Raw genomic sequence first — 266,387 nt, 5'->3', positions numbered from 1 at the left:
ATACTAGGCTTGTGTTTAGGTCCTGAAGCCCATTTTAACCACAGGCATTTACAAGCTCTCCTCTTAACAACATGCCAGGTGCTTTAAGCCTCCTGCTGAAGGCACGCAAAACATTATGAGTTTCCAATAAGATTAAGGCAGAATGGTCAGTGAATGGAAGAATGGAAGCTCTTATAATAGGAAAGAGTGGTAGCACAGCAAAGTATTGCTCTGAGCTCCCATGACCAATCTACAACTAATGAGCATTCAGTGAGTGTGCTCTATGTCACAAGTGTCCGAGGCTATGATGGGGATACTGAGGTCAGAGATTTCACATATTTGTCAGCATCACAGGCTAATCGCTTCAAGCTACTTTTACTTTTATTGTATGAATTGAGTATTCTGAGGACATTCTCACACAATCTCTCACGATGTTTTCATGAAAATTCATGAGTTTGGCCGTGGAGAAATGAGTACAGGCAAACAAAAAGTTAGTGAAGCCTTTGGAGTTACTTGGATTCTGCATGAATTGCTTAGCAGCGATGGTGTGACCATATAAGCCACAATAATAGACAAACATGAATGATGAATGATAAATGTACTTGTGTTTGTGTTAATGCTGAATGTATAATGACCATTTCACACTAGAGTCTGCATGTCCACCTCTGAACTGAGATGGGACATGGGACCAGAGTCAGGTCAGGTTTTGGTTTTCAGCTCTGTGTGCCCATGAGTGCGCAGTACCACTAAAAAACCTGTTGTTCTCTCTTGCATAAATCCCTGTTACCGACCCTTTTTAGCCTTTAGCCTGAGAGAGGCGTTACTTCTGAGTTTTTATAATTTGCATGTCTGGTAGGCTTTCCATCACAAACACACAGTATGATGACTACATGAAGACTAACAAGTGTGAACTCCACTCAGTTTCATTCAGTTATTTTGAATGGAAAGTTTTGTTCTGATCTCTTTTGCACTTTAGTGGAGCTAGTGTGCCGCTTCTAACCTCTGTACCTTGTGTCTCTCCCCCTGACACAAAGACACAGACAGACTATCTACAAGGTGAATACCTCAGTGTGTGTGTGTGTGTGTGTGTGTGTGTGTGTGTGTGTGTGTGTGTGTGTGTTGCTTTTCCTTGGAATTAATGGGCATAACATCATTTAATGGAAACACTGCCAATTCATTTAAACTTTGTCAACCCTTTAAAAATGTTCCTTTCTGAATCACAGGATTGGAAACACAACCTGTGCTTGTCTGTAAATGTGATCAGGCAAGACTAATCCATGCTGACATACAGGTTATTCCTCGTATTTCAAAACGTTTTCCATGCAACAATCATCAACACTTTGTCAGTTGAGGTCTCCCTTTATTAAGACTTTAAATAACACTTAACTAGTTAATACTTCAACCTGGGTGTTTGCTTGTTCACTTGAGTTCAGTGTGTGGGGTGGGAGGGTTCGTGTTAGTTAATGTTTCTACCGGCTTATAGCAATCAAATGAGTCTTAATGGTGTTTAATTCACCAACCAGCTGTCGTGTTGGTTAAGAAACAAGTCTGCTCTGTGTGGCTGACCAGGAGGACACATTAGTTATGCTGATGCCCATAAACCCAACCAGACCATCAGACCACCAGAGCACCATCTGCTCCACTTCACCACAATAGAGAGATTTTCTGGAGGAATAAAAATGCTTTCAACACATTTTCTCGCTCTCTCTCTTGCTCAACCTCCCTCTCTCTCTCCCTCTTCTCTCTCATTTCATCATAATGACATGATGAGTTCACAGGATGTTCAAAGTAAGATGTGATTGAAGTGCACAGTGGTTCGCTTCAAATGAAACACGATCTGTTACCCGGTTTGTTTGCAGTGTTGAGCTATAGGTTTTATGCCCTATAGGCTGGCAGTATGAAAGCACTAAAGAGTTAGAGCCCTGTGCCATATACTTGTCTTCGTGTTTGTAAGATGTTTGTGTGATGTTTTTGCTTGCAGGAATTAAACTCGTAGGATAAATTGTTGAACTGTTGAACATGTACACCTTTAACAGCATGACACAGTTTGCCTTTGCAGCTGAACAAATATTCATCTAATTTGAATTGTGTGACTCAGCTTGAAGTGGAGGCACAACGTGATATCATGAAAAATGACAAGTGGACCTCAAGCCAAGGATGGAAAACTCTATAATTCTGAAAGTATTAACTTGTGTATGTATATATTTCCATTCATATATTGTATTTATATACTTATATTGTATAATTTAGATGATCAATTATTATCTTGACATTATATCTGGCATAGAATTCATTCTGACCACTTTAGGACTTGTGATTTGAGTTCTTCACTAAACTCTTTCAGGATCTTAGACTGGCAAAGCAATGACTTGGTCGCACCCCTGCACACACACGAAACGAAAATTAGGTCTTGTATGAATTAATATTATTCCACATCTTTTAAAACTGGTTTATTGGATTTACGTTTAAAATTAAATTGAGAATGTTGAAAATATTTGGTGTTAATAAGGAAAATGTTTGGTTCCACAAACTGGTACCATTGTTTTACCAACGATTTAAACTTTTCTCTTGTTGTTGATATCAATACAAATGATTTGGATTATAATAGATCAAACATGTGTCCCCATAATAATAATAATAATAATAATAATACATCGTCTATACATGGTTCCAGATCCAGCAGGTCTCACATCTCAGTCAGATGATGAGCTGATCGCTGTGAGGGAATAGAGCCAAACAGCCTGTGTATCATTCCTGAATTTGTAATAGAACATTTGCTAAATCAATCAAAATTACATTTTTCTTTGACACATTTTCTGAACCTTCTAATAGATTCTTGACCACAAAAAAACTATTTTATACTTACTTTTACAATTAATTTTTCCTAATTAAAAAAAAACCCCGCAAAGCCCTTTTAAAAAGTCAACGAGGGATATGTGTTTTTTCAAATTTGATTTTGTATTTGTATGTGTTTTTATTCTGAATGCCAATTTCACATGTAGCTTTTTTTCCCTCTTCTCTTAAGTGTGAAGCTGATAGGGAATTACGTTCTCCTACAACTCCCATAGGCTCCATATAACTAAGATAGTATTTATAATTATAATATTATATTTATGTATACTGTATATAAAATGGTGCATACAAAACCGAGCGTCATACATCCTCTGTATGTGTCAAACGCCAGAGTGCCATAGGAAAATCAATATTTTGGGGAATGCAGATTTATCTCAAGATTCTGTAAATGTGAGTGAGGTTTGTGAGGTTTCTTCAATAACTTTTCATTTTAAAAAGATCTCCATATATATGGTCGATATGTCTCCGTCACTACATCATTTTCTGAAATGATTTTCTTTCAACTACACTGGAAAATTACTTTCACCAGTAAATTACTTCACTTCATTGGTTGTGTAAGTCTGTTAACCTGTGTTAAAATTGTAATTGTATCAAGTATGTCTACATTCATATTTATATATATCAGTTTGAGAAATTGCGTGATCTTAAAGTTTTCTTGTTTGTATCTATATTGTATATTGTTGTATACATCCTGTTATATGTGGTTTGCATTGGGATATTTATATTGTAATTTTTTGTGTGCAAAATAAATCGAATAATATGATATTTGAAGTGGACTGTCCGGCAAAACGTGAGCGTCCACTCAAACTCTCCTGGTTTGGGCGCGTGCAGTCACTCTCATCCGGAGCCCAAACCCTCCACGCTGTCACTGTCCAATCACAGAGGAGCCCACGTAACCAACAGCCAATCCTGGCAGCGAACATTCAAACAAGAGCCGCGCGTGCGAGTCCCTATAAAGCCAGGGCCATGCTGGTACCCGCAGCAGAACTCGGATCGAGTCTGTGTGACATCATGATGTTTCCGCCGCCTCTCTACTCCACTTTCCTGCGTCCGTCGGCGGCTCTCTCCGCGCCGCTGACCCAGTCACTGCCCTCGGCCTTCTTCGTCGAGGACCTTCTCGGAATAAACCGGTCTGTCAACTACATTCATCAGACTTTTCTGTCCCGAAACACCGGGGACATTCTCATCCCCCTCAGGCTGAGGACAGGCGCCTCTCCGCGGGCCTCACAGCCGAGCACCGAGCGCTGTGTCCTGCACAGCTCCGGCCAGCCGAGCCGCAGTAGCGCCGGCTCTCCTCACACAGGCTGCCCCGAGTCCACCTACCTCAAGTTCGGGGTTAGTTCCATACTGGCGCCTTCCACACATACAGGTTAGTATGGAAGTGATGATGATGATGATGAGAATGAGGATGATGGTGGTGTTGATGAGGATGAGGATGAGGATGATGGTGGTGATGGTGATGGTGATGGTGATGATTCCTGCACAATTATGTTGCAAGGAAGCATCAAACTGTTAGTTCTTTGCATTAGCCCAATATTTAGCTGCACCTTGTGAGATATGCATTTCAAGTTTATGAACGTTTTATGATTATTGTTTCCTCTCAATGTGCACTTAAGCTTATAGAATCCATTTTGATGATTGTTTTATTTTTCAGTCTGCTCGTCTCCTCCAGTCCAGAGTTTGCAGACCAAATCATTCTCACTGCCTTTCTTGGACGGATCCCTTCAGCCTTTCCTCAGAACATCCTCTTTCACAGGTTTGTGGACTTAACATTGACTTACTGACATACTGGGTCATTTAAAAACAGAATTAAATTCCCTTGAATTATCAACACAGTCTAATAATAATAATAATAATAATAATAATAATAAAAATGACTAATAGGACCTCTATTAGGGTTGAACTTGAAAAGAAAAATTCCACATTGATCCCACATTAGAATAACTACAAACATAAATTTGACAATCCTGTTCCATTTACCTCTGGTGCCAAATTTGTTTTATGTTGGAGGTAAATGACATATTCTAATCAAAGATGATCCCTAGATTTATTACGGTGGCACTGGAGGCCGAGGCAATGTCATCCACGATGGCTATCTCATTAGATAATGCACAATAACCTCTGTTTTGTTGGGAAAAAAATGCTGTCAATGTTATGGCACAAGGCAAAACTATGTCCAAAATCTTTTAGAAGGAACCCAACAAGACCCAACTGTCCTCTGATTTCAGTGTTTTGTTTGGTTATCTTGAAATTAGCGAAATCATTTCTCATGCAATTTTACTTTTCAGCTTGCTCTCCAGTGGTCCCGATCCCAGGGACATTTTCGTGGCCCCTTGCCCCGAGGGGGAAGCCGAGGAGGGGCATGCTGCGGCGGGCAGTGTTCTCTGACCTCCAGCGGAAAGCCCTAGAGAATACTTTCCAGAAACAGAAATACATCAGCAAGCCAGACAGGAAGAAGCTGGCCAGTAAGCTGGGGCTTAAAGACTCACAGGTAGATTCTGAGCACAAACACCTCACACAATCAGCAAATACCCAAAATGTCTTGGCAGTGTTGGTCCATTTGTCCATCCAACACTTTAATCAACCTCTGCTCAGACGGTGCCACCGCCAACACAGATTTCCATTAAATGTTCCACAAAATGCCAAAAGAAAGCTCCAGTGTTGGATTCATGTATGGAGAGGAGCTCAAAAACCAAGAACATTCTACTTAAACATAAAAAGCTTTTATAATTTCATGTCTACAAAAATATAAAACTTTAAAAGCAACTCTGGCGTGTTTTGGCTGTGTCTGTCTTCATCAGGGAGACTGTAACTAAATGGCTAAGTCTTACAATTGGTCATGCGACTTCAGTGAAACACAGTTAGGAGTTTAATACAAAGACCAAACATCCACAATGGAAAGAAAACAATGAGTAAACAAAGATATTATATACTATAAAGAAATAATAACACACAATAAGTCACTATCAAATTCCAATTCTAAGACAAATGTATCCCTTAACATGAAAATATATAACATAGGAGATGTTAGGAGGAGGCTACTCACTGTAGAGAGCGTAAAGCAGGCCCAAGAGCACTCAGGCAGTGAGGATGGACTGCAACATGGACTCCAGGGGTCTGCCTCTCTGAAGCGCATCACAGAGGGGTTCAAAATATTTCAATTTATCAATGACAGACAAGTGTTTCCCCTGATGCCTGATGCGCCGAACTACATACCCACAACCAAGAGGACATGAAAGCCCCATGGAAGTGCTCAGATGACCAGGTAAATATGAAAACAATCAGACATCACTTAAAACATCATAATTGTCTCTCACATGTGTGTCTATAGTTAATACAAGAATGCACTGATTTCTGAGCCAAATTCTTAATGGTGTTCATTCTGTGCAGACCACAGACGCAGCCACGCATGGAAGGACGGTGCGATACGAGGCCTGCAGGTTTATCTCCACTCTGATTGTCTTGCCGACTGCCATTGACTGAATGAATCAGTAGCTCTATCTTTGACCGGATTGATGTCCATCAACTGAGCCAATAGCAGGAACTGTGGGTGTTCACAGGATTTGAAACTGATCATTCATTCAGCATTTGTGTGGAATGGTTGTATCATCAACATACATCAATGAATTAAAACCGTAGAAAAATGTTCAGTTCTATATTTTTCATTCTTTCCTCATTTCATTGCTTTTTTTTTTTTACCTTTCTTCCAATACAGACAAAAAAAACCTGTATTCAGTCCACAGAGGTTTTAATTCAACTGAGCTCATTCTGCCAGTCAGCATTACAGTTTTGGCCCATCAAAAAAGGAAAGGATGTGCTTAAGTCTCTTATGTGTTTGAGGAAAGTTTAGATCTGATGTCAAATTGTGGTGGCACAGCGCCTGTTCCTCTTCATCCGCCTCCGTGCTTGTGTGTGTGTTTGCAGCAGCATCCTCTCTGGACATGCAGGGACTTTGGGTTTGTTTTGCTGATTTCACGTTTAGTCAAAGCTAAATTACCAGAGGAAGCAGTATTAGTGAATATGTAGCAGCTCAGTCCCATGCTCATCTCTATTTCACTGAGTTACCCCCATTGTGTTTTATGCTCCATTCTTCATACTCTGTACGTTTTATTATGTTATTATTCTTCCTTTGATTGTAATTTTGAAGAACCTGTTTTTCTTTTGTAAACGTGTGTTGACGTTGTCTCTTCTTCTAAGCTCTCCCTCCCTGTGGCAGCTGTTTGTTTATTCCCTTCTGTCTCTGCGTCCTGTGAAGGTGAAGATCTGGTTTCAGAACAGGAGGATGAAATGGAGGAACTCCAAAGAGAGGGAGCTCCTATTGACCGGTGGCTGTCGGCAGCAGACCCTTCCCACCAAAACAAACCCCCACCCTGACCTCACTGATGTAGGGAGCAGCAGCCATCAGTGGTTGAGTGAGATGACACCCAACACCCAAGTCCTGCCTGACAGTGAGGAGGCACACTTTCATCAGCACCATCATCATCATACTCAGTCTGAGTCCAACAAACTGTCAGCATTTTTAGAATCAGAGTGTGAAGAAATTACAGTTTCATAAAGCCAGAATAGAGGTCAAAGTTATATTCCTCATCTACATACATCAGATCATAGATAAAAAGATAACATGCTGTTTAATTCAAGGTACAAATGCTGATAGTGGCAGTCATTAAGCAGTGGTCTGGGATTTAATCTGCTTTATTTTGCATTCTTCATCTTTTTAATTTCTGCTCATTACAAAAACTCCTGTGATTTTGATCTCTCATAGAAACCTCTCAAGTGTTTCTTCTGTAAATTGCTGTATTTTTTCAGTGTTATATCTTTGTACATTGTTGTCAAATGACTTTTATATGTAGCTCAGTATACCAGATACATTTTATAAAATGTATACTGAGCTAAGAACATTTAGATTTAATACATATAATGCAGAAGTGAAATAAAATACTTTTCATGCATATTTGTATTGTTGATTATTGTTTCTCAAATAAATGGCTGTTTTTTTCCCCCATAAAAGCAGAGTTGCACTGTACAGGGTTTGTGTATTGTGTATCAGTATTTGCCAATTAAAGAGATCAACATTTATACGTATGACAGATATAATAATCTTTACAGAGATTCTTGACCCTTCACCCTTTTTAAATAAAAAAGTATCATATTATTCTCAATTTGGTCCCATTCAGATGGACTAAATTTAAAGAACTCCTCAAAACAATAACAGGAGATACGACAGGTTCGGAGAAATGAAAGAAGTGAAAAATACAAATGAAATATTGTTAAAAAAAACCCACTTTATTGCCATTTCCACTATGGATTATACAAGGAAGAGAGAGCAACAATGTAAGACTACTGACATTTGAATTAAATACAAAAACAACATTCGCTACAGAAACAGATGACTGACCATCAGCATCATTTTCATCAGAAACAATTTTTAATCAAGCAGCTTTTTTTAGTATTGCAAACTCTATTTACATCAGAAAATAAAAGCCATCACTTACTTCATGCTATGTTCTTTAAACCTACAAACAGAACAGAGTGGAATTCCTTCGCTGAATAAAGAAGCAGACATAAATAAGAGTTGGGTCAGTGCCTTGTTGGCTGACTAGGCTGACTGACTGACTGACTGCTGTTAAATAACTGATCGAGGGCATTAATGCGTATTTACAGCAAAGTCACGCGTGGTTCTATGAGTCAGACCACAACACACACAGTTCTTTACATAACGTGACAGAAACTTCATTTGGATCCGTTTAGTCTGAAAGTCCTGAAAGGAGAACAGCTCAGCCTACAACTAGGGGACAAGAGAAAATGAGCAGCTCCGTTTGACAGCCAGCAGGTGGCGCCAACGAGTGAGGAATCGTTTTTATACCACAGTTCCCAATTTCACCAATCATCGTCCCCCCTACCAGAAAGACAAACTAAGTTGAATTCTTCTACCCATGTTTGGACGATTTACTGAGGGTGTGATTGATCCACATGCAATGTTATGTGTAAAGCAAATCTGGTAAAAACATTCAAAACCATTCAGGGGGCCAGTAACCATGACAACCATGCATGTGCAGGTTGAAACCAAATATTACTTTCATTCAAACCCTTATCCTGTCTTAAACTAGAGCGCTTGATTTATGGGAAAGTGTCCCTGCGAAGAGACTTCTGTCTTCACTAAACTACGGTGGGTCATTTTAACTTGACAAATGAGGAAAATTACAGCTTTCCACTGGAATTACACACAACAACTCCCTCCAGTTACTCACAACATGTCCCCAAGTAACACAAGTGCACGTTACAACTGTAAGAGGAGAACTTCACACTTTCTGTCTCACCTCAAACACCCATATTCTTCCTTGGTCCTTACTTGGATCAACTTTTGGGTTTAAGACATATTGACACAACAGAACTGGTACCTGAGGCAGTATCAGGGGCCCAGCCTGAACAGAACTGAATAGAATCTGGGACCCTATCTGACTCACGTCCTACATCAGTTCAGAGGGACCAAGAGAACTGTGGTTACACAGGTACAGGAAGCATGACGTCACCCCCCCACCCCCCTCCTCTCATGGTAACCAAGAGCAACATTTCTCGTCTCACTGTGAGCTGCAAACAATTAAGTGGTTAACAACCTTTAAATATATACAGAACATTTTTGTGCCACAACAGCAAACCTGAAAGAAAAGCTCGGCCACTAATTTCGTCTTTAGAACGCTAGCAGTGAATGTTCCCGTTTCCTTTTGCTCAGGGCACTAAGCAGTGTGTAGAGATGTGTGTTTGGCTGTGACACTGTGGGACGTGAAGACAAATGAATCCAGTAAAACGCAAACGTTTCTTTTACCCTACTAAGTGAGAACCCCATCATTGTTTTTGACACTTAAAACAACATGACATAATATTTAAAGATTTCTTATCATATTCTCAAATCAAGTTATAAATTAGTGCATTAGTTTAGTTATTTTTAGTTTTGTAGAGAGCCTAAAATCTGAGTAACAGCCTTCGACATTACAGTTTAATGAGAATATACTGGATTACAATCGGAGTATGTTTGGATTTGAATCAAGCTGAACATGACATACAGGCACAGTGGGTGGAGTCGGAGTGAGATTTCATTTTTAGGGTGTGTGTCAATGTTGCACGGTGAGGTTAAGAGTCCCGGTGCAATGTTTTTATCAACTAGCAGAACGTGGATACACACGAGATGAAATGTACTGTTTAGATTTCCCAAACTGAGATGGTGAATCCCTCAGACTCAAGACACCTACATCTACTGCCTGTTGCTCTTTATCCTCTCCAGCCGCTTCTTCAGGTCATCCAGGTTGGCCGAGGGCGAGGCTGAGCGAGTGTGTGTCGGGGAATGGGAGTGCTGTGTGTTGTTGTGTTCTTGTTGGTACAGCTCCCTGGATTCTTTGAGCTGTGACAGCTTGCTGTGGAGCATGTCGGTGGAGGAGGCCACCGACGGCTTGGATGACAGCAAAGAAGAGATGGGAGGTCTCTGTTGTGGCTGTAGCTCCTCTTCGCCAACACCGACACCCTGCTGCCGATAGGAGGTAGGAGGACAGGATGAATTACTCATTGATTACCTATAACCTATCATTTCATATTTGAGTTTAGAGACAGTGGCATTATCATAAATCAGATATTGGCAATATTTACAGCTAAACATATTTCAATTCTGCTACAAGATGGAGCCAATTACAACTTCACCGTTGAGTTACTGCTCAGGGATTTTGGCAAGATTGAAAAAGAAAGATTAAAATGTCTAACGCATTTTGAGAAAGGCAATTACCACATAGAACCATTTTAGATACCCAAGACATGAAGTCAACAGGACTTTAATATAAAGATATTCACACCGACAGCAGTACTTAAAACCTAACTGACTACAGTAAGGTGTTTTATTCTCTGTATGTATGAGTTTACCAACCCTAGAGTTGTTTTCCAGGCCTTGTCTCTGTCGAAGGATCTTGAGTCTCTCATAGTAAACGGCTGGTTTCAGCTCTTCGTTGTTGCTGCTCACACTGGAGTCCAGGCCATGTTGAGGGATGACTAAAGTCAGACAAATATAAACATGTTAAACATTGTCTTTTTACACGTTTCAATTCTATATAATACAAGATTATTATACTATCTGCAGACATCTCCGAGCCGTTTGCTTTATACCTGTTGAGGTCTGGATGCGAGCTTTGCCCTCTCTCTCAGACTCGATCATGCGAAGACCACGTTCCACGTAGCTCTGGAAGAACTGGGAAGTGTTTTTGAGGAAGGGCTCTAGGTCTGCGTCCGAGTAATTCTGCTTATACTCGTATAACTCAGTCAACCCCTGGGGAAGAATGTGACAAGAACACACAAGCAAACCACTCGGAAGTTAAATAAAATAAAAACAAACTGTATTGTTGTAATTATGTAATGTGTTTAAATCAGATTTTTGCTTTAGGTGGAGGTTTATGTTTCCCCACATAAACTACCACAATGAGTAAAAAGTATTCAAGTATACACTATTGATAATAAGTAACATGCATGATGATAAGTAATTAGAATAAGAATAAGTAATTCATATCAACACGTGACTTCCCCAGTGTGTAAGAGGGATGTGATCATTTTAGGTAGTTGAAGACAAAATGAAAAATTAAACGATAGACAGATACACTGAAATCCAGAAAAGTGGGCATATTATACCGTATTTCTGCTTTCATTCACCTCACACTCAGAGAGCAATCAGCAACTCATACAACACACACACACACACACACACACACACACACACACACACACACACACACACACACACACACACACACACACACACACACACACACACACACACACACACACACACACACACACACACACACACACACACACACACACACACACACACACACACACACACACACACACACACACACACACACACACACACACACACACACACACACACACACACACACACACCTGTATAGACGGTATATACAGGTGCATCTCAATAAATAAGAATATCATGGATAATTAGATGATTGTGTAAAAGTTCAATATTGTAGCCTCGCAGTGTCTCACTCTAATCAGCTCATTAACTCAAATCACCTGTGAAGGTTTCCTGAGCCTTTATATTGTCTCTCTGTCTGGTTCAGTAGGAGACACAATCATGGGGAAGATACCAGATTCTAATTTAATGAGATGCACCTGTGTACACGCATATACATAAATACATACACACACACATACATATATATATATATATATATGTGTAGATAGATATGTAGTGTGTAATGAAATGACTTGGAGCAGTGCACCATGCTGACCTCTTTCGTGTTCTCCTTAGAGCCAATCTTCTTGAATATTTCTGACAGAATGTCACTTACTTTTGCCTTTGACATTCGATCCTCCTAGGATGAAAACGGAATACCACCATCAATATCAATGAATAATCAACTTTGCCACAGACTGATGATCGGTACACATTAGAGTGGTCATTGGCTGCAACTGGTTGTGTGTGTTGTCGCGTGTTGAATGTTTCTCACCATGCGTGCACCTGACTTCTCATTGCCTCGGTCAATCTTGAGTCCCGACAGATTTCCAGAGTGTTTCACCACCCGCCTGAGATGGGCCTCCAGCTCTGATTCGTTACGATTCTCTATCATTGATAGGTGGTCCAAGATCTACAAAATAAGAGCAGGGGTTTTATTTACTCAAAAAGTAGAACAGGATCAAGCACAATCCCACTAAGGTTAAAAGAGCATGTGTGTATCGTGATCTACACTGTGAATGTCAATGTATCTAAATATGGTTGGACAATGTGAGTAGTTACAGTCCAGAGCCATGGAGTGTGTGTGTGTTACCTTGGCCCCTGTGAGCTTGCAGAGTGTGTGTAAGAGGGTCTTTAGGGTCCTGTGTGGAACGTCACTCTTGAGCTGCTTCAGTTTCTCTTTAGGGAAAACTTTCATGAAGTTGTGGACATCCAGCAAGATCCGGTCCAGATTAATGTTGTTGATGGTCTCTGGAAGAAAGCGGATCATCCTCCACAGACACTGAAGAAACACACACGCACACACACAGACAGAGAGACAGAGACAGAGGGAGCGAGAGAGATTTTAGTGGCATCTCAGAAAGAAGAAATCACAGTGTTTAAGTATTACAGTAATACATGGATCATTCCTACAATGGCTTTTGAGGGAATTTAGCTGTAAGAAGAATCTAACTTAAATTTAAGTATTCATGAAGTTGAGAACAAAGACACTATTTGGAGTATTCTTTTAGTATCTTAACCTACACTGGACCTAGAAGTATGTAGAAGTAATAAATATTGTTCAACTTGGCCCCATTTACCGCACAAGTTACTGAACACATCAACATGAGTAACACTTATATTTATGTGTGTATTGTGAAGATCCTCACCTTCATGACCAGCTCAGAGAACATAGGAGACCCAGTTGTGGCGATGAGACTGTCCTGAAGCAAAACTAGCAGAGCACTGAAGAAAGGACAGAAGCCAGACAGAGACAGCGAGAGAGAGAGAATATTTTTAGAGAGATAAATAATACAAACAAAACCAAATGACACAATCAAATGAGGTTGAATGTATTACAATGTGTTTTACACTTTCAAACTACTACCTAGACTACAAACATGTTGTCTCTGTATGCAGACAGATAAAGATGGTGTCAACAAGACAGAGTAGTGTCCTTATGTCAATGCGTCCTTAATTACTGATTACTACCCAGTAGGTATATAGCTTTTGGAGCGTACTGAAAGCTATGAGTGTTATTTAATGTTGTTTAAAGTCTGCTTTTGCTTTCACCTGAGGATGTTGGTCTGATCAGATTTCTCCAGTACTCTCACAACCAGCAAGTTCACTGATCGGATTAACTGTTGTCCGTCTTCGATGTCCTCCACTCGTCCATCTAACATCAGTGTTATCAGACCGTGCATCAGATCCATCAGCACACCCACAGACGCCTCTCTGGCAAGAGACTCCATACAGAACAACTGGGAACAGAAAAGGAAAAGAGGGACAGGGGCCGTAAAGACATGAGTGTGTCGTCCTCTCAGTGTCCAGCGCTGCAGGATTACAAAAGCTGTCTAGAAATATGAAAGTGACTCACAGACAGCATGTTTCCTATGATGCAGCTGTACAGTTTGAAGATGTCCTTCTTGTCCAGTCGATCGTCAGCCATGTGTGTGTTGTAGATGAGTCGAAGCTGCATGAATGTAGCGATGAGGAACTGGTCTATGTGACCCGACATGACTTCTGCTTTGTCCTCTTGCCGCAGCACCTCATCTATCTGTGTGGACAAACCAAACAGCATACAGTACAATATATAAGTATTCATAATTGACTAAAAAGTTGCCTTTGAGGTCACCAAGAGTTTTGTGTGTGTTACGTATGCCTCCGGTCTCTCGCTGTGTGTGTCATACCTGTGCCAGAGCCTGTATGCTGGTGTTAATGTCGCCGCTGGCCACTTGAGAAATGACAAAGTTGATGGTGGAGGATGTGCTGTTGTGGAGGTCATCAAAATGGGGAGAGACAGACCGCATCCTTTTGTACACAGACACACAAAGACAGTTAAATCCAACATTTCTAGTTTATACTACATTCCTCACTGTGGTTGTCTATTTGTGCATGTTGTCATGGTTACTTGGGTTCGGGGATCATGATGGGCTCCAGCAGCTCATCCAGCTTGTGTTGGACCAAGTCTGGCAGCTCGCTGACTCTGCTGTGGTCGGTCTCGATCATGTCCAGGTCCAACTGGAACTCCTTTGGTATGGATGGGTGCGATGACTCACTGTGCTGGGCATTCTGACGGGCTTGGCTGAATAGAGAGAAGAGTATGTTAGTCCAGTATATGACAGATCAGTGCCTTTTAGCTCCAATCCTAATTAAATGCAGGGCTCTCTGGTGTGGATGGTTTGTTATTCCTGGCAACGTGCAGGGATCTGTAGCTCTCATTTTAATGTCAATGTGTGCCAATGAGCCAGAACGTAAATAAGTAGGAAGCCAGTCATTGACCATCCCTGCTCAGTCTATTGAAGAATGTCAGAAGTGGAGCTCAGCGGCACTGATCTGAAACAAACAATGAACATTTGCCTCCTTTCCACAGAAGCACTCAAAAATTAGATTGACATTTGGAATTATGCCTGTGTATTCAGTTTTGGCCCACAGAAGGGAAATTATAGGTAAAAAGACAAAAAATGCTTAGATCACTTTAGCAATTAGAGCCACAAAAATGGGTTTTATAATCTGTAACTTCAAGTAACAAGTAAAGCAAAGTACTGGTTCCACTTAGGAATGCCTGTGAGTTAGAGTAATCCTACCCCCTAATATAACTCATAACAAAGATCATAATGACACAATTTGATCTGTACAATAGGCTGTAAAGCACTTGAACACCTATTTTCTTTTACTACATTATACACCATATAAAATACTCTATACATAAACATATACTCATCCAGTAGACAATTAAAATCTGAACTTAAGTTTCTCAGCTCATTTGTTAGAAATGTCTGGGTCCAGAGAAACAAATTCAAAACAGAAAGAAGTTTGCTGTACCAAGATAATTCAATAACAAGGGACAAAGACAGGCTGTGATACTTTGTTGATGGCTTGTGATGACGACTGCTAGCAGAATGCTGAGTTTATTTTGAAGACAACGTGGAAAATCACATTGCTGGCTGAAACAGGACAATGGAACTCATCAGCGTCCATTTGATTTGCTATTGCGGATTAAATGCAGTAGTTTAACCATGCAAAGCTAAATGTGTTTAACTTTGTTTTATTGTAAAATAAACAACTGCAGTAAAGTGTAGATTTTAAAGAGAACAAAGCCATCCACAATAATGATGACAAAGATTTTAACTGTACTTGTTCCTGTCATTATTCAACACAGTCAAAAATGTGTGTGCATATCTTTTGTCTCCTAATATCTGTTCATGTGAACCTCGTCCTAATTTCAGACTAATTTCACAAACCTTTCTACAGACCTGGGTGCATCTTCATTTTCGACATACTAGCGCACTAAAGGAAGTTAAGCACATAATAAACAGCCAAAGCAACAAATGCTGCGATTGCTTGTTAGCAGCAACTTCTATGTTTATATGAAACCAACAGTGTGAAATCACTTTTGATACTGGACGGGTGAAGTCTGGTGTCTCAGATGGACTACAGGTATACTATGTGCATGTAAATGTAGCTACTATCTCAAATAAATCAATTAATAGAGAATAGAATGATTGCATATGAAAGAGATCACAGCCCTAGGATCAGGTAGCTGAAATAGTAACAGTAATAATAGATCACTGATTGCTGAAATAGTTGATAAATCATAGTAAAAGTAAAAATACAATACAAATAATATAGAAAAATAATAAAAAAAGTCCTCTTCCCAGTTCTCAAAACTCAGATGATGAAAGCAAGACAGTTTGAACATTAGTCTGTTGCTTTACCTCCCCTCATAACATGGCTAAAACTCAAATATCACTACATGATGAACGGTGAGCGAGTATAAGGCTGTATTCAGACCTGGGGGTTGGTTTGCTTGGTTCCGATTCGGGGGAATTATGTTTATAAACAATACTTGCAACCTTGCAAACGGCACGCGCTTGCAAACTGCGATAGGTCAGATTTGAGCAAGAAGTGACCCCCTTTGCCTGGCCTGGATACAATCACAAACGCAATCAAAATGGCGCACCAGCACCAAGTGTGTATACTTTCTGTGCTTGCTGTTGTCGTGTTGATTTAACAATGTTAGGTTCATTGACAATATATTCATTTTGAGCGAGTACCAGGGTTACAAAACGCAAGTCTATATACACATTATCACATTACAGTACAGCAAGTGTGTCGTATTGGTTTATTGAGTCGGTTGCTTTCTCACTGCAAACGAACCGCTTCGTGGAGCGATTGCAACCAGGCCGGACCCGAGTGCGATTGCGGCGTTCACACATGCCAACACGAATCGAGTGGGGGGGTAAACGCTCCCGGTTTGGGAATAAGCGCTCCAAACGGGCCGCGTCTGAATGCAGCCTTAGATTAGTCTGCGTTGTGGAGGGGCGGGAAGAGGTACTCACATCCTATATGTTCGATACATTATTCTGTTCCAGAAAGGAGTGCAGGCAGAGCAAAAAAAGAAGGAAATCACACAGGAAGAGAGGATTAAGAATAGACAGACGCACGTGGCCAAAGGGACAGACAGATGCAGGAAATTGTTTTCACAGACTGAGTTCATAGTTTCCAATTTTCCTTCTAAATACAATCTGCATTCTGAACAAGTCTGTGAAAGCAAACATGCAATGATTCACTAGAATAGAACTGGAAAGACACACACGTTAGAATGACACAAATCTCGCTACAGTCAAGTCACAACCATGTCATCTATGGATCTGACAGTGAGACTAAAGTGCTAACAGAACAGCAAGCGTGCTTATCGACACGAGTGGGGGAATGCTGGGATGTTACATTCGTTTCACTACACAAACTAACGGTAGAAAAACGGATGATGTTCTGGGAAATTGAATGAGTATGTTCCAAAGCATTTTTGGAACCGCAAATAGGAGTTGTTGTTTTTACTATTATTATTGTTGTTGTTGCAGAAAGAGAACATTCATTCCCTTTTCCCCACAAAGCAAACTGAAGCATTTCCGTGAGCATTGTATATCATCATTCCACGCAGCAGATACACAAGTTCAGAATGCTTCAGTTGCTTTTCTTGGTGTCTGTTTTCACCCAGGGAGAAATGCTGAAATGTTGGAAATGGAGTGCGATTTGGCTACAATCCGAGGAAGACGAAGATGTGTTTGCTAGCCTATCACAGCTCACCTTTACCAGGACAAAGAAACAAAAGAAGGAACCTTTTGCTCCTCCGGGATGAAAGCTCTTTAATACTACTCAGAAAAAGCTGCACACATTGAACTACAGTGTCAACAATCTATTTTTATTGAATAGCCTTTGATTATTGAATGTATGTATGAAATAAACTATTTTGACAGGTGAATATATGGACACTCTCTCAGAATAAATACTCAAATCTTTAAAACAAAAGCCAGGACGTCTGATTGTCTCCTACTATTCTTCTCCAGCCATTTATCAATCAATGAACTTTTTATTTGTTTAGCACCATCTCAAAGCTAAATAATATCTAAAAATATAAAATAATATTATAATATAAATATAAAAAATATAATATAAGATAATTTGTCTAAGAATATAAAAATATATCTGTTAATGTTGACGCCTAGGCAACTAAAAATCCATAACCAATTGTACCGTTTGTCAAACCAGACCTTTTTTTTTTCTCTCGCAAACCAGGCCGGACCAAAGTAGAAATCGACCATAATTTAGTTAGTAAGTTACTTCAATCTATTGTTTGTCCTCTGATGTCACAGTGAAGGGTCATGTGTTTTCCCTGAGGTTAACCTTGTCCCAACTGTAATCCTGAGGTGACCTACTTGAGTTTGTTGGGGTCCTCCTGGGCAGGCTTGCGTAGGAATGTAGCGTTAGGGTTGGTCGGGTTCTCTCTCTGCTCTCTCCTCTCTGACGCGCTCTGCTTAGGTGGAGCCGCTGCCGCCTTTTTAGCAGAACGCTTGATCCTCTCCTCCAACATGCTCATGTCTTTCTCTGATAACTGAGGTTGACACGGTTGGAAAGAAAAGAAGGAAAAGTATTATTATATATACAGTGTTTTATTCTATTGTATGTCTGTTCTGCTCTATGATAATGGTATCTTACATTTCCTATAAGTTTGTAGACTTGTTCTCCACAAGAATTGTAGACAGCCACCACAGTGTTCAGTGCGGCGTTGCGGACAGATGTGTCCCTGTCTCCGATGTGAATGGCGATCTCCTTCAGGGCCTTGGCTGGAGTCGGTTGGCATACATTCATTCCATAGCCCTCTATTAAACAACCTAACTCCTCCAGACATTCTGGGAACAGGGAGAAGAAGATACAGAGAGGATCAAATGAGAAGGAGAGCACTCACAGAAATTGTGACTAGAGAATCAGAAACAGATACATTTGTTACTGGAGTCCATACCAGTACTTTTGAGTTTAGACATGGAGCTTAAATTGGGCCTGAAGTTTTGAACCCGACCCAAAGAAGATTGATTTTATTCTCGAGTGTACTTCGGTATATTTGTCTGTGTCGAGTTGTTTCCTCACATCATTGTAGCCTTTTAAATGATTGTAACCTGAGTGGTCTTCGAATTTGTGGTAATTTTGGAATGAAAATTAGGTATTAATGTAATTCTGATCTAATTGGTTTTCCACACTTACCAGCTCTCTGCTTGGAATTCTTAGACTTTGTTCCATCCATGAGGAAAGGGAAGATCTTTGCTGCTGGGTAAACATTACACAGCATGGTCAGTATCGCCCGGACATCTTTACGGACCACATCCTTTGCTTCCCCAACCTGGAGAAGACAGGAGAGGAAACACTGAGTACACAATACATTTTGTTTATCTACCTTTAGAATGACTGAAGGCCAGCTGCTAACCTTGAGTATGAGGTAGGGGATGAAGGAGTTGGCCTCATACTCTGTGAAATGGTAGCTCTCTCTGTCCAGCATGGTGAACAGCAGTTTTAAATATTCCAGAACTTTCATTATTACGGTAGTGTTGGTGTCAAAGAATCTCAGGGTGAACCACTTCAGAATCAGGTCCAGGCAGCTGACGGTGGCGTCGCTCTCACCCTCCAACCTCTGGTGAAAAGATGAAAACACAAAGGCAAGGACTGCGTAAGACTGTCAACTGTGTTCCCCGTTGTCCTTTACAACTGCATGTCACTCTGTCTGACTCTCTCTCTGTCACCCACACACCCACCCACTCACACACTCACACACTCACACAGATAGGCAGCTAGACACGTTACCATATCTGCATTAACTGACAAACAGGAGTAGACCATACCTCAATCATGACTCCAATAGCCTTGACATGCCTCTGGAAGTCAAAGTGGAAGAGCTCATCTAGCAACCACTTAGCAAAACAGGCAGACATCTGGGCTTTCAGCTGCTCCACAAATTCATCACGAGGAGTATGAAAGTTCCACTTCAGGATCTACAGAAGGCACATTCGACACAGGGAAACAGAAATGTAGTATAATGTATTACCTACACGTTTAGGAAAAAGCTGAAAACACATTTTCGTTTTGCATTATGGAGTATAGTGTGTGTAGATTGATAAGGGAAAAGGCCATTGATGGAAAAACAGTGAGAACATCCACTTTCTTAGGCTAGTCTGGTACCTTCAATTGTTTCTCCTCTTTGATCCTTTGTTCCTTAGCATTAGGGATGAGGACTAAGATGGGCCCAGACCTATCCTCATCATCTTTGACACCTTTGGTAGCAGGCTTCTTTCCAGCTGCACCCTGAGTGGACAGACAAGATCACGATTTCAGAATTTACATGTAGGGTTTTGTTGTTGTTGTTGTTGTTGTGAGTATTGTGTTATAATCATCAAGGATGTGTATTAGTGGTATGCAGGTACACATGTAACCTTTAACAAAGAAAATCTGAGAGTCAGGTCTTCAAAACAGAGACAACAAGAGAGAGTGCGAGAGAGATGGAGAGAGATGGAGAGAGAGAGAGGGAGAGATTTTTTCCCTCTGTTCCTCCTGCGCTGCCGTGTGACACTTCGTGAGAGCCAAGCACGATAACCCGTTCTGTGCATATTAAGCTCAGAGATTGCTGTCCCCAACCTGCAGTAGTGCACAATAGCCCTCAATCAAAGTGTGTGTGAGTGAGTGAGTGAGTGAGTGAGTGAGTGAGTGTTGCAATGAGCAATGCAATGTGTAAATAGAAGAATATGTTGTCAAGTTCTTTCTTTATGGCATATTGAAATTATTTTGCAGCAACGAAGAGCATTTTCAGTTGATTCACATAAACCATTCATTACTGTATACAGTAAAAATCAAATGGTTCGGATTTTACTACTGGAAAAAACTATTTTCATCTGATTTGAGAACCGGTTAATCAAAAAATAAACACTAAACTGGTTTACGATCATTAATATCCATTTGTTTCCATTGAAGTAGTAGTTTGCATATTTTGTTGTGTTGGGGAAGAAACACTCAGGGAGACATAGAGCTGTTATGACAGTGTAGGTTAACACAACAGAGTGATGCAATATTATTCCAAAATGTGCGCCACACATTCACAAACACATGCAGTGCGGTGCTGGAAAAGTGGTAGGTGCTTGATTTGGATAGACATGCGTGTGTTGCGCTTAAAGGTTACATGTAAAAAGCTGTACTGTATATTGACTGTATCAATGTGGATTTTAAACACAGAACAATTACGTATCGTCAATGCCAAGATTAGAGATTAGAGAGGACAAGACCTAGAGGGTCAAAATCGGGAAGAAGTCACATGGGGGTTAAAACAACAGTCAGGCTACCAAGCGTCCCCTACAAACTCTGTGCAGGTCTGCTGCTCCTCTTCACATTCTCATTGTCAATATTGATCTTTGATTTGAATACTATTTAAGAAGTCAATCCTTACATGTTCAATCTTCTGTGCCAAGAAGAGGACATGTCCAAACTCAATTATTTTCTATCATATAAGTGCAGCACACAGAAAGGAATACAAAGTAGAGTGGCGTGGCGAGTGATTCTTATACAAACAGTCATCAATGACTCATAACAAAACATTGTAACAGTCCTGCCAATTAGAAGTGGCACAAGATGAAATTGCTTTTCCAAATGGATAGCAGTGATCAAATGGAAGTGGCATACTGAATAAACCTTACGCTATGTTATCTATCTATGCATTTATTTCGAATTCCTTTCGCCCATAGTTTTGAATTGTGTGCTGCACTGATGTGAGCATGTTTTGGTGTGGATATAGAGATATTTAGAAATTTAGAGCAAACGCAGAGTTTCATCATGAGGACACTTGTCACACATCTACCTGTTGACTGCCAGAAGCAGCCTTTCCTTTGCCAGGAGGCTTTTTACTAGCATTATTGTCTTTGTCCGTGGAGGGAGGGGGGTCTTCAGGAGGGGAGGGGAGCTGGTAGGCAAGTAGGAAAAACCACATCATGTTTTACCGAAATGAAATGAGCTATTAAACCCCAGAATAGTGTATACAGACAACAAAGAAATCTTGTCACGTGTACATGCCAGATATAAACAACAGCTAACAAAAACCTGGGACTGGGAACAACTCTCTTTGGATGACGGCATACGGCTCGCAGACAGTTCTGAGTTGACATTGTTTAACACGATTAACAAGTAACAAATAATTATACTGTAATAATCCCCCCCGTCAGACCGCCTGATCGCAGCGCAAATTGTGAAGCCTAAAATCACTGAAGTGTTCCATTCAGGCAGACTTACCTTCTTCACAGGAGCTCCTCCTCCTCGGATCTTCTTAGCTTCAGGTTTAGCATCAATAGAATCATCGCTGACTTGCTGAGATCTGGAGCCTGGAATACAAAGATATTGGGTCAAAATTCTGGGTGTTTGTGTGTGTGTGAGTGAGTCAATGACTGTATAAATGAATTACACTTTTTATCCCGAATCAAATGGCACAGTTTAAACTCAAAGTGTTTCTCTCAGTGATGAACACACAAAGAAAATAAATATGGAACAAAACAATAGCAATACTTGATTACAGGGTCTACATTTGTATAGCCATAACAAAAGCACAAAGACATGGTTTGACCACAAAGAGAAGCCATGACATACAACAGAGGTTCTAATTAGTCTCAGTCTGCATCCCTACCTGATGAAGGCCTGCTTGGCTCTGCAGAGTTCTTTCCTCCCCCAACTTTTGCAGGAGCTGCAGGTTTTGCAGGCATCACTGCCCGGGCCTTTTCCAACAGGCTAAGCACCGGATCTTTGGATGCAGGCTGCAGGGAGGCAATGACGTAGGAACACAGACAGAAGACGATTAAATAACAACATAGGGACACATGGAGAGATGGAGCAGTCTCATTCTGAGCTTATGAAAGCGCTTGATTGCAGTCAGGCCTCGAAAGTGTGTGCTACAAAATATGAGGTTATGCATCCAAATAATTCGATCCAAAATTGTAGGGATTTGTTATACTTGGAACGCTACCAAACTGTTTAGCTCGCTCGCTCTAGAGAGCTAAACAATTTCTCCTCTGGATCTTCCTCACTAAAGGGCTTCACAAATCAAGCTAGGAAACAGCTAGGATTTAGGGGAACAACAAAGGCATTCTTCTTCAGAAAGCGAATGTATAAGAATAAACTAAAAAGGGTGGGAAAAAGGTGCCCTGGGCTTCATTAAACACATTTTCATACACATTTTGCTTCATTTGCCTGAAATTGTGAATGAGTTTGTCTGTGTGTGAGTACCTTGAGTTTTCCTGTGGCCTTGTTCATCTTGTCAAAGCCCAGGTGCATCATGAAGGTGGGCAGAGCATCCTGGGCTTTCTTCCTTACATCTCCATTTCTGTCCTCTAGGCAGGCGTAGAGCTGGGGGATGCACAACATCAGATCCCCTGGTACGGTCCTAAGGGTGGGTAGCTTCTCTGCTAACCAACCTAGCACCTGGGAGGATAATAAAGATTTTAGTGACAGAATCTTTTATCTCATATCAACCGCATATTTAGCTATAAATATTATGTCCATTTCGTCCCCCCTGGTCTGTCCCTTGAGTGAAAGGATTAGAGATCACACATCACATTCCACGCTCTGATAATCATCCCCTATGTGGCGGACCAAACTTTGTTATGTCTTTTTCACTTGTTTCTTCTCTACGGCGGGTGTGATCACGGGTTGTTGTGACAGATGTTTTCATTGCCAAGGAAGTGAAAGTGACGATCGAACGCGTGAGTGAGCTTCAAGCTGTTGATGCAAATCTGAGTCAGCCCCCGCACACTCAGGATGTTCTACAACTGTACCACTGAGAGCATCCTGACAAGCTGCACCACTGCCTGGTAAGGGAACTGGCACCAGCTGAAAGAATATTAAAAGACCCTCACCATCCCAGTCACAGGTTGTCCCAACTGCAGCTGTCAGGCAGACGGTAGTACAGAGACATTTTCTGCTGCCAGACCATCAGGCTATTGAACAGATGCTGAAAACCCTGGTAGGACTCACACTCCATCCCTGAAGACTACACACCAGTTTGCTTTGTTGTTTCTTTTAAGTATGTACCTAGCTGCCATATTTATCGTCATAGTCACCATCCTTACACGTTATGTATATCATCATCAAACTTGAACTTGAATTAAACAACGTCCATCTTACACCACAGTGGCTGTTTGCAATTTCCATCCAAACTTAAATGAACAGAAACACAAACAGATTTGACAAAATGTGTGCTCGGTATATACCTCCTGTCGTAGGAAGGGGTTCTCTCTCTTCAGCTCTTCTGACATGTCTTCTCCCTCGAGCCACTCCTTCATCCCAGTCTGCTCCACCCAGGCCTCCAGAGTAGCCATAGCAGCTGCCCTCACATTGGCCTACAGACATTGATTAGTAGATGGGTGCTTTCATTTAATTGATTAGTAGATGGGTGCTACTTGAATGAAAACACTGGTCAAGTATTGTGCAAGCGAATGCTCATATTGTCAGTGTACCTTGCCGTCTCCCAGCACAGTGATGATAGGGAATCCCAGTGATTTAACATGCTGCTTGAGTCCAGGTCCCATGGCAGTAGCCAGCTGCTGCAGGATAGACAGGGTCTGCTGGACCTGGAATACACACAAGAAATGTTTGACGCTGGTTGCAGTATAGACTTTATAATGAATATTGGAAGAATTGCGCTCAACAGCCTGTCTGAGTAAGAATATACAGCCGGCTTTACTAACCAGGATCTTGTTGGAATCACTGAGCCGTCCTTTCAGGGCAAGAGGCAGCTCTCCGATGGTGGCTGTGATGAACTTGGCCTCTGAGATGACGGCTGTAGCCTCGTCCAAACCTTCCTTTCGGATCTTCCAGTTCTTATCCCCGATTTTAGACACCAGATCTGATGTGATCTTGTCACTGACGAGACGGCACAGAGGGAAGTGAGAGAAAACGGGACGATAAGATTGAAGCCTGAAGGCCTAAAATGAATCGTTTCTCTACCTAAAAGTATGAAGAAGATGCCTGAAGGAAATTTGCAGGCATTTGAATGAATCACAGCAATTAGTTTACATTTGGTTGTTTTCATTTGTTATTGTGACACAGTAATCGAGTACCTGATATCTGTTCTAGGCAGCAGATCCATGATGTCTGGTCCTCCTGCTCCTCCTCCCCCTCCTCTGTCTTCATCCTGATCCTCCCCGTCATCGCCATCTTCCTCATTAGCGGCTTTCTTCGTGAATCTGAAAGGGGCGGGTGTACTCTGCCCCTGCATCTGTGATGAAGACGCATAAACAAATACACTATTATTGCCACTGCAGCAACAATGAACATTATGGAAGCCCACATTTTTAAAAAACAGATGTGTTGTATTCTTGGAACAGGTCCAAGTTTCTTAATGATTTCCTTTTATTTAACAATCCACCTTCAAAAAGTAAAACATTTGGCAAAAAGAATGACCATACCTTTTCAAACTCTGCATCAATCTGTGTAAGGAGGGCAGGCTTCTCATCTTCAAAGAACATGCGTAGTGGAGCTCCCATGTAGAGGAACATGACACCCAGCAGGGCAATGGCTGCTGTCCGTACGGCCGGGTTAGTCGCTCCCAGGGCCGTCTTCACATTGTTGATGAAACCTTTGACACTGATACTTCAGAGAGGAGAAGCAACAGAAGAAAGTGAGGTGATAAGACAACTACAATGGTGCTACAAACCAGAATTACAAGTGAATATGACAATATGAAAAAAAATGGTGGGTCTGAATTCTTTCATACTTCGAAATAATAATAACATTGTTTGATATAAGTTGAGAGCTGTGACTTACCCAACGAAGCCAAACTCCTTCATGGCATTAGCCAACCAGTTAAGAGCCTCTGCCTGATTCTTGGGGTTTTTCTGGGCAAAAGCTATCGACACAACCTGACAAGCAAACACATGGTGTTAGAATAGCATGGAACAGGAAAATGTGTGGTTTACCTAAATCTGACAGTCACCCAAAGATGCATACGTTTATTTATCTTTTGCAACTGTGAATCATCTGGCTTTACACAGGAAACAGTATAAACACGACAATTTTAACAAGCAGTTGTTTTATAGTTGTTTACTTTGTTTTATTACATTTGCTTGTTTTCAAGAGAAGATGATTGCAGAAAATATTGAAACATTAATGAAACAAGTTTGATATTTATTTGGGTGAAATTAATTGTTATATTATTTAAGTAACAAAAAATTATCTGTAGATTAATCGACTAATCGAAAAAAATAATCTGTAGATTAACCATTAAAAAAATATAGTTGCAGCCCAAATGATGTGGGTGGTTGACTACCAGTTTAGCCTTAATTCCAAACTGGAATGTAGTGTTGGTTTAACAGGATTTACTTGTGTTCAGCTCTAATTATTGATATCTTTTGCAGTGATTGCATTGATTAACAGACCAGCAGAGGTTTCAACCCCTCTTACCACTGCAATGGACAAGCATCATGTGTCATGTGCCCTGCATGATGTGCAGAGAGCTACTCATCATACTACTGATCATGGAAAGTCTGCTCTATGTTTAATATTGCAGGACGAGTAAAGCAATCAATTGAACTGTTGACTTTTTAAAAATGAACCCCTGCTTTGTTCAAACTTGAATAGAAACTCTGTAAATTGGTTCAACTCATCACACTCAATTTGAGTTCAACAATTTCAGGGTTTTATACTTATAAGTTGAAATCACATAAATACCTGTTCTGCAGTCCATGGCAGCGAACAAGCCTCTCCAATAGCGGTCAGTCCCTCTTTTGCATTTCCTCCGCATTTGACGTCTCCAACCTTGTCTACCAGCCCATCCAAAACCACTGAGGCGGAAGTCTTTGAAAACTGTCCCCTCTGGGCTATTAGAGCCACAACATGCAGCTTCAATTGCATCACCTAAACACACAGAGACCAAAACATTAGAATGTGTGTTTGTGTGGTTGTGGTTGTTATGAAATCGAATCAAACATAATAAACTGATTGATCAACTATGTGGGCTTATGTACCAATGTTCTCAAACAAATTAAGATGAAATCACTGTAAACTGGGCTCTCACAAACATCAGTTACCTGGAAGTTGGTCTCCTTCCACCCTGGCTTCTTGGCCAGCATTCTAACTAAGGCTTGGCAAGGCATCTCTGCTTTATCCATCAGCTCAACCGCCTAAACAAAAAGAGAGAAATTTTGCACCACATAACAAATTATAATGCAAAAAGGGGGAACATGCGCCTGAGTCATGAGTTTGATCTTACAGTATGAATAATAATAAAAGTTTACCCTCTGGAACTCTTCCATACTAGCCAGTCTTTCCTTCCAATTGGCAGAGTCCAGCTGCTGTAAACAGGCAGCAGGTAACACAGCGGCCGCACGCTCCTCGCAAACCTCGACCTGAAGAGCAAACAAATAATATCAAATAACAATACTCTGAAAGGGCAAAACAATACTCATCAGCTGACAGCAGGTTCAATAGATTCACTACTATTCAGACCAGAATCATTAAAGGCTACTGCATAAGGCTCCAATGTTTTCTTCTTGTCCATTCTTGGTACTTATCAAGGTATGTTTGAGGTCCTGGCTCCTGGTCAATGACTCATACAAAATCACTCAATAGGTAAAACAACAAGATAGTCAATTCCAATTGAGTAATACTTCTACTTTGGAATTGATATGCACACCCACGTACGTACTATTACATTCTATGCACTCACAGTAACGGCAGACCCTCTTTAAACTAAATCTTCCTCCAAGAGGCCCATTTTTAACAAGCAACTTACCGCCAGTTCACTTTCCGTGAACTCTTTAGTGGAGGGTGTCTTCTTGGCTTTTCCACCGGCAGCAGAGGCTGGTTTGCCTCCTTTCTTAGCAGGACCTGCTGATGTCTACAGAACACACGGACAAGACCCACCTCAAGCTCACAACTTGATAGAGACTTTCATAGGGTAAGTCATATTACATTTCTCAACAGTAAAATACCATGGAGCAAACACTTCTTAAAAGTATGTGTTCTGAAATGCACAAAACTAGATAAAATGTATATTTGGTCAACTGTTTGCCATTAGCTTTTTTCACATTTATTATTGGCATTAACAAACATTGTAAGTCATTGTGCTGCATTCACCTTGCTTGCTGCAGCAGTTTGGGTCTTCTTAGGTGGGGCAGAGGATCTAGGTGGAGCCTCAGCAGGAGGAGGAGCTTTAGCTACTGCCTTCTTCTCACCCCCTCCCCCTCCTCCCTTCTTGCCTCCTGGAAGCTCCACTTTATCCGCACACTCCTTAATCTGTTATTCGTTGGAAAAACAGTGAATAGCGGTTAATGAAGAGAACTTTGTTTTTGAAATGATCATTTTTCCTTGGGTCCACTTACCTTATCAAGTTTGAGTTTATCCAGGTCAGTGAGGAAAGGGTTCACAGCTTTCTCCCCCAACACCTTCATGGCTGTCCCCAAAGCTTCAAATGCGGCATCACGTACCTCTAGCGCAGAGTCATTCACTTGCTGAAGGAAGGAAGGCAGCCCAGAATAAACAGATCAGTAGGTTAACAACAGGAAAAATGTATAAGTAACTGTAATTACATGTTACCCACAATTTGCCTTAATGTGTGTAAAGTGTGCATGAGAACGTAGTGAGACTACACTTGCAGTACTGAGATCGATGTCAAACTCATAATGAAACAAAAGCAGGACATTAGTCTTCTACTCACTGGGAGCACTGTATTGTTGCTTAGTACCTAATGTATGTAAGTATAATGGCATGATGTAATGTAAAACCATTTACCTTAAGGAGGGCAGCACAGAAAGGTTTGAGGACGCCTTTAGGCAGTGTGGCCTGGGTGCAGTGCCTGAAGGACCTGGCCAGAAACAGAGAGGCTTGCTGCTTAATGGACGGGTTCTTGTTGTCCATCACAGCCAGGATTTCCTCTGAGAGGTTCTGAAGAGTGGTCTAGAAAAAACAACATAAAATCATCAGTAGTGTCTTCTAATATGCATTGTAATATGTTGTGGACAGTGCAACAATTAGGTATTTATGTATTTGTATTTTATATACTCACGGTGAGGAAGATGGCATCGATAGCCTCCTGCAGAGCCTGCACCACCTGAGGCTTCTTCTCTTTAAACTTTTCCAGAATTGTTGGTACGACCTGGAAACCCATAACAAGATCACATTAAGTCCAACTCTGGCTAAATTATCTAAAAGTGCATGATTGTCCAACAATTTATGTTCAATTTTTTTGCACAGAAAAAGATAAACACATCTGCAAATTACTGTATAATCTACTGTCAAAATCATGCCCAGGAGCGGAGAAAGAATAGTTTAAGGTAGAGCGCTGATAATTACACCCACGCACACATGGACACGCACGCACAACTTACTTGGGTTGCATACGTCCCAAACTTCTTTCGGAGACCAGCGGCCAGGCCAGCCAAACATTTAGCTGCCATAGTCACTAGCATCACATTGGCATCTTTCCCCACAACCTGAAACACACAAGTCAAAAAAAAACAACTCAGACAAACAATCTTGGATCTTGAAACTGGATCGTCTATGATTACTGCTTGTGTTTAATTATTATTAATGATACGTGTTTCTGGTATTTTCATGATCAGTCTGTACCTTCTTCAGTGCTCTAACCAGGTCACCGTAGTCCCCATTCTCTAGTTTGGGCTTCTTGGTCAGAGTCTCAGCAGCCTCCAGAGCCTCCTTTCTCTCTTGCCACTTTTTAGCTTCCTGAAAAAAAAGAGCAAGGTCACATTTAGTCACATTTGTGATCACACAGTTTTTCAGAATAAATACTTACATACATGACAAAGAATACATATGTTACTAATACTTACTAATTTGTCATAGAAGTCTTTTGGTATTTTGGAGAGAATGTCTACAGCTTCCAACAGTTCATAAGGATCCAGCGCTGTTGCCGTTTCCTCTTCATCCTCTCCTGAACGAGTGAGAGAGGAGCAGAAAAGAGGGCATTAGACAGTGACATCACAATCACCCGCTTTTCACCATAACTAAAATTAGAGATTTGTGTTTCTTGGGAAATTCTATCCATCCCCATTTTTCTCTATTTCTTATCAGTAGGAAAAGAGTGAATAGTTATGACAGTGAAAGCAAAAGCAATAACGTTCCCTTTAAGCCCAGCAGCTTGCTTCACAGTTAAACTTACCATCAGACTGGTCTCCTCCTTGAGCCTGATGTTGCTCAAACTTTGCTTTCAGATCCTGCTGGGAGCGTAGGAACCTGATCTGTTTGGGAGGAGAGGAAGGCAGCTTGACCCACTCTTCCTCAAGGTCCTTCAGCTACAAAGAGAGAGAACATAAAACACATTGTTAAGCTCAACCTTACATCTAAAGCGTACAACTTAAAGTCTCTGTTTGTCTTCTACCTGTACGGAGTTAATATTCTGGAGTGAAGGTCTCAGTGCGTCCCGGATCCATTTGTAGATCTCTACAGCGAGCATCTTGGCTTCATCTCTCACTGCCTTTTCTCTGGACTCAAACTGTTTGGGTAAAATCTTTACCACTGGCTTCAGCGACACTATCTTAGATCCATACTCACTGGTGGACAAAAGACAAGGAGGAAAAGAACTGTCAACATAGAATACACAAACATATGCTTTCATTCATGGATTCAAGTCAGTACAAGTGATCAGCAGTGTACAGGATTTATGTCTTCATGACTACAAACTTTGGGTCATGGTCATCTTTGTCCTTTAAGAGTAATAACTAATGACAAAACAAACACAGCCAATTTATCATTACATTCTTAAATCTGGAATATTAGTGTGTGGCTTCAGTGTCAGTTAAATCCAAACTAAATGCTAAAATACAGAGGTTTGAACCTAAGAAAGTAGCACAGACCTGAGAGCCTTCCTGAGTGTCTCGATGCAGGTCACCACTATTTTAGGGTTCTTGTTGTCAAGGCCTTTGAGGAGTTCATCTTGGACCACCTCAGCTTTCTCGATCTCAATGTACATCAGACATATATCTGAACCCAGTTCCTTAGCTCGGGCCTTTGGTTGATTGAACACTTTGGTCACCACGCCCGAAACCACTTCACCTGTTGTCCTGCAACAGAACAAAGAGAGTTGAATTAACACAACTCCTTATAACGCAGTACATCCAAGGTAAGCAGACATATTTACATGAAAGTGGCACAATTCACTGAAATTGGTCTTTTTTTGGTCAGAGATGAATATGCAATGGCAATACGGAGGCATATAATAGCAAAAGAAGATGGTCTAGTTATAAGTTTCCACCATCTTGGGCAATTGAGGGCTGTGTTGAGTTCTCGGGATGTCTGGAACTTAATCCAAGTCACGAGGACCAAGCCACAGTCATTTGCTGAATATGCAAATATGTTCTGTTCCAAACTGGAATGCAGACCTGGATACTTGGAAGATTACTTACTTGCCAGCAAGATGTGCGTTCTCAACGAATACCAGGGCAGCCTCCAGGCCTTTAAGCTGAGCCACAGCATTAGAGTCCGTGACAAACTTCTTTATTAGCCCCAAGTACTTGCCCCACTCCGGACTCTTTTCATCCCCTATCCTTTGAAACAACTTCAGAGCTTCTTCATAGCCATTCAGTCGGGCTTTCCACACCTGAACAGAAAGGAAGGAAGGGAGGAACAGCAAATGGTGAAGTACAGAAGGAGAACGGAATATAAAGTAATATAAATGATGTGTGAATTGAATTGAAGTGTAATTGAATAAATCAGCCACCTTGTGTTCACATTTCTGGTCGACTGGAAGCTTCATCCACTCACTGTCGTCCCCCATGGTGGCCACTTGGGTGGGGGGTGGGCTTCCCCAAAGGTGCTCAACTGGAACGCAAGAACAGCAATATCTTTTAGGAAAACACCCAAAGTACTCGATCTACATTTAAATCCAAGATTGAACTATTACAGCTAACAAATATAGCAAAATGATGACGTCGGCCAAGCAATATTTCATTCGAAAAATATATCCGGACTGCAGAGTAGGAAATTAAAGTCAGACAACTTTGTGAGTGAGTGATTAGAAACAATAAGTTAAACTAAAACATAATAATATACAGACAGCAAGGTTAGTGACTGAGACATAATCATGGTTTCACAATTTTACACAATGGAGAAAAAAAAAAACTAAGCATATTTATAAAAAAGTGTTTTGTACATTTTACATTTTTCACCCTGCAAATGAAAAGTGAAAAACAACAGACAACACAAACACAAATAAGCCATAGAAGTGATCCCTCTACACATTCGACATAAATATCTCAAAGTTGGAGCAACAAACTCAAAACAATAAGACGTTGAATGTACTTTCTACATAAAAAAAAGCAAGACATCCAAATATCAAACAAAGTCTGTCACCAGAATCTGAAATGGACTTGGAGACAATGTGTGGAAAGTCACATGATCCTGATGATGTGAGGGCGTGCTGCCTCAGAAGGATTAAAAACAGAAGGGAGCTTAAACTGAGCAGATACATATACCGAGTATACAACAACATGCTAACTGTAGTGGAACTTTCTCCTTCTTCTTCTTCTTCAGTATAAGTGTGTCTCTTGTTGGGTAAGCCTAGCAAACAGCATTTGTCACCGCATAACAAGACTAGATAACTTTACCATCGATATTTAATTAGAAAACACAAAATCACAAAGTGAAATGTACGACCAAAAACTGTTGCATTCACAAGAGTCAGACTCTAAAGGGACACAAGTAAACAATAGTGATGTCATCAATCTAGCAAAGCCGTATCGTCTCTAAACTAACAAAGTTACAACAATGATGCCATAGTTCTGCGTTCCTAAACATAGTTCTGTTTTGGACTTCTAATTGGATAATGAATGAATGGATTTAACATTAAGAGCCACACTTCTGTTAATGTCCATGAACTATTGAACTTAAACTAGTTTCAAGGGATTCTTCCTTCTTCTCAAATCCTATTTCTTGCTTTGATTTTTTTCTTCTGAAATCTGTTCTTGGTTTTTATCGTCGCTCCTCACTGTTTCACTGGAGTACGGCACCATTTTGCTTACTCTCCCCATGAGCCTTTCATAAATCAATCAATTGTGGTTGGGCAGCAGTCTTGTTTATTACCATAGAAGGGGTCCAAATCGGTAAACCTCGTTCTTGTGCTTACTCAACTCTTCGACAATGTAGGCTACAACACTCCAACGTTCTCTCATTAGTTAGTTGGGTTGTCCATCTCTTCTGATGAAGCTATGTCTTTCACTGCATTACAACATCCAACCAAAAACATTGTTTAAGCACTTAAACCCTTTTCGTCAGCTGACTTAATTTGATGCAATTTGAGAGCTTTATCAAACACGCTGGTAATGCGTAGTTTATCCCCATAGTATTTATGAAACAGTCCTTTCACTTCAATGCACCGTCCGCCATTTGGCATACTGTATATTGGCTGTTGCTTTATGAGTGCTTCCTGTTGTTTTGACGGCCTCCTTTGACTCAAGCTGTTGCTTTAAGGCGTCTTCTTCTAGCTCAAGGTGGTTCAGCACGTTCAAGCAGTTCCGTCGATGGTTAAGCATGCGTTTACAAAGCTTTTGGTTGGAACCAACCTGCGGAAAACTGTCACTTGGTTCAAAAGCATTCTGTGACTACCTTTCTCATCGTACAGAGCCTCCATGATCCATGGCCTCAATCCACTGCCTAAATTCACTGCACGCAACATCCTGTGGTTTTGCTGACTGAAAACTTTTTCATCTAATAGATAAGGGCCTAATCTTTGCAAAATGTCTTGATTTTTTTTACGTGATTCAGCTGGAGACCCCCATTTTTAGGCAGTGTTAATTAGTAGAGGAGCTCTTTCCATCGACTAACCTTCCTGGAAGTTTGAGCTGCTGTCATTTTGAGTTTGATTGTTGTTGGGGTTTTAATACTTAATATCAAAAACACAGTATTCTTTTTTTAACTCAAAATCGGCTTGCACTCATTAGCTGCTGTGATAATACAGTAAATCTAAGCTTTGTTGAATGTATTTCTATTTGAAAGAGCACAATATTTAAGGAAGATATTCTAATTTGTTTGACAATCTAGTTTTACAACCTTGCTTTGCCTTTTTGTTGTATTTACATTCAGGAGTTTTATTTCTCTCAGCAATTCTTCCATACATATTTCACTATATTTTGCCCCTGAGCTTGAGGCACCAGGTTCACATCATTTTCACTGTCAAGTCCTTCAAAAGTATGTCACCACAACACAGGAGACTCAAACTCCATTAAATCAATTTAAAAAAGCACAACCATGTCTGAAGCACATTCAGGGAGGGGCTATGGCTTCATGCCTCAGTTTGATCCAACTCAGTCTGCAACCATGAATAATACAACCAGCTTTATATGAGAGGGGTTCTTCTACAGGAATACTTGTTATTTGTCAGAACAGAATACAAGCACCCGTATCATATTCCACATGTGGGATCGAGCTAAAAATACCACCATAGTGCAACAAACTCAAAAACAACAAAACAAATGATTACAACGTTGAACAGGAAGTGAAAAGGCTGAATGAGTGACTGCTGTGATGACGTAATGATATGCTACCCATACAGAACTGTTATTGGCTCATTCAGTCATTGAGAGCGGGCATTTGGGAAGGGCGGGCATCCTTATTTCATGACAATTAAGGCCTGATTCATGCTTGACACAGACACAGATGTGACAGTGAGTGTGTGGATAATTGTGGATAAGTTAAAATCCTAAAAGGGCGAGTGTGATGCTACAAATAAGATACTGAAACTTGTCTGTTCTGCAATTACAAAGTTAGAAATCTTAGATCAAGCATGTGTTATGGAAATCCTGTAAGTGTTAATCCAAGACAAAGGTTGAGAAAATGGTAGTAGTAGAATAAAATTCCGCACGCAAACCAATTCATCAAGCAGAACTTGATTTCAGATACAAGCAATTTGCAGAACAATTGCAATTATACATTCTATTGCTTGTCCATATTGCTCAGTCATAACCATCAGCAGAGGGAAGGGAGACTGGAAGACACTCAAGACAACTTCATGCTTGACATTTTGTCATGAGCGGTGTTTTTGTGTGTAATATGGTAGTATGGACACAAAAATCAAATATCAAAGTACATTAATGACATAATGATATTAAGCCATGTGATAATGAAACTGTCACTCAGCTCATCAGCAACTTACCAATAAACGACACTTGCTGACTGTATTACGATAATATGTGAAGCAGGTCCAACACCATGGCTCAAAAGAAGGTTGTGACTCAGGAGAAGGTTATTTGAATAAGAAACCAGTAACAACAGTGACAGCAGCTTAGGGAGGGAATCTATTCAACGTTAGCTTTAGCAAACCGTTCCGCTTTTTGCTACAAGCAGCTTCAGAGGGTGGACTTTTCCCGTTAAAATTGGTGAAAATGTATGCATAGTACAAAGATTGTGTCCCAGCAGACGTTAATCGAGAAAATCTATTGTTTTCCACCAGACGGTTGCCGCCTATCACAAGTGAAACGCGGCTAAGGAAGCTAACCTTCCATCCGCAGCAACACAACCAGGCCTGACAACGTAGCTCTCAGCAACAGCTGCACATACAGCACGCTAGTACGCAGGAAAGAATTCAGATATGAATGTGAAATAAGCTAAATAATAGTGTTACGTCCCCGGATTACCTGTTTGGGTTTGTAGCAGACAATATGATGATGATTATCCAGTCAAATAGACGTGGTGATGGGATCAATACAGAGAGATCAAGTCGATTTTGTCGGGGAAGTTATAGCAAATCCATGCAGAACTTCCGGTTTGGAATAAATATTCAAAATAAATCTACAGACTTTGTAGTCGTATTCCTACAAAAAACATTCAATAATGATAACATCATTTTAAAGGGTGTAAATTGGGTAAATTAAAACCAATAACAGAGAGTGTACTTAAAATTCATTACGTGTATATTTGAGACACAATTGTGCTTTTGTTTTGAATTCGAGAGAACGCCCTTTTCTATTCGTTTCCTTGTTGTTTATATCCAACTTGATGAAACTCTTTGAAATGCCTCCAAGGGCAGAGAGTCGGAGACAGGAACACCTTACACCTGTATTAGCACAATTATAGACAAACGTGAGATGATATTGAGGTCAATATTTTATCTGTGTCCCTATTTATTTCATCCAATGGAGGGGGGAAAAAGCTGTCCCTCATTCCAATGCGTCAATATGTTTGAAAGACACATATATGCGAAACAAATAGTACAAATCCAGGTTTAAAGGTTGGAACCGCAGCTAGATGACCCTGGTATTATATCATTAAATTAAATATTATATTATTAAAAAAACACGGATAAAAACATACAAGCTATATAATTAATAAAGTTAACGTAATCGCAGTTGTTTCTACAGCGTGTCACATATTTCATAAACAATATCAGAATGGCAAAAGGTTGGGGGTTGTTTTTTTTCTTAAATTAAACGGTTAAATGCGATAACGTCCTGTTGTTGACTCTTAAAACGATTTTTGTGAAATGACATCACAGCAACAGTAATTTGATACTTTGCTTAACATCAAGAAAAACTTGGTAGATATCTAATATTGAGTTTGCTTAACATCGGGTAAAAACTTGGTTAATATTAATATGAATTATGATGTATAAAAAATATCCTATTAATTATGTAGAAAACGATTTAACAAATGGGGAACGTCCCTCTTGTGTGGTGTGTTGTACGGGGGAATATATTACTTGTAACTCAAAACAACTCGCTGTTTCCATGGATGCCCACAGTGATTTCTAGGATTCTGTAGCTTCAATAAAGCAGTTAGTCATAATTGTGGCTACATATATTTCCTAGTTAACAACAAGATACGATTCAGTTATTTATTTGTAAATTCAACCGTAGGTGCTGCAATGACGACCAAAACTAGCCGTTTTAATTCCACCATCGTCGCTGACGAATACCTCGGTAAGTGACGATAGTTTTCTAGCGTTCATGTTGGCTCTGTCAGAGGGGATAAGTCAAATTTGGAAGACCATTAAGGAGGGGTTACATATTGTAATCAAAAGAGGAAGTATTTTTTTATATATTGGTTGCACGCCGAACTGGAAATGTCATGCAAGCCTGTTTTGATCTGATTGTGTGCATGTATTTGCTTCTCTTGCAGCAGAGAGTAATGTGTTGTTCTACCTAAGTGATGCAGTGACCCAGCTGCTGGAACATAAAGAAGAATACACCCAGTTTGGAGTGATTCGCTACTTTGCTGAATAGTATGTTACGCTTACTTGCACTGATTAATAATACACCGTATCACTTAGTTACCTCTGTGCACTCATGAAAGTTCCTCTGTAGGTTTGGACAAAAGCACAGGGGAATAGTTTAGTATTTAAATGTCCCATTAACTCACGTTCCCGGCGCCCGCGCGCGCAAAACTGGTGCCGGGTTTAGTATCGCAGGGGAGGTTACGGGGGAGCCTGACACACTGGTGGCCGGAAATAATCTAAAAGCAAAAACGTGTTGTCCGTGATTTTCACCGGTGGTGCCGGGAACGTCCCGAGACAATATAAAACAATAGTGGACTGCTAATAATAATGGTATCCTCAGAATAGTGTAAACCAACCCAAGCCTCTTCCAGTAATAAAAAATTGATACACACTTGTAAATGAGTAATTGAGTAAATAGGATGCGTGTGTGTAGTTTCAGCAGTGTGAAGAACAGTAACCACATCCTCTTCAGAGAATATAACTACATCCAAGCAACTCCTCACAACCGAGCCTCCTTCGTCAGAGTCGTCTGGAGGTGCTACAGGCAGATCGGCAAGAGTGGAGGTGGGTAAGAAAGAAGAGCTAGGACAGGAAAAGAGAACACAAATTACAAATTGATTTTATAGTCTACCTGCAAATCTAAGCTTTTCTGACCCTACAATAGAAATGGTAATCCATCCATCCATCCATCCATCCATGACACTTGCTTGGACAGGGCCCCCTTCCCTCCTCTAGTTTAATTAGAGTCATATTTTCTTATATTTCAGACTTAATGTCCATGCTGGAGTATAGGTCTCTGTTGCAGTTACTGTGTCCTGACTTCCCAGTGGAGATTGTACAGAGTGCAGCCAGGTCAGTACATGAACACACCACACTGCAGCTCATCATGCTTCAGCCACTGCCTTTTCTCTGGTGTTACTGCAGTTAGAAAGGCATCCCTGACGTCAATGATTATTTTACTGTAGCAACAGCATAGAGCACCATAGCTAACAATGTGAATGAGAATTCTGTATGGTATTGATAGGTGGTAGCATAAGCTGGATGTAATTATCTACCTGTTAACCACTGAAAAGAGCTGATTCTTTTTTCTTGTCTTGTAGAATTGTTCTGATAGACGATGCCAGTGACTGCCTGATATCTTTCGCTGACTTCCTCTATGCTTTCCAGTTGCAACTCTACTACCAAGGTACTGCTGCTATTCCCTGGTCCGTCCAAATGTGTCAGAACTTGGTATTTGTCATGCTTTCTACTGACAGCATGGGTTATATATAATATAAATAATACTTTCACATTATTTCATATGTGTGTGTCTGTGTGTGTGTGTAGAGTTCCTGGATAGTGTGCTGGTGATCTACAACGATCTGTTATCAGGGATGAGTCCTAACACAGTTATCGTCCCCACCTCCACCTCCATTGAGCAGCTCCCCTCTGTGGCAGCTGATGAGGGACAGATGCAGCACCAGGATGGGGTAGACCCATTCCCACTAGCTCAGTGTATAGACACACTGTGTGAAAGGTTTAAACATAGGTAAAACACACTCTAGTACGAGTAAAAACTTACCTGCCATGTTAAATGATCCAAAATATATTCATTTCCGCATGTTTACCTCTGTTTGTTTACAGTTATCCACCAAGATCCTGTATGAGGGAAATACTTCAACAGACTGACAAAGTGTCTTACTTCAGTTTCCTATTGAGTCTTGCCAAGCATGAAACTGTCAACCACAGCATTGGTAAGTTTCGGAGTACTTCCAGCTTTAAACGTCCACTGGATTCTGTTCAGCCCAGCATGCACAGCAAACTGATTAGACACAATGTAGATGTGTGATAACAATTAAACCCTGTCTTAGTTGCACAGTATTTATTCTTCAACATACTTCTAGGTTCATTGTAGGTCAAGCTCCTTTATCTGCAGAAATAGACTACTACAAATAGTACTGCGCCCTACTACACACAAACTATTTTCACCTTTGATAAACATCTCCACACACACAAACCTGCATTAACAGTCATAAATCCTCTTTCTTTTTCCATGGAGGAGTGTTACCCAGCAAGGCAGAGCTGCTTATTGACCCAGAGATGGACCAAGAGCTGGACAAACTGTGAGAACGCAAACGCATGCTAAAATAACAGGCTTATATGTAATATGTGTAAATTGCTCAAGGATCTTTACCGCTGCTCTCCACTGATTATTTTCCTTTCCCCCCATATATGTTGTGTCCTGCCCTGTCCTGTCCAGTATTGCCCAGATATCAGTCAGTCCGGGCAGTAACAGTAGCGGCAGTGCAGTGGTGGGGCTGAAGGAGGCACAGAGGAGGGCTTCCCCAAGAAGGAACATCCACCATAGGAGGAAGATTGAGGTGGAAAGCGACGGCTCCACAGAGGAAACTGACTCCTCTGAGAACTGACCTCACCTCTGTGATATCACTGCCACCCTAAATCAAGACACCCAATTATTTTCTGTGAACCTCAAGAGCAGATTAGAAAACGAAGGAGGAGTGGTTGATTGTTCATATAATTTATAATCAAAGCATTTATGTATAATTCATCATTGTGTAATTCTAATGGTATTTATGCTTTTTAACCCCTCTATTTATTGCTAGAAACACACACACACACACACACACACACACACACACACACACATTTACATTATGTAATAAAAGAGTGTGTGTGTGGTTGAGTAACCAACACCAAACCAAGCTACTCCACCTTGAAAGACGGTGCAATTCAAGTTTATGGAAAATGTTTAGAAAAACTACAGCTGGAAATATCTGTGAGTGATAGCTGTCAGTTTGTTCAATGAATAAAGGAAACAAATATTGGTCCTTTGGCTGGGTGAACACAAGAAATAAAAGTCACAGAGAACAGTTGTACACATCATTTATTGACAAGAATAATATTAATCATCATTCTCTGTGCCTTGTTTTCATTTTCCATCAAAATCATGCGGTGACACACCTAGGTTTTGGTCAGATCAACAGCATACAATAATAAATCCTTTACAAACATCTTACATACAGTGTCTGTACATGATATATCCATATTGATGAGCTTTATACAGGGCTGTATACTCCAATGAATGACAGATACGCAATAGACAGGCATGGGGCTTGGTGGTGGCTTATGATGGAAATCAAGTAAAAACTCAAAAGCTACTCAACCACTGAGAGAACCATTTAAATGACATATATTAGCCCATTTCTTATATTACAAAGTGTAAACCCCAGCTTTTTATTCTGACTATGTTTACTCCAGGGTGCTAATGATTTTTATTCAGCAAAATAATCATTCTGGAATCCATCACCGTCAAGTCAAGTCAGGTCAAGTCAAGTCGAGTGAACATTTAATTATATTTTAAAAGTAACATGTATCTTTATAGAGTAAATGGTCCACAATTGGTCAACATGGTTCAGTAGTGTTTGGACACAGATGGCAATATTTAGGCTGCATGCTTAGTATAGATCCTCAGTATCTATCACCACGTCATGGTTACTGCATTAAGTTGAAATATACATGTATGTATTTTATCCTGCATTTTCGCTGAAACGGCACTGAAATCATTGGACACAAAAATACATGGAAATCCTAACTAATGCTACAACTCATATCAACGATAATCCTGATCATGCTTGTGCATAATAATATGTTGCATTAGATTCCATTGATTCAGTCCAAATTCTACATTCATACTCTCCATCATGGGGATTGGTTTTTGCCTGGTTAGTTTGTTAAGATTACTCAAATTCCAGAGTTGATTTGAATTCAGCTGGGTGGGAAGTGTGAAGCACGGCCCAGGAAATAATCTATCATGCTGAGCCCATACAAGAATTTTCTTTTAAATGATCCACAATGATCCAAAAACAGACATAAGCACACAATGTTAATATCAACTAAAAAGGTCTTTTAGCAATAGATTGTCTCGCTTTAGGGGCCACACCATTGGCAGACAAGACAGAGCTTTATTTTTTATACTTCTGTCTTTATCTGTGCAAAGAAAGAAGCAGATCCATGTGTTCATTGTACCAGGAGGCTCCATAGTTTGTAGCTGTCTCTCTCTTCCTCATATTAGCAATATATGTTGAATGGGTTTGGATCTCACACATGTACACAATCAACAAAAAAATTACAATTAACATGAGTTCATCAATGATAACATAAAATAAAAACATCATGTGTTTGACAATCAAATAATGAAATGGAATTCCACTCAAACATTTCCCCTAATATCTATTTGAAATCTACAATATTCCTCCCAGTTAAGCTTGGATGGAAGCTTCTCTGTATATAATATATTTATAATGTCTCTCTCTATAATTTTCAGTTCTGCGTTCAGCGTTAAATACTTTGTAATAATGACACCAGAAGTGGTTCATATGACTCCAGTTTGTTTAAGTGCTTTTCTGACAAAACGGAAGTATTAACATGGATATGCAGATTATGATACCTTTGTTCTTTTATGTGAAGAAATACATACAATTGACACAGATGCTTAAAAAAAATGAAAAATTATCTTTGCTCACTAGGTAAATCTGAATTTGGTGCAGAGTAACGGCAATGAGATTATTTTAGAATTAATTTATCAGGTGAAATTAGTTTATTTGGTTAGTTGCCAGGTTAATCACCCACTGACCATACATTATTTCAATTCTTATTTATTTGTATTATCCTTGTCTCTCTTGTTTTTAACTCTGATTCTAATTGTTCCCACAGTTCCATAGCCAGAGATCAGATATTAATTAGATCTATGGCCCTAAACACAAGTGTCCAACATCGGATATTTAATCGGATATTTGTATCACATATCCTTGTTCTTATTAATGTCTTTTCTTCCCCCCTCCGTATAAAAACAATCCCCTAAATGTTTTATAACCACATGCTCATTGTCATGTCAAATGCTTTCTTCAATAAAAATATTCATCAAAAAAGAAAAATCAACTGGCTTGGTTAACACCAGCTCTCATAATGTGCTCTCATGTGTCCCCATGAAAGAAAGGGCCAGTGTCTGCAAAGACAAGCCTATAGGAACAAGATGGAACAGTGCCATGTAGGATATTTCACTTCCAAGGAGCTAATCAGATTAAATTCATTCGTTTATCACATACTACATCTCAAAGGGCTTTACAGGCCCATAACAGCAGGTGGTTCCCAACCCAGCCCACAGCTCTCTAAGATCACAAGGAACAACTCCCAAAAATCTTCATGTATGAGGTAAGGGAAGAAACCTTGGGAGGGGCAATTCAAAGAGAGATTTCCTCTCCACAAAGGGCCTTGAGGGGTTGGTCACCTAAGTTGACGCTCAAGTCTAATTTTTCGATCTCATGAAGCTGCCTCAGTTCTGATGAGACTCTGGAGCCACGGTAACTTTGGTCCGGACCAGCATATGTCGGAGCTCTGTCTAGCTTATATAAAGCACAACCACCTTCCCTTCTTCATTCTTGGACTCTTCCTTCTCAGTATGGTATCACAAAAGCATACATGTTTACTTGATTTGTATTCAGATGGTAGTTGCCATCACAACAACACAGATTGCCTGAAAACAAACCAATTATTTAAGTCTCTCTAAATCAGACACTTTTCCTCAAACAATTTTCAAATCTTCCCTTCCCCTCTTCCTCAACTAATGTGGGGACCACTAAGAGGGACCTTTTCTTTTTTATCACTGCATCCTGGACCTAGGGTGAGGATATTCAGATACACTTGGTGGAAGGCAGACAGTATATCTCTACGCCTCTTACTTACTTTGCTGTACATTTCACACTGCTGGGATTGCAACAAAAGCAATAATATTGAGAATAATGCTGGGTTTAAGGTATTGATCACAGGTGATTTTCCATCAACAAGGTATAGTAATGTAATGAAGACAACTACTAGACGACTGAAGTCTGAAGCTTTGTATCTGCAAGTATTTTCTAAGCAAGGAGCAATTCATCACAGAAATAGGACCTTCTTGATGTGTTGGGTTGTTTAGCGCAGAGATCTGTCGGCATAAAGGTTAGGGTGACACAACCTGTCATGCAGAGCACCAGCTACAGGATTCCATAGTGTAAGGGGAATTTGGTTGCCATATTTGGGAGATGAACCAAGATCAGAGCAAAGAGGTTCCCTTGTGTCCGGAAGCGTCGCTAAAAAAGAAGGGGAATAAACATTTCTCGGAATTAGCGTGACAATGCAAAATTACTTAGACTTAAAATGCTTGTTTGGAAGCTGTAAGTTCTATTGTACATCCTGGTTTCTTATACTCCAATAAACCATAGTGGAAGCAAGTGAAAGCCTGCTCATCTTTTTTCTCTTAAATTCTCTGAGTCAGTCTGAAATTAACACTCTTGCTCAAATATTCCCCACAACACCGGCTCTATTTAAAGGGCATTTGACATGAATGGCTCAGCACACCGGGACAATACATTCACACAAGCTTCTCTGAGCTGAATAACATATCTGCATGTGGTCATTCCATCTTGTTCCTATAGGCTCATGTTTGCAGACATAGCCCCTTTTATGGGAACGTGCACGACACCACATTAACAAAGTGTGTTGATGATTTTGTCAAGCCAACTTACAAAAGAAGGCTGAGGTATGCTGAGCTTCCTTCATTGTACAGGCCCCTGTTACATAGTTAGGGGTGGTGGTGGGAGAAAGGGGGGACAAATAATTATATTAGAGGCATGTGAAGAGAGGAATGTTGGCAGAAAATGTGCTTATCGTGTATTGGCATGTGTTAATAAGCCACATGTATGGCTGTCCCATAATTAAGACACAGGTGGATTTGATTGACCTCAGCCATATTGTTAAGTGTGAAATCCCATTTTAGAACCTACCTGCCAATGTGGCTTCACTAAGATCACTCTGGTACAGAACACAATTATTCATCACGGACAAAGCTATTATCCACCGCCTGTACAACCCGACTGTAGAAGTCATTAGCTCATGTCACCTTTTCTTCGTCTCCTTGTGCATTTTGTCCACATGTGTATCACACATGTGTGTGTCTATTGTCTATTTTTTTATGCTTGTATACAAAGTGTACTGAGCCATTCTATCAATTGTACTTTAAATAAAGCTTGATTTCATTTGATTTCATTCACTAAATACAAGTTGTCTTCAGTGTCATTATTGTATCTTGTTGATTCAATATTCCCTGTGATCAATACCTGGATATCAGGCATCATTCTTATCTTAAACAGCAGCGTGAAACACATAGTAAAGCAGGTAAGAACCAAACACAAAAATATAATTTGAAATGGTAACTTGCTGTGCCATCATCATTCTTTTTTTGTCCTATGCTTTTGACTTGTAGTGTTTGTGAACATGTTCAAGTTCTTGAGGCTGTGCTTTATATTTCAGCCCAACAGCTCGGAACATAAGCTGCTCAGTAGTAGGCTTGCTGTGAAGCATAAGTTACCATGGTGACACACAACGATCAGAAGTGAGGCAAGTAAACGATATAGACAAGTCAGATTTAAGATTAAAGTTAGCAGGCTATCCCATTAATCTGGCTTTGTAGTACAGCTCCACTCACTCTCATTAATATTACTGTTTGGAATGGGAGCCTGTAACTGGAAAAACACACTTGAGTACTTTTACTTATCAAATCATATTGTCAAGTCAAATTGTTAGATTGTGCAGTTTTTAGTACTGATAAAGTATTTTTACTTTACACCACTGCCAGATACTGAAATACAAAAATAGTAATAGTTGGTATTTGTGATTGAAATCTGGTGCAGTTGTCTTCCTAGTGTTTTTACTGCATGGAACATCGTAGTAACGGTGACACTGTCCATCCAAGCATATGTATGAAACTTTAAAGTGTATGGCTAGAGGGGGAAAAAAGCTTGTCTACCAAGGGAATGCCCCTCAGACAATAAAATCCATCATGCAAGGAGTTTGAAGAATCCATTTGATTGTCAGGCCAGGCTTTCAGTCCTGGGTCACAGCTCTAGATTGGAGCTTTCGGGGGACTGAATTTAAAATTTCCTATTTAAGTCCATTGTGTAAAAGATCTGAAGGAATGCTATTCTGAGTTGTGCTGTATGAGTGAACTCAGCTAGCATGGCTACAAGCACACTATACTGCGACACTGTGTGTATTGTGATTAAGGCAAACATGCAGAAGACACTGTATACATGGATGGAATAGATAGGATTCCCCTGCTCACTGAAGATACACATTCCATTCCTTGATCATCAAATGCAACTTTCTCTGTGCTATGATTAAGACAAACATGCAGAAGACGCTGTATACGTGGATGTGTTAGGTAGAATTCCCTTGTTCATTGGAGATACACATTCCATTCTTTAATCATCTTATGAGAGAATGTACACCAGGCTAGGAAATGCACATTTGGGATGCTTATGTCAATGGTCAGCTGATGACAGTGCTGACATTCACTCAGAGAGGAGTGATGAAGCATGGCCGCACAGCACATCATTCAAGGGATCCTATGATATGGTGAACAAACAAAGTTTTCATGATCAAATAAAATATAAAATAAAATAAAAAATGTAAAAATAACATATGACAACATGACTTTTATCCTATTGTGTGTTAGTTGTGATTTTTGAGTGTGTCAAGTGTACACTGCTTTTAAGTGTAAAATCTGGTGTATATAAAGTTTATCTTCGCCCACACACTCTGTTTAGATGTTTGCCATAATCGCAGTTCAAATCACAATTGCCTTGTAACCCATTATGTAATGAGAATGATATCCGTGAAGAACAAATATAATCATGTTAAAGAGAGAGAGAGATCAATGTGACACCAGTTATTTGATGCACTATCAGATATTCCTGTTATATTTAATTACAATTCCTGTAGCAGTCCTCTAGATTCCTTTACTGTCCATGTCCATCCGTTTCCAATGGATGGCATGTGATAAATCTTCCAGAAGTGTAATTTTGGTTACATTTGGTATCTGTACAGATGACTGCTTCATTTAAAGTATAACTACAATTAACACTTTCCTGCCATACATAATGGTGTTGTCGTGTGCGTGTATATTAAGCTTGAAGATGATTTTCAGGCAGAAAAAATTGTTTTCCAGCACGTTTTTGCAGGACTTACTACAGCTGAATGCTGGAATAGTGGAATTGTGGTTATCTGCAGACAATACATTGTTTAGGGGAAACCGCCCTGCATGCATAGTTTGCCAAAGAGGCCCTAATTTCTCAGGTACAGTTTTGGTGTGAACTCATATCTCAACCCTGAATACCCACACTGAGTATTCAGTACATACTGTGGTGAAGATGGAAGCGGTGTTATTCAATGAAGATGTCTTCAGTGGGACATGAGTAGCCAATGTGCTCTTTGTAATGCTGCTGGAATGCCCTCCTGTTGGAGAGGAGAAGAAAGACGGTAAAGACAGAGTCATGTCATGATCCTGTCACATCTAGTTTCCTGTTTTATTTTGTTGTTCTCCTCTCTGCTCTCATTTCTGTTAACTTCCTGCGCTTGTGGGTCTCCTGATTATGAGCGATTCAGGAGATGAGTTGAGGATATTTGTGATCCTAACAATCCCACTACTAGTAAGACTCAAAGGTTGTGTGGATTCATTTAAACTCTATTTTGTTACTCAGTCCCATGCAATTTTATTTTACTGCAATGTGTATCAAGTGGAATGAAATGTGTGTAGCTGGACTGTGAATGTTGTCTTACCCTACAGACTCCGCCAGACGACATAATGGGGTCTCTGACATTATCACATGACAGGCAAAGCGCTGTTGGTCAGGATGTTTGGTGATGAAACCAAAATACCTGCAGAACAATAATCAGTGTCAAACACCAATCTTTTCTTTTCTTTTCCTAAAACAGATGCAGTATTTCAGTGGTAAATCCTGCCGTCTTTTCTGTCTGTAAAGTCACACTACACACTAATGTAGGAGTGGTTTAACTCACCTTCTGTGTTTTGGATGACATCCACAGAATGAGATATTTTTCAGCTGGAAGAAATGGGAACATTGGTCCCCCTGAGTGGGACAGCAAGAAAAATACAATTCAATTGGATTTAAATTGCAGTCCAAAGTATAGCAGGTAATTCATTCTTTATTAATTTTTTGATTGAAAAAAGTAGATTCTGACATTCCAACAATTGTATACACTGATTCAATAAAGCTGAGGCTACTACTGCTCATGATTGAGAAGCTCTTCTTTCATCATCAGTATGAGCGTCACTTAAGGAAGGAAGGTTTCCTGCTCGTACCCTTGTAGCAGAGTGACACTGGTCTTGAACATTCATCTTCACTCCCTTCACACTGACTTCCAGCTTGCAGGCTGCAGGTGGCTCAGCTGCTAGCCGCCTGCTACAGGCTACCTGCTAACACATCAGTCAATCAGCAGACACATCTGAGGAAGCATCAGGGTAATATCTTCAAAACGTCATATTTATGTATACCTGACGTTTTAAAAGAAAAAATGTATCGCCTTGCAGTATAAGGAATATTTAAGTGCATGTAAACATACTGAGTGTTCTTCATGTAGTTATGTTCTTCACTGTATCTTTTACCTTTTGCATGGCAGCACACAGCACATCGTTGCCTTTGTGAGAGGGGACCTGAACTGAACCCAAGAAACGCACCACGAACAATTCTACCCAACCGTCTTTCTGCACTGTGATGAGAGAAGAAAAACACAGAAATAAATAAATATCACAATGTAAAATGTACACAGCTGATTTACAAATGTAAAAATAGCAAACAGTGCTCAAGTTAAGAATGTCTGATTTATGAACATTTGTACTTACAAACATCCAATATCCATAAAGCCTATTTTTCAGTTACGTTCAATATGTCATGGTTACAAAAGGCATCAAAATTCTACCTAAGTACTTTTTGGGAAAGGAAGGATGCAGGGTCTACCTTTAATACTATCTTTGGCCACCATGACAGCATAGTACGCAGGGAAAATGCCAGTGGCTCCTGTCCTCATGTTGTAACCCAGACACCACAGGTCCTCTGACTGCTTCATCATCAACACTGGGTCATCCTTCTCTAGACACAGCTCATCAGCATGACGAGGGACAAACCTGAAAACACACATGCACAATCCAATGCTCACACTCCCATTTGCATCTACGAATAATTTTGAGTTTCCAGTTCCTAATTCACCCAAGCTGGATGTCATTGGATGTGGGAGGAAACCCACACAAAGATAGGGATAGATCACGCAGCATGCAGACAGAAAAGACCCAGTTGGCCTGATTTGCATTCGGGCCTTATCTTCATATGAGGAGACCAAGCCTTAATTCATTAATTTTACACATACTTACACTTACCACAGGGACAGATATTTTCACCAACTTCACTTTGCCATTATTATTGTCAATCAAGGTGTGCAGACTCGCATGATGCTGTCTACATAGTCAGCTGCCTACATAGTCAGCATATTTGCTGTCTACGTAGGCAGCTTATTGGGACACCCTTCGTTGCTACAGATATTTCACTGTAAATCACCAAATCCATTACTCCATTACTGTAACAGTTTTAAGCTATGCCTAATTTCACTTACAAGTCATTTATTTCAGATATGTTATACGGATTTCCATCCTTGGGATGCATATATTTGATATCTTTGTCAACACTGGGCATTTCATTATAATCTACAATAAAACTTTATAAAGAAGAAACCATTGATATTCACCTAAGTTTAAGTAGCAAGTTTTATTCCAAAAATAATAACAATAACTGTATTTGTGTCGCACCTTCAAAAAAAAATTGTTTACAAAAGTGCTTTGACATACAAGCTTAACAGAAATGAGGTAATTAATAATATAACACATGACATTACAGAAATATGAATATATATTAATACAAATAAAGGGACACAGAGTTTTCCAATGTGTTGTTGGGGCTATTGATGGCTGCCATGTCCACAATTAGGTTCCAGGTGAGCCAGGTGCTTAAATCCTTAAATGCTTCCAGTGCAGGTTTGTCCCTAAAAGTGAAGAGAACACTCATGTTTACCAAAAAAAATGAGTGAACTGCCTGACAGATAAGTGCCAGTAATGGCTGTGATAGATTAGTTTAATAATCCTGTTTCCATGTTAGTGTTAACGCAGCGCTAGCACTAGCTAGCCCAACCCATTAGAAACAATGGGCCGAGGCAACACAACTAGCTAACATGCTAATCCACTAAAAATATCGATGTACAAAAATGTCAAAATTAGCATATATAGAGCTCATGTACAAATTTCACCATTTTGCACAACTCTACAGTAGTTGAAATAACTTACGCTTGAAAATTACTTTGCGGTCGCTCCCCTCTCGCCTGTGTCCGCCATTGTGGATCGAAATACAATAAGACAATAAGACAATTCAATCAAATCAATCTCATATCAGAACTGGTGAACTCTCTGTCACATTGACCCTTTGTATTCTGCTTTAAAGAAATGTACACAGACAAACCATTACAAGTAAATGAATGTTTATTACTAACTAAATGGACTCGCACCTGAATGAATGAAGTAATGACTGCAATCATGAAATGAAGGTGTAGCAGAGTCAACACATGAAATATAATGGGATTTAGGCCAGTTTAAAATTATGAATGAGCAATGGTGAATGATGGAAAGGAATTCATCTGAACAATTTGTACGCAGTTATGAAATTATCAAGCAGTCTGAATTTCCTATCAATCTGAGCTACGTGACACCAACTCTTGGTGGAATTTTCATGCAGAGATATCAAAACCTGTGTTCTTGGAAAGTTCTTGCCTGACCACCACGCTGGAAGAGTGGAGGGGTGTCAGCAGCTCTCTCTCTCAGTTGACCCGATGTTGACCAGTTGATGATGGCAAAACCAGAAGATAGGTTTCAGCGGATTCTTCACAACTAAACTGGTCTGACATCCAGAGTTGGTTGAGAGGGCTCAGTTGGAAATCCCAGTGGCAGGATTTCTATGCATCAGGCAGTTGAGATCAGAAGGTCTTTGAGCCGTTACTTCAAGCTCTGAGTTACAGGAAATTGAAATATCCAACACAATAACTATGAAAAATAGTTATTGTGTACGCCAACCACTGACGAAACTCAATTTACAACTGTTGCGAAACGCCCTATGTTCGAATCCTTCATATCCAAAATTCACCATTCACCCATTGAAATGTTTAAATCAAATGAAGGAAATGAATGAACATGAATACAGACATGAGACATAAAAGCAACATTCCCGTAAACAACGACTTTGGCTTTTATACATCTAAATTAATGATAGGATGTATGATAATGATATGATCTATATTACAATGCAGTTGAAATTGTAATCATCTAAACAATTCATTGTAACAAAAACTAGGATTATAAGAAATAACAAGGAATATACAAAGTGTTAATTCAGTGCAGAAAGAGCACATGACATGACGTGAAACATCTCTAACAGGGGCCAGTGTTGCTCTATTGTAGGCTTTTCATAAATTTGTTCAATCATATTTTGGCCAATTGCGGTCATAGAAACTTCAAAGTTAGATTAATTGTGCATGATTTCCTGAATAATAATGTGCTTTGTAAGATGCTTACATCCTTCTTAACTATTTTTACAAACATGGACTGAGCATATGAGGGACTAAGATTAGCCTCAAGAATTTGGGAAAATTGCCGATTTCGAGATTGTGTTCTTTGGAGACAGCATTAGGAAAGGGGAATTGTGTGTCAAACAATTTGATGACATCACTTTGTCCGGTATCACAGTCTCTTTTGTCTCTTGGTTATTTTTGATTGGTAAAATGTCTGCAAAAGTGTCATAAATTCAGTTTCCTGGCACGAAAAAGGTGAAAGTAGTTCAGTTGGAGATGAGTTGAAGGTTTTATTTTGGCAAGGACATAACTGTCCATTATCACATTCTGGAGAGCTAAGTCCTTTCCTCTGAGACTGCTGTTAAGCACACCCTGTGTTCAAGTAAGTCTCTGTGTAGAAAATAAAAATTTAATTTCTTTTTGATTTTTATATTCCACAATGTGACATTGGGTCTCCCACAGGGAGAATGGCCACAGTAAAAGCTTAAATTTAACAATAAAAGCTAAATAAACTGTACATAAAGTAGACAATGGCAAACAACATATCAGTCAACTAGTGAGATGGAGCTATGAAGACCTTGAGTGTAATGGAGATTTTAAATGATAGAAAAACAGTTGCATGAATCAGAGAGAATATCTAGGATAGCCAGACAGGAGGACACCAAATGAGATGTTGTTTTTGGGTTGAGTTTTGAATTGGATATTGAGTGAGGACCGAGTGTTATGTATAACAGACAGTGGGTGTAGCAGGTAGACGGGTGTTAGACCGGGAAGGGTTTTGTAAATGAGAGAAAACCAGTAAATGTTATGACGGGTGTGGAGGGAGGGCCATTTGACCAAAGTGTACAGATTGCAGTGGTGTGAATCAATAGGTGCATTTGTGGCAAACCGGATAGCAGAGTTGTAAAGGGTGTCAAGCTTGGATAGAGTGCCTCTCTAATAAGTTCGGTCAATAAGAGAGGTGAAGGTAAAATAGTTTCTATAAAGAAATCAAAGTTTGGTCTTTACCTTAGACTGTAACTTTAAGATGAGAAAATGACGCATGTTGTCGAGCCAGATCCCCGCATACTTATAGAAAGTGACCTGATCTGGGACATTGGACAATATTGCTTTATTTTATATATATTTTATATATTTATATGATATATATATCGTCACCATATAGGTGAATAAATTAGTTACCAGCAGCCTGAGAAATATCATTGATACATTTAGAGAAAAGCGTGGGACCAAGTATGGAGCCTTGGGGGACACCCTTCGTAACTGGGAGAGAGTGAGAGGAAACATTTTCAAACCTTACTCGTTGCACCCGGTGAGAGAGACAGTAAGAAATCCAAAGAAGGTGAGTAATTAGTGATCCCCATACTGCCCTGTCTGTTTATGAGGATGGGATGATCAACAGTGTCAAAAGCTTTAGCAAGTTCAACTAACATTGCAGCACACTGTTGTTTTGCATCTAATGGTCATGTAATATCATTGCAAGCATTTAAAGTAGCAGTAACACAGCCATACCGAGAACGAAAACCAGACTGCACCCGAGGTTGTATACCATGTGTTTCTAGATGTTGGTTAGCTGTTTGTTAACAAGCTTTTCAAATACCCTCGACACACAAGGCAAGCCAGAGATGGGCCTGTAATGGGTTGGGTCAGCCTGATCACCGCCTTTAAACAGAGGAAGCACAGTTGCTTCTTGATGATTGGTATCTGACTGCCTCACTCACTCAACCTCTTGCCAGAGCTCCAGATCAGCATGTTCTCACCCATAGAGAAACATGAGTAGTCCCCTTCTTCTTTTGCTACAGAGATCAAGCTCCACAAATATACTACTGTATATGTAGACAGATCAGTAAAGGATGAAATAAATGTGGAAGACTGTTGAATACTGTTGAACAGTGGATCACTAGTTCCCTCAGCCTGACATGCTTGCTCCTGCAATGACATCAGCGTGTATAATTAATTATCTATAAGCATTTGTTTGTATTTTGCTTTGTTTGTAGTAAAATGGACTGACTGAAATTTACTTGAAATGTGTTTATTTCTCCGGAATTTTATTGATTGTGATTGTGAATTGTGAATAATAGTTGAGTTTGAAGAGGTTATTTATTTGTGTTTGAATATGACTTCCTTGCCTATATTGATCTGAATACCATTATCTGTTTGTTCCAGCACATTCAAAGAAAACATTCCAAGAAGTCTAAAACAAACGCCGATCTTAACAGCAAACTGAATCCTGTCTCTGTCTTCAGTAGCCATCTGACCATGGCTTTAGTCCTACCCAGAACCTTATAATAAATTGGTGGATGTCAGTTTTACTCACTGTTTGTAACTTCTGACCACCTTAATCCGCACTTTCTCTCGTAGAGCTGAAGAAATCTTATTCAATTATCTGATGGGTGGTTTGTGTATGTATTTACGCTAACCTGTGACGAGCTCTGTGACTCTGTTGTCTCTCCACTCCATCCAGAACACAGGAGAACACACCGAATGACGCAGCACCTGAAACATAAAGGATATACAGTAAGCTATACTTGTATTCACTCTTCCTTTACTCAACCTCAAGATGCGCTTAACTCCTTTTCTTCATTTCTGTTTTCCTGTGCAGTTCCCTGGTTTCCTTGTTTTAGTTCCAGTTATTTATTTTCCTGCTTGTTCGTTTGTCCTCATCTGAAACCATATCCCTGATCACTAGTTGCTTGTCTTGCGAGATCTGACACTGAAAGGAAATATGCAATTCTGGGCACTTATTTTAGGTGTTCATACTAGTGGCATTGCATCATATCAAATGTATTTTGTGTTGCTACTGTGTGCAGAATATAAAGGATATCGAGAATATAAAACTGTGAAATTTGTACAGTAGAGTTTATATAAAAATAAACTCATCAGAGGTGATTAGACTTAACTTCAACATTGAAAACAGGAAACTAACCAGTAGTGCTGTAATGGCTACTGCCATTGACAAACACATTGATGAACTTCCTGGTCCTAGGTGCTCTAGCCCCTCCTTTGTTAGACTCGTCTTCTTCTTCTTCCATGGTCGTGGTTACATTTACTTTGGATTCCTTACTTATCTTCACCAATTCCCCCCGCCTCCTTTTCACTTCCCAAAGTTCTTTTCTTCTTTTTTCCTCTTCTTTCCTTCTTTCTAGGAGCAGAAAACAAGAAAGAATTAACACCAAACTATAATTTCTACATTGAGAATCAAAGAGCCCTCTTTAACCTGTGCACTAAGTTTACAATTAAAATCGAAGAACAATATTTTGTAATAACAAAGAAACATAGTACAATACAAAATGGCACAAAGATTAAGAAGGTACATTAAATAGGGCTTTTGACTGGAAAGACTTTGATACCTTGGTAGCAAAGTAACTGAACCAAGAAAGTCAAAGTTCATAAAGTAAAAGTAATTTTGAGTACTTAATGCTGTAAGTTTGATTTAGTCCAATAGAACTGAAGTAAAAAGGTGTTACCTGCACTACATAGCTTTGTAGACACAAACCTGTCCAAGCCTTTCCCGAATCTTCCTTATTACCTTGCTTCTTCCGATCCTCTCTTCTCTTCCTCTCCTGCTCATACTCTGGGTCTTCTTCCTCATTGGCTGACTGGTAGACTGTCTCTGCGTCACTGTCATCATTGCACTTATTGTAGCTGGGGAAGCATTCCTTCAGGCTGACTAGCTCCAATTGATCATTTTCATCCACTACCAGAGTGTATTTCACAGAATCATAATTGAACCCTGCCGTAACTTCAGTTACACATACTGTCTGCATGGGCAAAGGATTTCCCTGAGTGACAGAGCTGGAACCATCCTGCTCAGCTTTTATTTCCAGTCTTGCTGTTGGATCTACCTCTTGGACACTGGACTTGGAACTGTCCAGCTTACCTTTTTCATCTGAGCAAAGGCAGAAAGTTTGAACGCTGTTGCTGTTAGTGGACGGGGTTGGATCTCCCTTTCCTTCTTCCTCTGTGATGTCAGGGATGATTGGTTGAGGCAGGATTGGATGCAGGGCCACTGGTGGGGGACCCTCTGTGTCTGAGCCGAGAGACATTCTGTTTGACGACGTATCACTGCTAGATTGGGATCGGACGGGGGGAAGGTCCTGGTTTCTGTCATGGTTTTGACCTAGGAATAGAAAATATAGATGGGGAAGGGCAGCACTAAAGAGAGCAAATGGAAATGTTTGAGTGAATACAATGTTGATGTTTTTGAAATGTTGATGGTGGGATCAATTAAAATTACCTTAAGTTTTGGAACAATGTATTTTGTATTTATATTTTCCATTAAGGTTGGTGTTACTTTTGAAGAAATTGACAAAAACAAATGAAAACATATCTCCCAACGTTAAGATACAATTCAAATAGAATCTGACCCCTTTTCTAATTGTTTAATGTATTTCTAAATGAAAATTTTTCTTAGTATGTCAACCACTAAACTCAGTATGTTAACCCTCTCTCAAAATGTTGATAACTAGATAATCGAGGTGTGAGTAAAACTTTTAAGTGCTTATTACCTGGGTCTTTGGTCCTGTCCTGTTTTCGAGGTACCACAGGTGTGCGTGGGACCACCATGGCAGGAAGATAGACATCCTGGTGTGTATTGTTTGGCTTAACTCCCCCTCCTCTGTTACTGCCGCGAGAAACAACTTTTCCCTTTCCATCCGTTCCTCTACTTTTCGGTCCATTTGCCTCTCTGGACTTCTGATAACCGCTCCTCTCCTTCTCCTTCTCCTTCTCCTTCTCCTTCTCCTTCTCCTTCCCCCTGAACTCGTCGCAGAGCCTTCCCCCTCTTCTGTCCTCCTTCCCTCCACTTAGTCCATCTCTCCCTCTGAACTCCCCAAGAGTCTTCTCTCTCATTGCTACTGATGCTCCTCGTCCTCCCCCTCTTCCTCCTGCTCCTACTCCTCTCCGTTGATTCCTCTGTGTGCTGGTGGGGTGTGTGTTCACAGCTGCAGCAGACTGTCTGTCCCGTAGCCGAGTGCGCGTGTCTGCAGTTTTACTGTGTGTGTTGCCTCTGCTGTCTGGCCCATGGGCTGGGGGTTGTTTGGGGGCTTGGTGTCGGGTGCTGTGCCGGACTTTGTCCTCTGCTTTTAATTGGAAATCTGGTGATTTGTAGCAAATACGTTAATCAGATTATGTGTTAGGTAATCAGAAGTATACAAGAGGATTCTGAACAGAACTGAAATTAGATTTATGTAATCAAATACAAATTCCAGACAATACAAGATTAAAAATGATTCTCTTTGGCGGAATATCTTCACTTCAGCTTTGAGAAAATGTTGTTGTTCCTGTACTGTAATGCAGCTTTGTACTGACAATAGATACGATAGTGGAGGTAATGATCTTTCCAGTAACTAGTAAGTAACTATATTAATTAGGGATAGCCCCTGCTCTTTGGGAATTTGAGCCGTCGTTACATGGCGATCAAGTACCAAATTACTATCCAGAGTATTTCAATCAGTATCACCATCAACGTTCCAGTCCAGTGATTACATTTTAATTTAAGGCTGACTACCCGAATGACTGAGATGAACCTTCACAGGCTAGTATACCTGTTACATGTGGGGAGGAAGAGTGGGATTCATTCCAGCTGTCCTTCTTGCCTAAGGAGTTATTGTTTATGGAGTCCTGGATAGAGGTGACAAGGCAGAGCATCACTGTTAAGAGCAAAATTATGTGACTGCGTTAAACACAAACACACACACGCACACACAGAAAAGGAAGCGCAAGAGAGAGAGAGAGAGAGAGAGGGCTCCTTCATTGGATCACTTGATTATCCAAAGTTTCTCAATTCCAGGGGATTTTTCTGGAAACCATATGTCAGTGGCCACTGACAAATTGATTACATGAATGAAAACAAGGTGGCTAGTTCTCTTGCCTCACAGCAAGAAGGTCCTGTGTTCAATTCTCTGTTCTGTGTTTGCATGACATGCAAACCCCAAGGCTGCCCCAGACATGCAGCTTAGGTGAACTGGAAACTCTAAATTGCATTTGCCCACGATGCTGGCACACTATTCAGGGTGTACTCTGCCCCTCACCTCATGACAGCTGGGATAGCCTCCAGCAACCCTGCAACGTGAGGCAGGGAGTGCTCAGGATAAGCGGGGATAGAGTATTAAAAAAATAACAAGGAAGAATAGAAAGTATTACACAATAAAAACAAATTCAAGTGGTTAGTGAAGTACATATGCATGTACATTATGCCTAAGGCGGCCCTAGCCTGTGTCAGGGACTGTAACATGGGATGGTTTTGGTTTCAGGGACTCTTAACTGTTACAATGTTTTGTATTTATCTCATATTTGTTATGTTCATATGTGTTTATTTGATTTAGTTTCTACAAAAAAAGAGAGGTGACCTACCTAAGAAAATAACAAAAATAAGGCATGACCATGATTTACGATGCAAGGGGACAAGATAACACAGATCATCAGGGATATATAAAGCTATATTAAAGTCACCAACATTGAGGCATGATATGTTCAGCATTGGCTGTGACAGAGCACTGACTCAGGAATGTGTGGCATCAGGGTACCATGCCTCAGGAGTAACTTGGTACTTTATTAGCCTATGTTAACTTAAATAAACGAGCAAAGCCCAAGGGTTTGTTCGTTGTAGAGCTTAATGATGTCATTAAAAGGCAAGTATCTAAAAACCTGCAGCATGATCAAGTGCAGACAGCCCCCCTCTCCAGTTCAATCAATAGCTCAGCCTGTAGTTAGTTTGGGACCAGTGCAGGTCATCGTCAAGTCACAAGTGAACTGGAGTTCACTCGGGCCAGGACCACCTCCCAAAACTAGTTTCAGTCTGGTTATTTTGGTCCCACCCAAGTGCGACTGCAGTATTCAGATGTGATCAAGTGGATTGTTCCAAGAGGGGAAGTGGCTGTAAGTGTAAATATGCTCATTACATTTTCAAATGAAGACCTCCAGCATTGATTGAGTGAGAAATGTAACCTGTACCTGGAAAATGGATTCACTAAATTAAAGACTTCATAATCTACAGGGAGATACACATTATTATCACTTTCTCTGGCGTTGTTGCTATAATTAAACACAGGCAGATGAGTCTCCATTATATTTGTCTCTGTCTGATGATGTCATTGCTTGGAAGAGGATGGAGCATCATTCCGGAAGTGAGTCGAGGCTGAACAGAACCATGCTGACTCACAAGCTGACCTCCCATCATGCATCTGCACCCTCTGCCACACACTAACACACACCCTGCTCTGTTGCTATGGTTACGCAGCAAGAGAGAGAGAGAGAGTGAGAGAGAGAGAGAGAGAGAGAGAGAGAGAGAGAGAGAGCAACATGATCAGGGTAACGTGATCATGATGATCACTTCAGTATGCAGGTACAGTCTATTGATGAGCCTATAGACTCTACTAATAACATCACTGACTGACAACATATTGTTAATATTAACACTATAACTTTCAATCAGTCAGAGATATGAGACACTGTCACAAAGCGCAGAGTTTAATGAAACTACAAGTTAGGATTCCCAACATTTTCTAGCCTATAATATTCCCATTCCAAAATTCTGGCTGCAGTAGAGTTGTTGAGCTCTCATGTCGATTTATTTATGGCATGGAAAGGAAAGGAAAGAAAACACCCAGAGCTCTATACACCAGATATGTTACTCATGGTGAGAGAGAGCTGATGGCCATATGTTGTTCTTTGTATTTGTGTATGTGTGTAACTTACAAAGGATCAAAAAGCTCTGAACTGTTTTAAATTAAACTGTGTGGAAGTGTGTGACATAGGGAAGAGAGGGAAGAGAGATACATTTTAAAGGACCCAGTGACATTGGGATCTCAGTGAAAATAACAAATCAGGAATATGTAACTTTGTCCAGATCTGTTGCCTCCAAGATTCAAACCCCAAGCAAAACCTTTCTGTGTGTAGTTTCCATAGTAGTTAGGATGGAGAGGAAGACTCTCACTACATTACATTACGATCATTTGGCAGACGCTTTTATCCAAAGCGACTTACATTACATTACCACCCTTCGCAGAGGGGGGAGCAATTGAGGGTGCCTTGCTCAAGGGCACCTTGGCAGGGGCTCGAACCGGCGATCCTCCGGTTCCCAAGCGGAAGCACTACCCACTGAGCCACTGCCTCCCCTACTACAGTAGTGTTTGATCAGTGTGTTCAGCCTTGGCGCTCTTATGAGCAGCCATTTAATTTGTACTACTTTTTCATCCAATGTTTATGCACATCCACATAATAAATACAGATTGCTTACCTCTGCTATGCTATTAAAAGCCACTTGGGGCATCATTTATTTGAAATGTAATGAATGCAGACTGAATTGTTTGATGAAAAGGCACCTTTTTTTGCTACCCTTGAATATAACTAAATAGCTGATGAACAGGATGTGTCAGAGAGTGATTAGCTGGCCTGAGTTTAGTTAAGCTTTAGACAGGTTTAGCTTAGCCTTAGCTTGGCCCAGTGGCAGTCTGAGTCTAGTCAGAGGATGGAGCACAGCAGCTGATTCTTTCTTTCTCTTACTATTCTGTCCCAGCTGTCACTTGGTGTACCTGCTCTCTCCTGTGCTCCTTCTGACCAAACCTCTGGTCTGTGGGCCAACCACAGTCTGAGTGCCAGGCCATCGACTGTTCTCTTGGCTGCTGGGCTGTCTGTCTCTTTGTCTGAAGGCTCCCCACCCCGGTAGAGCGTTGAGTGGGTCGACCCACACGGCTCCCAGAATCCCTCCAGCATCCTGCCATGCTGCGGCCTTCAGGTCTATCTCAAGTCTAACCTGTAGAGATATTCACACCTACAGGCAACATAAGGTTTCCAATTCACCTAAATTCCATGTTCTTTGAACTGTGGGAGTAAACGGGAGCACCTAGAGGAAACCCACACAGCCACAGGGACACTGGCAAGCTCCACATAGAAAGGTCCCAGCTAGATTGAAACAGATGACCTTTTAAGGTGACAGTCAGCTTTATGTTTAAAGCGGGTCAGTCTACTAATCAATTAAAGAGAAGGCAGTGTTTCCTGAAAACAGCATCCCATTTATCATCATCAGCAAGTTGGCAAAAACACTATTAGGGGAATATTGATGTATGTGATCGACTTGGAAGCAAATTCGAGTGCAATTGTCAAGAAGAAAAGATCATTTCATTAACAATTATCCTGAATTAATCACAATCCAACTTCAAACCATGTCTCCACTAGAGTTCAGCTGTTGACAGTGCATGGCAGATCTGACTCGTTGTCTGTAAACTCTGGGACCATCATGCTCCTAGGACCTAGGTGATCCCTCGGAACAGATAAGGTTTGGATTTGTCTGCCAAGGACATTTCAACAGAGACACAGCAGATCTCCAACAGGTACTTTCAAACAGAAAGAGACAGGAAAGATGATCTATTGTTTTGTATAGTAATCAAATCTCAAATGAACCTGTGTTAAGTGGTTTAAGAGAATTATGCTGATGGAGAATCCAGATGAGGACTAACCCACTTTCCCTGATCCGAGCTAACACAGTGATCAGATGCAGGTAAAGGGATAAACCAGCATGCTAATACTACTATACCGAGCATCACATCTTCTTCTTTAAGATCCTGTCCCAACTGAACCAAGTATAAGAAGAAGAAACCTTGTATGTCATTGTCACAAGTACAACAAAATGTGTTCTCTGCATTTAACCCATATCACTATGACTAGCATAGGGCTGTCAAAGCAACCAAGGAACGATTCAGCACAGTGCTTTGATCAAGGGCAACGGCAGGAGGAATTGTATGTTTTTGTTGGGTTCAGGGGCGGCTTTGAGATTTGAATCAAGGACCTTCTGGTTGTAAAGCAAAGCGAGCGCTAGCCACCATGCTACCATCTATTTAATGAGATTATACAGCAGCCTGGGGAACAAGAGACACAAGCATCACAGTCAGTCTTCACAACAGCCCCACTGTCCTGTAAAAGTGTCCTCAAACAAGGCACTGAAACCCTATCTGCTCACTCACATGCGAACACATCAGATAAGATTCAATACATGTAATAGCTAAATGCTCATGATGTCAATTACCCAAAACAGAACAGAAGAGTGTGTGGGCCTGTAGAGCTCTGTGAGACATTGTCTGTGATACTAGACAATACAAATAAACTGGATTTGACATTGACAGAAGTGCTAGAAAATATTGCTAGAGCTGCGCTATTTTGAAAACTGACACATATAACAGATACACGGTGAACTAATGCTGTGTCACTGTGAGGAGAGCATCCATCCAGCAAACACACACACACACACACACGCTCGCACATAGATTAAACCTCTTAACAGATCATTATTAAATTCTAAATACAGGATCCATCCAGTATTTCGTAGATTAGAATCGTTTACACCATTCAAACAGTATATGTAGCATTTAAAAACAGTGGCCCCTCCCAATCCACCACAGCCTTACCTGGGTGCCAGCTTGGGGCATCTGCGGGAATAGAGCCAGGGTGGTGGGTCTGGTGGGTCTGGTGGGTCTGGCGGCTCTGGTGGGTCTGGTGGGTCGATATTTGTCCATGGCAAGGCAGGATAATCCCCCTCCGAGAGGTGACTTGCGTCCTGCCACCCTCCTCCTCCTCTCCTCCCTTATCTTAAGCCAGCGTCGGCCACACAGCTGAGGCTTCCTCCACCCTCACGTCACTCAGCTCCCTCTCTTCCGCCTCGGTCTCCCTCAGCATCCATCAACTACGAGCTGAGCCTCTGGACACACCCCTTCTTCCCTGTCCCTGCATCATCATTGGTTCAGAGCAAAGCAGAGCAGAAGGGGAAGACAGAGCAGCAGAGAGAGGAAGGAGGAGAACAGAGATGGCTGTTGTGAATTAGAGATACAGAGAGAAGGAAGCAGGGAAGAGGGATGCAGAGAGATGGTGATGGAGAGACAGAGGGAGGAGGAAGTCAGGTCTTATCCAATCACAGCCAAGCATGACATCATTGGATCATGTGGTTGGGACATTTTCTGTAAGGATAACAAACATGGTGCGTGCGTGCGTGCGTGCCTACGTGCCTGCGTGCGTGCGTGCGTGCGTGCGTGCGTGCGTGCGTGCGTGCGTGCGTGCGTGCGTGTCTGTGTTTGTGTGTCCTATGTGATTATGCAGTAACGATAAAATCAGTCAGGGAGAGAGACATGCCAGTCAGTAATCCGATCAGTTACTGTAAGTCTGTGATTAATTTAGACAACAAACAGTGAGTCAGTCTATGCCCAAGCCAGCCATTTAGTTATTAAATCAGCCAACAAGCCAGCCAACCATTCATTCAATGCAGTAACTAACAGTCAACCAGTCATTCAGACCACCAGTCAACCAGAAAAACTTCCATAAGATATTCCCAATAATCAAACCAAGCAGTCCACCATTTTGTTGACAAATCTCTTTACTTTCAATAAATCACTATATGCCTCAACCAGTAACCAGCTATTAATTAGCTTTCTATATGCTAACATTCTCTCCTCCCTTATATTTTACTACTATAGTGCGAGAAACAAATAATGCAAATGATGGCACAGTTGTTAATGACGTCATCATCATGATTGATGTCATTTTTGTTAATGACTCTGTCATGAATTATTGGATTACATAAATTAGAACACAGTTTGGATACATTTTGTCGCAGGTGTTTATGATGTCGTTGTGAATGATATCACAGTTGTCGATTACATCATAATTTATTATGGAAATGAAAGAGCAGTTAGCAGTCCATACTTTGTTTGTTACATGTGTCTGTTGTAAGGAGAACATTGAATAACATTTTGGAATATTGATAAGACAAGTTTGATCATCATTTGGGGGAAATCATTTTTTTTTTGTTTTATTAATTGAATAATTGAATTGAATAAAAAAATCTGTCGACTAATAGACTAATCGGAAAATATATCTGTAGATTAATCGATGAAAAAATAATCGTTAGGTGGAACCCTATCCATAACTATCACAGAGCCGGTATACTCCAACCTCAGCCACATTCTGCACTTCTTACAGATTGATTATCCCGAAGCAAAGTTCATCCTCTTAGACTCAATTTTACAACATCCATCCCCCATTCACGCAATCAGAAACTTGTCATCTCAGCAGGCATTAATAACAGAGAGCAGCACCCCACCAAGTCAGCCATAAAACAGCTGCAGGGTTTCTGGAGCACAGTCAAAATCAAATTCCCAAATGACTCCATATACACTGTAATTATGAACTATTCAGACTGCCTCCCCAAGGAAGAGCACGAGCATCTGAAAATGCTTAACCAATACATCCTTTCAAAAAGTAACCCTTTACAGGATCTCCACAGACTGTGTGTCAGTGTGGATGGCACTAACCACATCCACTGGACCACAGAACAGCGCCAGCAGTCTTTTAACAATACTGGCTGCAGCAGTTTAACTTGGAGTGATGGCACAATGCCAGGGCCAAGAGGACCCGCACACCAGCATTTTTAATCTGCCCAAACACTTTATGCTTTCTGGCCCAAAGGAGGAGCTGCTGCTGAATGGTCTGACTTATTCCTGCCTCAGTTCCGAGAAACAGGGTTTCTTATGCCGGATATCCACTCGTCTAACAAAAAATGTAAATAAATATTTGGATATTTGGAAATATTTGGATTACTTGGACAATGTGGATGACCACCAACATACACTCTGCCACCACTTCAGAGGAAAATCTCACAACCAATCAATAACCTTATCAGACTCAACAACAGAATTACCTGTGCTAATCCTCATAGTCAAATAATCCCCAAACCAAATTTAACACAACAACAGCAACAGGCAATCCAAACATTGTTAAATAATAAGGACATATTTATTAAACCAGCTGACAAGAGGTCCTGCATTGTGCCAATACATACACAAAACAAATTATACAACACACATCATTACACACCCAGCACACACTCACTACAGACCCAAACCAAGAACAGGATCACTGTTAGACTCAGACACACCCCAACCAAGACAGTTCAGATCTCCCTACCAAACATTCACAAGGATCAGAGAAGCGGATGGTACTGCATGAGATCCCCCCAGGGCATCACATTGTCTCGGGCTGTGGCAGTGAATCATACAACATCACGCAGTCAGTTCTTATTACTGAACCCCTTATCACAAACATACCATTGTTACATAAATGATTCTTATGATTTCATCCATTAAGTCTGACAACTCACAATCGCACAACGCATATATCTTTTCAACATGGACATAGACTGTTCTATCATAGACACACAGTTGGGTTTGGGGGCTGTGCGGGGAGCATCTGGAACCATGAACCATGGCTGTGCTGGATTGGCTGGACGTCATTTTAACTGGAAATAATTTTGAGTTCAACGACCAAAATTCCAGAGTCTCTTGGATGCCCTCTGGCGTATTGCTCCAGAACACTCAAGCTGTCTTTCTGAAGTCATCAGTCTCTTTCCACACCTCTCTCAGTGCTCTGATGGAAACTTCATAATGCACAGGATCATGGCAGCACGTTCCATCAGCATCAGAGCATCAGTCGGAGATTTAATGTGAGCAGAGGACATTGAAGATGTGCATGAGAAAGAGCTGGATTTGTGGTTTGATTTAGGTTTTGAGGTATTAAAAACATTGTCATCAGGTCCAATGTCATCTGAGGTTACAAGAGTTGTGTGCCACTTTGAGCAATGGAGTTTGCAATTGCTGCCCAGTTTCAGATAACAACACCTTTATTTCTTATGTGTAAAACCAATAACTCGTGGTTTTCTTTGGCCTCATCTCAGTTTCATTGATTGAACCAAGTTAGTTGCATTCTCCTTTGATCAGGAAAATTTTTTGTCTTCCTGACAATTGAATTCCAAATAATAAACCCATTTTCCCTTTTCCGAATACGTTACCTTTCCAACAGCGTCATCTTGTGACTGAACATCAGACTTGACAGACTTGTGTCCGACGTTCCGTTAGGATACGAAAATACTTGAAATAGTTGGTCGGGAAAAATGATCCTTATCCGTTTTAATGTTTCACAACATCCATTTTCAATCATTGAGCGAGTTCGCATTTAATCATACTGGCATTTTCTTCCGCTGTCCTTTTTTTCTTGTAGCTATTATTCATTCCACTATATGTCCTATTCCAATATATATTTTTTCAATTTGGGGTGTATTAACCAAAGGATAACATAGCAGGTTTTCACTCAGCTGGATGTGAGGTGCTGCTCGCCAACATGATTTTTTAATGTCTTGGATCACAAAATGTATTAATCTAAATGAAAATGTAAATCACGTTTTTCATCAACATCTGTACAATTTATAAACTGTGTAACCAACACTAGAACCCTCATCCACGATCTTTAAGATTTTGAGAATGAAGTCAGAATTCAGATTTTTATCTCGGGGGGCGGGGGGCGGGGGTCTTAAAAAAGTATACTTTTCTAAGACTCTTATAACATGAACCAGCGACAAATCAACTTAAAAATAGCTAGGTTGAAGTTTTCTCGCTCTGTTATTGCGCACATTCACCTCAGTTATGCGCATAAATTGGGCTGAGACTCAATAAATCGCAGTCTGGGCCCCATTCAGGCGAGAACATCTGGACTGAAAAAAATGGATGCATATGGCTAACGAGGCGTATTTGAACGCAGCATGGTTGCACGGGAGTGATGATGTCAGTGAGGCAGTGCTTGGGCCGCAGGGTTCGTGTGCGTGTGCGTGTGCGTGTAGTGTGTGTACTGGTTCGGAGCGGTAGTAAGGCCTTTTAGCTGGCAGAGAAGAAGAGGAAGAGGAGGGAGGAGGAGGAGGAGGAAAGTGTGTTTACACAGACGGCTAACTGCCTGGGGAATCATCGGGGAGAGGAAGTCAGCCGGCTCTGTCTGCCTGCTCCAACTTCCTGCTCTGAAAAAGAAAAAGCCTAGGATCTTATTTCACTCCAGCACAACTGTGTCGAGCCGAACTAAGCATGGAAAAACAAGGAATCCCAGCAGCTTCGCCATAAAGTTTCACGGAGGCGAAGACGGAACCGAGAGAGACACCGCAGGTAACGTCAAACCTTTACCCACGAAGAAGAGTTAAGCTTTGTTACTTAATGGCGCTTAAGAAGGTGAAACTAAGTCTATTTACTCGCTTACGTCGCCTCGGCTAAACTGTATGAATAATAACAGAACTGCGGAGAGGTTCTGGTTCCGCTTCAAGTCTCCGGTTCTTGTGTGTTTTCCAGTTTTTAACGCTCGTATAGTTTCGGAATCTTAAGGCTCTGACATGGAGACCCGCCGCCTTCCGGTGCGAGAAACATCTTGAAAATGAGTCAGAAAAGTGAGAAGAATGGAGTTCATAAGTCGACTTAAGACTTCAATACAAGAAGAGGAAAAAAAGGGGAGAGGGAGAAGAACAAAGACACAGAGCCGCTAAAGGCGCAGAACCCCGAGAGAGTTTAGAGTTTAGAGACGTATTTTTTTTATTTGCGCCGTGTGTGAACAGGAAGAGAGCAGATTTAGTCATGGCTAAGTAATGTCTGCACACACACACACACACACACACACACACATCTATAATCTCATTAAGGAGTTTCCGTTCAGTCGACACACTGGACGGCTTTGTGCGCACGAACACACGTCTGTCTCAGTCCGAACATCAGCAACGAACACGAACCCGAACCCGAACCGAACCACACCGGCATGTTAGAGCGACTCAGCCAGTATAAAAGGTTATTCTCGCTTTATTATATATTTAAAACCTCTATAAGAGCTTGTTAAACCTTCATGTGTTAGTTACTATGCTCTTACAAAGGTTATTATGGGATGACTCAAGTGTAGAAGCTGTCAATCACGGGGAGCTTCACCCTGCAGAGGAGAAGGGGGACAATGATTTGATCCTTTGACCTCCTCCCAGGGGGGTTTAGGTGGGAAGTGTGGCAGGATTTTGGGGGGGAAAGAGGGGAAGAGGCTCCCTCCTTCTGCAGGATCCCTCCTCTCCTCTCCTCTCCTCTCCTCTCCTCTCCTCATCGTTTGTCCTTGCAAAACAAGAATGGGAGGAAGTCCTGTCCTGGTTTTGGTGGGTTCACATGGCAGATTAGACAACTCCAGGGAGAGGTTGTGTCGGAAATGGGCTTCAGTTCTCTCTCCCTCTCTCTCTACGTAAATCATCAATCAGTGGCATCCACGGTTAGGAATCGAACCCGCCGTGTGTGTGTGCTGCTCTCCTGTCCTCTCCTGGAGTGTGTGAGCTGGTAGCAGGCAGGCAAGGGGAGCTGCTAGGTTGCACATTCCTGTATTAAAGGACTCTAACCCACCCTGGGCCCGTCATGCTTCCTGTGGAGAGAGGGCCAGGTTGAACCACAGCATATTTCAGGCTTGAGCTGTTGTTCCTCCTTCTCTTCTCACTGCTGCCGCTGCTACATAACACACACACACACGCACACTGTTCCATTCATCGGCGCCCTCCGCTCTTGGTTACACCACATGTTACAGCTCAAGTAGGCCAGTCGCCTTTCACTCGGTAACCTAATAACGCCGGCGTGCAGGAAAGAAATCAGGGAGGGAAAGTTTGAATGGAGATGAAACTGCAGCTTCTGTTGTGGTTCACACACTCCGCTCAGGTGTTGTTTACGTGTGTGTGTGTGTGTTCTGCTGCAGGTATGGACAGCGCCATCACCCTGTGGCAGTTCCTGCTGCAGCTGCTGTTGGATCAGAGTCACCAGCACCTGATCTGCTGGACGTCCACAGACGGAGAGTTCAAGCTGCTGAAGTCGGAGGAAGTGGCCAAGCTGTGGGGTCTGCGCAAGAACAAGACCAACATGAACTACGACAAGCTGAGCAGAGCCCTGCGCTACTACTACGACAAGGTGAGAGCTCCCATCAGCCACCTGCTCCCCTGCACGGAGGCGAGGAGGCCACGGGGAGGGAGGGACACGTTTCTATGAAAGCACACTGTCCGGACATGTTTATGCTGTTTGACTGTTTTAAGCCTCTGACAGACACTTCCACTTCCTCTTTCCTCCCCAGCCCACAGCAGAGCTCCGGTTGTGATGCGCCACGAACAAAAGCTGTTGTTTTCCGTGTGCAGTGGCTTTGGTGTGATGAATGTTTGGGGTTTGTCTTCGTGGTTCCGTCTCAAACTGTGTTGTCCTCTTTTTTTACAGAACATCATCAAGAAGGTGATCGGTCAGAAGTTTGTCTATAAGTTTGTCTCCTTCCCGGAAATCCTGAAAATGGACCCCCAGGCGGTGGAGATGGGTCTGGCTTCCGGCAGGTTGCCGCTCCAGGAAGGAGAATCCCCCGAGCTGGAGGTAGAGGAGGAGGAGGAGGAGGACGCCGAAGAGGAGGCCCAGAGGAGGACGCTAGCAGCTCTGGGAGCGCAGCCGTGCAGGAACGACTACCTCCGCTCGGGCCTGTACTCCTCCTTCAGCATCAGCTCCCTGCATAACCAGCCCGAGCTCCTCCGGGCCCTGAGGGAGCGCCAGGAGGAGCCGCGCTCCGTCATCCGCTTTGGCACCAACACCAACGAGAGGACCTCTCCTCTCTCAGCCAACTCCGAGTCTTACGCCTCCTCCAGGCTGCCCAAACACCCGCCTCTTCCCCGCTCCCCTTCCTCCCCTCACGCCCAGGTCCTCCAGGCCGGGCGAAGCTGGAGCCCCGCCGCCAAAGACCAGGATTTGGACCAGAGCTCCCAGCCCCTCAACCTGTCCTCCGGGCACAGGGAGCGAGCCCTGCAGCCGCCCGAGAAGAGGAGCGGCAGTAGCAGTAGTAACAGTAGTAACCACGGAGATGGACTCCCGCCCAAAAGCAAAAAGCCCAGAGCTCTGGAGATCTCCTCTCCCTCCATGCTGCTCTCAGGTAGCGACATCGGCTCCATCGCCCTCAACAGCCCGGCGCTGCCGTCCGGCTCGCTCACTCCGGCCTTCTTCACTGCACAGGTAAACAAAAGCTCTGTGAGCCAGAGTTCAGGCTCCAGAGGATCAGAAACTCATAACTCTCTGTTTAAGGTTGCTCTGTCATTGTTTTAGTGGAGGTTGTGTGTGAGCCGTGCCCACATTTATACAAACTAACTTCTGTCCACGTCACTGAGGGAGTAGGGATGATGTCACTCTGCTCCGAGCCCCACCGCCGAGTGGTAGTGAGAGATAAACAATCAGAGCTCAGAGGGAGAATAACTCCAGGCCGCCATGAGCCTCTGCTGCCTCTGTGCCGCTGTCCTGACTCGCTGTGGAGACACAAAGACAGCGTCCATGTCCTCCAGAGCAGACAGGCAGCACCTCGGGGCGTTCAGACGTCCGACAGCACTGGGCACGCCGCGCGGAAAGACGGAGCTTATATTTATTTAAGCCGTCACTGGAGCTGCCGTTTCCTCCCCGCTTAAATTAGAGATGTAAATGTGGAAATGTTGCCCGAACTCTTCATCGCAACAGAACTCCTCAAGAAGGAACATTTAACAGCTTATTATCTGTGTTCGCTCTGGGGATGAAACCTTCAAACCCGTCTCTGTAAGCTGGCAGCGGTCCTGTGAGGTCAAAGACAGAAGAAGTGTAGAATAATAATGTCAACAACGGTGGATTGATTGTAGTAATAGTTTGTTTTGATATCGGCCCTAATCTTAAACTCTGCACCAAACGCATTAAGAGTGAGTCCACAGTGAAGCAGGACGGAAACACACACACACACACACTCACACACACACACACACACACTCACACACACACACACACACACACACACACACACACACCGTCTTGTTTATAAAGGGTGCAAAAAAAAAAGTGAGATCAGGGGAAAACAAAGAGATTGAGTGAGATCTTCTGCTGCTCCGGCCTGTGAGAGGGGAAGAGGCCCTAAGTGATGCCATATGCTCCAATAATTCCATTAATAATGGGGAGAGCCGGGGCCGCGTCCCTGCACAACACTGGCTCACTTCTCTGAGGTGACACAGGGGAAAGAGAGGGGAGGAGGGAGAGGGAGGGAGAAATTGATTTCATATGTTTTCTCTCCGGTTGGCCTGTGGTGCTTGAGGATCCCCCCCTCCAATCAACAACCCCCATCACCCCCCCTCCCTCTCCCCTGTATTCTAGGGAGAAACCACAGACTTCCTCCTCGCTCTGTCAGTTTGTTTTTCCAAACGCCCCAGTACATGTTCATTTAGCGTCTGGGCCGGGATTCACGTGACCAAAGCAAGTCAGAGAGAGAGACGCTTCCCTGACCTGATGTCTCCTCCTGTCTCTCTCTCTCCCTCTCTCCCTCTCTCTCTCTCTCCTCTTCGTCCTCTCTCCTAGACTCCCTCCGGGTTGCTGCTGGCCCACAGTCCGCTCCTGTCGGGGATCCACTTCTGGAGCAGCCTGAGCCCCGTGGCCCCGCTCAGCCCCGCCCGGCTGCAGGGACACAGCTCCCTTTTCCAGGTGAGAGAGAGAGAGAGAGAGAACCCAGCAGAGATGTGAAGCTAGAAAGGGAAGAAAGAGATGAAAGTAAAGAGGGAGACTAGAATGGAAGGGGTGTTCAGAGGAGTATTCATTGCTTTACTGGTAGTGTTTTTAAAAAGCCGACCAGGAAGTTGAAACGCTGTCCTGGTGACATGAATCCACATTTACCCAAACCTACTCACTGATTGGTTCAAGACTCTTCTTTATCCTTTTACTGCACTCTCTTTTTCTCAAGCGGGTGCTTAGTTAAAGGCTACACAGGTATACTTAAATATGGAGAAAGCAAACATTATGGATTTGCAGTCTAGCAGACACCCAACAGTTGTTAAAGTAGTGTGTGTGGAGTGAGTAACTGGTCTGACAGAGGTGTCCTGTTTCAGCACTGGTGAGAGGGAGAGGAAATCCTGTGAATACTTCCTGTTTGAACCCAGGGGAGCCAGTCTGAACAGGGTGGACTGGTTTGAGAGCTGCTCCTCATTTGTGAAACACACACAAGAGCTACACACACACACACACACACATCGCAACAACCCCCCCGCCCCCTGTCCACATGGGTGCAAATCATAGCAGGTTCTTTGTGCACACTTATTGTTGACGTATTGTGTTGTGCGGAGGTACAGAGGGACAGAGAGACGAAAGGAAGAGGCACAATGTATGAAACAACAGGAAGCGGAGCGCAGTGACAATGCTGCAGTTCCTCACCGGAAAGCAGCAGCTTTCACAGAGCCTCCCTCCCTCCCTCCCTCCCTCCCTCCCTCCCCTCCTCCTCTCTAACTCTCAGCCTCTTTCTCTTTTCTCCACAGTTCCCTAGTCTAATCAACGGACACATGCCTGTCCCCCTGCCAAGCCTGGAAGGAACACCCTCCTCCCTGCTCCTGTCCCCTACCACTCACAAATCCTGATCCAGGGTCTGCAAGCCTCCCCTCCTCTCCCCTCCTCCCTCCCTCCCCAATCTCCTTCCATCTCTTGTCGAAAGCTTCTCGCCATCATTACCGTCGGCAGCCTTCTCTTGTTCGGTTTGTCCAAATTAGCTTCAAATGTTTAAAAGTCCTTCGAGACGATATGTGACCTCACTTTTTTGTTGTTGTTGTTGTTGTTGCACTCGAGTTGCTTCAGATTCCAGTGGTTGTAAGCACTTGGTCAAAGCCATAAGCCTCGATGTCTGAGAGACGTCTGGCTCTTTGTGAGACAGCACAGCACATTTCCACATGACCCTGTCCCCCGATGGACAGCAGTGAAGTGTAGCTCGCTGCAGAATACTCGCCGCTCACTCCGAGAAGAGAGCTTGATCCATTTAAATGTTTTTGTCCCCCGTCCCCTCTCCCCTCCCCAATTTATACTAACATGTGGAACGGGCTGTTTCACTTGTGTGTTATTGTATGTAATGTATGCACTATGCTTCTCAGATAGTACCGGCTGTGCCTTGTTGTCCTCTTTTCCTCTTTCAAAAAATATTTTAATGAAGACGAGATTTTACAATGAATGGAAAACCTTTGTAACGCTTGTAATGTTCTTTTTTTTATACTGGACTTGGTATACAGTATGTATTCTGTATCATTTTGTATTGTGAAGAATGTCTTGTAATTTTCAATAAATAAAGCATTGAATGCTTAAACGCCAACGTGCGCGTGTGTGTGCGTGTGTGTGTGTGTGTGTTCCCGAGAGAAATCAAAACCACTTCATATTTAAATTTAGGATTTAATCTTCTTTACTCTCAAAAAAACTCAGATGGGAGGAAAGCTGCAATGCGATCCCACACCACGAACAATTATCAACAAATAAAGTTAAAGTATATCATACAAAACATATCTTGTAACACTGTTAAATAGACTGTCACTCAGTACTGCATTCACCAGGGGCAGGACGATCCACAGTGCTGCCTGACTCCGACTCCAGTGGCTATGTGCTTCCTTGTACAAAAAAGAGGTCATGCAACGTGATGATAGATACAATCCAAACACAAAAGGACCAATTTTGACAGCTGACACAGGTGGGAATGGCAGAAAAGGGGAACACGTCTGCAAAGCACGCTGGCAGCTCTCTTCTCTTCTTTGTAACAGACTGGAGGAGAGGAGAATAAAGGATGAACATGAACCAGGAGGCTGGTCGCTCTAGCTCAATATTGAAGTTAATTCTTAAAATGCCCTTGTCGACGGCTCTACACCTTCTTTTGTCCCCTGCTGAGGTCGCAGCAGAGGCCGCAGCGTCCTGGAATGATAGGCCAGCATCTTTTTTAGGTCCGGACTGACAAGAAAGTGAACCGTTTCCACCAACTCTGACAGGACTGCGCTGATATCGGCCTCAAAATAGATCAAATCCTCCATTTCTACGTACAGAAAACTGGCCTTTAAACCCACAGGATCGTTTGTTACGAGTCACGGGTGCAGCTGAGAACACGACCTTGGCAAAAGCAGACACCATGAAACCGTTTGAGGTGCAACAGAGGTTTGCACTACAGACAGCCATGCACACAAAGGAGCTCGGAGGTGGAGTTTTTTAGGCATGAAAATGGAAATAAAAACAAAACAAAGAGCGCTAAAAAATACCACCATGTCAAAAGAAAACAGAAATTAAAAATCTATATACATTGCATGTTTTCATTAAAGTGACTGAGCCAGTTAGAATTCTAGACAGTAGTTGGATTTTTAGCAGCAAATTCTCTTCCCAATAAATATAGATGTATATAAATGTCTCTTTTTGGGCCGGGGTCACGCTAAAGCCGGGGCTTCACCAGGCAAGGTTGGCCGGGGCGGGAACGGGAGGTTACCGCTCCCCTGCGCCAACTTCCACACACACCCAGGGACTGGTTCCATTGAGATTTTACAGGTTTGTGATCCTTCCCAGTAAAAAAAAGAAAGAAGAAAAACAGTCCGTAGAGTCTAAAACAGCATGCTTTGCCTTCTGCTTTTTCCATTGCCTGAGGATTAAAAGACAAAACAGCAGAAATTAGATCATCAGAACATTAAGAGTGATTGGGTCAGATAGTATCTACATCATCGCTCCACACAGGTCTGCTCTACATGCATGCAATGGTTCTCACATCTCTCTCACATTGCATCACTACATGGTTACGAGCTGAAACAATCAAAGTTGTGACATCTTGGCATCTTGGATCATCCTCTAAAGTGTACTGGATCTTCAAATGCCTCAAAAATCAGACTCCAGCCCTGTTGAATGATTTTATCTTATAGCTTCTTGTTTCGTTTCTCTTCTCCTCTGTCATTTTCTGTCCTTTTTTTAAGAGAAGCCTCTGGATGGGTCGTGCAAATCAGCGACCCGCTACAAACATCGACTACAACACATCTGGTGCTTGTGCAGAATGATGCGGTGCCGTTCCAAAAGCTTCTGTAAACACATGCGTCGGTCCAAGTCTTCTCTTCTGAACGATTCCTCACCTGTCTCAGGGTAGGATGAGTTCCGGTAGCCAGGATCTCTCTGCAGCTGGACCTCCTTCAGTGTGAATATGGATGTGTCTGCCAAAGACATACACACACACACACAGTCAGAGTGAACTTCTTTGTTATACATTTGTAACTCAATCCTTATTGCGCTGTCAAACGTTCCTGAAGGCATATTTAGAAGAAGACTGTGCCAAGGCTGCGTTATTGCCTTTTCATTTCATCACTCACTCTCTGGCAGCGTGTACACACGTGGTCCCAGGCTCCTGAAGTACAACTGTCTCATGGCTTCATCAGCAGAGATCCTCTTCTTTGACTCGTACTGAAATAAGGGGGGAGGCAACAGAAACATGACGTCATTGAAGTTTAACTAGCACAAATATAAATGACTGCACGTTTCCAGTAACAGTGTTGTAATGTGTCGATCATGCAGGGGAGATTATGTGAGACTCACTTTTAGGAATGACATCAGCAAATCGATGCCATCAGTGTCCAACCTGTGTTAGGACACAGAGAGAGAGAGAGAGAGAGACATTAAGGGGAGACAGAGAGAGAGACAGAGAGAGAAGGAGAGAGAGAGCGAGACAGTGAGAGGTGGGGTGACTAACAAATACTGGCATTGTGAGGAAGGAAGCGGAGTCAACTATTCCACAGGATTTCCTTACAGGAAGTGACACAGAGCACACACTCCTAACTAAACAAAACCAATAATACTTACGACTGACTCTCTAACATCTAAGCTCCTCTAATATACCTGAGACTGTTCACAAATGTTTGCTCCTCTCCTTCTCCAGTGAGTAGAGGGCTAGTAAGAGACATTATAGTAGAAAAGGAGTAAACAATGTAAACATATGAAAGCAAACTGTGAGCTCCAGCACTGCATGTAAACAAATGTAACAAAAGTTCTAAGATAAAGAGAAACTGCACATTGAAGGTTGTTGGATGATCAGATCTCTCCTGAGTGAAGGCCATCTTACCTGGGCGCGTGGTTGATGAGGGGCTGAGGTTTGTACTTGGGGAATTTGTAGGACTTGAACTCGTCGATGGATGATATCCCAGGCCAGCTGTCTTCTGTGGGCGTACCTGTGAGAGGACATGTTGTGTGACCGTCTGAGTAAGACTACACCACAGCAGATGGAGCGGCGGCGGTATGCGATTCAACCCCGTATTAATAATAGTTAGAGGGTTTCCCCGTCAGCAGGGGGCAGCACTGACCTAGCAGCCTGAAGATGAGGTGCAGCTCGTCCTCCACAGTGGAGCCGGGGAACAGCGGCCTGCCGGCAGCCATCTCATAGAATATACAGCCCACACCCCTGAGAGGAAGACACAGAGGGAAGCCTTTATCCATTCTTTAACCCTTATTGATTCAGGGCAGGCCTGCTTCGCATTAATGCTCTCACACAGAAACACCTTGCACACACACACAAGTTCACACCTGGAAGCTGCCCCTCTACCACACAGGCTTCAGCTCACACTACTTGTAACAAAGTGAACGAGTGTATTGTAGTCAGAGGATCAGAAAATAAAGTTGAGACAAAAATGAATTCAAGTGAGCGAGCACTTAATAGTTAAATCCCATAATAGCCTGGATGTGTGTGACAAAGCTCGTGATTCAAATGAATAAAAGCTCCGATCAGCAACTCGTGACACCAATCCCATGTTGTTCCTTGTTGTTCCCTCAGATGTAGGATTGTTGGAGCGCCTGTTGTGTGTCTGTGGCCGGTAAAGGAGCCACCTTTGTGTTTACAAACAGGTGTGACCACTCACCACATGTCTATCTGTGTGGAGTACTCAGAGGAGCCCAGCAGCACGTCGGGGGGCCGATACCAAAGTGTGACCACCTCGTTGGAGTACGTCTTAGTGGGGACGGACTTGGCCCGAGCTAGACCTGTGGAATAGATGGACAGGGGATTAAAAACAAACCCAGTAGATCATTTCTCCTTTCAAGCTGAAATGAATGACGTGAAAGAATCTGAACTGCACAGATGTAGCATTGTTTAAATAGTTTTTTACCGAAGTCAGCTAGTTTGAGTTCTCCTTTGTCGTTGATGAGAAGATTCTGTGGTTTCAGGTCTCTGTGCAGAACCTTCCTCCTGTGACAGTATGCCAGGCCTCGCAGGATCTGGAAGAGGAAACTCTGCAAACCAAAGCACACAATTTAAATCCGGTCCCAGTTTACTTCACAAAAGTATCAAACCTCCACAGGAATAAAGTGAAATGACGCAACACACACTGCACCTCTAAGTGTTCTAAATGCTTGAGTAGAGTTTGACTCTGCTCATTAGCGTGTCAAGTGCAGCTCCAAAATGAAAATGTCACATTTTTCCCCCTCACGATGTCTAAACTCCACCACCAGGGGGCGCATTGACTGTTCCTTGTATTTAAAGGGCTCATCTGAAAGTCCTGAGTGTTGAGGGGTGACAGCACCGGCCAGCAGACCTGCTCACCTTCACGTTCTGCATGCTCAGGATGTTCCCGCAGTCATCCATGTACTGTTTGAGGTCCTTGTCCTGGAGGAGGAAGAGGAAGAGGGACAAAGGGCCGTTGGAAGGGAAAACGATACAAGGAAAAGAATCTGCAACAGTTGGGCTCTTTTGCTACTTTGTTAACGTCTCCTATTGAGAAGAAGGGCCACGAATAACTGGCAGATATAAACAGAAGTTCATTGATCCAGATGTGAGTCATGGCAGAAGGGGGAAGGCGGCCCTTTAGTCTTACCAGGTACTCGAACACCAGAGTGAGAGATTTTTCTGTGTGGACGATGTCGTGCAGTGTCACGATGTTGGCGTGCTTCAGGTCCTTTAGTAGCGACACTAGAAGGAGAAAGGTCTAAGGTCAAGTCCCACGTCGTCTGGTTAATGTACAAAGATTGACGCAGAGTGTTCTCTTTGTCATTAACCCTATGTTGACTGTGTTTACCGTCTGAATATCTGTGTGACGTCAACTCAAGTTTATAAATATCAGCTCTTCATTCCAAAACCATGCCTTAACTTTTCCAAAGAAAGCCTTAATGGGGCCAACAAATCAGACAATCTTGAATAAAATAAGCAGTATAAGCACTCTGAGGTCATAGGTCATTGTTTTCTAACCAATTCATCCACAAAAGTTAGAGATCTTTGTCCTGGGACCTCATTCATGTTTTTGTGTCTCAGGCTAGAGCAGACACATCAGTGTTCACACCAGGCTCAGCTGAACCCATGACCTCACCCGTACCTTCTCGTATAGCGGTGCACGGCGCCCCCTCCTCGTGCTCCAGCCTGATCTCCTTCAGCGCCACCAGGTTGTCCGTCAGCTTGCTCCTCCCCTTGAACACCGTAGCGTACGTGCCCTGAGGAAGGACACGGGAGGTTTAAGACGCCGCGTGAAAGCAAAGTCCTAAACTCTGTCACTGTGTTACATCACCGCCCCATTAGAATAACAGCATCTGGATTCACAGTTAACACACACACACACACACAGACAGACTCTCACTTACCTCCCCCAGTTTGTCCAATTTGATGTAGGTCTCCAGCTTCCCAAATCCAATTTCGGACTGGAGTAGAGAAATGAACATACATTAATGAGGCTATTGTTTTCATTAGCACTCACACACACCGTGCTTATGATAACCACGCAGGCACAGGAAGGGGAAAGGAAGGAGGTCACCTCCACGTCAACAACCATCAGCTAATCTCAAGAAGACTCTTAGCTTTCTGCCTTGTGACCTGCGGCTGTGTCTACTCTTTGACAGAGGGCGGCGTGTTTACAAACGCAGGCTGTCGGGGCCGAGCGGGGGAGCGTTCATACTAATTCCCTCTGTTCTCCTTCTGACAGATGCACATTCGCAGCAAAGCCACGAGCCAATGATTCGGGGGCAGCTGACAAAAGTGAATGCCGAGGCGCGTCGAGGAACGCATGACAGCGGGCTGAGAGGATGAGCTTAGACAGTTGAAGGGCGAGGGAGAGGCATGGGCTTCTCTTGCTCTCTCTCTCACTTCTTGCTTTCTTTGCTGCCTTTAAATAAAACATCACTCTCAGAGCTATCTTTACCTTTGCTCTCTCTCTCTCTCTCTTGTTCTGTCACTGCCCATTCTCTGATCGCTCTCTCGTGAGCGGGGAGATAATAAAAGAATTGGTTTCACATAGTTCATATTACAGGAAACGGAATAGCTTTGGGTTAAACTGTTGTTTTAGACAATAAGAGGGATTTGTTCATGTCACCCTGGGCTCTAAGACTTTGTCGCTGTTTTTCCAGGCATAGATAATCAGATATGAATAAAGAAATAGTCATTAGTTGCAGCTCCCTGAGGCTTGAGGGGATTCAGCATATTGAATGTGTGGATGCTTGCCAGTGAAGGGGGGGAGACACACAGCAGATCTTAGGAGGAGATTTCCCTCATGCTTTCCCAACGTTTTCCTCCTCTTATGGTGTTAACGCATTCCCTTCCCTCCCCCGCCATTAGCCGGTATCGCCCTCTCTCCCTATTCATCCCCGTAATCTCTGTCTCCATCTCACCAGGGAGGCTCTGCGGGATCGTCGGCTGAGCGGCTGGTCGAAGGACGGGCTGCTCAGCTGCAGCTTCTCCAGGTAGCCGTCGGGTATGCGGATATCAGCGGGCAGAGACAGACGCTTGTTCAGGTCCTGCACGCAACGGAAATGAGGAGACACAAGTTTAGAAAAATCGTTTCAACACAGAGAAAAAATCTTAAGCACCATAAGCTGATTATTTTAATAAATTGTGTGAGCGTGCGTGCGTGTGTTCGTTCGTTCATGTGCGTGTGTGTGTGTGTGTGTGTGTGTGTGTGTGTGTGTGTGTGTGTGTGTGTGTGTGTGTGTGTGTGTGTGTGTGTGTAAACATGTGTAGTAGCATGAGCCTGTAGAGTAGGAGTCTTAAGAGTGTGTGTGAAACCCGAGAAGAGCTCAGTGTAAAGTCTTTCCCGGAGCTACAGAGCCCTGAGCCGTCCTCAGGTGTTGGTGCTGGTGTGTTAGGTCAGGATCGGCTGCTTGCCCTTGGAACAAGCGTCGCCATCCATGACCCGAACTCCCCCCCCTCCCCTTCTCCCCGCCAGTTCAACAATCAGCCGGTTCTAATCTGCTACAACACGGCCCCATCTGGAGCGTATTACTGTAATCCTGGTGATGTAATCCCAAAACAAGCCTGCTTCCTCTCTAACAACCCAGAGACTCAACACTACCTGACCACAGCAGACTCTGAAATTTGCTTACTCTTCCTACTACACTTCCCTTTTTCCTCACGTCTCCTACCCTCTATTGTTCCTTTGTCCTCTTGGATGTGTCACACGGAATGTGACAAGCTGCCAAAGGGAAAGGAACGGAGTCACACAGTGATTCCACTGTAATGCCACTACATCAACAACAGGCCTGAGGTCAATCATGTTGCCCATACAGGGACAAACAATGCATGGAGTGATGGGGGTGTGTGTGTGTGTGTGTGTGTGTGTGTGTGTGTGTGTGTGTGTGTGTGTGTGTGTGTGTGTGTGTGTGTGTGTGTGTGTGTGTGTGTGTGTGTGTGTGTGTGTCTCTCCAGCTTTTCACTGAATTCAATGCAAATTCTACAAAACCCCACATTTTTTCGCAATGCTGCAAAATTTGTGTGTGTGTGTGTGTGTGTCCATTTGTCGTGTAGATCTAACTAAACATTATGAATATAAATAAAAACTGTATAAGAGAAAGAAATCTAAAAATTTGTCGCACAATTTCAAATTACAACAACAATATTTATTGCAAAAGTCCAGCCAAAAAAACTGTGAAATCCTGCTTTCTGATTAGCCTGTAAGTGGAGAGTGTGTGTGAGATGTGACGTGCTTGTCGTTTGCGCTCAGCTCGGTGAGTCTTGTGAGTCACATCTGCGTGTATGTCACTACCCTTTGTGTCTTGCATCATGTTTGGTTTGGAACCTGTGGGTGCTGATGACTAATCAGTCTTGCAATCAAACAACACAAAAATCGTGTTGTGTACTTATATAGGGCTTTATCGAAAGTGCTTTTCAATCCCCTCACATTCACAAATTCATACACTGATGTCAAGGGCCAAACCATGCAAAGAGCCAAGCTGCACATCAGGAGCAGTCAGGGGTTCAGTGTCTCGTCTCGTCTCTCCAATCCCCAGACATCTAATCTGCCATCCTGAGTCATGTCGCCTCATAACAGTTGAGTATGTCGATGTGATTGATGATGAATATATTAAGGTAAAGGTAAAGGACGAGGAGTTTGTGGATGTAAAGATGCTCTTAATGACCCACAGGGACAGACAATAAGCTACACTGAAGAGATAAAAACACATTGTCCAAGACCCTCAGGTAAAGCCTAAATTATACAGTTCTGCTCGTACTAATCTTAAAGTAAAATGAGGTATCTTGTGTGTGATCTCTATAGTGTGTGAGCTCTTAAAAGCACACAGCTCATTAGTGATTACACTGCATAACTAAGAAGTAAGAAATATTCTGGTATTCAAGACAACAGTAGAAGAGAACACTGCATAATAAATAAAGAAGCTCTACACACTGTACAGTAATGAGTGCATTTAATCTCACTGCACTCTGCCTTTCATGTGTCACTATGAGGTCGCTGGATTAAAGTCACAGTTCACTTTCCACTGGTTCAAATATGTGCAGGCTTGTCCCGCTTTACACACTCACACAAGTAAACTAAACTCAATCCACTGAAAAACAATCAATCAGTCATTGATAATAACATGTCTGCCCATGAATGACTGGCTTTGTGTGCGTGTATATTAAAGTATGTAAGTACTTCCACAGGTCTATGACCAGTCATGGGAGACTCACGCAGCTATAATGCACACATTATTACAAATCGCTTCTTGAGGGAAAAAAAACCCATTATTGACTGGCAAAGCAGAAATTCAAGTACATGTCTGGTTGAATAGTTTTAATAATAGTAACTTGTTGAAATGTAAAAGCCCTGTAACAATGAGATCTCACCTCTGCTGAGATGCGTCTGTTCCCTCTGTTCCTCAGGCAGACACCAGTAGGTGACTGCACCTCATCAGAGGAGGTCCCTGACGCCTGGTCGCTCTCCCCGTCTGATCCCATCTTCAGGTTCTCATGGACGATATCTAGAGCGGGGAAAAGAGAGCGAGGTGTTGAGTGTGGCAGGTGGAGCCAGGACAGGGGGGCCGGGCTGAGGACACGTGGTTCAAGTACTGGAATGCTTCTCTTAGATACTTTCACTTGTTTGTATCGGGCCCTGGCACTCAGCTGGATCAAGCAGCGGTGCCACATAACAAACACATTAGGCATGATGCATTACATACACACTGGCATGTTTCAAGATTGGGATTACAAACTGTCCAAACTCTTTTTTTCATCAAACAATTTAACAAATGATTTATTGTGTGGCTTAACGTTACACTGGAATGATCTGTAATATGCCTGCTTGTCCTTCCAGTCTCCTTGTGTTAGAGCATGTAGTGTGTCACAGTTTGTATACCTGCTGAATCAAAATGGCATCAACCAAAATTTCAAACATTGCATGCTTTGAATTTTTGGTGACAAAAAAGAAATATGCTGCAGAAAATCTCTGTTCAGCGCCAGGGGAGAGACATTATGTGACCATGAGGATGTGAAGAGTGTGTGGGTGTGTGTCTGTGTGTGTGTGTGCCTCACCGAGCCGACTGCCGTTGCGAGGCATGAGCGAGCCCAATCCCCCGCCGATGACGCTCTGAGGCCGTCGCAATGGCGGCTTTTTAAAGGAGCCCGTGTACTGGTGGAGAAAGGAGTGAACGCTGTGGGCGGACGGAGGGCGACCGTTCTTCACTATGGGCTCTGCGGGAGTAAACACACACACACAACGTTTGGTTATCGTCCTTAATTATTAAAGATGACGCCCTTTTACTTTAATAATGCAAAAATAATAAACGCACAGAAGAACAATACCTGCAGTAATACTGTGCTTCACATAAAGATACATAGAGATGAACAGAAAAACTGGGACAGAGCGCCACAGTTCATGTCAAATAAGATAGAAGATAAAACCCACTCTATAATAATAAGAAAAATAAGGTTGAAACAGTAACAACTAATTATAATCTGGTCTCTTCCCCATGATTGTGTCGCCTACTGAACCAGACTGAGAGACAATTGAAAGGCTCAGGAAACCTTCACAGGTGATTTGAGTTAATGAGCTGATTAGAGTGTGACACTGTGAGGCTACAATATTGAACTTTTTCCAGAACATTCTAATTTTCTGAGATACTGAATTTTGGGTTTTCGTGAGCTGTAAGCCATAAATCAACAAAATTAAAACAAATAAAGGCTTGGAATATTTCACTTTGTGTGTAATGAATCACTTTTTTAATTGAATTACTGAACTAAATACTATTCCACGATATTCTAATTTATTGAGATGCGCCTGTATAAAATACATAACATAAGATGGAAAATAAGAGCACCAACAAGTTGCTTTTGGCTCACAATTCAACACGTGTTACAAAGCAACAACAGGGGAAAAAATAAAAGCTTTATCGTTACATAAGAGGCTTTCCTTTTGATCTACTCAAGTATAGCAGCCAAACGTGCAATGTCATGATTGCTTTGGTCGGTACTTAGTTGTATAGTTTATGGACTAAAACTGCTCCGACTCACAAACGGGAACGATTGCTACGGATAACATTAAGATGTTACATTAAATGTGTTATTACACACTAAAGGCAGAGTGAGAAAGACGCACAGATCATCAGTAACATCCAGGGGAATAAAAGGAGAGACTAATGAAATTGCTGGACAAAGAGCCTGTGTTTCATCCACATACGATTCTGTACAATGAAAGGATAACTAAGGACTGAGACTGAATAAATTAAATATAACAGTCAGGTTATCTAGATCTACTATAAGATTGTCTTTCTTCCTGTAGTTCAACTGCAGCAGCTTTCCAAATGTCTTTCAATTCATGAATAGGTCTTCTATTTGAATGTTCACCTTGAATTAGGGCACAAAACACCGAGCCGGCACATTCTTCAGAGTTTCAGCAATTGAAAGATACATTTACTGTACGAAATTACACCGATGTGTTTCTGTTTGGCCTGTTTGACCGCTTTCTGATTCACCATTAAGCCTCCCACAGCCACAAATTCCACTTCACTCAGCGTGGTGTGTGTGTGTGTGTGTGTGTGTGTGTGTGTGTGTGTGTGTGTGTGTGTGTGTGTGTGTGTGTGTGCTTAACAGGCATTTGTTTGGCGGCGGCGTCATTTCAAGTAGACCGTACTAAAGATGACTGACACGGCTCTGGTTCAGTGAGATATCAATAACTGCTGTTCCCGCACTCCCTTGATGAATCAATCTGGAAATCGTGGTGTTTCCCAAAGATTCCGGCTGTTTCTGCCAATATGATTCAGAACACCATCACTGTATCTCTGGCTCAACTCCATCAAATCTTTGTTTACACGCGTGATTTGTTTACACGTGTATTTTTCTGTGAGGACAACCCAGCATTCTCTTTAAACACGTTTGAATCACTTCCTTGATGTAATATGAAAACAGTCAAATCCACATCCTGATGCTGCCTCCCCCCCCCCCTTATCTCTGTGCAGCTGTTGCTGTACGCGTTACATAATGAGATCAGGACTGGACGGCAGGGTTCAGATCACATCTCATCTGGCTACTCCGTTCTGTGTCCTCTTTACATTACTTTCGTGTTTCACAGGCTACTAAAATCCCATCATCCCACCATCAGGGAGGAGGGGGTAGAGAGAGAGAGAGAGAGAGAGAGAGAGAGAGAGAGAGAGAGAGAGAGAGAGAGAGAGAGAGAGAGAGAGAGAGAGAGAGAGGGAACAAACCTGGTGTTAATCACTGCACAAAAAGATTCTTACAAAGCCCAGTTAGTTCTCACAGCGGAGGGGTGAGACTGGGGAGGAACTTGGATGATCTGTTTGACATGGTCGGGGTATAAAAAAAAGAAGAAACAAAAACGGGGAAAGGAGCAGAGAGGAAAAACAGGAGAGAGGATTGAAAGAAGCAGAAGCAGAAACCAAAGGGTGGGCAATGAAAACAGTTCAATGATGGAAGAAAAAAGAAGTAAAAATGCATCAAGATGCCTCGCTGGTTTCCCCAAAGTCATTCAAGTCGCTGTGGCGATGTCATGGAAACTCTAGAAATGTTTCCAGACCCTGAGCACCATAGCAACACTGCGGTGGCACACCAAGGCTTCCCTGCGGATTCTGAATGAATATCTGCAGAGAGATAAGCTGCTGCTGCTGCACGACCCTGCTTTTACTGCGGTGAATACAAGGCTGCAACCTTCAGTACAATCCATGATGTAGCATAACAACCTACAGCATACAGTGTGTGTGTGTGTGTGTGTGTATGAGAGTCCCTACAATCAAACATTATCAGTCCACAGACATTCACAAACCGGTGGAAGAAAACCCCTCACCTATGTCCTTCAGGCCATTCTCCTCGATGGTCATCTGCTCTGCCAGCTCAGAGAGCGACTCGTCGATGGTGTGACTGCCTCTTAGCGACTGAGAGAGGCGCCGTTTGAACCGCTTCATCTTCTCCATGGAGCTCTCGGGCAGGGGAGGCCTGGAAACAGAATGCTGCGTATGAATACACCACCTGCATTGAAACACCTTAGAGCTCCCAAATGTTGTGTGTTTCTAACGTTTTGTCCTGGATTTACATTCGCGGGGACGACAACATGTTAGTAACACCATTTAGCATAACACCATGAATATTTACAGCCTCCCAAATGTACCGTACAGTTGAATGAGCAGCCCGATCTAATATAATATAATCCAACACAGCACCAAGGCTTAACATTAATCAACATTAATCAAAACAGTTCAGTGAAGTTTGCTTTTATGACTGTACCGCCTGCCGCCGTGATAAGAGGGCAGCCGAGCACACACAGGTCTAGACACGTCCATCAAAAGAGACATAATGTAAACCGCCTGTAATTGAGTATGAATCAAACCCATATGTAATCAGCCTACAGTCATGTTTCCTAATCCCACACGAAGAGGCAAAGGAAACCAAAGATAAATCACAGGGTATTCAACCGGCAACCAATGACGAGGGCCAATCAGCGCTCTTGACACAAATTATGACTCAGCTAATTCAGACACACTACTTTTACATTCCACCCATGGGAAAACAGGACAGGTCGGTGACAGATTCCTGGGCGTGAAGTTCGGAGCGTTCGTTCTCGGTGCGACCGGGGCTGTAAAAGCAAATCCTAAACCGGGGGGATTTAGCTGCTGAATGGAGCGGGGACGAGGCGAGTTCACATCACACATTCCATCTGCGTTTATGTCTGTGAGGGCTGACTGTGCATTTGTGTGTGAGTGAGGGAAAGAATGAGTGATGATGCGTTCAGGAATCTAAAAAGGCAAGAGAGAGGTTACCTGTAGATGTTTGGTAACAGCAGATTACAGGAAGCCTCTCCCTCTCTCTGTGACTTCACGGTAGCGATCGTGACTAATGCCCGTACAGATCTGGACATGTGTCTCTCTGCCGATGACTCAAAGTCAGACGCTGAGACCGTAAGATGAGTGAAGCCCCCTCAGGGTTCTTGCCTTCCTGTCAAACAGCTCATTCACAACGCCGCTGCCAAATAGTGGAACTGGCGGTCTCATGGCTTTGGCTGGGGCACAAAGCTGGGAGGCAAGCGAGGGTTTGGGAACGGAAACTATCCCGATCCGGCACCATCTTGATTTTCTCGTGAACAGTGACAGGTAGAAGGTGTGTGTGTACTTTTAATATAGGGACTGAGGTGTTCTGTGTCTTCTGTGTGTTTCTGCGGTCTCCATACGAGTTTGTGATGCCGTTCACAGTTCAGAACACTGATGGAGAGATTGCGGAACATAAATATAGAACACTACCCAGCACCTGTCCTATAACAGTCTGTCTACAGTATACAAATCATTAAGCGAGTGTAATAGAGGTTACAGTGGAATAAGGGGCTGTCTGCTCTGCGCCAGGCTGCTCTATCAGCTGGACCGTGTTCCTGCTCTGGGATGGAGGTGTGGAGCTTTGGATGTGATCCTTGTTCCTAGACTTATCCCCTGCTTCCCTCGGTAGGCCCGTCTGAGGTCTGAGCTGTGGGAGGTGACCGGGTTCCACACTGATTCACGATGTGTTCCCATGGAAACCAAAGTGCATTTTGTTTCCAAGTCGAAAATGCAGCGAACAACTGGAGTCTGTACGCATGCCACAGTCTAACACCCTCTACTAACATGCCGATTAGACGCATACACCAATATCATTAGGAGGATTACCATTCCCGGTTCTGTTACTTTGACCCTCATCTCAACAGCATTTTGGTGTTTTTAACGGGGGGCGGGGTTCATTTATTGCCCGACTCGGCGTAAAAAAGCTTTACTGCATGTTTAAGTTATGACTGAGCTACTGATAGGAACAAGAAAAGGAAGGACACAACCTCCCTGACAGCGCTCAGTAAACTCCCTACATCGTGTTTCCCCAGAAAATGCCTGCCACCGGCCCTGTGTTCTCTGGTGAGCCAGGAAGAGAGAGAGAGAGAGAGAGAGAGAGAGAGAGAGAGAGAGAGAGAGAGAGAGAGAGAGAGAGAGAGAGAGAGGAGAGAGAGAGAGAGAGAGAGAGAGAGAGAGAGAGAGAGAGAGAGAGAGAGAGAGAGAGAGAGAGAGAGAGAGAGAGAGAGAGAGAGAGAGAGAGAGAGAGAGAGAGAGCACACCGTACAAACGTGACTGTTGGCATGAATCACGGGGTGAGCTCAGCCCTGCTTTTTCTAAAGAGCAGCCTTTTCTCATCCTGGCCAAGACAATGAGGACATGAGTGAAGGAGCTGGCTCCATTATGGGGGAACTTATATAAAGGCCGGCATTGTGGACCGTAAAAACTAGGCTTCTCCCAAAGACACAGGAGGCCTGTAGTGCTGTGTGGAGCTGTGCTGAGCAGTGCTGAGCAGTGCTGAGCATGAAAACCTGGCGTGCTTTGTCCACACTGAGGTCGGCGGGGCTCAAACTCAGCAGTAAGAGTCTGTCTGAACTCACCGTCCAGCTGCTGCTTCACTGAGGGCCGGTACAACTAAATCCATATCTGCATCTAAGATCGATCCCTGCTGCAACAAACTTCGCCCCTGCTTTCACACTCCTCACATGTGTCACCGTGTCTGAGACAATGAATGACGCCGACACGTCTTCGCCCCCTGTGTGTGGGGGATGTATGACAACAGCGGACGCCTTTGCCAGAGGCTTGTGGCCAAAGGGATGCCAGACGAGTGACGCACAGCCGTGGATCTCTGGCAGTAAGATTCAGCACTGTCTGATTAACACTGCTGCTATGGTTACAGTTGAGTGATGGTCTGGATCCTTTTTAGGTTCTCTCTCTGTGTTGCCAGCAGTCAGGTGGTTGCGCCAAGACAACCATGTTCAATAATGAAGATAACGATCGCTCAATAATATCCCACAGGAAAAACACTTTGATAAACTTCAAGATCAAAGATGAATAAAACATTTGAGTTTGTTTTCTTGTAAATCATATACTTTTACAGAATATTAAACTTCTGACTTGACAGCGGTTATTACATTGTTACTGCAGGCTCATTTTGTAGTTATTACCTTGGCAGGGACTCATCTAAGGGAACCTGAGTACAGTCACCTGGCGTGTGTGTGCGCACAGAGCCATGTGAGCATTGTGGGCGCCCCCTCGCTTCCTGCCTCTGCTCATCCTCCCACCAACAGGCTTCTCCAGCCCTGATAGCCCTTCACAGCTATTCAAAAAATAAACAGGGCAGTCTGCTATCTGACTAAGGGCACGTGAGGCAGGGTGAGGTCATCAGAGTATCAGCTCCTATACCAAACTGCAAACACAAAGAGTGATCAGTGGCCTTTGCAGGAGTCAAAGCAGAAATTGAAAAGGAAAGGAGAATTTTGTTTTAGCCTTTAAGCTGAGGTTTACTCTCTTATTCTCTGATTAGTGAAACCTACACACACAGCCTTCACGTGCTCTCTCACACCACCAGTAAATCCCTAATCATGAACACCTAAACTCATCTTAATGCTGCGTTGGCTGTAATAACATCAGTTAAGGTGGAGAGGGGAGTTTCTGCGTCTAAATAAAGAACACGCAAACTTTGTCGGACCGTCCCTACAAATGGTGCCGAGGGTGACGGGGGGATAAAGGGCCGTACTTTCACCCTCACCTGTTTCAGATATTAATACTACAGATGACAACCGAGGTATTTGGGTGTGTGTGTGTTACTGTATAACTCAATCAAACTGGTCCAAAGCCAGCTGAGGGGACGCCCGGGGGGAATCTTGGGGTCCACATTCAGAGACGGGGAGTGGAAGTGGTCAGATTTGCGAGCAGAGGCGCTGCGTCTATTGGGGTCACTGTGTGCGACGGGCCGGGCCGGGCCGGGCCGGGACTGGATGCCAGAGATCTTCTGTTAATGTGGCACAGAATGAGGAAGAGTTTTGTATTCATGGCTATGTATAGACAGGAGTGGTGCATGGGACATAGCAGCTGCTCCCCAGAGAGAGGTGACACATTAACCTTCAGCCAGCTGTCTGGGCCCTACTGCTTGAACATGAGCTCATCTCACACACACACAGAGAGAGAGAGAACATGCATTATATTTGCAATTAGTTTAAGAGTAAACAAAAGTAACTGCATAATTCTGCAGCGTCTAAAAGTAGATAATAATAAATCTCTCACAAATACTCAGTTCATACGTGCACTGACACACACACATACATACAGACAGACACACACACACACATGCATACTGGACCATCATCTGATCTGTGCTGGGTCTAAAGAGATCAGCTCTGTGTGGCTACAGCTGTTTCACAGTGGGTCGGGTTACCCTACACACTGCCATCCCCAAGGCCTTCACCAAGGGAACGACCCCCCCTGTCAAACCAACACACACACACACACACTCACACACACTGGCACAATGTCCCCTCCTCACCTTGCTCCAGGTACAACACACAACAACGCAGGGGTATTGAGCAATGATGACCTCACTGCTGACCTCACTGCTAAGGGCTTTCCACTTCAAGGAAATAAGAGGAACAGTGATGTCACGGCTATTTCACTCAGTCATCAGCCAGAGAAATACAAACAAACATGTTATCAGTTTTCTATGAGACCCCCCCCCCCCCCCCCACACACACACACTACCCAAGAACAATGATGTCCTTCTCGGAGCACATCCTGCTCGCTTTACACTAATTTCTAAACCACATGGACACACAGAGTTCCCTGCTCAGCTCATATTGGGAGAAGATGGACAGGAATTCCCTTGGAAGCTGACTCTTAGCTGAGATTCCTCGACATTTCAGGGGAAGTCTCGCCTAAAACTGTTTCCCAGACTCATGTCTACGCACAACGGATGATGTGTGTGTGTGTGTGTGTGTTAATGCTGCGTGTGTGTGTGTGTCCGGAGCCTGGCACTGTTTGCACGGCGAGCTGATAGTTAATGGGGGGAAAACTGGGAGCAGAAACACAGCGGATCTGTTTCAAATGTGGGTCAGTGAATGTTTCGGTTGCAACTATGCGTGACGATACACGCCGAAGCTAGAATTCCCTTCCAACCAACCGACCAACCTCCTCCACTAGCGTCCATGGCCGCGGTGTGTGTTAAAAACAAAAGGTAACACAAACTAAGAACACCGCATTGTAGTAACGAACGAAGCTCCCGTTGAATCTCTCCACCATTCATATATTTTCTACAGCAGCGGCTCAGTTTGTTTTGAGTAAATGCGGCTTATGCGCAGCAGCCATTCGCCGGTGAATGGGACACTTCTCACACACACACGCACACACACACACACACACAAGAGCAGCCGCAGCCGCCGCCGCCGCTGTGAAGTAAACATTGCTGCATTGTTGTAACCTCATTTTGTGTCGGACGGGCTTGTTGTGTGTCGCTGGTTGTCAGCCGCCCGCCCGCCGCTCCCCCCGGGGCGAATTCAAACAAGCAACGCCGAAAATCTACACTCACCAGAAACGATGAGCGTTGCTCCGACCGGAGTCCCCGACCTCGGAGCTTCTTCTCGGGCCGGATGCCGTCTTTCCCTCCGTCTCGTTGGAAAAAAGAAACACAGATTCGTTGTGTTTAGAGGGCGGTCCTTTGTCGACTCGGTGTCGCTTATATCCGAGGGTTAGTGGTGACTAACATGGCGACTCAGGCTTTAAAGTTATATTGGGTTTAATACACGAGGCTGCCGTGTGTTTTGCTGGCTTGGAGCTCATCGCCGCGTGAGGAGCGTTGGAGCCTCTGGGCTGCTCTGAGTTCTCTGCCTGCCTGCTGCCTGCCTGCTGACGCTGCCGCCGCCGCGAGCTCGTCGGTCCGCCAGCGCCATCTAACGTCCAATGCTAGAAAAACAGAAATACCAAGCAACTAAGCTCCACGGTGCCCCCTAGTGGAGGAAGAGATACTTACGTCTAAGAAACTACACACAAACAGGATTTTAGGTTGTGTTTTCCTGACTTGTCGTCTAAACTCCACACACAATTTCTGCATTCAAACACTCCTTTCGCCAAACAAGGCCTGGTCTTTCTACTACACAGGAACTTTTCTCCTCTACCCAAGTAAAATATACTCCCACGTTTCCAAACTCTTCCCCCGACTTGCTTTCACTCCACAAGCAACAATCCCTCCATCCTGCATTGCTCTGACAACAATTTGAACATTCATTCTGTTCTGGGGCACAGCCAGGATTCAGGTGGGAAAAAACTCGAGCAAACAGTAGGCTGCATACTTTCCAGCAGGATTTTGTGCAGATCAGGCAGCAGGCAGTCTGGTTGAGGGGCCCATTTCAGCTGCATATGCAAGGAGACATTTTTTTTGTAAGTAAACCCTGCCCTTTCACTGGCTGCTGCTGGTGATCTATGTACAGCTAAAGAAACAGGCCCAGACAAGCCTAAATGGTTATCAGTCTACGTCCATAAAAGGAGTCCCCATTTGATACAACAAACTTTTGCTGCAGTGACTGAAAGAATATGGCTTAAAAGGAAAATAGAGGGTTTACATTATCATTATCAAAATGAAAATCTCTCTCTGTTTAAAGCTGTGTTGCTCAAAACATAAAGAGATTTTCATTTGGATCGATCCTTTTGCTGTGTAAGCCGCTGCTGTTTATTGCAAAGCCCCAGCCTCTATCACTAGAAGCAGCCGCTTATTAGATCCACAGGGTCACTCCCTCCTTCCTGACAAGCAGTCAATAGCTGTCAGATTCCAACTGATGCCCTACCTCCAATCTCTCAGCCCACCTCTTAGGGGCCCTGGGATACATCTTTCTCACCTCTCTCTCTCTCTCTCTCTCTCTGGGTCTCTAGTTGTTTTGTATCCATCAAACAGTGTGGACAGAGAGTTAAAGATGTCCTGGATGCACGGAACCCTCCTCGCTCTGCTCGCTGTGCTTCTTGCACTTTCATGTGAGTCAAATGCAGGCCGGATCTTATTACTGGCATTTGGACTTGTATATCAGGAGTATGTAGTTGTGGTGACTTCTTTTAATTGTAGCATTCATGATTTGTCCTTTGACTCAGTGTCTCCAGAGACAGACGCTGCAGCCGTGCCTGATGGCAAAGGCAGAGCTAATGACCCACAAGGTGAGCGCAGCTTCAGGCCCATGTCATCGCATCAACCTTTCTCTTTTTGGTTCAATTTCCTGCTGCTTGCACTGCAGGTCCGCTGAGGAAGGTCTTCATGAAGGAGGCCGATGCTTCAAACTTCTTCAGGCGGCGGAGCAGAAGGGGTGTGAAATCTCAGGATGAGATTAATGGTGAGGCTGTTAAATTCACTCACAATCACAATTGTCTCATTCTGAACGAAGGTCTGATTGGCCAAGCTGGAGTGTGTGTGTGTGTATGGGTGTGGTACACATTTGGCTGCAGAGGTCCTGTTAAACTATTTTCAATTATTTACTGTCAGTTTTGATTCATTAGCTCTAGTAGTACCATAACTACTATTTTGGGTAGCTTGACAGTCACATAAATATTTTCTAAATAAATGTAAATTTTCCATTTACAAGCTATTTCTTTATTTATAAGTCAAATGAAGTTTATTTGTATAGCCCAATATCACATTCAGTGTGTCACAAGTTGTGGAGTAGCTCGGCAAAAGGGTTATATTTAGCTATACACAGGTTGTGTATGGCAAAATTTCTTATTATTTGTCATTTTAATGTTGTTATAATCTTGCTAATATTCAGACAAAAATAAAGGTTTTCATTTACTTATTTTACAAATGTTATTGCCCCTTGAAGTAGCTTCAGGTTAGTTACTTTTTCTCAGGAGCTTGCCTTGTAGCTAACTACTTTAGAGTAGCTTTGCTGCACCTTAACTACAGCTTGTAGCTTCAAAAGCTTCAAAAGCAGCTTCCCCCGCACTCTCTACTGTTACATCACGGCTGAAATATGCTGCGTCCACATGAAAATAAACAATGACTTAATACAAACCAACATTCAGGTCGAAATATGGAAAAATCTTATCGTCATATTGTTTGTTTACTTGTTGAAGAAATGATTTGAGGTCATTTATGTACTTTTTCACTAACATGGAGCTGTGAACATGCTTCTGGCAGTCTGCGTGTTGTTTTGAATGTGGCTGCCAGCACTTCTCAGGTGTGTGGACCTTGGCCTGGCATGACCACATCACTTGAGACCCATTTGCTCACACAGCAGCACCAGCTTCTCTGTTGGAGGCTGCAGCAGGATCCACAGGGTAGCATGGAGACACAAACGTACAAACACACACACACACACACACACATGCAGCTACAGTTAACACACCTCAGCATAGATCTGGGGATATTTCCCTTACAGCTGCTGTGAAAATTCACAGGGTGCAGGATGTTTGACATTTCCACAGAGTATAAGGCTCGGTTATGTACAGACCTGCTAGCAGGAAGGCGAGAGAATACAAGACCACTGTAATAAATGGAAGTTGTGTAACACGCTGCCGGTCGGTGCTGAGCCACTTTGTGTAGATAAAGGTATGAGCAACAGATAGAGGACGAATACAAAGTGGGAAACCGAGGCAAACAAGCCCGAGATGGGTGAGCGAGTGGGCGAGTGGCTGTGAGGGGAAAGTGGAATGTGAAGCCACACAGGCAGACGGGTTCAGAGAACAAATGAGTAACATGTGAGACAAATCATTTGCTCTGAAAGAATCTCACCTGCAGATGGATGACATCATCTGACAGCTGCATTATGAAGTTGCTGCAGAACTGTGAGACAAATTTCACGTGAATTCCAGTGTCAACTTACTCTGAGTGCATGTGCAGACTTATGCCAGGAATCCTGGTCAAAGGTCAGAGGTGATGACCTCTCGGAAAGAGTTTGCACGGCTTCATCAAGCATCCTCTTGCCTCGGCTGAAGCCTCTCCACAGCGATCTTGTGATTGCTCTGTTGCTTCCCCGCTGATGTTCATATGTTCCAACCTGCTGCTCTGAAATCACGCACAGATTTTAAGAATCCTGGACGTCAGCATTGCTCTTCACTCCTCCACGTCTCCATTAGAAGCACTGCCTTTATGCCAAATACAAAAAGAAACAAGCCAAATCCTGAGTATCTGTTACGATCCTCTTTGTAAGAAAATTGCCATCATGGATGTGATTCAGTGATGCAGTTTTTGGTTTTAACAGCTTTTATTGGGCTTTGATTTACAACCACTGATTTACAACATTTATATGTGTGGGGCACTAATAAACTACTGAAGTACAGCTTTGTCTCTTTTTATGTTTACATTCACGCTCGTATATCACTTCCTGTGTGTGTTTGTAGCCGAGCAGAGGCAGATTTTGGCCGCAGATGAACGGAAGAGAGAGTTTCACGAGGAGAAGAGGAATGAGTTTGAGAGCTACGCTGAAGAGGAAAACGACGGTGTGTATAGGCTCTAATCATATGTGATGTAATGGGTAAGGGGGGGGGGCAGTAAACTTGACATGACACTGTTCAAATCCTCCTGATCGTCCAGAGCAAGATGAGAGGACCAGAGAGAGCACCGAGCAGTGGAGGGAGTTCCACTATGACGGCATGTATCCTCCCCAAGAGTACAACCGCCACTCCATCTGAGAGCGGCAGGAAGTGACACAAACACGTGGTTTCATAGAAAAGACATCAACTACAGAGCCAAGCTGGTTGTAGTTGTTTGGAGCTTGTTTATAACGGTTAGCTACTGTTAAATTGAAGTGTTGCAAGGATCAAATATTCCAAATGTGAGACTTTGTTGGGTATTTTGGTGTCATACTTGTGGTATGCAGTCACTCACTCTGATTCTTATTTGCAAAGAAGCAAGGACACATGCATACTAGTCTGTTTTTTAATACAGGAATGTCCATAACTCAATAGCACAGTTCTGTAACAATACATGCATACGGAGGAGGAGGAGGGTCTTTTATAATGCATCATGTTTCACATTTTGTTTTTCGTTTGGTGATTTTGGAGAGGAAAATATATTCAAAGATGAAAATAAACACTCCAGACCCGAGAAAACTGAGTGGCTGAGATTTGTATTTACAGTAAACAACGGTTTCAACTCAAAAGTCAATAGTCAGTCACAACAAAGGAGTGCGTTGTAGATGGTGAAGCCCTCACTGTTGTTCCGGTGGAGGCATTTAACATTAGATAGAGGTACCACAGTGAAAATACAAGAAAGATCTCTGTGATCAGCCAAAGCCTCCGGGGAGAGAGAGAGAGAGAGTCTGTGTGTGTGTGTGAGAGAGAGAGAGAGAAAGAGAGAGAGAGTGTGAGGCAGAGCATCTTGCTGCTAAATTCAACAGGCTGGTATGAAAGCACAGTGATTTAACACACAGTGTGTGAGCTGTTGTAAGATCAGCCACTTCATGAGCGGAAGCAGAGCACAATTTCAACCACTGAACTGCACACTACTGATTCGACAATTCTGCAATCGTTATAAAGATATATGTTGCATTCATTTGGTAGATTATGTTTCATTTTTATTACAGACATGGAATGACACTTTACTGATATACATACTCCAATGAAGAACTAGAATGAATCTGAGGGTTTTTAAAGGGAAACTAGCCATTCTGTTCCAGTTACGTCATTCTCACTGTCAACAATCATGGATTTAAAGAAAAGGAAACGTCAAACTCTCCTAATGGCACATTAGAATAATATGCAGGATTTGGAGGTTTTTCACCGTTACCACCCCAACACTGGTGTGAGGATCACTCTCATAGGGGTGCGGTGGGATTGGTATGAGCACATCCCTGAGAAACTGGTCACAAAGCAACAACACACAGTCGCCCTCCTGTGGTGGAGGAGGAGGAGCCACGGCAACAACGACAACAACAACAACAACAACAACAGAATGGGACTTCATCAAATAAAAGCAATTAAGAGTAACAACTACAACATAATGTGTCTTCATCGTCTTTTCAACTTCAGTAACATTGACACATTTGTGCGAGTGGTAATTCTTACAAAAGTCACAATATATTGTAGGAAAATAAATAATTCAATACATTTCAATGAGGTCATTTGTACAATGCACTGACCGTCAAAACTCCTCACACGGGATCCTGCTGAGGCTTCATGCTCGTATACATGAAAGGAGACTGAACACATGCTGTTCTGTCATACTGTTAGAAACCAGGACCCTGTGAGCCAGTGTAGCAAATACCACAGCCAATTAACAAGAGCTGTCAAAACAACAAGAAATTCAGAGTGCAGATGATGGCATCACATTTATTTACCACAGCTTGAAGCTTATATTTCAATTGCGTAACGTTACTCCACTCAACAGTTCGAGGCAGAAAATTTACACAAGGCATACAGCGGAGCGAAACCGTCTTCAGACGCTCCAGAGTCAAAACGTACAGCAGCTTCAGTAATGACACAGTTCCCTTTTCGTGTGGCACTTCCCCCGACCCCATTCAACTATCCAGACAACATGTTCCCGGCAGAACATGGCTTCCACAATAACAACTTTTGGTTTTTGGAGAGACGGTGAGCCTCTCCCCTCTTCTGTACTCAATAGGGAGGGAAGCACTGGGTGCTGTGCTGAGCCATGGTAAATGGAGCCAACACTCCTCAAGTTTCTCCCATCGCACAAGTGGAGGCGAATGGGACGCGGCGAGATGGGCGAACTGGGCGATGACGTCGAATTCTGAGACCTGGGAATTGTGGTCTCAAAGCTCTGTGGTCTCCCAGCTCACCTCTCGCGGAACCTGGCGTCATTTAGTCCCCGTGTGAATAACCGTAACAGTGGAGGGTCGTGGTCGTGATGGTTCCCCCACCACTGATGCTTCCTCCAGATCAGGTGAGGCCAAATCTGAGTCCCGATTGTACACTTTAACAGCAGAGGGCAAAGCGGCTATGGGAGGACCTGTGGAAAAAGCATCATGTCAGCAGGAGGTATTCAATCATTTTTTAAAGTGACACAGTGGTGATTTTACAGCAACAATAAAGCTCTTAGTGGCTTTACCACGTCTTCTATGGATCCTTAAGGGCCCAGCCTACAGACTGTGGTTCTACTATGACCTGGTAAATGTTAACAAATATCCAAACTGTTCTGTTGTTGACATGTCAGAGAAATAACTGAATGCTCTTTGTCATGTCAAATGCTTTCTTCAATAAAAACATTTATCAAAATGTTCTGTTGTTGAATACAAAAACACACATGCGGAAAATGGACGTTTGTATTGTTTGAAAAGAAAAAACATCTTTCAATGAAACAAAATGGCTGAGGTTTTGTTTATATCAAAAGCTTTTAAACTCATGCATTGGCCTGATAAAGGAGGCAGTGGAGTGAACAGAGCACAGCTGACTGGGGCAACAAGAGCTGGCAAGCAGAGGTCCACAGAGCATCTCAAGTGTCACTCACAGTCCTTGTGGGAGGGCGGAGCACCGTCCACAGACTGGCTCTTGGCTGGAGCTCGGCTCTGAGGGCTGGCTGAGGAGCCGGAGCCGTGGATGCTGCTGCCAAAGCTGGTGCCCAGCTGCAGGCGCCGCATGTGGCGAATCACCGCCGTGGCGTTGAAGGCTTGCTGTGGCAGAGGAGAGAGGAGGGCGAGCAGAGGTGCAGAGGATGAGGTGGATGAAATAGACTAAGACTTCATGGAATACAAAAGACTGTTCTTTATTAAAAAGCCATTCATGCAGTTTCCATTGACCTGTGTTTTCCAAGTTAGGAATTGAAAAATTAGTCATAGAAATGTGGATAAAGACATAATAGAAGTAATGAAACTTGAATGGAAACAGACTTAGCGGTGAACATGATTTACTGTGTTTCAATTCCCTGTCGGCAACAGAGCAAACGCAACAATCGATCAAAAGCTGCAGGGGGATCTGCGGTGAGAGAAACCGTGGCAACTTCTCATGTTATAAAAGGGACAGAGCTCAAACAAAGGGAGCTGTGCAGCAGCAGTACAGACAAGATATTGGCCTATGGTTCCTTCACTCAACTCTGTTCAGGTAATGTTGACATAATTCCTTTTCCCTTAGTAGAACATGATGTCACAGCAAACCTGCACATGGACATCTCTCTTATTATCTCTTATGACTAAACTTCTAATCTAAATATGGTGGAATGGGAGACTCAAACCTTACTCACTAGCATTAATTAACCAACACACAACCTTGACATGGTGATTTGTCTATGTTTTGTGTGAAAACGGTAAAAGAAAACAGAGCTGCAGCATAATGACTAATACATTATGCTCAACAAAAGTAAAGTCTTGTGTGCTCACCCTCCATTTGCTTTTGGCAAAGTTTTTCCGCATCTGTCGACTGACTGACTCATGGATATTCTTGCACAGTGCAGTGTCCCCAGCAATCCTAAAAAAACAGAGTCAAGCACTTTTAGATAATGGAAACAATTAGCACGGGAACAAAGTATGAGGCATTCAGTTGACAATTGCATCTCTAATAATGTGTGAATCACCGTCCTCGTGTCATTCTCCTCTCTGTGTGAATGCTGCAGAACAGAATCGTTTATTTTCATTCTGCTAAAGCATCTCTGATTGATGGGGCTGTCGCTTTCTGTCACCTCCACCATAATCACTCTGTGTTCAGTGCAGGTGTGATGCTTCCACACTGAGAGCCATTTCTCACTGTTACAACACCTGTCAACAAACACATATTTGTATCGCAGGGACCACCTGGCCTGGACCCCGAAGACTCATTACTGGCTAACACACATATGAATCGGCTTCCTCAGAGCTGAGACAGCAACCCACACCTGCTTAATCCTGTCGGGCAGCATTCTAATTGTTCATTAGAACATCTGCATTCTTCAAGGATCCTTCAGGATGCAGGCTACTAATTGGGAGTCATTTATTCAGCAGATTTCTCTTTATGGGTGGGTGGTGCTGAGGAGCTGGGGTCTGGGGCTGGGAGCCATGGCTACAGATGACATTGGGAGGACATGCTCTCCATGACAAATCCGGAAGCCTAGCAATCTGCGTCAGGCTCCCCGTGTAATGGCAGCGAGTTGCGTGGCTCCCTGTGTTTGTCTGGTTGCAGCGTGGCGGCGGTTAGATTCTCACCAGGGGTGCTCGAGGGACTGGTCACACGTGAATCTCTTCTCAGGGTCCTTCTCCATTAGGTTGCTGATGAAGTCTTTGGCTGTGGAGGAAAAGAAAGAAAAGAAAAACGAGTGTTGAATATAAGGCGACGTGTACGTTACAGGTGGTGTCTAGTTTCAGTTGGTTTGTTATTATTCAGTCGCCCCAGGATTTCACCTTTTCTTTGTGATTGATTTTGCAATAAAGTAATTTTGTAGCAAGTTTGTGAGTTTTTCTTCTGCCATTACTCAACTAATAAATAAAACGTATTTTACACTTTATTTATATTCAAAGATTAAAAAGACAAAGAAACACAAACACCAATGCATGGAACAACCTTTATTTTGGCATTACAATTTCTGACATCATCAAGATTTGAATCATCATTTTACATGGACGTTAGCTAGTTCAAACCAACAAATGGAAAAAGTCCTATTGGTAAAGCAATGTTTACACAGAGATATTTAAGCACAGTGAATAATAATACGTGTTACCATCCATTGTGTGATAGTCTGAAATACCTACCTGCAGTACCACCCCGCACCACAGGGGGCATATGACCTAGGTAGGCATTATTTACCTATTCTGTTCCCTTCCAAGAACACCTGTCAAGATAAGTACATTGTTAATGAAGCATAAACGTGCATCCTAAGATGTATCATGCTTGAACTAAAGTCATGTTGCCTCATATTTCTTACTTGATTTGGCTCCACGCCTGCTGCTGACGTCTAAACCACTTGTCCAGTCTTCATCCTCCAGACATCCGCCTGTCGCTCCGCTTTGCGCCGTCTCTCATGCTTATGTTCCACGTAAATGTGATTTATTCGCTGTCATTTTTCCAGCCCACAATCCCTAACGTTATGACAGTTAACTATGTGATTATGTGCGCAGCTACCGGAAATGGAATTGCAATTTACGGTCTTGGAATCGTGGAAAAAAATGGAGAAGCTGATTGTTTTGGAGCTTTATCCTCTTTGCATTTTCTTTATTGGCCCTTATCTGATCCCCCCGTTTACCTGATTTACAATTGAAACATCATACACGCATAAAAAAAGATTTACTTTCCAAGATGGAGGTGAGCAAAACTGCAAATGCTGCAGAAATAATTATACAAGCTTTGCAAAACAGGTCTGCAATTACTGCTGTGTTCAGGTGCAGGAGGAAAATGTAGTTGCTCTGGCTTGCATGTCACTTATATACATTCATATACAGACAAAGCCACAGTTTGAAGGTCGAGACGCAACGGTAGATTGAACACATACGTGACAAACAAACTCACTGACTTGTGCCTGGCAGTGTATTGGATGTAGTATATGTGTAAATGTATACATACTGTACATCATAACTCACCTGAGTCTGATATGTCATCCCAATATGGTGCGTCAAACTCATAGTCGGCCTTGAGAATCTGCTCAAACAGCTTTGAATCGTTTTCATCATAGAAAGGAGGGTAACCGCAGAGCCTGAGAGAACACATAACACAACAGAGCGTGAGAGCGCCGTCATCCTGCACAGGTTTATCAACGTTCACTCAAATCTAACTGGATTTGACCCAACTCATCTCGTTTGGGCATCCTTCATGTTTTTCATAACGCGAGGATTAGCAACTACATGAAAAATATAAGACAAAGCAGTCCACTGTCATATAATCTGGAAATAAATGGAGTCTGCAACCGGGAGGTCTGCACCGCAAATCCATGCAGGTTGTAAGCAGTGTTCAGCTGTGTGTGCTTTGCTTCACAGGCATGTGGGAGAAAATCTTCTGCCTGGTTACTTTGACATTGAAAAAAAACTCCTGTATGGATAATGAGAGCCAGGAATGAGTTCTTAGTAATGAGCAGCGACTCTTTGCGTCACTGGTTTGGCAGCTTGGTGTAAACTACTTCACTGAAAGCTTTACAGAGGCTGAAGAACAGGAAAAGTAGCATTGCACTGCAGGCATCTCTCACATAATGATTACGACTTGTAGTTCAGCACCGAGTCCATTTGGAAACACTTATCAAACGCACACAAAAGGAGCTGAAAACGGAGCACTTACAGAATATAAGCAATGACCCCGATGGACCAGCAGTCCACAGCTTTACTGTACGGCTTCTGAGCCAAAACCTCAGGCGCTGAGGAAAGAGAACGATTGAGAAAGAAGTGAGGAGACCGTGATGATGCAATATGAATCCAGTGAAACACCAACATCTTAAGGCTTTGTGTGGTAAGAGTTTAGGTTTTCAAACGTTGCCTACAGTACGTGACTAAGGTTAACATGAAGCCACAGGCAGCTTATATGAGGTCATACTCGTGCGTCTAATGGTCTCAGTAACACCAAACTCAAAGGAGACCTACCCACATATCCTGGAGTCCCACAGGCGGTGGCCATCACATCACCTGTTCCCTCCATTTTTGACAGGCCAAAGTCACTGATCATGATCTTTGACTCATCATGAGGACTAAAATACAGCAGATTCTCAGGCTGTGAAAGGAGGAAATGGTGAGAATGTGGGTGTGTGTGTGTGTCAATTCTACAGTGTAGTCTTAACCATATACAGTGTGCGAGTGTGACTCTCCTGACTTTGGTACCTTGAGATCTCTGTGTACTATCCCCATGGTATGGAGATAGTTAACCGCTTCCAAAACCTGTCGGATCAGCCGGCTGGCATCCATCTCCGTGTAAAAGCCTTTCTCGACAATGCGGTCAAACAGCTCACCTCCAGACACCCTGTCACCAACGGGGAAGGAAGATCAAGCAGAACTGGTTGGTTGTGATGTTTGTCATTGTATTCTTCCGATGTTGGAGCGTCCCAGATCAGACTAATGATTATTCCCCTATAAAGGCACCCGCTACAATCGCTCCAGATGGTCATTTATCAGGCCATAGTAGATGATCAAAGTCAAAGCTTGGTAGAACTGATTTGATCTTTGGTAATGCAGTTTAACATGTGATGGAATTACATGGACTTGTTATGTATTATTGACGTGTTTAGGGACTAATGCACCAGCGATCCAGGCAGATCAAGAAGCCACTACTCACATTGAGATGAACGCCAATTAGCAGTAGCAGAGGTCTGACACACTGCGTTTTTAAGTGAGCTTTCAAAGCAACAGACACCTCACAAAAGGTACAAAAGGGGGCCGGGAGATTGCTGCTGAAAATGATGGTACATTAGCCACAAACACCGCATTCATGGCAGCACAGACCACACACACACACACACACACACACACACACACAGGACACACACACACACTGCATTACCAACCAGGAATGACAGTGTTCACCTTCAGACCTTCACCACCATCGACTGACAAGACACTCAACAACGTATTTGCTAAAATAAGTCACAAACCTTAACCACCCTCAAGCTGAATCATTATATAATATTCACCATTTTGTGGCTACAATTAAAATTAATAAAGAAGTTGTTGAGTTGTCTATAATTAACGCTTAGTCCGTCTAATGGTCTAGAGAGATGGAGTCTTTGAGAGAGATGGAGTCTTTGTGTTGGCAGCAGACATGTGCGGAGCCTCACTTTGTGCTGGTTGGATACTTACAGCTGCATTATGAGGTACAGATGGTTGGAGCTCTCGTAGATGTCCTCCAGAGCCACTATGTTCTCGTGCTTTATTCTGAGAGAGAGAGAAGAGAACATTAAGTCTGATTGCAGGCCACTAATGAGGCGCAATTAAAAACGACTCCTCAATCCAAACGACGAGTGAAAATATCATGACAAAAGAAAACATTTTCATTCATTGCTACAAAAGCCACCTTGCCTGTATTTACACCCCGACTCGTGTGTGATCACACTCCTAAACGAACCTGGTTAAGTGTATACTTCACACTAAGTGGCCACGCGAGAGAGAAAGCTTTTCTGCATGACAGCGAGCAGGGATTGTTGGGAGATGAATCTAATCAATGATTAGTGGGGGGGGAGAAAAGTGAGTGAAAAGAATACAGGGATGAATCGACGTTTGGTGAGTCGGTGTCCAGGCAACCAGCCAGCTGGGTTTGCTAAGTGAAAAAGATGAGATTTATGCTGACGAGAGAGAGAGCGCGCTCAGAGGGTCAGGTGGCTGAAAAGATGAAGGTGGGGGTGGGAGAAGAAAGAGGCAGCGAGACTCCAAGGACTAAACAACATTCACACTGTGGCTCAATCTGAGGGGCCAGAGGCAAAGCAAGGGGGCGTTTGTGTCCACTAACAGAGGGAAGGAAAGGAAGTGAGTGTTGAGAGGGACACGGACGAGAAACCAACCGCAGATTGAGAGAAAAAGAGGAAACTGTAGTCAAAGGATAGCAACTGTAACCAGGCAACTACACCCAACAACTGGTCCGCTCACCTACCAGTGACTGATAACTGAGCTTCTGTGGGGAATTACCCATCAGGCGCTGGGGGAGGATGTGGAGCGTCATCTGGTGTCAACACACTCCTATCATACCCTGTGTGCCAGCGTGTGACTGTGTTACAAAATGGTGGCTCGGTGGGAATGGAAGAGGAAGTGACTTTATAGCTTTACACTGCTGCCCTTAAATAGTTGCCTCAGAGCGCCAGGAGATGACAAAACCTTTTCTAACGTGGTTGTTGTTGTAATTTCACACTCCCCCATAAACAGTCACGAGGTACCTACTTCCTAAGCACGGCGATTTCATTCTCGATGCTCGTCTCTTTCCCCTTCAGGGCCTTTTTGGGGATGCACTTTATTGCCACCATCTTTCCTGTGATCTTCTCCCGAGCCATCACCACTTCGGAAAATGCACCACTGGAAAACAGAGAGAGTGAGAGAGAGAGAGAGAGAGAAACACGTTATTGGGGTTTTACATGAACTCTGGCAATATTGACATAGATGGTCTGTGCTGGGTGAGTAGATGCACTCAGAGGCAGACAGGCCAGAGTACACAAACAGCATATTGTAAATATTTACTGAGACCTGACAAAGTCCCCGCCGACTATGGCCGACAGCCTTCTGTGTTGGCTTACGGATGGCGTGCGCGTGTGTGTGTGTGTGTGTGTGTGTGTGTGTGTGTGTGTGTGTGTGTGTGTGTGTGTGTGTGTGTGTGTGTGTGTGTGTGTGCGCGCAATAGCAGCGGCAGCAAACACTTCTCTCTAGAAAAAAGAAAATAAAAACAGCCATTTAGGACAGCAGATAGCCAACGTGTCTTCCTGGGCCATCTGTCTACACATGAAAGGTTTAAAAAAACAAAACAATACGGAATCAGGGGAATATTTGCTCAAGCAATCTGGATCTGTTGCTATGATACCACAGTCAGTCCACCTTAATAACTCTTGTGGAGCAGGCAGCGGGATTGCACTTTCCTCCTTATTTTCCATACACACCTTCACATACTCATTTCCCCCTAAGTTCCCCCTTCAGCAGGATCGGAGCAGATGATCAGCTCTGTGCGGTCCTGGATTATAAACCACAACGCCTGATGTGATCTAATAGACTACGATGATCCTTGGCTGTGGTTACACTCGTCGGATATTGAAAATCTGATGAAGATCCGATCTCAGCAGACCAGATTGAGCAGCAGTTACACAATGACACTTCAATGCGACCTATACTGCTATCTCATATAGATCTCTGATCTGATCACATTGCGATAAACTCGGCGTCAATGCAGGTGTTGCGTCTGATGAGTATTAGAAGTTGAGCCACAAGAGACGCACTGATAAGGAGGCAGCAGATCAGCTCTGGGTTGACTCTCACTTTCCATACGGGACACACACCTTCAGCTGCAGCCTCCTTTACCGACAGCACACTCTTCTCTGTGTCCTGTGTGTGAACGAGAGACATTGAGGGTCATTTGTCCAAAGGCTTGTTTTCATGTTGTGTGTCTGGCAATAGAGCCTGGACATGAGAAGATCCGATCCCAGTGCGACCTAGACCACCTCCTGAAGTGGTTGGACACATAACCGATATGCCCTTAGTTTCATGTAGCCTGGAGTGATTGGATACGACAGAACAGATCTAAGCCACAGAGCGTTCACAGTGTAACCGCAGCTATTCTGCCCTTATGAGATCAGATATTCATCAGGATTTTAACGATCCCATTCTCAAGTCGCACGAGACGACACGTGTAACCGCAGCCTCTGTTGAACACGGAAAAAGAAACTCCTAAGCGAGTTTCACCACTGCGGCCTTTTAGAAAGCAGCACAGCCAACGGTGAAGGGTCCATTATGTTCTCAGTGTGTAATCAGTTCCACCCCAAGAGGATCTACACTCACTCCAATAAGTCCCACCCGCGGTCATTAAATCCACGCTAATCCTTCACTCCTCTGTCCACAGGAGGGGGCGGGAGCTGGGGTGTGTGTGTGTGTGTGTGTGTGTGTGAGGAGACAGGCAGAGTCACGACATGCTGCATAAGCGGACACAGTATCTGAACACAGAGGCAGGCTCACACACACTCGCGGTGAAGAGAGAGGGCTTGCAGAGTGCGCCCTTGTGACTTTGACCCCAACCTGATGTGGGACAATATGGAGATTCAAGGGCTGCAGCTGTTTGTGAGGACACGGAGCATCCTTTCTATCCGGTGCACACACCACCAATCCCCACCCAGCTGTGCCAACATGGGGAGGGGTGCAAAATTCCTCCACCAGCATGCACGAGTCTGAGTCATCTCTCTTTGCATGACATTTTTAAGCATGCACTCTGCTTTCTGCAGCCGGTGGAGCGCGGCGATCAAACCCACAGGAAACCTGTGATCTCACTGAGAGGCTGGGTGGAGTGTGTAGCACCTATTCTGTCCCCTCACACACACACAGCGGCATCACTTCCTGAGCATGACAACATGACAAGAACCAAAACTGCGGTGCGATTGACTCATGTTCATCAATTCATAAGTCACAGGTTTGAAAAGGTGCAATCTCTGCTCCATCCACACACATATGCCAATAGTACCACCCACATATGTGTCCAGTCCAAACATACATAATGCAAAGACACAGTGACACATCCCTCAGTAGCACAGAGCTCAGCAGCTTGCATGATTAGTGGAACACACACACACACACATACACACGCGAGTCGTCCCTGGAATAATCCAGGTGTGAGCTGCATTAAGCTCCGTCCGAATCCACTCCTTTATTAAAGCGCATCTCAATCCATTACTCACAAATAAAATGTGATTGTACGGCTGAAAAGATTTGTCCCTGACCCCCGGTGTGGCAGACTGCACTCTGCCTCCCAGCAAATCAAGCCAACACACACTGACTCACTGGGTTGAATAATAATAAGAAGAGATGAATTTTAAAATCTTTCCCCAGAGCAACGGACAGCTCACTCTTCTCAGTATGAGCTGTGTGCCGTGCGTGGCAGTCTGCAAGTCACACAACACCACCGCACCGTGTACAGGACAGCCGGGGCCAAAGCGGCTGACTAATGTGAAAATGTGAATGTGGGCTGTTCTCTCTCTCTCTCTCTCTCTCTCTCTCTCTCTGTGCAACGGATCAAAGACGCGTCCAGAAAACTTCTTGGGGGCCACAACTTCCAGCGCTCCTGATGGAACGGAGTGTTTTTCTCTGCGGGGTAGGGTTGGAGGTTGCTGAGGTCTTTGTGGGCTTACTGAGAGTCGCTCGCGTTGTAGGACTGCTGAGTAATCACCACAGAAGTCCATTACGCAACATCGGAGCTGGAAAATGCTGGAACTTGATAATCCAGGTAGAGCTGCCACCGGTGTAGCATGCTAGCTCCAAAGACACATTTAGCCAGAAATATGACACAACAGCGATGATGTAGTGTATTAAAGTGAGATAGATCCATATATATATATATATATATATATATATATATACACACACATTAATACGTAAATATGATACATTTGAGTGAGGGTCTCTCCATTTTGTATATCTAAGTGTAGTAATTAAAGATGTGTGTACTGGCAGCAGGGTACTTTACAGTTACACAATAAACATATTTTGAACAGACTCCATCTGCTCAGCTGTGATATCCTGCTCTCTCCAGTCCTGCACTTCACTGTAAAACATGAGTATCTGCACAACAAGATGGGAAATAGCGACAACGTCCAAACCTTTTCGGTACTTAACAGCATTCCTCTGGTCTATTTGTTGGACTGATAAATAAAAAAATGTCATAATATCTATTTAAATTTTTCTTCCTGTATACATTTTCTCGGATTTCTATACAAAGATTAAGGAAGATATAAAAAAGATTAAAAGCGCTATAAGCAGCTGGTTAGTTCAGACATTATGAAATAGATTTTGCTGGTGTTAGAAATAGAAACCCTCAACTTCTCATTCTTATTTAGTGGACCTAAATTAAAGTCAACATGTCGGAATTTATTGCAAGATTGCCTTTGATTTCACAATAATCAGCATCAAAGACTGAGGCTGGCAAAGCAACTTACCATCCTGTGATGTAAACAACATGCACAACTTTGTTTCTCATTTGATTGCCAACATTTATTAATCTAAGTATTTATTGTGGACGTGTTCATCAATTTTTTCCCCGGGAAATATCTAATATATTCATATTAACACACCTGTCATAATTTGTCGTGACCACATAAGGGGGGGAGAGAAACAATCTGAGCTGGTCTGTAGTTTGTGTGCCTTTAAGCCTCCTGCTGCTTTCTATTCTTCTAGGTAGTAAATAGCAGTGACCTGGCGCCGCAGGGGTTAAATACGCCTCTATAATACGGCTCAAACTCAACGGCTCTCTGCCTCCTAATGACTGCAGCTGCTAACTATCACTACCTACAACAACACACTGTGGACTGGGAGCTCCTTTTCCTGGAATGTGCTCACTGTATTTATCAGACCAGTCGTCGATTACAATCACGACTAACGATAAAGCAACCGCCCATCACCCATATATGGCAAAATCTATCTGAGCCACAGATGAGCCGGTCAGATAGAAGCTGAATTGTTGATATGAGTCGTTACTGCAGCCACGGTTGTAGTTTGGCACATGACAACACACTGAGTGCACTGGATGGTAAAGTCTAGACTCTATAGTCATGAAGTGTGGTGACGAAGAAGAAGGATGCAAATGGACACGAGTCAAATGACAACAAGCACAAGCAGTATAATGTTTGGTCGTCATTAGGTGCTGCATCATTAGAGGCAGTAGCATTCATACAGGCTGCATTGTGGTGTGGAGTGTGTGTGTGTGCGTGTGTGTGTGTGTGTGTGTGTGTGTGTGTGTGTGTGTGTGTGTGTGTGTGTGTGTGTGTGTGTGTGTGTGTGTGTGTGTGTGTGTGTGTGTGTGTGTGTGTGTGTGTGTGGCTGGACGGTGGAGGTAAGCAGCAGCAGCAGCAGGATGACTGCTCCAGAACAAACAATGAAGACTTCCATCATCCTAGTTGCCTAGCTGCCATTTCAGATGCATTCGGGCTGCTTTAATTCCCAATTTCCATCAACACTTGAACGCAGCAAAAAGAGCTCCAACTTCTCTGCTCATTAGCCGGAGCGCGGGAGACGAGACGAGGAAGAAGCAGAATTTTGCTCAACAATAAATCAAATATGTCCCAAACTATATTAAAATAAATATTATAAATACCACCATCAAGTGAGATTGAAGCACATTAGTGATCTCAGACAAACCGGAGTATCAATATGAGAGCAAACACCTCTTCTTCTTCTTCTTCTTCTCTTGTTTTTTTTACACTACATGCCTGCGGGGCTCTTGCAAAGCTGCCTTGGGCCAGATGACTTATTCTTCTCCCACAGACCATCAGCAGCTTAAAGTTCTGAAATTAGCCCCTGAGGCGAGTGGCAGCCATGTAGCAGCAGCAGCGCCGAAGATGTCATTAGCGCACAACAACTCTGTACTGCATGAAAACAGAGGGAGGAAATGTGTCCGCAGCAATCGCCGGCACCACCGCGGGGCTCTCTACTCCCAAAACTCTGATGTTCAATCCATCACAGTTTCCTCACTCAGCTGAAATCTTTTCCTACCCGGTTCTTACCTCAATGCCAACATGCACTTTACTCAACAGTATGCTTGTGTTTCAGATAATCACACTCACTATGACTGATGGTGCTGGAGGTTTTGCTCGTGTCTGACAATCGATCGGACAAGCATTGAGTTAAAAGTTCTGGTTGCGGACAAGGGATGATCCGTATTGGTCTCTGATGGGGAAACCTGAAGAAGAAGAAGAAGAAGAAGAAGAAGAAGGGAGTGGAGGAAGAGGGGATAATCTTACGTCTCTTCCACCGGTCTCACACTCCTTCCTCATCCATTAATCCCTCAGGCAAAGCTGCGGGGTTGCCGGGGGCCTTTTCTGCCTCAGGTGGCTCTAAGTAAGTGAGCCCTGCTGATTAACAAGGAGAGCTCCCTAACTAACAAGCACAGCGGCGTGTAAACGGGGACTGAACTAAAGCCAGGATAACAAGACGTGTTGTACCGTACATACATAAGCGTGAGTCACAGATTGGCCCTGGAGATTGTGCGTTGTGTTGTTGAGCGTGGACGTATATTCCTCCAGCCCCGGGTCCATTGTGTGCCACACAGTACACACACTGATGATGATTCACTATTATTCAGAGGCTGATTTTTTTACAAATAAATGGAGAAACCTTGGGAAAAAATCAGAACTGCCCACAGATAGTGCCACACAGCTGAGAGTGAATGACAGAGCCATGAGCGTAATATGAGGGTGGAGGTGTATATCACAATCTGTGGCCTCAGGGGAGCAGGTATGTAATAACGTTCTGGCATTCCTTTCTTTAACGGCGTCTAGTCCGTGTTCGTATGTAGGTTAGGTCATATGTCTCCGGTTTAGTGACAACGCATCCAACTCTCTCCTCCATCACATCTCTCTACTCTGGCCTTGGGGTCTTGATCCCAAAATCATCAATATACTATCAAACCTGTCACACACACAAGCACACACACACACACACACACACACACTGACAGGGGCTCAACTGGAGTCTCCTTCCTCTTTCTACATGCGAGAGCTGCATACATTCCTTTAGTAGTTTGGATCTTCCACTTGGGGGAATTGAAAGCGCACACTGAGACTCCCTTTATGCTGCATAGGCAACCAAAATAAACTCTGGAATTTGTCTGGTCTCTAGTTCCGAAGGCTAGATCAGAATCTTTAGAACCTGTAAATATAAAGACCAAGAATGGAGCCCAGATCAGAGTTGAGGACGGAACAAATACCTGGGAAAAGCATCAGAATGTGTCTCAGTGTTAGGATGCAAGAGAGCACATGAGGTCACATACGCTTCATTTTGGATGGTGGGCTTGATCGTGCGTTGTCTTAGTGACTGATGGGTGGCTGCCTCACACACACACACACACACACACACACACACACACACACTGTAGCTCTACATGTTTCCACCCTGACATGTGTGGATCAAACACGCCACAGCAGTTGTTGCGATTAGAGGAGGATCAGGCGTGTATGACTTCACACACACACACACACATAACGACCCGGAATGTCTCATGGAAATCCAGACAATGCTCACGATTAAAATCACGATCTGTTCGGGTTTCTGTTCTGGGACTAACTTCCAACAAAAAAAAGGCCCCGTCTGTCTATATCTGCCTGCCTGTCTGTCTATCTGTGTGTCTGTCGCCTGTTATTTCACTCAATATTCAACAGCAGTCAATCGGTTTCATTTCCGTCTGAACGTTTAAATGTCACGGGCCTGATTGTTGTGTAAAGGAAGGAAAAGTTTGCCCGGAGAGCCAGAGGCGTTACTCACGTCCCGAGGACTTCTTTGAAGTCAAATATCTTCTTGATATCATCGACATGCTTCTTCCAGGATCCATCGCTGGACTCGCCGTTTTCTCTCGCCATTTCGCAGCGGGGTGGAGGAAGAGGAGGAGGAGGAGAGGAGGAGGTAGGAGGAGGAGGAGAGGGGGGGCAGAGCCGTGAGACAAGCCGGGGCTCACCGCGCTGCTGGTGGTGGTGCGCTTGTGTATTTCACGGAGGGTTTCCTTGCTTTTGTCTGCCTCCCGTCCTCAAGCGTTTCATACATGCAGCCGGAGCCAGGCGAGCCCAGAGAGAGAGGAGGAGGAGGAGGAGGAGGAGGAAGAGGAGGAGGAGGAGGAGGTCTGTCCTTAGCGTGGAGGTTGTTAGACTAATCTGTCTGACGTAGCGGATCCGGTGTTGTCTTCTTCTGCGCTCTCAGGCAGGCAGGCAGGGGGGTGGGGGTGGGGGGGACACGGGGCCGGGTTGAGTCAGAGCCGCTGTGCTGCTGTGGAAAGGTCGGGCTTCACCTGGCAGTCTCCTCCGAGCCGCAGCGCCGTGGACTCCCTCGGTCCTGCACCCTGTGTGTGTGTGTGTATCTGTGTGTGTGTCAGTGGGAGGTTGCTGCTCCCGCCTGTCTGCACGCTGAACCATTCAAGTGTTCGCATTGCACCAAACCCGACACACACACACACACAAGCTATAAACTCTGCGGGGCTTAAAACGCCAGCAGCCACCCCGGGCTGTCCTCTCCTCTGATGAAGCTGCCACGATGCTGCGTTCATCATCACAGCAGCGTCGTCATTGTGTCTGCTGCTGGCTGCCTGGGGTCGTTTTCACTCAGTGGATGGATGGAGTGGAGGCAGGGGCGCTCCGGGGCTTTATGGGGACCCCCCCGGGGCTCAGGACCTGACTCTAGGGATCCTCTGACTTGGCTTATTTATTTAAAAGTAAAGTCAGGTACTTTGCTCATCCACCAGTTTCTGTGGAAGCCGAGGGAGGAGATGCAATTTTAGTATTTTATTATTTAATCAAGATCAGAAGTTAAATCAATCTCTGGATCGTCAAGTACTGAGATGACACACGTGAATGCAAAGTCAAGTCAAGTTATCTGTAGCCTAATATCACATATACCGTCCAAAGGGCTGTACAGATCCACAACATCAGGAAAACTCCCGACCCCGGCCCAAAAGCTCTCTAGGAAGACGAGGAAAAACTTCAGAGAAAACCTTAATCTGTAAGGAAAAAGGGAAGAAACCAATTCCAAGAGAGATTGGCTCGGTGTAGGAACTTCCAGTGGGATTATACAGAGGTACAAAAAAGCATGAAGAGTGGTAAACACAAACATTTATGCATTTGGAAGTAACATGTAAGACAGAGACGAGCGAGAGAGAGAGAGAGAGAGTTTGTGTGTGTGTGTGTAGTGTAGCCCACCTGCTCTTCTGCCATGTAGGAAATGTTGAGTTTTCTCAACATCTCAAGAAAAAGGTCTAATTATCTGAGGAAGAAGAAGATGTTTCCATGTCCTCTCTCTGCTTCTGTAAGTTCCCTTTGTTGACCATGGGTGTCCTTGTTTATGTGATTGAGAAAGACTGATTGATTTGATCCTTGACTGGGACTTGTGCTGAGAAACATTTACAGATGTAATCATCTTCTGCGTTGCTGACTTTGTTGTGTTTATCTCACAGCAGTCAGCACCATGGCTGATCTCAGCTCTCTAGCTGCTCTGGGTGAATCTCAAAGGACTTTACTGACCTGCAATCCACACTAAAATGTTGAACCTCTCAGTTTTGTATGAATATGACCACATAGTTGTGAGTTCAGACTACAAATCCCTTACCTAACCCCTCAGAAAAGTCCCTCAAGATTCTTCTGCAGAGACGTGAGTACTCGATCACTGATAGCAGAAGCTGTGACATAAACAAACACAAGTGTCCATGTAGCCAACTCTGTGTTGACAAAGACTGAGACTGCATTCCTACAGTGAAAGCAAGGGAAACTGTGGAAAAAATAAAATTATTATCATCTATTTCTAAAGGGAATAAGGGGAGACATGAGAAAGTAGGAGAAAAATAATGTATTTGGGTGGAACGACAGAAATTCCAGCCAATCCAAGACCAAGACCAACGTTCAACTATGATGATGATGATTGAGACAAAACACATGTATCTCACAAAGATGATTGAATAATAATTTTAGAGGGAGTGAACCAGTGTGATTAGGAAACCAGAATTACAGTCATCCAGCTTTAATGTTCACTAAGAGCCACGTTGAAACCCTTAACTGCTCCTGATGTGCAGGCTGGCTCCTTGCATGTTTATGACCCTGCCGCTGTGTGAGTGTGAGGTCTTTGTAAAGTGCTTTGGAGAGACGTATAGACTTTAAAGTGTACATTATCGCCCTTCTTTCCTCCTTTAATTACACACACCGTCCACCTTGTACTTTGCATGTAGGCTGGAAGGATATACAGTATGAGAACCCCTAAATGTTAAGAGAACTCAATTGATCTGCGTTTCTCCTTCAGTACTTCTTGTTTCTAACTATGGGTCTGCAGAGAATAAAGTAGTACCGAGGCATTCGGCTATATTGTAATGGTTTTATGCACACAAGGTGATTCATGCAGAGCCCTCTACAGCTGGAACTCTCCCACAGGTCCCTGATCCCTATTCAGCACCAACAAGTACATTAGGAAGTGAAAAACAGAATGTCCAATGATGAAAGTTTGTTGGGAAAATATGCTTTATTTCCGTCTCACTCCATTATTTACATCATCCAGTATGCCCTTAAATGACAACTTCAAGCCGTTACATTCAACCAGGGTCAAACGATCGTGTTCAAGTCCTGTTTAGTTCACATTTGTACTTTGAAATATTAAAAATGTGTGGTATTGACGATGGTTGATCAGATTCAGTTCACGTTTCTAATCTGAAATCTAGTGATCATTGACTTAAGTCCTCAGATTGTAAGACGCAATAAATACAAAAAAAAATGCCAAATAGACTTAAAACTGACAAAACACTGGAGTTCCACCCTGAACCCGGAAGTTATGTTCCAGCATGATGTAAGGAAGAGATAACAGTGCTGAGAAGTCGCACTGTAAACATCATCAATCTGTATGAGGCCCGGATTCAAATCCTATGCAGCCTCTGTTTTTGTGCCGTAGCGCTTTTGTAAGTAACAAATATAGAATATAGAAGTCAGTTTCACGGGAGGGAACAAACATTAGCAGATAACAACCCAGGCCTCGCATTGGAAACCGAATGCAAAACCTTAGGCTGTCCTGTAAAATTCAAATGAGATTGCCAACCCCCATTTTCAGCAAACATGGATTACTGACCAATTGATTAGAGGCACGCAGTGTAAAGGTCCCACGTCTGTGTGTGTTTGGAGACGTGTAAATGTAGCGCCGAGGTATCTTCCTGTCTTAGGAGAAGGTCGCAGTGAGGATGGCCGCATGCTGCTGGTGATGGAGGGTTGCGATGCCCACAGCAGGAGCGGGCAGAGGCGGTCTGCTGACTAACCGCAGCTACAGACGACACAGGTCAGACGCATGAATATTAACAGTTTGTTTCCTGGCATTATTGTCTACAGTGTGTGTTGTGGTAGTTCAGACACCAGGCTCACCTTGCAGGCCAGCTGCTTCTCAAACCTGGGAGCCACAAAAGACCAGGGACCCATGTTCTGAGGCTCCTCCTGGCTCCAAGTGAACTCTGTGGAATATTTGTTATTGATCAGAAGAGAACTGCAAACCTTTTCTTTGTCTGAGTAAGTGAGACAATGTTCAAACACCGAGTACAGGAAGAGATACAGGGTGTTACCGGGCAGGATAGAGGCGCCGACAACTAAAGGCCCCCCATGGTTGGTAAGCCAAGCATATCGTAAAGACACGAGCACAAACCACGTCCCTGACTCATACTCATCTTTTCTCTTTGCCTTATCTTGTATAAAGACTCTGAATTTGATACTGCATGTCATTCATCCGGCTGTGACTGACTTGTGTCGCTGCCTTTGTGCCTGTGAGCTACAGTAAGACACAGCCTGACTCGCTGGTGAATCAGTCACAAACACTGCAATATTATGTAATGGTGCAAGGGGAAATGACTTAATTATCTCAACAACGTTTGCCAAACAGGAAAGCCGCATTAGCAAAGAGGAAGAGTAGCTGCGAGTAGAGCCGCGACCAAACTGACTGAAGTCTCCCGAGTCCGTGGGAATATTCTGTGTCTTGCGTATTGTTTCATTACTGTCGTTTCTGGCCTTTTGAACCTTTGTGGCTCCTACGTTGTCTCCAGTTTAGATGGCTTATTGCTCAGAAGGATGCTAAGTGAGGGGACTTATAAGACTCCGAGAATCCCTCTACGTCTGCTATTGCACACCCGGGCCGTTTGTGCAGGGTCACTCTTTGGATCTGGATCTATAAAGGCCTTTGAGACATTGCACGTGGCTTTACATGACTTGTTAGCCCTCCACCCAGCACCTTACAATCAGGCTGCCTCGGTGCACAGCTGCAGGTAGTCGGGGCTCAGTGAGGCGGCGCACAGCAGGGGGTCACGTTTACCTTTGGCGTTGGGGTATTTACTGAGCTCCTGCTGCAGAGCCTCCAGTGGGAACGGACACAGCTCCTCCAGGCGGATGAGTGCCGTGTTCTGACTGGCTGCCGAGGCCTCCCTCTCTTTGAGCAGGGCATAGTAATGTTTCCCTGAGCACAGCACCACCTTCTGGACACTGTGAGACACAACAGGAACACACTCAGTAACCAAGCTTCCCCCAGGGCTGAACATTTCTCTCTAATTTGCCACCTATGTCATAGCTTTAGTATGGAGACTTTGAAGTGCTAGCAAACACACAGGGTAAGCTTGGAAAGTGCAAAATGAGTCGCCTTTCTTCCACTGAGATACAAAAATATTGCTTCGATGTATGTAGTGTAAATAAAGATATAAGCTGTTGATGTATTGATCTTTTAAGTGTGTGTGCATTTCGCTCCCACTGCTACAGACAAACTGCTACAGACCTTGAATATGTGGGCCTTCAACCCTGGGTTAGGAAATCAATAACTCAACAATGGCTGAACAACATCAACATCTGATCAATGATTACTCAGTAAAAACAAAACAACTCCTTGATCTGCATCTGGAGCTGGGATAGAATATGTTCCATTGTGGATTGTGTGAAGGCTGCAGGCAGAGGAGAGAACACTCATATATATTCTGGAAACATTTGTAGCACAACCCCATAAACCTAAAACACTAAAAGGATTTAAAGCCTGAAATTTGCGTAGTTTACAGACTGGAATACGGACTTTAGTCGGCACCCTACAAGGTAACTCAAATGTGAAACCGGCATGCGAAAAGCCTCATCAATCATTCCAATCATGCAGTGGGTTGTTTACCTCTGTGGTGAGACTGAAGTATCACCTAACACAGGCCTGAAATGTGTTCCTGGTGCCAACTCAGCTAGAGTGGACACTGCACCCTGGGGAAACAAAGAACCTTATTCAGCCGGTTTACAAAGATCACCGTTCTGAGATCACACATACGGACGGGGTCGGTGTGTCAGAATAAACGCAGCGCTTACAGAAAACCTCAGGAGAGTCTTGGGCCCGACCAGGATTAGGGGTTTGCGGAAGTTGCGGATCATCTGTCGCCTCAGCAGGTGGAAGTACTGCGCGGGGTTGGTGGGGTTGACGACAGACATGTTGACGCTGTCGTCGTCCACACCCTCTTCTTTACTGTCACACATCTAGGGAGGAGGCGATAAAAGAAAAGTTAACTTCTCTGTCTTAGTAGCGTTTCCCTCAGCAGCAGTAGATTCATTTGTACGGTTTGCAGACCTGGAGGAAGCGCTCCATGCGGCAGGAGGAGTGTTCGGGCCCCGCTCCGTCGTAGCCGTGAGGCAGCAGGATCACCATCCCGCACTGGAGCAGCCATTTGGCCTCACCTGGTAACAACACAACAGTGACATTTGATTGGATGAATCATTTGCTGGATATTTGAGTTACTCTCACAGACTGAACCCTGATAGTTTGCACATGGACATTACTAAAGCAGAATCTGTGTCTGTAGCGGCCTAAAGTCACACTTTCACTGTAAATTGCTGTTTGAAAAGGTCACATCTTAACTTATCTTTGTTTTAATTGGAATAGTTCAAAGCCGAAATCTTTATTACTTGAAATCGTATTAGACATTTTAATAATGTTCATTAAATCCAATACAGTCCAAAATAAGAGAGAGCACAAACCTCTACCAAGGCCATACACATCTCTCTGTATGTTGCCATGACAATCAAAATCTGAGCTTACAACCCAAACCAGAGTAACTTGGATGTTCTCACTCTCTTTATTAGTTTAAATATCAGTAATATCTGAAGTGTTCTGGATTCTAGATTCAGAACCTCATGTCAACAAAAAACAAACTGCACATTGAAGAACATTGGTCAAGGTAATGGTACCAGGATGTTTTCAGGTTGGCTAATCCCTAAATACCTCCTGCACGTGTTGCCTGTAACACGCATGTAACAGATGCATGTAACGTGTTGATCGGGGTGTTTACCTCCGGAGATGAAGGTGTCAAAGATGATCTGCGCTCCGTTGAAGAAATCCCCAAACTGAGCCTCCCAGATGGGAAGGAGCTTGGGCTGAGCGATACTCATGCCGTATTCAAACCCCAGCACCGCCTCCTCTGACAGCGGGCTGTTACACACCTGAGGGGACATGAAGGCTGTGAGGTCATGTGATCATCACTTATCCGAGTCCTAATCATGCAGATTCATGGGGTGGAGCGTGGAAAAGACTTGAAACATTCCTCTACATGAAGTTCACACATGCAGGGTGTGTGAGGAAATACGGCAGAACAAAGATAATAAACTTTGCAAGGCTGTGGCCGTCATTAGAGCATAACTTGTTCTGGATCTACAAGATATGTTGGGGTTTGATGGTGGCGTGCTTGAAACAGCAGAGGGATCCAGAACGTCTACACCCAAGTCCTGCAGACCTGGGAAGACCTGCACCGTCTCCACTGTTACAACTAAAACAATGTCAGGGACCCAGTTCATTCCTGATCTAGATGTTACCTCCAGGAATCCTTTCTGCTGAGGGTCGATGTGGTTCAGAGGGATGTACATGTCGTTGGTGTCCTGACACACGATCATGGCATGTCTCTGACTGAAAGTCCCCCGTCCAACATCCTGTCCACTGATACGGATATTAAAGCCTGTAATGGAGAGACAAAGTTCATTAAGACACAAACCAGAAGGAGCTTTACCATAGGTGGGAGCTGGAAGTCATGGTTGCCACTGACCCTGAGAGAGGAGTGAGCCAAAAGCCATGGCCTCTGCTGTGGACCAGTCCAGCTTTGTCCCCTCCTGCACCTTTTGCAGTCGAGCCTGGGACAAAATCGTCTTCAGACATTAGACCTTTCTAACCGAATGAGCCGGTGACAGAGAGGACAGACGTGAGCGCGGGCTGTACCTGTGCGTGGGTCTTTCCCAGGTGGCTGTGCAGCTGGATCTGCTCCGGCATGTCCACCGACTTGGCCCCTACGAACTGCAACAGCGGGACAGGGACGCCCGTGTCCCAGGTGGTGACTCTGGCCTGGGGTTCTGCCAGATCCCCCCAGCGGCCCTGGAGGTTGGTGGGCGGGGGGCTGTACAGGGTCATGTTGGCCAGCTTGTCGTTGAGCATGGTGTAGTGTTTGGACTTGATGTCTTCCCGCTCGGTGTCGCTCATCAGGCCCTCTGAGATCAGCTGGTCTGAGTAGGAGTCGGGGATGCTCTTCCGGGAGCTGCAACACGGCGACACAAACCACAACGTTAGAGGGTGTGTAGTCATTCACAGGTCAAATAGAACAGCTGTCAAAAAGTCACAATAATATTATAATGACCCCTTTAATAAATACAACTGATTTATTAGCTGGAACAGGTTGAACAATACAACGTGTTTTAAGGTCCGATTGCTGAACAAATGTAGTAACACTATATTAATTATTACTACAGTATTTTGCAGCAAATTGGATTCATGACCTCATCATTAGATGTTTGTTTTGGCCAAACATCAGCGGCACTAGTCTGAAAACATTCCGTTCTGAAAGTCAGAGTGACCAAGAATACAAACTGTGCATGCTACAGCGAGGTCTGAGGTAATGGTGTGTGAAGTGTGTGTGTGTGTGTGTGTGTGTGTGAAGTGTGTGTGTGTGTGTGTGTGTGTGTGTGTGTGTGTGTGTGTGTGTGTGTGTGAATATAAACAAGCTGGAGTGAACCTACCGGATGACCTTGTACATAGCTGGGTTGGTGAAGAAAGGCTCGTCCAGCTCATTGTGACCCCACTGGCGGAAGCAGAGCAGGTCCAGGATGATGTCTTTCCTGAAGCGCCGCTGGTATTCCACCGCCAGCCCCGTGGCTCGCAGGACTTCCTCTGCGTCGTCGCCGTTCACGTGGATCACAGCGCAGTTCACCATCTTACCTGCGACACAAACACACGTTTCCTCATGACAGACTGAGCTGCGTCGAGTATTACAGAGCGAATAAGACGTGAGAGGGTTGAGACCGACCGATATCGCTGCAGTAGGGGGAGGACCTGGCTCTCTCTGCTGGAGTGGTGAAGCCCACTTGGTTGTTCACAATCAGGTGGATGCTGCCACCGACCCTGTAGTGAGGGAGGTTCGAAAGGGTCAAAGTTTCTGGAACGATCCCTTGGCCGGTGAACGCTGCATCGCCGTGGACCTGTGGAGAAGAGGAATGGTTCAATAAACTCTTTCATGTTTGTCTGCTATTCCACCATATTGTAATGAGAGGTTGAAAGGTTGAGCTCATACCTGCAAACAAACCACCTGGTCCCCTGGCTGGGCGTCGTCAGCGGGTGAATAGTCCCCTTCTTGCCTCAGCTGCTGCCTGGCCCGAGCTTTTCCCTGGGCCACGGGATTGATCGCCTCTAGGTGAGACGGGTTGGGCAGCATGGTCACGTGCAGAGGATGTCCGGCGCCAAAGTCTAACTCCACTGATGCGGTGAGGTGGGAGAGGACGTCACCGATGGACGGGGACGTCTCCGGGAACTCGCTGAGGCCGCGCATCTTTCGGAACATGAGCTGAGTGAAGGGAGAATGTGGAAGGAGAGATGTTGAGACGTCTGGAGTCACCATGGTTTCACAATGTTTACAAGAAGCTGGATTACAGTCCCATTACAAAGCTAGACTGCACCACATTACACTATGACCTGCATGACCTCCATGACCTCCATGCTCCTAACCCCATACACTGTGCTGCCTAACCTCTGGAGGGAACTTCAGCAGGCCGTTCAGGAGGTTGAGTCGTCCTCGGTGGGGCATGCCGATCACGATGTCAGTCACTCCGCTGTGGGCTGACTGGTGGAAAAGTTTGTAGAAGAATCCCATCATGCTCTCTGCTCCTTCCCCTCCGTAGCGCTTCACGGTGGAAAATTTGGTGGCCAGGAAACGGTCGAATTCCTGCAGGTTGTGACGGACAAGAAACGTTAGATAGCGTCGATCCTAGCTTGATCTGGTCTGGGTTATAATGATGTCATGGTTGTTGTTCCTGGGCTCACCTGAGACTCCAGCATGATCTTGGCCAGCTGCTTCCTCTCCTCGCCGGAGAAAGGCTGTAGTTTGATTTCCTCAAAGCGGTCAGAGAGCCACTCCCTCTCCTCCAGGCTGCCCAGGTGACTGGTCTCAACTGACAGGTGGCCACAGTAGGCCTCCTCCAGGTAGGCCGTCACCTCCGCCACCGAGGCCTCCGCCTTGCCAAAATGCCGTAGTCCTGGAGAACAAGATATTCTTTTTTAATGAGGGATCCAGTTTGTCCTGTTATTAGCATGCCCACAAACGTTAGTCTACTACATTGTCATAGCAACCCTGAAGTCGCTTGACGACTCCAACTGGCTGGTTTGCTAAGATGAGAGTAAAATGGGTCACAAGGAAAATAATAATATAGTAACCATTTAAATTCTTAGACTTCTTAGATTTGTGTTGAAACGATGATGACATTGACTCAGCATTAATGAAAGCAGTCAACATAGTTCAGACTGTATGACTGTAGACAGGAGAGGATCAGCCGCTCTCTCTCCCTCCCTCTGATTGGCTGATGAGCTGTGTGTGTACCTGTGGTGTTGACCGGTCCTTGTACGGCTCCAGCCAGCAGGTGTATCTCCGGGACAGTGTCGGCGACAGGCATTTGAGGGAGTAAGGGGTTAATCTTGGCAGCCTTGTGTCCATGCGCTCTGTAAGCCTCCACCAGCCTGGCAAGACCATGATCTGAGGACAAAGCAGAGGCTGAGTGAGAACAATGCCCAACCTGTAGTAGTGTGTCTGGACGCTCGCCCATGCTGCCACTGTAAAGTCTCAGTGAGTCAGTAGAGATCTATCAGTTAATAGATCAATCAATATGTGAGTATAACATGTTTAACTCTTATATCAACTTAAATGTCATTATTATTGTCATCTTTCATAATTATCTATAAAACTTTTGCGCTGCTAAAAATATTTGAAGTTTTTTTACTCTCACATATCAACATTGGTATCTGCCTCAAAAATACAGTTTTTAACATTGAATTACCTCCGATTTGTATAGATTTTGTAGATTTATTGGTGTAAAAAAAAATTCAAAATGAGGATGATTGAGTGTATTTGTATTGTCCCCAGTAAAATAATGAATAATTAGATAAGATACGTTGTTACTTTGACTTGAAGTACATCTACAGGTTCAACAGGTGGGTTAACGTGGCAACTCCCAGAGAGATTAAAGTGTGAAGAAGCCCACGGACTAAACCTGAAGACCATCTGCTCCCTCCATGTCCACTCTGCCCACTCCATGCTCCCTCCATGTCCACTCTGTTCCCTCCTTGTTCACTCTGTTCCACTCTTACTGACCTTGGTTCAGAGCGGCGATGCGCTCGCGGTGCACCTCATTGTCCGCGCGGCTCACTTTGGGTCTGTAGCCGTAAACTCCGGTCTCTGTGTGATAGCAGCAGGCTGTAACATGGCGGGCCACACTCAGCGGCAGCCTGCTGACTGAGTGTTTCACCAACAGAAAGGCTGACATGTTGAAAAAGTGCAAAACCGCGATATACGGACTGACATATGACTAAAACACACCGACTACAACAAGGCGGCCATACTGCAGGTGGGAGTAGCTCCGGGCGGGGGGCGGGGGGAGGATACCACGCTGAGGAATCTAATTGGCTGAGAAATGAGGGGACGCCGATGACGTCACATGAGCTGCTCCTTCCAGCAAACTGCTTTGGTATTACCTATGACACGGAAGTAGACCATAGTCAGACAGACAGACAGACAGAAAACACGACTGAAACTAAGACTCAGTCAGATTTTTAAGTAGGATATTCTGTTTCTGTGAAGGTTCAATGTAAAACCTTCTGGAAGCAATACTATTCTGGTTTTGAGACTATAGTTAGGGCTGGTAGCGTTTACATGCTGCCCCCAATTATGTGAATAATAGACAAAATAGCAACACTTGGGCCATTTCTATAACCATCCAATTCATCCAATTATACTTTTCTGTTGTCTTTAACAGTAGAACCGTAACTATACGGTACTACAGTATGTTGTTCTTCCTAATTAATATTAACATCAAATTACCATAAGAGCTAAAGTGTGGTGTTTTGATTAAAGATGTGACTGTGTACAAATCAAAATGTTAACCTGCTATGCAAATTACACTTAACTTTAAAATGAATGCTGCAGGCAGTAGCAGGCACTCTCCATGTGTATAATACTTAAGATACATGTTCTTCCTGTTGAAAGGCACACAGGGAAACCGTAAAATAGCACCCGGTGCAGATAATACAGGTTGAACAAAAGTGTGTGGGGTAAAAAAAAAGACTTAATTACATTTAAATGAACACACATCACACTGCTGGATGATATTTTAATGTGTAAAATGGTGAGGGACTGATGCTGAGGTGAAAATCTCCTTTAAAGGTCATGTTCATTTCTCTGCTCTCCATAGGCTGCTGAGCAGTAGTGATGCTGAGCACTAACATTTTGATTAGACACTCAAGGCCATAACCCCTTTTTTCTTTTTCCATTACACCACACTTAACCACATAAATGGGTTTTCTTCAAAGGTTATGTAGGCACCACAATTCAAATTAAAGCATGTTTACGCCAGCTAACAGATCTAGATATTGCAAATGTAAATAATTGTTTTCAGCCCTGTTATAAACACAGAAAGGCTTCTCTTCATGCGTTTCCTCACCTGGTGGGCTCCTCTCATACTCGCATCTGGCACCATGGGGGATCCTTTGAATCCTGTCCATCCTTTTACGACAATTGTTGCTTCGTTGGCAGATAGAGCACACGAGTGTATAAAAGCAATGATTGGACATTCTGGTTTGAAAGCTTTTCAGTGGAATCCATCATCAGTGAAGCTTAACACCTTACAAACTAAATGTGATCAACTTCACTTCGACCAATGAATTAACCCTTCAGATCTGTAGGGTTGCTTCAGCTGTGCAATACTGTATGTGCAGACCATTGAAACACAGAATATTCACTCTCCATTCACCCCGACCCCATTTCTACTTCAAGCTACGCAAAGAGAAGCACAACGAAGAGAAAACACGTTTGAGACAGGACACAGTGGGTAAGGAGGGTGGGTTTGTTGATGCCTTTACAACACTGGACAAGCACAACACAAAGACACAGCCAATATTAAGGGAAATGGTTTAATTTGCAGACAGAGGCAAAGAAACACACCACACATGAACAAACATCGACCAAAAAAAAGAACAGTCTTTCGGCTACACACTCCTCTATGGGAAAACAGAAAACTACACAGGTAAAAGCAAGGCCCAAACTAAACAACAGAGTTAACAATTATCCACACAAGTTGTTTAAATCTCGATGACAATTAAACTATGTGGACAGCACAAATACTAACATGAAACTTACCACGGCGTGGTTAGTGGATCCCGACCCCCTCCCTCCCTCCCCGCCCACACTCCCACCCCTCCCAGAACTGAAAGTGATTAACGACGTGAGGAACACAGAGATCCAAGTAAATCTAGTCAGGCATCTTTTTGAGACAAAAAAAAAAAAACTAGAGAACAAAAACAAAAAAAATTGCTTGACGCCACCAAGAGGCCAAAGTCGAGACCTGGTCAAGGCGAGGCCACATTGAGAGGCCAGACAATTTTTTCCAATATAGATTTTTTTCTTTAATTTCCAATATAAAAAGCTTCACTGGTACAAAATACATATGAACAACCAGTTGTAGAAATTGGAAAGCCTGTGTATGTCATTTTTTGTTTTGTTTTTTGTTTTTACATCCCACCCAGTTAAAGTAAAAGGTCAAACTGAAATCTACTGTATGTATACTGATCACATCAAGATGCACCCACTTTGGCTTTCATCAAGACAACACAAACATCTATTAAATTATTGGTGGAACATGAACAGAGTCCTATCGATTATCAGACAAAATAACACAGGAAGAGATTTTTCTTTTGGATCAAGACAATATCAAGAGATGCAAAGCTACCACACGGTCAAAAATAGCACTTCAGAATATGAAACGACAAATCAAAAAGTGATTGAGATTGTAGAGTCGGATGGGATTTGTGATGGAAGCCCCTGAAGTGAGTCGAGTTCCTGTTGGGACTGGAGTGTACTGTACATTGTGCTTTTATTCATCCACAGTAACACTTCACCATACACTGCATACACCTACAGACCTGCACACAGACCTGCAGTCACCTCACGTAAAGCTCCAGTCTCATCACCACACACGCACACACTCACTTTGCTTTTCCTAGATTTTTTTTTACTTATATTACCCTTTAGCCAAATCAATTCCCTGTCCCTGACACATGACCAAACATTGCTCTGCACACTGCCATGTGTATGTATAAGTGTCACAGTACATGTTTCACACTCACTAACAAAAAGGATAAACCTTTAGAGAAGTTTATTATTGAAATATCTCTTAAACCAACTGTTCAAACTGAATACATCACAATACACAATTTCACCAAGAACACAGAGTGGAGGAGGGGCAGGAGCAGGTGACACGGGCGTTCATGATACTGGCATCAAGAGACAAAAAGGCGAATTGCAGCAATCTCTAACCAAGGCCTAAAAGGATGTGTAGGCAGTTTCTAGACGTATATGGCACTTTGAAAATTGTATTGCATTTGGATAGAAAAAACACACTGTAAAAAGCACATGCCCATATTAAAAAGTTAAATTCTTGGTACCTTGATAATTTTGGGCTGTCGCACACACACGCACGCACGCACACACACGCACCAGTCTGCAAAAGTGAATAGCTCCCAACAATTGTGCTTAACTTTTCCTTACAAAACTACACTTCCATTAACGCCATTTCAAATTTGGTACCATTTTTTTGGAACGTTTATGTATTTTGAGGGAAAAAAAAAAAGATCCAAATAAAATGTGAAATTGTGACAATTGTGCATTTTGTGTCTTAATCCTGCGTGACCTAATAACACACACAAAAACCCTGAGTTGACAACTCTTTAGCGCCATCAGGTTTGCAATTTTAGGGAAGCCTCCTTTTGGGGGAGAAGTGGTTGTACATTCCGGGGTCATTTCCACTTTTGGTACAACACACAGAATACTCTCCCCCCCCCTCCCATTATAAAAAAACCTGTAAACTTTGTGCTGAAAATGGAATGTATTTGTAAACCAACACTACTGTGGTGGATATAGTAGTATTAATGTGCTGTGCATCGTGTATCAACCAAATAGAAGATAAGAAAGTAATCAGCAAAGGAAATTAATGAGTGCGCATCTATAAATGTGCAGAGACCCACAGGTTGTGTGTTGTGTTAAAGTGATCTCTTCTTCAGGGGCTCCCACATCTGCGACCACAGAAAGTGTGTGCACGTGTGTGTGTTGTGTGTGTCAGTACGTACATGAGTTGTTTTGTGTTGAAAAGAAAATATATAATTACATTAAAGAATTTTGTATAAATTCTAAATAGACACATGGGCACCTCAAACAAAAAAGACATTGTCTGATATTTATATGATTAACAAACATTAACTTTCAATATGAGGCATTACTAAACCAAAAGTGAAACATCCATTAATCAAATAATTAATGACAAATTCACCAAAAAGTCAAGACGTACCATGTAAGTTTAACATTGTTTTCTTCTTCTTCTTCAAAGGTGGAAAAATTAACCTCGATACTCAAGATGCGACCCCATAAATGACGGAAAAGAAAAGCTCTTTTCATACAAGCTGAAATAATTAGGAGGAATTTGACTGAATTTTCCATAATTTACTAGAAAGACCCTTAAAAGGCCACACTGATCAAACTGATTTTAGTCATCTTTAAAAATGTAACACACTTAAGACCCCCTAACACAGATGACATAACATAATCTACAAAAAACCCAAAGTTTGCCTGCGTTCTGTTAGTTAAACTTCTATAGATTCAATGGTATAAAATATAGGTAATCTAAGTGTGCATTTAAACCACAGATTGTCTATTTGTGAATCAGTTCTAAAAAAGTTGACTCATGTAGGTAGGCATTTCCCTTCACAGAGCAAATGTACCTTTTATTGTGCCATCAATATTTCCCAAAAAAAAGTCAATACACTGGATATTTTTTTGTGAAAATCTTCACTCTGCCCACAAAATGTAGACACCATTACAGAGCATTGAGGGGTTTTACTGGTCAGACTTTCAAAAGTGTTGGAAAGTGGTCTATAGCATGTTTGTAAGAAGCCAACATATTGCTAATGGCACCAAATAGCACAGCTGTGTGCCGATCCCTGTATTCAACTTTCAAGTGAACCTTACTGAGAGAGGTAAAAAGAAAACATAAAAAAAACAAGCAAAAGTTTTTTTAAAACAAAGAAATCCCACAGGCTTTAAAACATTCACAAATAAAGTCTCGAACTGAACGTAGGTAAGTTTTCACATTGATTTGCTTGACCTCTCTCCTACCTGTCACATTTCTATACAGAAAAAAGAAAACAAAAATGTATACATGCGGAAAAATCAGGTTGAGCTAAGGTCAAGGGTCAGTGGGTGGCCAGGTATTGGTCAGGCGAGCTTAGAGAGACATCACAGACAATGGTGGGATGATGAGGCCAGGAGTTTGGCTTGGCTTTCAACACCATGAAGACATGCTAGGCTAATGATGAGCAAACAGGCATGGAGATTTGTTCTAAAAAAGGAAGAAAACACAAAAGAAGGAGAGAGTCAGAGACACAAAGAGAAGAAGAGAGAGAGAGAGGAGAGAGAGGAGAGAGAGGGGGAGAAGTAGAGAGAGAGAGAAAGAGAGAGAAGACACAGAGGAGAGAGAAAGTTAGGGGCACAGCACAAGAATCATTTAGCCATGAGGCACAATCAACAAAAAACAAACACCAATCACCACATAAGGACAGAGCGGTAACACCCTCCCCCCCCACCCCCCACCCTCCCCACCCCCTGGTCCCCACGCACAAAACAATACACAGATTTAAGGAAGTGACGCAACAGGGCCTATGGCAGAGATTCCAACATGCACTACGTTTACGCTTGGCACTCAAACAGATCCACTGAAAGCCAGTCCCATGGAGACTTGGTGGATGGACTGAATGACTGGAAGGTTGTTAATAAGACGGAGGTAGCCTGGCTCAACATGGCTCAAGATTGGGAGAGACAACACAGAGCACAGGGAGGAGGGAGAGAGAGAGTGGGAGTGGGAGACAGTGTGAGAGACAGACTCAAGTAGTTAAGAGTGTAAAAGACGTTTAACATTAAGGATGACGGATGGGACAAGACTACAAAGTAAACAGCCACACAGAGGCTGAAGCTTCCGGCTCTACTGGTTTCAGTGCTTCATGACTGATCCTTAGTCGGCCCCTCTACTGTAGCTGGACACCAAGGCAATGAAATGGTACGCAAACACACCTGATGCTCTCCACTAAATTTAGTGACACAGAATACCTCCAGCAAACACCGACTCCAGTGTTAGTCATAAATAATCATAAATTAAAACATTTCATGATTTCAAATTACATGATAAAACCGCAGGAATGAAACACAGTCAAATGTGTAAAAGATTCATTGCAACCACTTTTAGGAATTAGGCCGAGTCTCCCTCCTGAGGTGGCTCCTTTCCCTCCGCCCCACTGAGTCTCTGCTGTGGTGACCTTTGGCTGGGGGTGAACTTACCCTAGCAGTGCTAGCATTAGAGCTGGGGAGGGGGGAGGCCCCAGGACTAGGATCAGTAGGGTTTGCTGTCGTTCTTGGAGCGCTTCAGCTGAACCTTCAGCCTCTTCATGCCAATCTGGAAGCCATTCATGGCCTGGATGGCGGCCTGTGCAGACACCGGATTGTCATAGCTGACGAACCCTGAGAAGGACATGACAAGAGTTACCAACATGTAAACATTATATTCAGCCCCATCATTCCTGTGTTACATGCTGCTGCTAAAATAAACTCAAGAAGCACCTGAGCTGCATGATGTTTTTGCAATAATCACTTAAATACTCAATACTGCTCTCATAGTGCTGATATTCACAGATTACTCGAGTGAAGTCAAAGTGGCACCTCACCATCTTCATAATCAACTTAAATGTGTCTTTGAGGGATAAGCAGAATAACTTTACAGTGATGAAACATTAGCGCTGCATATCAAAACATGGTCTAAACATCAGGTCTGTCCATTAATGTCTAAATATGTTTTTTTCGATTATTTCTGCTCACACAATACACCCTGAGACCAGAAAATGCACACAAATGGCACCAGAGCCACCTATTGTCCTGCTGGCCATACAAAGTTACAAGACGAATCAATTAGGATGAAGAGGAAATGACAGGTGGTGTCAACACTAACCAAAGCACTTGCTCAGATTGGTCTGTTTGTCAATGAAGACTTTGGAAGAGACCACATTTCCAAAAGGCATGAACATCTGCAGAAGGTCCTGGTCTCCAAACTCCTGGGGCAGGTGGTAGATAAACAGGTTGGCACCCTCGGGTCCTGTTTCATTAGGGCAGAAAGGAAACAGAACTATACCTAGGTAATTTACGAAGAAAAATAAATCTGTCATGAAATTACACAAATATAAAATATATGGTGTGTGTGTGTGTGTGTGAACTGGGGGGGTCTTGCTCACCTTCCTTCTGGCTGCCAGCAATGCTCTGCTGCAGGAGAGACTGGCTGTAGAGGGAGGGCAGGGCAGAGGCCGTGTACTGCTGCATCCCTGAGTAGGCCTGGGTCAGGGCGTCCATGGAACTCGCTGCCGACCCGTTGGCCATGGTGGCTCCCAGGCCTCCATTCATAGCCCCCATACCTGGGGAAAAAACCCGAAATGCAGCGTTAACGTTTGGCTGTACAGTCTGCAACAATGTTTGGATGAAATATTTGAGCTTTTAGCGAGGGGTAGAGAGGAGACTTTACCACTGACGCTGCTGGCGAGAGCGTTGAGGTTGTTGAGGCCGACAGAGGTCCCAGTGAGACCCTGCAGGGTGCCCAGAGATGCCAGGGTGTTCATCGCAGCACCGGCGCTGGATCCTGTTGAACAAGCCGAGAAGCGCAATGATCAGGGTGAGCAGGCGACCAAAGGGGTGACCTTCATACATTCATATCACTGCTAAACACCTAGCATTGATATGGTTATGAGGGGATGACAAAGCAGTCGGGGCAGTTTAAAGTCCGTCTCTACATAAGCAGAGGTCATTAGCGCCGCAACCATATGCTACACTCACACAAATGAAGCCAATGTAAATTTACACAGATTGAAGGGGAACGGGGGCACTCGTAACATTTTATTACCAAGTGATTAACTCCCATGAAATAAATGAGGAATGGCGGAGGGCCATTAGGCAAATAGTGAATAGGAAAGGTTTGAACATTTGGTCAGAGCTATTATAGCAGCAGGGGGAACAAGTGTGGCTCTGAAAACCTCAGTGGGTGACGCATTTAGATTTGTACAACCTCAAAAACATGGTAGAGCAGGAACTTGAATTGAACCAAATGTATAAACCATTGCATGCTTTTAATTTAACTGACCAGTATCTAGTCCATCATAGGACTGAACCAACAATTCAACCATTCCATTACCTGAGCTGGTCAAAGCTCCCAGGGCTGCGCTGTTAGACAGGGCGCTGGTGGAGTTCGGGCTGCCGGAACTCTGAGCTGCAGCCGCAGCTATTGTGGCGAGATTCTGCAGCTGAAGGGGATTCACACCTTTGAAAGGGAACAAAGAAAAAATGTATGCACTGTGCCTTTGTCCTTGTGTAGTATGCAATAGAACTACCAATTAATGTGCCACTGAACTTGATTGAGGCAGAGCGTCTCAATTGTTGTTAAAATGAAAAGTGTTGGTTTGTTCATTTCAAGGACATGATTACAGTGGTTTAGACACTCGAGAGTGTTAACTCACCTCCTAGCCTCTGAAGACTGTTGAAACTGCTTTGGCTACTAGTAGATGTAGCCTGTTGGAGCAACTGTAGAGGGCAAAGAGAGAATGAGTTAAAGAATCAAAAGAGAACGTAGGTGGGGTGGAAAGGGCAACAAAACTACATTACAAATGATAATCATATTGCAACACATCTATTTAGGTCTGTAATAAGCTCATCTATGTTTTTACTAATGGTTTTAAATGTATGTTAAGGTATTTAAATGTCATCATTCCATATTGAATATTAATTAGGCTAGATGGAACGACCCTGTAACAGCATGAACGCATGCATACTTAATTTCTGCTTCCACCCAGAGTAGACAACATAACAGCAAGATATGACAAGACAATGCACTTAAACATGCCAGGGAGAAACCTTTTACACATTTGTGAAACGGTGCGATGCAGGCAGACAAAGCAATGCTGACCTAACAGCACACTTTCAATCACATTCATTCAGTCTATAAATCCATGCTTGACTAATGTGAATTCTCTTATAAGCATCAACAGACAGATATATGGAGATAAAGGTGATTTATTTATTTGATGCTCAGGTACTTGTGAGACTTGTGGGAGCGGGGTTAGCTGGTTAAATTGACACTTACAGCCAGGTACTGCGGAGTGAGGGTCCCCAGGCCGGTCAGGTTTCCCCAGGTGGAGGCGCTGTTGAGCTGCTGAATTTGCTGTACTAATTGCTGCTGTAGGCGTCGCTGCTCCTTATCTCTCTGTGTGTCTGCAAACTTCACCACCAAAGGGGAGGAACAGCCCTGAAGCGGTGAAGAGGCAAAGAGGTGTTGGACTGGTTCAGAAGCGCGCACACACACAGAAATAACTCCAATGGTTGTGCAAGGACACAAGTCATTGCAGGGAATTTTGAAGGGTGATATCATCTGTGCGTCAAGATGGTGCTTTTATGCCTGTTGCATGATTATCAAAGCTAACACACAGAGGACATCTGCCATGCATAGCTGAGCCAGGCCACATTCCAAAAAGGGGGCACAGGGCAATGCTGCAGACAGTGAGTCTCTTTCTCGCACTTGGAGGAGCTCAATCAATTCCACAAACAAGCAGACAAGAGATCGAGACAAGACTTACTGAAACAGACAAAAACATGGATATCATGGATACAAGGACATAAATAGCAAGACGCCTGGACGAAACACGCACGACACACACAACTTTGCAAAACAAACAAAGTCACAAACTGTTCAGACTGACGCATGGACACAAGGCATGCAGTGTTAAGTATTTTGAGACTGGAGAGCCAGACAGGGACCAGGCTTGACAGGGAAAATGGCTTCTGCACCAGCAGCACCTCCCATGGCAGCTAAGAATTGGGGAGGTAATGATAAGGGGGGAATTGGTGGCACCACCAGTGGGACAGGATTTAATCTGGGAGAAGTGTTATGTTTGGTTGGGCCACTAATTAGACTTCACTGGGGAGCCTCTGACCTGCTAGCTGTCAAATTAATGCTGCTCCACTTCCATAAAGATTCCACTGGATACGAGGACATGGACCCACTTTCTGAAGAAATCTAATAGGCTGTTCCAATCTAGACCAAGTCTTTGTCAACCTATATTTGCTGGCGTGCCGTTCTACGTGATGTTACGGGAGACAGAGGGAGCGAGGCTCTGTATAAATCTAAATCAATAAATTAGGTGCATTAATTTCAAACCAGCTTTAAAAGATGAAGGCAATTGTCATCCTGTGTTCAGCAGCTACGTGAGGGCAGTGTTTGAAGTTTCATTCAATTATTTTGCAGACGACAATGCAATTTTGTAATAAGCAAAAGTGCTTTTAGGAATGACTCATGCTCCGCGATGAATCAATGCATCTGCTCGGCCAAGTTTTTGATCTTTCCAGCACAAGGGGGCAGCAGAATGAGGGGGAAGAGGGGAATGAGAAATAGGTGCTAAGGCGTACAGTACCTCCATAGTCTGAGAGTGATGCATGGTTTTGATTGCATTCTGTGCCATTGCCCTGGTAGCAAATGTGACAAACGCACAGCCTGTAGGGGGGGAAACAATAGGAGAGGGGGAGAGGAGGGAGGGAGGGACGAGAAGAAACAACAAGACAGAAGGTTTGGACAACTCGTTATGAACCCCCAAAAAACACATTGTACAAAGAATGGCAACTCCCAAGCACACAGAACCACCCTCACTGGTTAGCAACATGGAGAAAGAATACAGGAAAACGGTAACAAATGTCACACAAGGCACAGTGAACGACAGCTTCAATTGACACCCAGAGAGGCTTAAATACATTGTGTCATCATGAAACAGTCAACACAATCATGTTCACACATAAACAGACAAGGAAAGGCTTTGAGAGGAATAACCTATGGCGTGCTATCTCAGACGTCGTAGGACGGTAATGTTACATTTTCTTGATGAAGAAAATCGTGTCTGAGGTCTGATTCGACGCTCTGCTTTTATCATCCCTATCAACACAATCCCTGCGCTGCCGGCTATTTCCAAGGTCTTATGCAGCACAGATAAGCTATGTAGGAGATGAGGCGACAGGCTAATTCCAGCCTTTGCAGAGTGTGATGAAGGAGGCGGTGAAGGAGGAGCCGAGCCGAGCGCTCTGCCTGCCTGCCTGCCAGCTGAGCCCACAAACACCAGCAGCCGGCAGTTGCCAAGGCGACGGGCCATTGTGCCGGATGGCAAGTGCAGTGGCCCTTCACTACGAGATGTGGAGATTGTCTTGGAGTGATAGGAGGGCAGACTATGGTGATGGATTTAAAAGGTGGGCACTTGATTTTGGGTAGGGGAAATAAAGAAATCGGGAGGGGCCTGTGTAAATACATAATGACAATGTGCACAGGGGCGACACTGAAGCCGGTGTCCACTGGGCCAAAAACAGTGGGGCTATGCTGGGAGCAGACCTACCTCTGCTCTGGCCATCTGGTCCCCGGAGAATCCTGCACTCCTCGATCTGTCCGAAAGACGAGAACATCATTCTGATCTCGTTCTCCCCATATTTCTTTGAAACCATTCCGATGAATAGTTTTCTGTCTTCCGCTGCTGCAGAGGGAGAATGAAAATACAGTTATTAACAGAAAGCCAATTATGGAGCCACGTAGGTGGCATTGCATCAGGCACTAAATCTTGCACCTCTTTCATGTTCAATGTTTCTTTTTCAAGGCGCCATAATTTCTGTCTTTCACTTTAGGTGTCAGCCTCTTCTACAAACCTATGCAAGTTCCAGCTCTGTTTCCCCCGCCGTCTAGTTCTGTAAGCAAAAGACTGCTCCATCATCCCTTTGCACTTGCCAACAGATCCTCTGTACCTGCACTACTTTGCTCCCCTCGGTGCCTTTTAAAGCCCTTAATCCCTCTAACCCCTGACACCAAATACAAATTGGGTATTGCTTCACATTCACTGAACAAAGTCTGTCTTGGACGTTAATCTTGGCATTAAAAAGTTTCTCCCACTAAAATAAAACCCCTATCATCTCAGTCATCTTAGCAAAATCCACCCCGACTCAGACCTCGACTGTGCTTGTTGCCTGCATCACATGCCGACCTTCACTTTAAAAAGTAACGACACTCACCAGTTGTTTTCTCGCTGTCGGCAGGTTTCATCTGAATAGGATGATGCATCTGCAAAACAGGGCAGAGGCGTTATCATGGCACTGTTCAAAGCTGGTTCAGCGTAGCTCACTATTATTAACTATGTGGGCACTTGGCCCTTTTTTCAAACCTCTCATAATAACGGTCTCATCTATGGACCATCATCCCCCATTCCAATATCCCTCTGTCTCATCTTTAGTTCTCTCTTCCTCAGACCTTGGTCCCTTCGGCCCTCACCACAGTCAGATTGAGGAGGAAGTGGCCGAGTTGATGGTGGGATCAAATCTCCAGTTTTCAATTTCACGTGGAAACGTAGCATGGATTGGTGATCGAACATATCTATCCTTCCCGTCAACCGTTCTCATCTTACAGAAAATGGTTTACATGCAAGTCATTCCTGCACTGCTTTTAAATGAACAGTAGGCTTTAACAAGGACATTTGAGAGAGCTTGTTTATTTCCCCTCCTACCTCTCGATCCTTCATATAAACAAGGTACAGTGTGGCAATGCCGGGCTTTAATAGACACTTTTGTCGGGAGGCGACTTACAGCGGTACCCAGGGATATATTTTAAAATCCACCCGCTGTGCAACATGAAAAGATGAAAAGAAATGCGTCTACACAAGTGCCACCTGCTCAAGCATCTCGTATGAAAAGTGGCAAGTTTGTTATTGACAAGCACTAAAGAGAAACAGACAGATGGCCTGCTCAGTATGTGTGCTGGCTAGCATCGCTGACCAAGGAGAGCGAGGCGCAGAAGGGAATGAAGCCGGAACAGAACACAAGCCTCTCCACTGTCACACAAACCAAACTCACTCAGCTGCAGTCAATGCCGGCAACAGTATGACTAAGGACCGAGGTTTGGGACCTGAGCTGATAGACCGCACTTTATTTGAGACGTCTAGCTGATTGATAGCGGGCCGGTGAAAGAGAACTACGCCTGTATGTGCAGGCTGCTACGCTCATTCATCAACCCCGACTCAATATTTACCTCTAACCTAACTGACAATCGCTCCTTTTCCAATAGACTAGGCTATTGATTTCATTGATGGCTGGAGTAGTTTAGGATGGACTTAATTGATTGGAAAGGGAGTAATACAGAAACGGCGTGTAGGGTAGGGCCGATTTGTCGCGTTTTAACAAGCAAGGGTACTTATGCCACATGAACGGCCTTTCAATCTCACTAGATACATCACGTGAGGAATTAGCAGACCACACCTCACCGCGCTTCCTTATTAGGGGACTTCATCTCGCCTCCTTTAACATCCCAAACTTTGGGGGGGGGTGGGGAAATGTGTAAATATGCACCAATGATTAATGAGGATGGACATTAAGACTTTGTTCTACTTTGTAGCAATCAGGACTTGTGCATTAATGAATGATTTACGACATGAACACGAACATTTCCCCGGATCCCCATGTGTCTATGACGAGGTCTGTGGGTTTATCAATTCATTGTTGAGATCAGGCCGGTCCTCTGTGTGGTGTTAGCGCACGGTATCATAGGCCAGACATGTGTGCAGTGAGCCGAGAGCTCATTATTGGCCAGCTCACTGCCCACAGCCTTAACTGGGAATGTGGAGGGGTTCAAGCAGCTAAACGCCGCCTATATTGTGCTTACTCACCCCACTTAAGGTCTTTATGTTGTGCAGTGCATTCTGGGCCTCCAGTGCAGCTTTTCTTGTATAAAACGTTACAAAACAGCATCCTGCAGATAAGAGGGGAGAAAAAAAGAGGAACAAACAATGGGCGGGGGAGAAAAGACAATAACTGCATTAGAACACAGCAAATACAGTTCATGTTGTGTCATCAGCTGTTAAAGAACAGGAAATGAGCTCAATGGATGAAAGCATCTTCTCTGTATCACATGTTCCAGGCATGCGACAGGATATTCTTAGCAACCGTTATACGGAGCACACAGCACATGTTGGGAGTTTGCGAGGAGGATAGAGGCGGTAATGAGATAGTTGAAGGCCGTTGTGCGATATGGTCGTTGGGTTATATGACAGGGTTAGGAGGCACTTGTGGACAAACGGCACGGGCAAGGGAGAGCAAAGGGCCCACATATCCCTGTGAAAGATGCGGCAATACACAAACGGGAGACTCGCAAACATACACACACACACGTTCGTGGAACAAGGAGGCAGAAGGCAAAGCGAGGAAGAGGAATCGTGGGAGAAGAAAGGCATTGGGGGAGGGGGTGAAGAAAGGAAGAGCAGGGGGGGAGGAAAAAAAAGCTTCTCATTCTTCCGTCCCAGCAGACCGCCAGTGGCGTTCCAGCCTGTCAGTTTCACTGGGCTGGGGAAGTGGAGCACTGCAGCGTCTCTGACCTACATAGTGTGTATTATGCTGTTACTGGAGCTCCCAGGCCGCGGAGAGAGCTGCTGAACTCTAATATGCATCAAGCTGCTCTCCCCGCTATAAACCAGCTGAGCTCTGCTGCACGGCGCTGCCTCCGATGTACTGGAGATAAATAAACCATCCAGAGGCAGGGTGGTGATCAGATGATTTTTTCACGACATGCAGTAGACGTGACCTAAAACCGACCACAAAGCTGATGGATCCTCAATAAATCTGTGGCAAAATAAACAATGTGAATGGAAGTGGGATTACTGGTATTCCAATGAACAAATCAAACAAAAGTAAGACTGATCACACAAGATAAGAGGTTAAGGGTTCATTATCTGCTGTGCAAATCAAATATAAGCCAGATAGCATCAGACGGCAATGCTTTGATGAATTCTCCCTGCTGGTCCCCAGTGTGGCAGGGGAGGGGACACGGGTGGAGAAAATGGACACACATAGGCTGGGTGACATTCAAAACTTCCATTTACATGTCAATAGGCATCACAGCTGACTAGTGTTGGACAATATGACTAATAAACAAATAACTGTATTTAGTGGACACGTATACATTTTTCTTATTATGTAGCTGTACTGGGCGTTTTACAGCTGCAGTGGCATATTCTATTGTGATGTCCCTTCATAATTAAATTAAAGTGTAATGGGTAGATGTCATAAATCCAACCATAGTTTTGATTACCATAGGTCTGTTGTAGTGGAGAAGGGGCTGACAGTGTAGCGCCTCAGACAGTTTGTTTTAAACTCAGCTTGGCTCCAGTATTTTTGCCCTGATAAGACCTTGAAACCAATATTTCTAATTCCGCCCCAATAAATCCGATTCTCAAATGTTTGCACAGGGACCATTTCCTTGTGTAAATGCCCCATTAGGGCGTTTGTGATCTCCCTCCACCATTTGCCTTTGCAATCACAGACATGGCCTTGTGAAAGTGCTTCTTGATGCAATGCCTGAGCCTTAGACCTGTGTTTCACGTCAGTACTAGTGGAAGGCCCCGAGTGTGACAACAGGAATGGCATGCAGTCTTTTTTTGGGAGATATTTTTTTCCATCACAGAGAGGGGGGGAGAAAAAAGAAAAAAATAAGGAAAAATAATGAGACCTAGGAAAGGTCATACACATGTGGACTAGATGCATAAGAAGACAAAGAAACTGAAACAAACAAAGTCAACTCAAACAAGTGATTTGAGTGAGGACTACTGAACGATGGCATCATTGGTGATGAATAATTGTGTTCTATACCAGAATGATAATAGTGAAGCAAAATTGTCATGGTTCTGTTAGATGGGTCCATGTGTGCAACACATTGTTTTGAGTACAGGGGGGAGAAACGAAAAAGAAGAGAACTAAAGCCATAAGGAGATCCAGGCTTTGAAGTGTTCATGTTAATTAAGACAAATGGATGGCAAACAGAGCCACAGCAACTTACCACAGCCAGCAAAGGTTATGTAGATATGACATAATAATGTAACCACAGTTTTAAATGACATCAGTGTTGCTAATTTGAACTCGTAGGTAACGACATCATACTACCGTAAGGCAGCTTCAAAACGCATCATGAGCCGTAGTGAGAGAAAAATAGAAAAAGACCCTATATGGTGTTCAAGCATGCAGTCTTTTGGTTCCAGTGTGTTTTCTTTTCTGTTACTGGTGTTTCCATCTTGCACCAGTTTTTTTTTCAGTTCACCATCCTTCAATTTGGTGGCTGCTTAAGGTACTCGTCATGGATGCTTGGCACAGCCTGACCACAGTGCTCAGCGCCCTTAAACTTTCTGATTGGACCAAAGTAATTGCAAGAATAATTTCAACCAGTGTACAGGATGAATCGGTATTTTTAACTCGGCACTACTGTCAAAACTCTAAATGGGAACTGCGTTTCTTTTGATTGATATTAGATTTGTATAATTTAATAAATAAATAAAATAAAAACCTGATCATGTGAATACGGGCATAGACTATTTGCTTGAAGTACAAGGCACAACTCAGTGTTGAAGGCAAAAATTGCTTCTCCTATATGATTCATTCTGAGACCAACCTTAAAACCACAGGCAGGGCAACATAAATTCCATAAAGACACCAGGTCCCGCCATTAAACAGGGTCTTATATTAAATACGAGACTGGATTAATTTCTAAAATGCACGTCAAGAGAAATAAGATTTTGAGGTCATAAACTCAGGAACTTACATCAGGGGAGCTGTCTTTACTTTATTCACCAGCAGTTAGTTATGGAGGAATGAGCACTTCAGTGGCAGTTTGTGGCTCTCTGCAGACAGCAGCCTTCCACTTCACTGTGCCCTCTAACTGCGACTCAAACCAAGTCATTCAACTTGGGCACCGTTTCTAAACAGAGCGCATCGATGGATCTCTTAATGTGCAGCACTTCATAGAATGGAGCTTTTAATCCAGCATGGCAGAAGTAAAAACCAAATCACACTGCGTACATTTCTCCACAGTAAGTGCATAAAAGGGTATATTACAAGTGCAGACAAGCAGGGATGCGTGTTGCCTAAAGGCACTTTGTTGACATGCAACAGTGGGTGATGTAAGAAAGCTGTGTCTGTTGTATTTGACCACTAAATGAAAATGAAGGTACCTGCACAAGAAAACATCATGGCGGTTCAATAATAGTGGTAGTTTCTTTGCATTTGAACTATTTTTGAACCACTGCTTATTTCAACAGTTAATTCTCTTTCAATTAACAGTTATTTAGCCTATGACACATTTTTGAAAGTTAAACTTCAGGGCTAGGTCAAACAAAGTAAAAACTAAAAAACAAGAAATTAGTAAAAAAAAAAAACACAACAGAAACATAAAGAGACAAAACAATTATCTAATCTAAAATTATGCATCAAACTTACTGATCAAACTGATTTTTAACTACATCTTAAATAAAGAGACTTCCATGCCCTACCCATACCTTTGCTCTGGGGAGGGTTCTGGGTACGATCACGGAGGATGTTGATCTGGTGTACAGCTCCAAAGGGCTCGAAAAGCTCTTTTAGTTCCGTTTCTGACCAGGAACGTGGGATCTGTCCCACAAACATCTTGATGGAGTCTGGGTCTGGCTGGTCCAAATGCTCCAGTGACCCATTCATTTTGCTCCCGTTGCCGTTGCTAAGGGACAGAAGAAAGAAAGGTATTGTAATTGTAATTTGCGCACTAATTTCATCCATCTTAAACAAAAAATCGTCCCCAAGTTCAGTGGCCTCCCCTACACACGTCCATTGCAGACAACGAATTATGTGATTAATATATGGAATATAATCGACATAGGAAGTTGCATGTTCCTCTGCCAATGCAGCCAGGAACAAAATATGGTAAGAACTTCTCTGGTGGTTCACAGTTGGTCATCTTACTTTGATGATATAACCATGATTTAAATAAACACATGCTGGTAAGTTGTACTGCCGCAACCGTTTTTAACGTGATTAAAATGCGACCACACTCATTTCAACGTCCCTGTTAAATACATAAACACTTTACATTAAACCTCGATACACATTGCGAAACACAATTTGTCAGTCACTGAGCTCCCAATTAAGTGTTTCAAAGCAACAGGCCTTTGTTTTCAGGATACCTGCTGTCTGACTTATGGCTTTCGGGGGAATGGCATGGCACCCTTTGAAGATCCACAACGTGACTGACTACAAGCGAGCCACAAACAAGCGAGATGCAGGCGGTACGCTGATCTAAACAAATGCATAGCCACTGTGCTAATGCAAACATCAGACATGCTATTTGAGAAACAGGCAGATTCACCGCTGTAGTACACCGCCACCCCCACTCTCCAAAAAAAATGGAAATGAAAAACTCCCATACAAATCTATATGATTCATGCAAATGGTCCATTTGACTTTCAACCAACTTCATAGCTGTGCATACTAATCGTTTTTACTAACAATTTGTGATGCCACATCTTGCATTAGCATTGAGAAAAAAGTTGTCCATAAAGCTTTGACACAATATAAGATGGTACGCTCTCTTTCTGGTGTAACACTCTGAGTTTGACATCAGTGGGGAGCAAAAAAGACGCACATGTGACCGCTTCCTAAATCTGAATGAAAATGTTTAAGTTTTGGCTAAACATAGCTTTCAGGGTGGCACCAGCACTAATATATTTTAGCACAAATCATCAAATTACAGGAATTCAAATATTAAACCAACAGGCATCTGCAAAATCTTCTAGTGTTTTCATTACCTCAAATTTAGAACAGTAAATTTTATTAACTGAGAGCTAACTGGGTCTTCATATCACAACCATTCTTTCACTGCACTGTTGAACACCTCCCAACATAAACTCAAATATTGCTTTTATAGGAACATGCAAAAAAACGAATTTGTAGACAAGGATGCCACAATATTATTTCAGGGGACAGTAACAATATTAAAGTTCAAAGGATCACTATAAACAGAGAGAGAAAATCAAGGCGATGACAAGTACTGGAAGAATGAGGTCAGTGACATACTAAAATGTGTGAATTTCTTGGTGGTAAGCCTTAGGGACAGTCAATCAAAACCCTCCAGGATACGACTACAGAGGGTCTGAAACTACATCCAGCTTGTGAAGCAGCATACAGAGCACCAAAGACAGAAAGCACGACAGGTTTCACTGAAACAGGTGCAGAAGATGGTATACAAGATAACTGGTTTCATGCACATCCTGTCACTAAATACAGCTAGTGCTGAAATGTATAGTTAACTGACAGAAGATTGACAAAGTCAGTTGTTTGTCAATCTGGTAATACAACACCATTGCTGGTTTCAGCTCCTAAAATGGGTTAATTTGTTGTTTGATTTTGGGATATTGTGTTTAGAATTCACCATTTTTCAAAATTTCACATCATCATTGATTGATTTGACCAATAATTCTATAAGCAGAGACAAAAGCTGCCAAAGGTAAGATACACAAATTTACACAAGACACAAAAACCCCCACACACACCTTTGGACACGAGTCATCCATCTCTTACAAATTGAACCAAGTCGTTCTGCCGAGACACCAAACTCCTTGAAGGACTTAAATGACATACTGTACTAACAAACCACACGGTCTGTTTTGAAGGCTGTCAATGCACCCAGACGACGACATGCACGGAAAAAAAGCAGCAGCGAAACAAAAGCCTCTCCACCAGCAAAGCAGCAACTGCCCTCCCTCCTACCAGCCGTGATAGCTACAGGAAAACAGCACTGCGGAGCTCTAAACCTCTTAGAATTGCTGGTAAGCAGGCAGAGATTTTGCGGTGCATCTACTCCTCAGGCGTTTTGGCGATGGTACAGAGAGTAACCTACAGCTTCTTCACCACAGCAGGGGGAACAATCGCATATTGTTCCTCCATGCTGGAGAACACTATTCACCATTCCACTACAGTACAATGGGCCAAGTCAGAGGGATGCTTTGGAACATGTCGAAGGCTACGACTGCTTGGGTCACAGCACAGTGGTGTGACACCATTTATCTAGTTGTTACCCATGGCATTTTGCTGAGGGCTTTTGACAAATTTTGCCATGGGAATAGCAAAGCTCACCGCAAAAAATGGACTGCGTTGATGGATTTAAGTATTTAACAAGCTAGATTTCCTAAGCATCACAATGAAGGCACAAAATTAATTCTCATCTACTAATTAAAGGCCCAATCCTCACAACACAAAGATGTTGATCCTGAACAGGGTTGTTTATGTTGCCAATCACAACAAGTCTAATGCAGAGCAGTATCCTTGGAGCTGGAAGGACTCATCCCCAAGGACGCTTCAGCTGGAGAGATGTTTGCATAGCGTAGGAGTGGAAATAATGATTTGTCTATAAATTATACATTTCCTTACTTGCCAATTATGATAGTGTCACAATGACTTAAGAACAGATAGGTCAAGTTGGTCTATTTTCAGGGAAATACTTGCCTCGACCACATTCAACGTGGGTAAGCGTTACTCACTTCGAATGTATTACTAAAACAGTATTGAAAGTGCTACGCTGAAATGCATTCAGGTCTTTCACAGCAACCACTAGTAAGTGAAAGCATTCATGAGATGAGAGACAATGACATATTGGTGTTGATTTGGAAGCATGCATCTTAAATTCGAGATCAGATACTACATGTTCCTCACCTGAAGAAATAACCCTAAAAAGAACAAAGGCTGCTGTAACCTGAGAATAGAAAACTAAGACTTGTATGCATAAAATAAAACTGCCGATTAATAAAATGGAAACTTAAAAATATGCCAACTCATTGAGCCAATGATTGAAAACTAATTTAAAAAACACAACTTCCACCCATCACAGTCAATATTGTAGTGAGGGGTGCATACCGTTTCCTGTCCCTACAACACTAAAAGTCTTAAAACTGAGGTCTTAAAGGATGTCTGAAGAGGGTTAACTTCAACTGAAAAAATGTAGTAAGAGGTTTATACTTTGACTGGTATTTGCTGACCCTCTCTAACATCTTCCCCAGTATTTCACTTTTCACCCTAACCATTACCCCTAACCCTCCTGTCCCAACCCTTAAAAGTACTGCAAGCCATGTTGGACCTTGTTTGTTAACATTAGCAAATTCTTACCAGACTCTTCTGGAGATTTTTTTGCTCGAGCCGATCTGTTGTGCTTTGCATTGCAGCTTTTTGTCATAGTGCAAATCATTTTTAGAAATTGAATGCATTTATCGCTTCATTCATGATGTCATTATGAGGGGTTGCTAAGGTGGTTTTAGTCCAGTCAGCAGTGACATCATTCATGATGACATTCTGGGGGTTGCTAGGGTGGTTCCAATCGTGTAAACTTTTTGATCATGAGAATAAAACTGCTACTGGAGTATTTATGTAAAATACAAAGGCAAAGAAACGCATTCTATGCAAATGCAAGACCCTTATCTAATTTTTAGACAAGTTTTCACTAGAGAGAACATGGCACAATTTTCCATTGTGTATGTGATGTCATTCATGGTTGGGGGTTAACACTGACATCATCCATGATATAATTATTCAATTCAACTTTATTTATATAGCGCCAATTCAGAACAAACGTTATCCGAGGCACGTTACATACAGAGGCAGAGCTGACCTCTAGGTGGGCAGCCAGCTGCCTTGAACGGTTGGGGTTAGAGAGAAAGAGAAAAGAGAGACACAGCAACAACGATAGATCAAGTGTAACTATGACTCAAAATCTAAAAAAAGGTTTTAGATTATTTTCAATCATTTGCTACAGAAACAATTTTAACGCACAGTCAGCTAATCTGAGACCTGATTGAACTGCACGTTGCCCTATGCGCTCACTAGTGGTTCGTACATGTCTAGTTAATTCATTGCAGGAGCAACCTGCTAAATTGCAACCGTATCTTTTGCTTCAGTTGAAGGTGAACAAAAAAAGCAATTCAAAACCACAGCAAATCAATTTAAATAATCTCTTCTTTTTCTGATTCTTTTGGGGGGGGGGGCGGTGTAGGAGGGTTGCTAGTGTGGTTCCATTTAAGTCTCCCACTACTATCATTTGGTAATGAAAATAAATTGCAAATTTTATGTAAATGAAATGAAAATCCTATGCAAATGCCAGACCCCTAAACTTGTTTTTGGCAGGTTTGGAGGCAAACACACAGATGCGCTTCCTCCAATTTTAGTAGTATATATAAAAAAAGATAAGACAAGTTGAGATGCAAGCTAAGATCACACCCTGCAGCATGTTCACAGACAGTAGTGAAGGACTCTTTAACTGCACTTCCAGAAACAGCAATGTGGCAGCTCATCATGGCCCAAGACACGCTGCAGCAGCTGACAAGTCATTCAGAGACTTGACAGTTGCATACTTGCTGCCGCGCCACCCATAAAACCTGTGATTTATCTGGACCATATGCCAGTCCGGTCGGTGAGCTCTGACCGTGCAAGAATGTCCACAACACCTTTCCCGCACTGCCTAATTTGCCTCATACCGCACATGTGATTTGGATGGTCAGCGCTGTGTTACTTATTCTTAAAATCACAAAAAGTCAAGGCAACCAATTTCAGTGATGGTCAATTATCTTTTGCTTTTTTGTTATGTGGTCATGTCAACTTTATTTCTAAAGCCCAATAGCCAGCTTTCACTGAGTAATATAATTTGGGTCACTGGGCATTTACCATGTCAATACAATGACGCAACACTACACTGTAGGAAGTATTTAATCATAGCAACGAATAATGTAAAGTTATAATGCCGCGCTTACCCCTGTTTTTGACTAATACTCTGCCTTAGCCTGTTTCAGCAGTCGCTATTGTCATGCATTTGGGGGGAATAAAAAAAGCTAAGTCGAAATGTACATTGCCACAATCATTCTGTGAAAAAAAAAAAAAGAAATCAGTAATTTCTGTCAGAAAAAGAATGGTCTTAAAAGCCGCTTCAATGCTGGGACACGCAATTTCTATAATGCCTTGTTCAAATCTTTGACAGCTGTCATAGTTGGACATAAAGGCTCTCTCTACAGTCATCCATTTTCCTTTCCATCATAAAAAAGGCAAAATGTCATTTGACAGGCTGAATAACTCATCATAAGCTTTGAATAACAATATCCATTTGACGGGCGCAAGTTGAAGCTGAAAATATGCCTCGGTACTTACACAATGTCTGCAGTCAGCCCCTTAAGCATAATTCATAACTAGCACAACTATAACTAATCACTGTTATATCGGGCTATACAAATAAAGTTGACGTGACTGACTCATGTCCCAGGTCTGATCAACAGGGACAACCAAGGATGGACGCTGCCGGGCAAGAAAGCTGAAATTGGACATTATTTAATTTCCATAGCAAGTGGTCAAACCTAATCAGCACACTATTGTTCTGATGAGGAGGTATTAAGACATTTTCCTCCTGGCAATGCCGACAATTCCGCTCAATATGGCCTGATTTCATTGTTGCATTTCCCCTGATGAAGACAGACGTGTTCAATCAGCTTCTGAATGTGCTGCATGTTAACAGACGGTCAGCATCTGATGACTAGACCTGCCCCATTAGCTCCGTAATCACACCAAGCATCCCTGGCGGTTATGGGTGACGCTGCTAAAGTAAAGCTAGCAAAGCTAACATAATATATCCAGAGAAACCAAATAACTCTGGTTAAAATGGAGCATGTATGTAACTCTTGAGGTGGAGCTCACCCAAATGGGCAGCAGTCGTGCCATTGCAACAGAAGTGAAGACACAGATCAGACTAAAAGCAGCAATTACACACTAACTTTGAGTGTACTTACTGCACTAACTTAGTCATCCATTTCCCCAACTAGCAATGGGCAAAAGAATGTCTTTAATGATTATAAAACAAACCTCAACACACACATTTTATGGGTTCACTTAAAGCTGACAAATGACACTAATCCTCCTATAACCACGACCAGGGGCCTTCTGCTCTACAGAGGAATCAATCCAAAAGAAAGGCTCCCTTGCTGTCACATCTCATCCATCTAAGCCACTTGTACTACTGTTGACAGGACTACCCAATAAGTCAACCAAACAGCTGATTCCACTTTATACGGACTGGGGACGTGGTGACCTCTATGTCAGGGGTTATGCTGACATAAACAGCATATTGGCAAAGTATTATACCCTTAGAAGTACTGTTTTAGAAGACGTTGGATGCTCAAATGCTTATTGTGTTGCTGTAATTGTATCAGTGATTTTGTTGATCCCTGAGACGTCATACAGGACAGACATTTTATGGACACGGTGGTGCATCTGATCTTACGCAACTCTTTGCAACAATGTCATGTGTTTGCTAAGCTTGCAGGAGAATTTGCTCAACCTTCGTTCACACCACCCCACATCAGAGATAGGCAACATAATTAGACACTCAGAGGCGGCGTAAGTTGTACAGCTCATGTGGTGCTGTAATTATTGGCGAGCTATATGAGCAGCAGGAGCAGAGGAACAGGTGACAAGCCAGATCAGAGCCCTGCTGCCCTTGGCCTTCAACATCTGGCTGCATGTTGCTCTCCTACCATCAATACCCTACAGCAAAGGGGCAGAACAGCTGGCTCTTGCAACTCCAAGATCCAGCTGCAACTCCAAATGCCAAGTACTCATACTTTGCACACATCACCTTCTTCCTATCCACAATAAAAATAATCGCCGTCACTCATCTCACTGAAATCACGCTGAAATCAGTTTGCTGCCAGAGGATCATGCTTCTCACTCTTACTGTCGTCAATCAGACGATCAGAGGCTAAATCAATCAAATAGAGCTGGGACTGGATCTGATCAGCACTGCAGTGTGTCACAGAGATTGGAGGAGAAGAGTTATTTTGTGTTTACTCAAATCAATACATTTGTTAAGGTGTACAAACTTTGTTAATTTGCAGTCCTACATGTAAAACAGTATGATGGGGTTTAAACGACTAGGGCGGCAATAGCTCAGTCCCTTGAGGACGCAGCTTGGGAACCCTCCAGGGCAATGCCGAGGTGCCCTTGAGCAAGGCACCGAACCCCCGACTGCTCCAGGGGCGCCGTATCATGGCTGCCCTCTGTAAATAGCATGTGTGCTGAGTTACATATGCAAGAGTGGCACAAGATGCATTTCAAATCTGTATGTGACTGCATGGAATTTGACAAATGTACAAAGGTATCTTATCTTAGAATGCATACATTGGCTGAGAAACTTACACTTACTCTGGTTCTATTCAAGACATAATTTCAAAGTCAGATACAATAATGTGTATAAATATCTATTTCATGCCATAGACGTGCCTCTGCTGAGTATAAGGCCGCGAAAGTGAGGGACTCGATAAGTTGACGTAGCAGAAAATGTTTCTCTTACAGTTCCTGTTGAGACAATTTTCTAGTTGCTGCTATGTGGAGAGGACACTCACATCGTGCGCCTCTGTGCTGGGGTGTTTTTTATTTCCCCTGTTTACATGGTCTGTCACAAGATTTCCATTAGTGGTTCAATAATGTAACAACCACGTGTTTTCTACCGTTAAGTAAGCACTCAGGATTCAACATGGATGAACCGATCGAAGCCCCATGGCTGCCGCTAACTGCATTAGCTAGCCTGGCTGCTAACAGACATAGGGAGGGACTCCCGTGCAGCGGCAAACCGATCCCCGGCCTGTTTACTTCAGTTTGTAATCGCAAGCTTTAGGGAACATCGACGGTCGACATCTTAACGAGCCAAATTAACCACAGGGAAAACAATTCACCGTTAATCAAGGAAGATTATCCGCTTCCCAGTGTGACCACCTTACCGTCTGGACCGAAACACGCCAACGTGAAGTTATTCAGATCGAGCTCGGGAGCACAAAACAGGAAATTTGCATGTATGTGTTGCACAAAAGACACCAATGTCTGCAGTAGTAACGCTGTTATTCACCCAGAAAGCGAAACGTGTTATCTACGGAAGCACATGTCACTTGGTTATAGCGCGCGCCTCCTCTCCCGATACCGTCGCTAGCAAAAAATGCGCTTTCCTCCACTCGTTTACACCAACATATTAAAAAATGTCACTCGGCCCTTGTTAAATATTAGATAATATGTGGTTAAAACGCTTGCAACAAAGTTAAACTAGTTAAACTTCATGTGTGGTAGCGCCAACTAACGTTACTCGCTTCTCCGGCTAGTATAGCACCCCTACTTCCCCCTAGTTATGCTAACGGCTAACTCACAAGTCTTCCGAAACTGCGTTCGTTCCGTTTCTACGAGCCCAGTGAGGTTTAGACCGCGTTTAGACGTGTAAACGACATGATAGTTCGGTTACTTACATTGTGTCGCTCGAAGTCAGTAACCGACTTTCGGTTAAAGGCATGAAATCCATGTTGTACGCCGAAGTCATGACCTAAACTACACCGCCGCCTATCAAACAATGAGAAGCGCCGTCCGCTCGCTCAGAGAGGCTCAAATGTACTCCAGCGAGACGGCGAAGGAAGACGGATCAGAGCAGGTGCAGGGAGGAGAGGGGGGGGCGTCTTCGTCTTCGTCACAACATGAAAGTCGCTGTTTTGCCAATGCCTTCCTAGTACTTCTCTTAATTTTTCTCCGACTACCCCCAAAAAGAGAAAATCAGTCCACTCCGGGCCCGCTGTCAGTGTATTGAGCCACACAGCTGCAGCGGAGCAGAGAGGCGTGGTCTTCTCCCAACAAAAAAAAAAGTCTCTCCCCGGCACGCTCGCTCGCTCGCTGCCCGGAAATGGCATCTACTCTCCGGGTAAATCTATATCATGTGTGCCTATGGGGGAACACACGTGCTCCTCATATGGACTCTGCAGTGGTATCGCCCATCATATGTGTTTGTATTATCAACAAGATGACTATTGTTGTAAAGGCATCTTGTAGAACCTGTAGTGGTGAGATGAAGATGGGGGCCCATCTGTGGAAGGATCCTGATTAAAGAGCCACTTCAATGTCCAAATATAGTACCTAGATCATTATTATCAGGATTAATGATTCTGATCTGTTTTCCACTTATCCCACTGCTGTAAATACAGATCCTGTCCTTTTTTTTGGGAGTATGATCATTTCCAGTTGGATTGTTGTCCTATATCGATGACGGATCAATAAATCTTTAGCATTCAAAAGTGAGGTGGTTAGAATGCAGTTGTTCTTGCAGTCTAGGGACTTGCTTTTCCCCAGGGTCATAGGTCATGTTCCCTTTTGTGCTGGGCTGTGGCTGGGGGAGGGGAGCCGATTTTTCTTTTGTTATTCTGGATTTGCTGGGCGAGGCCTCTACTACACCAAAGGGCTCAGGTGGGGGGCTGGGGGGGTATGGAGCATGGTGTGCCATAGCTGTGAGACGGGGGGGGGCTTAGCCTAATTATCAAACCATTCATTATTGCTTCAGCAGCTGCAATCCAAAACTGTTGTTCCATCGACAGTGTTGAGAAACACCCCCGTTTTTGAAATCCAACTTAATCCTTGTATCTATAGTCATTTCAAGGCAACCTGGCATCAAGAGTGTACTCTAATGAATGCAGTCTAAAAATGGTTTGAATGCATAATGGGATATGTGACCTATTTTGCCATACATGCACACACACAGTATGTAACATGCATTACCATTACGCTTGAGGGGGCTGCTCTCAAATAAGGCAATCTAAATCTCTCTGGAGAATCAGGTTTCATTAAGATGGAGCAAAAATACAATAATGCCATCGCATCTGCAGGATCCACACATTTTCTTTGACTCGATTAGATCTCGTGGGGATTTCACCTGAATAGATATGACATGAAAGAAGCAGAATTCCTGTAAATTGCAACTTGAGCAACTCCTGTTTGCCCTCTGATTTCACTGGATATGTACACACAGGATAGAGCTCTGCAGAGGAGGCAATGCCATCCATCCACCCATATATGTATGTGTGCTGTTTGGTAGGTGTCCACTGCCACTCTCTTATACGAGTGCCCTATTTTTAATCTTTGCACAGAAGAACTGAAACCCAACGGTCCATCCAGTGTTTCCTTTTTGTTCATTCCTAACAAGCTGTACAATGTAAACACAGAACAGCTGCATCCCATTATTTCTGTTTGTACACATTGCCCTGAACTTTTTCGTAGCTCTGCCATGAAATCATCCACAGAATAGGGAGCAACTACAGCACTCCCAAAATGGAGAGGGGGAACTTAATCTCATCATGCTATCAATAGGAAATGAACCATGTCAAGATGAACTCAGCACAGATGACAGCCTGATCTGATCAGTATCTGTGATTTACACAAATTCCTTGAAGGATGTGAATGTTCCTTTTTAAAAAGAGATGATTCATATCTTATGTGGATTTCATTTGATTGACAGTCAGGCCCAGGATGGCTTCAGCAGGATTCTCATCTCATACATCTCCTTTTTTTACTGGCCTTTGTGAAACACCCCCCTGCATGACACGTTCAGATCTCTCTTATTTTGTAGTCCATGTGAGTACCTGAGTACCTCATAGAACTTTGATTGAAGCGGGGGATGTTTAACAACTTGAAAATTCTATTCAAACCCCCCCATCATGTCATCCCAATTAGATCACTTTTGTCTATTATTGGTGAGATTTGTGTGAATGTGGCAAATACAAAATGTGTGGGTTTTTGGTGTCTCAGAAAAAAAGATCACAAAATCATCCCAAGCCAATATTTGCCCTGCCTACATCCTCAGCATGGGAGAACACGACTAACAATACATCCTGTGACAATATGCAGCCCAGACAAAGAGGCATTCCAAATACGGGCTGCTCCACAAAAGACAGCCCAGATTTGAATGAGGGGCCAACCCCAACATACCTCATAGACAAGTCCTCATTCCTGACAGAGACCCCGGCCGCAGAGGGGGGACAGCGCATGCTGTTGGCGTACAAACTCTGCACCAGGGCCAGCTCAGAAGAGTGTTCCAACATCGGTGCGCTGGAAAAATCCACTTGGTGTAATGGACACTTTCTTCTCCTTCCCTCTTTCCTCTGTGTGTTTTTTCTCTCCCTTCCCTCTCACCCGCCCACTCCTTCTCCTTGGTTTAGTGCAGCAGAGCGGCACCCACCCACTTTTGCTGACTGGCGTGGCTGAAATAATCCTCTCTGACAGCTCATCGTGCACTAATGCATTGTGCTGCCTGCAGCACCCCAGTTCACAGGCTGTACAGCTCTGGCCAGAGTACCACTAATTGACACCCATATTAGGGAAACTTGAGTTTGGACATGGATGATTTATTCATACTGTCATGTTGAAGCAAACTAGAGGAAACTTTTGCCTCAAGATCTCCTCCATAGGTCCTGGTTTTGTGTCACAATTCTGTGCATGTACAGCATTTGAATCATGTATCTTCTCCAAATAAAGGCCAAGGCAATGTATACTCGGTTTATTAAGACATGAAATGAGAGATACAGATTGGATATCACTTTTATAGCCATGTTAATAAAGGGATCTTATCGTTAAACATTCTGCACGTTGCTCACAGTACACAGGAACATATTTTTCTACTGCCAGACACGTGCGTGTTTTAGACCTGGCAGTTGATGACAAATATAGAGTGTGACAACCTCATGTCAATATAATACAGGGACACATTGGAGAACACACTCACCTACTTACAGTATCCCAGAGCATAATGTATACACTGTACGCTGCCTTATGTTGATCCAGAGTAGGTATGGCGTTGTGGAGAGGACCATTATTTGCATTTGCACTTACTGGAGGCACATGTCACATGGTAAGTTCAAAGCATATCGGAAAGATACAACAACCCCATTCTATCTGCCTGACCCGCTGATTTGCATTGTGAAAGCAAATTTGCCTGCAGTCACAAGCATTTAGGAGTCCGACATGAGGGCAAACCATTAGAAACAGATAAATGCTATGGAATAATACATTCTTTCATAGCAGTCAGGCTTGCGTCTTGCTGTAATATCACCATCAGACTGACACTTTGAGTGGAACATGCCATTACATCCTTTGCTGAAACCCTGAGGGAAATTAAATCTCGGTCTCAGCCTCCCATAGGTGTTGAGTCCCTTAAGAACAATGTGCCATTAAGAAGGAAAGTCATGAGAAACAGGGTCATGGTAGTGAGAGTTGGGTTTTTGCAGGACCAGAATGAAGACACTCCTCTTCCTCTGATTTACATACAAATCCCTTTCATATCAGCACTGCTCATAGACTCTCTGCTAACATAAATATTTTAAACACTGATGTCGAAATCTTTTTCTTTATTATGTGTAGAGCATAACGAGAAGGTCCGCCTGAACGCTACAATAGATGCTAATGTTCTGTCCAATAACGCCATCCATCTTACATGAAAAGATTCCAGGCTACACGCATGCATGAAATAGATTTGTAATACTGTAACCAAATGTAGCAGAGATGCCTCGAGATAAAACATCCGCTGGAATGAGACAGGAGCCGTTCCTGCTGTCTTCGCGTACGCCTCCGTGAAAGAAGGCTCTCATGTCTTGTCATGTGATGAGTCCAATAACAGCACATGTTTACACGCTGCAGGTGGCCTCTTGCTGATTACTGCATTTCATTGGCTTGTACCTGTACTTGCTCACTGACAATAAAATTTAATCTAATCTAATCTAATCTAATCTAATCTAATTAGTGAAAGCAACAAACAACTCTCCCTTTTTAACACTCGGGTCCTGTGGGAATCACTGCACAAAACAAATACTGTCCGTGTTTTCTCAAACTGAAACTGTCATGGCTCAGAGCACAGTAGCATTTGCATGGGGTTTGTTAAATTGAAGATATAAGGCTGTGCTGCAGAAATCACTTCAGAATGAAAAGGTAAGCAAGGTTGTATTCTGTTTAAGAGGTGACCTAGATGTATCTTGACTAGAGGAATACATTTTAACTATTGAGAAAGGAAGACTTCCTTCTTTGTACGTCAAACAGGCCCGGGGCTCTATATTTACTGGTAGTAGGTTGCACACCCTTGCAGGAAAAATTTATGATCCAACAGATGCAAGCAAGCTTCCACTGTAGGAGACCCGACACCAGTATGTGTGATTGAAGAGGGAGAGAGACAGAAAGGGAGAGAGAAGCCTATAAGCACGGACGGAGTTAGCATTTGATCATTAGACACCCATCATCAGAAGTGCTTGACCGCCTGTAATCGGTTGATTAATCTCACACTCATTCTGTTAAAACAACACTCATTTCTTGAGTGTCTGGATGAGTTTGCTTGCATGATAGCTGACAATATGTACGCCAGGAACTCATGTCTTGCTTATTTTGCATGATCAGACAACACATTACTTCCCCTTTCTTTAGTCACACATCATTTCATCTACTTCCTCTTTGATTTAACCCTATCAGTTGCACCTTTTAGCAGATTTCCGTTGTGGCCATGAAAGGGAGACACCCACGCTCAGAGAGACTCAATCAGAGATGCTTCCATTATTTCACAATACAAGCTCTACCTCCACATTGCCATCCGAGCAGAAGAGATTTAATAGAAGGGAATGAGTCAGACATGTTTTCCATATCTAATCTAAGGTATCTGCCAGTTAAAGCATTGGTCTCATTTACTGCTGCTCTGTCAATTAGCTGAACCCGTTTAAGAGTATTGAGTCATGGAGAAAAAAAAACACCTGCTGGAGTAGATGCAAATCTTTCGCCTATGCAATTGGCATCAAAGTTAGACGAGCTGCCAAACCAGCGTCGTAAAAATTGTAATAGTCGACTGATAACCGAAGGAAAAAACATTTTACTATCTTGCAGTGCATTCTTTCCCTCAAAGGGCAACTCTTAATAACTTAGGAGAGGCTGTAAGATTTATTTAGTCACAATGATCAGTGTTATAAGCTGGTTCATGGAGGACAAACACCTGATTGATGCCTCTACACATGCTCGCAGTATCCACATTCCTCTACCAGGAGGTATCGCTGCCTTTCCTTATATTCATGTTTGGTCGAGTGCAGTCTACTTCACTTCCCCAAAGAGCTGAACTGTGTCATAAGCAGCATGCCAGCGTATGTGCGTGCAGAATGACACCATGTGGTCATTTAGGGAAAGTGCAGAAATAAAAGCTGCTGCTGAGATTGTACAGGAGGAGACATTTTAAGACTTTCATACATATTAACATAATACAAAACACGTCCCTCCAAACTAACTGGGTTCCATAATTTGTCAGATATTCCACACTTTCAAACACTTTACCCCACAGGTCCTAGCGCGAATACGAAGGGTTAAATCCCAGATCTAGGCTCGAATGGATCCAGGACACGGCATTTGAAATGAAACACAAACTTCAACATCTGAAACATGGTTTGTTAAAATAGTTCCAATCTATTTTTTTGCAAGCAAAATGCAAACAAACAGCTCCTGGAAATGAGTGGTGAAAGGAAAGAGAGGTTTGTCTGAGCAGAATACAGATGAATAGAGACATAAGATGCAGAGCTGGCTGACAGGAAATCCACATACATATTTTGATTGTGATTAAATTGATGTCTTAAAGTCTGTGAGCACACAGACTGTTCAGCTTTAATATTCAAATATCAGCAAAATGAATTACAATACAAGCACAGCTACAGTATAACTCCAGGGCAACTCCATATGAAGAAAAATAAAAATACAAACTTTCAATTTAAAAAATGTACAGAAATTACAGAAAATCATTTGAGTTAAAAACCAATATCTGAAAATGGATTTAACAAGTCAGAGTCCTAAGAACAAAATACACTTGGCTTGGAAGTTGGTATTTACACATTTGTACACACTCGACGCCATCGGGTTATGTACATGACATTCGGACGACACTGCAGGGAAATCAGAGAGCAGTTAACCAGAGGTGTGTGTCGTTCCTTTTTGTGGCATCGCTAAGGGAAGAGAGAGATGAAGGCTACAGATGTCAGATGTTCTCCGTCCCTGCCTTGCAACAATATTGAGCTCTGATCTTATACAACCAAAGCCGTCATCCAAGGCTGGAAGTGAAGCCTCCAAGCAGAAACCATTCACGAGTGAAAAGGGAAACCCGCCCAGCCCACATGACAACTGAGGCTGGATATGTGCTGGTTAAAGCCTTTTATATAGTTTTTTTTTTTACCAACTCACAAAGCATCATGGCTGAATTTATTTTAAAAATCAGCCACGAGTTCAACTTTTTTTTATTTATTTTTTATATATTTTACAGCAGTGCCCTGATGGCTTAGAGTCCCAAAAAAGTCCAAAATGTGTGCTTTTTTGCATAGTCTCAATGCAGTTTATGTTTCCTTTTCTTGTGTTTTTTGTCCTTCTTCTTGCTGGAACATTTAACACAAAACCACTGCTGGTCCTCTGGCGGGGCCGTAAGAATCCCGACGCAAGGCCTGAGGAGAGAGAGAGAAGTTAGACCGGGTTAGAGCTGCAAGCTGCTGAGGATGCTACCAGTGGACAGACACTTACACACATCAGGGAAGTAAAGCTGTAAAAGGATGACTAAGTTTGAAATGAGCTTAAATCTATGAAAAGGAGTATCTGGAGGAAACATCTGGACAAACTGTATGGATTTATATTCCAGCCCAAAAGACTTAAAAAAAATAGTGAGATTCACGCTCCTTTGAGTTCAATTATAAAAAAATGAATCAATCAATGCGAGGAATAGATTATCTTTCTATGTGACCTCACGCTCCGGCCCAGCTGTCTGTCTTAGAAAATAAATGATATATGAATGATACATGTATATATAATGATAAATAATAAATGGCAAATGAAATAGAGTGAGTATCAGCGGCTCCTTTGTATTGAAAGGAGCACAGCCTAGACTCTGCATAACCTAAGATAGTTATCAATCAGTCTTAATCAGTGAAATCTGAGGTTTCCGTGTTCTGTGGTTGTTCTTTGTGAAGGCTCTAACAAAATGTCAAAATGTGATTCCTCTCATTTTATAAATTTCTCTAAAAATAAAGCATTGCAGCATTGTTTTATCATATTTGTTGAGGTTGTATAACACTAATTGAACTAAGTCAACATGAATAGGATGCAGTGGAATGTGTGAAGTTTTCAATAAGACAAAAACAAAGGATCTTGTAAAATGCACAACATGGAACAAAAGTGGACCAAGGGGCCAGAAGTGGAAACAAAGAGAAAGAAAGCAGAGTAGTCTTACCAATGATACCAATCATCACAGTCATCACATCCTATCATGGGACTGCCATCATCAGCTTTGTTGCATCCAGGGCAGATCCAGATCTGATTTCCCCATTCGTCTCGAATCTTGTGAAAACATAAAGACAGTACAGAGGGTTACACATACAGAGAGTTGAGTTGACGGAATGCTCGCAATAAACAACACAAATCCTCGGTGAAGGACCACGTGGGGTTTTTTACGGTTTGCTTTGAACCCTGCAGTCTGAGCTCCACTCGTACCGGAACACTTTGAACCCTCGCTAGATCATACACTGACAAGTTTCAAAGTCCTACAAGACACAGAGCGGAATTCTGTCGGCCTGTCCGAGCTCGAACAGTGGGCAAACCGGACAGACATTCTGCGGGTTGTGATGAAACAGTGGGTTTCAATAAATAAAAAATAGCTATACTCGAGTCAGTGAGTCGAGGCTGCACTAAACTTCCTGTCAGTTTAGCCCCGTACTTCAGCTGAAGAGTCTGCACTGAGCAAACCCAGCAGGTTGGCTTTTCTTCGTCTAACTCTCCCTTTGACTCTACTGGTTTGAGTCGAGTTGTTTCCTCAACTGCTTCCACTGTCTCACACTCATGTCTGAATCTTGACTGAGGTGCCGTCGGATTCAGACGGTGGCCTCAAAGCTCTAAGGTGGGATTTTACACACACAAGACAGGTTTGTTTCATTTTGGCATGAAACCGAAGAGAAGCACAGTTCACATGCGGGTCATTTCCTGTCTGAGCTGTCTGAGCGCTTACCACGTAGGTGCTGACGGTCTCTGTCACTACGCTGCGGACGGGCGTTTTGACAGAGGAGGGGGTGGGGAGCATAGAGGCCGGCGAGAGTAATGATGAAGGGGCGGCAGGCGGCGGCAGCGGCGAGGGGGGAGGGGCCAGGCTGGGCACGACCAGCGGGAGGATGGGCGGCGGCGGGGGCGTCCGAGGCCGGTTCCCGGGTCCGGACTTGGCAGCGGGGGTCTTTGGCGTCGGCGTCTTGGCCTCGGCGTTGGAGATGACTTTGCTGATGACTCTGTCGAACGGAGAGACGGGAGGAAGAAAAGCGACGTGTAAACCTCGATTATGGACAAGGACTTTAGTATCCGAGGTCAGCTTCTCATCAGACGGCGAACACTTACATTTTGTCCTGTCCAGCTCCCACTCTGAGCGTCAGTCTGGGGATGACTGGAGACGGCGCGGCTGCTGGCATCTCTACCTTCACCTGGAGACACCACAAGGACACAGTGCAGTAAGTTTTCACACACACACATCAGGCGTACAGAACATCGAGTGCTCACCGCGACCTCACCTTCTCCAGTCGAATCCTCTCCTTCTCTTTCTCCTTTTCCCGTTTTTCCTTCTCCCTCTCCTTCTCTTTCCTCTTCTCCTCCTTCTCCCTCTCCTTCTCTTTGACCTTCTCCCGCTCCTTCTCCTTCTCCTTGTCCTTCTTTTTCTTCTTCTCCTTCTTGTCCTTCTTCTTGTCCTTCTCCTTGCCCTTCACCTCTTTCTCCTGCAGGATGGGGGCGAGGGAGGGCAGCATGGGAGGAATGCGCAGGCAGGCAGAGGGGCTGAACAGGGGCGGGATTTCACCCAGGGCAAAGGGGGCCAGGGACTGCTTCTGCCTGTCCTCCTTGCCCTTGTCTTTGCCCTTGTCCCGCTTGTCCTTGTCCTTCTTGCTTTTTTCCTTGTCCTTCTTCTTGTCTTTATGTTTCTCCTTCTCCTTTTTGGGCCCGTCTCCGTCTCTACACTTGATTTTAAGGGAGCCTTCCGGCAGGGTGAAGTCTTGCAGGCTGAAGAGCTCGTCGTCTTTCACGCTGAAGTCCTTCCAGGGCAACTTCCCGTCCTTGGAAAAATCTTTGTTCTTATCCCTGTTTTTGTCTTTATTCTTCTCTTTAACCTTGCTCTTGTCCTTGTCTCTGTCTTTGTCTTTGGGCTTGTCTTTCTCCTTCTTCTTCATCTTCGTTTTCAGCTCTTTCTTTAACTTTTTCTTGACGTCCACCACCGACACCGCCTTGCTCTTCTCCTCAAACAACTTGAGCAGCGGTTCGGGAGTCGGCGGCGAGGCCGAGCCCGAGGACACGTACAGACCTTGGCTTTGCAGAGGGCCGGACGGGGGCCCCTGGTTGACCTTGCGGATGACCTCGTTGATCGAATCATCCATAGTCCAGTTTCCTTGGCCTATATTCAGGTGAAGTGGCGTCGACGTGTTCTTGATGGAGTGGTTGGCCCCGATCAGCAGTTTGGGCGTAGACGGTTCCATGATAGTCAGTCTCCTTGGGCTGGACAACCCGTTGCTGTCCGAATCAGAGCCCGAAGAAAAAGCAAAGGGGTCGGGCTCCCGCTCGGCACAAGCCCGAGCAATCACGGCGTCGATAGCGTCGTCAATGGCTGTGTTATCGAGCTCTAGTTTCATGAAAGGGCCCTCAGCCAGCGCCCGCTCCTCCACACTCTGGTGTGTGTGGATGTTCTCTTTGCCCATTTTCTCACTCATTGCCGAAACGGGCAACTTATGCAGTCCATCTGCTTTGCTCTGAGGTTGGGATGCTTTGGCCGAAGCCACCTTCGGGCTCTTCGGGCTTTTAGGACTCTTGGTCCTGCCTGGGGATTTCTTCCTTTCCTTCGATGATTTTGGAGAACGGATGGGACTCCCGCCCACAGGAATAGGAATGACCCCTTTAGGGGATTTAGTCCGTGGTCTGCCAGGAGATGAGACCTTCAGCTTTCTTGATGGCGTGCCGTGGGACTTGTGATCGGTGTGTTTGGGAACTACCGGCAGCGGTCTGAAGGAGGACTGGGCTCCGGATGGTGCTTCAGGCGACAGAGGGACCAGACTGTCGTGAGACGGAAGCATGCCCGGGGGGACACGTTGCGGGTTGAGAGAGGTAAGGGGCTCCCTGGGCTCAACCCCCCATTCTGGGCTGAGGCCAGGGTACAGGCGCGGTCTCTTGGACGTAGGCATCATCCCCACAGCTGCATCTGGACTGTCCAGATACCTCTTCAGCGGGTGGTTCTCATCGTTGACCTCGTCGTCCTCCATTTGCTCGTCGTCCTCTTCCAGCGCCACCTGCATAGCTTCAGCTGAGGTGCCCATGTCAGCCAGGACCTCTTCCTCCTCCTCTTCTATATAGACAAGGAGACAAAGGGGTTCTTTTCAGTTTTCAGGAATTTCACAAAGTTTTTTCCATATAGATAGATAGACAGATGGATAGATAGATAGAAAGATAACTTTGTATATCATTTTATTTATTACAGGCCTATTAAAGCAAATAATACATTTGTGCACAGTTATACAGACACACATAACTACGTGCAACCTTGCACACACACACAAACACAAACAAACACACATAAGACTTTCACAAGTAAACCCTCAACCTGGTGGACACACACACACACACACACACACACACACACAGGTTTATAAACTGACCTTCTTGTAAGGAGACCAGGGGCGGCAAGTATTCTGGAATGTAATCCTTCCTTTCTTCTGCATCTCTGGCTCCAGGTTGAGGGAACTGCATGACATTGTTTTTACTAACAGGAAAGAGCGGCGTTTGATGGGCGAAGGCCACGGGTTCCAGGTTGTGGACGTAGTCCTCCAGCTCGCTCAGGCTCACCCCCAGCTGTCTGAAGGCTTGGCTGACATCATCCAGTACAGGATCTGTCCTTCCATCTGCAACAGTGTGTGTCACAACGAGACATTAAACCTCTGCACACACTCCATGCTTGTTATTCATGACACAACTGAACAGCTATACACTTTATTAGTCTTGGATTTGGATAACAAGTCACCCTGGCTGACATCTGGGCGAGCAAATCAACGCTAAATCAAATGCTCAACAGGTTTTAAAGCGATCGAGTTCAACGTAAAACAGCGGATAAAGTAATAAAACAAGTAATGCACAAAACAGTCTACTGGTGGTGCGTTTACAGCAGCGCACAATGATCGAATTCACAATAACAACACATGGAATCTGCCCAGATATCGCTCCAGCTACTGTACTTTTGACAAACAGTCTTAGCTAGGGGGCGCCATGTTCATAACGGTGAACAACAACAACGTGAATGCACTTCTGGTAAATTAGTTGAAGTAAGGTAATCGGGGACTACTTACAGAGCTCAGAGTAGCGATGGCAGACTCGGGCCAGCTGTTGTATATAGCGATGCAGCACATCGGACAGCAGATCGCAGGCGGTGAGCTGTACGGCATCCCAGCCCAGCGCCTGGCAGATCTGCGCCACCGAAACACGCAGCAGCGAGCGGGCATAGCTCTCGCACATCTCTCTGACTTGTTACGGTCTTAGTCCTGTTCAATTCCTTTGCCAAAACATGATCCCGGACTTCATGTTTCACGAAATCCGCGAGGGGAGAGAGAAAACCCCGGTAAAGTGATTAAATATGGACATCTACTTCAGTAAATATATTGGCGCTTTTGCCAGAGTCGCCATCTTGATTCCATCGAGAGACCCATCCCCGAAACCTCTACTGCGCATGCGCTGCATTGTGTCTCTGCCTACGACGCTCTGCTGTATTCAAGAGCGTCATTTCCTTTGTGACTGACTTTGCGCAGGAAAAGAAAAACTAAGTTTTACAATTTCCATTGTTAATTGAATCATTGTCCTTCCGTATCTACTCTACTCTACAACCACAGCATAACGAAACGCGAAAAAATTATAATAGATAAATATATATTAGAATATACACATTTATTTAAATACCTGTGTGTGATGATAAGAAAATGGAATACATAGATTAACAACCCATTGTTGTAACTTTCTTCAGACACTGCCTACTGCTGGTGAAACAGCTTTCATGTCAGGCCCTATAACCAGATTACTACACTGAATTGATGAATACTGATGATTCTTGAACTGTTCTGATTACAGGGCCGTTACAGTTTTTGACCCTTGACCTCTCACTCTCCCACTGATATGCCATTGAGAAGAACTGGGGTAGTGTAGTTTTTCTTCTTTGGGTAGATAAAACTATTTCGATCACAAAATAACCTCACTATGAAGTGAGGGGACTGTGAAGTGATAGGGATCTTCTATTGGTGGAGGGTGGGGTCACAATATACATTATATAAACATAAATGTGAATATATTGTTGCAAATGAAATCATTAACCACAAACCAGAGAATTAATTAATGTTCAATACTTGCACTCAGGGTTGTCATATTGTGTTTCAGCTTGCACCCAGCACAAGTTAAGTCCCAATCCCTTAAACTTGCACTTGCAAACTCGAGTTGATACACGTTGTTACATTCCCGACTGGAGGTAAATGTTAAGACTCTCCAGCAATGTAGAATTTAACATGATCACTAGGTGGCAATGTGTCTAAGAAGCAAAAAAGGTTTGACTTATGGACTTTGGAAATCATTAATATGAAGAAAGTTAGAGTCTCCCACTTTCGTGTATTAATAAGGGAGCCTAATGGAGCTATATGGAATACTCAGCTAAACCAACAAAAGAAATAGAAAAAAATTAAAATCATATTGCCACGAAAGTCTTTCTAAAACAATTCACAGGCTGACATTTAATGGAGAAACCATACGTGGCTTCAACTTATTTCTGTGTTTGCAAATTGTAGCAAGCCTAAAGATTTTTGTTGAGAGCTCATTCTGCAGAAAGCTTTATCTCATCTTTGTACCATTACCACAGCAGTTGGGGGTCTTGTTGTTGTAAGGACACTCCATTTAAAAACTACTTTTATTCAGCCTTTGCACTGATGATCAACAATGTACAATGTACAATTCGAAAACACAACTGAGAACAAATCGAACCATAATTTAATTATAAACTCTATAAAAGCATGTAGTTGTTTTTTATTTCCAGAAAATAAAAAACGGTGAATGAGTTGCACCACTTCAGAATAAAACTATTTCATTTAGCTTTGTTGTCATGCTTGGATGAAGCAGTGGATGGATGTGCGTGTATTGGGTCAGGATGAAAAACTAAATATACACATTTTGAACATTACATTTGAAGTTTACAATAAAAAGCATATAATGCATATTGACATTTGCCTGCACATTAGCATTTGATAGAACTCTATCCATTGTCTTCATAAGTAAATTTACAAACGAACCAACATGAAAGAATAACAACTACAACCAGGTTAAAGAACTGGGTATTTCCAAATGGATACAAAAAAGTTTAAGTGTTTAATTAAGTAATAAAGGCATACAAATGTAGCAGTTTTGTTATCCCAATATTATTGGTTTGTCCTTGAATCCAAATAATTTTGATTACGATTCGTACGCACTTGAATTAAGCAACATCGTCATGTCACGCCATTTTCATTAGACGGGAAATGTTTCACGTGGAGAAACTGTCATGAAAGAGTTGACAGTCATTGTCAAAATTCCATGCTTCCCAAATGTACCATCCGTTGTATCTGTAAGACAAAGAGTCATAATGGAGTAAACAAACTGAACAAACTTGGGGAAAGAACTGAAAATGTGCTATTGGAATTTGTAAGGGACAAAATCATTTTAAATAAATATTACTGATTTTTACGGGCACAATTACAATCAAAAACAACGATTGTCTCACCGGTAACAAAAACAGGGTAACGAGACGAAATATGCTGGACTTGCAAATGCACCAGACATGTGAGGTAATTTGGTTGATCCTTTGATTTCAGGTCACACTCATGGTAAGGCAAGACCTCCAGCATGCCATCTTCTTGGCAGCAAGTTAGGAAGTCCTTCTTCTTCTTTGCCTCTGCATTCCGCCTGGACATGAAAAGAGCAGTTTTAGGTTATTTGAGCCATTTATTTATCGTAACTGTCGCCTTAAAAATAACACCTACCATGCAGTTTCTTTCAGCCAACGACTGTCTCTGTAGTGCAATATCCATTTCCACTTCCCCATTGTGTTTAGCTGTTGCACTATTTCCGATATTTTCCTCATGTTGCCTAAAAATGCATTAAAAAGTGTGAGGTCATGAGTTAAAACTATGATAAATTCTAATCTGGCATTTGGTAATAGTAATTATGCATACACAAGCTTAGGGGCTGCAGTGCTGCTCTGTCAAACATAATAAACCCTCCTCTTGTGAAGAGTTCCTGATGGGCAAGATTCACTATATCATCAGGCTCGTCAATTCCAGCAAAGAGGACACCAGGTGATGTCTTCAGCTCAAGCAAGTGTGGAACCTGAGATAGATCATGGAGAAAACAATTATGAATGCATAGCTTATTTTTTTGTCAATACCGCTAAACTCTTTTACATTGTTTGGTGACTTGCCTCGCATATGTGCTCTGCAATGTCTTCATTCCTGAGGATGATGAGTAAAGTTGAAGAAGTGTCCTCACCATCAAAGAAGTGGGATGGTTGTACTGCAGTATGCCCCTCAGCCTCTAACTGGGCCTTTTGAAAGACAGATCTTAGTCAATTTCGCTGAACAAAACACAGTTACTGCTACTATGATCTAAATAAGTCCACTAGCACAAGCATGAACCAACAACAAAGGGTGTCAGAAGGAAAAATATTACCCAAACAAAATAGATTTTACAAGGCTATATTGGGCTATAATGATACAGTATATTATGATGATGTATGTCTCAAGGTTTTGGATATTTGTCCAGATCGTTCACACTTTTAAAAACCTCTAGGGATTGTTGTATATTTTCTTGAGGCATTTCATCTGTTCAGGAACAAAGGGTAATAGTACTATTATCCTTGAAAGAAATCAGATTTGCTAAAAAAAAACCCATAGAATAATTATAAATCTTACCGTGGTCTTTTCAAAGATGATGTCATTTGATGTGACCAATATGAAGAACCTGTACTTGGTTTTGCAGGACTCTTCCACAATTGAAGGCTTCGGGTGAGCTTTCTCCATTTGGGAGCCATTATTGCTAGACGGGAGCTTTCTGCGAGCACAGACACCATCCATCATGGCCTCGTACAGCCTGGAACATTCTGCAGTCACGCCAGAAGCCCCAGTGTGATGGGAGTTGTCTGTTCCATCAGGTAACGGTTGAGGAGTCAAAGTATTCTCTTCCTTTATACGATCTGTCAATGGTCTACTCTCAGACACGTCTCCTGTAGTTGTGTGAACAACAAGAGGTGGGATCTCCGCCAAGTGATCCACTGTATCCACCTGCTCTTCTAGAGACGAAAATTGCACAGTCAGAGGACTATAAGACGATACGTTTGATTTGTCGCGTTGGTCCTGACAGTGGATGCATCCTTTCCTGCTTCTTTTCAGAAGCTGTTTCATTCTTTCAGAGAAGATGAGATGCTCTCGTTCCACTGAAGCAAGAATTGGGTCACTTTGTATGCACCTCTGAGAAACGTGCTCAAGCAAAGAACACGGTCCCTTTGAGCAGTAGTTGTTGGCTGTACATACGCTATAAGTCCTACCACATGGGTCAGACCAAGGAACCTGCTCATATGGTTTCTCATCTATAGTTGGTGTGGGGCACCTGTCATCAGACGCACTTTCTTTGCAGACCGCTAGTGGCTGGTTGCTTTTTAGCCTATTCATTTGAGATGAATCGTATACCGCTGTGGGCAGGATATCTTTGTGGTAAGTAGTTCCACCGATAGATGGTACTTTGTCATGGCTTTGAATTACTTCTTCATCCGTGGCTTGTGAGAGTAAGACCAGTGGGAGAAAAGTATCCTGCCAGGAGGCTGCTTTTCCAATAAATGGAATTTCCACTCCATTATGACTCGTTTCTGATCCCTCATTTATTGCATCAATCTTGATATCTTCTTCTGTAGTCTCTGCTAGTGGAGCATCTTGGCTTGAGGTTTCTTCAAGTTGACCATTTTCCCCATCTTTGGATTCATGTCCATTGTCTGATTCACCGTTGGAATTCACACCTTTGTCTGCCACAATTTCTGATGAATCAATTCCATTTTTTTCCACCATCTCTGTAGATTCTGGACTATCAAAGGACTCTTTTATCGTGTTTGTTCCAGTTTCAGATCCATGTAAAAGGTGACTGGTTCCAGAAGAGGTCAAACAATTCTCTGTCTCAAAACATACATTTGACATCTCTTCACATAAGGAAATTAGCACTTCATCTGTTTTACAAGACACCAGCTCAGTATGTTCTTGACAGTCGGTTTCTTCTAAAGGAACAGGGGATCTATTTTTAGAGTTGCTTCTGTCATCACCACTCAGTGGGATCCAGTCTGTGTTCTTCTCCCTGTAATACTGAATGAGAAACAAAAAGTGAACACGATTAAAATCAGTTCTATACATTTCAGACAGTAACCCTACTTTGTAGTTGGAAGTTAGTACCTTACCCTCCCAGAGTGGATCTGTTTATTAGGACTGTTTCTGGTTTTCTCCTACTTGTTTGGCATACACTGTCATAATTTGTGCTGTCATGTTGGCTACATGTGGCTTACGGACTTTCATTCCCTGTTACTAATTATGCCATGCATAACAATTGTGTCCAACATGTAATGATGACCCATGACATCCATTCATTTTATATAAGATGCCTCTGGTAGTCTGGATATTGATATTTGGGGATACAATTGGCATGAATTTCAGTATTCCTGTATATTCCAAAAGCCACCTGAAAATGTAAACTCCAAATAAATGACCATAATTTATGTCTTAAAAATAGGGGCAACAGTAAAACCAACCTTGAATGCTGGACTTGGACTTGGATGTAGAAGTAAGGTTCCTTTCTCAAATACTTCCATTGATGGCTCGAGTATACTCAAGGCTTCGGTGTCTTCTGTGTGCTCACAGGAAGCAGAAATCTGTTTCCTGCTGACTCGTGGCTCTGCAGTGACCGTCTCTTCCTCAGAGTTGCTCAGCGACTGGTCCAAAGTCTTAGATTCTTCTTCGTTTGGGACGGATGCATCTTTCTTGCTCAGGTCCAAAGCTTGTGAAATTGAGGTGTCTGAAGTTAACGCAGGTAAGGGATCAGATGACCTGGTCGTCAATTCAGACTCAGCTGCAGCTGGTGCCATTACACTGGACATTTCCATTTTGTCACTGTCTTCTGAGAGGAGGTCTGTAATATCTGAGTCCATGTGAAAGAGCCTGCTTGTTGATCGGCTATAGAACAGACCTATCCACATGTGGATGATGAGCTCAACCTCCTCGGTGGTTTCTGGAACAGTAGAATTCCAGGGCCTGTCAAGGTAGAAATGTACAATAATAACTTTTCAAGACCAAACATAACAACCTCATGTTTAGAAAATTATGCTATTTGAACTAAATGTACATTTTACCACATAGCACATTTCTAAACTAGATATAAAGTGAGTGAATGAGCAATGTTTCAAGACTAATCAGTATAGTATATAAAGCCCTCACAATGCTGAGGTGAGCAGTGTTAAAGTGTTAAGATCTCTCTTTTTGTTGACATTCCCTGCATAAATCACACGCTTTGCTTTGCCGTATCTTTTGCCTTCAATTATCTCTTCTTACCCCGTTTCTCTTTGACTTTTTGACCACATTGCCAGGATTGTGAACTTTGGTTCCAGCAAAGAACTAAATTATATGAAGCATTATATTTTATGAGTATACAGACTGTCATAAATTGTTACAGATGATTGCTGTGCTTCAAACAAGAATTTTCACCAGAAAAATCTTCAGAAAGTCTGAGAGAACAAAGAGGGCATGTGGAGTTCCCCAAGGTTCAATCCTCCTGCCCCTATTATTTAACATCTATATGCTCCCACGGGCTTACATTTTGCAAAAACAACAGTCTCTTGCACAACTCTGCGGGCAACGCCCATGTTTACATAGCCATCTCACAAAATGTCTGCAAGCCAATTGACTCCTTAAACATGTGCATTGAAGATATCAACGACTGGGTGTGCCACAATTTCCGCCAGTTAAATAAGTATAAAACTAACTAACTGACTGAAACTAAGAAAGCATAGCACATCACTCTAGTCCTCTGATCACTGCACTGCCGGCCTGAGTGTCACAGGATTGATTTTAGAATACTCTTACTGGTTTATAAAGCTTTGCATGGCTTAGGACCAAAATATATCTGACATGATTCTGTCATATGAACCCTCCAGACATCTCAGGTCGCCTGGCTCTGGTCTGCTTTCTCTTCCCAGAGTCAGAACAAAGCACAGTGAGGCGGCCTGTGGTTTCTCTGCTCCATTACTCTTGAAAACTTAAGACATTGTATATTTGACACTGCTTTTGATTTAAACCAAATGAAATATCTGGAATATAGATTATTTTCCTGATTTTACACCTTTTTTCACGTTGCTTTTTTGTTCTGATTGTCTTTTCATCTTTGTTTTAATGCATTTTATCTTGTGTATAGCACTTTCAATTGCCCTTGTGTCTGAACTGAGCTAAATTTGCCCTGCTTATACATACCCATGCAGCGCTCGGATGACAGTTTTATCCTTTAAGTCATTTGTAAACTTGCTGTCCGCGTGAAAGTCATAGTCGTCTTCCCACACCCTGGTGACATGAATGGATCCATCCTTGCTGACAAACTGGCGAGAATGTTGGAACTTCCTCCTGTGGACCAGGGTTTTTTGGGGGTATTCTGGAGTCCCGTGGTCGTGGGCACTTCCATCTTCCTGACTGCCTATGTTTGCCAGTGTCTGAATTCCACTGTCACCCATCCCATGGCCATGAGGCTGGAATTCTGTAGAACCATTTACAAGCGGTACCTTGTAGGGTGTACCTGGCAAACCCAATTGTGGAGAGGAAGATGGCGGCAATGAGTAAGAGTGGTCTTTACCTATTAATCCAACCATATCTACATCAGTTGTTTCCACAGGATGCTTTGGTGAAGGACAGTCAGGCGAAGGACAGGTAAGACTCTGGTTGGGTCTAGCAGCAGGGTGTCTAAGCAGAGTATGAAGTATTGATTCCTGGTCCGCACTGGTCATGTCTTCTGTATTGTCAAGTAACTCCAAACCTAAGTAAGTTGTTCTCTCAGGTGCTGGGTTTGCTTGTTGCTGTTCATTACTAGAACCAAGTGCTAAGTCAGCAAGTAAGTTCAACGCATCTGTTGACGAGCAAGCCGGGGAGGTTTTTTCATTCAGATTCTTCTTGACTGAATTGTCCCTTGTATTCCCTTTGACTTTCAGTTGTTCATTGGCAACGGAAGATGGCGTTTGAAAATGTAACCACCCTGTGAAGATAAAGCACAGGAGAAAAAATAGAAACTGCATAAAAAAAAAAAGCAGCACATGGCAAGCAAAGCAATTTAGTTAGCTGACGATTTCACAAATATATTGAAATTCTGAAGTATTTGCCAAAATGCTGTTATCATTTGATGGGTTTATATGTTATAGCAATGTTAAGTCAGAGGAACAGGTGCAGGGGTCTGGAAACAGGAAGCAGGAAAAGCTAAAGCAAACTGAAAACTAGTGATGTTAACCAAAGTGCAGCTGTGGCATAGATACTAGTGTTTCCTGTTTGTATGTGTCTGCATTAAGGTCTCAAAAGACCGTAATGCGTGGTTGATGTAATGAAAATGTGTGTTATAAGTATACACAAACCGAATGAGCAATATTTCAAGAGATATACTATCAGTTTAGTATAAAGCCAGTAAAGAATATAGCAGTGTTAAACGGGTTAAGGGGTTAAGGGCAAAAGCAAATGTGACAGAAAGAAACCGCAAAGCCAGTTATAGTCAGCCTCAAGACATTTCACACACACAAATAAAGCATTTCAATACTACAAGCTTTGAAATAAGACTTACATTTCTTTTTTATACTTTCTGCTGGGATGTCTTGACGCTTTTTGAGGGTTTTCATTCTACTCTTTCCAAGGGGAATTGAAGGAGAGCTTTGTGTGATTTGAGGTTGAGCCCGTTTGTCTAAACTGGTTTGTTCTTGTATTTTTGGAAGATTTCTTCTCAGTTGAGGATCCTGACTCTTGGTATTCTGTAACTTATCTGGTGCTTCTTTTGGGGTTAAACCAAGGGCATGTGCAAACTGCGGATCAATTGATAGTGAAACTTCCTCAGCAGAAGCTTCCTCATTTGGGCCTGGTATAGTTTTAACCGTGTCATTACTCTTCAACATCTCATTCTCGGCGTCCTCCTTGCTTTTCTTGAGACAGTGTGGACCGCTTGGAGCCGGTTTCTCTGACATGCTGTCATTTACTTTCCTCTTTCCCCTTAAGAGAACAGACTTTAATTTCCTCAACATAATTTCACCTTTTAATAACTTTGCTGAGTGGGGACGATCAGTGTGCTTTTCTTGAGAAGATTGAACAAGTGAACAAGTGGTTGAGTCCATTTGAATCCGTGTCAAATCTGCTTTTGCTGAAGGATGTTCGTTAGGCTCCGACTTCTGTGTCGGTGAACCATGACCACCTGACTGTCTCAAGTTGCTGGGTTCAGCATGACCCACAACTGTATTTTGAAGGTTTCCTCCTTCCTTTGATATTGTCGCTGTCTTTTCCAATGTTGTTTCTAGAGCAGTGCCAGAATTCTGCTCCATTTCTACTGTGTTGGGAGCTTTCATCAGAAACTCAGCCAACATGTTGTCTTTGCGATGTTCAACTTTAGCAGATTCCTGTTTGTTCTTTAAAGACTTAAAACACTGGCCAGCATAACCATATGGGACCAAACGTCTTCCACATTTGGTATTTATTGGCTGTAAATCCCAGTGTTCCATTTTCTTTCTCAGAGGAAATGCATCAGGTTCCATTGAAAGGATGCTTCCCTTAGTTCGATTTCCAGGTTGTGGTTCTTTTACCATCATGCTTACGTCTGTAGACTTCATATATTTAATTTTAGGTGATGGTCTTCCCATTTTGAAACCAAGTCTTGGTGATTTCATCAAAGCAATATGCGAGGGTTCACTCGACTCTGAATGGCCTGAGATTTGCCTGTCCTGGTCATGCTTCTCATTCGTGGAGAAGTCTTCCTCCACTGAAGTCTGTAGACCAGGTTTAGATTGCTTTTCGTCAGCCTCATTAGCAGAGTTAACTTGTGCCATGACAGATTTTGTTGATACATCAGAAATCTGAATTTCATTGTGCTTTGTTGCTGACATAGCACTGATGACGCCAACATTGTTCTCAGTGACACCAGCTGCTGTTCTCTCTGCAGAGGTAATGCTGACTATTAACTCTGCTGGGTGGTCAACTGATGCTAGAGAAACTGAGACATCTTTTGCCCCAATATCAGTCTTGTTCAGCACTGTCAGATCAGGTGTCTCAGTTTCTTTGGTGACATCTTCAGCCGGCAAAACATTTGGCTCTTCATGTTGAGGTAATATGGTTGAGTCTATATCTTGTTCTTCACCCTGTAAATGATTTTCTACAAATGTCTCAGGATGCCCAGTTGATTCCTGGCATCCTGGCTGGTCTTCTGACTCAATCTTAGCAGCACTGGATGTTGACTCCTCTGGAGATGAGAGACAGATGTAGACGTCATCACGAAGATCTTCGCCTCGCTCCTCTAATCCAGCCGCCAAGATTTTGGACGCCCTGGACACAGGTAGTTGAAAGGAGACTGGCTGGCTCAAGTACGAGTTGAAGCCCTGCCAAGCTTTGTTAGTCCACTTTTGATCTGCATAAAGGTGTGCAGGGGCATCAGGTAAATCATACTGGTCATCTGGAAAGACGCTAACTTCCCTAGAGGGACTTGCTTCCGGGCCAGGATTTATCAATGCTGCATAATTCTGCATATGCTGTGCCATTATTTCACAAAGTTCCTCACTTGGTTTGATGGGTGTTTTGTCCACTTCACCCTCTGCATAACTTAATGCTGGTAGAACCTGCAGAATTTCAGAGGAAATGGAGGGCTTCCTCTGGCCACTTGTTGTGTCTGTGACAAAGGAATAAATAATGATTGTTGTAATTTCCACTTTTATAATTATGAATATCACTCATGCGTGACAAGCAGAAATGTATTGCACATCAACAAATAAAAACGGCCACTTAAACTGATGTGTATATCTATCAAATAAATATCCACTCTAAAACATGTGTCATCACCTCTCAAAATAGCTCTCGAGTCTGGAAACACAAATATGCCATACAGTAGTCCTGTTCCACTGGATCCAATACCTAGGAAAGACATTCAGAATTTTAGTTACGGAAAAACTAAAAATCGAACAAAAAACACGTCAGATAGACAAATCTTACCATTATCTGTGATGAAATGTGATGAATCTAACAGCACAAGAAAACCACCATCATTCAGTGGAACAGTAAGAGCCTGTACAAAAATAAACAGAGATTCATAAAATGTTTTCTCTTTATTCTAGGTATTCATACACGTTATAACTTCAGATGTGCGTTAAAAATGTGAGTTGAACAAACTAAGCATTTTTAAGACTTTTCCCTTTGGGGTACAACAAACTTTGATGGACATTTGTCGTTATGGTTGAAAAAATAGGAAACTCACTAAATCTTTCTTCTTGAGCTCGTGGATAAGCCGAGAGACGGACTTGGTTTCTTCTTCCGCAGAAGGAACCAATTCACACAGACTGCAGTGTTTACCGTCCAGAGAAACTGAAGAACAGAATATGCCAAATAAGTGAAACCTTTGTAAATCCGAGGATGTTTTAACTTATTACTCAAACATCTTCTTAAGTTCTGACAAACCCACCTTCACCTGAGAAACGGGTTTCAAAGATCGTCTTTGGCAACAACCGTTTCAGATCTAACATGGAGATGGCTCTGTCAACCTTCACCACTGCTGGACTTCAAAGGCAACAGAAGTATAAATGTATACATGTTTGGTAGGAAGATATCAAAGTCCATTATCTAATAGTCCGAACTAAACTTACAGCTTGGCAGGGATCAAGATTCCTGTTGTAGACCTTAGCCCAACATCAAAGAGATATGAGTCTATCTGGAGTTGGCCCTTCCATTGCGAATAATGACAAACTGAAACACCATCATCAGATATAAAAATGAATAATGATACCAACATTCATCAATGTCCTCTAGCAGCAACTTAAATGTATTGTTAGTAATATAAAAGAGAAAATTAGATAGTGTGAGAGAGAAAAAGAGCTCTACTATTTTCACCAGGAATTACAAGTTACCTACCAACTGTTTTCTCCTCACTGCAAAGAGAATTTGGAAACACATAATGAATAACTTCCAACTCTGAGATGCCTTGTGTAAAATGGTCAGTTTACATTGCATTTGCTTATAACAGTACAATGAGACAGTGCCTACCTTTTTCCTGGTGGTTCTAGTGCTCTGTTTACTGTATATGAAAATGATACAATAGCAAAGGGACAGGCGAGGCTGGGAGCTTCAGCTGTCTCACATCCGTCCTCTAGCAGCTCATACAAGTAATACTGCAAAACCAGAGGAAGAGGAATTGATTTGTCTGATGTCCTGGCAAATCTCCTGCTCAGCTATACTATCCTCACATACTGCAGAAGTCATGGCAGCCTGTCAGATGCCAATGCTAAACAATTGATCAGTTATCATCAAATAATTGAGGTTGAGTAGTGCAAGAATCCTACCTGGCTTCTCTCAAAGGCAAGAAATGAGCTGGTGTTGGTAGACACTGAAGACAACTGTTCGGACACATGGCAGTCAAACCCAACAGATGGTTCAGTGACACTCTGGGTGTAGTTCTCTAAAACCTCTTTAACTTTACCCTGTAGGTAATGACAAAGTACGATTAACTTCAAGAAACTACATTTTCCCCACCTTGACCACAATGGCCCCGTTACGTCTAAAATCATTTCCACCATGACTTTGTTTGGGTGTTTCAGTACCTTTGTGAGTTTGATTATGGCAATGTGTCCAGACTTCCCGTGATAAAAGCAATTCAGATCCAGGCAGTCAGAATACATTGACATATAAACACCTGTATAAACACAAAGAAAGGTTCATTTATCATCACATCAAAACCAAGAGGACCTCTTCCATGCACCTAGATATTTTTTAGTTCTCAAATTTCTTGCTTAACAAACACACAGGCCGTTTTCACATGATAAGCAGTATTTGCACTGTGAAGGGCAATAAGCACATTGTTTACCTGGCTGCCTACTCTACCGATGATCTGTGGCTTTGGTCAGCACATTGGAATACTGACATATGTCCACAAGAACAACCCAGGGTAGTCACATATTGCAGTGAGAGGCAGAAGAAGGCACTTGCTCTTGTTCTACTCTGGAGAAGAAGTTGAGCCTTTGCTTACATCATCAATAACTATTTTTCTACTATTTTCTCTGCTACATGGACCTGAAGAACATTTAATCGATCATCTGTGGCATTTGGTTGAGCGTTGTCTTGATGTTTTCTTCAGTCTATGACATCAAAGAACCAAGAATTTTAAGAGAGACTGCCAAAACAGGTTGAACCATGTTGAGCCTATCAGGAGCCCCCTTTCCAAAACTGAGGAAATGGTGTCCTCTCTGCATCTATTCTGTCCTCTCCTCTCCCACCTGGCTTGTTAGCCATCCACATATAACTCGCACCCAAAGCCCTTAGTCTACTCCAGGAACTGTGAAAATAGTTGGCTTCTTTCTCAATGCACTTGTGTTTCTTCCACTTTTCTGGTCACTACGGTCAGCAAAGGTCAATGGTGTGTAGGTTGTACTGTGTGGTCGTGGTGTGTTGATCTATTCTCTCATGAGTTGAAAGGTAAAAGGCAGGGTAGAGAGAGACACTGCACTGCTGCTGCTCAAGTTCTGACTAAAACTAAGGCTGTATTAACCTGTGGTTTCTTTGCCTTGTTCTGAATGGCAGTCTGCGTTAACTGGAGAATTGATTTGAATGACATTGTGACGCAAAGAATCAGAATCAAATTGGATCAGATCATAACAGCCCTTACTCGCAGTACACAATAATGGCACACCCACCTCTGCTTATTGCTTATCATGTGAAGACAAACCCGCAATAGCAAAGCCACAAGTACAAAGGTGAATGTGTCACAACTTTCAAGGACACACCACACCAACAGTATAAAATACCATATTATCTTGTAAATCTGGGTGCGACAAACTGAATGGGGGTTGTCAATTGATACAACACTGAAGGTCACATGCTCATTGAAAACAACAGGTTTCAAATCTCAACATAGGAAGTAAATCAAATAGCCAAAACTGGTTTGATGAGTTTTGGTCTTTCTTTTGTTATCTTTCAGAGGTGCTGTGCTACTAAAGCCAGGAAAGATATCACATAGAGAAAATGATTAGGAAAAAGGCAGATCACCATCTAATACTGATTGAAAACAACTTGTACAAATTGTGTAAAAAAAAATAGGAATAACATGAAAGGTTACAATGCAAATAATGCATCCGTCACTTTAACACAACCCATACCCTTATTTGGTGTTAACTTGCAGTTTCTGTTTCACATTGAATCACCAACAATCTCAGGAGGTACCGACTTGGCTTTCACTTTCAAAGTGGAAGGGAGACTAAAGACAGATGGATTTTCACAATTCTTGGTAAGTATTATCATATGTTTCATGTTTTAACGATGCCTGTATACAAATCTGACCTGTTGTTCACAGCTGTGCATCAGCTCATAGATATTTCAACACTAACACTGGGGGAGTAGGAATAGTTGTTAAGTGTTTGTTATGAAGGGGAAATGAAATCATCTTTTACCCTTGGAAGGCTCTCCCAGAATTGTGCATGTGCTGTTTCCAGTGAGCACACCAGTTTTGCTGAGGAGCTTTGCCTTTAAAGGGGTAAAAACAGACATGTAAGCAAAGCTGATCATTTGTGGAATGTGTCATTTTCTTTCTTTTCATGTGTGTAAGGGTTTCTAGGGTCTGTACTGTACCTTGTCGGCATCATCAAATAGCAAAAAACCATAGGATTCTTTCAGATCCTTCTCCAAGTACCCTTTTGCTCTTCTCTTTGCTCGGAAGGAATCGTACTATCAGGTAAGAAGAAAATGACTTTGAAATTATAAATGTAAAACTTTACTACAACTACAACATTACATTATCATCTTTCAACGAAAATACAAATTAAGATTGTGGACTGACCTTCTCCTCCAGGACAGGATTCTTTATGAGGATAGCTGAGTTGTAGGTGAAACACTGCTTTGACTCGTCATGCAAGTAAGAACTCTGAAGTGGGGTCAAAATGTTGTCGCGGAAGAAGTCTGAGCTTTCTAACACTGGAACCAAAACACCTAAAAGTGAACACAGAGCCATTACAACATGTATGACACGCGCGCGCGTTACAGTGACACAATCAGGCAATTTGTTTTCTCGAGCAGGGAAAAGGATTTCAGAAGACTGGGAATGATTTGGCTACGTAGGGAAAAACTTGTTTTGTAATAGGGTCTTTGGCGATAAAGGCAAAATCAAAGCCGAGCAAATGTCGCCTAAAGTGAAAGCCACACCGGGGGAAGGAAAGCGTATCACCTTCATCACAGGCACCAACATGGTTATTTTCCATTGCTGAAACCTTGTGAAGTCTGAAGTTTCGCCCTGGCCCTTCGCTGAAAAGTTTTCTCTCCGGTTTGAAACATTCCAACAGAATTACGAGGTCCCATAAATCCAGTATCACAAAATCCAGAGAAACTCGGTTCAGTTTCGGCGACAGTTTCGACAGACATATTATTGCGACAACCAGGAAGTTACAAACTATCAGACAACGCCAGCGCGAATGAACAATATCTTCTCTAAATCCACCGTGCTGTCATCTCTCGATTACCACGCGTAGCTTCCAAAGCTCGACAATCGTTCATTTCATGACGGAACACGTAGGCAGCCTGCGCGTGTAAAGTCTCTTTCGAAAAAGAAACAGAAACCTAACCGAGCCACCGCATCCATCTTGGAACTTTACACAACCGCGTCTGTGTAAGTTTTGCTCAGGCTGTGCATATCCGGCTCACTTCACTTCTTAGTGTCCCTGTACATCGTGACAAAAACGTGATTACGAAACACAAAAAGGCTCTCTGTGACACAAATCTAGGGAGGAGTTCAGAATTAGGGACTGTCTACAACATACAGTAGCTGTAAGTTGTTAAAGTTATGCGTGGGGCAGGGCAAGTTGGTTCTTTTGAAGAGAATTGACATTTACAACGCCACACCTCACCCACATTAACTAGAGGTCGCTAGAGAGAAATCATTTTTTGTCCCCAAAAATGTTATTTAACAACAAACTTTCTATAAATTGATACTGTATGCACGTATATAGGTCAACAACCGGACATGTCTTAAATTACCAACTTCAAATTGTGTTTTAATCACAACACATTCAAATTAAAACAATATGGCTGCTTTTAAGTTTGAAAGCTCTAAACTAAACCAAATCTAACAAATACCAATCGTTTTAAAGCTGTTAAGATAATTGAACAACTCTTGTCCAGCAATCTGTCGTGTAATGATGGGACTTTTATTATGAAGTGAAGAGGTAAACAGTAAACAGGATGCTGCATCATCCAGACTAGAGGGCCCACAGAGAACTTTAAGGTTTAAGTTACAATATTGTCCAAAGACTTGTTCAAACACATTATTCCACACTCAAAAATCTGCATTTAATACATTTTGAAAAGACAAAAAAATACCTTGTTCGACCCATATGCAAGGATTATTCCCAACTGAACTTGTGAAGATGTTACGCAATGTTATGTAATCACATACTTATTATTATAAAATAAAACAGATAAAAATAGCCAGTATGATAACTGACCCCTCATTGCGGACAACTGACCCCTCGAGGATCCCGCTTTGCAATTTGTTGTCTCCCATGCATAGTCCTGTTCTGGGGGCTTGTACTGCAGAGTAAGCTCAACAGATCTCGGCTTTGTTTGAGTAAGATGTAACGGGCTTGCAAGGTGGTTTTAGATGCTGTGTGTGTATGTGGTGGTCCAAATAAGATGACCTTGAATTTATGCTTACATTTTCTGTATATGCTGACCTTTATTTGGGGGGAGCTTTGAATAAAAGAAAGAAGGAAGAGATAATAAATCATATTCAATCTCAAAATGTGTCATCATGTTTAAATAAAGCTACAGTAAAACAATAAAAAAAAAAAGGTTTGTGGCATGTTTACACCACCACCTTCTGAATGTCATCATGAGCTAACAAACCCTTGCATTTTACCAACTCAGATTCTAAAACGGGGACATTTTCAGCAGATGCATGTCAAATCAGTCCAGTGGCAGGAGCAAGCACCCAGTGACAGAGACACCAGAACAAACTTTTAACATCGCGTTGGTAGGAAAGAAACACCAAAGTATGTGGACAAGAGCGACAACTTCGTTCAGAATATTAACTAACTGCATTTTAAGTGGGACATGCATTTTATATTTGGCAATTTAATCCCTTTAGAAACATCTCTTCCCGCTGTACCACACGTAAATCTGAGATCAGCACCAGAAGCATAGTAAAATCTAATATTCCCTGTTTACATTAGAGGGAGTTTTAAGTGTAAATTAAGACGATATCTTTACTTTAGCAAAACATCTGTATATTGATATTCAAATTGCAAAAACACACACACACCATGTCATCTGTTAGCTGATACAAGAGTAGGCTGTCTCATGCCACCTAGTGTTTGCTAGGTTAGCTTAAAAAAAAAGCCTACCTGGGCTTTTGGAGGCTTGCTCACTGTCTTTGCTCATACACGCTCTCATTTGACGAGGAAAACAACAACTGGAACTAATTCAACACAGTGCCGGCGTCCTTCACTACTGCATTTCACCAAACGAGCTCGGAAGTCATGCTCTCCCTAGGTTTGAGTCAACGGCATACATTTCCCAGAATTCCACGCGGTTGCTTATTTTTCTCGAGCTGTGGAGTGTTGTGTTTGTCGCTGAACCCCTGTTGCGAGTAATGCACCCCCTTTTTTGTTTAGTTTATGGCTTCAAGACGAATTACCTACTTACTTGAATCTATATATTTTTACGGCGAAGTAATATAATGAAATGGACATCACTCGGACCAGATCGTCCCTCTATGGAGACATCGGTAAGTAGCTTACAGCTCATGGCCGATGTAGGAACACGAATGAATAGGCTGGTGTGTTTTGACACACAGAGTACAGACTAGTCATAACCATCATACTTTCAATGAAATGTGTAACGGTATGAGAGAGAGAGAGATAAATAATAACACCACAAACTCTGGAATAGCTGCCGAAATGAATTTTTATGAGGCCTAATCATTTGGCATGACTTAAATGTTATTGTTATTGTTAAATCTAATGAAAATCAGTCCCCGATTTTCATTAGATTTACAGAACAATGCTTCAGAAGTGGAAACAACAACAACAACAACAACAACAACAGTAGTATGTAGGTAGGGCACCAAAGATCTCTCTTTGTAGCTTGACGACGAACATCAAACTGCAGGGGGTCCAGCTTGACCAGGGGCCATAGGTCTGACAGGACCGGCCTCTCGATGGACATCATGTAATAGGAGGTCAGGGTGACCGGTTGTGTGGCCAGTGGAGCTGTTGGGGCACTCTCTCTCTCTTGGGTACAGGAACCATGCAGGATTTCTTCCACTGCATCGGGACCCTCTTCAGACTCGAGCTCAAGTTGAAGATGTGCAGGAGTGCTCCACACGTTTTAAGTATCCTCAGGCTGAATCCGTTGGGAACTACTGCCTCGCCTGGGTCTAACTCAGTTCTCTTCTAAACTGCCCAGCTGTTGTGTTCAAATTCCTAGAGGGTAGTTGGAGAGAACCAGTGGGGGAGGGGAGACAAGAGGGCGAGGGGAAAGGGCCTGTTGAAGAACAGGTTCAACTTGTTGGCCCTCCACTCCCTTTTCACGCTGTTCTGCTTGATTGTTTGTTCTAGCTCTCCGCTGTAGGTGTATTTCCCCTTTCTAATCCTCAGCTTCAGTTGTTCAGTGCACCCTTTTCACATGTCCTCATGCAAACTGTTGGAATGTGGGGAGAGTCGCAGCCAGCGTAGCATGATTGATTCCGCAGAGATAGTGATGAAGGTACTCGGGTGTTGCGACTGTAGACTAGCAATGACAGTGTTAAAAACTTTCCACACCATATTGTGGGGACTAACTACCTAACTGTACTTATAAACTTCAAAAATATGCAATAAACAGTGGAATGTACGGATAAAGGACAGGGAGACAGACAGCAACTGTTTCTGGCTGCTGCACTAACAGCGCCGGAAGTGAAGTCAAGTTAAAGCTCCTGCATCCAGGTTGTGCTCTTACGAAATTTAAGTTCCTTTATGCACTGTTGGAACAAAATATTCCCCCTTTTTTTGCTCTCACCCCCTTTAGCTCTTAGCTTCACCAACTGGGCGGAATTGTGGGTTCAGAATCGAATACATGCATTTGCCGATTATAATTGATTAATCATGACAGCCATAAAGATGATAGGGTTAACACTTAAAAAACATTAAGATGTGAAAAGCAGCATAAATGCCATATGATCATAAAAGCTTAATCTTGATGGGATTCATATATTTGCAGCTCATGGTCTTGGATTTTGGACGGATCGGTCAGCAGTGCACGAGGCTGCAGCACAGGGGAAGGCTGTCCAGCTGCAGAAGTTGATCGAGGGTGGTGCAGCAGTTAACATGGTGGCCGTGGACTCCATCACCCCCTTGCATGAAGCCTGCGTGCAGGGTCAGACGCAGTGTGTCAGACTGCTACTGAAAGCTGGTGCACAGGTGAGCTTGAGTCAGTGCTGTGTATAAAGAAGGCAAAGAATTAAACTAAGGCTTTGTTATCTAAATCATCTTAATCATGAGTGGTCTGAGTGTGATTATATTAGGGTTTTGTGTCACACAGGTGGATGCGCGCAACATTGACGGTAGCACCCCGCTGTGTGATGCCTGTGCAGCTGGGAGCCTTGAAAGTATCAAGCTTCTTTTGGAGTATGGAGCAACAGTTAATCCTCCACTGTTCACCTTCTCACCCCTTCATGAGGCTTGCATGGGAGGTGAGTCTTGTTAGATCACACGTTACGCAGAAGTGTGTTTTGGCCAATTTGTTCATCCGGATATCTGTGTTTCAGAAGTCTTGATTGGCAGACTGAACCCACTCTATTTTAAGGTTGAAAAATATTACCTTGTTATTAAATCAATTGTTATAATCAAGACAGGCCATGACTGGTAGGGAAACATTAGAGCAGTGGTTCCCAGCACTGTACCACTGCACGGCATTCATCTGGCTGTGCTCCACCTACTCCTGATTAACCTCATCAGGCGTGTTAAGTTGATCTTGATGGCTGAACACATCAAAGTTTAGTTAATCAGGTGACGGTAAGAGCACAGCCTGATGAAAATAGCCCTCAGTCTTCCTTCTTTTCTATCCTGCAATGTAAACGTTTGTTTTGTTGACCTTGTATCCCAAATTCTAGAGAGATACCAGGGATAGCAGTAGTGTGGTATACTACACACTAATACTAATTAGTGTGCTCCCGTGCAAAAGAAAGAAATGGAAATAGATTTGCGTATGTGATGTTGTGAACTGACTTAATAATTCCTGATGAACATGAACAATGACATTGCACTTTAAAAGCAAGATGGCAAACTACATGAAAATGTTAATTCAGGCTTATTACCATACTAGTCTTATAAATCATCTGAGGTGCTGGCACAGTGGAAGTGAGCCAGCTGCCTGCCATGTTCACAGTGCTTTCCATCTGAGTATTAACCTAAACTCCCTTTCCACTCTGCATTACATTGCTGGACAATTATGTCTATCACGATCACACTCAAAAGCAGACCGAATACACATAAGGCTATATAGTGATGTTTGTTTATGTACACATTTGACTGCCGTATATATACTACTTAGTAAAAAAGGCATTTGGGACATACAGTAGCTCAGCTTACATGGCAAGATATAACATGTGTATGAGTGTGGCAACCGTGCATACAGTGGTTCTCAAGAGCAAAGACTTCAAGCAATGCTGTTTCAAACTGCGTTGTTGCTTGACAGGTAATTCAGATTGTGTTCAACTCATGATTGATCGAGGAGCTTTCATGGAGGCCCACGACTGCCACTACGGAACGCCGCTTCATGTAGCATGTGCCAGGCAACATTATGACTGCGCCAAGTTACTCCTCAATGCAGGTCAGTCGATGTTTGACTCCAGATATAGGCAATATAAAACGTAATATGTATCCAAGAAACTTCATTCCTTTCATATATGGAGTGCGGTGTCGGTATAGTGTAATAATAGTAAAGCAGTATAATAAACAAGAACACCAGTAGAGCCTCTCACTGATCAAGTTTGTCTTCTCTCTCAAGGGGCAAATGTGAATGCTGCCAAGCTACATGAGACGGCCCTTCATCACGCAGCCAAAGCGAAGAACATGGACTTGATTGAGTTGCTTGTGGAGTTTGGGGGAAATGTGTACGCCAGGGATAATCTGAACAAAAAACCTATCCACTACACCATTCTAGGATCTCCCTCTTATCTCTGCCTTGAATTCTGTGAGAGTGAGTTCATACATATAAAGTATCCATCACAGCCTGTATGCATTATTTTGGGTGAACAAGAGAAACTAAATAACAAACTGTGATGCCTTGTCTTCTTTCAGACACACCTCTCAGTCTCCAGCAGATCAGCAGAGTGGCTGTGAGGAGAGCCCTTGGCACAAGATCACTTCAGGTTATTTCCAAACTTGGCTTGCCCAATCGAATGAAAAGCTTTCTTTCTTACACGCCACCTCCAGTTTTTGAAATTTAATCAGGCGTGGCAACTTCTAGTTACAGCTCTATAAGGATAAATCAAAGAGCCTGATCTCATCTGCTGCTCACTCACCAGGAAGCCGTCTGGCAATTAGCAGACATACACAAATCTGTCTCAATATACTGTCAGACTTGGAGAGTAGGCAGTGATTTAATTGGTTTAATATTCAAAACCGTGATTATTTGTTTCCCTGAGGAAGTAAAACATTTCTCACTCACTTAAATGTGTAGAAACATGAATCTTCATTCATATATGAATATGAAGTATGAGCTCAAATATGAGCTTTGTAATAGATCATTGTTATAGACGGCACTTTACTGAACCCACATGGAGCGGTTTAATGACTGAAACTAAATTAGAGTAAGCATTTGTAAATATTGTTAATTTATTTAATATGAATCTGTACATAACACATATTGAAGTTCTGTAAATAAAGACAACTACCATTTTATTTAAAATAATAATTCTCTGACTGTTTCCTGCTCTGTTGACCAGTTAAGTTACTATGGTTCTTACCCTCAAAACTGTAGACTGTACACCTGATGTACAGCTGCAGTCATAACCTGCAATGCAAAATGAGGAGACGCACCAACATACTGTGGATAATAATGATGTCATTCACTGTAGTTGCACGAAAACTTGCATGGACATGAATGAATGAATTCCTGCACACTGGAAGAACAGGATCCAAAGTAAGCTTCCATCAGACGGAACATGACCTAGTTGTAAGGTGAACCAATGAAATCGAAGTTAGAGGTGGGGCTGCTGCTGACAAACGTTTGACTCAACCACATCATGTTATTGTTCAAATGTAACTGTTATTGCAGCTCCACTGTCAGGTTGATTTGTTAGATTGTTTTGTATAAGTCATGAATGCACTTGTTCAGCAAGTTTGGTTACAGTAATAACCAAACTTAAATTCATTCATGTGATACAGCACATAGTAATTAGCCATGCTCACTCATCTTTAGCAGCCAATACGGAAAGAGAAAGAAAGTAAGAGAAAGAGAAAGTCACGACTTAATCACCTTTACTGGGTTGCTTTCATGCAAATTACAGGTTTCGTTGTGAATATAAGCACACACATTAGCAAACAACTAACAAGACATGTGACTGCAACTGTTTACCTGACACAGATAGCAAAAGCAGCAGCTGTATGCAGTAAAGTGAGGGTCAAAGGACAATTCAGAGAATACAGGCGTGTTACAGCCGTGCAGTTAAACCTACTCAGGACACAATGTTTTGATGGAATGTATAGAGTGCATGTTTTATCTATCTTATTTAACATTTCCTACAACTGGATTGATTTCATTGTTTTGGAAATGTTTTTGCTGATATTCCTGGTATGTGTTCTGACCCTAAGTTTAACATTTGATCTCTTGTGTACTAAAAGGTGCTTCCTCTACAGACAGCTGAGCCGTCACATTCTTTTCATCAACATGTTGTTCCCCTTGATCTTGACACAGATAATGTTTCTGCCAGAAATGGTTGTACTGACACAGTTTAGAAAAAGAAGGTTGTATTGACATGGAAGTAAAAATGGAAATTTATCAATAGCTGCAAGTGGTATAAAACATTCCATTGTTTTTAACTTACAAAGACACAAAAATACCTAATTCCATACTTAACATTTGCAAAAATACATTTCAGTCACAGACTTATTTTTTTGTAAACTAATTACACATTGTAAGAAATACAGGTGGACGGAAAGACTTTCTTCACGGCTGCTGCAAAGATATTGCCACTTACTAACAGTGGCTTTTTGTTAAGCAAAAAGACAAAGCAAAGTGGCTGCAAGAAAATACACTTATGGACACTCGTGACTCACATAACCAAAGTCCAGGAAATGCTGTGCACATGTTGACTGTTTGACAAGAGCCCTTGTAACCTTTGATCCCTTTGAATGAATCTACACTCCAGTCTCCTTCCTCTTTAGTGAGCCACGGAGCTTCTTTTCCAATCTGGTTTTGGAGCGCCTCGGTGGGCTGAGTTTGGCGCCTGAGACAGGTGCAAAGTTCTCATCTGTGTCTTCATCAAAGACAGTATTTGAGATATTTGAGGATCGACGCTTGGCTCTTTTGTCTTCTCCCTGAACTCTGGGTAGCGCCCCCTGTTGCTGAGTCATGGCAGTGCGCAGGCAGCTGAGCCACTGCTGCTTGTTGTAAACATCATTGACAAGCAGCGTGTGGGACTGACCGTGGGATGGATCCACAGAGCTCACACGGAACATGTTCTTAGCTATAAGCACATGAAGACATGCACAAAAAGGAAAATCATTATTATGATATGGTTATTCCAGGTATCAGGTGGTCAATCAAGGAATACTGTGGCTGACAGGAATGACTAAATGGATCCATGTCAAGAAAATGTTATGCAGACACAACAATAGGACGGCATGCATGCCATTTTCAACCATTGGTGAGGAAAATACCCCCATGTCTTACTGCAATAGAAGTGCTGTTGCTTTACTAAAACTCCAAGAAGAGAGTTTGTAACAAGTGGCTAAAGTGACAAAGTAAAATGTGCAAGTTTCAGCAATACCACACTCTATCTAAACTATTACAGAAGGATATTGGATATCAGATTTGTGCATTTGACTTGACCCATGAACACATATTGTAAAAGGAAAAATAACATTCTATTCTGTGAACAAACTGTTGTGAAACTTCGTATAGATTTTTTGAATTCCAATGAGTACAATGGGTGTGAAATGGCCCCATGATGTAATGTGTCAACACGCGTTATCCTGAGGCTCTGTGCCATTTTGAAAAGCATGGAAAGTCAAACATAGGTGGAGTCCAGTTATAATGATGAATGAGTGTGTGACAAACAGTATCACTGAGCTACCACAGGCATTCATTCAACCCACCTTTCTCCCCATTGGTGAACGCCCCTCTAAAGGAGCCCCCCATCCGGACCTCTCCATCCTGCAGATCCACTAAAGCCAAGTCTTGGACTGGGATGGGCTGTCGATACACCTGGAAGCAGCTCCCCTCGTTCCGCGTCACTGGCCGAGTCATGACCAACAGCTCAGAGAAGAGGAACACGTGCAGCTTCTGTGGGAGCAGAGGATGAAACGAAACATATTAATACAACAAAAGTAAATGCCAAGTATTAATTGGTTCAGTGAATTACATAATCTGATGTGAGATTCTTACCAAGCCGCTTTTGTTCCGCAGCTCACCGTGACACAGAACGATCTTACAGTTGTCTATGAGAGGATCCCGCTGCTTATCATCCAGGTACTCTAGTTTGTCTATGTAATACTGACACTCAGACTCTCCCTTCCTCATGTTGATATCAGACAGGATTTCCTGGATTATAGTTATCTGGAAAGTTAAAGAATTATTGTTATTTGGCCACTCAGCAAAATCACAAGATAGAATAACTGAAATGGTAGACGTCATACAGCTTTCTCCAGATTGGCAACATCCGGGTGATCAGGAGGTGTGTGTCTGAGGATCTCTCGTAGCAGCAGGGGGTATTTCACTAAACGTGAGCGTGGGATGTCCAGGAAGCTCCAGAGGTCCAGCTTCCTGCTGAAGGGAGACTCCAGGCATCTCTGCAGGAAGTCCTGGACCCGTTTGTCCTGCTTTTTCTGGTCCAGCAGGGCCTTGGCTGCAAGCTGGTTGCTGCAGTAGTCTTTGTAACCATTCAGGCCAGGTAACTGTAAAGACAAAGTAACAGTTGCTCCCATTTAAAAGCTGAAATGCTGTGATAAATCCCCCCCAACCTAAGTATTGTCAGATTATGTGTACTTTTGGTGTGTGCTGCCATACATACCCAGTCAACTACTATCTGTCCAATCTGACCCACTGTTCCATTGGGGCCGGTTCCTTCAGTTAGTTTCTGTAGGAGATCTATAGGGTACAGAGCACACATGGTCACAAAGGCACATAAGATGGAAACCCTGACTGAGAGGTGAGGCCTTACCCTCATGCAGGGGAATATATGCATCCAGGTCTCCAAATATTTGCTTGAGTTCCTCCTCTGTCATGTAGGAGAGCTTCAGCATTGGGTCATGGTACGCCTGAATGAAAGCCAAGCAGCGTGTGATTGCAAGAAAAGGGACTAACGCACCACAAATCTTTCAGTTCCTCTATTTAATCACGCAATTTTATATTCTACCTTTCGCGCAAGTTGGAGATCCTCAATTAGATCCTGCTCTCCTCTGTAAAGTTCATGAATTGCCTGCGAAAGAAACGTTAAATGTTAAGATACAGCATGGATACCTTTTCTGCAACTGTACTTAAGTATAGCCTTGTTAGCATCACAACCTCTTGTCTCTTGATCTCTTTTGTGGAGAACGTGCTCATCTGATGGACATCCAGCGTCTCTGACCACAGTGTGCTGTTTCTCCGTTTGGTAGGCGTGGGGCCGATGGACCTGCTGCTGGATTTCCGGGACAACCCTGGTGACTTGGTGTCGCTACGCAAGGATATGGACTAAGGGACAGAAATGTTGTTATTATTATGGAACACAATCGTAATCAAGTACGATTAGATAGTCACGATAGATTCCAAGTTCTATACATACCTGAATGGTCTGGCCAAAGCGGCGCACGGCTCCATTCTTTGAGGGAGAGATTAGGTTGGCCAGCGAGGTGACTTTGGCCAGCGGTCGTATCCGCTTATTAGTGGGCTCCTGGAAATCAGTGAAACAAAGCACCTTCAGTGCCAAGTGGCTGTTGAGCTAACACTGTAGAGCTGAAACAACACTTTACACGCTGTGATTAAAAACATGACTCACAACTACATATCGTAGAATCAATCTATTCACAACTGCACGGAGCTGAGATAGTTATTTCTTTTTCTGTTATGTTGAAAAGCTGCATTGTTTTGTGTGATTATGCTGAAAATTCTATTAAAAATAAATTCATTTCATTTCACACACACCCACTCTCTAACGCTCACCTTGAGGTCAAAGCTGGACAGACTGACGGTGTCATCCTCCTTTTCTTTACGCTTTCTCTTCTGTGGTGACAGAATGATACACACTGTCAAGACTGCTGACAATACTAATGATAGGCAATTCTAAATATCAGCAACACAATACATTATGTACGAGACAACAAGAAAGCCATGTCTTTGTTCCAATGTGTGTACTCAACCACTGCAGTCTAAACATGATGGCATTGAATTGTCAGATGTGACTCACCAGACTGAAGTCCCATGGAGTCCCTGGAGTGAGGAAGGTGAAGGAGCTGCCTCTCTGTAGTGAGGGCCTACAGGACAGGAGAACAAATACACAATGAAAGTCAGCTTTGTATCTACAGCCATTATGAAGAGACAGGCCAGCTAATGGAGATATTAAATCAGGTTTATACAGAGGGAGGCAGAGACACAGGGAGTCATTGTTTTCATCACAATATCCCCTAATGCACAGCAAATGAATTACAATTGTGTTAATAATATGGACGCCACTTTTTAAAATCGTTTTCTTTATAACATGTGAGTTGAGATGAAGTAGCTACATGGAGAAACAATGTCTCCATCATCAGAAATGATGTAAAAGGCCAAGGTCAGCTCAACACAAGGCTGTACATCTGCCTGCTTATAGGTCTGCCTTCATGTTTCATTGAAAGTATAAGAAACATGGGCTATGCCAGACCAGTGACTGAAAATCTGAACACCGAACAGTTCCTTTTTATTTTATATCCCAGACGGGCCACGACGGGGTTGTATGGATGCGGGGTTGTGAGACTGCTAAGTTGGGAAAGGTCTCTTTTTCAATTTCAATCTACTTGTACCTCATACTGCCTATTTTACATCAGGGTCTACGTATAAAGTTCAACAACAACAATAGTAATAATAATACAACCTTCCTTCTTTCTCTCTCTCTCTCTTTATCCTTTTCCCCCTCTTTCTGTATAAAAAAATATTTCCAAAGTATCCTATAATTTTATGCGCAATGTCATGTAAAATGTTTGCCTTAACAAAAACTAATAGACCAAAAAAAATTAAAATAAGAAAGAAAGAAAGTAAAAGAAACATGTGGCAGAGCTGCATTCAGCCACAAGCAAACATTCATGTATTACTAACTAATGCCTGTGTTATTGTTTAGCATCTGATAACATTAATAAATAAATACAGTACATTCCGGGTTATACATCAATAGAGAACCTAAAACTACAAATAAATGATAATTGGTCAAGAATTTGTGACTTCATGAGTCCGTAGTGATGTCATCGAGTGGATTAATTTAAGATTAAACAGAAATTATACAGAAAATGGCAGAAAAAGTATCAATCTATTATTTAAACAGTTGATGAATATTTTTTTCTAAGGAATCAGTGAACTGTTTCAGCATTTGCACCCTGATATATTCAGCCAATAACAGTATTTTATCACTCTTATCTGCATTTTAGCGAGACAAATACAAGTGCAAAACAGATTATAAACACGCATGTCTAACGGTTCCATTTATTGTATGTATGTATATGACTAGTTTGACAGGTGTAAACATACTACTGAATTAGCCATGATATTTATTTGTGAAAGTTAGCTCATACCACTTTATAGTTACAGCTTAACGGTGGTTTTAAACAATGACGTCAGAAATCGATTGGGTGTACGTAAATCATCCTGTAAATGTAGCACTAAAAAAACACGGGTTTACAAGGCGCACTTGAAAGCAGCATGAGCGAGCCCTGCCCGTTACAGCGGCTACATTAATGTACGTTACTATCTCGTAATAAAGCAGCTATTATCGCAAATGCTTAGCAAATAAAGAACGTTGTTAAATGCTTGGATTTGTACGTACTTTGTTGGTTTAGTCGCCCTCGTTGAGTCTGTGAGCGGCTCGGCGGCCCTGTTACGGCTCGCGACGGATGTCCTCGAAGGCAACCTGCGAAGTATGTGCCTCTTGTTCTCCTTCGTCACTCCAACAACTGACTCATTTTCCTCCATTTTGCGCCACGCTTCTTTTAGCTATCGATTGAACCGAGTCGCGGATATAGCTACACGAATAAATGATCAAATCTAGGCATGAAGAAACGGGTCAGAGATGTACAAAGAAGGAAGGAGATCGATGATGACAACAGTGCCGCCGCATAAAATTGAAACTTGCACGGCGGAAGTTTGAATATGGCGGAAGCTCAAAAACGGACCAATGGGAGAAGGCTACGGAGCCGCGTTCCCAAGATACTCTGAGGTGGGCGTGACCAGTGACGCATGCGTCTGGTTTGTGGCGCGCGGTAGGCGGTCACTGTCATTTTTTCATTTAAATCGCAAAAATGTTATCTTCAATTCATCTTAATCCACTTTTGAGTTTACTTTATTTTAACATTTACGTAATAAGTATTTAGTATTTCGTTATGATTTAACGTTTGAGATTTAATGCCATGTAATCTAGATTATATTTTCTTGCCCTGAATAATGATATATTTGAAATTTTTGGTAAATTTAGTCATGCATTAGTGAAATTCCTCTGTCTACTGTTCCACTGACCTCTCCAAAGGTCCTTAAATTGGTCATGAAAACATACATAATACATCCAAACGACCACAATCAACAACTGCATAAAACAGATGTTGCACAAATCTCACAAAGAAGGAGGAAGAGGAAGGAGGAAGAATACATGGACTTGGAGACCGAAAATCAATGAAATTCTATATAAATTCAAGGTAGTATATTTAATTTTTTTCAAATCCAAACGTTGCACTGTTCATAAACAGCAGATCTTAGTCTGGTGAGGACGTTTTGAAGAAACACTCATTGGGTTTGATTATCCACAAAAGCATGACCTTAGCTGACCTCAGTCATGTTAGCATGATGGGCTCCTTGTGCTGTATGTTACAGCTTTGTCCTTCACGAGCACATCATCTCCTCTGTGAGCACATCCATTCCACTTTAATCAACATACCTGTCAGTCACATGAAATATGGAGCCATAGACTGCAGTGGTCACCACTTCATAAGGACTATCAGAGAGCTCATTTAAACTCATGCTGTCCCTTCATGGCTGATGTTATGTACAGGTTATGTTAAGTGAGGAGAGGGAGAGTCATAAAACACTAGCAAACAGACCCACATGAATTTCAGATGATGATACGTTAAGACATTTGTTTAATACTTATCGCAGAATTTCATATTCACATAAAGCACATTTTATTTTGACTTCAGATTGAGATAGAAGACACAAAGCAATAATCTTCATCTGAGAATGAGGTGAGGAGCAATGAAGAAGACCATGGAAGCTTAAACGAACAGTTAGAATTCCAATACTTTATTGTTCAAATGTTATTGTAGCCATGTACAAAGAAAGAGACAAATGATTGCCTTTGATTGCGTCAGAATTTGCTTTTGATAAAATATGAGACACAACATTTGAAATTGAAATACATCCACAGGAAAAAATAATATAATCAGAGCTGAACAAGATTGGATTCATAGCTGGAATAACAAAAGGTGTTTAGTGAGTGAAGCTCAGAGCAGGAGAGCACTTTAGTAAGTTTATAGTTTATACAACAACATATTTCTTTGACATATTTCTCTTATATTCTCTAATACTCACACACGGTGAACATGCTGATAATCCACCTCCCAGAACACTGATTTCATGTGGTGCTAGAAACTGTGTAAAAACATCTATGCAACCAGATGAAATCAGTTTCTGAGTGCAGAACTTTGCTCAACATTCCATTTGTTATTGAAAATGAATTGTGGTTATACATGGAAAAATGCGCTGCACAACATAAGCTGGGTAAAGATCCTTGTTGCTAAGTGGGAGCAGAAGCAGATCAAACATCGCTGTTGTTTGAACTTTCATTTGCTCTTCTTCTCGCTGCATGGCGGGTGATTGTGCAGATGAACAGCAGAGGGTGTGGCTACGAGCCCAACTAAAACCATTAAGCAGTGGTGGAGGAAACCCCATGTGAACCCTGCATCTGAGGAGATGCTAATGAAGAGACAGGGTGAGCCAATGCTCAAGGGGGAACTCTTATGAGCTCTTACCAAGCTCCAGATACCACAATCATCATAACACACCTAATTCATTACAGATTATACAGATGATTTCTATTAAATCAAGGGAAGGGACATAGAGACAGGGCCAAGCACCTCACAACGTTGCATACCAGTCAATCAAGTGGCTTTCTTGAAATGACGAAAGAGGATATAACGTGCAAGTGAAAGCAAGGGAAATGACATGCAAAACATATCCCCAGCTCATATCATGTATTTGCATCGTATGAAGCCTCTAATTCAGGACTTCAATTTCAACAACAACAACAACAACAACAACATTACATTACTTGTCTAATACAGGTTAGTCTATTTACTTGCATCTCCCTTGGTGTTACATGTTACAAACCGAGGTGCTATGATGAGAGCACATGAAGTAACTACACCTAAGTGGTTGTTGACAGCAGGTACAGTATGAGTCAACTCCTTGTGAGCCCTTTATTGTTGGTTAGGTTGGTTAGACTAAATTTGCAGCAATGTGTACAAGCAACATTTTCACCGTATAGGAGCTTTGACTCATTTTGGTTCCCTAGATGGCCTGGCTTCAATTATACAGGAGATGTGAATGTTTCTAATATGACTACACTGTTAAACACATCTTCCATGTTCACGGTACAAATCTTGTTCTCGCTTAAGTGAATGTAAATCCAACAAAACAACGAGACTCTGAGTAATACTGCAGTCTTTTTTTATCAATTCATGTCAGTCAACCCTCCAGGCAACCTCATCAAACAAAACACCAACACAAGATGATTTATAAGAAAGGAAATGAATATCTCTCCTCCACTGTTTTTTCAAAGTAAATATCAAACTGGGACGATAACAGATTCCACTGCCAAGTAGTCACTGATTTGTCATTCATTATTGCAATATTTGTCTCTGGTGTCATCAGCCATCCAGGAAGTCAGTCTAAGAGTGAGTCAGGCAGTGTAGCTCATCATGGGAATGATAGGAAACCAGTAGAGACTCTTGTTCACGGCTGAGGTTGCGAGGATTGTTGCTTCAGACAACAGCGATGCAGCTGTGTAGGTTTCACCAAAGCTCATCGTGATAGTGATGCATGTCTGTAGGTAGCTTCAGGTTCCTCTTTGAATGCTCTTTAGCATGCTTAAGTGAGGTCATACATAGGGCAAGTAGAGCAATTATGCTTAATGGTGGAATGTATAACCCTGTGAATATGTGCAATCATGTGCTTGGGAGGCCGGGTGATGGGGTGGGTAAGTGGAGGGTTGGACGGAGTGAACCGGCTGATGGAGGTGTATTCCAGTGGAGAGGTCTTCAATTCATCATGGCATGAGCACAGATCAAGTTGACCCACCCCTCCATCACCACACATATGTGGTGAGAAGCACGGCAGAATTCACATTAAGATTCTTGCATGAATGATGATTGAATGATGTTGATCCAGTTTCAAGTTCAAAAGGTGAGTGGAAGGTAGGTCTGCCATGTACAGTATGTCTGAAACTGATTATTGATTAAATGAACTCTGAGATTATCTAATAACCAATATTTTCCCATCAGACACACATTGATAATATCAAAAAGGTCTTTTTCAGGTTATAGTAGTTAAACAGTGTGTGTATGCGAGTGTGTCTCATTGGGTTCAAAACCCCTGTAAGACTCCGGGCAGCTGTCCAGACAGGATCAAAACATCCTGCATCGTCTCAAAGCAGGACCCCGTCTTCGTCAATGTAAGCACTTAAGGCAGGATGTGGGTCATATGCCATAGCAACAACTGTGCTCACGTGCAGCAATCAATGCTTTGAGACTCAAACATACATTCATGTTTTAGCGGCAGCAAAGAAAACCATTAGCAGGCAGTAAATTGATGAGTAAGAAAATGTTAAATACTGCAGCATAAAGAGAAGAAGAACGAGTGTCTCTGCACTTATCTTCTTTCCTTAGATCATTGACGGTGCAGACAAAGGGAGACTTCATCACACATAGGCTTTAAATGACAGAATGAGGATTGCAGGATTTGTGTTCTGTAGCTATATATACACACCTGCACCAATGTAGGACAGGATCCAGGTGTGGTCACCTGGCACTCACATATGCCACATCTGCTACTTCCTCAGCGAGAGCAAGAGAGGTAAATAAAGGCTGAAAAGTGAAACAACCTTGTATCTGTGCTCTATAGACACCTCAATCCCCATGGTAACACTATGTAAAACTGAAGCATGTTGAAAGGTAGAAATGGAAATCAGCCTCATAACCCACCAAATGGCATCACATTTAGTGTGTGAGAACAGAGAGAGAGAGGGAGGGAGGGGCCGTGCGTTCACTAAGAGGGCTCAGCCAGTGGAGGATCGTTTCCTCACTAGAGATCACTAGAGAGAAACTCCAGAGCAGAGGCTGCTGTCACTGATAAGGGAAGAGGGCAAATTATTCCCCTCCCATCATTACAAGCAACGCCACCAACCTGCTGGTGTTAATCAAATTAATCACTCGGTACAAAATGTTACTCAGCATGGCAGCAGGACTGATTACCTTTTGAAAATATTAAAGTGAAACTGTTGCGTCGTTTTCTGCTCTCTATAATCTGATGCAATTTATCAAGAGTTGTTGTAATAATAAGAACTGTAACATCTTGTATATCTTAACCACAGTAATATATCAGAAGTAGTGACCACGACACAAAGATTAACAGATATAAATACACGTACTTACCTGTTGCAAAGTGTTCCTCTCTTACCACATAATAGATCCGGGGTTGGATTTCCACCTCGGGGACGTCTTCATTCAAGCCCAACCTTCCCTGTACTGAACAGTACAGAAGTGTGTTGGATTGTAAGTGCAGTGGAGGTGCTGTAGTCCTGTGGGTTGTCTCTCTGCTGTGTGTGTATGCGAAAGGCACAGAGGCAGAGAGGAGCTATGAGATGGAGATGCCAGGGAGAGCACAGCCCCTCGCCTCTCTCACTGCTCTTTATAGGCAATGTGAGTTGTTCATCCACCGCTCAGCCACCAGAGTCACTACAGTATCTGTGAGTCAACAGTCTCCTACTCTCTCTCTCTCTCTCTCTCTCTCTTGCTCTCTCTCTCTCCTGCATTTGCATGCATACACACACACTGTATTGTAATGTATTACAATTCATTCTTACATTAATTTGTAAGGACATAAACAGGGGCAATATGAATGTTTTATAAGATTCACAGCAACATTAATAACCATGAAGCACACATTATAAGCTTTAGTCATTCCTTAGGCTCATACACAAATAATATACCCTCCCATGACAAAGCACCTTAGGTCACAACGACACAACAACACACACACTTCATCCACATGATCAGATTTCCTCCAACCAACTTCATACTATGAAAATACAACATGTATTTTTCATTTGTGTGAATAAATTTACGCATCAAAATAAAAGTACAGTTTTTTATTCATATAATAACACACAATTACGTAACCACTCCAATGTCCTCTGATAGTTTGAGCGCACACACACTGGGAAATTCCCCCGGTTGTGGAGGAAAGGAAAGAGTGAAATTGGATCTGTGTGGTGATGGCAGGTGAAAGGGCACAGCTCACAGAACAGGAATCTGGTCCCTGGATTCCCCTGTTGTGATGGGAAAAGGAATAATTGGTGCCTCTGTCAAAGACAAAAGGCGTGATACACACACACCTACACAGAGAGAGAGAGGGTGGGAGAGAGAGAGAGAGAGAGAGAGAGAGAGAGAGAGAGAGAGAGAGATAGAGAGAGAGAGAGGAGAGAGAAACTCAACACATGCTCATTTATTAATATCCGTTCCTATATGGTGAGTCAGATGACCACAGGATGAGTTCCACATCGTAAGAATTCTGCCATGGCTTAATCACATCACCTACTCAGCCCTGACCCGGATCTTTCCATCCACCATGAACTAACCACTTCCTCATTCCCACAACCACAATCCAGCTGTCACCTAGCATCCTCTTCCTGTGTCGTGTACAACTGCCACTCCTCTCTCCTCGGCCTCTATGGATGTCCACAGTCCTGAAGTCAGCCGCCCGCCCACTGACTAACATCCTGAATATCCTGCCATCAACCATGACCCATCGACTAGCTAGGATGACTGTTACAACTATACTTGTGGTCGTGTGCTAACCTGAAATTAGCAGAAACATTCATTTGCAGGGACTCAAGTACCGTAGAGCCAAAAGTCCATGAGCATCGCAACTCCACGAGAGCTCAGGCATCACATTTGATCTGAGAGTCCCAGATTTGGGTCCATGTTCCTCCAGACCAGCTTCACAATGAATAAATATGAATAAAGGTGCCGTTTATTCAGAATTCTTTACAGCAACACCAGATGGAAAGCAAGAATTTATAAAGAGAGATTAAAAAGACAGATTTGACACATGAAACACTACCAATTTGCATTTGAACTTTGACTTGACCTTTTAAACATGAGCCTTTGTGTCAAACTGGCAATGGGATCGTGGCACGTGAGGCCTTGATTCAACTTGTTGGTAATTATTGTGGCCATAGTCAATGGTGCTGTTATGAGACTGCATTGTGTTGAAAGGTTGTTTCCAATATCTTGTCCAGCCCAATCCCTGAATGCCATCAGCCCCATCAGCTTCACAAAGATAGGGTTTGAGTGTACATGCAGTCATATCTAACCTGTGGCCTATTAAATCACATATCCTCCATCAGGTGCAGCAGACTAGTGGACACAGTTTTATAGTTCCCAGATAAATGTTCTTATTGTTGCAATGTTTCAACATACAAGGTCTTCCTCAGGCAAACATCTATGGAGGATTTGACTGTGCTTTACATACCTAAAGATAAGTAGCTTCTCCTATTATCATATGATCTCACATTTGCAGCAAAATACTAAATATGGACTAGAAAAAGTTGTAAACCAACATCCCACATTTATAAATATTGATTTGACTAAACTAGTTGCTTCACAATATATGCACAATATCCTTACTACTATAATTGTAGAATGTGTGAGTATTATTTTATTTTGTATTCACATCACCAAATTACAGTAGTGGGAGATGGGAGACATGATATTTTATAACTTGTGCTAAGAATGGTGGTACACTATGCCAGTTAGTAGGACTTATGACTTATGATTTATTTATTCTATGAGGTCTCTGAGTGTTGACTTTAGAGGGTAGGTGAAAGGTTACAGTGGTGGGACTTTCCTCTTTGGAGTGAAACTGAGCTCTGGAATGCTCTTTCTCTGTTTTCTTTCTCTTTCTCTTTCCTTTCTTTTGCTGGGAATGATATACTCACGCATTAGTGTAACCACCCCATTCCAATGGCTCATCCTTGTGTAAAAACAAAAACTTACATTCTTTGACCATTCACATGTACAGACGTCCTTCAGAAGGATCAATATTAACATTCCAAAAACACAAAGCTCTTTCATTTGAAGATTTAACCTCATTGTTTCTTGTACACTTATTTCAAACATCCAATCCTATTTTTTAGCTTGAAGGGCAGTCATAAAAGCTCAGACCTCTGCCAAGGATGAATAAGCCACATTTTCGTGTATTAATAAAATATTTTCTCTACTCCATGGTTCTGTGGTTTCTCCTGTATTTTAGATTGATTTTAGATTTAGATTAGATTTTTTTGTCAGATAAGACCCAATAGCGGCATATTGCTGCCCTCCTCAGGTTTCACAGCACCATTGCTTTGATAGTTTAGGTGTGATTGTGATATCAGATCATATCATTGTGATATATAGACAGATTATTCTGCATTCTAACTTGTTCTAGACCACATAGGTTTAAGCACTACAATTATAGAGAACACACCCTCTAGGAACAGCATCTGACGTCCGACCAGGCTTGTCGGGATGAAGGCAATGGAAGTCCCGGAGAGAGACTAATCAAGGAAGAAACTGCTGTTCTCCTCTGCCTTCATCTAATCTTGCATCTTCATACAATTTTTACAATCTGTTGTTGTTGTTGTTGTTTTTCTCAGCTCTTAGTTCATTATTTTTTTCTGTGAAGCACATTGACCTGCTCATGTTGATGTGCTAAACAAACACATTTGCTTTGCCTAGTTTCTATGGTGACCCTTTGTATTATTCCAGGACTTTCATGATAATAATTATAATTCAGTCTTCATAGCCTGTGTACATGAATAAATTATGCCTCTTTGTGTTAAAACTAAAATGTCCACCAGAGGACAGCACCATCAGGCAGTGATGAACAAAGGTCATTAGTGCAGTTTCACAAAGCAATTTATTAAATGTATTAATATTATAAGTGCATATACATCAGTGTTAAACTTCCTTAAATTACTTGTGCACAACACAGAAACCTTAAACAAATATAAGCCTTTGTTAACTCACACAGGCCTGCTATCTGATTCAGGTCATTGATTTTCAGAATTTCAAGACACAAGTGGTTACTGATTCAGTCACTCGCTAACACATCTCACACACAGACAGTGTTTGAATCATGATTAAACGTGGCATTGTACAAAGAGAATATAGAAAACTCTTTTGTTTGTTGTGTTTGTGTTAAGAAGATAACGTCCGCGTTTTTGAGGCATTGCCATCTTGTGTTTGAAATGATCCCATGACAATTTTAATGCACCACAAGCAGACCAGATGTGAGTTCTGGCCTGGAATGGTCAATGTGGGGCAGCAGCATTTTGCCATATATGAAAAAAGTTGAAGTAGATTCTGTTGCGTTTCCATCTTCTGACCGTCTGTCCGTCGTCTTTGCTTTTACTGTAATGCCGTCAGATGCAAGCTGGTCCCCATTAACCTGCAGTGATCGATTTATTCTGTAGACAGAGAGGGCATGGAGTTAAAAAGCTTGGCAATGCATAATTAGCAAACAATTAGTGAACATGGCTAAAATACAATCTTGAGCCTCACCTTTTTGGCATTGTCCACACACTGCATGTAGGCAGAGGCGATCCCTGAGCAGGCCAGAGTCTTGCCCGTGTTCTCCCTGTAGCATTTTAGGATCTGACTCTGCAGCTCACCGCACAACGGCTGGATATTGACACGCCTGCAAGAGCACCCAAACAAAACAAAGCCATAAAACATTACACGTCTAGGTTAACACGTTTGTCTACTTTGTTCTGGCAGTAAAACTTTAGGAGGACATGAAACACTGTCACTCATTTTTATATTAATAAATCTAGTTGATATTTGTACATGTATATACTTTATAAAGGCGACAAACAGAATAAGAGTTGTTGTCTTACTTCAAGTGTGCAATATAACTTTTCTGTTTTGCTGCAGGAGTTATTATAATTTAGTTCTGATATGTTGCCATCTTTGCATTTGCCACTTTAATGAGTAACTGATTATGTGTCATTTTAAAGTGATGATAGTAGGAGTCGTAGTAGTCACTTCGATTTATGACAGCGCTATGTTTTTGTACAGCTTCGATGGCAAATTGGTAGATAATGACTATATTTATTCGGCAATAAAGTGACTCAACTTACGTAAAACGATTGTGTGTCTCCTCTTTGCCCTTCTGGAAGCTCTCTGCGGTGACTTTGTAAAACCGGGCGCACTGTCAAAGTGGTAAAAACACAGATCATAATCTCTGTATCATACAATCATGCACACTAACCAGCTATTTAGACTCCTGTGGGGCCCAAAACATCACCCTCGCTGTAAATCCTACCCTTGTAAAGCTGACATTCTGTTTTTGTTGACACTGAATGTACTGTATAAAAGTGAGTTAAATGAGAAATTAAAATGGATAATTCAAGATGTCACTTACCTTTGCTTCAAGTTTTGCAACGTGTTCTTTGTGAAGAGCGTTTTGTTGTGCCAACACTCTTTCTTTCTCGTCCAGTTTATGGGCCTGCATGAGTCCAAAATGTTAGATGATATCAGCACACCTCTACACCAATATTTTCACTCAAATCACATTTGGTTTCTTTTTACGTTCTGTCCACTGTGATATTCAATTCTCCTTTCTGTTCAGCAACATTTCAGCTCGTTTGCATTTCATCGCAAAATGTGGCCAGGGGAGCAGCTAGACAGCATGCATAGAAGAGATTAAAAGTGAAAGAGGAAGTCGCTCTCCTGTCTTACCTTGAGCTCCATCCACTGAAACAAGGCAGCAGAGTGGAAAAGGGAAAAGAGGCACAGTGAGAACAGGAAAGAGTTTCAGCCTTTCAAATGGAGAAGAAAACTAAAAGCGCATTTGAGAAATTTGGTACTGCAAAGATCAAAAGTGATGCTGTGATCCCAACCAGTTATTCTTACAGGAAAGCAGCTAAACAATTACCAGTGCAGTAATATGAATGATTTGAATGTGTGTGTGCCAGGTGAGTGCAGCAAAAATAAACTCAAGTCACTTTTTCGCTACACCTATACAATCGATGCAATCCATTGATGAATACTGTATATTATGTTGCTATTCCTGTATAGATTGTAAATAGGAGTGAAAACAAATCTCAGAAACGCCTCATTATGCAAATTCTAAAACAATACCACCACCACAACTAACTATAGTCTCAAAAACTGCCAGAGCTGCAACTTTAACAAAAGTAAGATTTACTGCAGTGCTGTTGTGTTGGATTGCTCTGAATTATACAGGTGTACCTAAAGAAGAGGCCACTAAGTGTGTGAATATGATCATTCGGTGCAGAAATTTGTGTTGGGAAAAGAGATTAATAAGTGAAAGAAAAGTATATGTCTGTGTGAGAAATGCTGAAGAGATACACACAAACACACTCATAAACAGTTTCCTTTGGTCCTTACATAAAGCTGAGCCATGAGCCTCTCATCCTCGGTCTTCATGCGCTCCCTCATAATGGCTTCTGTCAGGTTCTCCTTCTGGGCCTCCTTCTCAGCTTCCAGGATCTTGTTCACATGCTCTTTAATCTGGACCTGTGCTGCTTCTATGGCTTCTGTTTGGGCCTGAACCTTCACTTCCTCCAGCCTTCACATATGCAGAGACACAGACACAGACACACAACAGACAAATGAACACCAAAGTATGACTGGTGGTTACCAGTCAGTGGTTTTGATGGTGTCCTTACTGTAAGTGGAGCGCCTGCTTCCTCTGGTTGATTTCCTGCTCCAGATTTCTCTGCAGCTCCTCTTTAATCTTCTTCCTCAAGTCTTTCTCAACCTCTTCAGGAGAAAGGTTTGAAGCTACAGTAGATTGAGTGTGTATGAAAGGGACATGTTAATATTTTCGAAGGGTTAAGAATTACAAGTTAGATTCTAGGCAATACATTTCAAAAGAACTTAACATTTACTCCAGAAACATCAAAATAAAACAGCTTTCAGAATTTATGTGGTCAATTTCACACAAAATGTAATTTAAAATTATTGAATAAAGAATGGTAGTATGCACAATTTCCTGTCCCAAGCGTCATGGTAATGATGAAAAACAAGCTCACCTAGTGCAGGGGGAGGCACTGACACGATTGCAGGAACTACATCCTCGACTACAGGGGGCAGTGGTGGGGCCAAAGTGGGCTCCTCCACTGGTGGTGCTGAAACAGGTGGAGATGAAGGTTCTACACAGGGCTCTTCAATTACAGGCGGCTCAGTAGGTAGGACAGCTAAATCCATTAAGTGACAGGGTGGGCAGGGTTCTTCAAAAGTGAGCACTGGAGCAGGAGGGGGCACAGTTCCTGTTTTGGCAGGAGGTGCAACAGCAGGTGCAGCATGTGAGTCGATGGGCACAACTGGAGCTGGAGACTCAACTGGAGCTGGAGACTCAACTGGAGCTGGAAACTCAATTGGAGCTGGAGACTCAACTAGAGCCAGTGACTTAACTAGAGCCAGAGACTGAAGAAGAGCCGGAGACTCAACTGGAGCTGGAGACTCAACCGGAGCTGGAGACTCAACTAGAGCTGGAACCTCAACCAAAGCTGGAGACTCAACAAGAGCCGGAGACTCAATTGAAGCCGGAGACTCAACTGGACCCGGAGACTGATCTAGAGCCAGAGACTTAACTAGAGGCATAGACTCAAAGAGAGCCGGAGACTCAACTAGAGCTGAAAACTCAACTGGAGCTGGAGACTCAACTGGAGCCGGAGACTCAACTGGAGCCGGAGACTCGACTAGAGCTGGAGCCTCAACCACAACTGGAGCCTCAACCACAACTGGAGACTCAACCAGAGCTGAAAACTCGACTGGAGCTGGAGCCTCAACCACAGCTGAAAACTCGACTGGAGCTGGAGCCTCAACTAGAGTCGGAGCCTCAACTAGAGCTGGAGTCTCAACTGGAGCTGGAGCCTCAACTGGAGCCTCAACTAGAGTCGGAGCCCCAACTAGAATCGGAGCCCCAACTAGAGTCGGAGCCTCAACCAGAGCTGGAGTCTCAACCAGAGCTGGAGTCTCAACCAGAGCTGGAGTCTCAACCACAAGTGGAGACTCAACCACAACTGGAGACTCAACCACAACTGGAGACTCAACTAGAGCTGAAAACTCAACAGGAGCTGGAGCCTCAACTAGAGTCGGAGCCTCAACTAGAGCTGGAGTCTCAACTGGAGCTGGAGCCTCAACTAGAGTCGGAGCCCCAACTAGAGTCGGAGCCTCAACTAGAGCTGGAGTCTCAACCAGAGCTGGAGTCTCAACCACAAGTGGAGACTCAACCACAACTGGAGACTCAACCACAACTGGAGACTCAACTAGAGCTGAAAACTCAACAGGAGCTGGAGCCTCAACAGGAGCTGGAGCCTCAACCAGAGCTGGAGTCTCAACCAGAGCTAGTGTCTCAACCACAAGTGGAGACTCAACTAGAGCTGAAAACTCAACTAGAGCTGGAGCCTCAACCAGAGCTGGAGTCTCAACCAGAGCTGGAGACTCAACCACAACTGGAGACTCAACTGGACCCGGAGACTCAACTAGAGCCAGAGACTTAACCAGAGCCAGAGACTCAACAAGAGCCGGAGACTCAACTAGAGCTGAAAACTCAACTGGAGCAGGAGACTCAACTGGAGCTGGAGCCTCAACTGGCGCCGGAGACTCAACTACAGCTGGAGACTCAATTGGAGCTAGAGCTGGAGCCTCAACAGGAGCCAGAGACTCAACTACAGCTGGAGACTCAATTGGAGCTAGAGGTGGAGCCTCAACTGGAGCCGGAGACTCAACTACAGCTGGAGACTCAATTGGAGCTGGAGCCAGAGACCTAACTAGAGCCAGAGACTCAACTAGAGCTGTAAACTCAACTGGAGCTGGAGACTCAACTATAGCTGGAGACTCACCCGGAGCTGGAACCTCAACCACAACTGGAGATTCAACTGGAGCTGGAACCTCAACCACAACTGGAGACTCAACTAGAGCTGAAGGCTCAACTAGAGCTGGAGACTGAACAATAGCAGCAGAGGGGAGTACAGGCTCACACAGTGTAGTCACTTGAGGAGGTAAAGCTACAGGTTCAACTGGAATTGTCTCAATATGAGCACTGATTGTTTGAATTGGTTCAACCAGAGTAAGCAAAGCTGGCTCAGGAGCAGGGGACGTAGGCAGGGCCACTTCCACTGGTGGGCTTAATGGGACAAAAGGTTCAACAGCGGGGGCTACAGGAGGAGCTTCAAACAGGGGAGGTGATGGAGTTGGTTCCAGGTGTTCAGCAGGAGCCGATAAAGCTAATGGTTCAGGTGGAGACACGGCATCTGTGGGTGGAGGCATGGGGTTGGCACAATGTTCTAAAACTGTCAATAGGGATGATGTTTCTGGCTCTAAACGCTGCTCAATGAGAGATTCCACAGTGGGGGGGACATTAGGTTCTCCCATCCGAGAAGAAGGCAGGACTACTGGTTCCACAGCAGGGGGAGGAAGAGATTCATACTCCACAGGTGGGGTGGCTGTTTCTACTTGGGGAGGATTGGGTAATGCACTGGATTCAGCAGCTGGAGGTGGAGCTGAGATAAAGGGCTCAGGTATAGGCAGAGCATTGGGGTCTGTGCACTTCTCCAGAGAAGGAGGAGGAAGGGAATGGAATTTTACAGGGGGAGGGGGGGCGAGCTTGACGGGAGGTGGGGGAGCAGGATCTGTTAATGGAGGTAGAGGTGATGCAATGAATGGAGGAGGAGGTGTTAGAAGTGGCAACAAGTGCTCGACTGATGGAGCAGGAACCGGAGGGATCACAGGCATTTCAGGCGAGGGCGAGGGAGGACTGTCAACCTTTGGAGGACTGTCAACCATTGGAGGCTGTTTCATTCGGGTGATGACCCTGTCTGACAACTGACAACAAAAGAGAGAAGGTGACATCAAAACTCAACTTTAATCTTATATGATTGATAAAAAAGAAGCATTTGTGTTTACAAGGACCCTTTGTGTCATTCTGTTATAGGGACAGCACAAATTTTCTCTGAGTGACTTTTTCTCTCAGCTATTTCATGTTAAAATTAATGAAAAGATAATAAGCCTAAATTTATAACTTCATCCAGAGCTTTAAGAGGCTGTAAAATGTGCAGAGGACAGCAATATATGAAGGGTCCATTAAAAGCCTACAGACCTGGAAATGTAATGCCATACATCCCATAGTCATTAAAAGGTGAAAAAATGTTGTGTTCCAGAATCATTCTCATATTAATCCACCTAGTAACGCATTCATTAATGACCAATAAGTACCCAAATATCAAATATCTTAGTGTCAGCTTGATCACAGGTCAGAGTTCGTAAAGACTAAAGACCAAGTAAGAATTTCAAGTAAGTTAAGTCCAGTTGGGTTCCTTTGGCTCTGTAGTTTGCGGTTTCTACCTACCTAAACATTGTCCTTTCAATCTATGACCTCAGAGGAATAACACTTAATGCACACAGGGAGCGTGGCTGTATTACCATAAAAACAAAACAAAGAACAGCTGTTTTTAGAATCGTCGCCACTAGATGACGCTACAGATGAAACGACAAACTACTATAATTGATTAATCTTGTGGTCCTCTGCACAATTATATTGCTTTTCTGTCATGTTCATGTTGGAGGAAAACGCAAGCAAACTGAACTGCATTTACACTCACAAAATACAGTGTTCTTAAACAGGAATGTGGTTTGGTATGTGGGTGACACGCAGCCATGTTGTATGTTTACCCTACATGTCTACATATAGCGCAGAGCTCCATGTTGGTTTGGGATACATCCAGACTTTGCATGTAATTTATGAGTTACAATCAAAATTAGAAAATTCCCCCTTTGTCCGCACTTATCAATGTGCACAATACATAGAAACCCTGAAACTTTATTTTCTGCTAAAAGTGAATACATTAGGAAACTTTCACACCCTGACTCACCCTTATGCCCTTCATCATAGTCAGCCTTCTGCCCTCTCCATCTTCTTCGTAGGCGAGGTGACTGGAGCTGTTTCCCCCCATCACCAACCGGACACAATCACAACAACCGACAGGGTGAGTGACTTCAATCCACAGTGTGGCCCTGAGAGAATCAGCAGCAGAAATCTACCATGCACACTGCCGAAGGTGGGAATAAGAGCAGCTCCTATTGGCTGGGAGGGAAGTGGAGTCGAACAATGCCGCTCTGGATTGGCCCACTCCTCAATACAAAATGTGAACATTGTGTTCCCAGTCTAACCACTTTCTCTCAAAGCATCAAGGTTATGGCGCTGGGTGGGCGGGTCATGTTGTTACCTTCGCATCGAGATTGTACAGACTTCATAAACACCTCTGCTTCATTCTGTTGCATAGAATTATTACAATTTCATGTAGAAATCCAGTAGCATCTTTAATCCTCACCTATCACCATGAAACATCATAACTGTGTCCAGACACAATCAATGTCTCATCACTAATTTGTTTTATTTGTTTTTGATGATCTGTTCCTAATTTTATTATCATTCATTTAAGAAAATGTAGACAAAGTATTCATAAAGAAGATGAAAAACATTACAGACATGGAGACAAAATAAGAACACAAATTATTTTTTTACATTTATTTACGTTGGCAGGGATTAGGCGGACAATTTCTAAAAACTATGCTATCATGTTGAGGAATTCTTTGTGGACCAATACACCTGAGAAAATCCATCAAAGGAACAAGAGGAACAAAATCCAGCACCATAATCACCAGGACCTTCAAAAAATTACTTTGCATTTCCCCATAATCCTGATTCCAGCCGTTCCGTCTAGATTTCAGGGCTGATGTAATCCCTAAATATAATATACACTTTTACAGAGTGTAAAGCCACTGATCTTAACATGAACGGAGATAAAGAGACTTTAAACCACACTTAAAATAAACATTCAAACAAATGAATCCTGCATATGGAGTGCTGGTGAGTTCATTCTACACATCTGTCACCCTGTGTGTGTGTGTGTGTGTGTGTGTGTGTTTGCATCTTTATGTAAATGAAAGGGTTTTGCAATGATCCACCATATGTCATCAAGTATGCAAACATCCTCATAGAAAACACACTACCATTCATACCTGGCTTGCAGTAGCAGCAAAGTAAAATAATCTAAAAGGTCCATGGCCGACACACACACCTTCGCACACACGCATAACAAGTCCATTTCGGCACGTCACTGTCCCTTCTTCTCCTTTGCGTTGGGCCCTTGCAGGACGGCCCGCACGCTGCTCCACACCTCGGTGTACAGCATGGTGCCGAGGAAGACCACAGCCATGCCCACCCAGTGCCAGGGGGTGAAGGGGTTTTGGAAGTACATGATGGAGAAGATGAGGCTGAGGAACTTCCGCAGGGTCACCAGGAGGGTGACGGTGAGTGAGGTGCACTCTGTGGTCAGGATGAAGACGCCGCGGATGCACACGTATCTGAAGATGCTGGTTAATGTTGATAACAGGACTGTAAGGAGTTTGGAATACAGCAACCTATGTTTGACTTAAATCACTGGATAGCTGTTGTCCTTTACCACACACACACACACACACACACACACACACACACACACACACACACACACACACACACACACACACACACACACACACACACACACACACACACACACACACACACACACACACACACACACACTTTCATTTTAGGTCAAGGAGAGGAAGTGGGTGGCATAAGATGTGACACAGACTTTTAGCTCGCCAGACGATTGCATACATTGTAGTGTGTGTGTTGACAGGAAGGAGTACAAGAAACAGCCGGAAGTGCAGCTTTGTTCAGTAGGATACTGTGTGATGACGTTGACTAGAAGGTAGATCCACATTACAGGCACGGCCGTGCCAATCACAGGGACAACTACAGGAGCTGCAGAGAGGAGACCGGTGTTCATCCATCATCATCATCATCATCATCATCATCATCTTGCCCACTACAGCCAAATACTGATTGATGTTACTCGTAATAATAAGATCAAACGTGACCATAAATCATATGAACTCTTGAACTCACTGCTCTGACTGAAGTGGACAGAGTGGTTGTATATGTCAGTGGAGAGCAGCAGAAAGCCGGGCAGGGGCAGGAAGTGCTGTGAGGAGAGATGACCACAAACATGTTAACACAAAACACTACACTGGTCTCATGATGAGTAAGACCCCTGAGAAAACACTCACGTTGTAGAAGAGCGCCTCCCGGGGGTATTTGCCGTACTGCTTGTACAGCGTCTCTTGGAAAATGCCCATCCTGGCAGACATTAGCAACGCAAATGTCAACATGCCGATGCCTGAAAGAACAGGGAAGCCACAGAATAAATAACATGACCTAATTTCTCCTCGAAATACTGCATCAATTGTGACATTTTGTGTTTTATATTCCACAGCTTAATTGGTGTTTCAAACATACCCATAAGCCAGCGTGCAAAGGCCTGGAATCCCTCCTCCTCTGATGCCCCATCGGCCACGTTCTGCATGAACAAACAAAAGTCAAAGTGTACACACGTATGATGCAACAGGGATGTATAGAGAATGTGATGTGTAAAGTGTTCAGCTCAGGACTCACCACTTGTTTGGCAGACATGATGGTGCATATGAAGATGCCAGCTGAAACTAACGCTATGGACAGATATTTGCTTGCAGAATACCTGCAGGGAGACACAAACACAAATACAGAACAAGCCGATCAGCTGCAGATCAGACTCCACGGTTAAACATCTGGCGTGCTGTGTGTGTTCTTCACGTCAGAGGAAGCAGGGTACCTTTTCTTTAGGATGATTATACCCAGGATCATGTTGGCGCTGAGTGATCCCTGCAAACACACGAGCACACACACACACACACACACACACATATAAACTGATGAAGCTGAGTTGGTGGTCATGGATGACGGAGGGAAGAACGAGTAGATGAGACACTTACTGATCTGAAGATCATGTGTAAGGGCATGGAGATGTTGAAATTCAGAGCATAGTTGTTAACCACGCTGACTGTAAAGAACATGGTCACCATGATGACATAGTTTCTGTAATGAGAAACACAAGACAGTTTAGGACCCAAATGAATCATTGATCAACAGTTAGTTAGTCATTTAACTTTATTACAGAATTTTTTAGTAATAATATGGATTTGCTACTTTTTTCCTGTCGCATATTATCATAAATCTGTAGTTTTGGTTAGTTATAGAGACAAAAGGAGTAAAGTGAGGCGGACACATTGGATTCTGGGAAGGTATTTGTCTCCATCACATTTGATAAACCACAAGATTAATCCAGAAGAGAGAAATTAATCAAGAAAGAAAAGTCATTAGCTGCAGTGCAAGTTGGTTCTTAGCATCTGCTCTTCATCTCATTGCGGCAAAGTTCAACTCGGCTCACTGAGCTCTCATACCTCACGGGAATCACTGGGCTCTTCCTTCCAAAGTTCATCTCGAAGAAGAACCCCTCCAGTGCAATAAATGCAAACTGAGCGAAGGTCACGATGTTGCCACATCCTGGAAACTCCCTGAAGAACACAAGGACAGATCACAGTCAAGGGTGTACAGCAGTGTGTGTAGTTTAGTAGTGTAGTGGTTAGGCTCTAAACATCAGCTACTTTAAAATGGACAGATTCTGCAAATTTGGTTATAAGGAAGCAGTGACAGCTAAACAACTGAGGCCATTTAACTGTTTATCATCAAGGATAGAGATAAGATAAGATAAGGGATAGATAAGGGGTACAAGTACGCACAATAAGAGATATAAAGTACATACAATAAGGGGTACCAAGTGCATAATGTACAATAGCTCTGGCACATCTCTAATGATTAGAGCATAGAGACACACCAGGCCTATATAACCTGAACCTGAACTACAAGCACTTCAGTGTGAAGCTGGCGAGCAAATGAAGGGACCTGAACCCTGAACCCTCAGCTCAAATGTCTGATACTCATCATGCAGTCCAATATGATGGACATGAAGAGTCAAACTTAACGTGGATTTTCAATGTCCAAACAAATCAACACCTGTTTTGAACATCACATGGAGCAACACAAAGTCGCTATGAAAGAGCTGATGTGGCATCCAGACATGTTTATCTAAATGTGATGAAGCTCAGTGGAGGTCATCATGGTGGTTCCCATAACACCAGAGCGGCCCATTTGGAGCCTTGAAAGGATCTAAATCACAGGCCTCCCTGAGCAGAAGGCCACCCTTCAACAAGTCTCATGTCCTGGCAAGCACAGACCAAAGCCAGTTGCCCAGACACTGACAGTACAAGTTGTTCTGTTCACACCAGACCGCTGGGTGCTGAGGGTGCTGACGCCGTCTGACATAACATTGTCAATAGTCAGCAAGAAGGATGCCAAGGGCAAACTGGGCCAACAGGGGGTGCTTAGGGCTTCTCCCTCCATGCCTGTCTGAGCTTGACCTATCAGGAAGAAAAACCGTGCAGCTCCCATTGGAATCAGCCTGAAGCAGGAGGAGGCCAGAGGGGCCATGGAGTGCGGAGGGAGAACTGACAGAAAGTGGAAGATCCAGACAGAGACGGACACAAACATGAAGGAGGAAAGGTTCTGATATAAGCTGCTGGACAACACAAGTAATAGTGTCATTGGACCCTTTGCGTCATCTGACATGTGGAGGACCCTGCAGGCTGAGCTCAGCTTTCTAATATGGGATCCATGTGACTCCAGAGCCTACAGCTGTGGTACCTGACAGCCCCCCCAAACACAGTGTCTCAGCACATCCTGTCTGGCTGCAGAACATCTCTGACACAGGATCCATTCATAAACATCAGCACACAAGTTATCCACTTATAACTGAAGCCTTTGTGAGTCTCCTTTTATCTACAGAGCTACTACATGTGTTTGTATTGTGCTTGTCAGATGAGTAGGACAGTAAACAGCTGGTTTGTGCAGACTCACAGAATGCAGCCCAAGGTGATCAGATATCACAAATCAGACACAGGTCACAAGAGGTGAGATGTCTGTGAGGCTCCCCTGCTGCCAACTTCAACCTGTTTACTGACCTACATCTGAGGAGTGTTGCATATAGCGTTTGGCCATTTTGTCATAACAGAATTTAGAGGAAAAACTACATTTAAAACAACATAAAGATCCTCCTGTATGTCACTATGTAACCCTGATCATATGGTAATGTGCCTTTATGCTGTGGGGGGCAAACAAACACAAACATGTCACAAGTCCTGAGGATCAGAGATGAAAGTCACTGACCTGGCGAGAAGCTCCAGCGACACAACATTACTACAGCATCCCACAAGAACCAGCGCAATAGCAAACACGGGACCCATCGCCTTTGGCTTAAAAACTAGGTGCCAAACTAGGTGTCAGTTCCTAGAAAGATTTATAGAAAAGTACATTGTAGTGAAAAGGCATCGGTTTGTACTTTCTTCAGGCTCCTTTACTTCCGTTCAAAGTCCTCTGCAATAATCGAACGCGTTGAAGATCGAAATTTACATCACCCAGAAAAAGCAGAAAAAAAGAAACTATATGCATAAATGTTACGTTGTAGCTATTCTCGCGTGTGAAACAACGTAAAGATCTGAGACGGACAATGAACGGAGAGGGCCATGGCATGGGTAATCAGCGCTGTGGCAACTGCGCAGGAGATAGTCATGATGAGTTCAAACGTGTCACGTATGCGCCGCGGTATGCGCATATTTGTGTGTCAAACTGAAGAGTTCTCACTCGGTCCGTGTTTCTTGATACAAGAAAACGTAACTTTGCCAACACGAACAAAATGCGTTAATTTAACAAATTTCATGTCCACGTTTTATATCCTAGTAGTTATAACAGTATGGCGGGAAATATTTCCTTAGTTAAAGTGTAAAGTGTAAGACTTAAGACCTAAGGAAGGCGGGCTGCTCTCTTCTGTTTGTCAATACAGCCACAAGTGACGATTTTTATCGAAACATTGCGGCTTTATAAACTTTACTTATACTGTCTCCCTTTTTCAGCAGTGACGTAATTAACCCGCCAAACAGGACAAAACATGAAATATTCTCGTTTTAAGGAGCAGAGGCGTCGTGAGTAAAGCACGCAGGTTATGTATCAGCATAAACGATCTTTGGTGGATGACGCGCTTACGTGGTTCCGGAAGACGTGGCGCAGCCGTTAGCTTGGCTCTCCCCGCCGCTGCCCAGCATCCTGTGCTAGCCAGTGCTAACGAAACCATCCTCCGCCGGCTAAACACCAAACACTATCTTCAAGCGTTCAGCAGCTGCGTGGGAGTTGAGACTCGCTGTAACGGTTCAAAATGATTTCCCTCACGGACTCGCAGAGTAAGAACGCTTTGTTTTTGTTTATAATTATCAGGCTTAGATCAATGAATGAGGTTAATGCAGCAGTCAAGCAAAGCGGCTCAGTGTGAACGGTGTTTGCGTAGTCACATGTTTAAAAACCGGTGTTTTTACTATATATTTGATTTATTATTATCTAATTATCCCTTTGAATCATGTCATTTACATTTTCGCGCAATTTCAATGCTTTCATTTTTTGTTAATCATTTTTTTAAAAGCTTTTGTTATAGTATTTTGCCATTTTATTTTGGCTATAGTGTTGATTTTGCCTGTGCACACAGGCAGGTTCCCATGGAGACCGATATGTAAAGATAACGGTCTGTAATCATGTCATTACGTGTGTCTTGTTACCTCTGCAGAGATTGGGATGGGGCTGACAGGGTTCGGCGTGTTCTTTCTCTTCTTTGGGATGATGCTGTTTTTTGATAAAGCTCTTCTCGCCATTGGAAATGTAAGTTAAAGCCTGAGAGTCCTGATGTCTCTGATTGGAGTCCCCTCCTTCCCCCTTGGACAGCATGCCGAGACATCTGTTGTGTTTGCTCTGTCGTGCAGATTCTTTTCGTGGCAGGTTTGTCCTTTGTCATCGGCCTGGAGCGGACATTCCGATTCTTCTTCCAGAGGCATAAATTCAAAGCCACCAGCTTCTTCCTGGGAGGAGTGCTGGTGGTTCTGATCGGCTGGCCAATCATCGGCGTCGTCCTGGAGATCTACGGTTTCTTCCTTTTGTTCAGGTCAGCTGTGGCAGAAAGAAAAGGAGAGATTTTGTGACGTTACCTTGGATTATTTGACCTTTGAGTTTCTTCGCTCATCTCAATCTCTTTTTCTTGAACAGGGGCTTCTTCCCGGTGGCGGTGGGCTTCATCAGGCGGGTACCCGTGCTCGGCTCCCTGCTCAACTTACCAGGCATCAGTGGTGTAAGTATCATGATACACAGTGAAGCAAAGACAGAGAGATACAGGAGTTTGCCTCAAGGTCTTGAACACACCAACAGGAGAGAGATTTCAAATCAGTTTCTAAATTAAATAACTACACTCTTGTATGGCCTCTGAACAGCGCCCCCATTACACCAGGATCTGCTTCTCGTCATAGGACATCATGTGATTCTCCACATTGTGGTTTATGTCACACTGTAAATGTGTTTTCATGCTGTGTAAGGCCTTTGTAAGTGTGTGAAGACGGCGCAGTTCCCTTTACAAAGCTCTTTTGGGTATGAACAGAACAGTAGCTACCTAAAATGACACAGCTGACTGTATTTGAATGATCTCTCCCTGTGTTTTGCTGAGTACTTGCTCACACAGATCCTGTAGCCATAGTTCCGATCATTTGAGTTTAGTAAGTAAGTATCGTCTTAAGTATCAAGCTGCTGCACACTTTAAGATCCAACTAATGGCGGCCTGCTCCAGATAGATCAGGAGAAAGTTGGTAACCTAAGACTGAAATGATGGAAGGTCAATCTGGGAAGCAGCTGAGATTTAACCGCGGCTTATTTCTTCTTCTTCTCTTTCAGCTGGTGGACAAAATAGGCGAGAGCAACACGATGGTATGACAGGATGGAGCTGCTGCTTTAAAGGGGGAATGTGTTTCTTTATCAGTGCTTCTAATAGTGACTCTGCCACTCCTCCACTGAATTCAAACACCTCGCCGCACAAAAACCCAAGAAGTCTGTCTGTGGATGTCGACTGATGTGATGAAGCTTCCCCTCATCAGAGGGGGCGTGGCTTCAGATCCTCTCCCCCAGGGGGAACAAGCTGCCAGGGTGGCACGCCTCCTTTTTTTCAACCATTGCTACTCCTTATAGACTGACCACTGGACCAACCCGCCAGACGCACTCAGGAGGATCGGGAGGGGTCCTGTCGCAGCATCCAGGCGTCTGGATCGTGTGCCTGAAACAACACAGATGTAATATTATGAAATGTGACGTTTGAGCGAAGTCGTACAGGGAAACCTGGACCGTTGTGGAAAGATCACGTGGATTGTTTTCTGTCAATTTGTATAAAATATGTGAAGAGGTTTGTCAAGAGATGCTCTACTGTTCCTTTTTGTAAGTGCATACTTGAAATAAAGTGTGTGTTTTATAAGTTAGCTGTATGCTTTGTTGTGTCTTCTTATGCTGTAGGATCATTCTGAAACAGCAGTGTGTCTTCCTTTTATTCTATTGTGTTGCAGTGACATGTTCAAACAAATATAGAGTTACTGCTTCACACACGGTTTAGGATCCAGCCTTGAGCAGGGTTACAGTGGTGTTTAGGTTTACACTATTACACACTGGCACTGTTTACATGCACACTTAACTTAGATTTCTGTTCATACGGTGATTAAGGTGCAACACATACATTTTTTTTGCTGTACATACACGACTCATTGCAAAACTGTGTTCTGAGGGAAGTCAGCTAAGGAAGTAATATGCAGAACGCTTCTGCTAAGTGGAAACTGATGGTGTGTTCACTGGCCCTGGGAAATAAGGATAACGTTGCCTAATTTAGGTGTATTACTTGGATTATATTAACATTGATTTGTGCGGATATCAATCTGATTGTTGAGTTGACTCCAATCTAAGTTGTTGCGCCTCATGTCTGTGTTCTTGATTCTGATTGGTGACCAAAGACAAACCCTATACCAACTGGCTGATGTAGTTAAAATAGTGTTCTGGTCAGGCAGAGCGAAATCATGATGACTGAGGCAAGTGGGAGGTTTGGTGTCAGACATTGGTGTTATACTTGTTAGTGAGGCTGCTTTCTTATTGACTGTAATAGAGGGGAATAAGGTCACAGTGAAAGGTTGTGTTTACCTTGGACAGGATGTGCAAGGATGTCCCCTTTTTTACTGCACACCTCAACCTGGATCTGGACAGGACTCCTATCTACTGAGTGTGTGGAAGTCTGACCTGTTGACCTTAGTTCCACCCACATACACACTGACACGCTGTCATCACATCTGCCTCATTCACACGAGCTCATCTGAGTCATTCATGCAGTGACCCCCTCAACACTTCACCGGCTCCTGTGGACCGAAGAAACATTGAGGAAACATGTATTCTGTGCGACTGTGTTTATCTGTGATTGATATGCATTGACGCTTTTAATAGCACCTCCCAGCACAAGCAATGTGACGTAGCTCTGAGCATCATCATCCAATATATTAAGCTCCTTTGGCAGAGGAGGGCAAAACCACAAACCACAACATCAATAAAACAAACAGGACAGGACACAAGGATTCTAAATAGCGGTAAGTCCTTTTTTCTTGTTGTGTGATATGATGTTTGTGGATGTGATGCATGATGGTTTCAGGTCAGGTTGACTTGAACGTTGCCTTTTCCTCTTCATCTTCATTGCAGAGTTCAGTGATGGCTCTCACAGTCACGCTGCTTTTAATGACACTGTTTTGTCAAAGCTGGAGCGCACCACGGGTAAGAACAACAGATGAATGAGGCATAACTGGGGATGGATCACTGGAACTTCTGAGTTATAGCAGTATTGTACCCAACAACAGTGTCTTCTTTACCTATTGCAGCGTAGAATCTGGAGCCCGCAGGCAATCCTGTACCTGAAAGGCAGACGTAAGATTCTAACTGGACAAAGACTCAAACGTTTTGCACTGAATTATGAAGTAAAAATCAGTATTAGTTCAAAGTAATTTCTTTTTTCAGAGGGACACCCATCGGTGTTAGAGCGCACTGGCAGAGATGAAAGGAACACTTTACACGATGGTGTGAGAGTATCTGTCACTCCATCTGCCGTTTTGGAGTTTCTGCAGAAAGCAATGGAGGAAGGTACACACTTACTACTACACACTGACTCAAACTGCTGCCTGACTCGTTTAAAGGAAATTTTGACCTGTGATTCCTTCCTCAGACAAAGACAATGGAGATGATCTGCATAATCCAGATGATGAAGAAGCGTTGGAGTTGAATGATCTGTGATTTGTTTGAGTGTTTGTCTGCTCTGTCAGAGTTCAAATAAACTCGTGTCCGCTGTGATGTCGGACTGATTTGATCATACGTGTTGTTCCTTCGGAGATCTTTCAGTGGAAGGAATTCCTTTCACACATGGATGAAATGCACACTGGCCATTAATCCATTCACGCCTCGCAGTCATTATCGCCATCATCCTCATCATCACACATCCACATTGGGGGGTCACACAGAGTGGTGCCCCCATCACTGTGATTCAGGATGACACCCTGATTCAGATCTGTTAGGGTTAAACAAAGGTCAGCCGTGGATTCTGACTCATTTTAAGATGGTGTTGTTTAAGTTTGCTCTCGCCTGCAACTCCTACACAAACACCCACATCAACCGTGATACAGTAGAGGGGCTGTCAGGAGAGGACATGTCTCTGTAAAGACAGTTTAACCTGACTTTACTGACTGGAGCAGTTTTGGAAACATTTTTTACGAGTTCTTTCATTACTGCAGTCACTTCAGATGTGTTAAAAGCATTACTGTAGACTTTTTGTAACACTTTGTCCCACAGCAACACTATTTTGTTCTGCATGGGCATTAATCAATTGTCATGTTCAGACTGTAAACTTGCTAATTTACAACACGCACGCACGCACGCACGCACATACACACACACACACCTTCGTCAGATGTTGTGCTTTATATCTAAACTTTGCTGCCATATGCAAACATGTCAAAATGCACCGGAAGGGGGGAAACCCACCCTAAAATAGAAATTAAATGCAGGCTTTTTAAACTTTGTAAACACCTGAAAGAGTTAACCGAAGTAAGCCTTTAAGATTTCCCTTTTCTACACCTTTTAATTAAAAAATGTGACTACTATTTCTCACCATTTAGTTTTCGTTGCAGTCTTGTGTTTGTTTGACTGCACATTCACTCATCACAGCATCTATTCCCAGCAGCTGTTATATTACTTACTGACACTAGAGGGCGCCGTCATTACGGTCAACTTCGGAATAATTGAACACATGCACTTTCTGTTTAAGCACACAGCTGCTTTATTACACATCAAAGTGCAACACAAGCTGTGTGAAAACACTGCCACCTACAGCTGAACCTCAAAAACCCAAACACAGGAGGGGAAACACATTTTCTTTGCCTAAATGAGCCACAACCCCGGTTACTGGTTCATGATACACACAATCCTACGAAGGGTTAGGTTTGGGGCTTTGTAGCCGGATGAGAAAGAAGAATCCCATGAACGTGCACCTGGTTCACTGAAGAGAAGTGTGAAGGACTGTGAAGGGGTGAGCAGTGAGTGGTAATGGTGCGTAACTATGGCTGCCACAGGAGGAGACGTGGCTACTCTACCCCCTGCTGTTCATTCAGAGGTCCTGCAGGTCCTTCTGGATGTCCCACAGTGTCTCAGCACTGTTCTGCAGCTGGGCCACCTCCTCCTCTGTCAGGGTCACGTTGACCACGCTGGCCACGCCCCCATTGTTAAGCACGCAGGGCACACTGAGGTACACCTCGTCGCTGATGCCATACATGCCCTGCAAGCACACACACACACACACACACACACACACACACACACACGTCTGTGACCCAGCAAACACATCTCACACATCACAAAGAGAGCTAGAGAGATTTACTAAAGTGTGTATAAAGATATGATACAGCACTGGTCTACACACAGCGTAATCACACCACTACATTAACCGCGCTGAGCTAATGTGTGTGTACATCTAACGAGACTCTGGCCTCACCTGCACCATGGTGGAGACCGGATGGATCCTGTTCATGTTCCTCATGAGGCTCTCAGTCAGGTCGGCTACACTCAGACCGATGGCCCAGTTAGTGTAACCCTTCAGTTTGATGACCTCATAGGCACTGACACACACACACACACACACACACACACACACACACACACACACACACACAAATGAACACACAGTTGTTGGTGATAATACCCTGAACTGTTACGATAGAATAAAAATAAAGACATAAGAGGAATAAACACAGTATAATGTAAATATAAGACAACCCTGACAACAACGGACCACTTCACATTGATCACATGACACAGAGAGAGTCTAAGAGTTCAGGTTTGCTGCACTTGACACTTGGTTTGATTCTTGGTCTTCACTTCCCAGGCTGTTGTCCTTTGAGTGGAGCCTTTTGGACCTCTGTGCTATTTCTTCATCAGCACTAAAATAGACTTTAGCTAATGTTTCTTGTGTATCTCCTCATAGAGCTTCTCTCAAGAAGCACAAAGACGAGGCTGAGCTGCACAACACGGCCGTACAAAGGAGGGCATTCACTGTTTCTAAGGACATAACACACTTTCTCCACTATCAGTGTCTGTTACTCCCATCAGGTTGAAGGTGGGTACACACACCGTCAGCGTTGTCTGTGTAAGAACAGACAGTTCATCGTATTGAGTTTCATTTGAGACCAAAGACAAATAAACTGTCCTGGCTGCTGGACAACACTTCCACAAAATCTTTCTTTTGTCCTTCAGAGTCCAGAGTGAGTGTGAGGTGGCCTACCTGTCCACCACCATCTTGTGGGTCTCCATCCAGTTCTCGCTGTCACTATCAGTGCCGATATCCGGATTCAACGTCTGCAGGTTGACGCCAGCTACGTTGGCTCCACTCCACACAGGCACTGAAACACACCTCCTCATCAAGCTCACTGCTCACACGCCCGTCCTCATCTTTGAATATCATGACCGTACAATAGCTACAAATGCTCACCACTGGTATCTCCATGTTCTCCCAGAATCCAGCCGTTGAAGCTGCTGGGATGGATTCCCAGTTTCTCAGCCATCAGGAAACGAAAACGGGCAGAGTCCAGATTGGTTCCGCTGCCGATGACGCGGTGCTTGGGGAGGCCGCTCAGTTTCCAGGTTACGTAGGTCAGTACATCAACTGTGGAGTGTTGGTCACGTCATTAAGTGGTCAACATGCCTGTGTGTGTGTGTGTGTGTGTGTGTGTGAATGGGCCTTTAACAGTACCTGGATTGGAAACCACGATGATGATACATTCAGGGCTGTATCTGATGATCTGGGGGATGATGTGCATGAAGATCTTGACGTTTCTCTGGACAAGGTTCAGCCTGCTCTCCCCCTCCTGCTGACGGACCCCTGCTGTCACCACCACTATCCGAGAGTTGGCCGTAACAGAGTAATCTGCGAGAGAGGGAGAGAGAGGAGTGAAGTGAAGTGAAGTGGACACTGCTTGATCAGGGTAAAGGTGTTGAACTCACTTTAGAAGATCAGAAAATCAAATTTGGAGAATGTGTCGTAAGAATGGATGTGTCTTGGCACATCCCCCATCAAGGCAGATGGCGGCCCACCTAGAGCCCCGGTACTGCCTGAGGTCGCTACACATTAAAGGGGAGTTTTTCCTTGCTTGTTCATGGGGCAATGTTGAGAATCTGTGTGCCCTGAGATAACCTTCGCTGTGATCTGGAGCTGCATAAATAAACTTGAGAGGATTGAGTTTCAGGGATGTCAACTCACCTTTGTCTGCAACTATTTTCGGGGTCTTGAGGAAGAGGCTGCCGTGCTGCAGATCCATCATCTCTCCTTTCAGCTTGTCCTCCATCACATCCACCAGGGCCAGTTCATCAGCCAGCTCCTGCAAGCAACACCAGAGGAGAGCTGCTTCATTTCACTGCAGATGCTCAAACCCAGAGGGCCAAGCAGCTCATTTGATGATGTAATCGATAGACAAAATAGTAATACGTTGGATAAAATGGATTTAACAAAGGTTAACCCACAGAGAACACTATACTAATGTGTTGTACAGCATTAAAGATAAGCCAATACATTTTATAAACAAGGCACAATAGTGAATGTTTAAAAGAAAAAGTGAGGAGAGAAGCTACACTGAAACTTTTGGAGAATCTGACACCAAGAGATCTGTACTCTTGTGTCTGGCTCACCAGACTCCGGGTATCAGCGGTGGGACTCTTACCCTCAGCAGGATGCTGACAGCACAGGCCATGCCAACCTGGCCCACGCCAACCACGGTCACCTTATTTCTGGGAGGCTCGGGGGGGCCATGGAACAGCGGCGTGATCAGCTGGTGCAGCACTGAGGCCATTTTCAAAGCTGGCAGGCGTGAAATGGAAGAAAGGAGAGTCAAGGACAAGTGACAAGGCAGACAAAGCCAGGACAAACATTCATCCATCCAAACTGCTTTCAGGGCAAAGCCTGGAATCAGAGAAAGATTATTAAGCATGAGGTTTATTTACAAACATTATATCTGACATCTGTATTCATTATTTAGTCAGAAAGCCCAGGCCCACGTTGTCCTCCTGCAGAGTTCACCCTGAAAAGACCCTGACACACACACACACAGATGTGATACTTGCATTGTTCAGCGATGCTCCGAGCTGTGAGGTACAAACACCAGCATGTAATCAGCATGGCAAACTAAAAGGATACCTAAAGTGTTTTCAGAGAGCCCCTGCAGCTGCTGCATCCACAACACTTCCTCCTCCTCCTCCTCCTCTCTCTCTGTGTGTGTGTGAGCAGCCCAGTAAGTTGAAGCAGGCATTCATTCAGCTGCAGTGGCAGCATAGAGCACATGTGACTCAGATTGGGGAGGTGAACTCTGCTCATCCTCCTCACCCAGCTTCCCAAAAGGAGGACGGGAGATTATAATCGGATGCCAAACTTGACCGAGTGCCTGCAGACTGTTAAAGCAGAGTTAAAGGAGTTAGTGTAATCCTTTAACTCTGCCTCCATCTGCTGCACCTGAAGTTTTAGATGAACATTTACTCTGCATCTAATGGGATGTCTCACTAAAGAGCAGTATGAAACGACAGCCATCATACAGTAATGAAGGATGAATTATGAAAATGATGGAAACCCGACATTGCATTCTCTCTGTCTAAGCGCAATATAATTAAATTAAATCATTATTACAGTGATAGGGGTTATCAGTAGTAATGATACATATTGTATGATATTTGATTGATAAACAATTTAAGCCATTTAAGTAATTAAAGAACAAAAAATAACATGCATTGATGAGATAAATATAATAAAAAGTAGTGCATAACATAAATAAATAAGAAACAATTCATATTTAAGAATAATATATACACCATAGATTAAAAACAACATTTCAAATAAATATATATACAAAATAAATAACCCAGAAGAGGGCTCATAAAATCACATAAACAAACAATAAAAAGTAAGGGGTAAGATAAATTTAAAAAATAATAAAAAAAAGATTTTAATTTAGTTGATAAAACATTAAATAAGATTCTGATGGAGGCGTATTGGACACATGGGATAAAAAGGATGCAGTTCATTGTTTGGGTTGAGTGAAGCTGGATTACAGAGAGAGAGTTATCATCTGCTCTAACCATAGAAACACACGCTGGCTTAATGAGCTGGCTGAACCTGCCACACACACACACATCGGCTATAATACAATAAATAGGGTAATACATTCATGGTGGCTGTGTGAATGATCAAATCCCTAACATACAATTTAATGGAGTTTTCTGGAGACTCTAGCCATGACAGCTGGGATCCATATATGGTGGGTGGGCAAGAAAGAGAAGTCATGGTTGAACTTGAACCACTGACCCCTGCCATGGAGACATGAAGACATGTGATCTTCAGGGCTGTGTGTGCGTGGTAACAGGAATTCAGTTTTTAATCCCAACAATAGTTACTGGTCCCTCCCATTGTTGGACACAGAACTCCATCTCAAAATGGATTACTATCTTGAATTAACTTACACAAAGCCTGCAATAGTAAAGACAGCGGAAACGAGCAAAAACCCTAAATCTCGAAGTTGCATAGAACACCAAGAGCATAATTACCTGTTGCAGTCAGAATCCAGAACTCAAACAGTGCAGTGAGACTTCCTGTTGTTGTGCTTCACTGTGTGCCTGCTCCTCTTCTTGTTGTGCTTCTGTCTACAGGATTTAATTGTCTAAGCCTCTCCATCCCCTACAAAGTCTCAATTTGGCCTTTCAACAGTCAGCTGCTCTGATTGTCACCAATGAGAGCATGCTTTACGTTCATATCAATAGAGATGGAAGATGCTTAATGCAAAACAAAAAAAAAAGGTGAAAGCCATTTTGAAATTTGCTCAGAAGTGCATTGAACCTAAATGTCAGTGAGTGTGTGACAGCCTGAGCGTCTCCATTGAAGAGGGGACGGAAATGGAATACAAGAACACACTGACTCTGAATGGAGGGATCAGATTGTCTGGATTAATGGGAGAGAAAATCTATGAAACATCCAAAAAGCCGGTACAGCCCTTCATCGCTGTCCGAGTGAAGCTACAGAATGACACGGTGACAAAAACTTAGCATTGAAGTTTATTGATGATATATTGTCTACATTATAAATAAACAGATTAAAAATCCTTACCCACATACCCGGTGGATTTTCTGTTCATTGTGGGAGAGAGAGAGCTGCCTGTTTTTAGGTCAATCACATTCACAAGATTCCTATTCAGATACATAATCACTTGTGTGGATTTCAGATTGCTTTCAAATGACACCTTGAAATGTGCTATAAAAAGATAAACACACCACATTAGAAAAATATCAAAATACAAACAAAGATGCCCTAGAATTCCCCCCCCCCCAAAAAAAACAGCTCCTGTGGACAAAAAAGAAACCTTTGTACACATGAACCTCTTATTTGTGGTAATTTACACAGGCAGGAATAGTTTCAGGAGATCAACAGGTTTTACTTTCTCTTTGCAGATCTGTCCCGTGTGTGTGTGTGTGTGTGTGTGTGTGTGTGTGTGTGTGTGAGTGAGTGTGTGTGTGGACACATGCGGTCAGCGAGGTGGGGCTATGTGGGCGCACTGCAACAGCCGGTCGAGCAGGACCGAAGGATCAAAAATCTAACAAAATGCTGAAAAACAAAAAAAGCACAGGGGGCAAAAATAAAGAGGTACATGAACGACGCTGAAATCAATCTTTAATAAATGCTGATAAAAGAAGATGCCTCCTAAAAACATGATTACTTCCTCAAGCCTCCCGCAGTGGAAATCAAGTTCACAATATAAAGCAAAAAAAAATAATAAGAAGAATATCAATTTAACCTTAATGATGAAACCCTATAGGCTTGTGTGTTCTTGCAGTGATCAGCCACGGAAAGTTTTCAACCTCAGCCTGTACGATGGGACTGTTCTTCCTCGTGCGGAAGTTGTGACCTGATTACATCACACGTCTCCTCCTGACGTTTGAGCTGTATCGACCTGAGCACCATGAAAATCGTGAATCTCTCTACCTGACTCTATCGCTACAAAAGGGAAAAAAAAGGTGAAAACTTGTTAATAAAAAGCTGCATTGTGCTCTAAAATGGGAGGAAGCTAAGTGCTAACAGAGTCCAGGCACTTTGCCGTCAGGAAAGAAAAACAAAACAACCTGGCACAGAGCTTTAGAAAACTACAGTATGTCCTTCAAAAACTACAACCATGCATGGATAACTGGTCTCCACACTGCAAACAGTTCTACATATAAAGGGTTAAATACACACAGACACAAACAATTCACAGATGGAAATCAACATTAAAGATGAGTCTGTTGGGACTGCTGTTAGACAGTGTTAATCAGAAGCTGCTGTGGGAGAACGCCGCTCTCTCGCTGTGGGGGAGAAGACTGAAATTAGGAGAGGCGTGATGTCATCGCTCCCAATTACACCTGTGTTCTTTTTGTCGAACCATGTGGGTGGGGGAGGACGAAATGAAGAGGTGACCTGAAGGTTGCTGTGTTGCTTGTTTGTGCTGCGGCCAATGTCAGGGAGCTGGTGCGGGCATAGTGAGGCTCTTGCTGAGGGTCTTTATTTGCCGGTGTTGTCCCCAGCGTCGCCGCCGCCGATGCCGAGGACGGTGGCCGTGTGGGCCGCGGCGCTCTGGAGGGGGACGATCACGCTGTCGAGGAGGCCTTTGACAGCGTCCACCTGACTGGCGTCCAGGTTCTGGTAGGCGTAGTAGAGACCGCCGGCCACCATGACGAGGATCAGGAGGTTGAGCATCACGGAGAGGAAGCCTCGCCGGGCTGGCGCTTTGCTAGAAGAAGAGGCGGCGCCGCCCACTCGGGAGAAAGACTCGGAATAAGTGCGGGTCTCCGTTTTGGTCAGCCGCGACTCGTCCAGCCAGTATTCACTCGGCTTCAGCGGTCGGCCAGCTGCCCCTCGGATTGGCCGCCTGCAGGTGGCGCTGATCGCAGAAAAACAAACGTTACAACTTCAACAAATACAAATGAAACTTTAACGCCAACACTAACAATTCAGCTCATTGATAGATTACAAAGCACACCAACACAAAGAGCATTTGTTTACCTGATGCCTGTCGGGGTGTTGATTTCATTGGCGAGGATGTCTTCAACTACGCTCTCTCCACTCTTCTTCGGGGTCTCTTCCACAAGCTTCTCCTCCACAATCTGGCAATGCAATGGACAGACGTGAAAGCTTCTCATAAGCAACCACAGAAACGGGCTGGACGGGCTGGACAGTCCCGACTGAGCCTCACCTTGGTTTGCCGTCTGCTGCTGGTAGTCCTTCCTGTGACGGGGGTCTTCCCTCTGCTCCTCGCTTTCTCCACTACAGGCACAGGCTCAGGGGCGGCAACCTCCTCTATTAATAACACAGAAAAAACAAAGTACAAAGAAAAGGTTAAGTGCATTTGACCCGCACTTCAGGAAAGGTCTAGAAGTCTAGAAAATGGAATTAAATATAACCCGCATAATGAACAGTAAGGACTCACCATCTTCCTTGTCGCTGTACTGGTCAGAGTTTGAGTTGCCGTTCTGGTTGCTGTCCACCTTGGGCAGAGCTGTGATGTCTGCCGGAGCTTCAGGTACACTGGGGGTTTCCTCTGAAGGCAGCTCCAGAAGCTTCTGCAGCTTCTTCTCATACACCTTACGGGTGGAAGCTGAACAGATGGGACAAAAGACGGCCAAAAGAATAGTTTAGATATAAGACCGACTCGAGAACTTTCATTTAAACAGAATTCATACATTCACATAAAGTAAATAAGAAGTTTTTAATCTGATACAAAAGGACAATTAGGACCAAAGTGAAGAACCTTACCCACTATGGGTCCTGATTCCACTCCATGCTTGGCCAGCTGTCGTTTCAAATCTTCATCAGAGAGCTCTGTCACCTCCGTTTCCTCTGTGCGGGGCTTGTCTGTCTTTCTGGTGGCTTTCTGTTTACAAATTTAAATCAAAACCAAACGCCATCAACACAACCGCAACCAAGCAATGACTAGTCGATCCACAATCACGTCCAATCACAACACAGACACATGCAAACAGACGATTTTGTTTTGACAGTAAAACAAGACACTTACTCTCCCAGATCGACTTTTGTTGGAGACAACAGGAGCGGGGAATTCGTCATCGCTTGAAAACGCGTCCACAGGTGCGCTGATCTTTTCGTTCAAAACGGTTAAGTTCTTCAGATACAGCTGAACGTACACTTCCTTCTTATGCTCCCCGCTCGGAAGAGGCACATTGTTCGCTGTGAGCTCGTTTTTCAGTTTATCTTTCGTGAGAACCGATGGATCTTCGAGGAACTCTGCCATGTTTCTGGAAAATGTTCTAAACGGAGCTTAGTAGTTAAAATAGTTTGTGTAAAGCTAACGGAAATTAGCCTCTTCGCTCCCGGGGCTGCTAACAACAACAGAAACGTGAGCGAACGCACCGCTGTTGACAAACGGGAGTCTCGCGCCTTATTCTCTCGCCGATTCCGCTAACAGGACACAGAAGACTTTAGAAAATAAACGTACTTGTTAGGTAGTTAGCCGAGTCGATGGTGTACTCACGGGTAGATTTATTTTTTTGGAACACGACGCGGGCATATGCGATAGCGAAAATCTCTGCAAAAATTGGGATTTAACAAGCTCAAATTGACTGAATTAGCTTAGCTTAAAACCCGGTGCACTTGCGACTGTCTGTCCGCGGTCGCGACAGGGCCAAACAATAAGCGAGCACGCTATTGGCTGAAACGTCACAATAATCTCTAATCTGATTGGTTCACTATGAATGGAACAACTGCTGTCCTCGATCACAAAGAAACCCGTAGGCGGCATTTTATGCGCGGTGAAAACATGACATTTACACTTTATAAGAACTCTAACATGACTCTGCTTAAAATGTTATGAGATGTGACTTTTTATTTTAATTGGCTCCCCCCCAACTATACTAAATGATATTAAAATATTTATATTTATGGAATAGTACAATTTGCTGAGTTCATACATAATTCTGAATGGCAATGCCCGCACATAGTTAGTTTTCATATTACATAATGTGTCTTAGTGAACGTGATTCCATGAAATGTGCTTTTTGTAGCAGAAGAGGGCAGCATCAACCTCTATTCAAACACCAGGGAGGGGTTTATAGACTATGTTTATGTTCAGCCTGGGGAAAGGGCAAGAAAGAGGAAAGAAAGCTGGCACAGTAACAACTACTGTCCTCCCTAGTCCAAATTAGGAGCAGTTGTACAGTAGAAACTACACACACACGCAGGCAGTGGTCAGACTGTGTGTGTGTGTGTGTGTGTGTGTAGTTTCTTGCTGGTCTCTGCGGTGAGGCCCGTGGCTGCCTTGGGGACAGTGGTTTGAGGTGGCACTGTGGCTCCCCCACCTGTCCTTCATTCCGGCCTCTGAGGCTTTTTGGGATGCTGCTGCAGAAACCGAGCAATTGATCCCTGCCTGGGCTCCAAAACCACACTAAACACAAGCACTTGAAGTATAGTTCAGGTTTTCCATAGTGGATTTGCCAGTGGAGTGTAAGCATAAAAATGTTGAGCCCTTGAGAAACACCTCTTAAGCTTTCTTTGTGTGTAATTTATACAGAAAATAAGGCGCAGGCCAAGAATCATAAAGAGTACCTCTTTAAGCATAACAGTCATGGCCTCTGAGAAATGATCAAAGCTCACTCTTTAATCGTCAACATTCACGTTTTCAGAATGAGTTCATTTAAAATGGAATTGCTCCACCTGATGTCGATCAGCCGGTGGAATCCTCAACTTTTCCTGACAGATGTTTGTGAAATCAAGACAGAGAACAGATCATGTCATTGGCAGAAATAAGCAAACATAAATAATATTAAATAAATTGTGGAGAAAGTAATGTCCTCTGCCAGAATATTTTGCTTGCATTTGAATTAATTGTATTGAATTGTGCCACATTTGATTTAATTGAAAAGTTTGAATGACACGACACATTGTTATGTAATGTTTGGAGTAGAGGGCATACAGGTTTCCAACGGACACAAACATTCATGGTCTAAAAGGGGATTTGGATCTTGTAGAAAAATGTTGAACACTGATTCCTTGGTTGAGTTTATCTTGGATTTTAAGCATTTCTAAATCCCATTTGAGTCAACCACAGGAGCAGCGAAGGAAAAGTCAACCTTTACCACCCGGAGAATGTCTGATCCAATTCCACTGACACAACAAAAGACACATGAGAGAGATTAATCACAGTTATGTCATTTCAGCACATCATGTGATCGCATGCTTGTCACCTCATGATCATGTTGACTGACCTGTATTTGTTTTACTGTCATGCGGAAATGTTTTCTTGAGTAAATTGCATCAATGAAATAAAGCCAAACATTGAACCTAATGTATTTGTGTATGCCAACACTATGCAATATTAAAATAGTGGCCGTTTTTTCTCATCTCTAATCTTCCAAGGGTGTTATTGCAGACTGCCAAAATAATTAAGAGCGATTCCTGTGCAGTTTCCTGCAGAGAAAGGAGGGTAGGATGTGGGCAGTGAGTGAAGTACAGAAGTTGGGATTTGTGTGTCCTGGCCTAGGAACAGCCATCTTCTGCACACACAGTGTATTTTCATCTGTTGACAATCTAAACTGTTCTTTAAAGGACACACACTCAGTTGTAGACATTTCTGTCAGATGGAAAAATGAGACTCCCCCTCCGGCCATTGCTGATGCCCCATTGGCCGCCTGCCTCTTTGTATCATAAGTACTCTTCAACATATTTGCATTACTATTATGATTTGAGCTTTTGCTGTTTTATTTGGCCATTGGATACAGAATCACTGTGCTTCTGTCCTCACTGAACTTTTGGCAAATATTACTCTATGTGAACTTTCATGTAATGAATGAAGAATTTCTATTAAATCTTCACCCATGGGAAACCATCTTGGATCACTTGGAGGAAAACTTAATGTTAGTCATCCATCTCCACAAAATGTAACTCAGTGACATGTAATTGGTAAAAGGATCAAGACAAATATGATCTGTTGCAGCCACTGAAAGTGCCTCCACAGTAGCTCCCAATGACCACTGCAGATGTCCTGGAATGCAAACTTGGTTCAATGCTGTAGATCCTTTATTCACTTCACAGTTCAGGAGATCATGAACTCTATGCATAACTAAGCAGAGTACCTGCCAGTGAGCCGCGCTGCGCCAAATACAATCACCAGCCCTGTCCAACGAGAATGTATCCCACGTCCCCAAGCACAGCCCCGGGTGCCCAACATCAGGATCATCACAAACTCCTCGCAAGTGCATGTTTCCAACATTACAGAGCACTACAAACAACCTTCATTTGTGAGATTTTAGAAACCACATGTTTGATTTTGCACATGGTTCATCACCAAGCGGGTTAGCTTGAAGTGCCTCATACAGTTGAAGTGAATTGCCGGTGGCTCCTGATGAACAGCAAGGGTAACCTCACACAGGTGACTGCCAGACTCTTGAGTTAACAGGAAAGAAATATTTCCGTGCTTAACTTGGCCGAAGCTCTCAACAGACCTGCCTCTGCTTAGCTTTCCTGTCCACATGGCTGAGCACTGGTAGTGGACCAGTATGAGGAGGGCCAAAGTCTTCTCAAAAGCCTCCTGTGATGTGTCGGTGGTGACACTGCCATGCCCCTCAACTGTTTCCTGTCTCTCCTGGATGCCTGGGTTCTGAGCTCATAGGCCCCTCACTCAAGCGAGTCACCATTTGGGGGCGTCAGCATTAACTGAACCTAATGAATGAGTAGACAATCAACAGAGACTCAGCAGCACTCATGAGTGTTAAGTGCCAGATCAGGGAACATGCCAACAGCTCAGTGCATTCAGCATTTTACTGCAATTGTTGGCAGTACTGGCGCTCAGTTTAGGTCCTAAAAAAAGAACAGGGAGTGGATTTTATCAAGGCTGACAACAAGAGGCCTCTTCGGGGACCTTTGTGTGAGGTGCCTCCACAGACTGACATGATTGTGTTTGTAATTTTCTCACTGGGAAGTTTGGGTTCTTTCGGGAGTCAGGTTTTTGTTAAGTAATGGCTTTCATTTCTAAATTTTCTTGTATTTCCAAAAGAAACCTGGCACTTCAGGTGATATGATCATATTTATGCAACCCTGAAAGCTGAAACATTTAGGCCCGTTTGTGTTTAACAGCTGAAACGTATTCCTCCTCGCCCGGATCTTAAGATGATTTGGCCAGTGGACCCGTAGGAGGTATGCCATGTGTGAAAGGCACTTGTCGTGGTGTTTACTGTCCTTCCAGGAGGCATTTTTGATGGTTCTGTGTTTGTAGCAGTTCATAGTTTTGGGTAGTAAAACACCGGGGGCCTATCAATGCTCTGAAGCCTCACAGTTTGGCTCATCCGTGCCAGCGGTAAAGGACAAATGTGCCAAAGTCTGCTGGTTTGGCTCTTTTCTCGCCCCCTGGCTTCCAACCCTGATGTATCCAGCTGAGGTACAATAATTTGACACCTCTTAAGCAGCTGGACCCTTTAGCGTGACAACCGCTGCTTTGTTTTATATTCCTGCGTATTTTGAACGCAATAAAAAATTACAGTCAGCAACATCCAAACTGTGTTTTTATCCACTTTGGGCCTTTGCCCCCTCCCATCCCCTTCAATCTCCTTTATCCCTCCCTTTCCTATGTGGGATTTAACGTACACTTTGTGGTAACCTTGCTAAGTTATCAATTTTTTCTATGGTCTCTCACACTGAATAAAGTCTTGTTTCTCCGTGCCTGCTTGTTAAGACTTCAAGGACAGCTCCCTCCATCTGGCATTAAGTATTCCTGGTGCCAGTGTCGGGTTAACTGACACTCCTGCACTTAAACTAATGGCAGTGAACAGTCATCTCCCATGAGGTGCTCACCTTGGAAAAAATCACCCAGCTCCCTCATCCCCAATCATAGTGGTGCTCTCGCCACCCACTGAATGAAACCGTGGACATGAAAAGAGGGATTGTTTCACTATTCAGGCATATATAAGGCAAATGAAAACATGTAATACGCATGTCCTGTCTTGGATTTGCCCTCCTTCTGAGTTCAATGAGACGTTGAGAAGTGGGAAGAGTAAAACAGTGTACAAGTGGAAAAAGGCAGAGTCAGCATATTGTCATTAATACAACATCTTCATTAAGGCAGAAACGCACTTCCAGATTCCTTTCGCAAATGAAGCAAAACGTCTTAATGTTAGTCAAACATTAAACATCCACTACATCTGGAAGTTTAAAGTTTGAATTAAAACACTGAGAATGAGTTTGTGAAAATAGATCTGGGCTAAGCAGACGCACAGATTTAATGCAAAATTTAATATGTAGATAGCGCCCCTGATTAAAATTGGCCTTCTGTCTGTCTGTCTTTCTGTCTGTCTGACTGACTTGTTTAGTTTTTGGGGGGGTAGTATTGGAAGGAAATGGAAACACAACCATTGGTTCAAGGTGAGCTGTTTCATTTGGAATATGCATATTAGCTTTCATACCACTTACGGTAAATATAAATAATCACTCGGTCACTTTAAAAAAACAACAACTTAAAAATACAGCGTGACCAGTAGATCATATGCATAAGTTGACATTCCTTCAGAGGAATCTTGATACAAATATCACCTGTATCATACATCATGTCTCTTGTTGGATTTTCAGCAGGGCCCCATCCTTCCATTTAACGGTCTTTGGGAGACAGACTTTTCCATCCTAGGAGACACATTGTAACATAAATATCAATCACAGGTGAGTCCAGGGCAAAGAGAAGCATCTCTCAGAGCAGAGGAGTGCAGCATCACCCCGTCCTCCTCTGAACCCCCTTCTCAATGGAAACCTAAACAGCATTTTAAGAATGAAGAGGTTTTTCAGTTTGTTTCTAAATATAGGCCAGCCCAGGGGGAGATGGCAGGTTTCAGAGCCATTTTCAACAAAGATGAGCCCCGCGTCCTGCCCAGGGCCCGGCGGGTGGTGACTGCCGGTGGTCCGCCTTTCTCTTATGCACCGGCTCTTAAGTAAACACTACAATCCTGCGGTCAACTACAGCATGGCACCGAGCAAAAGGACTCACTGTGCAGTTATACACAGCGATGGTGTGTTGTCTTCTCTGGCCCACTCAGTCTCCACCCCTCCCCAACACAGAGGCCTGGGCAGGGGTCGAGGGCGAGCAACAAACCTTGATGTGTGATCCTGGATTCCTGCTGGGAACTCCTGGTGGGGGCAGTGTTGGCCTTCAGCTCCTAGACCCCCTCTGACAGAACATTTTTCATCTGAAAAATATGTCTAAATTAAGAACATCATCATGTTTATTGACATCATGCAAATTCATTGAGTTTACTCTGACGTTGTATAAGACAAGGCCATTGCAACCTGGCATGAGGAAGGATCGTCAACATGAATGACTGGTGATTCACTTGAGGTTGTATTAGATGTAATTTCACCACTATCAACATTAACAACACACAGATTTTACACTTGATTTAAGATGAAAACTGAAGTATCTGTAAAATGTTAGGTCCACAGAAAGGCCCCATGCATCACTGTGACTATCAGATGGACATTTGCCACATTGGTGTGAAAGGAAATGGTTGAGTAAATGGTTATGCAGATGTAACTACGTATTTATCGTATTCAAAGAATTATGATAGACAATGGCAGCCAGAAATACCGAGTTCTGACGGGAAATATGTGAAATCTGAACGTTTTATCAGAGGGGTACCATTCTGGGATAATATGCCATTAATCATCAGGATCATATCCAATAAAGTGACAGATAAATCAACACAGAGGGAAGCTGACAGCCCGTGTTCTTATCCACTGAGCAGTATAAAGGGGTACCAGTTAACCCTATATCCATTGAGCTCTGTGCCTGCGTCCCCGACACATGGAGATCATCATTTGAGGAGTCTCAGTTGCTACCTGTATGGACCACAGGGGTGGCAAATAACAGGCGCTGTGGCTTTCTGAACTTCTTAGTGGTGCAAGCAGAAGGATTTACGGTAACTCTCAGACAAGCGCTCACAGCTTGGACTCTTGGCACCGATTCGATATTGTCCCTGGCCGAGCATCAAACCCACTGAACTTGCGGTCCAAACGTACCTACACAAAACCGAGGATGTTTGAATGATAAATTGCCAACATTTAGTGGCAGAACAAAAAAGGGCTGGCCTTGCTGGGGATATTGATTTTAATTTTAATTTGCAGCAAGAATGCATACTGGGTGGCTTGATTATCCATATATGGTATTCTAGCCTAATCAATATGCTCCTCCCTTTATGTGAACATATGTTGACTGATTTATCTGTAGGTTTCACAGGTTCCACTCCTTTGGGGACACATGATTCTCGGCACATCTGAGTGCTTTCTTGGATCATGACATTACCTGAGTCGGTCAAAACAGCCTCAGAAGTTAATAACTGAGGTAACTTAATGGATAAATTTGGTAATTCTCTTTGTTTTCAGGAGTAGGGCCCTGAAAATGTGGATTTGTATCTTTAATTTCTGTATTAGAAAGTCAATCCAAATGCAGATAAGGGCAAAAACTATCACATCCCAGGTTAATGTATGCAAAAGCATGATACACAAGGTTAATGCATCATTTTACGAGTGTGGTAACTGCTAAGGTAAGGTGCTTTACAAAGCCACAGCACTGAATCTAAGGTCAGAGAGGATGAACTGAGCCAAACACACCAACTGCCACCCTGGAGAAAGAAGCAACGGTGCTAATATTAGGGCGAGACTGATTACAGAGCTACTATTAAGTTTTGGCATCAATTCTGGTCCAAAGTAGGAACGCCCTCAGCACTTCTCTTTGGTGTTCATGCCCTCGGTCCTCAGTGGCACACTACATAATATCACAAGGAGCCAGACCAAACATGCCAAAGCAGACCACAGGGTTACTCACAGCCCCTGCACATTCTTTTGAGGGTGAAATGTGACCCAGTCCTATTTTTCAGCAGCTTGTCAGACTCAGTGTGGCGCAGCGAGGTAAACTAGGAGGGAAAACTGTTGTCACCTTTCTATAGCTCCTTCTTTTTCTAACTTACATGATGGTAACCTCAAGTGTCAAACTGAGACCAGATGGGCGGGTTGGATGGCTGCTGGCAGTCATTGTGGAAATGGAAAACTGTAAGATGTATAACATATACAACACCAGCAGTAGATGGTGTATGGAAATGTGCTTATTGGTGAGGATTTGCGATAGATGTTGATAGACGTTGGTAACCTGACATAACTATTTAGTAAATCAGCTCAAGGAGGAGATGCCTGTCCAAGTATCTGTAAGATGCTAACATTGCTTTCCTGAAAGATGTCTGCTCCTTCCCCCCCAAATCCATCTTTGCTCTCGCCTCACTTTATGCATTTAAGAGAGCAAACACTTTCCTGGATGGTGTCATCAGAGTGTTGGTTTGGAAAACACAGTGGAGCATTCAATATGACTGAACTTGTCATCAGATGAAGCTCATTTTGAAACACGCTTGTTTTGACTGCTGGTTGATCCACCCATGCCGTACCCAGAGAGAGAGAGGGGACAGAGCGGAGGAAGTCTGTCAATCAGCCAGGTCATCCCTCATCTCAGCAGGCCATCATGCTGTCCGCACCGGCCTCATGTGAAAGTGCCACTGTGCCGCTGCCACTGAAGCAGCAGACACTTGCTCAATGGAGCCTTACAGGAAGACACCAGAACATGCAAAGGAGCAGACACTGAATCAGCAGCACACTACTTCTAAGACAGCCTGGCAGTGTTGTGAGACAAAGGTAAGGCTCCACAAGGTTCAGGTAAGGTTCATACCAACCATCCATCCAGCCACTGTTATACTTAGATGGTGTAATTTTGTTATACACCAACAATTTGTTACATTGCAGCACTTATTTGGTGAACTGCCATAGTTTCTGTTATAATCAAACTGCTTTCTTAAGTCTACTTCCTTTAGTGTGTCCCTTCATCGGCCAGAATACCTCACAACACACACATTATGGTTTACCAAGGCAGGCGCTCTTTGTTTCTTTGTCATATTGCTCCGAGTGTAATTGGTGAATATTAGCGAAAAATGGTTTCTCTAAAATGGAAGCCTTACACAAAACTTCATGACTCTTTTTCTGCTGATAACTCAAGCCACTGTCTGCAGAAATAACACAAAACACCACAAAACACAACACAGAAATACGCAATTCTTCATTTCAAACTGGGAGACCTGTTGATTGATCTTGTCTCCAGTATGCCAGTACCACTGCCACCTGTTGCTCAAGCTGGAGGTTTCCAACAGCCACAAATCTACACATTCTTCCCTGTAAGCAGTTCACCTCCTCATCCACCAAAAACTCACTGTGTGATTTTGAAACTCTCCAAGAAATACAGCCAACACTACCACCAAAATAGATTTCAATAGATTTTAATTTCTGCAACCACTTTCCCCCATTATGAGAAATGTAATGAATTAGCAAACAAAAGCTGAGAATTCCATTCCATTTCTTTGTACTCAATGAATTACCATCAACCACACAAGGAAAACAAAGGATGGCAAGTTTATTATTCTGTGGTGAAGCCGTTTCAACAGAGCGATTATTCACTGACACCACCTGCAAATGTTCCTCAATCAAGAGTTTCAAGCACCACTGATAGTGCTCAGCTAAATGGGAACATTACAGTGCTATATTTAGAAATGGTCATAAACATACATCAATTAACATCTATCAATTATACTCTACCGTTATTGTTACTCTTACACTATGTCCGGGAGCAGCAGCAGCACTATGCCAGTGCTGCTTCAGTGTGTTCCAAGGTACTGCGATATTAATATATGTGTTTATTTACAGTGGCTTTTAATCAATATGTTAATACTGTAATCATATTTAAGACTAGATTATTGCAGCAATAATACACAGAAACGAAAAGAAGCAGGAGATGAGAAACACAAGCAGCACAAAGAGATGAAAAGTGTGTGAACAGCATTAATCGATAAGAGGAATACGGTCAAATGAAAAAAAACAGAGCTGGATGAACGTATGTTTGGGTTTGTTGCATTAGAGGCATTGGCAAAGACAGGCTGATTGCAGAATATGCTTGTGTGTTTGTTTGTGTGTGTTTGTATAAATGTGGGTGTATATGTGTGTGTAAGTGGCCTGTGTGTGGCCAGACTTGCTGGGCTGATCTTGGCCCCTGGCTGTTGCTGGCGTGCAGCATGTCTGTAAAGAAACAGCTGGAGGCAAAGCCAACAGCCGTCCCACTCAAGAGCACCCTGCCAGCAGCGACAGATTCCAGAACTTTCCATGGTCCCGCGTCACCATGCCAACAGGTCTTGGCAGGACGCGGCTGTCCTGATCTGCACACCTGGCCCACCAAGAGCCCAGAATCACCTCTCCTGTCACTGTGTGATGAACAGGTCATTTACAACCCAAGTGTTTGTGTGTTTTTAAGAGTTATGGGCCCAGGTAAAGAAAATACTGTGGCAGTGGACCTCCTGTGTGTTGCCCTAATCAAACAGAGCCCAGAACCCGAACACTGTAGAATAGCTGGGCTTGAATTCGTCGAACCTATACTGTGGAATACACACACACACACAGAGGGATATTCAAAAAGAACCTGCATCATGCAAATAGATCCTGATAAAGATTTGTTGTGTCTTTGATAAAGTCGTTCACATCAAACCCAACAAGAACAAGACCCGAGTCTAGGTCACGTTGTTGCATTGATGTCCCTCCTGACAGATGTGGGGCGCCGGGGTGTAACACAGAGGAAATGACTTCTGTGCCACCAAATCCATATTTTCACGAGTAAACAGAGAAACAGCCTGAACCATTTTATACATAAAATTACAACGTGTCATTTGCATTTGGTCGCCATTAGGATTCCATCCACATAGAATGTTCAGGCAGGACTTTCTTACCTGCATGAAAATGAAAAGAAATATTTTATTTATTAATAAAACAGTACATTTCATTGTGTTGACAAATGTAAATAAAACTTTGGTTATTTTGTCCAAGAGATAGAAATTGCTCTTTGTCACTTGTGAAAATATACATTTTGTGGTAGAGAACTCAATTTGCATTTGAGTTGCATTGTTGCATTCACAGCTGATCTGGTTTCAGACAGTTAACACTCAAACAAACCAGTATCACATGTTGGTTGATATTGTGTGTTGACCTGCTATCTCCAGACAGCTGCAGGAGAACAAAGAGCATATTGAGCAAATACAACAAAGGTTACAGCCTTTTTACAACCTGATCAATAGTTCGGATCAATAGATCAATAGATTGCCGTGTAGTTCAGAACAAGGGCGCATCATCACAACAAACAAACCGCTTCAGTGTTTCTTGGTGACTGAGGCCGAGGCTGCTTCCTCGACGGTTATTTTGATCTTTGATCGCTGTGTTCAGACCTGCCTCAACCAATCATATCAAAGGGGAACTGAACACCTGAAGCTCTTATCAAATGTCTCCTGTGAGAGGCTTCCAGGCAGCGGCTCCACGGTGGCCCAAACATTCAGCCTTCCTCCCCGCTGTTTTTTATCGTGCAAAGTTCCAAAAAGCCCTGAGTGAAATCCCTCTGCAATTTATCAAAACATGACAGGAGCAGACACAGAAATTAAGCACCTTCGGTAACGTTAACAGCAGAAACAAAGACGGCATGGTCGATGTTTGGGAATGGAGCTGCCATCTGGAAGCCGGACAGAGAGGTGACTTGTTAGAGAAAGTTAGGAGCGTCGTTGTTTTGCCAGAATACCGTTCACCAAAACAGGGAAAATTACAGGGTGTCAGTTCAAGGGTTTGGAAAGCTCATCCTTTTTTATCCCGATTTCAGATTTAGAAAGATAAAGACGGGTGTATCTTTACATAAATGCAACTTTGAAGTTCTCCCAGATTACATTTTCAACTTTACCGCCCTGTTGCTCACTGAGGTGATGCAATAACGGGATTTTTCCGGGTTAAACAGGAGTAAAAGAACAAACAACAACAAAAACACAATGGAACAACAATAATAACCAACTAAAACAGAAATAGAATTCAACTTTACACACAGTTGAGAACCAACATGCTGCCAAATACAAGTACAGACAAACAATACAGACAATACGACAACCTGTGAATTGAAAGAGCGAAGAAGAGTTTTGAATTAAAAACTTTGTGAGCTTTGGGATACATTCAGTACAATCAAGCTCCTGAATCTTAAGTTGATGATGTGATGACTTGTTTTGGAGGACATTGTTTCATAAAAATCCATATTAATGAGCAGAAAAGTTCAGATCAGCACCACTGTTTCTTTTTGTGAAGATTAAATTGAAATACTGACTGTTCTCTGCTTGACCTTTGTGATTAGACAGATAAAGAACCATTAGACTTATTTTACAGTTGTGTTACAAACCATAACAGCAAAATCACCACAGTAACCGAAAACAGCTTCTATTGATACAGACCAGATGGGATTGGATGCTAAATGTACAAACAGTTCAACAAGTCCTGAAATCACATTCCAGCCAGTAATTTCTGCTGACGTTCACCGTGATAAACTCCCCTGGTTGTCGGCATGAAGTACAGTAGGTTTTGATTTAGTGCAAGGGATATTCTGTTCCCACATGATTGCTGGTGTCAAACCGTGTTGAGTGCAGTCGGACTGGTGCAGGTCTTATTGCTGAAAAGTCCTGTTCTTGGGAGGTATGTTGACAGTATACAGTGTGAACCGTGTAACACTATAGCGCCCTACCTGAACACAGCCAGGTTTATGACAACCCAGCATACGCAACACAAAAGAGGGCCTTCATACCGCACAATTAAGATATCATGCTGTATATCCCAAAATCTAATATAAAGTGAAACATGGTAATTCAATGAAGACGCAGTCACAAGTCTGAGCTCCAAATAAGACAATCATCTGTTCAACTCCTATTAATTTATGCAGCAGGGTGGCCAAGTTATTCTTTGGCTTTCGCCTGAGCCCAAACTCTGTTGGACGTATTTTTGTACCATTGAGTCAGTTGTGACTAAAACACTCTAACCCAATTACAGAAAAAGCATTTAAAACACGATATTTAAAGAGGAAAATGAGAGGTTAGACGCGTCATAAAAAACACACATTTCACCAGGTGTGTCTTGGCTCCACGTTTTCAAAAGAAGCCAAACTTTATTGCCATTAGAGGGAATGTTGTGTATGAGAGGGTTCATTTCTCGCTCAGCGTAGTTCACATACAGTACAGCTGCCACCCAAAATATCTAAGGCCAAGCTGCGAGTGGAACAGAACACGATCACACAGTGCACGGCGCTACACATTAAAGGTGGAGCAGGGTTAGGATGCAGAGAAAACACGATTTGTGTAAGGATGTCCGGCGTGTGAGTAGTTTGACTGATGGGCAGCTAAAGAACACAGGCAGGACCTTATTAGCCCCCGCAGGCTGCCAGTGCTGAGGGATGCGTGGGCATGTCCTCCTCCGTAAGTGATCAGGTGTTTGACTCTGTCTGCTAGGAAGGAAGTCCTTATTAATGTGGAGGAGAAGGCCGAGGCTCAGCAACCTCAGGCACGCATGCCCACACACACACACACACACACACACACACACACACACAAGCCTGCCCTCGCTGTGGTTCATTACTGTAGAATCGAGCTGAGTCCAAGGTGTGCTCTTACATGAAAAGTTCTGATTGGTAACAGATATCTACAGCTGTGAGGGTGTTAGAATAAATCTGCAAACGCCATTTACTCTTTTGCGCCCCAGCAAAATAGTTTAAAATCACCTCTAAACACTGTTTTTGGGCCGATGTGGGAATCCCCCCCCGTTTCCCCCTCACAGAAGTGCACAGACCTGAGAAATCAACACATCACACTTACACAGCCACTTCACTGCCGCCATTAACACTGAACTTTAAAGGTCTTTTTAAACAGCTCTTTCCCCCTGCAATCCATCTGCACCACAAAGCTCACCTCTCCTTTGGGACAGTGTAATATAAACAGATTGAGCGTGCCTCAGTGTTTCCAAAGCCACCCACACTAGTCATACGCCATCGAAGAGAAAGGGGATCTGGGCCTGAATCAGTGCTGCTTTATTTACAAGTCTTTGAAAACAAACTTTAACAAGCTAATTCCCTTTTGCTCATGCGTTGGAGAGGCAATGAAAGCCCGGCTTTATGTTACAGGGTTGTGAGACTGCGGGCAGCACAAAACAAACAGTTGTGAGCGCTGCCTTCCTTCCTTTGCTTTACAAGGGGATGCAGATTGGAGAAATATGTTGGCTGTTGTGAGCAAATCCGCTTCATGGATTTAGACTGTTGGAAAACCACAGTCGGACAGAAAACAAGCTGCCTGGCAAGTGCCAGTGTTTGAATTACACTCAGTGTTGATTTATCTCCTGCCCAGAGTGTGTAATCGAATGTCTAATGGACTCACTATTCATTAGTGAATTAACACATTTGAACATTTACATCATCAAGACTGAGCACATGTTTTCAATTTATGAAAAATAAAGTTATTTTTTGAGTTTTTTCTCACAGGGTGGGGATATTTTTTCTCTATAGGAACCATTGTAGAAAAGATAGAATTTCAAAACCATTTCATCAGCTAAAGGCCAACGTTAGACCAGAACACCTCAGAGAGTTCAGCCGGGTAAAGACTCAAACATTAACATCATAGAGTCACTCCAAGGAATTCACTCAACTATTTCCTTCTGAATAAAAGTGTTTACCGTAAAGTGTTGTCTTGTTGCATTGATATGTTATTTTCCAAAAACATATCAATGCCCTCAGTATTAATGGAAGATAATGACTCTCATTTGACATATTCTCAATAACAAAGGACTAGAATAGTACTTAAACACAACATCTCTCTTTTCTGTTCAGCTGCAGTGATTCCAAAGCTGAAGCGGCTCTTTCTAAATTATTTAAATGTTTCTCTTACAACTTATTATGATATCTTGGAATTTCACTGGCTTTGTACTGCATTTTCAGGACTGTGCAAAACATGTTTTTGTTGAATTTTTGGATCATGTTAACTTTGATATGACAGTAGTTCTCAAACTTTGATATCATTACCACTGGTAGTTCTTGAAGCCACATGACATCCTCTCAGGCTCTTAGCTGCTCATTGTGCTAATAACAGCTTACAGCATTCTCACCTGGCTAAATAGCCCACATATTCATTCATTAAGGTTTCAGGGTCATCATTGAGCCTTTTTAATACAGTGCTTGCTCAATAATGGATCCACTAGTTAACCCCGGCCTTCCTATTCTCTGCCTTTGGCCTTGATGTCCTTTCATAGTTGTGAGAGTTTTAGAAAGTATCCAGTGTTCTCCAGTTTTCTCACAGAAGCAGAAAATTGAGAGGTGAAAACTGAGGCAGGGCGAGCCGTGCCAGTCACAGTGCCCTGGTGAGCACGAGGCGGGTGGCCTCTCTCCATGCAGGATAAAGCTGTCCAGAGGCTGCCTTCAGCATCCGCGTCTGTCTGCCAAGCACTGCCAGCATGTCCCAGGGCAGGCCGGGAGGACAAGACTGCTCAACAAGGCCTGCACATTGAGCGCAGTCCATTTAAAATAACCTATGGATAAATAAATACAGAACCTAAGTTCACTGTACAGTAATTGGTCAGGAAACCAACAGAGACAAGCTCATTTACAGTAAATGGATCAGCTTTGAGTCGCTGAAGTGCACTTGGCTCACACTGTGCATTATAACCATTTGGAAATTTCAAGAGAAGCTTTTTTCTTTTTTCACTGTTTAAATATTCACTGAAATGTCTCAGAGATATATTTTTTCACTGGGAAAACAAAACTGTATCTGTGTGTCAGAGCACAAGTAAATATAGAATGCTGTTAAATATAGAAACATTACAGAGACTGCTTATACATGATGTAAGAGCAAATTAAGGCAGGTAAGCAAAACAAGGGGAGATTCTGATAATATTGCTTCAGTTTCTGAATGTGGACTTTTTTTTTAATGTTTTAAGGGTATGGTCACACACACACACACACACACACACACACACACACACACACACACACACACACACAGTGGTAGTCTGGCCAACCTTGTTGACCCACTGGCTTAACTGTGGTTACACGCTGTACGCAAAGCACTCATTAATGATTTGAGCCTGCTCTTCACTTATGCAAACAAACATACTCAGCCCGTCATTACCGTAACACCATATGTGTGTGGTCTTCTCAATCAGACGCCTATTGATTCTTCAGTTTTCACCCAGGCTGGAGGCAAGGTGAAACGGCGTGATTTGTCAAGCATGTGAAGCCCTGAAGCATGCAGACCTGTGGCATGTTTCAACAGTTCACACTGGCGGGCACATTTTTCATCAGCCTCAAATACTGTACAGTAGTCACCGTGGCAGAGCGTTGCACGGGCCATGCCACGGCATCACCACAAGCCACAAAACATAAAACACCACAGTGGGTTTTATGTTATGTGTAACATGCCATCATAACCAGAGTCTCACCGCTTACACCCAGCTGCACTTTCTCTCCCTCAGACAGCTATGGAGGAAGAACTACTGAAATCCTTTAAGTATCGGGCCTGTAAAGCCCCATGAGACATTTTATGTGATATTGGGCTATACCACTTAAGTAGTAATACCACAAGTGAAAATTCTGTGCCCCATTATGTTCAAGAAATGTATATGAGCAGTAAAATGCACTGAAATATCCAATGTAGAATGACACATTTGTTTGGGTTCTTGATACTTTGCATGTTTCATCTAACAGCACAAACAACGTCGGAGAGTTATAGATTATAATATGATGTAATGAAACAATGTACACCTCCAAAACTGCAGATACAAAGTCTTTCACATTAATGGGAATATTATGCTGTTTGGGAATGTTTCTGTCAGTTGAAGGACGACAGTCATCATCTGCTCCATTAGAGCAAGTTCATTTTACATTTTATAAATATGCATAGCAGCTAGAAGTACACACCCATCAGATTCATGCAGTGAGTAAAAGTGCTACACCCTGAAATATATAGTGAAATACAATTAAAAAAATGGCTCAAACTATCTCAAAGTAAAGGTACTGTACTCAGATACTTGCTTACTTGGAACCGAATGTACTTGGATACTTGCTGCCTCTGTCAGACAGAGCTATCTTTACATGGACAGGGCGTGCAGAGAGGGAGTGTGAGGCTCTGGCTGTGAGCTGTGCTGTGTGTTGCTTGGCAGCAGGGCAGGAGTTTATGGTAATGTTTTGGGTGATAGGTCAGGGGCAGGAGGGTGGCGACCATTGCTGGTGGCTATGTGGTGACTGTGTGGGGATTCGGTCTGTGTCCAGCTGGCCTGGGGTCTGCCTCTGAGGTCAGCAGGGGAGGGGGGCAGATCAGACAAGGGGCAGCTTGCGGTGTAGTTGGGTGGGGGTCGGGTAAGGAGCCCCCTCCCCTGAGCCTGGACCACAGGGCCGCTGTAGAGAGGCCGGCCACAGTCAGACACCCCAGCAGGAGAAATGCTAATGTGCGGCCACCTCGTCGGGTCAAAGACTACAGCTTCAGACTTGTTTTTCTGCTTTTTCTATACCGCTGAATCACATCTAGGGTGCAATCAAACACATTTAATCATGACCAAGATGCAGAACATTTCAGATCCCTGCCTCGGCATTGAATAGATGAGTGTAAACCTCCAGCGTAGAGGAGAGCAAAGCTTTGCCAGACTGGAATCAATTCAACTTAAAAATACATTTTACAGGCAAAAACGTCCAAAAGCAGATATTTCCTGTCTAAAATAATGATGATTTAATGTACCTGTGCTGAAGTCTGGACAACGTGCTTTTGTCCTGGTAGGACTGCTCGACTCACTGTCTCCAGGAGCTTGGCATTTATTGCAACATTAAAAAAAAATCGAGCTGTAAATAAGGAATCAGCCCCCAAAGCACTACAGGCAGATCATCATATATCACACAGCGGAAACAGAAAGAAACAAATCCTGCTGTTACCTCAGATCAAATACGTGCATGATGGAGGAAAACATGTTATGGTAACCCTGGGAGGGTATTAGGTCATGTTCAGGATGTACAACGCCTCATAAAGTGGGAAGTGGTGACCCAGTACTCCTAACCTGACTGAATATTAGGACCAGACTCGATTCGGAACTGTAGCTGAAAACTTAGAAGTCTGTAAAACTGTTTAAACACAAAAGAAAAAAAGAAAAAAAGATTCAAAATATCATAAATAATTAAAGTTACGATGATTTTGCTCTGGATATGTATTTTGCAGTTCCTGGTCACGTCTAATAATCACATGTAATCATTGTATTTAAACATAACGTTATATTGTTGTATTGAACAGTAAAGGTGTGTTTGATTGAAGTGAAGACAAAAGCAGCATTTTACACACTCGCGCACATACAGGAGCTCCTGCTTGGCCGTCACACACATGCAAGGTTTTTATGAAAAGCCCAGGCAATAAATTTCCTCGCAAAAAAAAAATTCTTCCACCCAAAACCATGAAATCACAGTTTAGACAAAGTCAGCAGAGGTGTAACAACATTTCAACACAGTCAAGTGCGGCGTAATTACGGCTTAGATGGTTATACTGTAGTTACTGCACTTAACACATTTCTTCGCTGCGTCCCAAAGTCAGTTTCTAAAAGAAAGCTTTGGGTGTCCAGGAAAACCTGATAAACCTGAAACACAAACAAACCACTGACTGAAAAGAAAACATTACGCATCCATTTCTCCATCTCCTTAGCTTTTATGAGTGAAATGCTGCCTGAGAGTTGTTGAAAAAAGGCTGAAACAAGGAAGGTAAAGTGGAATAGAGGATGGCGGCTATGATTGGTAGGTGTGAATGATTAACAGAGAGGGCCTCCAATTTTTGACAATATTATTATTCAATACCTTTCAAATGAAATGCATGAAAGTGCTTAGAGCTCACATTTAAAAAACCATTAGGAAGAAAAGTGACTCTGCAAAAGTCATTTTTCCAGTGAGGTTTTCCAAACTAACAAAGCTGAAGTTCTCATGTGAACAAATGGGCGATGGGAGTCCTGGCTGTTTCATAAAGGATCCATTATTAGGCACAGCAGAACAGCAGTGCTGTGGACTCCAGTATGCGTGACTCAGACCCAAGTTCGACTCTTGTAACAAATATGATGACTTGCCAGTTGACTTGACACGAAAAGAGAATTAGACTGTGGTTCTTCACAGCAAAAATAAATGGTTATCAGTGTGACCCTGACGCTGTGAGCACAAAGAACATGTTCAAAGACACATTAGGTGTTTTTGATCTATATTTCTTCACTTTTGACATTGCTGCAATGATCAAATGTCACTTAAAACTTTGGTAATGTTCAAACATGAAGGGCAGTGGAGCTTACACGGTGGAATGAATACTGTCTTCTGGCAAGGACAGAATCTCAATGAACATTCAAAGAACAGAAAATTGAGACTCTGAGTGATTCTGAATGTAACTCCACAACAAACGCTGTTGCCGCAAATGAAGCCAGGATTTATGACATAATAGGGTGGGCCAATGCAGGCAATGGAGACAACACATCCAAAAAATACTGGTCATGAATTTATACACGAATTGAGGGTTTTTTTCTGTGGATCCAGAATGTATATAAGTTGGCTTGCAATAGAACGGTACTAATTCTCTGAAATGGGAGGTGGACGCATGCGTTGTGTGTATGTGTGAACATGAACTATAGGTGTAGTGTGAAAAGGATGAAAAACGGACAGGAGTAGCGTTCTGTGTGGAGACTGCAATTTAGCATGAATCAAAAGCAGCTTTCCTGGCTCCTGCTCCATATGCTGTCTGCCAGGAAATGGGATTTTTTTTTCACATATTTTGCAGGTAAAGTCTTTGCAGAATGGAATTAAATGAGGTGTTTTTTCCCTCCCAAAAGTTAATGTGTTGGAAGTTTGGGGCAGACCAGTTGGAAACAGAAGAAACACAAAATGTGGAGACAGCAGGGGGGTCCGCCATATATTTGTCTCGGCCCCTAAGCCCTCCTGGACCGCACGCTGAATTGAATCATGACCGCTTGTAAAATTCTGAGCCGGCTATTAAGTAATTTACCACCAAATGTGTATACAGTCCAGCCTCAAGAGATTCTACAAATCAACACTGGCTTAGTACTCACGGAAATAATTTACGGTTTTTATTCACCGGGAGAAATGCAAGTTATTCTCTCCAGTAAACCCGTATATGTAGGTAATCATGTAATGTCAAATAGAAGGGCACTCATTAGAGCACATGCCTCTGCCAAGGCTGAAAAAGTCTAGACAGAATTTGCCTTGTTCTAATAACATACTGGTCAAAAGAGAGAGAAAAACACTAAATAAAATAAAAATAATAATGTTTTTCTGGATGGTTCAGTAAAAGTCATTAAATTATACTCAGACACTTGTAAACATTATCATCTTAGGATTTATAGCAAGGCTGTTATATTAGATTGTATTGGAGTGTATCTAATAAAGTGGCCACTGAATGTACTTTAATGGGCTTTCCTGAACCATGACCCGCCCTTCCTCCATGTTAGGTGGCCTGCATTCATCTTTATATTCATGCAAATATGTTCAAATGTGTCGGAAATCTCGGTTAGATTCCATCCGACAGTGAATACAGATTTACTGATGCAAGATATTGGAATTTGTAGCAGTTTGGATTTTGCCACTCAGCTGTAATACTATAATCAGCCATAATATTTATACACTTACATGCCAGGATTTTAATGAAATAATATACAATAATATACAATTTCTTGACATAAAGGAAAGTAAACGTTTCAAGTAAATAAAAAGGAATATTGACAGCTATGGACTGTCTTTGATCAGGATATGTCCTTTAATTCCCACATAAAACTAATTACAAGGACAGCATTTTTTCACTTATACAACTTTGCAAAAATCAGACACCTTCTGTCACAAAATTATGCAGAATCACTCCCATTACTCCCATTTTAGCTTTGCTGCACTGGCTTCCAGCAAAATCCAGAATGGAATTTGAAATCCTCCTGCTCACTTTTAAAGCTCTTAATGGTTAGGCTCCATCTTACCTTAAAGAGCTCATAGTGCCATATTACCCCCCTAAAAAGCTGCACTCCCAGAATGCAGGCGTACTTGTGGTTCCTGGTACCTCCAATAGTGGAATGGAAGATTGGCAGGACCTTCAGTTATCAGGCTCCTCTCTTGTAGAACCATCTCCCAGTTTCGGTCCAGGGGGCAGACACCCTCTCTACGTTTAAGAGTAGGCTTCAAACTTTCCTTTTTGATAAAGCTTATAGTTAGTCCAGTGATCAATCCTCTTTCTGCTACGATGCAGACTCTATACCTCAGCCCCGACCCATTAGCTACTGCCCTCACTACCTCCCAAACCTCCCACTACCTCTCTTCCTGCAACTGCTCACACACACCTGCTAATACAATACGGTGGCGCCAACGCAACAACCAAATAACAAAGAGAATAGTGACAAGAAGACTTTGGAAGAACTGATATTAAAACTGATATAAGTTTTTCTTTTGCACTCGAGAAGCCAAAAAGCCTGTTTAAAGACTGAAGATGGCTCAAATCTCTTTTCTAGTGTATGTAAATTAATTTTGTGTTTTATAAGTTTATCAATTTCAATGGGCTTTTTACTGGGAGATCACTTTCACCACATATCGTTGATGTTACAACAGATCTCTTAAGGTCAGATTGGACAAAAAGTTAATATTTAATTTCCAAACCACACAGAATCCAAAATATGCATCTATTGAATTATTTTGCAGACACACTGAAATACATGCTACACTCTACATCCATGGCCAAACCAAGCGTGCACGTGTGTTTTTGTTGATTCCTTGATTCCCAAACTTCATTGCATTCTCGTTTACATATTAGGTGCAATGCCCAAATGCAGACAGGGATGTGGGTCTGTACGCTGAACGCTGCCTCAGCGCACAGCTCTCCACTTTCCTTAATGGCTGAATATGGGAGATACCTACCTACCTACCTAACCATTGGGTGGTGAGTTGGTTTGCTGAGGCTGAGTGGAGCTGAATTGAATGGTCTGCAGTGAGAGGCTGTGGGTTGGGTTTCTCTGAGGTTATGGTCATTCTCCCCTGGGAAAGTGGTGAGGCCTGACTGTTTACTTTGGACTACACCTGCCCCTCCCCTTATACAGTCTTCACTTGGTAACCCACCATTACCTCCACTAGTGCACACCTGTCATTCCTGACCTCCTTATGATGAAATTATGTACAACTATTGGTGTACTATAAAAACTGAACTGTCTTGAATGAGTTCTTCCAAAGTCTTCTTGTCACTATTCTCTTTGTTATTTGGTTGTTGCATGGGCGCCACCGTATAGTATTAGCAGGTGTGTGTGAGCAGTTGGAGGCAGAGAGGCAGTGGGAGGTTTTGTGTGAGGGCAGGAGTTAATGGGTCGGGGCTGAGGTATAGAGCCTGCATCTTTGCCGAAAGAGGAGTTAGACTTTCTGTGTGTGCCTCACTCAGACAGACACACACACAGACACACACACAAGCGCGCACACACACACACACACACAAACACACACACACACACACACAAGCGCAAACACACACACATGAGCACGCACACACACACACACACACACACACACACACACACACACACACACACACACACACAGGCTCGCTCACAGTACTGCTGTACTGAAAAAAAACTTCTCTCAGCTCTCCTCTGCTGCTGGGCCACCAGAGATGATGCTTCACTTTTACTCTTCGTCAGGTTATTGAGGGAGCCAGTGGTGTTGCAGCTCTGCAGCCGATGAGCTTCTACCGCTTCTCTCTATCTTTATCTGATGTGGTAATTGGGACGCGAGGGAGAAATAAATAGCTCAACACACTTTTGGGAGGCAGCTGAATGGAGCAGACTGACAGGGGGTTTCCCGTGGTTGCCTTCATTCCAATGGATTTGGGCAGACATTTTATTGTGGCCAAAATGTATTTGGCAAAATAAGCTTTTTTTAATTTTTTTTAAATATTACTTTTGCAACAAAACTATTCCTTAATAACCGGGAGACTGATCATTTTGTGGACTGGAGGTCTAAAAGTTCATCACATGTAAGTCTTTATTTCTCCTTCAAAACAGTTTACTGGTGAGCAATGCAAACAGGTACATGTCTTTATTTGTAATCATGTATGTAATCAGGTAACTGTTGTAACATGTGTTGTGTTCTCCAGACCTCAGGCTCAAGGATGTGCTCTATAGCGGTACTTCATCAGTGGAGTCTAGCTGTATTCTTGCTGTGCTCCCCAGTGACTCTTAATGGGAGGCCAGCCGATGCACTAAGTAACAGAACGTGAGTTTAATTTGATTTTTTTTAAATAAATTTTGTTTGTTGTGGTAAATACTGCTCCTCTGTCAACCTTAGCATGCAGAGGGAAAAAATAACTCATCCTAGAATTGTGTAAAATTAAACTCCCGGTAAAAAGCCTTTTGATATTGATGAACTTATAAAACACATGAACCGTTTACATTAACATACACTAGAAAGGAGAATTGAGCCATTTTCAGTCTTTAAACAGGCTTTTTGGCTTCTCGAGTGCAGATCAGCGGTGGTGCTTGGTAATCTTGTTTTTGCTGCCACCTGCTGTACTAGAGCCTTAATGCAAATTACGGCTGCCAGCCTTTCTGGAACAGTTTTCTTTTAAGTGTTACATTTATAATACTGAATAATATAGCAAATGAAACAGACATGGTTTGTGTGAAGTTTTGTTTGTGATCATGTTTCTTTGACTGTGTCACTGGTAAAATATCTAACAGATTTATATGAGTTTCATAGGAAAGTGAAGTTGTAACTGTTCTTAACATGCATGAAGGAGTTGTTGTGCTCTTGTTCTCGCGTTATCAAGTGTAGTTTACATGCATAGCTCTGACTGTGACTCCTCACTTACATACATGTAGGAGGAGGTCGGTGAGTCATGCCCAGCTCATGCATGACAAGGGACGCTCCTTGCAGGAGTTCAAGCGCCGCATGTGGCTACAGCAGCTGCTGGAGGAGGTGCACACGGCTGATGATCAAGCTCCACCCACGCAGAGCAGAACCTCTGGCAACACCTTCAGTGGGAGTGATCTACTCCAAAAGCCCCCGGGGGCCAACAAGAACCTCCCTGACAGGTTCAGACTGGACAGAGAGGGCCAAAACCTGCCCCAGGAGACCAACAAGTCTCTGGCTTATAAGGACCAGCCGCTCAAGGTGGCCACCAAGAGGAAAAAAAAGGTGAGGTCAGGTCGGCGTAGGGAAAGCGACAAGAAGAGGAGGCGTGCACGGTCTGTGACAGCAGAGCAGCCGCCATGGATGCAGTAACCTGACTGATGGACTCCACACTGCTGCACTAAGACACTGACACGTTCCCAGCAGGACTGTGACTCTTCCTCCGGCTCACTCAGTCACTGCTAAAGGCCCCGGGGCTCTGCTTGTACCATTATACTTTAGTTTTTTGTTTTTCCCATATTTTCTGGAGTTCTATGACCTAACATTGCAACATCTCCTTAGGTCTGTATTCATTTGTGGAACCTATATGCCTCTACCACCAAAATCTAAAGTACATACTAAAGAACAATGCCATGTTTTCCTCTCTAAGCAGCCGTGTGTACAGGTGGAGCTGAGGAGGTCAATATTTATTACCTGTACGTACATGAATGCAGCCTCACATGAATTGGTAAATGCAGAGGTCTGCTGTTGGTCGGCTCTTTGTGTGTTGATCACTGTGGACTTAAAATCATCTGTTAGAACTGTTCTGCCATAATTTATTTCACTTTGAAAGTGTATATTTATTTTGTGAATGTATCATGGTGCTGCTGACTAACTCCCATAATGCACTTTAGTTATATTCTGTACATGTTCTCTTGTGGTTGATTGATAATTTGATGTTTCTTTTTTGGATGATCCTACTTTCTTTTCCAGCCTTTGATCCCTCATTGATTTATGAGATAACTTATTGGATGCTTCATAACACCCACTCTCATCATTTGATAGTTTATTTTTATAGATAGTCAGGGGATATTGGGCGCATTAATGTTCTTCACTTGCACTGAGGGCATACTGTACATTTTTCAAGTTAATCCAACATTAAAAATGTAGCCATTAGAAATCCTTTGATTCACAGTGTCTTTGTTTGACAGATAAATTGGACTCCACTGTGCCATTAATGACACAGGAGGTATAAATGCTCATCACTGTTCCATATGGACCCTCAACCTCTCTCCAGACAGTCTTATTTTACACACATTAAATGTTGTTCTCTGTGTTTATGACGGCTGTACTCAAAAGCAGCAGAGTGACAGAAATGGCGATTAATATACAGTTATACCTTCTCCTCTAGTGTCCTGTTTTGTCCTTCTTGTCCTTTTAGACCTACTGTATCTAAGTACAGTATAAAAACAGCATATACAATATTAAGAAAAAAAGAGAGAAAGAAAGAAAGAAAGAAAGAAAGAAAGAAAGAAAGAAAGAAAGAAAGAATCTGTACACACAGAATAGGACGCAAACAAGGAAGGACAGACAGAAGAGAAGAACCTGGGGAAGAAAGAATGACAGATAGAAATAGACATCTCCCAAAAATAGAACGACTCAGGAAAAGGAGTGTGTCTGTCTGCTTGAAGTACAGAAATAAAAAATAAGACAGAAAAAAAATAAAGTTGTAAGGCCTTTGGGTTGAACAGATTCAGAAACCCTTCTTGTTGACTTTCCGGCTGGATGGAGCACCAGTGAAGCTGTTAATGTCCCACTTGAAAACATGTGACAGCTGATGACTGAAAGCTCCACAGTCTGGTAATGGACAGGACAGTGAATGCATCAGTGTCAGCTATATCCTGTGCTCAGAGTAGCGGTGAACACATAGGCCATTAGATGACACAGAGTCATAAACGCTGTGGAAAGCCTGATAAAGCCTTCGTCACAAGCAACAGTTCACACCCGAGAAATCAATCCAACAATGGAGGGAGACATCAGGAACTCCACATGAGGAACCACACAAAGAAAACAATCGCAAAAGGTGGGAAAAGGCTGCTAGGGTGCTGATTTAGAGCTTTACCATGAACACATCGGAATGAGGGCGGAGACCCTCAGAGCCCCCAAAAGGCCCCAAAGTCAAGTCTCTCTATCTCTCTCCTGTTGATTGAACATAAAGCTGCACACTGGATCAGTTTGGTCCTCAGCAGCTGGTCAGAGGCCATTTCTCTTTAAACCCAGTCGACCAGAATCGATTTGAGGGGAGTACTGTTTGCCTTCCTTCCCTCTATGTTCACCAATCACTCCTGTAATGACCCTGGAGAGGCTGCCACCTCTGCGCTCTTTTATCCGCTTTGACAGGATGGACCCCATTAAAGGCCAAAGCCCCAGTTCACATGATGAGGACGGCATCTAGAACACACACGGAAACCGAGGGTGAGTGTGTGGGTGTTTTGAATGTCTTCTGCTGTATGAGCTGCAATAGATAAAGTGTTGGTTATGTCTGAAATTATCACTTACAGGCTACATGTCAGAAAACTGAACTGCTATCATGTGGAGCAGATGAGTTTAAATATCTAATTACAAATGTCGGATAGTGGATATCCAGAGGGAAATATTGAACTTTTTACTCCTCTACATTCATCTAATGACTCATTGGTTACTGTGCAGATTCAGATTTGACATTTGACCTCATATCAAATGTTAATTTCACCTTTATTTCCCTTTTTTCCTTCCATCTTTTCCTAATTTTTCCCTTACACATTTCTTTCCTGTTTAGCAGATAAAGCACATAATAATCTGGTTTTGTTTAAATCTCCTTTTGAAAAACTTTTATCTCGTCTCCTTTTGTCTTGTCTTGTCTCCTTCCTTCCTTTCATTGGGTCCATCCTCCATTCGTTTCTTTCCCTCCTTCCCTCTTATCTTTCATCAAAAACGTTTTTACCATTGGAAAAAACTACTTGATTACTTTGTACATCTGATACTGTTTCACTAATCTAAGTACTCTGACGCTGCACCTTAAAGGTGTTTTGTGTGTCTACTCTTGTAAATGTCCTTTTTCAACAGAAAAGAAAATAAAGGTCATGTTTAACCGTACAGTTTCCATGGTAACGTCACACCTGTGATCAAATGGCAGCTCCTAACACGTACGGGCTTATCTTTGCGTGCACCTGCGGGGTGATCCTGGGCATCGGCTTCTGTGCCAACCTGCTGGTTTTCTCTCTGTTTGCCAAGTACAACACCTTACGGAAGAACCGCCTGGACATCCTCCTGCTCAGCATGACTCTGGCTGACTTCCTCACGCTCCTGCTCATCCCCTTCACCCTGCAATCGGCCGTCAGCTACTCCTGGCCTCTGGGCGACACCTCCTGCAAGGTCTACCAGTTCCTCTTGGCCTTCAGTCTGGCGGCCAGCACGTATTCCTTATGTGCCGTGTCCGTGACTCGGGCCATGATCATTACTAACCCGTACCAGCCGCCCACCATGGACCTGGTGGTCCTCATGTTTGTCCTGGTCTGGGCCCTCAGCTTTTTCATCAGCCTGCCGCTGCGCATGTTTGCCACCAAAGAGAGCCTGAGCCCCAGCCTGGCAAACTTCACCTTCTGCCTCCCGACAATCCACGAGCACCATTATCAAGTTGTCCTAAGTCAGTTTGTACTTTACTACTTTCTCCCAATGCTAATCATCGCCTTCAACTACGTCCGACTTGCTCTTTTCCTCCACAAGAGCCCTGTGATGTCAGTGGCCAGTGCTAGAAACACTCGGCGGGCCTCCGTCATGGTGTTCTTGGCCGCCGCTACCTTCTCGCTGTGTTGGTTGCCCGGCTACGTGCTGGAGCTGTGCGTGTACCTGGGCCTGTATCGCCACGGACAGGCCTGGGAGATGTTCTACTTTGTTTGCACTGTGCTGCAGTACCTTCACCCCTGCATCAACCCGGTGCTATATGTGCTGCTGTCCAAGCGTTACCGCCACAGGAGGGCAGCCTGGCTCTGCAGCTGGAACAGGAACAGGGTGCACCCGCAGGTCATCAGCATCAGCACAGACACGTCCAAGACCAGCTGCTAAACAACCTGCTCAGGTTCAATACTTAGAGATAAGCAACTATTCCTGTGGTCTAAGATAACATTTTAAAGTTATAGTTACATTATGTTTCCATTTTTTGTCCATTTTAGGTAAACATAATGTTTTAAATGACCACATATAAGGGAATCACGTCTTAATAATGCCATCGTTTGTGTCTTTTTATGTCTACAATCTGTGGAGCAATCATGAATGATTTTTGTGCTTTGCTTGTTCCCAAATGTTTCTTTGTCCATGTTTGTTTCTGCTGTGCGATGGTCTTTAAATAGAGATATAGGATGGGACATTAGATGTTTGGGCAATGAGATAACACACACGGAACAAGAGGACACAACATCACAACACCTCGTGGGCTGGTCGCCTTTTTGCCAGGGAGCATCAGGTGAGGTGTGTGTGGCTCAGTGACAGTGACGTATACACACCACCGAGGTCCAGCGTAGCCTTTTACTGGCCTGCTGTATGTTATTTTATGCCGTCTGTGATCCCGTTTCACGTTTCTCTCCTGCTAATGTCTGCGCTATCAAAGGTCAGTGTGGCTGCACTGTAAATATCCTGTCCTGATGTCACCTCATGGGCCGCCCACAGCCAACTCCTAATGTCATCAGCACTCCACCCGGGACTTGCTTCATTCTTATAAGGTGAAGTCACTTTGCTGAAGGAAAGCAAAAGAAACTGACAATACTTCATTCTTATTATTATGAGTCTTATTATTGTTGTTGTGGGAACTTTGCTATTTGCTGTTTTACACATAATGCACATAATAATCTGGTTTTGTATAGATTTCCTCTGCTATTACAATCAACTACCTATTGTACCAAACTCTGATGTTTTATTGCTGTGAAAAACGTTTATCTCGTCTCCTGTCGTCTTGTCTTGTCTCATCAAACCAGAAGAGAGAAACAAAACATTGCATTTAATGTTCATGTAAAGTTTACATGGCAGCTCTTGATCCAAGCAGCAACAAATCAGCCAGTGAGCAGGTTTGTTACTTTGGCAAAGGATAGCTGTAAAATGTGAGCTGTATGATCCACTTGTATTACACAACATACATGGTAGTAATTAACTGGTCGTGAGCAGCAGCGTTTCATCTTGTCACACCTAGAATTGAGCCATCAGAAATCTCCACAGCTTAGGGGTCAAAAGGTGACATCATAGAGAATGTGATAGCATTCAGAGGACTTAAGTGAGCACATGGAGTCAGAATACGCATGAGTCATATTTTGTTCATCCTGCCGTTTTGAAAACAAAGGAATTATATACTGTAGGTCAGATTTGTATTCATCATCGTAATTCTATCTGATCTGGATGCAAACAAAGCAACTAAATGTGTTTGCACAGCACAGATCGACATTAATAGTGGCGTAAGATCACACCAACATCACAATCAACAATTAAATTGCCTCTAAAATTGAAAATGAATCAAAGAAACGAGTGTAATCATGGCCTTGGTGAAAGGAAAGGGTGCGTTTGTTTCATTAATGGGACATTCTCTTCCTGACTCCCTACTTCTTTCATGGGGTTACTGTCCTTGGTGTACTTAGTAAAGCTGTAACTGTATACATAACTGAGAAATATAATGATTTAAATGACAAATAAATTAGTAATTACAATATTAGATATCCAATATACAGGATTAAAAGTGTAATCAAATGCCGGTATGGCATTTGATTACACTTACAGTATGTCAAATGCTCTTTTCTGCTATTGAAAGTCATTGTGGTGTCACTGGATGAATCCTGTCACAAAGCAAAGAATGTAATGTATTTTAAGTGTTTTACAGCTCACTGCTCCTTTAACAGATGAGCGTGTGGAGCAGTGGGGATCCTCTTGTGTGGATTGCGCTTTGCCTCAGTGTTCCTTCCCTTTAAACGGCTCAAGGCCTGAGCTCTGGTTTGCCTGTAGGGGTGGCAGAGGGTAGCAGGTGTCCCACACACACAGAGAGCTTTGGGATTGGGAGAGCGAGTACACAAGGCTGGCTGGAGTTGTGGTGGCTGTTGCGGTAATAGGAGACATCCTATCCCTATGTCAGCTCACCCCTTGACTTTTGGCCTTCTCTTTAGTGTACAGCAAAGGCAGCTGGCCTGACTCGTACAAACCGGTCATCCGTAGGCCAGCAGCATGTTGGATATGAAGAAATAACAAACGTATGCTCAGGGACTCTTGTTCTTGAAGCTAAACTACTGAATGTGGTTGCAGAGTGCAAAGACAAATGTACCTCTAAAAAAGCAGGATCATTCAGAAACAATAAAGGCTGTGTAAACACATTTTAGAGTCAATACACTGCTGCAAAGTGCTTCCCATTTTACTGCTTGTGTGCTATTCTCATTGATTTCTTTCCAAACTTAAATCCGCACCATATGCAAAACTAAGATTACACAGTGAAACTCAGGTTTTCCAGGCTTAGACAAACCTTTCTGCGACAAAATAAAAAACCTTGTTGAAGCCAAATCCTTGCTGAGTCTCTACCTCCTTTTGTTCTGCACAAAATAGCACACACACATCACTTGGATGGTAAATGGTTCCTCCTTGTTTGGTTCTTTGTTTGTTGTGGTAAAAACTTGTTCTATGTTACATGTTTGAACTTAGTGCATGCGTGCTTTCACTTCTTGCCAGAGGATCTGTGAGTGAGTGAGTGGCTGTAGTCAGGTGTGAGGTCACCGAGGTCCGAACCCCCGTAGCTAACACTCCAACCAGCATCACACTCCAAGTTCATCATCCTGGCGTAAACCACCACAGTTAATCAATACCTCAGTTATCCCAATCATATGGGAAACGGTTATATAGTAAGTTTGGTGCTTGGGTTGTAGTCGTAGCTACGACTCTAAACCGGCAAACTGGGACTGATCCCGCTGATCTGGCGAGTGCAGTGTGGTCTAGCTCGAGTATCAAGGAAGGTGGTAGGGAGGCAGACATCTTGATTTCTCAGAGGCGGGTATTTATTTACAGTAATATCCTTTACACATGTAACTTAAATGGACTCATACTAAATCAAACTGAAGCACAGCCTCACCTCACCTCACTAACTGCTTATATAGGGTGATCGTCACACCGAGATGCTTCAACCAGTACCAAATAACAAACAAAGGTTGCCCCATGCTGTAATCCCAATACAAGGAAATCCAATAGTAGTCCTGGTCTCAGTTCATCATTTCCATCACTAAAAGGCTTTTTAAGAGGTAAGAAACCAATCAAATTGAAGAATTAACCCCTCTACTTGGTTTGGCCCAGTGATGTCACCAATACCATAACAAATCTGGAAATGCTGGACTACACAAACAATGAAACAAGGTTCAAACCTGCAGCATAATAACAATAACTGAGCCTACCTGATGACTGTGTGTTTGCTTTAACCTACTCATGTGTTCTGATGTGACCTGTGACATAATGCCAACGCAAACAATCCTGGGATAGTAAGCGATCCTGGGATAGTAATATATAGCTTAATATATAGCCATATGTAGAACAAAATATGGTGTAGTGTGTAAAATGAACAGGTGAGGGATCAAACGAGAGGAGCAGAATTCTCACCCTCGACTTCACAATGAGCTGCGGTGAGATTCATGTGGCGTCTAGGGATTTGTGGCCTTTAACTGTCCTCATAAGATCACAGGAGAGATTGTTGTGTACTCTAATGTGCTAAGTTCAGTAACTGGGGGTTTTGTAGTGTGAGACATATTTGGACAATCCTGTGTTAATTCTTCTTTTACATTTTTACACTCTGGTCTTCACTTAACTTCTCCAGTGTTAAAATAACCCAAGCTGCAGTTCCTCTAATGGCCACAGGATGCTAAAATTCAATATCAGAGACACATTATGAAGTATTTTTTTCTCAGTCAGCTGTGTGTTTGCTGTTTATTGTGTTTTGTGTTTCTATCTCCATCCATCATCTCTCGGACATAAATCTTTTTGTCTATCATGAGCAGACTGCCTCAACTTGCCAAATCAGCAAATTCCCTCAGACAGCTTTGTTTGCTGCCAGGACCTTTGAATCTAAAAAAGACACCAATTACGCCATTACCATAATGTTTAAAGGTTTGTTTCCAGAGGCGCTTCTGTCCAAGTGTATTCAATCATCCTGTCACTGAAAACTCCTCGGCCTGGTCACTATGCAACTGTTGCATGAAGCGGCCTCTCCTGACAGATCTGCTCCAGATTTATAACTGTAAGATGACTGTGATCACACCGTATAGTTCTCCATTATCATCATATAGCATTAGGTAAACAGGACCAATTTAGTTTACACAATGGTGCCACTTAATCATCGGTTTGGACAATGAAGAGGGTAAATATATGAACACTGTACGGCCTCCATGTTATCTTTACCTGAGAGCCAGTGTGTGTGTGCTGTGTTTACAAATGCCTTTCAACATTAAAGCAAACGCATTAAGTCCTAAGGAGAATGATTCTAATTCATACCATAAATGTATTAGATGAACTTTAATAAAAGCATATATGCTACTTTGTGTGACTTCTAACTAGGAGCACATTAATGAACACAAATACTATAGATACTTCCATGGTTTGTGTCATTTAGCTCTTCTATTATGTCCTGAAAACCAATCCAAAGTCCTTATGAATACCTGGAGGCCATGCCAGGTTATTTTACAATTTTGATGAAGCAGGACTGATTCAGTCTTAGTCTTCAGGTGTAGACAGAGCGGTTATAGATTAACATCTGGCCACAACAGCGTGACACACACACACACTGACAGAAAACCAAATAGATTGAAGTGGCTGTGGATGAAGCGCCTCTGTAACAGAAGCTGATGGAAGGGGCTAAGACTAAATTAAAAGTGGCTAAAAGATCCATCATGCAATCCTTGATGCCAGAGCCCAGATCCTGCAGCTGGAGCCACCGTGTGCCATGAGGCAGCAGACAGAGAGCAGATGGGACTGAAACATCTACACAACACACTGTGTCCTGTGAGGCGTCTTTTTAACTACACTCTGTTTGTCTAATTAGTGAGACTCATCCACTCTGTTGGTTGTTCTGAACTGTAAAGAAATAAATCCTCTTACGTCTGCATGTATCTACTCCCTCATCTATTAATATGTCTCTACATTTATGAACAAATCTGCATGTAAAGGCCAAAGTACACAGTGCAACTAAACTATATCGTAAATTCCTAGGAGACCAAATTCTTGACACACTCACTTAAGCTATGCAAATAGATGACAGAAAATAGTTGTGGCCACACACTGTAAGATCAGAGAGCTCTTGCCATGAGCTAATCATTCCATATGCCATATAGGCAAGTGTTGAAGGAGTGTTGCCTGTTTATTTATAGGAGTCTCTAAGGTTCCACAGCAGAGGGCTGCTCTTTGAGCGGGATTCAGTTTCAGCTCTGCTGAAAGCTGAAAATACAGCATCCACGCACACATACGAACAGAAGTATAAATCCTAAACTGGATCTGTAGGTGGGGTTCAGTACACTTACTGTGCTGTGCTGAAGCTAAAGAACTTGGTGGTGATGTAATGTGATCTCTGCGGGAACACACAGTGTGAATGTGCTATTAAATATAATATTGCAAACAGTCATATTTCTAAAATGACTGAAATGTGGGGAAATGAGTGGTGTCAGATTCCTGTCAGGCAGAGGGGTGGGAAGATAACACACACTTTTATGCCAGCAAAGAAAAATCAGCACAAAAAAGAGAAATACACATAAAACATCAATGTTAGTTTCCTAACTGGAAAATACATTCGGCTCTCCAAAAGTCACAATACAGGAAATTGTTATTGCATGAAAATCTGCATGGAGAAAGGAAGGTCAATGACATCAGGGGAAACTATGGAAACAATGATGACAACAGCAGCCTGCACAGTGTGAGCAGCTAAGATATTAGATAAGAAGCACAACAGCAGCTTAACTAAGTGATTGATTCCGTTGCAACTTTAAATGTGCAATAATTCCTATATTCCTATATTCCTAGATTCTTTTGGAGGCCTGCAGCGGTTTTGAAATGTGATCAGAAGGAAGCAAACTACACACAGACCAGAGATGGACATCAGCACAACTCTGACCTGCCATCACACTTCACTGGTCTGTTTACATTGCAGAGCTCACGGTAATGTGTAAGGGCTCAGCAGATGTACAAGGGAGGAACATGCACACTGACCTTTAAGTGCAAACAAGTGAGGCTGGAGAGCCGGTGTGTAACCTTCCTCTTGGAGTGGAGTGTTACAGATTCACAGCTACATCACCACTTTAGTCCTGTTACACACACGATCACTTGACAACCATTGTAGGTGACAAACCATTGGGGTGAGACTTTCACTTGTTTATGCTGCAGTTTGTCTTCTTTGAGTAAATCTGTGTGTGTGTGAGTGAGTGGCAGTATGCTGAAACACACACAACAAGACAGAGCACTGCACTGCTATCAAGAAAACCATACTGGATTGCATAAAATTCTTAAAGTGAGTCATTTTGGCTTAGAAATGTCGGCTTTCATATGTTAACTAAAGGACTACGACACTTATACAGAGCGATCTTTGACAGAAGAAGGGAGGCTGGACACTGCTTGTTTTCCCAAAACTTGCACAACCCAAGCAAAAGGCTGGAACTAGATTCGTAAATAATCATTAAAATCAGACATTTCAGCAACTGATACTAAATAAACACAGCCATCATATTGGGACATGAATCACAAAATGTGCAAGTAAAAAAGAAAGAGTGAAGAAGTTCTTCAGATGTGCTCATCTTAGGATCTAGTGAATGAAAATACAGTTACACACACACACACGCACCCACACACACACACACACACACACGCACACACACGCACACACACAGGCACACACGCACACACACACACACACACACACACACGCACACACATTTATAGAAGTAAACAGGGACTCATTCATCTTCTTGATGATTGTGCTAAATGCCAAAATGTGTGGATCATATACCATCAAATAAAAATTTAACTTTGAGACCTTTGAAGTCGTCCCTGATTAACAACCCATGTGTGGTTGTGCGGTGAAACCGATCCCCCCTGCAGATCCCCGGGCCTGGATTTCGGATGACTCCTTGGACTAAAAAAGGGAAAGGCTGGATCAAGGAGTGAAATGATAATACACGGGCAGGCGTTGGATGTGACATGCGGAGGTAGTTCCAAGGAATCGTGCCCTCCGGATCTAAGGCATCCGGTTTCGTCTCTCGCTGCATGCCATGTTCCCTATCAGCAAAAACATGAACATCAACTTCAGATGACAGCGGGCTAAAAGCGGTCGCAATCAAAACCCAGGAACAGGCCAGGAACTTGGCCCGGGTGTCTCCTTTCTGTGGAAGCCCTAACTTGAGACACCTCAGGGGACAGAGTGTGTATTCTCACTTGCTTCTGGGAGTGTAACAGGATTAACATAAACACAATTAAGACTTTGTAAAATGAAACCTTCACACCTTTAATTAGCTCCATTGTGTTCTCTCACAGCTCAACCTTTGACCCTGACACGACCAGTGAAGAAGAAGAATCTAATAGATCCATTATTCTCTCTCTGTCAGATTTGCTCTCGGTGATTTACGGTGAAACGGTTTGACTGAATACATTTAAGGGAAAGTGGCTTGAATCTGAGGCTTCCCAGATTTAGCTCGGTGTCTATCGACTCATTCCAGGGTCTGAGGCGCTGTCATCACCGGGCCTACGGCGCTCACATGAGACTCGCTCAAATGGGCCCTATTTCATTTCCAGCAGGCTCGTCTGCCACTGGAATGATGTGATCCAAAGGAGCTGTTGACTGGTTCAGATGACCTTCTAAAAACTTCTCTTTCACTTCATAATAAACACACACACACACACACACACACGCGCACACACACACAAACACGATCTGCACATGTGTTCATTCACCAATCACGCTAATAGTGATGCCGGATACACACTTACAGAAATACACGCACGCTTTGTAAATACTTGGCCTGGCCGGGGTTGGGGAGGAGGTGAAAGCCAAAGGAGTCGCTGACACAAGTCGCAACTGTGATTACCTCACGTCTGTAACAAGCGAGGAAGGAACCTTTCGTCTTGTCTAAAAATAGACAAAGACAAAGCTTCAGCGGGACGAACTCGAACTACTCTAAATACCAACACACACGAAGAAGAAACTTGACTGTCTTTCAGAATAAGACAACACGACTTAAATGAGCGATTATTGCTGATCAGCGCGATGAGATTCCTCTTGTGTCCCGACTCAAAACATCACTCAGCCTCTCTCTGTCATTAATACTGGTTTTACATAGCAGAATATTTCCATCCAGGCTTTCTGAATCCTCCTTGTGGTGTTGTTTTAATAAGAATAAGGGTAAACCTGGTGTTTTCTTTGGCATGAGTGAATCCACGGTGTCTCCTTACCATGGGGGTCTCCTGCATTCATATGTTGAGCCATTAATAACGAAGGGATGTTCCTCGCTGTCAGCATTCGTGCACCCTGCAGGCTCTATGGTATGTGTCTCCCAACCTATAGGTCACCATTACATATGCACACACTGTCCCTCATCTAAATATAAAGCCATTTGCAAAACTCACAATGCACAACTGTAGATTCCCCCCACGCCCGCCCGCCCCCGCCCGCAAGCACAACAACATATGTGATAACCTGCTATTTTTACATAATGAACTCTTGTCTGGATTGATTCATGCGCTAAAAAAAGCTTTGGGAGCCTTGTAAACGAGTGGAAAATCCAGTCGCAGTCGTTTTGAAGAAAAGCACATTCTTCTCCTAGCCTTCTTTTGACTCCGACCCCACTTATGAGAGTGACGTATCCGTTTCTCTGTCTGTTTGTTATTATCTGCGTTTCCTTGGATACGGTCAAGGCCCGACACCTTGGCTTGACCCAGACAGTCATTTGGTAAGCGCTATATGCTAACACATTAGCAGCAGGCGGCACCGTGTCCTGACATCGACACTCGACTCTGAAATCCAACCCTGGTTCAGTAATGAAAGGCCGCAAAAAAAAAAAAATCAGGCTCCTCTCAGTCCAGACAAGTTCATCAGACGCGGAACTCTCCAGAACATGCTTGTGCACATGAAAATGCTGACGAGTAGGGGACTGTGTGTTATTCCGGCAAAACATTACTCCAACCTAAGTAATAATGCCTCTGCAAATAGACACTCTGGTTTTAGTAACTCTGATTATCACCCTGATGCTATTATGGTGCAGTCCTCTGTGTGTGTGTGTGTGTGTGTGTGTGCAACTGTGTGTGTGCGATAACTGATACAGCTTTATGAAGGCAATGAAAGTAGAAAAATCTGGGTTATAAATAGATCACAATCTGCTGTTGCACATACTGTATGACTTGACTGTGTGTCTGCTTGGGGGGCTTGGGGGGGGCACATCTTTGAGCCTCTATAGCCTATAGGTATAGATAGAGGAGGAAGAGGAAGAGGTAGAGGGAGAAGAAGAAGAAGAAGAAGAGCAACAACAACACGGTTTCCAAGGTTTCCTACATTTTTTTTTTTGCATAATTCATCTTTCAAGTCGGGCCGTGAGCAAACAGACTGTAAACTGGAAGTACCATTTTCTTGTACACCCCCAGTGTCTGGGTGACCCCGAGGGTTAGGACACTTGTCTTCAGGGGTCCCCTCCCCATGTTCCAGGTTGTAAAATCGAGCTCTTAAAGTTCTGTGAACGGACGAATGTTATTTTGGCCGAGGCTGCGGACGCCATCCTCTCCTGGCTACTCAAGTGACAGTCAAGCCAGCACTTTCCATTGGCCCGGTGGAGGTGGAGGGCCCCTGCCTGGGAGCGGCTCCATGGCTTCAAAGCATTCAAGCTTAGTTCATCCTGGAAAACACACCTTTCATAAAGTGGCTCGCCTTGCCATTCAACAACGCTCGGTTCTTGTTGGTCACCTTCATCCGTTCTCCTGCTTTCTCAGGCTCCTCGGTCCCGGTGGTCCCCCCTTGTGACAGGAATAGCCCCCCTATGTTTTCATGAATGAGGGACCTGCTGTTGGGGGGGGGGGAGGGGGGAGAGAGAGAGACAATATTTCTGAGTCTGAACAAAACAAAACAAAAACCAGAGCTTTGGTGTGATATATTTGAAAGATTTTGCTGTGTGGATTACAAAAAAGAGGGTTCGTTTTGAACTTCTAAAACACTGATTTCCTCTTCCCTGCAGCCAGAGCAGAGTGAGTGAGTGAGCGAGGGAAAGAGGGACAGCAGCAGCAGCAGCAAGTGTCATCTGGTCATCCAACTTGGGGAGGGCTTTGGAGTTTAAAATGGTGTGAATATGATAGCCATCTCTAGCCATCGGTGTAGCTTATGCAAGTGGAGATCTGTCTGCACTGTTGAAAGTTGAACGTTCAGAGGTACTAATCTGACAAAAGGACGCTTTAAATCAACCACAACACTACGACTTTTGGATACGCAAACGAAACCCCAAGTGGCCCCCCCCTCCTCCTCCTCCCCCCCTCAGGACGCGCTTGTTTTGGTCTTTAGGGGGTTTTGTGAGTGAAACGGATCCCCCCCCCCCTTTCAAACCTGCATGAGACAGAGCGCAGGGAGGAGGCGCGGACGTAAGGCACCCAAGGAGGTGAGTGAAGGATTGTTTACCCTCCGGTAAGGGGTACAAAAGATGACTGTGGTGTCCCAGGAGAACCACGAGTGTGAGGCTGTGGTGATCGCTCCGTTATTGACGCAAGATGTTGTTGAAGACTTGGAGCCAGCGGAGCAGGAGTGCAGCGAGAGGGTCGTGGTTAACATCTCAGGACTGCGCTTTGAGACTCAGCTGAAGACCCTCTCCAGATTCCCAAACACGCTTCTGGGAGATCCGCGTAAAAGGATGCGCTTCTTCGACCCGCTCCGGAACGAGTACTTCTTCGACCGGAACAGGCCGAGTTTCGATGCCATCCTGTATTATTACCAGTCCGGAGGGAGGCTAAGGAGGCCGGTGAGTGTACCTTCGGACATATTCTTAGAAGAAATCAAGTTTTATGAACTGGAGTCGCAGGCCATCGAGTTGTACCGAGAGGATGAAGGCCTGGTGAAGGAAGAGGAGCGCACGCTGCCCTCTCAGGGGTTCCTTCGCCAGCTGTGGCTGCTGTTTGAGTATCCGGAGAGTTCGGGACCTGCACGAATAATCGCCATTGTGTCTGTGATGGTTATTTTGATATCTATTGTTATATTCTGCTTGGAAACTTTACCCGAGTTCAGAGAATTACCCGCACCCACTGACACTTCCGTCAATGGAAGTACTCACGGGAAAAAGCCCAATCCGTTCACTGATCCATTTTTCATGGTGGAGACACTTTGCATTGTGTGGTTCACGTTTGAATTCACCATGAGGTTCCTGTCGTGTCCCAGCAAAGCGGCTTTCTTTAAGAACATCATGAATCTGATTGATGTGGTGGCCATCGCGCCTTACTTCATCACGCTGGGACTCGATCTCGCAGAGCACCAGGGAAGCAGTCAGCAGGCCGCGTCGTTGGCTATACTGAGAGTCATCCGTCTGGTCCGAGTGTTCAGGATTTTCAAACTCTCCAGACACTCAAAGGGTCTCCAGATCCTGGGTCAGACTCTGCACGCCAGCCTGAGGGAGCTGGGCCTGTTGATCTTCTTCCTGCTCATTGGAGTGGTTCTGTTCTCTAGCTCGGTCTACTTTGCGGAGGCAGAAGACCCCCAGTCAGAATTCACAAGCATACCTGATGCGTTTTGGTGGGCCGTGGTGACAATGACCACTGTTGGATACGGAGACATGTGCCCATCCACCATCGGGGGTAAATTCGTTGGATCTTTGTGCGCAATCGCTGGAGTGTTGACCATAGCGCTGCCCGTGCCTGTAATCGTGTCCAATTTCAATTATTTCTACCACAGAGAGAATGAAGAGGAGGAAAATGTCGAATACATACACGTGACCTGCGGACAGCCGCAGCCCTCCTTTGGCGAACGAGAGTCAAACAAAAGTATACAATCGCTCTGCAAATCAGAGTCCTACCGGGATGGCGACGATTTGGAAGTCTTAACAACTTCTAACACTAATCCAGCGGAGGCATACACAGGGAAACTGACTGATGTATAAAACGAGCTGTTGGCAGACATTTCTTGTTTTCTGGTGAGTGGTCCTCCAGTCAACATGTGCTACCAGGTGCCCCCGCTGCTGCTGCTGTTTTACGCACGCTGTCTCCTACAGACTTCTATAGACTAACTGTTCCCAAAACGTTGGTCCAAGGAACCTCAGAGAGTCCACCCCCCCAAAAAAGCCCATAATGGAAGGAGATGCCATGAGACAAATGTGTGACAAATCATCTCATATGTGCTCTGCTGGGGACACGGATCTTCATTGAGTGACGGATCGGTGGAGTAAAGCGTCAAACTTGAGAGCCCCAACATGAACCCCTGGGGTACGCAATCAGACGCATGGATTCTTATTTATTTATTTATTTATTGAAATGTCATATCGATGAATTGTGCTTTATCACAACAAACATCACTTATTAGTCTATAAACTCGCATCACATGAACCAATGGCAGCGATAAGAACAGTCTGAGTGCGGGTGCAGGGCTGCCAGTTGGTGTTTACGCGCATGGAAGCAGCGCCGCACAAACCTCAGTCCACATTTCTATTATAGACCTGCTGTCAAATGAGGGCGGGGCCAGATATTGCGTATTGTAACAGTTCCAAACTCTTCAGCATAGCAGGACAGGGAAAGCTCAACCATGCGTCAGAGCGCCCATGACGCACAAGGCGACCAGCTCGCCATCGCGCAGCAGCACCGAACAGCTGGCACAGGCACATAAACCCCCCCCCAGAAAAGAATCTCTCGATTAACATTGTACCGATGATGGCTGTTTAAAGGCCATACACGCGTGTCGGTCATTCCCCGTGTGATCCCTGTGTGACAGTGGGTTGTCTTTGGATGTGGAGACATGTGACGGGTGTCGTCTTTACGCACCGTCAGCTCCATTTTGAAACGTGTATTTGGATTTTCTGGGGTTTGTGTTGGGTCTATTCTGATTGCTCCTACATGTTAACACGCAGGTGATTATCGCCAAGAACGAGACCTTTATGTTTACGTTACAAGTATTTCTATCCATTATTACAATCAAACTCTTAATCAGTATTTCAGGACAGTTTTTATCTTGCAAAATAATAATATATCTTCCACAACAACTTTATAAGTTTCTTAAAGATACAAGATTGTTGTATTTGCAGAAATACTTTGGTGAATGTGATGTAGTGAGAATGTTCAGAATAAGTGAGCTTTTAGCGCCCCTCTGCGGTCAATACGTAGTACTGCAGGTACAACATCTGCTCAGGATAAACAGTGACACACACAACACACTTTGGCTTGAATACTTTGCACTAATGTGGCCTTGACCGGTATAGACATGATGACAACTTCTTATATGCATGTATCCGGAAGCTGGTGATACTTTAATGACATGGATCTGATGACTGACTGCTCTCTGTTACACTTCCCTTCCTGATGTTAACACAGTGAGTTTTTTGTTTTTTTGCTTCCTTGCAGGGGGCAGATGACAAACTGAAGCATGTTGTTCCCTGAGAGTCGCAGCAAAAAGTTTGGCATTCTCTCCTCCGCCTATTCAGGCAAGCTAGTGGATCTTACTCTCACGGATGTTCTCGCATTGCTAGTGTTGTCACGTACAGAGGCGTCACGACGGGGGAAAAAAAGATTCAGGCTGCTTTAACGGACAACGTGTGAATCATCAGCAGACACAAAGCAACGTTCTTCTGAGTAGGCCTTATTCATGACCACACGTTCTTTGTATAACCACCTTTTGTGTACATATGGCATTTTATTTCTTTTTGTACATATGACATTTGACAGTTTTCTTGTACAGCTTGTAATCGCAAATTACCTCTCTGTGTTGTGTAAAGCACAAGTTAGCTCAGAACATTTACTAACGGAATGTCTGCATGATAAGAAAAGCATTATGAATTTTAAATGTCATGAAAGATATTTATTTTTCTAATTCAAACCTGTATATGAACTTAAAGTCTAAATTCTTTTTTTTTATAAATAAATAAATGAATATAAGATACATCAATCCTTATTTTTTTATTCTGTCACTATTATACAGATTTAGACTCACAGCTAAATGGCAAATACTCTTCATCCCTTTCTGTATTGGGGCAGGGTCCTTCTGCATGTCCTCCTCATATGTGTGTGGGGTTTCCTCCCATCATCACAACACGCTTGTTAGGTTTCCCTCAATCTCCTGCCAGTGTCCTTGATGGAGACACTCGAAGATCTGGAGTTTGTCCCCATGCAGGTGCTGGACTGAGGCAATGGCAATGGCAATCAAGTCGTATAGCTTTTAACTTAGATGATGGACCTTTGGTGTTGAATGTTGTGTGTGACCGTGTGTGTGGAGGGGGTGGGAGAGGGGTGGTGTGGGGTGTGTGTGTGTGTGTGTGTGGGGGGGGGGGGGGGGGGGGGGGGGGGGTTGTCTTGCCATTGACCCCATTATCTTAATAAGATGTCACAGTGATTAAATGTATTTATTTGGCTTGAGGCCCAATTGAACATATTAGACCAGAGTGTGTCAGTTGAATGTGTGTGTGTTTATGTACACAGATGTTTCAGCTCCTCCTGTTACCATGTTTATACACTCACCCGCCCTCGTGTGTATACAAACAGTGTGTGTGTACAGTACTTAGTCTTAACTGCTTGGTTTTCTAATTTATTTTGCTGTGAGGTGAACAATCATCTGCGCTGTCCGTGGTGCTGAAACAGATCCTGGGCCCTCTGCAGAGAGTCACCCTCCCCCTCCTCCTCCCCCCACCCTCCTCCTCCTCCTCCTCCTCCTCCTCCTCCACCTCCTCCTCCTCCTCCTCCTCACCTCATGCGATGACAAAGCCCTCTGCGTTTGCCTCATAGGCTACCTGCTTGGTTTCTGGTGCCGAGCTGAGCAGTGAGTGTAGGTGAGCAGGTGTGAGTGTGTGAGGAAGCCGCACGCTAGGCTGCAAAAAAAAAATCGCTGCGGTGAACACGGATGTGATGATTAAAATGTAGTTTTTCTGCATTCTCATTCTCATCCCCCCCCCCCAGAATGACAACATTGCTTCTTAACGCCACGTTGGCTCAGAATAGATGACGGCGAGTCTCACGCTGACACATCCAGTTGTGCACTAACAGACAGGATGATCGAATAATGCGCATCTTGTTGTTTATACCTCCAATCCTTGACCAAGTGATGGTTTGTGATCGTGACAGCAGCTAATGTTGCTTCCCCAGACTTTGCTACCAGCTGTCCGGACATTGCGCCATGCAGTGCTGGCACCGGGCGCGCTGTTTTGTGTGCCGCACGGAGCGCTTGTGGTTGCGCGCTTGAGTCCAGCCGGTCTGCATTGCGTCGAAACCCTCCAACTCCTCCTCCCCTCCCCACCCCCTCCCTCCTCTCCCCGCTGCTCTCTCTCCCTCCACCTCCCCTGCATTTGCATGTAAAAATGCACGGCAAAACATGCTTGACATTGTCGAGGAGCGATCCGGACCTCGCCGCTCCTCTCGCCTCTCCTATCTCGCTTCGTCCCGTTTGGTTTCGTCTTCGTGATGTAGCTGAGCCGAGCCGAGGCGCATTCTGCCCGTCATCTTGTCTATACTGGCAAAAAAAAGAAGCATCAGATTTCTGCTGATGCAGTGATGTTTGGAAATGTCAAGGGCTCGCTTATTGCCCCTTAATGTATCTCACCCCTGAATTGCAGCGCGAGATTTCCTCCTGCGGTATAGAGTCCAGCTCTTCACACCGACGTGCCGCCGCGCAAAGCAACTACCGACGCTGCAGCTCTCCACTTCTCTCCTCTTCCTCTCTCCCTCTCTCCTCCTCAGCCGCACACCACTAAAGCTGTTTTCATTTGGGATCTCTTTGTTTCTCATCTCGCTTCGCGGTTCATCCAGTTTTTTGGGAGGCAATTTTTTTTGGCATTTTTTTTTGTTACACTTGACGGACATTCAAGTTGTGTATAGGGAACAGCACAGTGAGGCTGTATAGGTGCAATGTAAAGTTGGCACATGACACCCACGGGTGCTCTATCCATGGATGATTTTACTCGAGGATAAGACGCATTCAAGACCTTTGAAGATCAACCCACGGTAAGCATCCAGACTGTTACACTATATTCACCAATTTCCTTCTTGTGTATCCGAATCCTAAGAGCACCAGGCAGCTACGAGTCTATTTCTATCCTTCACAGAATGCATTAGACATTTTTTCATCATGTAGACAGCAGTTTGAAGTGCTATGCGTCAACCCACAGGCTGGTGAGAGAGGCGAAGGAGAAGTCACACTGCTGTTTCTGCTCCTCTCCTGGTTCTTCATAGGAATGCTTGACATCTTTTTGCGGGATAGATTATTGTTTTTTTTTTTGCCTTCTTACTTAATTAACAGCAGCGAATCTAATCAGCAGGGGGGGAGGCCACCAGGTCCTTCCTGGTGCAAAGAGCCATGGGAAATGCAGTGAAGCAAAGGCACCCTGATAACAGCCCCCCCCCCCCCCCCCTTTTACCCCCCCTTAAAAAAAAAAGGAATCAATAAAATTAGCAATAAGCGCCCATGAAATCCTGTCAATTGATTTACGAGAGAGGCCATTGGTCAGTCAAGCAAAGATTAGAGCAAACACACACCGTGATCTGTAGAGCAGCAGGGGTTTGGTGTGTGTGTGTGTGTGTGTGTTTGTCTGTGTGTCCAGCCTCCCTCCTTCAACTGCATCAGGAGTTTGGAGACTCATTAATCCCACTGAGTGAGGCTGAGGTATCAGTGAGCCGGAGTTAGCCCGTCGTACGTTTCCTGATTTTGACCTTTACGTGGCACAGCGATGCCGTGATCGATATCATAGCGTATTCAATCATATAAACCTGGAAATAGGACGGCGATGTAACCGAGGTGTGATAGAGACACACAACGCCAAAGATAGAAATGTAAAAAAATAGGATGTAGATTAAATAACATGAAGCTTCACACATTTACACCTCAGCAGCACAAACACCAGGACCTGGAATACA

General features: G+C 43.2%; 22 protein-coding genes and 1 long non-coding RNA gene across 41 annotated transcripts; 9 read left to right on the top strand and 14 right to left on the bottom strand.

The window, feature by feature from the left end:
• The first annotated feature begins 3,591 nt into the window (after positions 1-3,591).
• Positions 3,592-7,387, top strand: LOC142991882 (homeobox protein DBX1-B-like). Its single transcript, XM_076142051.1, has 4 exons — positions 3,592-4,201; positions 4,487-4,588; positions 5,121-5,323; positions 7,088-7,387. Exons 1-4 carry the CDS (start codon positions 3,592-3,594, stop codon positions 7,385-7,387), a joined length of 1,215 nt encoding a protein of 404 aa, XP_075998166.1.
• A 707-nt stretch (positions 7,388-8,094) lies between these two features.
• ckap5 (cytoskeleton associated protein 5) lies at positions 8,095-35,579 on the bottom strand. 3 transcript variants are annotated; one of them, XM_076141932.1, is made up of 44 exons: positions 35,482-35,579; positions 31,572-31,672; positions 31,258-31,451; positions 30,709-30,915; positions 30,234-30,405; positions 30,015-30,147; positions 29,686-29,786; positions 29,465-29,578; positions 29,224-29,328; positions 28,902-28,991; positions 28,628-28,792; positions 28,219-28,347; positions 27,974-28,132; positions 27,630-27,734; positions 27,133-27,243; positions 26,926-27,018; positions 26,567-26,752; positions 25,664-25,758; positions 25,306-25,489; positions 24,958-25,115; positions 24,586-24,760; positions 24,355-24,468; positions 24,109-24,237; positions 23,126-23,320; positions 22,530-22,656; positions 22,142-22,230; positions 21,714-21,815; positions 20,051-20,173; positions 19,714-19,863; positions 19,302-19,505; positions 19,082-19,217; positions 18,539-18,732; positions 18,259-18,434; positions 14,451-14,624; positions 14,230-14,350; positions 13,917-14,096; positions 13,613-13,800; positions 13,210-13,285; positions 12,654-12,842; positions 12,336-12,473; positions 12,117-12,200; positions 10,978-11,137; positions 10,742-10,863; positions 8,095-10,351 (listed from the first exon to the last, which is right to left on the bottom strand). In XM_076141932.1, the coding sequence occupies exons 2-44, from the start codon at positions 31,626-31,628 to the stop codon at positions 10,082-10,084; spliced, it is 6,174 nt and encodes a 2,057-aa protein (XP_075998047.1). In that variant the 5' UTR covers positions 31,629-31,672; positions 35,482-35,579; the 3' UTR covers positions 8,095-10,081. The 3 variants fall into 3 exon arrangements, with proteins under 3 accessions (XP_075998047.1, XP_075998048.1, XP_075998049.1); XM_076141933.1 differs by having other exon boundaries at positions 8,095-10,348; XM_076141934.1 differs by lacking the exon at positions 21,714-21,815.
• Positions 35,580-36,549: 970 nt separating this feature from the next.
• On the top strand, positions 36,550-39,893 carry cstpp1 (centriolar satellite-associated tubulin polyglutamylase complex regulator 1). 3 transcript variants are annotated; one of them, XM_076142240.1, is made up of 10 exons: positions 36,552-36,617; positions 36,700-36,762; positions 36,962-37,064; positions 37,492-37,622; positions 37,826-37,910; positions 38,159-38,244; positions 38,385-38,586; positions 38,682-38,791; positions 39,097-39,160; positions 39,298-39,893. In XM_076142240.1, exons 2-10 carry the CDS (start codon positions 36,708-36,710, stop codon positions 39,464-39,466), a joined length of 1,005 nt encoding a protein of 334 aa, XP_075998355.1. In that variant the 5' UTR covers positions 36,552-36,617; positions 36,700-36,707; the 3' UTR covers positions 39,467-39,893. The 3 variants fall into 3 exon arrangements, with proteins under 3 accessions (XP_075998356.1, XP_075998354.1, XP_075998355.1); XM_076142241.1 differs by having other exon boundaries at positions 36,550-36,762; positions 36,965-37,064; XM_076142239.1 differs by having other exon boundaries at positions 36,550-36,762.
• A 6,419-nt stretch (positions 39,894-46,312) lies between these two features.
• On the bottom strand, positions 46,313-61,066 carry LOC142991881 (uncharacterized). Its single transcript, XM_076142050.1, has 12 exons — positions 60,959-61,066; positions 56,084-56,177; positions 55,064-55,651; positions 54,085-54,675; positions 53,482-53,697; positions 52,976-53,051; positions 47,909-48,075; positions 47,557-47,660; positions 47,254-47,364; positions 46,950-47,020; positions 46,710-46,808; positions 46,313-46,385 (listed from the first exon to the last, which is right to left on the bottom strand). The coding sequence occupies exons 1-12, from the start codon at positions 61,064-61,066 to the stop codon at positions 46,313-46,315; spliced, it is 2,298 nt and encodes a 765-aa protein (XP_075998165.1).
• A 4,045-nt stretch (positions 61,067-65,111) lies between these two features.
• LOC142992068 (ETS domain-containing protein Elk-3-like) lies at positions 65,112-71,513 on the top strand. The gene is made up of 5 exons (XM_076142356.1): positions 65,112-65,524; positions 67,119-67,327; positions 67,625-68,398; positions 69,749-69,871; positions 70,696-71,513. Exons 2-5 carry the CDS (start codon positions 67,121-67,123, stop codon positions 70,792-70,794), a joined length of 1,203 nt encoding a protein of 400 aa, XP_075998471.1. The 5' UTR covers positions 65,112-65,524; positions 67,119-67,120; the 3' UTR covers positions 70,795-71,513.
• A 63-nt stretch (positions 71,514-71,576) lies between these two features.
• Positions 71,577-89,537, bottom strand: LOC142992182 (cyclin-dependent kinase 17-like). Its single transcript, XM_076142517.1, has 17 exons — positions 89,235-89,537; positions 83,680-83,828; positions 80,916-81,074; positions 80,232-80,365; positions 77,786-77,911; positions 76,766-76,822; positions 76,504-76,618; positions 76,009-76,103; positions 75,738-75,800; positions 75,304-75,427; positions 75,058-75,178; positions 74,506-74,603; positions 74,268-74,373; positions 73,745-73,787; positions 73,522-73,612; positions 73,288-73,365; positions 71,577-72,809 (listed from the first exon to the last, which is right to left on the bottom strand). Exons 2-17 carry the CDS (start codon positions 83,804-83,806, stop codon positions 72,772-72,774), a joined length of 1,575 nt encoding a protein of 524 aa, XP_075998632.1. The 5' UTR covers positions 83,807-83,828; positions 89,235-89,537; the 3' UTR covers positions 71,577-72,771.
• A 1,052-nt stretch (positions 89,538-90,589) lies between these two features.
• Positions 90,590-93,452, top strand: ucmab (upper zone of growth plate and cartilage matrix associated b). The gene is made up of 5 exons (XM_076142495.1): positions 90,590-90,670; positions 90,785-90,847; positions 90,925-91,020; positions 93,023-93,121; positions 93,216-93,452. Exons 1-5 carry the CDS (start codon positions 90,613-90,615, stop codon positions 93,311-93,313), a joined length of 414 nt encoding a protein of 137 aa, XP_075998610.1. The 5' UTR covers positions 90,590-90,612; the 3' UTR covers positions 93,314-93,452.
• Positions 93,453-94,282: 830 nt separating this feature from the next.
• camk1db (calcium/calmodulin-dependent protein kinase 1Db) lies at positions 94,283-109,826 on the bottom strand. Its single transcript, XM_076142494.1, has 11 exons — positions 109,444-109,826; positions 102,385-102,516; positions 101,314-101,388; positions 100,342-100,480; positions 100,108-100,234; positions 99,809-99,884; positions 99,121-99,233; positions 97,753-97,831; positions 96,955-97,042; positions 96,090-96,252; positions 94,283-95,591 (listed from the first exon to the last, which is right to left on the bottom strand). The coding sequence occupies exons 1-11, from the start codon at positions 109,536-109,538 to the stop codon at positions 95,440-95,442; spliced, it is 1,239 nt and encodes a 412-aa protein (XP_075998609.1). The 5' UTR covers positions 109,539-109,826; the 3' UTR covers positions 94,283-95,439.
• Positions 109,827-112,151: 2,325 nt separating this feature from the next.
• On the bottom strand, positions 112,152-120,582 carry dhtkd1 (dehydrogenase E1 and transketolase domain containing 1). The gene is made up of 17 exons (XM_076142202.1): positions 120,305-120,582; positions 119,537-119,689; positions 118,984-119,195; positions 118,691-118,885; positions 118,238-118,507; positions 117,974-118,145; positions 117,687-117,885; positions 116,896-117,208; positions 116,726-116,810; positions 116,499-116,638; positions 115,979-116,129; positions 115,261-115,367; positions 115,005-115,169; positions 114,820-114,902; positions 113,989-114,155; positions 113,055-113,140; positions 112,152-112,956 (listed from the first exon to the last, which is right to left on the bottom strand). The coding sequence occupies exons 1-17, from the start codon at positions 120,474-120,476 to the stop codon at positions 112,855-112,857; spliced, it is 2,772 nt and encodes a 923-aa protein (XP_075998317.1). The 5' UTR covers positions 120,477-120,582; the 3' UTR covers positions 112,152-112,854.
• A 1,522-nt stretch (positions 120,583-122,104) lies between these two features.
• LOC142991751 (CUGBP Elav-like family member 2) lies at positions 122,105-146,831 on the bottom strand. Of its 8 annotated transcripts, none has more exons than XM_076141843.1 (15): positions 146,458-146,830; positions 137,668-137,864; positions 134,017-134,099; positions 132,374-132,422; positions 132,014-132,052; positions 131,710-131,844; positions 130,747-130,826; positions 129,423-129,584; positions 128,800-128,863; positions 128,478-128,603; positions 127,815-127,928; positions 127,531-127,707; positions 127,251-127,424; positions 126,587-126,766; positions 122,105-125,594 (listed from the first exon to the last, which is right to left on the bottom strand). In XM_076141843.1, exons 1-14 carry the CDS (start codon positions 146,526-146,528, stop codon positions 126,639-126,641), a joined length of 1,599 nt encoding a protein of 532 aa, XP_075997958.1. In that variant the 5' UTR covers positions 146,529-146,830; the 3' UTR covers positions 122,105-125,594; positions 126,587-126,638. The 8 variants fall into 8 exon arrangements, with proteins under 8 accessions (XP_075997958.1, XP_075997956.1, XP_075997962.1 ...); XM_076141841.1 differs by having other exon boundaries at positions 127,815-127,941; positions 128,479-128,603; XM_076141847.1 differs by having other exon boundaries at positions 127,251-127,394; positions 146,458-146,828.
• A 5,595-nt stretch (positions 146,832-152,426) lies between these two features.
• Positions 152,427-158,747, bottom strand: taf3 (TAF3 RNA polymerase II, TATA box binding protein (TBP)-associated facto). Its single transcript, XM_076142205.1, has 7 exons — positions 158,371-158,747; positions 157,687-157,929; positions 155,566-157,376; positions 155,396-155,478; positions 155,019-155,289; positions 154,248-154,354; positions 152,427-153,468 (listed from the first exon to the last, which is right to left on the bottom strand). Exons 1-7 carry the CDS (start codon positions 158,534-158,536, stop codon positions 153,354-153,356), a joined length of 2,796 nt encoding a protein of 931 aa, XP_075998320.1. The 5' UTR covers positions 158,537-158,747; the 3' UTR covers positions 152,427-153,353.
• A 1,204-nt stretch (positions 158,748-159,951) lies between these two features.
• On the bottom strand, positions 159,952-175,791 carry tasor2 (transcription activation suppressor family member 2). 3 transcript variants are annotated; one of them, XM_076142269.1, is made up of 23 exons: positions 175,704-175,791; positions 173,150-173,298; positions 172,942-173,037; positions 172,764-172,836; positions 170,922-171,013; positions 170,664-170,801; positions 170,368-170,492; positions 170,236-170,252; positions 169,971-170,070; positions 169,790-169,884; positions 169,586-169,692; positions 169,324-169,396; positions 169,174-169,245; positions 168,896-169,003; positions 166,925-168,745; positions 165,583-166,351; positions 163,872-164,370; positions 161,998-163,431; positions 161,508-161,630; positions 161,263-161,416; positions 161,071-161,176; positions 160,812-160,993; positions 159,952-160,653 (listed from the first exon to the last, which is right to left on the bottom strand). In XM_076142269.1, exons 1-23 carry the CDS (start codon positions 175,750-175,752, stop codon positions 160,559-160,561), a joined length of 6,477 nt encoding a protein of 2,158 aa, XP_075998384.1. In that variant the 5' UTR covers positions 175,753-175,791; the 3' UTR covers positions 159,952-160,558. The 3 variants fall into 3 exon arrangements, with proteins under 3 accessions (XP_075998384.1, XP_075998382.1, XP_075998383.1); XM_076142267.1 differs by having other exon boundaries at positions 166,925-169,003; XM_076142268.1 differs by lacking the exon at positions 175,704-175,791 and adding an exon at positions 173,534-174,051 and having other exon boundaries at positions 166,925-169,003.
• asb13b (ankyrin repeat and SOCS box containing 13b) lies at positions 172,463-180,578 on the top strand. Of its 2 annotated transcripts, none has more exons than XM_076142273.1 (6): positions 172,463-172,600; positions 177,559-177,758; positions 177,880-178,030; positions 179,035-179,169; positions 179,347-179,538; positions 179,640-180,578. In XM_076142273.1, exons 2-6 carry the CDS (start codon positions 177,666-177,668, stop codon positions 179,786-179,788), a joined length of 720 nt encoding a protein of 239 aa, XP_075998388.1. In that variant the 5' UTR covers positions 172,463-172,600; positions 177,559-177,665; the 3' UTR covers positions 179,789-180,578. The 2 variants fall into 2 exon arrangements, with proteins under 2 accessions (XP_075998388.1, XP_075998387.1); XM_076142272.1 differs by lacking the exon at positions 172,463-172,600 and adding an exon at positions 175,755-176,086.
• A 226-nt stretch (positions 180,579-180,804) lies between these two features.
• LOC142992010 (neuroepithelial cell-transforming gene 1 protein-like) lies at positions 180,805-186,880 on the bottom strand. Its single transcript, XM_076142270.1, has 12 exons — positions 186,554-186,880; positions 184,949-185,015; positions 184,705-184,764; positions 184,328-184,435; positions 184,069-184,236; positions 183,920-183,982; positions 183,725-183,821; positions 183,575-183,651; positions 183,201-183,458; positions 182,950-183,120; positions 182,661-182,847; positions 180,805-182,029 (listed from the first exon to the last, which is right to left on the bottom strand). The coding sequence occupies exons 1-12, from the start codon at positions 186,697-186,699 to the stop codon at positions 181,701-181,703; spliced, it is 1,731 nt and encodes a 576-aa protein (XP_075998385.1). The 5' UTR covers positions 186,700-186,880; the 3' UTR covers positions 180,805-181,700.
• Positions 186,881-195,269: 8,389 nt separating this feature from the next.
• Positions 195,270-202,104, bottom strand: chchd3b (coiled-coil-helix-coiled-coil-helix domain containing 3b). Of its 4 annotated transcripts, none has more exons than XM_076142560.1 (9): positions 201,935-202,104; positions 199,026-200,888; positions 198,092-198,773; positions 197,726-197,840; positions 197,445-197,625; positions 196,456-196,539; positions 196,172-196,242; positions 195,594-195,729; positions 195,270-195,499 (listed from the first exon to the last, which is right to left on the bottom strand). In XM_076142560.1, exons 1-9 carry the CDS (start codon positions 202,013-202,015, stop codon positions 195,476-195,478), a joined length of 3,237 nt encoding a protein of 1,078 aa, XP_075998675.1. In that variant the 5' UTR covers positions 202,016-202,104; the 3' UTR covers positions 195,270-195,475. The 4 variants fall into 4 exon arrangements, with proteins under 4 accessions (XP_075998675.1, XP_075998676.1, XP_075998674.1 ...); XM_076142561.1 differs by having other exon boundaries at positions 199,476-200,888; XM_076142559.1 differs by having other exon boundaries at positions 198,092-199,480; positions 199,535-200,888.
• Positions 202,105-202,528: 424 nt separating this feature from the next.
• On the bottom strand, positions 202,529-207,626 carry slc35b4 (solute carrier family 35 member B4). Its single transcript, XM_076142461.1, has 10 exons — positions 207,214-207,626; positions 205,392-205,505; positions 204,924-205,026; positions 204,764-204,813; positions 204,568-204,649; positions 204,412-204,472; positions 204,183-204,292; positions 204,022-204,097; positions 203,802-203,877; positions 202,529-203,429 (listed from the first exon to the last, which is right to left on the bottom strand). The coding sequence occupies exons 1-10, from the start codon at positions 207,288-207,290 to the stop codon at positions 203,180-203,182; spliced, it is 999 nt and encodes a 332-aa protein (XP_075998576.1). The 5' UTR covers positions 207,291-207,626; the 3' UTR covers positions 202,529-203,179.
• Positions 207,627-208,097: 471 nt separating this feature from the next.
• Positions 208,098-210,380, top strand: golt1bb (golgi transport 1Bb). The gene is made up of 5 exons (XM_076142462.1): positions 208,098-208,280; positions 208,658-208,749; positions 208,851-209,029; positions 209,131-209,212; positions 209,806-210,380. Exons 1-5 carry the CDS (start codon positions 208,256-208,258, stop codon positions 209,842-209,844), a joined length of 417 nt encoding a protein of 138 aa, XP_075998577.1. The 5' UTR covers positions 208,098-208,255; the 3' UTR covers positions 209,845-210,380.
• On the bottom strand, positions 208,867-209,797 carry LOC142992146 (uncharacterized). The gene is made up of 2 exons (XR_012961018.1): positions 209,199-209,797; positions 208,867-209,034 (listed from the first exon to the last, which is right to left on the bottom strand). It is a non-coding gene; the product is annotated as an uncharacterized LOC142992146 (long non-coding RNA).
• A 3,165-nt stretch (positions 210,381-213,545) lies between the features above and the next one.
• Positions 213,546-216,322, bottom strand: ldhbb (lactate dehydrogenase Bb). Of its 2 annotated transcripts, XM_076142249.1 has the most exons (7): positions 216,186-216,322; positions 215,729-215,846; positions 215,222-215,395; positions 214,961-215,134; positions 214,754-214,871; positions 213,968-214,091; positions 213,546-213,751 (listed from the first exon to the last, which is right to left on the bottom strand). In XM_076142249.1, exons 1-7 carry the CDS (start codon positions 216,312-216,314, stop codon positions 213,584-213,586), a joined length of 1,005 nt encoding a protein of 334 aa, XP_075998364.1. In that variant the 5' UTR covers positions 216,315-216,322; the 3' UTR covers positions 213,546-213,583. The 2 variants fall into 2 exon arrangements, with proteins under 2 accessions (XP_075998364.1, XP_075998365.1); XM_076142250.1 differs by lacking the exon at positions 215,222-215,395 and having other exon boundaries at positions 216,186-216,311.
• A 2,224-nt stretch (positions 216,323-218,546) lies between these two features.
• Positions 218,547-222,183, bottom strand: tmpob (thymopoietin b). The gene is made up of 6 exons (XM_076142483.1): positions 221,550-222,183; positions 221,288-221,405; positions 220,962-221,129; positions 220,728-220,831; positions 220,538-220,638; positions 218,547-220,415 (listed from the first exon to the last, which is right to left on the bottom strand). Exons 1-6 carry the CDS (start codon positions 221,781-221,783, stop codon positions 220,037-220,039), a joined length of 1,104 nt encoding a protein of 367 aa, XP_075998598.1. The 5' UTR covers positions 221,784-222,183; the 3' UTR covers positions 218,547-220,036.
• Positions 222,184-244,584: 22,401 nt separating this feature from the next.
• pthlhb (parathyroid hormone-like hormone b) lies at positions 244,585-245,696 on the top strand. The gene is made up of 2 exons (XM_076142049.1): positions 244,585-244,688; positions 245,294-245,696. The coding sequence occupies exons 1-2, from the start codon at positions 244,585-244,587 to the stop codon at positions 245,694-245,696; spliced, it is 507 nt and encodes a 168-aa protein (XP_075998164.1).
• Positions 245,697-248,471: 2,775 nt separating this feature from the next.
• On the top strand, positions 248,472-249,407 carry LOC142991879 (galanin receptor 2a). The gene has a single exon (XM_076142048.1). It carries the CDS (start codon positions 248,472-248,474, stop codon positions 249,405-249,407), a length of 936 nt encoding a protein of 311 aa, XP_075998163.1.
• Positions 249,408-259,999: 10,592 nt separating this feature from the next.
• On the top strand, positions 260,000-261,442 carry LOC142992066 (shaker-related potassium channel tsha2-like). Its single transcript, XM_076142354.1, has one exon. It carries the CDS (start codon positions 260,000-260,002, stop codon positions 261,440-261,442), a length of 1,443 nt encoding a protein of 480 aa, XP_075998469.1.
• The last annotated feature ends 4,945 nt before the right edge of the window (positions 261,443-266,387 follow it).

The sequence above is a fragment of the Genypterus blacodes genome, unplaced genomic scaffold (genome assembly GCF_046128005.1).
Source record: "Genypterus blacodes isolate CSIRO-AG114 ecotype Tasmania unplaced genomic scaffold, CSIRO-AGI_Gbla_v1 ptg000021l_1, whole genome shotgun sequence".
Classification (NCBI taxonomy): Eukaryota; Metazoa; Chordata; class Actinopteri; order Ophidiiformes; family Ophidiidae; genus Genypterus; species Genypterus blacodes.
This window is presented reverse-complemented; position numbering and strand designations above follow the sequence as displayed.

Coding starts and splice junctions, on each gene's coding strand:
- camk1db (XM_076142494.1), bottom strand. CDS start 109,538: ATGGCGAGAGAAAACGGCGAGTCCAGCGATGGATCCTGGAAGAAGCAT. Junction 100,481..101,313: donor CTGTACCTCATAATGCAGCT/GTAAGTATCCAA, acceptor CGTTGGTGACAG/GGTGTCTGGAGGTGAGCTGT. Junction 97,832..99,120: donor GGATGACATATCAGACTCAG/GTGAGTTATGAT, acceptor TTTCCTCCACAG/CCAAAGACTTCATCAGCAAC.
- LOC142992010 (XM_076142270.1), bottom strand. CDS start 186,699: ATGGAGGAAAATGAGTCAGTTGTTGGAGTGACGAAGGAGAACAAGAGG. Junction 183,822..183,919: donor ATCTCCAACTTGCGCGAAAG/GTAGAATATAAA, acceptor GCTTTCATTCAG/GCGTACCATGACCCAATGCT. Junction 182,030..182,660: donor GTTCACCAATGGGGAGAAAG/GTGGGTTGAATG, acceptor ATGTGCTTATAG/CTAAGAACATGTTCCGTGTG.
- slc35b4 (XM_076142461.1), bottom strand. CDS start 207,290: ATGGGTCCCGTGTTTGCTATTGCGCTGGTTCTTGTGGGATGCTGTAGT. Junction 204,814..204,923: donor TACACATGATCTTCAGATCA/GTAAGTGTCTCA, acceptor GTGTGTTTGCAG/GGATCACTCAGCGCCAACAT. Junction 204,293..204,411: donor CTTTGCACGCTGGCTTATGG/GTATGTTTGAAA, acceptor CTGTTCTTTCAG/GCATCGGCATGTTGACATTT.
- dhtkd1 (XM_076142202.1), bottom strand. CDS start 120,476: ATGTCAGCCTTTCTGTTGGTGAAACACTCAGTCAGCAGGCTGCCGCTG. Junction 114,156..114,819: donor ACTTCAGTCTCACCACAGAG/GTAAACAACCCA, acceptor TGTGTCTCACAG/TGTCCAGAAGGTGGTGCTGT. Junction 113,141..113,988: donor TAAATACCCCAACGCCAAAG/GTAAACGTGACC, acceptor AATATTCCACAG/AGTTCACTTGGAGCCAGGAG.
- tasor2 (XM_076142267.1), bottom strand. CDS start 175,752: ATGAGAGCGTGTATGAGCAAAGACAGTGAGCAAGCCTCCAAAAGCCCA. Junction 169,004..169,173: donor CTCGAGAGCTATTTTGAGAG/GTGATGACACAT, acceptor CCTTTGTCACAG/ACACAACAAGTGGCCAGAGG. Junction 164,371..165,582: donor GTCATCCGAGCGCTGCATGG/GTATGTATAAGC, acceptor CTACCTTGACAG/GCCCTGGAATTCTACTGTTC.
- LOC142991881 (XM_076142050.1), bottom strand. CDS start 61,066: ATGGACAAATATCGACCCACCAGACCCACCAGAGCCGCCAGACCCACC. Junction 48,076..52,975: donor AGTCACAGAGCTCGTCACAG/GTTAGCGTAAAT, acceptor GTGTGTTTTCAG/GTTTGTCCCTCGTCATGCTG. Junction 47,021..47,253: donor AGTGTCACTCTGCTACAAGG/GTACGAGCAGGA, acceptor TGTCCCACTCAG/GGGGACCAATGTTCCCATTT.
- cstpp1 (XM_076142239.1), top strand. CDS start 36,708: ATGACGACCAAAACTAGCCGTTTTAATTCCACCATCGTCGCTGACGAA. Junction 38,245..38,384: donor GTTGCAACTCTACTACCAAG/GTACTGCTGCTA, acceptor GTGTGTGTGTAG/AGTTCCTGGATAGTGTGCTG. Junction 38,587..38,681: donor TGTGAAAGGTTTAAACATAG/GTAAAACACACT, acceptor GTTTGTTTACAG/TTATCCACCAAGATCCTGTA.
- LOC142991882 (XM_076142051.1), top strand. CDS start 3,592: ATGATATTTGAAGTGGACTGTCCGGCAAAACGTGAGCGTCCACTCAAA. Junction 4,589..5,120: donor CAGAACATCCTCTTTCACAG/GTTTGTGGACTT, acceptor TTTACTTTTCAG/CTTGCTCTCCAGTGGTCCCG. Junction 5,324..7,087: donor TGGGGCTTAAAGACTCACAG/GTAGATTCTGAG, acceptor CGTCCTGTGAAG/GTGAAGATCTGGTTTCAGAA.
- golt1bb (XM_076142462.1), top strand. CDS start 208,256: ATGATTTCCCTCACGGACTCGCAGA. Junction 208,750..208,850: donor CTCTTCTCGCCATTGGAAAT/GTAAGTTAAAGC, acceptor TCTGTCGTGCAG/ATTCTTTTCGTGGCAGGTTT. Junction 209,030..209,130: donor GGTTTCTTCCTTTTGTTCAG/GTCAGCTGTGGC, acceptor TTTCTTGAACAG/GGGCTTCTTCCCGGTGGCGG.
- pthlhb (XM_076142049.1), top strand. CDS start 244,585: ATGTGCTCTATAGCGGTACTTCATCAGTGGAGTCTAGCTGTATTCTTG. Junction 244,689..245,293: donor GATGCACTAAGTAACAGAAC/GTGAGTTTAATT, acceptor ACATACATGTAG/GAGGAGGTCGGTGAGTCATG.
- ucmab (XM_076142495.1), top strand. CDS start 90,613: ATGTCCTGGATGCACGGAACCCTCCTCGCTCTGCTCGCTGTGCTTCTT. Junction 90,671..90,784: donor TGTGCTTCTTGCACTTTCAT/GTGAGTCAAATG, acceptor CCTTTGACTCAG/TGTCTCCAGAGACAGACGCT. Junction 93,122..93,215: donor CGCTGAAGAGGAAAACGACG/GTGTGTATAGGC, acceptor CTGATCGTCCAG/AGCAAGATGAGAGGACCAGA.
- tmpob (XM_076142483.1), bottom strand. CDS start 221,783: ATGGCAGAGTTCCTCGAAGATCCATCGGTTCTCACGAAAGATAAACTG. Junction 221,406..221,549: donor ACAAAAGTCGATCTGGGAGA/GTAAGTGTCTTG, acceptor ATTTGTAAACAG/AAAGCCACCAGAAAGACAGA. Junction 221,130..221,287: donor GGAATCAGGACCCATAGTGG/GTAAGGTTCTTC, acceptor CCATCTGTTCAG/CTTCCACCCGTAAGGTGTAT.
- asb13b (XM_076142272.1), top strand. CDS start 176,044: ATGGACATCACTCGGACCAGATCGTCCCTCTATGGAGACATCG. Junction 176,087..177,558: donor GTCCCTCTATGGAGACATCG/GTAAGTAGCTTA, acceptor ATATATTTGCAG/CTCATGGTCTTGGATTTTGG. Junction 179,170..179,346: donor CAAGTTACTCCTCAATGCAG/GTCAGTCGATGT, acceptor TTCTCTCTCAAG/GGGCAAATGTGAATGCTGCC.
- LOC142991879 (XM_076142048.1), top strand. CDS start 248,472: ATGGCAGCTCCTAACACGTACGGGCTTATCTTTGCGTGCACCTGCGGG.
- LOC142992182 (XM_076142517.1), bottom strand. CDS start 83,806: ATGGAGAAGATGAAGCGGTTCAAACGGCGCCTCTCTCAGTCGCTAAGA. Junction 76,823..77,785: donor GATCCCGCAGAGCCTCCCTG/GTGAGATGGAGA, acceptor TCTCTACTCCAG/TCCGAAATTGGATTTGGGAA. Junction 75,801..76,008: donor CTCTGGTGTTCGAGTACCTG/GTAAGACTAAAG, acceptor TTCCTCCTCCAG/GACAAGGACCTCAAACAGTA.
- LOC142992068 (XM_076142356.1), top strand. CDS start 67,121: ATGGACAGCGCCATCACCCTGTGGCAGTTCCTGCTGCAGCTGCTGTTG. Junction 68,399..69,748: donor CGGCCTTCTTCACTGCACAG/GTAAACAAAAGC, acceptor CCTCTCTCCTAG/ACTCCCTCCGGGTTGCTGCT. Junction 69,872..70,695: donor GACACAGCTCCCTTTTCCAG/GTGAGAGAGAGA, acceptor TTTTCTCCACAG/TTCCCTAGTCTAATCAACGG.
- ldhbb (XM_076142249.1), bottom strand. CDS start 216,314: ATGGCCTCAGTGCTGCACCAGCTGATCACGCCGCTGTTCCATGGCCCC. Junction 215,135..215,221: donor CATCGTGGTTTCCAATCCAG/GTACTGTTAAAG, acceptor AACACTCCACAG/TTGATGTACTGACCTACGTA. Junction 214,092..214,753: donor CACAAGATGGTGGTGGACAG/GTAGGCCACCTC, acceptor TGTGTGTGTCAG/TGCCTATGAGGTCATCAAAC.
- LOC142992066 (XM_076142354.1), top strand. CDS start 260,000: ATGACTGTGGTGTCCCAGGAGAACCACGAGTGTGAGGCTGTGGTGATC.
- ckap5 (XM_076141932.1), bottom strand. CDS start 31,628: ATGGGGGACGACAGTGAGTGGATGAAGCTTCCAGTCGACCAGAAATGT. Junction 28,992..29,223: donor TTGGGACGTATGCAACCCAA/GTAAGTTGTGCG, acceptor ATGGGTTTCCAG/GTCGTACCAACAATTCTGGA. Junction 24,469..24,585: donor GTGATTCCAACAAGATCCTG/GTTAGTAAAGCC, acceptor TGTGTATTCCAG/GTCCAGCAGACCCTGTCTAT.
- chchd3b (XM_076142558.1), bottom strand. CDS start 202,015: ATGGGGGGAAACAGCTCCAGTCACCTCGCCTACGAAGAAGATGGAGAG. Junction 200,889..201,934: donor CTATGATGAAGGGCATAAGG/GTGAGTCAGGGT, acceptor TTTTGTTGTCAG/TTGTCAGACAGGGTCATCAC. Junction 196,243..196,455: donor TTGCAAAACTTGAAGCAAAG/GTAAGTGACATC, acceptor CCACTTTGACAG/TGCGCCCGGTTTTACAAAGT.
- taf3 (XM_076142205.1), bottom strand. CDS start 158,536: ATGTGCGAGAGCTATGCCCGCTCGCTGCTGCGTGTTTCGGTGGCGCAG. Junction 155,290..155,395: donor GGAGCTGGACAGGACAAAAT/GTAAGTGTTCGC, acceptor TCCGTTCGACAG/AGTCATCAGCAAAGTCATCT. Junction 153,469..154,247: donor TGTGATGATTGGTATCATTG/GTAAGACTACTC, acceptor CTCTCTCCTCAG/GCCTTGCGTCGGGATTCTTA.
- LOC142991751 (XM_076141842.1), bottom strand. CDS start 146,528: ATGACTTCGGCGTACAACATGGATTTCATGCCTTTAACCGAAAGTCGG. Junction 132,053..132,373: donor CGACAGCGAGAAAACAACTG/GTGAGTGTCGTT, acceptor TTTTGCTTACAG/AACTAGACGGCGGGGGAAAC. Junction 127,425..127,530: donor TGCTGGCAGCCAGAAGGAAG/GTGAGCAAGACC, acceptor ACCTAGGTATAG/TTCTGTTTCCTTTCTGCCCT.